This window comes from Chamaea fasciata, unplaced genomic scaffold (assembly GCF_029207755.1).
Source record: "Chamaea fasciata isolate MVZ Bird 193981 ecotype frontalis unplaced genomic scaffold, bChaFas1.0.hap1 SCAF_1, whole genome shotgun sequence".
Lineage (NCBI taxonomy): Eukaryota > Metazoa > Chordata > Aves > Passeriformes > Sylviidae > Chamaea > Chamaea fasciata.
In genome coordinates this window covers 48,165,952-48,394,310 of record NW_027094086.1, presented here as the reverse complement: position 1 = coordinate 48,394,310, position 228,359 = coordinate 48,165,952, and the positions used below count along the sequence as shown (strand labels likewise).

At 39.7% G+C, this 228,359-nt stretch overlaps 3 protein-coding genes across 4 annotated transcripts; 1 reads left to right on the top strand and 2 right to left on the bottom strand.

Annotated features, from left to right (window-relative positions):
* Positions 1 to 15,849: 15,849 nt before the first annotated feature.
* Positions 15,850 to 34,730, top strand: THOC1 (THO complex subunit 1). Of its 2 annotated transcripts, XM_066182658.1 has the most exons (22): positions 15,850 to 16,062; positions 17,094 to 17,167; positions 17,275 to 17,335; positions 18,251 to 18,317; positions 19,384 to 19,502; positions 20,290 to 20,338; positions 20,847 to 20,942; positions 21,209 to 21,291; positions 21,768 to 21,841; positions 22,441 to 22,549; positions 23,623 to 23,754; positions 24,135 to 24,235; positions 25,504 to 25,570; positions 25,733 to 25,783; positions 26,438 to 26,508; positions 27,366 to 27,389; positions 27,807 to 27,902; positions 28,184 to 28,249; positions 30,221 to 30,304; positions 30,529 to 30,676; positions 32,261 to 32,339; positions 34,276 to 34,730. In XM_066182658.1, the coding sequence occupies exons 1-22, from the start codon at positions 16,015 to 16,017 to the stop codon at positions 34,569 to 34,571; spliced, it is 1,995 nt and encodes a 664-aa protein (XP_066038755.1). In that variant the 5' UTR covers positions 15,850 to 16,014; the 3' UTR covers positions 34,572 to 34,730. The 2 variants fall into 2 exon arrangements, with proteins under 2 accessions (XP_066038755.1, XP_066038761.1); XM_066182664.1 differs by lacking the exon at positions 27,366 to 27,389 and having other exon boundaries at positions 15,851 to 16,062.
* A 1,678-nt stretch (positions 34,731 to 36,408) lies between these two features.
* USP14 (ubiquitin specific peptidase 14) lies at positions 36,409 to 55,194 on the bottom strand. Its single transcript, XM_066182646.1, has 16 exons — positions 55,046 to 55,194; positions 52,423 to 52,568; positions 51,864 to 51,896; positions 50,328 to 50,432; positions 48,569 to 48,672; positions 46,423 to 46,481; positions 44,452 to 44,582; positions 44,062 to 44,142; positions 43,230 to 43,309; positions 41,709 to 41,823; positions 40,312 to 40,377; positions 39,926 to 40,018; positions 39,243 to 39,371; positions 38,121 to 38,181; positions 37,350 to 37,457; positions 36,409 to 37,230 (listed from the first exon to the last, which is right to left on the bottom strand). The coding sequence occupies exons 1-16, from the start codon at positions 55,059 to 55,061 to the stop codon at positions 37,079 to 37,081; spliced, it is 1,479 nt and encodes a 492-aa protein (XP_066038743.1). The 5' UTR covers positions 55,062 to 55,194; the 3' UTR covers positions 36,409 to 37,078.
* Positions 55,195 to 60,320: 5,126 nt separating this feature from the next.
* On the bottom strand, positions 60,321 to 143,656 carry ROCK1 (Rho associated coiled-coil containing protein kinase 1). The gene is made up of 33 exons (XM_066182634.1): positions 143,515 to 143,656; positions 112,034 to 112,115; positions 108,255 to 108,355; positions 107,302 to 107,439; positions 105,948 to 106,123; positions 103,076 to 103,160; positions 101,302 to 101,446; positions 100,876 to 101,014; positions 100,363 to 100,454; positions 100,022 to 100,181; positions 97,551 to 97,617; positions 94,018 to 94,106; positions 92,434 to 92,482; positions 91,721 to 91,856; positions 91,252 to 91,343; positions 90,891 to 91,137; positions 89,122 to 89,228; positions 87,924 to 88,074; positions 86,885 to 87,045; positions 85,848 to 86,032; positions 85,026 to 85,095; positions 83,439 to 83,533; positions 82,158 to 82,323; positions 80,562 to 80,655; positions 80,120 to 80,208; positions 79,573 to 79,761; positions 79,280 to 79,445; positions 72,708 to 72,778; positions 68,884 to 68,972; positions 67,664 to 67,742; positions 67,285 to 67,546; positions 66,308 to 66,515; positions 60,321 to 61,796 (listed from the first exon to the last, which is right to left on the bottom strand). Exons 1-33 carry the CDS (start codon positions 143,605 to 143,607, stop codon positions 61,793 to 61,795), a joined length of 4,077 nt encoding a protein of 1,358 aa, XP_066038731.1. The 5' UTR covers positions 143,608 to 143,656; the 3' UTR covers positions 60,321 to 61,792.
* Positions 143,657 to 228,359: the final 84,703 nt, after the last annotated feature.

Sequence of the window (228,359 nt, the reverse complement as noted above, 5' to 3'; positions counted from 1 at the left end):
TTGAAGGTCTGATCTGAACAAGACCTTTATGAAGGGCTGAAGCCCTTTGCTGCTTACTGTCCTAGCACTCCAAACACCTCAGATGGGCCTCCAGGTGAGGAATGTCCTGAACTAAGTCGCATCAGTCCCCACATTAGCCATTATGATGGCTTAAACTGTCTGTTTATAATGGCTGATCTGGTCTTGCTATTCCTCTCTCTCTCAGATGGCTGACCTCCTCTTTTAATTTTCTGTTCCTGACAAGTAGCTAGTCTGCTTTTTAGCAATTAGCAGAGTGTCTGGTCACTGGCAAGGTGAGGAGCTGGTCGGAGGGCAGCCACTGTCTGTGGGAAGAAACTGATATGCAAGGAGTAGGGGAAAGGTGACTGAGATGATTCACATGTGAGAAAACAAAACCACTTTTTCCCCAGTGCAGGCTCCTTGCCTAAGAGCATAGCAGCTTACACATCTGTAGCATCCAAAGGGAACAAGAAGTCTCCAGCCCCAGCCTCCAGACTTGCTTTGGTTTTCCTCCCTCACTTCTGTGGGTGTCTGTGTACCCTGGAGATGTTGGCTCTACCATGAGCGCCCAGCTGTCCCTGAAGCAAGATCGGGGCTGCCCTGTGCAGGTGTCAGGGCTCACCCAGGTGAGAGGCCAGCAGTGGCACAGCCGCCCATGCCTGGCACTCCTACCAGCTGGGACACCACAGGCTCCCCAGGGCTTGGGTAGGAGCTGGAGGAGGAAGTTCCGAGTGCTTACCCAACTCAGAGATACCTTGGGCATCTATAAATAGGATAGTAAACTGCCAGAAACCAGGCCTTCCTAAAACCAGAGCCTATTTGTTCATTCAGGATCTCCACCTCATTTTTTCCATGCTGTTTAGTGGGGCGAAGAAAAAAATCTTGGCTAAAAAAACTTTTTGAAAGTTCTCATCTGTTTCCTTTCATATGGTACAATACGTTTGTTTTTTCTTCCCATCTGGCTCAGAGATGGAAAAAACATTCTTTGATTTCGTTTTCAAAATAAACTCAGTGTAACACTACAGAGTTTGTGTGGAGATGTTTTGGGGTTTTTTAGACCAAAACAATAAAAGCAAATTACTAGGCAAATAATGCCCTTTTTGAAGAAGATCTTGCATGCCATGATGGTTTTCTTACCCAGAGAACTTCCCAGAGGCATGTAAGTATTGCCAGCCCCATTTTGTGACTGGAAGAAAAAGGAGATTTTCAAGAATGTGATTCATTTTGCTGTCTTGTTTTAGAGATTTTGTTTTTGTTTATCAGGGAGATGATTTTTAGAAGTGACATTTTCCAGTGAAACCAACATTGGCATAAAACAAATTATTTTTCAGACACCTTAGTTAGGGGAGTGGGCTTTTCAGTGCTAAATTAAACAGAATGGCATCCTTCGCCCATCACCCTGCATATGGGAGGCAGCCATTTCTGCTGCTGTTTTGGAGAGCAGAGCTCAGCATGATCACAGCAGAGGAACACCAGCAGAGTAGAGCAATGTCCTGTGTGGGTAAGAGTTAACACCTGACACTAAATTACCAAGACACTCCTTGATCAGAAACAAGAAGGTTAAAGGACTGCTGAGACCTTTGACTCCTCTGCAGCTCAACTTCAACAAATCTTCCCAAAAATATACCAACTTACACTTAAAAATAATTTACTTTAAAAATAATTAGGGGTTGCTTTGTCCCTTTAATTTTGGCTGCTCTTCAAAAACTTCATTAGGAATTTTCTTTTAATAACCAGTGTGAATGCAATTATGTCCAGTTTAGATACATTTGTTCTGGTTCCACTGCTGTCCTTTAGCTTAAACAGCATCTCTCCTGAGACTGCCAAGTAATTGTAGTGGTCAGTGTGGAGCCATTCACCTTGAGACACAGTAAGGAGGGGTTGGGAACAAACACATCCCTTGGACCAGCTGGGGAGCCCTGATGACGGAGCCCTGATGACAGAGCTTGGCTCTGACCCCACCCTCCAGGCCCACAAGGGATTATCTGAGGACACTGGGGGTATCTTGATGAATGGTGGAAGTTTCCATACTCTTTCTCGGTAGTCTTGCAAGAGAGAAGAGAGCAACAAAACGGGTATAAAGGGTAGTTTCCTGCTGAATTAGAGTAGGTTACAAGTGCCTGGCTTTTTATAAGGCAGTAACACATTTTAAAAGGCATTTGAAAAATCAGTCAGTATAACTGACCTTAAGCACACTTATTCTTGGGTTTACACCTGAGCAGAATCTAAGTTCAGGTTATACTTAGGTCCTTGATCTTCAAGAGATTAAAAATCTCCAATTCAGAGATTAGCATGTGAGTTCTGCTTTTTCTACCTGTCGTGCCAAGGCACAGTTCCACAGCTCAGGCATCAGTGTGATTCCAGGCTCTAAGGGTAGCTTCCAAACTCCCTGTATTTGCAGTCCTGCTCCTGCCAGCCCTGCCAGAGGTCCCACTGATGGAAGCTACAAGTCTGAAATGTGACTTTGGAATAATTTTGTTTAGGAATCCCTCTCGTTCAAAAGTCTGGGCATATTGCAAAGATGACATGTCTTTAATTCCATCTCAACTACCTCACTCATTTAAAACAGATGATGAATTATTTTTCTGAATGGCAACAATGTATTTTTGTTCACTTCGGTTTTTTATGTCAAAATAAAAGCCTGGAAGTTGAAATCAGAAAAAGCATCCTTGGCATTGCAGTGTCCCACTGTAGCAGGCAAATAATGTTACTGGATTATTGCCTGGGAGAACAGCACGAACTGAGATCTGAACAACAGACAGCTTCATGCTATCTGCTTGTAGAAGCAAACTTACCTACAGGCACAGCCTTGTCACTGGTCCATCATCTGACAGACTGGGGCAACCCTGCTTTCCTGCTGTGTTTCAAAGAAATTGTAGGGGATAAGAAAGAGAAAAAATGAAGTGAGAAGAGCTGATGACAGAAGGGGAACAGAGGAAAAGAGAAAGGGACAGCTCAGGGAGTAGAAGAAAAAAATACGGAGAATTATTGAGGAGTATAATGAACCCTGATGTCCTCATTGTGGTTTCTAGTAAGATCAACCACAGAGGAACTCTCTTCTCAGAAACAACATAACACGTCGTGGTTCTTGTAATTCCCATTCTCAGCTGTGAGAAAAACACATCCCTGACTTGCAAGAAAGGCATGTCATTCAGTGGGTGCCTGAAGTCATGTAATACTTTCCCAGCACAAACAAAAATTCCCAGTGGCTCCAGGTCTTCTGGGAGCTGGGTTGAGGCTTTTGCTTTGGTGGTGGGTTGGTTTTTCCTACATGTTTTTTTCCTCCTACACAAGTTTTGAAACACAGAATATTTTCTAGTTTACCATCTGTATTAGAAGTACAAAACTCTGCTTTGGAAGAAAGAACAAAAGCAAGGACATACAGTAGGTCTCCAAGCAACAAAACACTGTGTGCAGTGGAAAATACATCCACAGCAGTATTTGGACTCACAGCTCCCATTTCTATACTAAATTCTCATTGGTATTGACATTGAACAGGTGCACTTTATGAAGTCAAACATGGATCTATAATAAACAAACTTTAATTTTTAAAAAAGCTGCAGAAATGTATACATGCTGAAAAGGGGGATACAAAAAGGAGATACTTTCATTTTTAAAACCAGTTGTTGAATTTGAACACTAAAGGCACTTCAATTCCAAATACCCTTGAATTTGCTTTAACAGTAGAATTTTTAAATGACAACCACTGATTTCCCCCAATTTTTAGCTTTAAGATGTAAAAGCTGGGGACTCTCAGCAGTCACCAGCTGGTGATTTCATGAAAAAAAAAAAAACTAATTTCAAAGGCAGATTGGATCTCTGCATACCATTTTATCCAGATTAGCCACGTTAGGAGTGGGAAGGTGGTCAGAAGTCCAGGTCAGGAGTCTTCACTAGCTGAATTAAGTCTGTGGAGAAGGAGAGCATTTCATTTATTTCAGGCATCACCACGAAATCTCCCAGTCTCCATCCATCTTGTGGCATCTTATATATGAGAAAATTCTAAAAATAAAATAAGGCAAGAAAAACCACAGGCAGAACAGCTGTTGTTCTACCCAGACAAAGCTTTGAATGAAAGCCATTATGAGGGACCAGACTCTGCAATTGAAAAGCCATTTACATTTTCAAGTCTGATTCCAACTGTAAATCTTCAGTTATATATATATGACAGATTAAAAGACTCTGGCCTCACTGCACTTCTCCCTGGCAAGAGAAAAACCATCTGTACAGCATCATTTGTGGTTGCTTCAACTCTGTAGGTACACATTTTTAAAGGACATGGTGATATACTTCTTCATTTCCCTTCCCTTCCCTTTATTTTAGCATGCAGCAAAATCACGTGCATGGCGTTTTTTCCCAACCCTGTGGTCATTGGGACTCCAGCTCAGAAGACTGATGTGTTTTGATTTGCTCTTTTCCCTTAATTTGAGGGGCTACTGCACTATTTCCTTTGTGATCATACCAGCCAGGGTAAAAACCTTGCATGAATATAAACAGCCATGAAAGCAGGAGAAAGAGCCAGGAATACTGCTCTCTTTCCAAGCACAGAGAGACAGTGAAAATGAGTGTAGACCATGTAATAGGCTACACAAACCCATCTGGAACTGACTCCCACAGCACTCTGGCCATGCTCTGGGCTACTCACGCCATGGGTATGGGATGAGGAATGACAGTCCTTCCACGTGGAGTGCCAAGAACTAGCTTTCTGGAGCCCAGGCAAGCCGTGTTTTGACAGTTTGAACACTGAGAAGTACATGGCTCTTGCACCACAGTTGTTGGAGGCAGCTCTCCCCCTCCACTGCTGGTGCTGCAGCCAGAGGTGTTCCCATGTCCAAAGACCCCAGATAAGACTGGGTCAGCTCTTTTCCAATGCACATGTAGCACCTTGCAAGGTTCAGCCCTAATTTTTGAACATTTTGAAAAAGAAGTTGAAGAAATCAGGTGAAGAATCTGAAGTTCTGCTGGGAAAATGCAAACAAAAATAGAAACTACACCAAAGAACAGGTAAATTCTTTGATCATTAGCTAACATAAGTGGCAAGTGGAGCTTAGAGAAAATAATGAATTTGTTGTAATTTATTGTCAGTGTGACCAGGGCTGTCAGGCACTGGGAGGCAGTGCACACCACATGCTTCTCCTTCATGAGATGACACATCCGAGAAGACACAAAGTATAATACCTGTGGGAGGATAGAATCAGACCCATTGCTTCTGTTCAAAAGAGATTGTTGCCTGAGAATGAAAAACCAAGAGGAAGGGATTTATTCGGACATTTACTCCTTGGTGCTTTACTGCTCACGGCTATCTTCTCCCACTGCCAAGGGTATGGTCACTGGCTGTGTCATATACGCCACGCTGTGTGAACATCTCAGCCACCCCACAAAATCCAGGACCTGTGGCAGCATTAGGTGACAGCAAAGAGTGCTCACCAAACACACCACTAACGCCATCCAGCACCACATACAACCTGGACCTAATTTAGTGTGGTTCATATAAAAACTACTATAATGGCATAAACATTAAATTCTAGGGCATGAAGAGTATGCACTTGAAAAATATATTAATTGAAACATCATCTAAAGGACTTTCGAGTTGCCTTCTAATCCTGCAACTAATACATCAGAGCAAATTATGTCATTTACATGCCAGCCAGAGAGAGAAGAAAAAAAAACTTAGAGAGCATTGTGGTGAGTGTAACACTTAACTTCAGAATTTGAATTTAAAGGAGCAGCAGTTTTTTTCTAGTAGTGCTCATACCATGGTTGTGAGTTTTAAAATAGACTGTCCCGTGTCCCTAACTGAATGCCATTGTAGTTTAGGCAACAGAAGTTAGAGGTATCTCAACGTTTTTCCAGGAAATCAGGTGAATTTTGCCTTGTGTTTTAAAAGCTGTATAGCCTGACAACAGAGGATTTACCCAGCAGATGTCCATCCCTCTATTCAAAGGCTCTCTGCAAACACACTCAATCTGTAGAGTCCTTTTTCCAGGGGAGTCAACCAGATTAAGTCCTGCCACTGTCACACAGGATTTCTATGTGTAGCAGTCCGTCACAAACCCAGTTCATTTTCTTCCAAGCTTGTCAGATTTTTTTTTAAGTAAATAAAACAGTAGTTTGCTAAAATAATTAAAGTCTGAGGCTAGCAGAGCTGTAGGAGATAGGGGTACTACCATCAATTTTCTTGATGACATTTGGCAAAGATTTAAAGGCCTGGTGTAGTAAATCACTTAAATTTTTGCTTGGATTTAAACAGACCATTGGTCCCATTGATCAATGTCTAAAAGACTCTTCACCCCAGTTTCTCTCACTATTCACTAGAGATGCTCATGAATTTTTGACAACCAAAGAACAGCTTTGTGAATATTCCCACAGAAACACCTGCAAAATATTTTAAGAAAGTTGGCTGAAAGATGGACTAGAAATATAAACACACAGAAAAAATGCACTAGTTCACAAGATATTCGTAACTGACTAAGGAAAACCACCCTTTGCCTCATTTACGAAGCAGACAGCAGCTGACCAAAATAATTACTGCTTCTCCTTACATGAGGCAATGAATGAAAGGCTTATACTGAGTAGGTAGACAGAATTTAGGGAGTAGGATTTAAGAACAGGACTCTTAGAGGTTGACTCTATACCTCCTTTTGTAAAAGCAGCAAAAATGTTGTGCTATATCTGTAGAGAAAAACATGAACTTGTATTGTTGCCATATATACTGCAGAACTAAGGTCTTCCATCTCCTAACTGTGAGAACGGGGGCACAAAAGTAGTGAGACATGGCAACACTGACTGGCTGCAAACAGCACCACCACTACTCCAGGAAGATTGAAGCCACCACCAGCAATTTCCCCATTGCCAAATGCTCCCAGCTCAAAAAGTTGGGATAAGATTTGTGTGTACTGCTTGCTCTGCTTCAGATGGCCTTACTTGCAACACCTCTTCCTCTGATTTACACTTTTCTCATGTGAAGAAGCAGCAGAGGTTTTAAAACATTTTTGGATCCACAGCTTCAGCAAGAAAATGGCCCTGCTGGCTGCTGTTGAAACACAAATTACTCTTCCAGCCCTGGATTTTAAAGGAAGGCTCCATGTAGCTATATTTAGTCTCTCTAGAGTCTAAAAGATGCCTGAATAATCTTAGGAACCTTCAGGTGAATGCTTTGGAAAATTATTACTGTTCCCTTGGGTAATCCAGGGAAGTAATTTATATGTGAAACTTAAGTAGGTGAGTTATATATAACAAGAAACAATGTGATTGATCGAAAGCTGTAGTCAGGTATTATATTTTGTCATTTGGCTATTTTATCTTCAGGTTAGACCCCACACTGTTATCTGAACATCCCTACTGCTTTGAAGTACTGGGGCACCTCACATTATTAATCCTACCCTAAAAAATTCAGGGGAAATACATTTCATTTGGTGGACTGACTGCATGTTAGGCAACTCTTTGCAGATATTTCTCCATGCAATGAGTTCTCTTTTTTTTTTTTCTCCCACCTGCTCTGAAGGAGTGTAAAACAACTTGAAAACAAGGAGAAAATGTCACTTAAATTGGCACTTAGAGTCAAGGGAAAGTAAAGAAAGTGAAATTACTTCCAGTGTGTCCTTCCCCTTTAACTTCTTCCCCAAAAGCCAGGGGAACTTTCTTGTGTGGTAGTGAATGCTCTCCTTCAGCTCTTTGCCCAGATTCCAAGGTTCAGCAAAGCACAGGAACCTGTCTAGGAATTTTTCTTTGGACCTAGCTACATGCTTCAAAAATATGCTAGCAGACTGTATTATTAACAATAATCTAGTGAAACCTTGTTCCTGAATTGTTTTTACAAATCTGTTGCTGTCACAGCTTTGAGCACAAGCTCCAACTTTTTTGGTTTAAAATCCAAAATCACAGCTCAGGGGCTCAGAGTTTCTTGTGCTGCCATCCAAACACTCTTGTTTTAATTACATAATTGTGAAATTCCTCAAAAATAAAAAGCCCAGTGGCCAGTAACTATGACAGACTATTAGAATAGTTAGAGAATTTAAGTCATTATGAAGAATTTAATACCAAATGTTGTGACGAAACTGAAACTGTTAATATAATGATTGTGAATATGCAAAGAATCCAGACTTGTGAGAGTCTGAGGAACCAGCTAACGAAGGAGAGGAATCACAGTGACATTGCAGGTAATACAGTGCTAGATATATCTCTGTATACATGAAGTTTGCAATCAGGTTTCATGGTTCTCTGTCTCAGGACCATAACCAAGTCCCAGAAAAAGTGAAAAAGTTGGTCAAATTTTTCTTCAGTTTTGTAAGAAGCATCTAAGGTCAGCAGTCATCTGGAAAAGCATCAGATCTGAGATTATCTTGAGCAAGTCAATTTAGCCATTACTCCTAGGCTGCAGCCTGCTGAATGGTGGGAATGTGCAAGCATCCTGCCAGTGTGCTGGTCTGCTCCACTTGGCAGAAAACAGCAAAAGAAGAGTAGAGGAGATCATTAAGTCATTTCTGTCATTGAGATCCATCTCACCTAATTTATGGTACTTAACTGAGTGCCTAAGAGATAAGCATACTTGTCCTAGGCTCTCTGTAAGGGCAACAGGCCACCACAGAGTCACTTTCTCACCTAAATCCTGAATCACCCCTTTATTTGATCAGATGTGTTTATGAAGGCTGGGCTCCTCACTTAGTTTCACACAGGACTGGAATCTGTGCCTTACTGAAGGAACAGAGCTATTTATGAGATCTAAAATCGAATACAAATTAGTAGATCTTTTACCTCTCACCTTTCATCTCAATGCACTAGAACCTGCCATTCCCACATCTTTTGTAGGAGTGATGCTCAAGAGCTTAGCTTCAAGGCTCTTCACCTAGGAAGGACCTAAGAAGAAAACAGCCTTACCACTCTGCCCAGTGATGACCAGGGGCATCTTTTAAGCAGTCTCAGAGCCTAAGAGGGCTCTGCTATCAACTAATGCCATTTTGCCATCGTGGGTATTAGCATTCTCTTTGTTTTCACTTAGGCTGACTCTCCTGCTGGAAGACTAAAGGGGACTTTCCATGACAGAGTCTCAGCAACCTGCTAGCCACATGTTATGGTCACATAGGATATGAGGAGCCCTAGAAAAGGAGTTTGGTTGCATCACCATAGTGGGCTGCACCATGGCAATAACACTTGATCTTCTGGACCTGCACTGTCTTCTTTCACCAAGAGAAAAAGCTCACTTTGGCAAAGGTGTGGATGAATGTGCATGTGAGAGTGAGGGTAAACAGATTTAGGTTTGCTACAAATTGCAATGTTAAAGGACACTGGATTTTTTTCATGAGCTTTCTCCAGTACTGTATGACAAGCAAGGCTGCCTGGAAAAGGACAGCATCTAATAACAGCGAGCACTTCGAGATAACTGACAAAAATGTAAACACTCTGCTGATTTCAAGTCTGTTCAGATGTTTTGATTGAACAAGCTATACTTCCAAATGCCTTTCCATACATCAGTAGGTGAACTGTGTTTTAGTATTTAGATAGTTGCATTAAGGAAATGTTCAAAACAAGAATACCTCTGGGGCATTTATATCATGGGGAGGCATATTGATATTGCAGGGATTTTAAAGTGATTGGTTTCTCTAAAGCAACAAGAGTGACTAATTTCCCTTTCAATGAATCCACATATGCTCAGTTCTCAGGTTTTGAAAGGCAGCCAAAGCAACATTCTTTCAGGCTTTAAGTTGATATAAATAAAGTATAACAGAGAGCCCCAATAGCAAAGTTTATCAATACACATGCCTTAGTCAGAATTTACACAGAGACATGGCTGGATTTTTCCACTTTGTCTTCAGATGGCTCTTAAAGAATGTCATCAGTTGCCGCAAACTGACAGCTTCCAGCCACAATCCATCTGAGAGGGGGACACAAAACCCCCATGCATGGACAATCTAGAATGACATTTGGAGAGCAGCAGGCTGAGGTGAAACACAGGTCCCCAAAGAGCAAGGCACTTTGCAAACTTCCATTTGGGTATGGAGAACTTACGGGTTTTGCACTGTTGAAAAAAAACCAACCCAAAACAAAACCCAAACACAGATTTAGTAGAAAGGAACATATTCATAAAGTGAGCTGGGAGATGTGAAATGTACAGTTTGATGCTGGTACTCCCTATGCTTTCTGGGGTTTTTTTCACATATCTTAATAAAATTGTTAGCTGTAGGCCTTCCATATTTTAAGATAACTGCACTGAATTTCACTATTCTTTTTAAAATATTTTCCCATTCTTCCTTCATTCTTTATTAAGGAGAACCAACACGTGAGAACAGCACACACTGATCATGCAGCAATTGTACTAGAGGATCCCCTCTTGTAAATTATGCCCTGTGCTGAAGTACAGAAGAGATACAGCAGCAGACAGTGCAACAACTTCAACTGATATAAAAACTTCACCCAGCTAGTTTGCCTTGTTTGAGGAGATTTTTGGATTAATTCCTGCTACGCAGCCTCTGCAGGGCTTTTCCTAATTGCATCCCTGTAGCTTGAATTACAAGAGTTGATTCCTTCTTTTCCTCTTGCCTATGCATGTCAGAGGTTATTTGGACTGGACTAAACACTGGTGGGGACGATTTCCTCATTAACCAAGTCCCACACAGAGAACTATTGGGCATTCAAATTAAAATATTTGCAGCATGATGGATTTCTTCCAAAGCAGGCTGAACATCTGAGTTAAGATGGGCTCTCCCTGGTTTAGCTTCTTTTAGTCCTCCAAGGGTTCCTTCTCTCCCTCTCCACTGATACCAAGCTCACCCTCCCAGGACTCATGACTGACCCCTTCTTACTCCTTACTCTCGCTTCTTTCCCCTTAAGGGTGGGCCATCACACTCCCTCTATTCACCTATGTCTTTCTGGGATTCTCCCTCTCTTGTCTTCTTACTCTCACTTTCTGGACTTCTTCCTGATTACCCTGAGCCTGTATCGCTGGGTATCTTTGCTCTCTCATTTAGAATTTATAGTCAAAGAAAAGCTTGTTTTCAAAAGCTTATGATCAGAAATAGCTGCTTATCTCTTCCACTGGCTTTTGTATGCTTTTTTATGTTAGAAGTTCTTTGGGGCAGAGATGTATTTTTTCCTGAATATTGACAAGGAAGGTCAAAGAGATTACAAGGAGGAAGGAATGAGCTTCAGTAGTACAATCCACAGGAACTGAATTTGCAAAAATGGTGTAATTTTTCAATAGCATAATCAGAAAACAACAATCTACTTCAGAATTCATACCACTGGCTGCTGTGAAAGTAACCCCAGGCACTTGTGGTATAGAAGCATAGGTATCTGGTCCAGAAGACGCCTTTCTGCATTCTTTAATAACTAAGTTTGACACTAAAATGCACTCACGAATGAAAGGGGTTCTACATCAGAGTATGCTCAAAATGAGAAGTACATTGTAAGGATTTCCAGCTAAAAAATGTCCAACAAATCCAAGTTCTCTGCTGAAATCAGAGAAGTATTGTTAGGTTAGAATCCAGAAAATATTGCTATGTGAGGGGAAGAACTGTTGATAACACGATTTTGTGAATAGCAGCCAGATGCGTGACACCTTGCTTCTGAAAAAATACAGATTTCCACAGTATTAGTAGCACACAGATATGAATTTTAGTAAATTCTTTTGGCAATCCCCCCCCCCCCCCCCCCCCCTTCTCTACACTGGGATAGGACAAACAATATATGGTAAACACTTTTGCAAGGTTTTGACTCTAAGGTCAAATCCCTGGTCTTGGTCATTTAAGTCCTTAGTGGGTACTTGGACAACCATTGCTGTTTGTGACCATATTTCCACCTATCTATATTTAGATATAAATAAAGTATAATACTTGGCAGTATTCCAGGTGGTCTATGCCAGAAAGTCCCATGTCCCAGGTAAAAGACAAGGAGTAGAAAAATCAATCATTCTCAGATTCACATGTGAAGCAATCTTCTGGGTGAATCCAGGTAAATGAACCCTTTTGAGGCACTCTTACCAAATTACTTGAAAAATGACACCAAAATACAAAATATATCAGTAAAACATTTCTGCTGTAACTGGTATGAGAGAATGGGATCATATGGTATATATTCCCCAGTAATTTATCCAAAAAATTGAGAGGAAACCCTGAAAGTATTAAATGCACCAGTACATCATCATGAGATTTTACAAACATAAAAGTTATATGTATATTCTGGTGAAAAGTGTAATACACTAATAAAATGCAGAAAGATTCTCTATTATTCACTTTATAAAAAATGTTATTTAAGTTTTCCTGAGGGGCTTTTTTTTGTGTTAATCCAGCTTCTCCTTCATCAGTCCACACATTTTTAATTGTATCTCACAGGCAGTAACAAGCTACAGTGGCTGGCAGGATGCCACCTTAAAATTAAGTGCCTAAGGTAGGACACCTTGCATTCATCAATGTTTGAAAGATAAAACTGCCTAGTGTAACTTCCCATGACTGGTTTGGAAATAACAGGTAAGTTGTTTAAACCGGGGCCCTAAGGCAATTTATCTACCTTTCATGCTTGTTCTTCTACACTGGAGGGTGTGCAAGGTGGTGGTGAAGGAAGTGGGTTGAGAAGAAAAGCACTTAAGGGTGAAAGCTGGCAACTAAGGAGAGAGAACAAAGCATGAAGCCCCAGTGCCATCAGAGATGGGAGGCTTTGGAGTCTCCAGACATGCCCTTCCACAGGAATGGTAACAGAAATTAAAACGGAAACACAAACCAGTATTGGAACAGGATTTTACTCCAAAAGACAGCATCTGGGTGAAGTTTTTTGTAATTCCAGCTACATAGCCTCTTGACATAAGATGACAGAACATCTGTTCTATCAACTGACCTCTGAGTACAGAAGTGTCCTGAGATACTGTTGCTGTTGATTGCTTTCATCCATCTGAGCTTTCAGCTGGTGATAGCTTTAAATCTGGGCTGAAAAATTATTTTGCTTACAATACTTTTACAGAAAGCAATATTTACTTCTTCCCCCCCCCCTTAGCTTCCCACCTCGAACATACTAGAAGACACAGATTTTTCTAAAATACTGCCGTCTAATTTATAATTAGCTATATTAATAATATCACTGGCTCCTCTTTATATCCAGAATAACTACGGCATTTTAATTTACAGGTACGCAGCACTACTCCTCTGATTGAGTTTCTGATCCCCAAAACCGGTTTTTTTTCTGCCAGCCCAGAGCAGAGTTTGACACCTCTGTTAAGAAGGTGACGAGGAAGGCTTTAAGCGATGTTGTCAGATGTTGCACGGTGACACCACCACGTGGCAAGCAGAAGCGCCACGCTGCTGACATTGCTGTTGAGAGGGCGGTCTCTGCCCGGGTGCACAGCAGCTGCTGGGGTGAGAACCTCTCCAGGCACTGCAGCCTCATTTGTCCACAATCCAACACGAGCACCAACAGCCCAGCGTTCATCCCCCTTCTGCGTGAGATCCGTAAGAAAGTAACAAACACCGTTCCAAGCAGGAAAAATTCGGTATAGAACAAGAGGTGGCTATAAATCACTATTAAATCACGGTGCTAACATTTTTCTTCCTCTTTATCTGTTCCTACCCCAAGGAAAAAAAAAAAAAAAAAAAAAAAAAAAAAAAAAAAAAAAAGCCAAACTCATATTGTACTCATTAACGAATATACTGCACTGCTTTTTTCAGTATGCTCGCAGTTCTCTCTGTTCACCTAAAGCATTAGTCTTGGCTTAAGGAATGTTTGTAGTCAAAAAGGACTCCATTTCCTTTAGCATTATCTCCTTAGAACACTTCTACTTTCACCTTCTACCATCTTTTTAAAATTTAAAGCTTTTAAATAATCAATTCAGAGAGTTCTTCTTCGGTTCTCTTTCTTACAGCAAGAGATAGGGGCTAGAATAATCTCAAATTATTCATTTAGAATGGCCCTTTATTCCGCTGATAATATGATTTAATTTATAAAAGTAAAAGATGATAAATAGTTGGGGGGGATGCGGGGGGGAAGTCAGCTTTCTCCCAAGCCTGAATGAACAACATTCAGCAAGTCTCACAGCACGTGCAGGTGACTCATTCAAAAAGACAGATCATGTGGAGCCTATTTACAACGTTATGAAGCCCCTTTCCCCGTGGTTTGAAATTAATTGGCATGGCTCTGGCATAACCCTAATTTTTTAGGCAGTGTCGAACAACGGTTTCAGTAATAGACGAGGTGACAAACTCTGGGCTGGCGGGGTGCCCCCACCTCCCCATTAGCGGAGCGGCGCCTGGAAGCAGCCACCCAAGCGCGGGTCAGGCTGCCCCTCCCGCTGCATCTTCCTTTTCTGGGGAAACGCTTCCCTCTCCCGGTACAAAAGCTAATTACAGCCACACAGCACCAGAAAAAAAACAAAACAAAACAAAACAAACAAACAAAAAACAAACAAAAAAAACACCATAAAAAAAAACCAAACCCACACGTATTCCCATCTATCCTTTCACGCGTTATTTTAAATATTTCCATTTAATAATGACAATAAATTTGATTTTAATATTACTCGCCTCTGCCCATATGAGTGGGATATTGGATGTTTGAGCTTTTTCCCACTTATGAACAAGAGTTTGTGGCAGTACCTGAGCTTTTGGCCAGACACCAAGGTCCCTTCTAACCCAAACAATTCCATGATTCTGATTCTATTATCATGAGAAATGGAATTTCTGCTGGAAATATTTCTGTCGCCCCGCAGGTATCTGTAGGATATTGCTGCACCTGTAAATTGTCAGCACTGAGGTGATTTTACTGATGATATAAAAGTCCCTAACCATTTTAATTTTAGTGAAAATGGTGGCAGACTGTTGTCTAGGGGTGTTTATTAGGAAAAAAATATCAACAGCTACATCTGTAGAGTAATCTCCACTGTGGCAATAGTGAAATGTGAATGGTCTGGGCACAAGTCTGATGAGGAGAGGCTGAGGGAGGTGGGGTTGCTTAGCCTGGAGAAAAGGAGACTCGGGTTGTTGTTCAAAATAGGTTCTTTCACCCGATATTCAAGAAGCCAATCCACAAACTGAGTCGAGGTGTTTTATTTACTTACAGTCCTGAGCAGAGAAGGGTGCTGTGTGGCCAACCCACAAAACCAGCATACCGACTACCAAAATGTTTTACTATTTATGCATTTTAGCAAACAAATACATTAAGTTCACTGGCTACAAGTTACATAGTTCTCTTATTAATTCGTATTCTATCTTCTGTCGGTTAAATAATTCCCTCACTTCTCATGCTAGTTAGTCTGCATGGTCTGGCCTTCTCCTGAGCCGGTGGTCGCAATCTCCCTGTCAGAATTACCTTCTACCCAGCTCCAGCCGATTTCAGCACAGCTGCTGAGTTGGCTTTGTTAATTCCATTCTCATCTCGGGAGTTCTGCTAAACCTTCTGGTGGCCTGTAAATTCGCAAGTCTTTTGTGTCCACTCTCAGTGGCATCTCCTTCTCCCCAGGCTTTGTTAACCCCCGCGCGTCCGAGATCATTGAAACACGCCACATACTAAACTTTAACAAGGCAATTCTACCGACAAGTAATTTGTCCTTCTGGAACCTGGACATCAAGGAAAGCCCTCATCACCCTCTACAACACCCGAGAGGAGGCTGAGGGCAGCTGGGGGTCGGCCTCTTCTCCCGGGCAACAAGTGACAGGACAAGAGCAGATGGCCTCAAGTTGTGCCAGGGGAGGTTTGGGCTGGGTATCAGGAACGATCGCCTCACTGAAAGGGTTGCCCAACACCGGAACGGGCCGTCCAGGGAAGCGGTGGAGTCACCATCCCTGGAAGCGTTCAAAAAGCGTGCGGATGTGGCCCTTCGGGGACGTTGTTGGGAGGTGGGGCTGGCAGTGCTGGGTTAGCGGTTGGACCCCACGGCCCCCGAGGCGTTTCCCCACCCAAAACCGCTCCACAACTCGGCGCACCCGCCACCGCCCCGCCGCTACAACCGACGGCGCCCGCGCTCCTCCCTCTTCCCGTCGGGAGGGCGGGAGCCATGGCGTCATCGGCGCGCGCGCGCAGCGCTACCCGCCCGGGAACATGTCGCCGCCGCTCTTCAGCCTGCCCGAGGCGCGGCTCCGCTTCACGGTGAGCCTCCCCCGCTTCCCTCCAGCCTTCCCTCCGTTCCTCTAGCCTTCCCTCCGTCCCCGCCGCTCGGACGGGGGCCGGGCTGTGCCTCCGCGGCCCGGCCGGGGCCGCAGCCGGGAGCGGCCCGGGCGCTCCTTCATGGAGCGCGGAGCGCGGCCGAGGTGCGGCGGTGCGGGAGTGAGGGCGGGCTGCACGCCGGCTCGGCCAGGGGGAGCATCAGTCTTCAGCTTAGCGAAAGTTAATGTAAAGACAATGGAAGTGTAGTGTCCCCCGCAGCCAAACGTCCGGGCGTATTGCTCTTGCTGCCTCTGCGCCTCTGCTGAAGGATGCTTTTCCTTTCCCGGAGCCGGGGGCTCCCTGTGTACACAGGCCTCTGGATCCCGGCCTTTGCGACCCAGGTTGTCAGCCAGGATTTGCACAGAAGTGCTCGAGGCACAAGCACTTGATCCATTAGATCGATTTTGTAGCAGGAAATAGTGATTTTTAGACGATCTTCTTAGCAGGAGTCATGTGCTATTCAGCATTTTCATAAACGCAGGACTTGTTTGTAGGTGATAGAAAATTGAGAGGAGCTGTTAATTCCCGTGAAGACAGAGAGGATCTCAGGCACATGATGTGATTCTTGGGGCTGTCCGTGCGGGGCCGGGAGCTGGACTCATTGATCCTTGTGGGTCCGTTCCAACTCAGAATATTCTCTGATCTGTGTCCCAAACCACCATGACCACCTGAAGTTGTGAGTGTGGCATGTGAAACAATGATAGATACAGTGTTGGTCACAAGAGCGTGACACTCTGTGTATCGTTTAGAAATGCTATTTTCACCATGCTGTTAGCTCAGGTTTGATGCTCTGCTAGCTCACATACCTAATTCCCTATGTGCTTGTTATTTGCCCTTCTTGTTCTCTCTGTAAACTAACACATGGTGAGTGGCAGAAAGATTCCTTAGTACTTCTGCCCACCTTCAGAGGAAGGAGGAAGATCCTTTTAGTCTTGTACTGGTGTTGTAGCTTTTCTTTCTTTGTATTTTGGTAGACATCTACCAGAGAGGCTCTGATTAACAAAAGCATCAAGCCGTTGTTGAATGCATTTAACCAAGTTCCTGGAAGGTAAGTAAAGGCCACTTGATTTTTTTTAAAGTGCCTATTTAGATAACTTTTAGTAATCTTGTGCCTGAGGGTTGTTACTAACTAAGGTGGAATGTTTGCATTTGCAGTGAAAATGAGAAGAAGTGTACCTTGGATCAAGCTTTTAGAGTTGTTGTAGAAGAAGAAATAGTAAGTAATTTAAACTGCTCAGGCTTATCTCTTGTTGAACCTCACATTTCTATTACCAGGCTAGTATGTTAATGTAACAGCAACTTACTTTAGTGTAAGAAAACACTTTATTAAAAAACAGGAACTATGTAATGGTGAGGTAATTGAGATTAAATATAAATGATTTGAGGAGATTGGTAGAATCTTGTATTTTACAGACATCACACTATGGTGAGAGCTGTTGTCTGAGCCTTTTCTAGCAGTTCTTTGTAATGCTTATGAAAGTCTGCTACATCTTAAAATTCTAATTCATAAACATGCATTGTTCAATAACTGTACTTTAGGAGTGGGTGGAAAGGGTAGTTTTGGAGTAGATATCAGAAAGAAATTCTTCACTCTGAGGGTGGTGAGGCACTGGAACAAGTTGTCCCAAGATGTTGTAGATGTCCTGTCCCTGGAAGTGATCAAGGTCAGGCTGGATGGGGTTTCAGCAAACCTGGTCTAGTGAAAGGTGTCTCTGCCCATGGCAGGGGGGTTTGAACAATGAGATCTTTTGGCCTCCTCAAATCAAAACTATTTTGTGATTTGTCGCTAATATGTAACAAAGCTGCCTTTTCAGCTGAAAAGCATGATGAAAGAAGTCAAACAATGTATGATCAAATAATATTTGAATGAAGTCTGAATGTGGGATATTGGTTTTCAGAGATAAATCGCTCCCTGTGCTTTTGGGTCTTTAGTGGCTGGAAGCATTCAGGAAAGGTTTCATACCCAATAAAACTTAATACAGTTAACTGATAGATCAAATTTCATAGATTGTTTTGGAATGTTGGATGTCAGTATTTGTTTTAAATATGCCTACTTAGAAACAAGAATTTTAGTTTTGTTAGATACATTATGGTCAGACTAGAGAATTTCAACACTGTTTTCTTTGTTTAGATAAACAAAGCTCCATGTGAGAATCTCCTGGCAATTATTTCCCTTGCTATTAATGGAGTCACAGAAGGTGAGCATCTCTCTTTCAAATCTCTTGGCAGTTTTGGGAACCTTTTAGGGAAATTTTAATCTTGATTTCTGTAAGTCATCTACTTACCTACAGTTACTTTTGGTGATATATGGCTCTTATGCTAGTGCTTAGTGAGCTTGGGTTTGTTTCAGAAGTGAAATTAAGTATAATATAATTAAATTTGGTTATATATGGGACATTTGTGTTGGAATCTTTGTTGTTGTTGTTGTCGTCAGTAAAGAAAGGTGAATGGGTTTGGTTGCAGCATGATTAGCAGCTTCTTTGTCCAGCACCCCTAAATGATTAGAAGTTTCCCATCATAATTTCAGAGAGTAGACCACTGAGGCAGAGAGGTAAAATGACTTGGTAGAGGCAGAAATAACATCTGGATATCTGTGCTCATCTCCTGTCAGTATATGGCTGGTTTTTAGATCCTTGAATCTGTTTCAGTAGCAGATCGTGTCAGAAATCAGTGTGCTGATCTCTTCTGAAGTGGCTTTTGCTCTCTTCCTTTTGTTTATTTGTTCACATTCTTTATTTGTTCAGATTATTCATCAAAATTTGTTTGTTTTAGTAAGTATAGGTCAGCTACATGTATGTTTCGTGGGCTGTAGAATAACAGGGACTGTGCTATGAGGAATGCCAGCACTGCCTACAGAGGATGGGTGGGTGGACTTGGAGCACTGTTTTAGTGGTGCTTGAAAAGGCTCTCAGGCTTCATGGGTGTGTGTAGTGGGACTAAAGGGGGATTTAGAAGTCTGAAAGGGTTCACCTACAGTCTGCAGAAAGATGTGATGTTGTACTGAGACTTTGAGGTCATTAAAACAGTGATTTTTAAAATATTTATGTTAGTGCAAAGCTTTTGCAAATTTCATCTGAGTATGTGTAGAAATAGTTTTAATGAAAGTTCACATTTTAGCCCAGGTTTTCTGTTAGGATTTGTAGGAACTCATAAGAACTTCTTCCTTCTACTATTTTAAATAAAATGTCCCTCAAGTGTAATGCATCTCTTTGTTTTGTATTTCAGTTCAAATTTGTTGAATAAAACATTCCCTGTTCCTCATAGGTATCTGCACTGCATCAACTCCTTTTGTGCTTCTGGGGGATGTTCTGGATTGCCTCCCTTTGGATCAGTGTGACAAAATTTTCACTTTTGTGGAGAAAAATGTTGCTACATGGAAATCCGTAGGTATTTTCGCAAAACGTTACATAGTCTGGCCAAAGCTTTTGTTTACAAGAACCATTTTAATGAACAGAATTTAACTGACTTTGTAGCTGACACGTAAGTGTCAGGAGCTCCAGAGGTAGCGCCTGAAAAGCATTCTGCTGTCTCAGTGTTTTCCTGACCCTGATTTTCTAACTAGAACCTCCTCCCATAGTCATTCAGGCTGGTTTATTTCAGATAGCGTCATGGCCCCTGATATGTTCACAAACTGTTGTTTATTGTTAATTCAAGTACCTACCACTTTCTCCTTCCAGAGCACCAGTATTCAGAGCACTGTAACTCTTTCGTGTGTGCTCTTTGCTTATTTGTATAAATCATTGTCCTGGTTTAGGGCAAATTTGTGAGGAAACTTCCAAAGGGGTCCCTCTAGAAAGCAGATTCAAGCAGTCCCTCCACCTACTGGTTTGGGAAAAGATTTCCTACTAAATTTGTCCTCAATCATACATGGAGTAATAAAGGAAATGAGTGTAAAAATTAGTACATTCCAGTAAAGTGAATGGTGTTCTTACAGTTCATTGTCACACCTGTTTTTTCTTAATGAAGGCTGGATGTAAATGTGTTTTGTGCTTTCTTGGGATTTGTGGGACTTGCCTTTTTGTGAAAACTGCCTGTTACGTAAGGGAAGACTCAAATTTAGAGTTATCTGTAGGAGTGACTCATACTTACTCATATCTTGTGTTTGGTTTAAATGTGCTCAAGAACGTTTTATGGTTTCTTAATATTCTAAATATCTTTGCTCTGTTTCAGAACACATTTTATTCTGCAGGGAAAAATTACTTGCTGCGGATGTGCAATGGTGAGTAGTAGTTTTTCGGGGGGTGGGGGAGTAGTATTAAGGAACTTCCTATCTCAGCAAGTGAAAATTAGTTTAATAATTTGATTTGATTTAAATTCAACAGTGTTCAATAAGTAATAAAGTTAAAAGGTGCATCACTCAACAGATACGTGTTCTTGCTTATTAATGTAAAGGTCATTCAGATCTCAGGGAATTCTCTTCGTCAGTGGAGATCATTATAGAAGAATATCAATCCTCAGCAATGACACAGCCTGTATCCAAGGCTATATTTGAGTAGGATTCATTCAGACTTATTTTTTTATTGGTGTTGGAGGTGTTAGGAGAATTGGCAGAATGCATTTGGAAGAAATAGGTCTGGTCAGAGGGAGTCACTGGCGTTCGGATTTATAAATATGAGCTTCCTTTCATTAGCTCTGTAGGTCATGTAATTAACAAGTCTTGAATTATGTTACATGAGAAATGAAAGGAGGGATAAATACTAATATTCTTTACTTTTTACAATATTTAGACCTCCTAAGAAGATTATCAAAGTCACAAAACACAGTCTTTTGTGGAAGAATTCAGCTGTTCTTGGCTAGGTTATTTCCACTTTCAGAAAAGTCAGGTGAGATTTTTTGCATTTCATCACACTTAACACTGAGACTCAATAAGCTGGACCTTTTAAGTTTATGATGGTTGCAGACCAAATCCAGTTGGACCAAATCACTTTGCACTTGTATCCTAGTTCTTGTGTCTGTCCTTGACGTTGTGACTTTCATTTACTTTGTTTTCAAATGTAAGTTTTGAATGCTCTGAGAATTGAGTATCAGCATTTCATAAACAGATTTAGGAACTTTACATCTTTTAAGAATTACTGTTTGTTTTTCACAGGGCTTAATCTACAGAGTCAGTTTAACCTGGAAAATGTCACTGTTTTCAATACCAATGAACATGAGAGCACCCTGGGACAGAAGGTGAAAATTCCTGGGTCATTTTTTCACTGATTCTGCAATAAATGTATAAGATTGCTTGCACAAAAAGCGTTCGGCACTGTAGGTTTGTCATTTGGTTGTCCCTCTGCCAGACCAAACTGTTGTTTTGGGAATAGGCACGTTACCTGGAACATTAAACTGTGCTCTGAGGGGAAAAAGATGGGTTTGATTATGAGGAATGAGCAGTGTCACTTACTGTGCAAAGTTTTCCCCACAGTCGGCAGAGGACAGAGCTGTCTGTTCAGCTTTTTTCAGGAGAAGTGAGGCTACCATTGCATTAAGGCAGGAATTCGTTGCACATATTGCAGTAATAATATTTCAGAGATTTTTTGAGTTACCAGCTTAAGCTTTCTGATCTAATATGTAATTGAATGTTTACAGTAAACAACACCGTGAGAACTCTGTGCAAACTGTAGTGGCATTTGTATAAATCTTAAGGTTTTTGTTTTCCTATTTAGCACACAGAGGAGAGGGAAGAAGGAATGGATGTGGAAGAAGGTGAAATGGGAGATGATGAAGCACCAACAAGTTGGTGAGCTGACAGAAATTTAAAAGCTGAAGCAAAGCTTTATAAAGTGAAAGGAAAAAAAGCTGTTTGAGAAATACCTTTAAATGCTGGGGTCCAAATTCTCCTCATCTCCTGCCCTCTGAAGATTAGATGTATCTAATCAGTGACAATTCCTGGCAGTCTTAAATTGTTGAAGTTGCCTAGAAGACAGAAATGTATAGATTTGAAAAAGTTGTATACCCTGGCTGAGAATGACTCTGGTTTCGACAGTTTTCCAAATTCCCTTCACAGAACTTGTTGTGATAAGATGTATCCAGAGATTTTGAATATATGCTTAAGGTGGAAAAGCTTTGTTCTCCTTCATGCCACAGATAGTGAAAAAGTCCTAAGATTCCTTTTGTGTACCATTTTTGCTTTTATGGCAAGAAAGTAACAATGGACTGAATGGAAAACTTACAAGGACAAATTCTGAGTTACAGATTTCTCTGTGACAGTTCACTATTGACTCACTAATTTACTTCCAAAATGAATGATATTTTCTGGGCTTGTACATTCCTGACTGAACTTGAGTATAATATATTGCTTTTCAGTATGGTGGTTTTTTCATTTTTTTTTTCCCACAGTTCCATTCCAATAGATTATAACCTGTATAGAAAATTCTGGTCACTTCAAGATTATTTTAGAAATCCTGTGCAGTGCTATGAGAAGGTGTCATGGAAAACATTTCTTAAGGTAATCTGAGTTCATGCTTTCAACAATTCAGCCTAAATAAAGGTCATTGTTTACAGGAGTAGCAATGACTGCATAAGCATGGAACGGTTCAAAGGTTCAGGCCACTGGAAAATGATAGTGCGTGAGGAAATGCATGTTGCTGTTCTTTAAAGTGAGCCTTTTTCAGTGAATGACTATGTTGTGTTGAAATGTACAGTAAACCCCCTAATATATGTCAATATCAGAGATACTTCACGTGTTGGACAGTGCCAGAAGTACCTTTTTTGTGGTTTATCAGCTGCAAAAAGCAGAACTTGTGGGTTTAGGTGGGTTTTTTTACCCCGAGAAGACAGATAGCTCTATATAGTCCTAACTCTTATTTTTGAGTAGTCATATTGATGCCAGTGGGATCCTAAAGATTACTGGTTTCTAACGAAGCAGATCTCTTTGTAGAAGCAATGACTTGTATGTCCCCTTCAGTCAGCTGTTTCAGTTTTGCTTAGTATGAATATTGATGAGGATTTATTGCTAAGGTACTGTTTCTTCACGATTTGTCACTCAGTATTTATTTAATTCAAAGAAGCTTAGGGGGTTTTTTTAATCTTCATTCTCTGTGTTCTGGCAATAGGAGGTGACATCTATTCAGGCATCCTAATATAAATTTAATTAATGACATCTACTAATGGGGTCAAAAAAAGAAAAATACCCACAAAAAACCACCACGGGTGCAGTTCAGAAACTGATCAAGGCCAGACTTAAGTCTTTCAGATGAAATTTTTTAATGTAGCACTATCTTCATGTGAACTTTTTTTCTTCATGATGTCTAAACAACAAAGCACTGTTCACAACCCAAAATGTTGTTTTTCTAAGCATGCTTTAAATATTCTATACAATTAAATGTTCTGACATGATAACGCTTTCACTTCATTTGTGGTATTCAGAGAGGTCCTACACATCAGTAACAAGTGGGTTGTTTCAATGGGCTGATAGCAAATTGACGAATTATTTTACTTGCTTGGCTTTAAGTCTAGTGTAGTTCTTTAACTACAAAGGTTCAGTATTGTTTTCATGTGTTGAATAACTCTGTTTTACAGTACTCAGAAGAAGTTTTGGCTGTTTTCAAAAGTTACAAATTGGACGACACTCAGGCTTCCCGAAAAAAGTTGGAAGAACTAAAAACAGGAGGAGAACATGTATATTTTGCAAAGTTCCTAACTAGTGAAAAGGTAAGTGATTTCCCTTCCAGAATCCCAGGCTGATTGAGGTTGGAGGGAACTTATGTCGGGTTCAGCCTCCCTGCTCAAAACTCTCAGCTCGAGCAGTTGATCAGCACTATGTCCAGTCGAGACTCCACAGTTTCTCTGGGTATCCCATTACACTGCTTGGCCACTTTATTTAGATAGGTTTATTCTATTCCTGTTTCTATTTTATTCTCTATGGGTTGCCTCTCTTAATTAACTACTTGGGGGGCTTCTATTTCTGGAATAAGAGTCTTCAGTAAGGCTGCCATTTGTTTACTGGATTTCATTTCTAATGTGGCTTTTACAAAGATAAGTTAAAAGAGAATAAATATTTAAAGATCTGTTGCTTTTTTGTTGTTGTTTAGCTGATGGATTTACAGCTGAGTGACAGTAACTTCCGTCGTCACATCTTGTTGCAGTACCTAATACTATTTCAGTATCTAAAGGGACAAGTCAAATTTAAAAGGTAATGTGAAAATATTTTGTGTTTGGGGATGGGGAACTAGGAACTTGGAGGTAAACCAAAGTATTTTAAAATAGTTTGCCTACTTAGTCTGAGGTTGTGGAACTTGGAGCCTTGGATTGGTAAATACAGGGTGTGACTGGAGTTATTTTACAGCAGGAAAGCAGCCATCATCTCATTAATTTCTCTGTTCCTCTGCCTGATTCTTCACCTTCCCATGCTCTAGTGTTCACTGGACTTACTCAAACTTGTAAGTTTATACAGGCAAAAACCCAATCTGCTCATTTTTGCAGAGTAAATTTTCTGCTAAGTTGGTGAGCTGTGGGGTCTCAGGGAAGTGGAGGCCATTAAAACTTGTTTACAGTGAGTGCCAGCCATGAGAGGGAAGGAGACTCTCCTTGGCAGCACCAAGTTGTTAGACCAGTCCAAGGTACTTGTGTGTGGCATCATTCTGAATCTGTGCTGACTCTACAATGTGACATTGGTTGCTGATTTGTTTCTTCTTAGTGTACTGCAGAACTCTGTATAAAATGGCAAGAAATAACAATGGTGATTGTTGCTTTTATAAATCAATGGGATAGAACCAAACCCCATCTGTTCCTAGTCTCTAACGTTATTCTGAAGAAAATCCCATCTCTGTTCGTTTCCTGTGCCCTGGGCCATATGTGCACATAATAATTAACATCCTTAGCAAGGCAGCTGTCTCCCACCTGCTATATATTGCTTTTTATAAACAGCGCTCAAAGAACTTTGTAAACGAGGTTAGGATCATTATCCTAATTCTACGGATTATTTATCACAGCAGTCTAGTGGCTGAGAAGGAATGGAATTCGGGTGTTCTGAATGCCAGTTCACTCCTTTTGAGGTGACAGTCATTTCAATGTCAGTGCATTAAAGTGTTCATTATAAACAGTCACTTAGTGGTGGTCAGGGATGGCATGAGATACAAATGGCGTAGTATAACACTTGGTGAATGTTTTTGAGATAAATCTTTTCATTGTGCCCATCTGCTGTGTTTTGGGTCCAACATCAAGGTGTGATCTTGAATCATTCAAATGGGCTTCCTATTGGGTCAGTCCACACTTAGAAAGTGTAGTTCCCAAGCACTTCTAATTAATTCCACAAACTAATAAATGGTCAGTCCCTGGGACCAGAGCAGATCACATTCAAAGCACTTTCCTCAGATCCCCTCTAACACCCCTCAGAAGGTCTGTAGTGTAAATTATGTGTCCTCAGCACACCTTCTGATGTGTTTTGTTTTTCAATTCCAGTTCAAACTATGTTCTAACAGATGAACAGTCTCTTTGGATTGAAGATACTACAAAAGCAGTCTACCAGGTTGGTACAGTAACCACTTGCATATTACATGGAAGAATATTAAGCATGTAATATTGTATCAACCACATTTGAAGCAGTAACCACCATTTTCTCTGGAGTTTTTTTTCTTCATATTCTGCTACAGATATAATGCGAAAAGTTCACCTTTTCTCCCATTCATAGCTTCTTTCAGAAAATCCTCCAGATGGGGAAAGATTCTCAAAAATGGTAGAGGTGAGTATTTTTGATGCCTGCCTGAACAAAGTCTGTATAGCACATAAAAAAGCAGTTTCAGCTTAAACTAGCTTTTGGAACACAGCTATTCTATCTGAGAGAGCTTTCACCTCATCTCACTAAAAAAAAAAGTCTTCTAGTATCTTTTTATTTTGAAGTCATATTTTATCCCATGTTTTTATTAATACTCTTTTCTTCTTTCTTCTGGGGAGAAATGGAAATAAGCCTGTATGTGCATGATTGCGTACAGGCCAATAGATTATTGGCAAGCAAAAAATATTTAAAAGTTTTTGCAGATAGGAGTCCTGTGCCCAATGACATGGAAATAAAATACTAGTGAAAATTATTAAAAACCCAAGAAGTTGTCTTTTTGCTTTCCTTTTTTCCTTTACTTTGACTGCCATCTATTTTCTCATTTAGACCAGGGGAAATAAAGCCTTTTCCACAAATTTTGAAGAGAAGGGGTTACACTATTTTTGAGTAAATTAAACCAGTTGCTCAAGATTATACTGAGATCTTCAAGATAGTGACTGAAACACACAACCTAGAGCAAAGTTTTCCTGTTAATTTTAATAGCTCAGTTTAAAATTTTAGGGTCAGCTCTGAAAGTGTTTATGACCTTAATAATGTGCAATACTTTCTGTTTTTCTACAGCATATATTAAATACTGAAGAAAACTGGAACTCATGGAAAAATGAGGGCTGCCCAAGCTTTGTGAAAGAAAGGTAACTGTGTTATGAAATAGAAGCTTTCTGCTACTTGTTTGAAATGGTGATTGCACTTCAGAATATGGTACTGCCCATGGTGCATAGGAGCATTAACCACTCACACTACTTGGAGATCTGTACAGTTGCCTGTCCCTTCAGTGAGTGCAGAAGACTCTTAGATTTCTACCAAAAGTCTTGCAGTGTGTCGGGGAAGAGGTGGTTATGAGTGTATGGGCTCTCAGGAGAGCATTCCTCATTGTCTTGTGGTACTGAGGATCCAGTGGTCCAGGGGACTGGGGCAGGTTTTGTCCCCTCCTGCTTTCAGCAGACCCTAGGTTGAAGTGCTCAGTGCCTGACTTTCCTGTGTATCCCTTTGGATTGCCTGTAATGCAGCCTTTGGCATTACCAGTTTGGCAGGGCAGAGTACCTGGAGTTTGTGCAACAGTTCTCTTACGCAATTTATTTATTAGCTTGCCACTTGATGGTGATCACTTACCTTAAGGGAAATGGCAATTAGATGGCTTTCACCACTGAAAGTTTCCTGTGTTATTAGTTACTAACTAGTGGGAAAACTTGAACTTTGATTCCATGTGTTTACCTGACTATCTTGAGGGGATGACCAAACATTTGTCTTCCACCCTTCTTCACTGTACACACAGACTGTGGCCTCTTTATGGTGAGGAGTATCTGGGTCATTATCTCTTTGGAGATCTCATTTTACTGGAGAGATGAGGTGCAGCCACCTCTTCATGACTTAAGCTGTTTGCAAAATAAAGGGAACGGGGTTGTTAGAAGAGAGAAATTGCTGTTGCAGGGGGATTGTGGGCAAGTAAAGTTATGAAATTTGACTTTTACAAATATTCTGTCTCCTTTAGATCTCATCCAGAGTTTCAGCTTGGGTAGGTCTTGCCGTAACCTCAGTGCTCTGGGGTCTCCATTCTCTGATCCCGTGAAATCAGGTGCAGCTGGGGAAAGAGACCTTGCTGTCATAGAGCAGATGATCCCAGCAGCAGGGTAGCTAATGTGCTGCTGGCACAAATGTGATTTGCTTCCTTCTCTTTATTGGGACTCTGGTAGACCTTAACATTTTCGAGTGAACTAATTTTGGTGTCTGGCAGTATCCTTTCCTTATCTCTACTTTGCCTCTTCCCCACTGCCTCCTTCCACTCTTAGACTGCCTGTTCTTCAGTCCTTTCATTATGATTTAACTTGGGACCATCTCAAGGTGAAAGGTGAAGGTGCAATAGCATTTTTTTTTTCTTGAGATATTACTGGTTTGATACTAAAGATCATCTTTTTTTTTTTTTTTTCTTTAGACCTCCTGATTCTAAGCCAATGAGGCCTGTGAGGAAGAGGCCAGCTCCAGAGGACTTCTTAGGAAAAGGATCAAACAAAAAAATCCTTATGGGGAAGTATGTTGGGTTCTCTTTCCTTTAGAGAATTTCTGGATTTGGGTTGGTTATTTGGTTTGGGGGGTTTTGTGGTTGGGGCTTTTTTCCCCCACTGTTTTTTCTATATAACAATTTTCAAGCATCCTTACTTTGGAACTACCAAGGGATACATCATTCTTTTAAAACTTGCAGTAGGCTTTCTTTCCTTATAACCATTTTTTACAGGTCTCTTTAAAACAGTCCATAAGTGTGGAATGGTAGAATGATGAGCATAAACAATGTGTTTATGCTTTGCTTTTCAGTGAGGAACTGACCCGCCTTTGGAATTTATGTCCTGATAACATGGAAGCCTGTAAATCTGAGAGTAGGTAGGTAAAAAATGGGTGTGTCGTTGTCTAAAGCTAACTAATTAGCACTCTAATTAGGGAGTTACAAAATTGGCATAAGGAAGGTGTACAAGATGGTCTGAGGAGCTGTGTGTTTCACACCTTCTTGAGAGAAGGTGGTTGTATGAATCTTTGCCTTCAAATCTCCTTACAGTTTTCCTCACTTCTTCAAGTGTTTATGCTGTCAGTAATTTTCATTACTTAATAAAGTAAAATCTAAGCTGAAAACCAGATGAAAACTCCCCTTCTGTAGAGCATGATTGTATAATTAATTACCTTATATAATGAAGGAAGATTGCCTAGTCTGGCTCTGATGAAGTTAGCATGCTACTTGTTTATTATTTTTGAGCCGGCCTGTGCTTTAAACAAAGCTAGATAAGAGGAAATTGGCTATCAGGCATTGTTCCAGCACATACCAGGTCTGCTTGTGGGGCAGATACAGAAAAATGCAATTATGGGTTGTCCCTTACGCTTGCACGATTGTAGGAAATACTGAAAACATACTCTGCTACACAACTTTCTTTGTTACAGATACCAAAGTCTCTTTTACTGTGCAGACATCATAGAGAGTAAGAAAAGTTGGAGAAGGAATGGGACAGTTCCCAGAGAGAACTCTGCTAGTAGTGGCTGTAAAGTCTGGTTGACTGGGAAGAGGTGCTAGCTGTGCAGATATCCTGAGTGGAGGAATTGCTTTTCTAGAGGTTCAGAGCTTTGCAGAGGAAATGCCCTCCTTTCTTGTGAGGCTGGGATGTACAGGAAGGCCTTTGACAGGATACTTGCCTTTACTTGGCCAAGGGATGAAGGTGGAATTTTGTTTGGGACCAAAGCTTTTGGTTCCCTGTGTGATTGTATTGTGCTGCAATGTCTTTAAATAAAAATAAATAAATAAAGCCCTTAACAAATGGAGATAAACAAGGAAAATGCATGCCATGGTAAACAGGAAATAGGAGCCCAAACAGTAAATGGATCCCATGGCATCTGGATTCAGTTCCAAGTTTTTATTATGGCCATTGTGACTGTGCATGGTCAAGTGAGTGCAGCTTTTTGCTTTGATTCTTCACATCTCCACTCAAATGGGGTAATACTTGCTTAGCTGTCCCCTTTTTAGATGATTGTTCTGGGGGTAATATGGCAGGAGTCAGGTGGGTTTTCAAGGTTCTGGCTTTGGTTCCAGTAGTCCATGATGATGCACGGGGCACTGCTGCCCTGGGCAAAATGCCTTTTTCAAAACAAAATTGAAGTGAATTTACAGACCAGTGTGCTTCACCTCTGCTCCAGCCCTTTACTAAACTCCCCTTGCAGAAGCAGGTGTGTCTCTGCCAGCATTAGGTAGGAGAAATACAGATCATTACGAGCTTGCTTTGCACCACTGGGAGTCTTGGCTCTCAGTAACCTACAGCTCTTGTGCAATATCTGTTTCTTGGGTAGAGTCTTCTCAGCAGCAAACCGTCTGATGGTGTGAAATTTCATTTCTGTTCTGTTTTTAGGTCAGGCTTCCTTTTGTGCTGCTTTGAGTACCTGTCAGAGCCAGCCACAAGCAGTTCTGAGAGCAGATGGAACTGAGGTGGGGGGTGGCAGGGTGACAGCCACGTTTTGCTGATGCTGCCAAGCGGCACAAAAATGGCAACCATTTTAGACTCCTGAAATGCTAATGCTGTTGACAGATGTTGATGTCACCTCTTGCTATGGCAGGAGGTTTCAATGTATGTAATAGGCAGTGCTAGCAACTGCTGGCACACTAGTGGCTATGCAGTAAATAATTTTATAGCAACATGTATCAAACAGTTTCTTTGCTTATTTAAAGTTGTTAAATTTGAGTGGGTTGGTTTGGGGTTTGTTTTTTTTTCTCTTCAGTGGATGAGCCTGAGATGTGTCTGAAGGAACAAAGATTATCTGTTTTAGAAAAGTTTGTGAAGCATGTTAAGCTCCTTATTTGATATTTTTTTTTTTTAGGGAATATATGCCAACACTGGAGGAATTTTTTGAGGAAGCTATTGAACAAGCAGACCCTGAAAACATGGTTGAAAATAAGTATAAGTATGTCCATCTCCACTGTGTTTCACTTGATTTTAATTTCTTTCATGTTTGGATTGTTAAAAGGAAACAGACTGTTCTCAGCATTACTAGTATCTGTGTAGGACTCCAGAAATGTACTAAAGCTGTTTAAATTTGGACAGAATTATGTTACTAAATGTCTCAAATCTTTCTCTGTGTTTTTATAGATACCAGACTTTACTAGTCAAGTTTGTGCTTTATTGTAGGGCTGTGAACAATTCTAACTATGGTTGGAGAGCACTGAGACTTCTGGCACGCAGAAGTCCCCACTTCTTCCAGCCAACAAACCAACAATTCAAGAGTTTACCTGAATATCTGGAAAACATGGTAATCAAATTAGCCAAGGAGCTGCCTGTAAGTAATATTATCCTATAATAATAAATGCTGAATTCGTTCACTTTCTGCTTGTTCTTCTGCAGTCCATTTGGCACATGGGGACAGAGAGGGAGAAAAAAAAAGCCAGAAAAAACGTTTGTACACTAAAGTAAAAATTACGAATAAAATTAGTCTAATTTCTGAAGATCCCAGTAACAATAAACTAAGTGACATTGATTAACCTAGTAACTGTTGAGCCCTGTCTTGTACTCTGAAAAAAAGAAAAAAAAAACAAAAAAAAAAAAACCCAAAACAGCTGTGGAAATCCTGTTGGTAGGCAGGAGTTTATATATACATACATATATATATATATACACACACATATATATATATATAAAAATTTTTTTTAATATTTATTTATATATATATATGTATCTGTGTGTGAATATCTACACATATATATTAACCCAGCTGCTTGGGTTCCATGTTGCAGGGCAGACCAGTTTTATGGAGGGTATAAGCCAGAATCATGGCTTGTGGACATACTGGGGTGGCAGGAAAAGAGGCAGCGTATGCAGCTGAAGGTGCTGTGCTAAGTGTTACCAGAGCTTTACAGCAAGGTTTGGTTTGCCGGAGTTCTTCTGTCAGCTCCCTGACTTCTAAAATATGCACAACAAGAATAAACCTTGTGGAGCTGTAAAATTAAGGCCTTAACCATTTGCTTGGTCAACAGTACAAATTTGAGTCCAGGGAGGGGCCTTTCAGATGGTTTTATGCACAGTGATGAGGGAGGCTGCCAGTGAGGAAGGGGCACTTTCTACACCTCGGAATTAGCACACAAGCCAGCAACATCTTGCAGTCACAAACCCCTGCTTCTCTACTGAGACCTTCCTTCTGTGTAATGGGAGGTCTAAAGGTTGGATTTTAATATATGGCTGTTTTATTTGTCCAGCCATCAGAGTTAACTGTATGCAAATAGCAAGTTTAGAAAAAATGTGGGGATTTTAATTTGTTGAATATATTAATGTATGGCTGTATGCAATATTCCTGATTGTACTACTGTCATGTGCCAAATGCAAGAAACATGACGTGCAAGAAACAACTATGTACCTAGGGCCTGTGGCTGAAATGTAGAAAAAGATGAAACCTTTTGGCTGATCAGTAGCTGAAAGAGGGAGTGAAAAGTTTGTTGTTTGTATATTTGTTTGCCACCTTCCAGAAGTCTGAAAGTACATATTCTTTGGGAAATTCCCAGGTGTGGAATAAAATTAGTGAATAACGATAATAATGTTTTTTTAAAAAAGATCTTCATCAGTAGTGGTCTTAAATTTGGTTGGCTGGGGGTTTTTTTAAGCAAGTGATAAATCTCACTATAGAGTGCTTAGTTATTTTTACTATGAAAAGGCAAAACCCTGTGAAGTCAGTGGATGCTTTTATGAGGTTTTTTTAGTTAGTAATATTAGAACTTACTGGTGTTTAGGAGACTCTGGGGGATTTGTAATTCTCATATGGGATCGTGTCAGGCTGTCCATTCTAACACACATTGCAGAGACAAGCACAGAGCTGCAGAATTTCTCTTTGAACACAAAATTCATCCAGTGATGTTTAATTCTTTCATTGTAGCCTCCTTCTGAAGAAATAAAAACAGGTGAAGATGAAGATGAGGAAGATAATGATGCTTTATTAAAGGAAAACAACGAAAGTAAGATTTGCATATTCTCAGTCTTTTCAGTTTTTCTCTTGATGTGTATTGCAGAATCTGTGTTTTAACATCTTTTCCACTGAGGGCCATCAGTCCTGCTTACCCCAGTGCATTCACACCAAAAAGCACAGCTTTTTCGGGACACAGGGTACCAGGAGCAGCCTCCCAGTGTCCTGGCCTGCAGTGCTGAAAGCATCCAACCTGTTGGATTAGCACTTTCATTAGGAAGCCTCTTACACCTTTCCTCTGCGGTACATGTTGCCAGCATCACTGGGTATTCATGGCTGAAATGTCAGCCGTGTAAAAGCCTGTGTGAGTGCTCCTCACCCACTTCCCTGTTCTCTCTGCCCTTTAAGCACTGGGGTAAGCACTTTCCCCTAGCCCTTCTCAGGGTGGTAGTTGTGGGACTTTCAAATATGGATATATTCCATCTCTGAAATCTTTACTTCCTCTTCATTTGAAATACCTTAAAGGCAAAAGGTTCTCTGGGAGAAGAGCAACCTTCCTGACAAACATAATCTCACTCATTTTTCTCCACAATCCACTCCTGTTTATCTCTTGGCTTTAATCCTGGCATGTCTTGCTCCTAGGTATCCTTCCCCATCTCCTTTGTCTGTGAATCTGCCCTGTTCCTTCCTCATTCATGCTTTCGTCTCACAGCACCTTCTCCCTTGTGTGTTGCAACCCTGTGTGCCAGCTCCTGGATCCAGCATGGGCATGGAAGCCAAACACTGGGTGCCTCTGGCAGCTTGGTTGCCAGCTTTTTTCTGTCAGTGGAAAGCCACCTGTGAGCCTCTGTAAATCTCTCTCATGTTGCCCTTTCCCATCCAGCATGTGACCTTCACAGTCTCTTTTCCAATAGTAGAGAAGTTCTTTTCAGCTTGATGTTAATTCACACAGCCTTTGTGATGTTACTGTGTGGGATTTACGTCTTTCTTTAAATCTTAAAGCAATGATGGCTGAGACATAAGGGAAGTGATCTGGAGGCTTTTATTGTTTTCTTGTTCTGCATCTTTTGTCCTTTCCACTTGATGTGACTTTAGTTCAGGTAAATGAGTGTGACTGATAAGCACTGGAGAGACTTCAAACTTTTATTCCATGCCAACTGTCTCCTCAGGTGGCAGGGGAAGAGACTAATTTTTAATAAGAGATTAATTTTTAATAAGATATCTGTATTTCATTAAAAAATAGGAATATGATGAATTTCTCTACGTAATTCAGTCTTTAGTGTTTCTTTCTTTAAAATTGTGAAATAAGCATGGGGGGTAAGCCATAGATTGTAGACCATGATAAGCTATGAACGTGCAAATCCATCTGTAATCACTACAGCACTTGGCTTCTCAGCAGAGGCCAGTGTTCCATGATTTTTACGTCAATGCCAGAATGACAGAAAACTACTTAAACACTGACTACACAGGAAATTTACTGTCACAGTCCTATTGCCAATAGGAACATGAGAAAAAAGGAATGAAGGTGCATTTGTTTCGTTGGTTCTTTTTAACCTGGGTTGACCTTGAGTAAGGTGGCTAAAAAATTCCAAAAACTTCCAAATTCCCAAATGTTAAAGATCACTTTATATTTTGATATGATAATTGACTAGTGTTGAAAACTGTAGTCTGCCTGTCAAAACCCTTGGTTTCATTTGGAGGAGGCAGTTCTGATGTATCTAAGACTTTAGCACTTCTCTCTCAATATAATAGGAGATAACATAGAAAGCAAGATTTTCCTTATTATGGGTTGCTCTTGAAACCCAGGTAAACACATGTAAAAATCTGCTCTCGTAGCTCGAGTAGGTTTGAAAAGCTCCGGGAAAGGCATAAGTCAGTCTGTCAGTAAATAAACAGAAGAATTAAAATGAGGCAGATAAGGGCAGATTGATTTGCAGTGTCTGGAGATGTTCCCTGTGTCTCACTGGTTCCTTCTCTGTTTCCCCCAGGCCCAGAGGTGCAGCGGGACAAAGCCATGACGGGCGAGCAGATCGAGTCCTTCGCCAACAGGCTGGGGGAGCAGTGGAAGGCCTTGGCCCCCTACCTGGAGATGAAGGAATCTGACATCCGTCAGATCGAGCTGGACAGCGAGGACGTGAAGATGAGAGCCAAGCAGCTGTTGGTGGCCTGGCAGGACCAGGAGGGCGCCCACGCCACCCCCGAGAACCTGATCCTGGCGCTGACCAAGGCCGGGCTCGGGGACCTGGCCGAGAGCCTCACCAACGACACCGAGGGCAGCAGCTAACTCGCCTCAGATGCCGACTGACTGACTTGGGGAGTGGGAGTGTTGGGAATTGTGACTCTTCTGGTGCTTGCCATTGATAATTGTTACTTTTGTCTCTAGGTAACGGATTTTTGATAGGTATTTCATGTTCCGTAAATGATATAAAGCTTTTTAATAATACTGTTGGATTGTCTGAATTGTCTGAGAAAAGGTTTAGTCACCCTGGCCTGGCATTAGGAACTTCATCTTTGGTGGTAGAACATAAAGGAAAGGATGCAGAGTCCTGGCAGCTTTTGGGGCAGGCTGTGGGACGTTTTGGCACCAGCAGAACTCGCCTTGCTCCTGCTGGACAGAGAATTGGCAAGCTCGTTCCTGACAGCAGGGAAGGACTGTGTGTGAAGGACTTCAGAATCACCCTTTGGGGTGATGGGAGCTGGGGACTGTCAAAATCCGCCTGGTAGAGGTAAAATGAGAGGGTTGTGATGGCGCTCCAAGGCACAGCACTGACTTCCAGGGAAGAAGCGCTGTCCTGCTCTCCCACTGAGGCACTGGTTCAGTCAGTGATCATGGACTTTCCAGTCTGGTTTTATTAGTGATTGTTTTTAGTTAGTCATTGTTTGGCTATGTAGTAATGCCCCTGAGTCCTGGTAAACAAAATTTTTTGTCACAGGTTACTGTGGAGATTTTAAGGCCATTGTTGTCTGTAGATTGGTACAAGCTGTTTTCCCTCAAAATGTGAGATTTTTGCGGTGTTCAGTGGCAGCTGGCTACACCTTGTTCTGTGGCTAGTTTGTGTAGTGTTTCGGTCATTCAGCAAGATCTCTCTACTGGGTCAGTGTTTGGAAGATAACTTCCACTGAACTCTTCTCTGTATTTCTTCAGCTGTTCACTCATAGCTGTGAATTTCCAGCATGATTAGCTACCACCTCAAAGGAGAGTTCCTGGCCTGCAGAGCCACTGATAAGAGTTTTGTGCCTGCTGCCCCACTTTGGACTTAAATGTGATTTGAGTATTTGAGAATTTGATTAGGGTGCTTCACAGAAGGTTGGTAGGGGCAGAGATACAGGAAAATTACTGGAAATAATAGCCCAGGTCTTAGCTCCTGCTGCAGGTAGGGGTTGGTAGAAGGTAGGAACTTTTAACAGTTTCAACTGATTAAGGGACTTGAGCATATTGTGAGTGGAGGTGTGCAGGTGTGACTGACAGCTTCAGTGCTGGGAAAGCTGAGGATGACAGTGGGAGGATGTAGTTCCACAAAGCAGGCACAGGCTCCATCCCTCCTTCCCCTGTAACAGGATGCAGAACAAGAATTTAACCCTGGAGGAGCCTGTAGTGCTTCTGTGGGGCCTGCAGGAACAGAGCCAGTACTGTCAGAGAGGGCTTTCTTAAAGAGCAGAACTCGCCTTTAAGCACTGTGCCACTTAAAAGACAGCCCCAGGCCTTTGGTGTGCTCCCAGGGCAAGCTGTGCAGGGAAGGTTGCACTGGAGTGTCAATTGCAAGGCAGAGCTGAGTGTGACAGCTGAAGATGCCAGTGTCCCCAGGGAAGGGTAAGAAGGACCCTTTCCAATCGAGTGAGGCACAGGCAAACTCACCACCCTGCCAACAGCAGTGGAAGTATTCCATATGAATATGGACCAGCTCTTCCAGAGGGCACTGGGAACCTGTACATCAAGGGCTGAGGGGGCTGATGACCTTGCTAGAGCTTCTTAGGCTGTAGCCAGCGCTGGAAGGGTTTTACTGCAGTCACACACGTCCAGGTACTGCAGAAGGTCCTGTAAGTAAGCAAAGCCCAGTTTTGCAGCCACCACACTGGACTTAGCTACTGAGCAAAGAGTAACAGGACAGGAGACACATCCCTACAGCTTAAAAAAAAAGTGACTTTATTCCATGACTGGTTTGAGACATTCATCCGTGGTGGCCCAAGAAGTGAAAACAAACACATACTGACTACAGTACCAGGACAGGAGCTGTTTTTAATGGAGACACATTGTTGATCACAATTTATTTTGAACTCATGAGATGCCAGCAACAGAAGAGACTGAATCAGCAGGTCAGGCTGGACAAGTACTTGATTGTAGCCACAGCTGTTGTCTACGGGCAGCAGCACTGAGTTACACAACAAGGCAACAGTTTCTCTTCTACCTTCCTAACAGAACTGCCAGGTAAGGCAAAGGATGGACAGCTACTGAACTGTGGTATAAACCATGCAAGAGTAACAAATGTGAGAGTAGGTGTGTAATAAATACTTGATGACATTAGAGAAGAAGGAGGAGGAGAGTCTCATTTAAAAAAAAAAATTATCTTCTGCAAGACATTAAAGCTATTTTAAGTATTGTCACCACCACAGTGGGCAGTCCAGTCCAATAGTGACTAATTGGTACATGGATCAGTTTTAAAACAATATATCCCTCTGCACATGAGAAGGTTTGAACAAATTATTTATCCTCTTGCTAAAGCTCTGGGGTTAAAGAAGTGATCAGTAATCAACATTTATTTCACACCTAGGCAGAACGGCTAAAACGGAAGACTATTGTTCAGCTTCTTCTTCAACGACTTCAATTCTGCGAGGCCCATAGAGTAGAACATAAGCTATATGCCAGTCTCCACCCCCAGATAACCTCAGTATGTCTTCAGGTGTCACAATGCTGACTTTGTCATCATCAAATTTAATCCATTCATCTACAAGGAAAACAACAGGATCATTCATAAATCTAAGTTGCTTAACAGCCCCTTTGCTGAGAGGAGCTGTGAAGAGTCGTTAAGAGGGCTGCAATTTGTTTATTTATCTATTTTTTTACCTTGTTTCCTTTTAACCCAAGACACATAATGCCCAGAGGAACTTGATCTGCCTTGATGAGTTAGCACTGCCTGCAGGTCATAGTAGCCGCAATTGTTAGAGCCAATATCTGAAGGGGAAAGAAATGGTAACCTTGAGTCCTACTGGAACAGCTGCAGTATTTTTAACAGCTTGCAGACCAAAGATGCATCAGCCAGGCCACAGCACTGTAACTGTGTGTGTAAAACCCCAGCTACAGCACGGTACAAAACCACTGTGAACTAAAAGCAGCAGCTCTCAGCCAGGAGAGTTTCAGGAAACCGAAGATGTTGTTTCATGTTTATTTCTCACGAAATAAATATGTACCCATAAATATTACTGAAGTAATGCACAGGGTGAGTGCTTTGGGTCTTCAGGCTCCAAGCCCCCCCAAAACTGAGGCAACACCAGCAGCACCAGCACTTTCAAAAGTCCAGTTTAAGTTTTTGTTTTGATTTCAGCCTTCTACCACCCACTGAAAAAGCAGCCTGCAAAACAAGTACACATTACATGCAAATGTCTTTTGATGTGCCTGTCTTCTATTGTCACCAGCTTGTCAGATGGATGGCAATTATGCCTTTCACTGTCTCAACGTTTTGGTTTACCTAAATCTTTCCATTCCTGTCAGTCTTTGAAGATTAATTTTTAAAAGCATTAAAGATACAGCGCTCTCAAAATATTCCTACCATCAGGAACACTTACACAAGAGTAAACAGAAAGTTACTTTAAAGTAGATTTGGTTCCCTGTACTCACCATCAGGAAAAGAAAATGGTTCATATTTAACTTCTTTCTGTGCACCATCACTTTTACTAGACTAAAAAAGAGAGTAAATTGAATTAATGTGAAACAGTTTAATAAAAGCTCTAGCACAACCACATCAAATCCCAAGTCTCCATTCATTTAAATACATTTCTAAGTCTAAACATTTTTGTTCAACTTGAAAGAAGTTCCCTACTGTATTTTTCAGGTGGACATACAAAAGCCTTATCTGAAGAAGACCAGTTTTAAAGCAAATATATAACCATTCTAGCACATTCTGCCTGCAGTGTTCACCGACTGATTTATGGGTTTGTTTATGAAACAATTTGGCAAATAAAGATTTATTCCTTGGTGGGGGCTTGCTAGCAGCAGAAGTGGCAATAAGAAAATACCAGAGACAGACTCTCAGTGCCAATACATTCTGTTCAAAAATAGCACTCTTTCCTTGCTCCCATCTGTGTAAGAGGGGATGAAAGCCTTATCCAAATGTTTAAAAGAATTTGCCAGGAGTTAGGCCAGGAAAAACACCAGCAAACTTTAAAGAAATGGCTAAAACACTACAGTTTTAGCTCATTTACTTTTGTCTTAAAGACAGGGAAGTCAGTGTTAGAATCATGTAGACAGGATAAGACATGAAACCATTTTCCAAGTTTTTACAGATCCGATTTTAAGCTTACCAGTACACGTACTCTAATTTTTACCAGTCAGGCACATAGCAGTGCCTTGTACAACCCTTTCCAACTGCTGAGCAGGGAACAGCTTCCTACGCTCCACTGCAGAAGGGAGCAGCCAGCTAACAGTAATATTTGAAGAGAATAATTTTGAATAACTTACAGAAAACCTTTAGACATAGCACTGATAAGCAGAAGCACTACATTTTAATATATTTAATACATGATGACTACAGCATTTAATGTTTCTAATCAAGCAAACGCACCCAAGCAGATACTGTATTTTCATATAAAGGATAAATACAGGATAAAAAGATCTAAAGCTCAAAACCAAGGAATTTGCTATGTAAGAAAATAATTTATTTAAGGACATCATGTTTTCTCTAGTCCTTATTAGTACCCCAATTTCAGATGTAGGAATTACTGAAAGTGTCAGGAGACTTACATTCTTTGGCTGTTGATTTACTTTTTTGTCTTCTAGATCTTTGAATTTTGATCGATAAGAAACCATTTTTTCCTGCAGGTCTGGCGTACACAGCTCATACACATCCAACATAAGAGGAAATTTGACATCCTAGGAAGTAAAAAACATGAAGATTTATTAGCATGATTTGGTACTCCACATTAAAGCATTCTCCCATGGGAAGGCAACACCATCAAATTAAATGCAACTCTCTTCAAACTGATGACCTACTGGGATTCTGGTGACAGTATTTACAAAAAAGGGCTACCATGCTTTCACAGAAGGATGTCTAATTCATTATAAACAAACCACTATGAATTATTACATCCAGCATAGACTAATAATTCATAGATCAGATTCTTTATTGTTAGCTGTCACACTTTTACACCACAGAAATACCTATACAGGCCTAAGGGGAAAGAAAAAAGAGGCAGGCATGTAGTTTGACTGCCCAGGCAAAAATGTCAATTTGTGCTATCCAAACTATCTTCTGAAATAGTTAACATGCACTTTCAATCTTTATTTCTTTTCTTCCTCTTTATCTATCCATGCAATTTAAAAGTGAACAATTTAGTAAGTAGTCTTCAAGTCCTCACTGTCTACCTTTAATAAAAACTCACAGAAAACATAAGGAGGAATTAAACTTCCATATGCAGAAAACTTACCTTAAGAACTTTTGCATTCACAGATTCTTTCTCTTTGTAAAAAAATCTAACCATCTGAATGGTCAGGTATGCTGGCAAGCGACTAATTTTGGACTATAAAAAGACAAATTAGAAAAAGCTATTACTTTAAATATTCAAAGATTTTTTTTTACCTTAAACATTGATCATCCTAAATTACAGCCTATTCTGGGAATGTATTTGTACACAAACCCACAGGAATAAAACATGGTCTCTTTTTCAGAAGCTCTGTCTTAAAATTTCTTGGTAGTGGATACTCAGATGCTTTATAAACATAAATCACATGGTGTTGGAGCAATAACTTTGTGGTTTGGAACAAAAACCTGACAATTAAAAGAATCATAAAGAGCAACAAAAGTACCACTCACAGATTTGATATAGAGTGCATTTCTCTGCAGTGTTGGAGACAGTTTGGTGATTTCCTCCTGAAGACGCTGTTACAAGAAAAAGAAGTAACACATGTTCATCATAAAAAACAGCTTAGAGAAAAGCACAACAGGGGTAAACAAACCATAAACTAAATCTTGTTCTGCCAGTCTCTTCTGTTGCTGTCAGCCATTACAACACACCAGATTTTGAAACTCCTTGGCAGAAAGGACTGTGCCCATTCATTCCTTCAGCTCCAGGCTCATTCCTGAGCCCTGACAATACTCAGCCTCTCTCTGCAGAAAATTTTGCTCCACAGGAGTAGAACTCACAATGGGATTTTATTATGAATTGTATCTGGACTTGGTTACAAATGTATCATATCATGCTTGGAACACAACTGAAGAAAATCTGAAGTTTCCTGTGAGAAGAACATTTGCACATTTCTCAGCTCTCAGTGTCAAGCAGCCAGAGCTGCATCTAAAGTCACAGCTGGTGTCTCTGAACAAAATTCCAGGAAAGACCAGCTTGGTTCTTTAGTGTTGCAATTCTCTTGCTCCAGGTAATCCAAGATAAGGATTGTAGATTTATTTTTTTTTCAGCCTGAAAGTGAAGTTTCTTTTTTATAGTTGTTTAATTTGTGAGCATTAGCTATTTTATCCTACTTTTCCTTCTAATTTCTGTTAGAAAAAAAAAAAGACAAGGAGATACAAAGATTATCTGAGAATCGTGCAACTTGGTTTTAGTCCTGTACAAACCAGATCACTGCCCTAGTATTACACAGTTACTACAAAGGTTTTGCAGTAGCTCCTCTCCTCCTATTCCTTCTACTTCAGACTCATCCAAAAGCCCTTAAATTTCAAAATATATACATATATATAAAGCACAGACTACCTTAAGGAGTTCTACTTAAAAAAAGTTTAAGAATGATGTTGTCTGATGGAAAATAACACCCCCTTCAAAACCTGCAAAATCAAATTTATTTCTGACATCATTGGTGGGGGTTAATTAGGAACCAAAATACCACCCTACTTTCACATTGACTTTTGGACCTTTTAGGAATTGTTTGCTGCATAAATCATGACACTACTCAGTCTGGAGTGAAACCCAGCTGCACAAACAAGTAGCAAACTGCCTTGCACTTGGTTACCTCAATGGGAAAGTCCACGTCAGGGTCAAGAAAACGCTCTGCTCAAGTCTGTTTGAAATTAACATGCCATCTTCCCAATGATCACCAAGAAGATTCATGAAACATTGTAAAGCTTGGACAGCAGATGTCAATTTCAAGTCACAGATTAAATACACTTCGAATTAAGTGTATTTAGGACACTCAGAATTTCAAGTGAAAAATACGCAGGCCATTTAGAATTTCAATTCAATAAAAGTTGCAATAGCTTACCAATTTTAGTCCTGTAAACAGATATTTCACTTCTTGATTGATAAAGCAGCTAAGCTGAAGGAGATTCTCCTTTCCTTTAGTTACTTCTTCTTCTTCGGCTTCTGTACATTTCATGCTTCACAAAATTAAGGAAAACCATCATGCACCAAGAGCTGAACTACTGCTCTAGTGAAAAGAACAAGCCAAGCAGCACAGTAATTTAGATAATTCTGTGCTTGTGCAGACAGTACTTTTTACTTCTCGAAATACAAAAAAGATTTGAAGGAGCCCTTCCTTCAGACAAATCTGTTCCTTTGTGGCTAAGGACAAGGGGCAGCAGGGGCAGACAGCACATCAAAAAAAGTAAAATAAGCCTTTGGTGACCATTTAAGCTGAGGCCTACTTTTTCTTTCTTCTCCCCCATCACCTCCCAACCCGCAGGACACAGAACACATTAACTGGCTGCTAACACCCCGTTACAAAGCCCTCCCGCAACATTACACTCCATTGTTGTTTACGATAACAAAGTTCTTCTATTGCTGCTGCTGCTGGCCAGACTTCCTGTTTCTTTCACAGAGCCTTCTTTCACTGCCTTGTATCTGTGCTCTTCACCAAAATGAAATTAATTCCTTCATTATTTTCTACATATTGCTTTTAATTGCTCTGTCTGTCCTTTCCTCTTTTCATAGTTCTACCCCAATGCTTTTCTCTCATCCATCTCCTTCCGACCAGGTGTTTTTCTGACTGCAGCTATTCTACAAATGCTGCTATAATCACACTTTCAAAGTCTGCAACTCTTCTAACAAGTCTTCTTGCTGATACTGGTCTATGCTCTATGCACCATTCCTCTCAGCCACACATTCCATGATTCCTAACTATTTTAAGGATAACAAACATCATGGCAGAGGAGGAGAGATGCATGATTCTAACCTTAAAAAAAGCCTTCATTACTACCAAACTATGAGATACAGTACCTCCTCTAAGGGGATGATTCCTTACTTCAGACAAGCAAAATGCATGGTGTATAATTCTTTCTAAAAGTGGTGCTCAGTTTGATGACAGCCAGGATTTTGGGGTGGAGAAATGGGAAAAGAGTAATTTTTGCCATGAGATGTGTGCCCCATGTGGTCATATCCTCTTTTTCTTGCTATAAGGAACCTATTAGAAAGTGGTCAGCTGTATTTGTTTCTTACTCATACAACAGTGGTCACCTAATTTATTTCTTAAGAAACCAATCAAGCTACATTTTCTGCATCTTTTGTGTATCTTCTCTGGGGAGGAAATCTGCTATTGAAATTCAACAAGGGTTTTTTTTTCTGTAAATTTCCATTACCATTCTTTCTCCCTACATCATCCTCTCTCTCAAAGCATATCCCATCTTAACTTTAAGTTCTGTGCACTCCTGCACAACATCATGACCCTCTTCCCCAACCTACACCTTCATTTTCCATACTACTCTGAACAATGCTTTTCATCCTCCCTGAACTCAACTGCTGAGGTGTGAAATCATTGTCGTTTGTCTTGCCTTAGTCTTTAGGATACGCTGTTTCAAATTCAATGCTGAAGAATTGATCAATTAAACTCTTCTTTTTAGAGGATGCTGCTGTAGCTCCAGAGTCTGTCTGTAAAACAAAATCTCTTGTGATGTAACTTTAAACAGAATGTAAACACAGTCTTCTCTACAGACAAACTAACCCCATTTGTTTAAAATCTTTAAAGGCTATTCCTTCATCTTTCTGTAGGTGCATTGTCTCCTAGTCAGTCAGTATTTTTACACAGCATAAAAGTTTCAACACAAATACGCTTACAACATGCTGTTAAAACCAACCTGAAGCACATTAACAAGCAAGACCAAAAACTCACAAATCCCTGGTCCCCCAACTTAAATCTAACTTAAGTTTCAAGACAGTCTTCCAAGGCTCTGCCAAGACTCTCCAGAAAACAGTTTACAGAGAAAAGAGAAAGCTGTTCTGGTAAAATCTCAGAAAAAAACTTTCAGCAATTTCTTGTATCAGCTTGATTTGGTTAGTTGTCTGTTTGAAACAGTTCAAGTTAAAACTGTAGCACACTTTTCTCAGAAAAAAAAAAAAAGTTCTTAAGTGCTGAATTCACAGGGTATCAGGGCCAGCTGCCACAAATGTGAGTGGGTGTCACCACCAGCTTGGTCCAACACTGCCACAAAAAGCCCAGAAGGAAGGGTTTCCTTTTGCACACTCCACAGCATCACTGACAGGACCATGGCAGCATTACGCTGATCAGACATATCAGAAAGCAATTTCACATACTGGACTCCAGACGCAAACAAACAACACTTAACAAAACATACATAAAGTACTATAAATCCTTATTCTGGTTAGAGTAAGACTACAATTACCTCCATAACTGTATCACCTTCTATGCCTTCCAGCTTCTGCTGTAGTACCCTCATCATCTGCACCCAGCATTCATTGGCATCCTAGGAAGGGAACACAACAGTAAATCTGACTACTAGCATTATGTCTCAATAACATTAAACTCATCAACTATAAAGCCAAATGTGAGGATTCCTTAACTAAGAATTCCTCCCAATTCCACCATTCAGAACTTCTGAAAAATAGCTCTCGATATTATGTTCAATTTCTACACAACTTTTCTACAGAAAAACCACACCACTTTACAGAGAGTAATTATTTTCACAAGAGAAGGAAAAGTCTTAAAATGTTCTTGTTCTCAACTTCCAACATACTACAGAATTTTAAACAATAAGCTAATAATTGGTGTTTACCTGTTGAAGGTACTGGCCTTGATCACCTTTCTCTGCAAACTGTGGGAAGGCCATATGTAAAAACTGCAGGAGAATGATAGGTGGGATACTGGAGGAAGTTTTATCCATGGAATCAAACAAGTCTCTAAGAGCTTGAAGAAAAAGTAAGTGAATGCTTTGAGAAGTGCAAAAACAATTCAAACATGGCAGGTAGTGTAAAAAGAATTGTAAAACAGCAGCAACATTTAAAGACTGATCATTTAATAGCGTCCAGTTTGATCTTTCCAAAGCAGGACCAAATTTTCCAGGTGACATAACAGGTGCACCTAAGATCTCCTTTGTGAACACGACTTTAAAAGCATAAAGATGGCAATTCTGAGAATTTGGAACATAATGCCTTGTCTTTCCTGGCTGCTAACAGGAAAAAAAAAAAATTGAGCAATTAAGATTTCATTTGGAACAGATCTGAGGAAAAACATTTTCACAAGAGAAACCAGAAGGCATTCACAATCTATCCTCTAGAGCAATTTAAGTTTCACCAGCTACTAGGAAAAAAAAAACAAACTTTAATAAAAAATCTAGGCAATACCCATGCTGAAGACCCAGGAAAACAGGTATGTGTATGCATATGTGCAGAGAGGTCATAACTATGTGCAACCCAATGATACTGACTGCATGACAACACACATGGCTTTCTTTTTTGTTCCACACTCTAGCATATGTCTTATCTACCCAAGTTACAGCATTTGAAATCCAGGATCACTTCAAAGGCACCTGTTAATCCTCACAACAACCCTGTGAGGTAGGCAACAATCTGCAAGGTCACTAATTTACAAGTGAAGAGACTAATGAATTGTTCTCTGGAGTAAGTGAATATAGGCAAGATTACAGGGAACCAAGGTCAGTTGCTTCCTCTTCCAGAAATGTCTTCACTGACCTTGATAAGAGGTGCAACTGATATGACACAGCAACTAAAAGAAAATGCCATAAGTGTCATGCAGGAGTTCCTGAACAGCTCAGCACCCAAGAATTAACTACAAATTACTTAAACTATTAAAATTCCTAAGAAGCAGAGCTGTCACCTTAAAAAGAAAACAAGGGACACGAAGTAAAGGCAGTGAAAAGGGGAGGGGCAGGCATGGCTGTATAGAGTAACCATTGAACTTACCACCCCAAAATTCGATCAGCAGGCATACCCACAAACTGGACCTTTCCTTCCTTATATTGTTTTGTTTTTCCTTAAATGGACTGGTAGAAATCCCAGTGTCCTGGCCCAGCATCTTAGTGGGGCAATGAAATAGAGTAAAAAAAGAAAAAGCGGACAAGTAGTACCCTTGTTCAAGTGTAAGGGGTCTAACTAGAACTCTAGTTAGAGCTTGAAGATACGGGGCCACCGTGAGCTCCCACAGTGTGAGCACCCAGACCACCACAATTTTGAAGACCCTCCTTTCCATTCCAGTTATGAAATCTGGATCTTTAGGGCAAAGGCTAAGACCACTGATAAAGCATCAGTTTCCATTGTAACAGTAATGCTCAGCCAATAAATCATATTAAAAAAATACCAATGAAATGCATATCCCAGGAGTATGGTGTTAGCCTACCACTATGTGAAACACAGAACTAAAATATTTCTACACAAAGTGATCAAACCAACAGGTGGATGGATGGAATCTGCTTTAGGAAGTACCAATTACTTCATGCCTACACGTAAAACATTTAAGAGATACAAATTGTTTCTATCTAAGCCTAGATCACACTTAAGTATCTTCTCCCTAGCCTGCAGCCCCATAATGTGCAGAAATAAAAGCTTTGGAGGCAGGGGCAGAATAACCTTTAAAGACAAAATGAATCCTCCCAGTGCCAGCAGATCTGACAGTCCTAAGGCATATGCACTAAAGAACAATACACAGAGTTTCAACTGCAAATTTCATCTGCAGTTAGCAGGAAATCACACACTCATCTAAACCCCTGTTTTCTACTCTAAACACCAACCTGCAGTAATGTATTGAGCAGAGGCCATTTCTCCGGAAGCTCTTAAGGCACCACCATACCTAAAAGGGAAGAAAAATAATTTGCATGCAATTAAACACATGCAAACAGGAAGGACAGTCAGGTCTTTGAAGCAGGCAGCAGCTATATTCATTTAAAGGAAATCTATCATCAAGCCAGAAGTAACCAGAGGCAAGATTCACTCATATTTACCTCAAAGTTTCAGCTATTTTGCAAGCATGGAAGCAAAGGAAAACTGGCATTTTTCAGACAGTAAGTAAAGGCAGACCAAGAAGTCTGGCTACATCACTGCTGCTTCCCTAATCCTTTTGCCTCAAAGACTCGTTTTAGTTTTCAAAAAATGAGAAAGTCTGAACAAAAGCCACCCCACTTCTGAAACATTTGCCACGGTTTCTTCGGATACATGGGGAAAAAAAACAACAAACCAACAAAACCAAAAAACCCACCTTCAAGGATAGATGGCAGAAAAAATGCACAGATGGAAGGCAGGCTTGCATCCTCCCTCCACAGCAGAAACACAACAGTGAGAGGTGAGATGTTTTCTTGGGGAAGTATTTCCTATACTGAAAAGGTGTGGGAGTCCACCTGTATGACAAGAACTTATCCCTCTTCTTTGAATTCTTAATTTAGCAGCTGGATGAGGAACAGATGGACTCCCCAGAGCCTTCAAGCAAAAGGAGGGTCTCACACATTCTCTAACCTGGGACTGAACTTTTGAAATTCTGACCATTGCTAGATGATGAGCAGGAGACTTTCCCCTGACACGGTAGAGAACAGGGAGGAGTTCATTGGGGAGCCCAGCGGAGCAGGCCATGAGGAGAGAAGCTGTAACAGCTTTCCCAAGTGAGTCCTTTCACACCTCTCCCTATAGGGTGCCATGCACCCTACAGACTTCCAAGCTGTCATCAAGCAGAGAAGACCAAAAAAAGGCTGAATCTCCAGGGAAAAACAGAGCTTGAATCCAAGTGTGAATCTGACTTCCCACAGAAAATACGGCCACATCTTGTATTGCAGTCTGCCAGTTTCACGGGCTGCATTTTGCCTTTTGGTATGTTAAATTTGTCAAATATTCTGATTCAGTGCAGTAACTCAAGAGTCTTTCACATGGAAATAAACAGACTTTCCAAAAATGACAATACAGAGTCAATAAAAACCCCGAAACCAAATCTCTGTACTTCACAAATAGTTCTCTGTGCGTAATAATTAAGGTTCACCTGCTAACAGAATGAAAAACTATTTATAACTACTTAAGTAACAAGTGATTACAGTAATACAAAATATCCAGCTGGGTACCACAGAATCAAGAAAGCAGTGTATTTTCAAGGAATTAAATTAACACTAAGATGGCAATAATGCTCTACCTAATTCTCACTTTTTAAAAATACTTATTGTTTTCTCATTACAGTTCATCTGGAGGACAAATTCAGGCCACACTGGCGGGTATTCTTTCCTTCAATATTCATAACTTTAGAGTTTCCTGTATATTCCTTACCAAAAAAACCCCAATCAACCAACAAAAAACACCAAAAAAACACTGGCCATTTTCACATTTCAGTCTAAAATAAAAAAACAAACAAACAAAAAAATCAGAAAAGTTATCCTACAATCAGAACAAATTAGCAAACAAAACAAAATTCCATGAAGGCATGTCTTAGAACTTCTTGCTGTACCTCCAAGTAGCGTATATGAGAATTTCACAGTTGAAAATACTGCGCAATAGAGCCATTGCAAGAAATATTCCTCAAAGGAAAAGGACTCCCATATGATTCTTTCATGTAGAACAGGACCATAAAAACTAACAGCAAAAAAACAGGGTTAAGAGTTCAGTAGCTTGTTTTAGAATTTTAAACTGATCTTGATAGGAACTACTTACTAGCTAAGCAAAACACATTCTCTCTATTAAAAGCCAATTCCAAGAAACACAAAGCCTTAACTTCTTCATTAAAGTACGGATAACAGAGCCATAGGATAAACTTTAATCGATCATTATATTAATCGTGAACAGTCCAAAAGAGTAACAGATTGTTATGATAATCCATTCCAGTATTAAGATCACCATTCTGCAAAATATATACTTCATAAGCTAAAGAAAACATTTTAGTCACGGTATTTTTGCCCTGAATCCTACCTTTTAAGGGCCTCTTTCACTTCTGGCACTGAGCGGATACACTGAACCGTAGCATTCATGTAGCAAGTGTTGCCAAGGTTTGTCAATCCACATGGCAATTCCATCTACCAAAAAAATTCACAAGGATGCTTGAAGGTCAGAGAGATGTGGCAACTGTTTTTGTACAAGTGGTATAATGAGACATCAACTTCTAAGCAAATGAATTATGCAGAAAACCTGGAATATTCCATCTAACTTTACGAGGTTTTCCAGATCCACTTCATGATTATATTTATCATTACACCATTTCATACTTTTAGGGAACATTCAGGAATACTTTGGGGGTTTTTCTGTGCATGCTTAGTTTAATGAACATATTCTTCAAGCATGCAGTCATTCAGAAAGTTCAATTATAATTCCATTCAAGTTTTGACCTTAAAATTCTATTTCCGTGAAATTTCCACATGAATACATTTGTACAAAACACTGATGTTTTAATTAAAATCAGTTTTCAGTAAAACTCTTGAAAATGATGGAGTTCAGAGTTGGAAACAAAAGCATTGTTTAAACTCCTCTCCAGAAATTTGCAACAGATCATTAACTTGATCTTTTCAGACAACTTATGAATTACTAAAGTTTTGACCAACATGAAGGCCAACTAACAGTCAGCTAACCAGGTTAAGAAATAACCATAAATCACCATATAATAGAATTTTTCTTTCTTTTTCTTAATCCTGAATACTTAGGTATTTGTCAGGGGAAAACACATAGTTTAATGAAACTGAAGCAGTACTGCATACCAATACCAACAGATTATTTTAGGAAGAGAGAACTCATTTAGAGTATCTCACAAGTGAATACATGCACTGCAGACAATCGAATTTTGATGACAAAATTTTGATAACAAAATTTCCATGTGACTAACCTTTTTGAAATGTTATCTGACAGTGACTCACCTCCTTGCTTGCTTCTCAGTTATCTCAATGTCTGTGTATGGGGATACTCAAACATACACAAATATCCTTCACTTGCAGCTGGCCTGGAAAGCACTAAATCCTGAAGCACAAACCCAGGGCTAAACTACAGATCCTTTTCCATACAGACATGCATTAAAGTATTCCTGTTCTGCATGGACAGTTGATATCAATTGTGCAACTGTTAAGTATGACAAAGCTTGCAGTTCAAATGACTGGTGAGAAAATTAAGACTTCCAGGTTGTAAAAAAAGGAAACTCAAGAATTACCTCATGCAGAAAATCACACATTAATTATGCTCTTTCAGACTTTACTTTCACAAAGCAAAACATGTGTGTCAAACTGATTTTCATTTTTCAAAAAGTTGACCTAATACTAGTAACATGGACAAACAAAAACCTAAATATACCCCACCCCAAAACAAGCCTTAGTCTCTCCTCATAGATATGAAAGAGGCAGGAAGTAATTTTTCATATCTAACAGGCCTTGTTTAGACCAAGTACAGGACATTGATGCAGCACGGGCAATACAACTTCATCTTTAAAAACATCAGCAATGCTATTTTTAGAAAATCTACTAAGCTGCCCGCTCAAAGGAAAAACAGCACTAATTGTATGACTTTTAAATTAAATCCCAGACTTCTTTTCACTGCTCCCAATTTGGTCATCAATGCGAATTTGTGATCCTTGGTGAAGATGCTAAACAGACATTACTGTTTCAAAACCCAGTTTTAAGCAACTGCAAGTATTTAGAAACTTGCCATTACTCGAAGGTTTACAAGAAACCAAAGCTGGAAACATGCTTACAGCTGAAGCCAACTGCTCCTCTGTCATGTCCTCCACGAAGACGGGTCGAGCAATCGGCTCTTCTGGGAGTGCGTCTGCAGAACCCATCATTAGCAAGGTCATCCCCTTGAAACACAGCAAAAATGGCAATGAATACCTAAGGACAGTTATCTCCACTCAAACCCTTAAGCTCTTCACATAGTTCAGCTATTTCCCCAAAAACAAACACAGCCTTTCTCTCAGTTTAACAGAGCCAATACTGCACTACTGTGACTATAGGGTGTACCTCAATTCCTCACACCTAGCAAGTACCTATTGAGAACACCTCCACAGAATTATCCATGCCAGATGTTTCCACTGAAACATCTGGTGAGGCTGGTGAGCTTGTCTGGCATGTTCTTCGTTAAACTAGTTGAAAAGTGAAAAATAACCTAAACTACCACATCAGTTTAGACATGAGAACTAACATTCAAGGGGTAAAAAAAAGAAAAAGCCCATCAGGTTTCCATGCTTGCTGAACTAGCATAATACAAAAAGGAGTCTTTCAGCATTCAACAGGAACACATCTACACAGTAAGATCTGTCAAAGGAGGAGAAAACGACTATCCGGAGCCTTGAAACATACAGTGCAAAGGAAAAGAATGAACAACAGAATGAAGAGAAACTGCTTTGACAGTGTAAATAAATCCCTAGAACTTGTATATAACATTATTGAAATTAATAAAGGCAGCTATTAGCACTGCGTTTTTTGCTGAGTAACTTTGCTACAATAGCTGCAGCTACAGGCTGCTAACAGGTGCTTGCAAACTAATTACAAGGGGAAGACCAATGCTACCTAATTCAACCTGCCCAGTGAAGAACCGGAGTAAAACCTGTAACAGCTGTTACAAGATGTTACAAGTATGGTAATAAAAATGACACAAAAAAAAACCCCAACAAAAACCTGTGGGATACCCTAATGCAACATTATATAGGCAAGCAACACAAAGGCATTCACTTTCTGCTTTCTTTTTGAACTAGCCAAAAGTATGAATTACCATTACGAATGGCTTTGTTTAAAAACAGCAGCTATTTAACACAGAAGAGCACATTTCAGCAGGTCGGTAAAAAAGGACATAAGCAGAGGTGTAACTTCAGCATAACCAACACGTTTGTCCATGCTGGAGATGTGCAAGGACAAAGGTCTGCAGATAGTGCCCAGGTTCACAAGCTCTCTCTAAATAACATCACTTATTTTTATAGTCACAGGTAAGACAACATTGCTCTGATTGAGAATGTTTCTTGTATGAAAGAAATAAATATAGGCACACAAGTACTCGGGAGAAGATGGCATAATTTCCCTACTGAGGCAAAAAAAAAGGGTTTTTTTATAAACAAATGGTGAGACCTTTCTAAGCATGCTTACACAAGATATTATAAAATTATTTTTCATCAAGATATGACTTTTTAAGAAAGCACTGCCCATTCAAACAGAAACAGCAAGCACTTTCAAGTCTTTCTTTAAATGTCAAAATAAAAAATCAGAATAGTAAAATTTAGTTACTGCTCAGAACTTACATTCTTTATTTTTAGGTTCCCCCAGTCGTCATCCTGTGTAATAAAATAAAGGACGAGTTAATCATCTTGTAGCAAGATACTTGTAGCAAGTATTTTCATTAATATTAACCACATTTCTAAATATACAATAGTGTTTCATCCAAGATTACATAATATTAACTATTTACATATTATCAAGTCTTATCTGACTAAAATAAAAAGCAGTCAAGTTGTGTTTTCAATAAGGTTCCTCAAGTTTTGTTCAACACTGCTTAAATGTAAACAACTTATTGCAGCAAAATCATCTATATCTCATTATCCCAGTAAGGTTCCAGCAGAAAAGCACCAGAGAAACTTCTTTTAAACAAGACAGAAATAAAAAACTTGCATTCAGGTTCCGAACATAATAAAGTAACAAAAAAACCTCCCACCAAGCTGTGTTTTGTATAAATGAGTAAAGAAGTGCAGACAGTTAAAAACATACAACTAAAGATCTTCTAGAGGAACACCCAGAAAAGATGGTCATTGTTCATCTTAACACATGACAAAGTTAGACATAATATAAAAAATTGATTTCTACCTTCAGAGTTCCTCCTTTAACCATAACCTTCTGTCTAGCTGGCTGAACTCCGGTCAGTGCAAATAACTGGGCTTTGAAGACCATTGGAGGTTCATCAGTATTCAGCTCCACGCCATCGAATTTCTCTTTTCCCCATTTCACATTAACTGCAAACAAAATGTTTTGAAACTTGATTATTTCCTAATACCCAAGAATGTAATTACCAAGATTACCAAGACTTCATGCTGTCTCAAATCATTCTACTTTTGACTCTTAAAATTGCCAATAATGAAGCCAGGCAACACCTTTACTATAGGGCACCTCACCCATCACAACATACCACTTCCAACAGGTCTAAAAATATCCCACAAAACCACTGAAGTAACATATATACTGAGAAACTCTGCAAGCGATAAGTGTGTCTAACAGCCCCAGAAACCCTTTAGCAGGTCTTCAGAAAAGCAGTTTGGAACTAACTCTCCCATTCTCTTGGCACTGCTTGTTGTAAACAACTGAACTTTCTGAAGGAAGTTCAGAGGTGCGATTCCAGCTCAGTTACCCGTAGCATTTCCGTTCTCCTTCAGAGGAAAACAATACAGTGTTCTTTAAAAGCAAGGCTATTTACCTCAGTAAAAGTGCAGGATTGGAATTAAGAAGCGAAGGGAAATTTGGTCACAAAAAATGCAAACCATCGATGCTGGAAATGGGCTCACCAGCAGAAACGGGAGGCAGAATGGCACAGTGGAACGTTAACTTCACTTTGGTGAGGTCAATAATGTCCAAGAGCAGATAAAAAATGCCCAGAATAAGTTGTGTGCCTCTACAGAACAGCGACACACCTTTGGCCACTTCCAAGAAGCAACGTAAGTCCATAAGGTTTCCTTAGCAGGCTGAGATTTTACTGAAAATCTGTAAAATACAGCACGTAGCAATAGCCTACGTGCACAGTAAGCAGCGGAAACACCAGACTTTAGGAAAGCCAAATCCTCCTACCTGTGCTTTGGTTTTACACAAATACGTTACAGCAACCATACCTCTTCAAAACACAAAACTCTTAGAAGTCATAATTTTGAAAACCCTTCCAAAAAGGTTCAGATTTCAGATGTGTACAATGCTTGTGATGCGTAATATCACAGAATAATCAAAAGCAAGTCTGAATGAGTTAGACTAAATTAGTCTACAAAGGAACTCAAATGACTGACTTTTCAGTATTTCTAATAGAAAGCATCTTCTATCTTGCCCAACATTCTGATTTTTTAAAAAAAAAAAATTATTATTTTGCATATTTAAGACCTACGAAGCACAAGGCTTTTTCCATTTTCCAGGAAGACAACCCACTCAGCCACTGAACAAGTCAGCTGCGCAGACTTTTGGGGTTTGAATTTTTGAACAGTCATGCATCCACTGCTAAATATGCAGAGGAGTTAGCAATTATTAATCTGTAGTGTCACCGGTTTTGACAATGCAGCACTCAAGAGGAAGAATGGAAGAGCATGAGTGTCTTCTCTTCAGAGACTGTAACCAAGACTTCGTGCAAAATGAAAGGGAAACTCGCTAATTTGAAAACAGTGGAAAGTAAGAGAAAGGAAGGACGTATTTTCCCTGCTGATCAGAAAACACAGCGCATACACTTCACAGAACAGGTCAGGTTGGAAGGGACCACAGAAGGTCATCCTGTCCAACCTCGCTGCTCGAGCAGGGCCATCCCAGAGCACAAGCCACAGGATCGTGCCCAGACCTTTCCTGAATATCTCCAGTGAGGGAGATGTCACTAGATTTGGATGAGTTCAGGAAAAATCCTGTTGTACTGCCATAGGATCCCACTCTGCTAACCACAGCCAAAATAGTGGATTAACTGTGTACTGAGGCTGCACACAACCTAAAAAACTGAAGAGCCCAAATAGGCCAGATCTGTGAGATATTATCAAGGCAGTAACTGGTCCCAGAAGTGTCACTGGAGGTTTTGTTCTTGAGGTCTTCCACGGAAACCTCTCCGCACAGTAAGAAGGGCCAGCAGGAAGAGGTGTAATTTAAGAAAGCTTTAACTTTAGGTTTAGGCTAGACATTAGGAAGAATTTCTTCACAGAAAGGGTGATGTGACATCGAAATGGCCTGCCCAGGGAGGTGGCGGAGTCACCATGCCGGGCGGTGTTTAAGACAGGGCTGGATGCGGCACTCGATGCCCCGCTCTGGTTGACACAGTGGTGGTTGGTCAAAGGTTGGACTTGGGGTTTTCCAACCAACGGAGCCCGTAGGATATCACGGATTTCAAAGAGCGGAGGCTACACCTGCAAAGTGCAGATGCAGAGCTCTGGCTCACCGGAGGGACAGCACCACTTCTCTTTTAGCAGTACGCCAGAGCAAAGCGAGACAGGGCAGTGCCGAGGCTCGGCGGCCCGCGATTGACACCCGCCATCCCACCAGCAGGGCCGGGCCAACACTGCCTCCCTGCTTCCCTTCCTTCCCTCCCTCCTCCGCCGCCCTGGCCGCGCCTCCCGGGGCGCTGCCGCCGCCGGCCCGGCCAGGATGGGCGCGCACGTGCGAGGCGCCTCCCGCTCCCGCTCCCGCTCCCGCCGGGGCACCGCCCGCCCGCCCGCCCGCTCCCGGCCAGGGCCCGGCGGGAGGGGCGCGGGGCCGCGCTCACCTGAGAAGAGCGGCATGGCGGAGCGGCGTGTCCCGGGCGCAGGGCGGCGGGCGGGGCGGGCGGGCGCAGGCGGGCGGCGGCGGCGGCGGCGGCGGGTCCCGGCCCCGCTCGGGGTCTCATTCAAACCAGCCCCCGGGATGACGCTGCAAGCGCGGCCGCTCGGCGGAAGCGGGGCGGGAGCGCTGCGCGCGCACCGCCGGAACGGGCGGGGCCGGCGGCGGGAGCGGGCCGGGAGCGGGATCCCGATGATCCTGCCAGCCGTGGGCAGAGCCGCCGCAGGAGTCCGGGTTGGGGTCTGAAACGGGCCCGACCCCCAGAATGAGGTGCAGGCGGTGCCGGTGCCGCGGGCTGGGAATGCCGGTGTGGAAGGCGCAGGGCTGGAGCGAGAGTGTGTCCAGTTCTGGGATCGCCAGTGCAACAGAGACAGGGAGCTCCTGGAACAGGTCTAGAGAAGGGCAGCAAAGATGATGAATGGACTGGATCATCTCTGTCACGATGATGCGCGGAGAGCTGGGCCTGTTCAGCCTCGAGGAGAGATGACTGAGAGGGCCTCATCAATGTGTATAAGTATCTAAAGGAAGGGTGTCAGGAGGATGGAGCCAGGCTCTCCTCGGTCGTGACAAGTAGTAAGACAAGAGGCAACGGGCAGAAACTGACTGATGCACAGGCAGTTCCACCTGAACATGAGGAAGAAGTTTTACTGTGCAGGTTACTGTGCGCTGGAACAGATTGTCCAGTGAGGGTGTGGATTCCCCCTGACTGGAGATACTCAAGAACATCTGGATGCAATCCTGAGCCATGAGCCCTAGGACAGCCCTGCTTGAGCAGGGAGGTTGGACCAGATGACCCACTGTGCTCCCTCCCAAGCTGACCCATCCTGTGACTGTGTGATTCTGTGAGAGCTGAGCTGGGCTTTTGCACCCCCAGGGGTCTGCCCAAAAGCTGTGATTGCACAAGGCAGGAGAAGGGAGGCAGAAAAAAAATAAAAAGGTTCTTGTGGAGGAAATAGTTTTGATTTATAGGAAAGGGTGAAATAGGAGCTAAAATTATCAACAGAAGAACTTTATTGGGATGAGAGGAGATGAGTAATCCACTAGCAATGATTTTTAGGCTCAGTGATAGATAAGGAGCACTGAAGGATGTGTGTGGCACATCCAGGCTGTGGCAACAGCCAGGAGCCTTCAGCATGATAAACCCCAAGCTGTAAACATTAAAACCAGTAGACGTGGAGGCCTGAATCTCAACCACTTCTACAAAAGCTCTTGGTATTAGGATGTGGTTAAAGAAACCAAAGCAGTGCTTTAAAATACAAGGGAGAGAATGAGACGAGAAACATCCATTCCTTGGATCCTTCCTAGCTCCCACCTCTAGAAACCCAACACTCCTTTGCTGCTTACAGGTGCAGCTGTGAAGAGCTTCTGCCACAGCTTATACCACTGTCTGATTGTTGGCAGGTGCACTTTTGGCCATGCTTTTGCCAAAGAGCTGATATCCTAAACAAGAAGGATTTTTTCCTTGCTGTTCCCCAAATGTGATTTTTCAGTTCCAAACAGTAGAAGAATGAAATATAAAATGGCCATTAAAATAATCCAGGGTTTGAACGTAATCCTTAAGGTGAAAGGCTTAGAATTTCTGTCTTTTCAGTTTGCCATGGAGAAGAAGAGCAAAAGTTGGCTTTATTGTCCTATGTAGGCTCCTGGATGGGACAAGGAGGTTTCAAGGAGCAAGGATTACATTTCACAGAGAAGCTTCAAAGGGTGTCAATGCTGAAATTTTGCTGGATTATACTGGATCTTGTATTAAGATGGAGTTTACAATTACTAAAGTGATTTAAGTGTTAAAATTGACCAGCAAAAATGATGAATCTTTTGTTACTTGGACTTGCTGAAAGAAGCTTTCTAGAATAGCTTTTGATCCAGTTCTACAGTAAGATCCTGCAGACCCTCGATTCAAGAGAGAGCAGATCCCAGCTGCCTGCCTGTGAATTTGCACATGGGATATCTCCAGTCGAACGTTTTGCTCTTTAAACCAAAAGTGACATATGTAGAGTCACGTTTTCTCGTGCCAGCTAAAGGGAAGTGGAATTCTCTACGGTGTGAAACTGCACTGAAACTTTCCCTTTAGAGTAACCCTTAGCTGCTCCGGACTCAGACCACGCACAGACCATGCAAGGCACTAGAGGGTGCTGTGCTGAAAGAGAAGAAACGGGATTTATATCTGCAGGAAAAACCATCTCGATCTCTGCAAGGTGAAGAACTACTATGTCCCTCTTTTTTCCTCTGAGACCATGTAGGCCTCTTCCTGCAGTAACAGCCGTGTGCCTTTTTCCTAAAGGGGATCAATAGATGCTGCTTTTCCTGAATCTCACACAAACTGACATAACGAGTGTTGATATCAGAAGACAAAGAGTGCAACTTGATGTATAAATATGAACTTGAGGACATTAAAATTGTAAAAGATTGGTTGAACACTATTAAATGCATCTTTTTTTCTTAGTAAAGACAGGCCCCAGGGGAACCTTGGGTGGGGGCATGGGGACACTGGAAGTGCTTACCCTGGCTGTGTCTCTAGCCTGTGACAGGGCCACCTGAGCAGGGCTCCATCCCATCCTGAGCTGGATGGATACAGGTCAGCCTGGATCCAAAAGCTGCAGCTGTGTTGTCAGCACCATGGTGCACGTAGGCCCACAGGCCTGGCAGGATTTATGAGTGCTGGAAGATGGCTCAGAGCAAGTCCAGATCTGTTCAGAAAAGGCTGTTAATGCTGTGAAAGCTCCCGTGGCCTGGTTCTGAGGAGCACAAATGGTAGGTGAACCCTCGGTACAAGCAGATGCTGCAATACTGCAGAAGGTGGAGGGGAAGGAAACCAAACCCCTGGGCAAGGCATGCTTTAGGCACCTGTGTGATGACTGGGGTAGAACAAAGATTCACTTTAAATAACAGAGACTCAGGACTTAAAATATTGCATTTACATTTCTTGTTTCGTTATAGCTCAAGATGAGTTACCCTCATTCAATATATTGGCAGGTGCATTTATTAACATGTATTTTATTTTCTCCAGGGAACATAATGTTCTTGGGAACCTGTCTATCAGAGAGTGGTTTGGGTTGGCAAGGACCATGGGCAGGGATGCCATTTACTAGATCAGGTTGCCCAGGGCCCCATCGAACCTGGCCCTGAACACTTACCGGGATGAAGCATCCACACTCCAGTGTATCTTCTATGTATCTTCAGTAAAGAAAATGTAGCAATCCAGGAGATGTTTAAAGTACCAACACCCTCCTGGTTTTGTGTTACCTCTTACTTTTGAGCAGTTTCAAACATTTTACATTCTGGGTCACAAGTGTACAGCCAGGGGAAGGAATAGGAACGAAACTCTACCTGCATTTTTTTCCATATTTGTAATTAGTATATTTTAAAAATCCCAGCAGAGTTCACCAGCTCAGAGGGAAGCTCAGCTGCTGCCTCCTCCTCTCACTGCACAATTCCCAATTTGCTTGTGGCTACTGCCTCAGTGGGTGCTGTCGGAAAATCCCACCTGTGGAGGAGGCTGTATCCTTTTTTTACCAGGCAGTTTTGCCACAGTTAGCTACTCTTTCCATTTTCTTTCCTGTTGCCTTCAGCAGGAATAAGGAGGCTTGAAGAGAGAAGCAGATTTTTCACATTCTACCAATGTCAGTGAACCTAACACAGTCATAAAAAAAATGAAAAGGTGGAGGCAAATCAACAAAAAAAGGATCATGTAAGAATCTGAACTTCTTGATTTCTCAAGGAGCATGTAAAATTACAACTTCACGAGTATAAAGGCAGACAGGGTGATTTATGCTGGCTCTTCACAGTTTAAATGTTTCGTATCACTTGATGACTTTCAGTTGAGATTGTAAGCATTACTTTTCTTAACAGCAGAAATGTTTGGCTGCTTTTTTTATTCAAAGTGTAGCTACTCCTGTAGATAGGCTTACCTTACTTACAGTAAACAAGTGCCAACATCAGTGTACCAGAACACACAAACTGTAATTTGCACGTCTAGACTTTATTATTACAGCATTTTAGTTGCAATTTATCCCAGACACACAAGTCAATGTAATTTTACACTTCATTATGTTCGCTGCTGCTTTCCCAAGCAAAATCAGCATTTTAAAAAAAAACTGCAGAACTTTAGCATTACTAAAAAACCCCGGAAATGACAGCAGGTGCCAATCTGTAGAGCAAAAACCATTTTTCCACAATCCCTCTTCCCATTTAGTCATTAGCTATTCATAACAGGGCTTATGCTATTTTTCAGATTCATGAAATATGATAGTACAAGATACTACTTTTTTTTTAATAAATTACTCAAGCAAAAGGTTTTGAGCCTGCAGAGGTAGCCAGTTACACATAAAGGAAAGCAGAAACGCAATCCACAACCGAATCTGAGTCTGGAGAGACCATAGGCCTTTCCAAATGCTCCAAATTTCCTATTATAATGTACATATTTAAATAAGATATGTTTAGTCACCTTACTGTATTTTTCCTTCCCAGTATGTGACAGGAGATTAAAGCAGGTCATAATTATCTCTTATACTGCTTGACAAGCTCAGAGTCAATGTGACTGGTGATCTGGAGGGTTGTCTTCAGTGTGCTCCAGCCACAGCTTTGATACTGCTGCCACTTCAGATACAGCAAGCTCAACACAGAGGAACTTGCTGAAGTTACATAAATGGCGTCTATTTATCTGTACTTCCCAGCTCTGTGACCTTCAAAGGACATACAGTCATTCACATGTAATTTGGCCTTACTGCTCTATTGTTCTGCAGCCCTTGGTGGACTATCCAGGGAGATTTATGGACAGCTAGCTTCATGGGATGTACAGGCTGTTCCAAAAAGGCCCAAATAAGCCCCCAGTACCCCCCACCAACAAAACTGCCTTGTTTTTTGAACAGTGTTCCCTCCCACAAGTAAGTGGAATTTCTGAAACACCAAACCTGCATCATGAAGGACGAAGCAGTCACACAGCCAGCTCAGGGTGGTGGTTGAATAATAAATATAAATTAGGCTACTACAGCAGGCCATGAGAATAAGGAAATGAAAACATTATTTAATATGGTGTTTACTTATTCATGTGGAATAGTTAAAAAAAAAAAAAAAAAGCACACACACATAAAAAAATTCAGACTGCCCTGGGCATTATGTTGCAAATGCACCTTGTACTCAGAAACTGTTGCAATGTCTGAATGCTTAGAAAGATGTATAGGCTGCAGTCAGGAGAAAACACCATGCCAGTCATTTTCAAAAGGGTCTTTCCATAAATTACTTTATTTCTCATTAAATGAGCACAGAGTCATTACTATATTAATAACAGATATGTTTATTATTACATATCCATCAGTGCGGCTTTTCAATATCACTTGAAACATGCAAATCGTCCTAAGGACGAATCAGTATTCCAGTGCTTCTTATATAATACACAACTGCAAAGCCTTTATAAATTACTGAGGAGGTATTTGGTTAAAAAATAAAATAAAATAAAACCATACTGCCCATATCATGAATGTATTCCTGCTACAAAGCAAGAGTCTGACAGCATTTACCCAGAGCTTTTGCTTTTTTTTTTTTTTTTTTGCATTGCCTACACATCTCCTGTCTTATGAACAAGAATCAGTCTTTCTTTGTAAGAGGAATTCTCACTCAAAGATTCTCACTCTTAATTTAGAAATGCATCTAGCATCTACAATACTTCAACCAATTAAAATTCAGTAAAAACTACTGATATGCAATAGTTTTTTAGAGGTTTCTTTTGTTTAGTTTTAGGTTTCTACATTTATCGACATGGCAATAATACAATTATCTCAAATTAAGGCACTAAAAGAACAAAGTAAAACCAAGTAAAAGTGTTCTAAGAATAATTTACAGTTCAAACAGTGCATATATTTCTTAAATGTTTGTTAACTTAATGTACGTTATGACTTAAAATTGTAAGGCAATACATTATACAGTAATAGAAATGATGTACCCCAAAATATGCTTCCAAACTCGGTGGTTCTTTTTACTGTTAGTTTCTAGTGCCTCTAAAAATAAAGTAATTCAGTATGGCTTGGCAACAATGCATAGATTAAAGGCAATTACTTGTTTTCCCCCCTTTACAAACCTGCTGCATCAGTATTTTGTAAAGCATAATGCAAAATATTTAACACTTTGATCCATTCCATAGTGGGTGGTTAGCATTAATGTTGTAAAGAACTCTGCAGTGAAGGCACTGAAGTTCAAGTGATAAGGCTTCATTTTAAGCTAGTTCTGCAGTCTTCAAGAGCACAACTTAAGAGTCTTGAAAGCAATTGCTCACTGAGAAACCTTCTCACTGAGAAACCTTCCTCTTCTACTCCGTTTCATATGCTCATCTTGACATAAATATCCCCTTCACAGGGTTAACAGTCCTTTTCTTTCACTGGTATGAACAATGTTGGCTTTTTAAAAAAAATCCAAAAAGGCAGCACCTTTTTTATACACCTAGCTAAGCTTTATTTCTTTAACTTGCATTACATAGTAATAATTAATCTAATCTACCTTGAGGCAAACCCGCAATTAAACACCCTCAGCGTGCTTTTGTGCCAAAGCAAGGAGGAGACAGTAAGAGCGATCATAACCCTGAAGCCTGTGATAGTTATGTTGAAAGGAACAACAGCCCGTCTTGCACTGCTCTGTGTGGTTAAAAAAAGCCCTGTTTCTCTGACTGCATCCCATGAGGTTCCATTAAGCATTGTACATGTGGTTAGCTGGAACAAAGAAGAAAACAGACAATTAATAACAAATATAAAAAAATTAGCTTTGTAACACTAGCGTGTGTTTGCCAAGAGACTCAGTGAAGAAAATACTTTAACAGAATTCTTTTTTCAACTGACAAGTTACAATACTAACATCATACCTACATCATCTTCCACAAACTGTTCTCAGTTTCTAACAACATTAAGCAAACACAGAGATCAGAGAGATGATAATATTACTGCAGCTTTACAAGTAAGCAATTAAGGATCAATGATCATGGGTGTATTCATGGCAAATGCAAGGTGACCCTCTTTCACTTGCAGGACAAGAAAAGGCTCTCAAGGCTAAGAGCACGCACATGCAGTTGCAGAGCTTATCTGATGCACAGGAATTTTGGCTGGTTGGTTGTTTTCCTCTTCAAACATGCATTAACTTGACCAAGTGCCCAAGTCCAACTATATTAAAAGACTTCAGCTGTGCTAATACAACGTGAATACATCAGCAGTAAGCCATGAAGTGTCGATTTCGATCTGAAAGCAGTACTGAAAATGCCAGCAAGTTCATCATGAAGTTCTGATTCATAGTCATTAGTGGTAAGTTATTAAAATGAGGAGTAGAACTTAGGATGAACTTTTTTATGTGAAGCTCCTTTCAGTGGGTCTGAGACACCTCTCCATGAAGTCAAGGAAGCACTGCCTACCAACTGTAAAGAAAGGTGGGTCAGATCCTGAATGAAACGTACTGAAATGTCTTCAAGCACGTGTTCAAGTCTGTATCCATTCAACAAAATAGTTAATGCCTGCTTACATGGTAGGACTCCATCACCGAGAGCAAGTTCTGCTATACTGTCTGACAAGAGAACAATTTTCAGATACTTAGTAAAAGCTAGACATGTATATCCTATCAAAATCATTGCTGCTTGTCTTATTCACACATCTATGTGAAGCGGTGAGGGAGGATGCAACATCTTGAGTTCATAGAGGCTGATCCAACAACTGACTGCCTCCTGAGAGGAAAAGAGCCTGCTGTTCCTCTCCTTTATCACCTTCCTGACCCCAGGAACGCATCCTCCTACTTACCTGTCCTCAGCTTTGGCAATCACTGCACTTCTCAGTGCACTGACCCACTCACTAACTTGGCACAGTTAGTCTACATTCTTTCTGTCAGGAAACTAAACTGTGTACCTTCATGGAAGGGTCCAAAATGGATCATTTCGAGCACTAATCTAGGATCCAAGGACAGAAAAGAAGGAAAAGAAGACAGCAGCAACAGGCTGTCAGATGAGCTCAGCTACTGTGTTGAGCTACCAGTTAAGTGTTCAGTACATAAGCTACGCTGTGAATTTATTTAATAAGCTAAATTTGAACATTGGTACATTAGAAGTGAATTTTCCTAAAATAAATCCATTGCCTCTTCTTTTTAAACACACAGGACAGAATATATCAGGGCACTGGCTGGGCATAGTCCCTCACAGCAGTACTTGTCTAGTTCATAGATACAACTCACAAAAAATTTGTCTGAGAGAGCCAAAAATATGTCCACAGTGTAACTGCCAGAATGAAGAGTTCCAATCTGGCCTTTTTCTAATGCTTCTTTGCTCAGTGAACTCTGAATCTTTTCATTGTTTGCTCACATTGCTCTGCAGGTGCCATGCAGGTCCCACTACACTCCAGTCAGCCCTGTATCAGCTGTCTGATGGGGACAGAGTGTATCACAAAGACACCCAAGGAGCTTCTTGAGCATCAGGGAGGTGCAAGGGCCCCCACCTGCTTCTTGCAGACGTTTCCAGGCAGCATGACAGGCAGGAGCACATACATACCCAGCACTCCTGCTGCTCAAGTGCTGTGCCTCTCTAAGTGCCTTATGCTCATTCTCCACAATCAGTGATTATAATATGCAGCATTAAAACAGAGTTTCTTATAATTAATTACATGTTCTAAGAAGCTCTGTCAGTATTTTGACACATCAAGAAGCAAGATACCAGTTATGTCATCGAGTTTAATGATGGATTTGTGGTCAGTCCAGAAGAGTAATGTAAATGTTAACTGTTTGATCCATGTCACAGCTTGTCAGATAAATTCAAGAAGCTAAAGATATAAGATATCATGCAGGCATTAGCTTCTGAATTGACAGAAAACCTAAGAGCTTTATTTCTTCCCAAAAACTTGGAAGATCCTCTTGGGTGGTGGAGAAAGGTGTGACCAGAGGTTGTACACCAGGGCAGATGGAGAAAATGCAAGGCTGCAATATTTGGAACAGCTGATCTGACCTGACATTCACTTGTGCAAGAACATCGCCACCATCCTTCCTCCTTTCATTCTTGATGCTCTCCCCCAAACCACTGCAACTTCTGAACCCAACAGAAAATCACAAGCTTTTCTTCTGTGGAGTAAGGGTTGGATTGTTTTTGTCGTCCTGCTTTAGGTTTTTTTGCTTTCCTTTAGGCAAAACATTCCTGGATTAATTTTCTGCTGAAAAATAGATCAGTTCGTTCTGGTAATCTGTGAAGCATGAACTGACACAAGATAAAGCTCGGGAATGTGCAGCTGTCCTCCTTTGGGTGCTGGTGAGCTATTAGACTCCATTGCATCTTTAGGATCTTTAGAACAGAACTTTAATAATGGTGTTTCTCACTTTTCAAAAATGTTCCATTTCAAACTTGTGCATTTCTGTGATTCTGTAACACACTCAACAGGACAATGGCACTAGGATTAATTACAGCAATAGTCTGGGTAAGTGATGTCCCCAAACATGCCCTTGCCTTTAAGAGCTACTGTAAACTTTCAAATAGCCAAATCTGTTTCTTTTCTATAACAGATTAGCTGCACAATTGTCCTTGCTAAAGGCAACTCCAAACCAGCACTTCTATTAAGACTGAGTGAGAAAGAATCAATTAATTGATTTAAGAAAATGGATTTTTCTCCCATAAGAGTATGCATGAAAGCTAGTAATTACAGCTACCAGAGGACCTCACAGGGATAAATGGAGAGCATACTCAGAATGCAATTCAAAGAGTCTTTCGGAAGAGAAAGTCTACAACTCTAAATATCTAAATGTGAAATAAAGAAGTATGCACTATCCTGACCAAGGCAAGGATCAGCAGGAGGGAGGAAAGAATCTGTACATGCAAGAACAGAGGATGATTTTTAAAACGTACTATCAGTATCTTTCAGGTATTGTTCTAGATTATCCAATTACCATATCTCAAAGATGCAAGTAAATGACACATGAAAATAATTATTTCCAACCCCACTGGCTAGTTGGTTAGTAGGTTGGTTTAGGAGAAATTAGTTGTTCTGTTTTGTTTTCTTTTTTTTTTTTTTTTTTTTACTGTCCAAGAGCACCTCCTCTTCCAAAGATCCTTAATTTAACACCTCTTTTGGTGAGAGTATTGACTAACATTATGCAGTGTCACATTTTTAAAATTCTTCTAAAATGGTATTAATGATTTTTACATCATCAGTTCTGGAGGTTTTTCTACCAAATGCTTCTAAGTAGCAGCATGATAGACTTTTCCTTTCAGTCTTAAGTGGTCCAAGATTCACTGAAAAATCTTACTAATCAGTCACACGTCTCTTTAACCAGTTCTGGTATCCTTGTCTGCCTTTAGTAACTGGTTTTTAAAATCCTGATTATCATTGATATAAATGTATCATACAAAACATACAGCACTTCACTGAGCAACCTGATCCACCCTGGCAGAGTGGGTTGGAACTAGATGATCTTTAAGGTCCCTTCCAGGCCAAACCATTCTATGATCGATCACTTATGTTTTAGGATGGAAGTCCTGGGGACAAGAAAACCAATGCCCTTTTTGTCTTTCCTATTTTTTCTCTTCTGTTTTCTTCAAGGAGGATGTTTCATGATATACCTCATGTCTTCTTATACGCAAAAGTCTGCTTTTATTGCATTTTATGCCAGGAATGTTTGGTAGCCTTGCCAATCTAGGAAGACTCTTTCCTTATAGAGATACTAGTTTCTACTCCATACTGTCAATTCAAGTTATGTGGGGAGAAAACAACACACATACTGTATCAGGAAGCTAATAAAGGTTAAAATCAGATTACAGTAATCTAAGCATTAAAAAAGTGGCCAAACAACAGATAGAATCTGTAAGTTCCTCACTTCAGCACCATTCACAGAAGAATTCTAGCATACACAAGCTCTCAGTCAATCCATTGATGGGATGACTGTGGATCACCCTTGCTGCTTAATGCAATTACTGACATATTCACTGAGCCTTGCCTTTAAACAGGAAAAAAAAATGCAACCAGCTCCCTCCCAAGCACTGGGAGGCCAGATACCACCTTCCATGGTACCCTTACCAAATGTGAAGAACTGAAAAATTTACCATAATAACAGGAGAATTCTGCTCCCTCCTTTGGGATTTGAGCAAAGATTTAGATCAGCAGTCCAACAGCCATAACTAGGGAACTTTTTCACATTTTCACATGAAATAGGACTTATAAACAGAGAGGTTTTTAGCCAAGAAGATCTGTAGTTTTTGTAGCTTATTTCTCACCTAGTTTTTCCAGAAGTATTTTTCACAACTTTTCGGAATGACTGGTTTGCTGAGGATCTTGTAGACAAAGTTCTAGGAGAAGCACGAACAAAAGAAGATGGTGGAGTCTTAGGGATCTTCTTTACTAAATGTGTCACCCACTTCTTCTGTTCATCTTGACAGGATGCCAACAAGAGCATATCTCTTGCTGAAGTTACATCATAACTCACTACAAGGAAAAAGGAGGAACATGATTCAGTGAAAACCAGGGCTCCTTATCAGAGACACCAACTGTGCCACTGGAAGGAACAATGGCACCTCTATACATTCTTGTATGGGATTTGTTTATAGATTTTTGCAAGACAACAAACAGTAGGGAAGATCATGAATATAATGTTTTTCACGATTTGCCATTCTGCATTATGATTCTCAAGTCTAACATGAATATTCAAGAAATGAGAAACTTACACTAATTACAATATTAATAAGCTGGCAAGTTGTGTGGGTGCCTTCTGGCCAAGTTCCAGAGTACATACCCTGAATGCTCCACTTCACAGCAGCACAGGGAAGAAACTTCTACTCCAGTCTGTGAGGTGGCTGAAGAACCCCTCTGCAAGGTCTTAGCAGAGTTTGCCGATACAGCCACTGCAACTGTCCCTATCATGGGTCAGGTATAAGTGCAGAGGGAATGGTGTGGGCACCAAGGAGCTGCCCAGTACTTGGGCATAAACCTCCAGGGAACCTTGTGCTCTCAGGGTCCTCAGCAGAGCTCCATCAGTTACAGCACCATAGGCTTCCCTACAAAGGTTTGCCACAGCTGCCTGTTCATAAGCAGTGTAACAGCCTATAGCTTTAACAGCAACTTTCATATCTAGAATCATGGAACTTTAGTTTTAGGTTTAAAATTAAACTGAAATGCTTTTATTCACCTTCAGTAGTTTAGCCGGTTTGGCTTAACCACATGCAGAACACAGAACAGAAAAAAAACATGAGTATACCTTTGCATGGTGCAATTAATTCCTCCTTTTTATCCAAGTGGTCTCTGTGGCACTTCACATGGCATCTTCGACATTCTAGGGCAGCAGGGGGTTTAAAGACATGCCAGAGAGGTTTGGCACAGGCCTCACAGTTGGCCGGAAAGTGGTATAACGTGGGAATAAATTCATGGCCTTTGTGATTTAGAAAATTTGTCTTCTCTGCAGGCTGTACTGGTTCTACCTCCAAATCCTTCCTGCATTCCCCCTCATTAGCATAGAGAATCTGAAAAAGAACACTGCTGTGTTACTGTTGAAGCACTAAGTACTCTTACATCCTCTTGACAGAAGCCACCACTTTTTCAAGAGAGTTAAATAGACAGGAGAATATACTTCTTTTTACCTGGAATATTTTAGGAATTTCTTCAGTTTCAGCTCTATATACATCTCCTTGAGTTACAGGCCGGACATGAAACAGCTTACTAGATTAGAAGAAACATGAATCAGAAAATTCTAAAATGTTATGTAAGATTCAGAACCATTATAAAACTGCTTTGAAGTTCTTAGAAATTATGCAAGCAACACGACCTACTTCAACACTGCACTATGATTTTACGAACTAATTCATACACCATAAAGATTTTGTCTACCCAAGCAAGACCAAAGTATTTCACAGCATGAAATGAGGGTTATCTTACAATGGATTCAAGATCCATCACGGTAAATTTACTTAAGATAAGGGCTTTCAAATACTTCCTCAAAACACTAAGAAGTCTAGCATTATTGCTAGAAAAGCTTAGTGAAAACCTGGATGGAAGTAACCATATTAAGTAGAATACTATCCAGTAGTTTTTTTTTACTAAATCATGTTATGACTTGATGAACAATCTATGCCAAAACATCACAAAAGAAAATCTGGGCAAATGCTGTTGAAAATACTATTTAAATTGAACAAATATCATCTTATATTGGGTCAAGACTCTAAGTCCATCTCTCCCAACATCCTGTTTTCAACAGTAGCTGTAGCAGATGTTTATGAAAAGAGAGTACAAAACAGTTCAAAGAGAAAATAACTCTTTTCCTGGTTATAAGCAATTGGCAGCCTAAGCACTTCCTGAGTCTGAGATTCCTTCCAGACCACTGTATTTGTTAATCCCTGATACATCTATTCAGGAATTCCAAAACCTTTTTCCAATTACTATTCTGTAAGATCCCATAATGTCAATCAGCTGTTCAAACATCACAGTCATGTACCAGAGAGGGGCTTCAGTAATATTTGACAACAATTTTCCTCATGTATAACCTATGTAAAGGAATCACAATTAATATATGTTATCACTTTAAACACAAAACAGCTGGAAAAGTTAGAAATGCTTTGGACTAGAACAGCAATGATCCTTTCTCTTTTTCACTTTTAGCAACCATAGGACAAAGAAAAAGTACTGTCAAAGTTCTGTTAATGGTATGCTGAAATACAGATAGACAGACATTTGCCAACTAGTATGGGAAATTAAAAATTATTTATGGAATTTTTATTTCAAGCTCCTGGATTTGCTATCTGCTATTTCACACACAACACTCTTTTGTCAATTTGTATCCAAAACTGGCAATAACTTTACTTACTCTATATCTAGTACCATAGATGGATTAGACTGGTCCTTGTCTTTTTCATCATTGTAGAACAGTATCTTTTTACTGCTCACCACAACATACTGTGGAAAGAAAGGGAAGAACAGTTGAAATTACATTTTTAAAAGCAATTATTTATCCTAATATACTCCCACATGCACATAAAAAGCCAGAGTAAATTAAAGGTTTCAAATTAACATCAGGAGATAATTAATCATCCTGAAGGCAGCTACACTATGGACAGCTCTGCAATGCTACAGTTGCAGTGACTACGTTGTCACTGGATCACTCTAAAATGCTTGTGATGACTCTGCAAGTCCATCTGTACACCAACTCACAAATTTCAGTTGCTCCTGGCAGGTTACTATGAAATTTACTGTATCACTGTGAGTGACACAGTGCAAAAGTTATCACTTACTGATAATGTAAAAAAATTCTCTAGCTCTACAGGCCTGCAGGACTCACTGGTACTTCACACCAAACTGCTGGTAGGCTAAAAACAGAGTTCCATGGCTCCTGCTATCTCCTACACTTCCAATTTAATGGACCGGTAAAATAAAGAACCAAAATGAATCAACAGAAACAGAGGTCTGGTGCCTACAAATACACTGAGATAGTTAAGATCAAACTCCTCTAACCTAAGCACTTCCCAGTGAGTTCAAGACTGGAATTCACTGCCTGCTGCTCTTCACCGGGAGTTGCTAGTTCCACATCTTTGCTGGAACTGTCCACAAGCATAAGATCAGTAACAGCTGTGGCTGTTCCTTCCCCTGCAGTTTCAAATCTTTTAGAAGGAACTGAAAGATATGAGACGCTAAAGAGAATTAAAAGGAGGTAAACTGGCAGCTCTGTCCATACTGATCTCCAGATTCACATATAACTCAGAAGGAGGGGAAAGGACAGAAAAGCATGAGAGTGAATACACCAATAGTTAATCTTGACTTGCAAGTACTGGCAGGTAACTGGATGGATTTCTGCATAATGCAGATACTGACAACTTGAATAAATGTATACTCCTTCTACAAGGGGAGGTTTCAACCTCATTTTACATAGGACTTGAAGCTGACCTCAAAACCTGAGTATGAAAACCACCTTAAGTTTATACAGCAGCATTTTTAAAATGTCCTGTGCAAGGTGTGAGCTACAGTTGTAAATCTCAATTACTGAAATACATCTAAAAAAAAGTCATGAAGGGGCATTTTGTCACAATTCCTTAATAGAAAGCCTGATCAGCTTGATTAAGTACTAAGCTGTGTGTGAGCCTCCTGTGATTTTTCCCAATGAAGACAAAGACTGTAATTCAATTCCTTTATCCACTCCAATAGAAAACTAATGCCTTTTTCATCTTTGAAGTGTGCATCTTTGCCTTTCAGATATAAGAGCAAGCCCTTAAATTACAACGATCACAAATGCAAATTCTGACTGTAAGGGAATTCAACGATCACACTATATATAAGCCTTGGTGAAAGAACAGCTTAACCTCACAAAAAAAATTATATACAACAGTATCAATAACCTCTTGTGAATATAAAAAAAATTTTCGACAGCAGTTCTGTTCTACAGTGGTTTTTGAAGCATATTTTATCATCTTAATTTGGGATGAAATGAAGCTCCAGATAAAAACAAGGGAAACCCATTTGAGTGTTAGCTTTGAGTATAACTGAAGTGTTTATTTTCAAGTAAGTTTTCCACACTCACCCCTTTCTAACTTAGTTTAAGTAACTCAGAGGGAATGAGGCTTAAACATCAGTGCTACTGACATTTCATTCAGAAATGCAGCAGCTCAAGCTATAACAACTCAGGCATCAATCCAATTACACTCCTAATGTCATTTTGCTTTTCCTTTAAATTAATCTCGGCATACCTATATTAGAGGTTGCATATTACCTCCCACCTTCACAAAACAGAAACTGCAGAAGAATTTGGAAGAGAAGCACCTGAGGAGGCTGACTGCCTGCCAGCTTGCTTCAGCTACAGTACACTTCAGCCAACAGAATGCACATGTGAGTGAACATAGTCCCCCACTACTGTGTCTCACTGATATGAACCTCAGCTAGTTCATGAACCTTATCAGTCCAATTTATTTCATGACTGAGCCATCCATCGGCAGCTCAAATTCCTCCAAAGTGTGAGCGCATTCATAGTAGGAAAGTGTGAATGGATTAACTGCCTAAAATATCTTGAGGCAAATAAATATCCCTATAACTGGGCATGCCTGAAAAAATTCTGATAGTCTTCCGCTGAAGAAGCTGCATTTATCAGGAGTTTTAAATTTCAGTCGCCAGAGAAGGCAAAAAAGAATCTCCATTTTCACAAAACAACCATAAAAGGGTGCTAGAAGCATTCTGACAGAAAAATGACACAGTATGTTATATAATCCAGAACAGAACAGAACTACCTGATTTGTGCAAGGCACAGTCAATTCTATAACAAAAGGATTCAAACAGCCTTGGCAATCAAACAGATGTACAGGAAGCATTTGCCATTTGGTTTTGTTCCTGGTGGTGAACACCTTTTTCGTGGGTAAAGCACCTTCTCTTTCTGTATACTTTTGCTATTAATATTGCTAGTTTTATTGTGCTTTTCTTAGTCTTGCTTTGTGTTTTTAGTAAATTGTTAACTCAATCCATAAATTCTGCTTTTGTTCCTCCCCTACTCGAAGGGGCAGGGGGAAGGTGACTGGCCATTAAGGCAGAACTTACCACTCACTCTCAGCAAGCCAGAATAGGTGGTGGTTTTAACTTACAGTCAAATCACCAAGATCTGATATTGATGCAAAAATAGGCAGGTCGGGAACTCAAACACCTGGAGTGTATGAAGGCAGCCATGGAAGCCCACTGAAAACAGCAGTACTTCAAAGGAGGAGGACAGCAGCTAAAGGCCCAATACAAACACTGAAGTACTTCTTTGACAGGAATGAATCCCTTCTCCTTTAAATTTTATAGGAATCACTTCCAGCTGTTGTAGAATGTGAATGTAAATAGGAGCATTTGAGAAATACCTTCCAACAGGAATCAGAAAGTTAATTCTAAAGGGTCATTAATAACTCAGTAATTTCCAGCAGCAGTCTTTGAATATAAGGAAGATGAAGGAAAATAAACTGTTTCATACAATTAGCTTTTAAAATTTAAAAAATTCTAGAGACCATGTTCACTTTTGTATTTAGTTGTACTAAAAGATGTTCAAAGGGGAGAACTGAAAAGCCAGAAAAGATAATCAGAAACTGATTCTAAGTATCTCGATTAGAACATTGGATATGTCAAAGAAGCAGATCATAACCTTTGCAGAGGCAAAACAAGACTGCTTTGTTTGGAGTGGAAATTCCAGCAGAGAGATCCTGTTTCTGAGAGTAAATCAGTTCTTTAAAAGAGAAACCAACCATTTCAAAGGTAAGGGAGACAGAAACATCCTTGGAAATCATGTGTGGCAAGTTACAGTGTGATGCACTCTTCCATGACCTTCAGAACATTTAAGTGTGCTATTCCCTATTCTGTTTTGCCAAGTTGCACAAAGAGGTTCTTTTTCAGTAACAGAATTATAAAGGCACTTACTCAAAGAAGAAATGTGATTTTTAATGGTCCCAAGATGCTCACTGTAAAGCATTTCCTCCCCTGCTGTAAATTTGCACAATGTCACTACTAAAGATTTCACACTGAACTTGAATTTTCCTGGATATTTTTATCTTCAATAATGTACATACACTAAATTACTCTTAATTATTTCATTTGTTTCTTAAATATGTGTTGTAAAACCAATTCACCACATGCCTAGAAACCTTTACAAGGAAATTGAGGAATAAAGAAAAAAGGCATTTGTACCTGTTTCTTCCAGCCATGCCGCCTTATATTTCCCTTGTTTGGTACTGAAAGCCAACCTTCAAGTCTTGATTCTGGTTTTAAAAAATGCATATTTAATAATTTTGTGTGTTTATAATAATAAAGCAGAACAGCACAAAAGCAAACTGCTACTAGAAAGGAAGATGTACTACATGCAGTAATGGGCAATTACCTATTCAGCAAAGCAGAATAAAAAGCACAGCTAAATAAAATGAAGATATAAGCATTTAATTCATGCTTCATCACAAGCCAACATCTGATTACACAGTTACTGCACAGTAAAAGTAAAGCTGTTTTCCTTGATGCCAACATCTAACAATGTACATAAACAGTTTGCAAAGAGCCAGGCAGGAAAGACTGTGCTTTGAAAATACATTACAGTTTAAATTAAGAGATTTTCAATGTAAACATGATTTAACATTCAGAGGGGCTGTATGAAAATACTCAGCAGGAAGATGCAGGAAGTAAAACAAATCAGATCCACATTTTCCACAGAAACAAAAAAAGGAGAGAGAGCACAAGAGCAAGCAAAGCTACATGGGTGTCCCATTACTCACAGAAGATAAGCATAGGAGATAATTAAATAAGGAATGCAGGAAGAATCAACTAGATATAAAGAATAAGAGACAAGTGTTTTACTCAAATTTTCAGTGAAAAATTATCCAGAGAGAAAGGGAATATCATATTTTCCCACCATTAAACTACTGAAATAATGTAGCATGATACAAAAAAAAGGGCCACAAGAAAAATTAGCATTCTGCCTAATGTGGACTGTTGATTTTAAAAGCCCTTCCAGCTAACTGAGAATGGTTTCTAAAATTAAAGATTACAAAGCCAGGTAATAGTAGCACTGAAAACTTCAAAGCATGAAGGTAAAATTTTCTGAAACATTCTCCACAACTGTTTATGTCCTGAGGACCTGGTTCCTTTTGTCCTTCAGGAATAACCCTATGTGAAGTATATCCCAGCAAGCTCTGAAATGCATTCAAATGTATAAAAGTTATTGTACATATGCTTTGCTATGTAGAATCACAATGGGACTGACAGCCTAGCAAGGCATTGTAATTAGGCATTCCCACATTAGCCTTACAGCAGTCAATATTTAGAAACGGACTACAGTCAGGAATATGGAATCATTTCCCCACATAGAATAGCTTCAAAATACTGAAGGATCACTGAACTACTGATATCAACTGGAAGAAAAGCATGTTAGCAGAACTCATTCCAGTAAGAAAATTTACTTCCAGTAAGAAAACTCATTCCAGCAAGAAAAATGAAGGAAATTTGTATCTCCCTGCCTTCTCCCATCTGCATAAGAACTGTAGAGACTGGGGAGGCAGGGTCCCCAAACCCCTCAACCCTACCCCCTCTGCTATCCTAGACTCCCCCCAGTTATTGATATTCAGTAGCTTTGGAAAAGAAAACCTATTTCCTCCATGTCTACATGCCTCACAGATAATGCTTACCTTGTTTTGAATACTTTGATTAATTTTTACATTAAGAGAAGATTCTTCCATTTTTAGAAATTCTAGAAACATCCTAAAACTCAGGTTTCCATTGCAAAACAAAGTGATGAATTGCTAATAGAGAAAAAAGCATGGGCGACTCCCATTCTAAAGGAATATAGGAAGGATGACTTGTTAAAAGAAAAAAAGCATCTGTTGAAGTTGTGGCATAAGCAAATCTGGAAAGATCCAGTGATGATGAATTTTAAAAGATGCTTATAGGGACAGAAGAAGTTCCATTCTATTTCAGCATGTTCTGAAAACAATTTCAAAATAAGTAGGAAGTAAAAGAGGTATTTCAAATGAATCCATTGACATTCTTTTCTCTCTACTACAAATCTATTTTAGGGATAAAATTCTATTTGAGTGATTGATGATTTCGGAGCTGTGAATAACATCTTGCAGTTTTAAGTAACAGTTTCTGAAAGTACTCCTTTTTCAACAAAGCTAAAATTCATCTGGAACCAAATGTACTCTTGAAAGGGGAGATGAGCTCTTTCATTCCAACCCTTCCACAAAGGTTCCTCTCAAGTAATATTTATAGTGCATTTTCATTTCTCTTGACAGACTTAGCACAACTACAAATGCTCATCTGGCCATTTCACAAATATTTGATCCAGAAGACTAATATTTATGAGTGTTCTGATTAAGTAATTAAGAAAATATGGACTATCTAGACTATGAAAAAGAATCTTCCATTCCAGTCTTTAAAAATAGGCTCAAAACTATTGCCTGACAAGTACCCTGTATTTTGGAAAGAATACCAGAATTGATATCTCATATTTACAATCCAAAAAGTCCAAGATAGGCCTCTAAAATATCTGAAGGCTAGCTGGATCTGAATAGGATACGAAAAAAGAATTCCATAAAGGCTTCAGATCTTATAGCTATCTCTGCATATATTTTAAATGTAGATTTGCATTCTAAATATTTTCATGGCTAGTATCCAGACTACCAGGATTCAGAGGGATTCAGTATGCTAAGAGTTCTAACAGTAAGACTTCAATAAAATCACACAAGACGACCAAGACTGTACTGCTCTACAAGACTTTTTGTTGTACTGGAGCTAAGTAATGTGGGTGCTTTCATGAACAGCAGAGCATCTCTTTCCAATGTTCAAGAATTTCTACTCCTAAGAGTCTTCCACAGCAACCAAAAACCTGGAGATAGTATTTTACTAAATCTTTCCATTCTTCCAATTTGGATTTTTCCTTCTGCAGACTGTCTTACTATAATTTCGCATGGACTTCACCAAGGATTTCTGACTGGATCTTGCTTTGGCATTTTTTCAGGTTTATTCAGGCTACTTGCAGGTACTTTAGAAAGTCTTATCTGAGTCCAATAAAACTGCTGGCTTAAATGCTCCACATTTATTATTCCATCCTATCTTTGAGCAATATATGATTTACAACACAGGCTGTAAAATATTATGTGCTGCAGTTAAACCTGTAGGATAGCTCAATTGCTTAAGTGATTTTGCCAATCAGATGAAAAGAAGCAATTCACAACAGGTTAGGTGCCCTGTAACAATTGGGAGAAAAAACCCTCACATTCCTTATTATGTTCTGTCTTGGCAAAGAGGAATTCTGTTTACAATCGTGAAAGTATAAAGACTCCCTAAGTCCAGCCTGAAGGAAAAGGCATTCCAAAGGCATCATTTAAAAGCAAAACATCTCAGCTGTTTGAGCAAGGACTGTGTTAACACAGGGGACACCAACTGAGATACGAGCTGCTATCTGAATCAACAATCAGGAGTGAGAGTTACAAAACATGCCTAGAATCGAATACAAGGAAAACCCTACATCCACATAACGATCTTTACTGTGTAAGTAAGCAAAAGCCTGAGAATAGCCTGGATTGTGTAAAGGGGCCAATCCCCACCTTGAGAGAGTGTAAGTTGTCCTAGGAGCGACCACAATTTGAAGGAGTATTTAGGCCAGTGGCTGAGAGAAAATACCTCCAAGTGAATTGCAGCTGTAAAGTGTGCTACCATGTGATTTCTATGTGTCTATTTCCAAATAGAGAATTCTTTTTCGTTACAATTTTATGAGTATAAAAATTTTTTCTCAATTAAACCAAAGATGCCCATTGCCAGAATTGTGACCATGGAATCTTTTAAACATGCTTATATTATCTTGTATCTTTATTTTTTTCCCTGGTGATGTCTTATTGTGACAGGAAAATGAATAAATCACACTATAATTACTTATTATAAATTCAACCATTTATTTGATTATAAGTTTTTTAAGGAGTGTCTTCACCTTAAGAACTAATGCACCAGCTAGAGAATCCTACTGACTACTCATCACATCCAGCTCTCAAACAAGATGCTATTCAAGGTGCTCTGAAGGAATGGCCATGTTTGGGCTATGGAAGCAATGGGAACTTGGCTCACAGTTGAAGACAACCAACATCATACAACAAAACTGTAGCAAATTAGCTGCTGTAATATGTCACCTTCTGTTTGGTAGACTAATTACTTGGTTTGCAGGAAAATAACTGTGTGCTGGATAATTTCCTCTTTCTTTGACATGGGCTATTTTTACTCTGAAATCCAGCTTTTTTTGTTTCATGTTTATAATGCTACTGTACTCCTTTTTTGCCCTCCGCCTGGCTCTTTGATAAGTGTGTGAAATTTGACTACACTAATGTCACTTAATCTCTTTTAATTACCAAATTGCTTCTTATTCAGATCCTGATCAACCCAGAAACTCACAAAAAAAAAAAAAAAAAACAACCCAAAAGGCAGCATGTAGGGACATGATCTAAATCTAGAGAAGTCCTAATAATATCTAATAGAGGTCCTACCTGTATCACACAGTAAAACCAGCAGGACAACTGTAGTAAAAATCAGAGGCATGTGTAGAAAAAAAGGGCAAAAAAGAGAAGAGAAATGAAAGGCTAGCAAAAAAGAAATAGTTGAAGGCTAACAAGTAGACACCTCACCCAAGATAACCAGAACTTCCAGTAACTGTGATGTTCTAATTAACAATGGAAATTAACAGCTGACTTGAAAAGATCTTGCACAGACTGAAATCTCTGCCTCAAAATGGAAGTGACAGGTTATGCAGCCAAAAGCCTGACTACACACATCTCCAGAGGTTAAACTGAAAATAATCCTCCTTAATAAGGCAGACAAAGAAAGAGCTTTCTCCTACAGTCCATCCAAGATCTGAGACACAGTGGGGTCATACTGACACACTACTGCCCTTAAGAAAAAAATAGGGAAGGTGTGGTGTCTATGGCCGGATGGAAGAATTCATGTTTTCCATCTAATACAAAAGAGCCATCAAATGAAAATGGCTGAGAAGGGAAGTGAGGAAGTTCAAAACTACTCTTTTGGGTAGAATAAATCTGGTCTGTTTTGTTGTAGAAAAAAACCCTAAAGAACTCAATTTAAAAGAGTTCAGAAATTTTCTACTAAAATTACAAACTACAATCTTCTTCAATTATGAGACACTTAAAAACAGTAAGGCTTGATTCCCATTCATAATTTGAGGGGAGGAAAAAACCACTTTAATACACAAACCCCCTCTGATTTCTTTTTTTTCCCTGTTAAATGGAATATCCTGAAAATGAGTATCTAAGAGGAAAATGCTTGAGAAGTACTGATACTTCAGAAATACCAGAAGGAACTCCTTACGGGTGGCAGCTAAGAAAACAAATGTTCCTTAACCAAACTAATAATTCTAAGAATTTCCAATGGGAGTTGGCCTTGAAGATGTTGTCAAAAGACAGAATCTTTACAAGATGGCAATTTACAGATCAAACTCCAGAGTGCAAAAGGCATCTTGAACAAAATGCGAGTTGTGAAGGAAAAGACTATACCATTATCTGAACAAAAATCTATTCTAAAATGAAAATCATTACAGTATTAACTAAAAATAAAGATCTAAAAATACACTAGGGGAAGATAGGAAACAAAAACAGACACAGAAAGGAGTAACTACATCAAAACATGTACTAAGACTGATAACCTACCTGAAATTTCAATCACTCTAAGACTCCTGGAAAAACTCTATAATGTGGCAATTTGAGCAGCATGAAGTGCATTAACAGGAAAAGACACATCTAAAATTATTCTATTTACTTTTATCTGACTACTCATCCACTGAAGTCATAAAATACCCAAAATAGTATTCTGGTTTTGTATGTCTAAAGGTATTTTTCTACAATGAAATTCTTATCAAAATTATATTTAAAAATTCACAAGGAATTCTAAAATTTACTTAACCATACAGAAAAAGATATACCTACTATGATGTATGCAAATCATCAAGCACACCTGATTACACTAAACATTTTTTTCCTGTATTGAGAGATTCCGAAGTAGATCATGTGAAAGTACTAACTGATTACACTTTTCAAACACTGGGGAAGGGGAGAGGTAAATAACTAACCAGGCTAACAGTGGGTCTCAAAGTACAGTGTCTGGTACTGATACATGGAAATGGCTGGCTACACTGTATTCAGTATTCTTATTTTAATCTGCTAAATCATAGTACCATACAGCCATAAATTTATTATGGAAATTCCTCCAATTATTTTTCACATCAACAATTATTGCCAGTTGTCACAGAGGTGCTACATGACTGAGGAAGAAGAGATAAGATCAAGACAATTTTGCATGAAAGATATAAAACACAATCATGATGTTGCAGAAGTGCTGGCCCGGTCCTCTATTCACCAAATACTGCACTTCCTAATCACTGTACTTGAAAAACAGGAGATGCAAAGATACTCTTTCCTCAAAAGTGCATATAAATGATGCTAATGCCAAGCCATAAAGTGGGAAGTGTGATGTGAGAAAAAATTAAGACTTAAATATAAGCAACTAAGGCATGAAATAAAAAAAAATTTTAAAATTTAAAAAAATAATTAAAAAAAAAAACAACTCAAACCCAAAACAAAGAAAGAAAGGAAGTGGAGACGTGATACAGAATTAGACAACCAGAAGACTTTAAGCAACAGTAACTTCTTTGAAACAATGCTTTCCAAAACTGTGTGCAGGCAACATGGCCAAGTAGTTCAAATTTGCTTTTCTCATACCTGAAAGATTTCCATCCATTTCATCTGTTGGAAGACTGGCAACACTGGTAGAATCCATCCCTTGCTGGAGGTCCATGATTTTCCTTCGTAGCTGTTCTATGTCACTCTCTTTACTATCCAGCTGCATCTGGAGCTCATTCCTGTATGTAGATTCTTCTGCTAGTTGCTGTATTTATATATACATGCATAGTTATTGTGTTACCAAAAAACATGGCAGCCAAGTATTTTGAAAACAAAACTCATCTATATCTATATCTATTCCAAAATGTGATAAAAAAATCAAATTATTTTACCGCTTGCATTTCATTAAGCTCCTTTTGGTATTTCACTACCATCTGATTGAATTTCTCTTTTTCTTGATTAAGTTCTAATTGGAGCTTTCGATTTTCCTTCTCCTTCTTCCTCAAATCTTGCATGTTAGCTTTCTTTCTATCTATTTTAAAATCTTTCCGATTCATTATCTCAGCCAGTTTGTTGACAGCCTGTTAAGACAAAGGAGAACCAGTAAGAAAAATGATACATGCAGTATGTTTCATAAAAAACTTCTCAGTTCCTCTAGTTACAGGATATGATAAAAAAATCCCTTCACCAACATAAATGGCCACATTTATTATGTTTATTATGTTTATTATGTTTACTCACAATTGAAGTAATACTGAAAAGTACACAGCATGAAAACTTATTCTTTCGAATGTAAATTTAACGATGCATATTGTACATCATGATTAATATAAACTTAATTTCAAAGAAACTAAGAGTTAGCTCAAAACAGAAAACACCTGAAATACTTCTGGTTAATGTGAAGTAATTATCGCTAATAAACTGCAAAAAAAGTTGTACCTGTGTCTTCAGAGTTCTTTCAGTGTTTATGCTCTTCTCATAATGCATTCTAATATTATTGATTTCCTCTTCTTTTTTCATTTTGTAATCTGTTAAAATTATATTCAACTTTGAGGTATTTTAGTACAAGGTAACTATTTTAAACTTAATTACTTCTATAAGTGCATCTTTTTTTCTATTCTGTTTTCCTGTTGCTTCCCTTTTAGAGAAAAATACAATTTTTATAGACAAAGATTACCAGTTTGACACTACTGCAATGACAGAAAATTACCAGAATGATTTATCAGAAAGGCACAAAGATGAAATACTAAAGCCAACAACAAGCCCAAAACAATACGGAAGATAAATAGCAATGTCCTCTTCCACTTCCCATTTCTCTACATATGCTTCAAATTCAATCATGCTTCAGAACGGATCAATTAAAACTCTACACATGGCATACCTTCCTCTTGTTTCTTAAATTTTTCACTGATCTCTGTGTTTTCCTTCGTTATTAAATCAACATCTTTGGTTAAAGTGTTATTAGTTTCTTCCAGCTACATGAAAAGAAACACATTTTAGCATAAAGAACTTGACATAAATTCTAAAAATATCTATAATACTATTATTTTAAATGCCCTTAATTCTATAACAACCATTTACTCAGAACACCTTTGGCCTATGTCAATTTTTTAAAAATGCCACTATTCTTCTGTGCTGTTTTGATTTACCAGAAAGCTCAAAATACACCTGTCCCAGAAAAAAAAAAAATTAACATTGCAGAACTGACAACACTGTAGTATGAAATCAAAAATCAACTTAAGCAAAGTCAGATTGTCAGTTCTGGAATGTGGCAGTTTTCAATTAAATGTTGTACTTTGGAAAAACTTATATGTAGAGGCCTGATACCTTGAATCCAGACAGAAAAGCAGCTGACAGACACTAGAACTCCAGCATTAAAGTCTAGAATAGATACAAGGCATTCACTACTAGATAATTGTCATTGGATAAAAACAAAACCAAATTTGTTCTAAGACAAAGCAGACATAACTAAATATGTACAGAGCTTGCAAAAAAAAAAAAAAAGAAAAAAGTTAGAAAGGAAAGCCATGACAACTTTGAATACACGTTCACTGCCACAGCCAGGATCACCTAACAAATATATATGAGAAACCAAACATAACTGTATTCCTAAATAAAGGTTTTGTTTGAAGCATATACAAACTATTGTGTATCAATCTGTCTGACAAAGTTACCAGAATACTTGAAACCAAAAATATATTGATTGGCAAGAAGGCATTCCTTTGATGCCACAGAGATAGTCTTCTAAATGCTGCTTGAGAAATAGTGGTATTCTGGAGATCTCAAGCTTAAAAAAGCAAATTCATGAAACAAACACTATTTGCACTATCTTTCCACAGAGATGGAATATCCACGGTAGCATTAACAGAAACCTTTCAGCAACTGAGCCAAGTTCAGTTACACCTGGAATTTTACACCCCCAGGATTTTTAAGAAATGATGTTAGAACAGGAAAAAACAACAATGATAAAATAACTATGCTACATATGGCTTGCTGTTTAAGGCTTCTCAGTTAAAGACATTTATCAAGCTCATACTAACATCCAAAAGCTATGCTATGAAGTGTCTTCAAATATCATATTTTGGAATTTACGTTGTGAAACTCAAGACTCTCAAGTGGGGTTTTTTTTAAAGACTAAGTTACTTTGCAATAAGAGTCTCTAATACACAGCTCCACAAATTTAAAAGATTTAAATAATACACTTGGCAATGACAAGAAGTAAATACAAAAGGCTTAATAACTGAATTATAGACCTTCACTTGATTTTCATTCTGGCTTCATCTCAGATTAATGAATTTTGTTTTTTAGGGAGGTCACATGATGAAATTTAAATGTTTAAGGTTTCAAGTGAGCCCCAAACTTAAGACATTTAATTAGTTATCACTTATGATCACAGTAAGACTTCATTAATTAAAACCATGAATTTTGGTTTCCAGCTGGAAGACATTTATACAGCTATTGATAACGGTTAAATTACCCTTCTTATGATTATGTCCTTATCAGACAATTCTTGTCTGTGCCTTGATGCAGCTTTTTTGCTTTCCTGATTCAGTTCATAATACTGTTCTTCAGCGAGTGCCCGGGCCAACCGTTCCGACTCAGCTTTGGTTTCAGCTAAATCCAACTGGGTAGCGAGTGTTTCTCTGTAAAAAGGACATTAACACTTCCTTTTCCTATGCAAAACATTCAAAATTTTCAGGAAGACTATCAAACCTCAGCTAATGGTCATTATCTTAGTTTCTCAAGAAAAGCAAGGGTTACAAAACTGCATTCTGTACAATTGTATCTTTTGATGCTCCACAGAAGCTACAGCAGCAAGCTTACTGTGATTTCATTAACATTTCAATCATCTATGAAATACAGAGATGTATTTTCCTGCCTTTGAGGAACAGAAAATAAAATTAAATTATATGTACAGAGTGGTCCATCAAAAGATATTTAACCCACATTTGCCCACAATTCCCATAGTTATGTCCAAGTGAGAAACATTTATGATGAATGTAAGATTGCAGAGAATAGTGAGGGAATAGAATACAAAGAATCCACAAAAAGAAGTAAGAAAAGAAATAAAAAAACCCCAAGAAAAATAAGAGAAGTCTTGCCTACCTTCTCCTCCCTCCCCATTTCTTTATGTTGGTTACCACTCATGAACAACTTTGCAGAGACACACCTATTTTCCTCCTACACCATATTTATTGGCACAATATCTTTTCTTTTTCCCTTTCTTAGCCCACCAAAATGCTGTACAAAATGAACACTGTACATGACCTCTGCCCTTCAGACTGTTTTCCAATGCAGATGCTCAAGCAGAACAAGAGACACAGACTTTAGAAGAAACTGTAGTTCATCCCTAATCGGAAATATACTAAATTTCAAAGACTTTTCATTCCCTTTTTTTCAAATTATTTTACTGACTATAGAAATATATTAAGTAATTATCAGGATAATATAATCAAATTTTAAAAGTTGGTAAGTGAGATGATTACCACAAATTGGAATATTTTTAAACATTTTTGAATCCTACTAAATTCTCAGAGAAGTCATGATTCTTGTCACAGACATGATAATGCCCTAAGCAAATATGAATAACCATATTTGGCTTTGTGAGTCAATATAGCTAACATCCTACATATTTGCCACTTACAAGGTGCTTTTTCTAAAGGAATTAAAACATGTTAGATTTGATTCAAAGTATTCATGAGTGAGACAGTATTACATGGAAAAATTAAGGTGTATGTGAGAAAGATAATGGGCATACTTTTCATTTTGCAACTCCTGCATTTTTCTTTGCATTTCTTTATTTCTTTCATCAATTTCCTCTTTCAGTTCCTTAACCTTATTTTTGTAAAGTGTCTGTAAAAGAAAGCATAACAAAATCATTATTCAAAATCCATACTGAAATTCTTCCTTGTTTTCAGACTACTTAGTTTGAATTTGTCAAACCACAACACATGCCAATACTGTCATTAATAAAATTTCCTCCTTCCTTCCTCTCCCTGATGTTTCTTTCCAGTTCCTGTTGGGTAGGGAACTGATATGACCAAGTTAGTTTTCAATTTTCTAGTGTGTTTTCCTACACAGCTGCAGAAATACACGTGCTGCAAAAGAGAAGGAAGGCACTGTGACACAGCAGAACAGGTCTGGACACAACAGGACAAAACTGCATCCTCTTGAAACATCACTTGTCTCAAAACGTTCATCCAACAAGCCTAACACCATTCTGTGCTTTCACCTGTTGCATTCTCTTTGTGTCCATGTACCTTTTCTCTTAGAATCTTAAGTTTTTTCTATACAAACTTAGTAAGTGATTCAGCTGAGGTCTGATTTATGCAAATGACTTCTGTGAAATACTTCTGGGTTTTATTACTACATTGTTATTATTAACACTACCTGTAATTCTGAAAGTTAAAATTTGATCTTCTACAGTAAACTACTTTTGCTAAATATTCAGACTGCATTATGAATGTCTTATTTAAACTACAAGTTAGTGAAAAAAGAAGAAACTAGAAACCAATGAACACAATGCTCTGCATCTTTGTACTAGCAGTATGTCCTGCTTTCTGTGCATTTCATGGAGAAATGCACAGAAAGCCCCTCTAACAGATAATGAAATGACAATCATATGCAGTTTAGTAAACACAAAAATTTTTATTGCCTCTCCCAGGAAAAACCAAACTTAAAAGTATTTCCCAAAGTGAAATGAGCCTGCGCATTTTCACAAATGTGTCTGAAGTTCAGGTGTTACAGAGAATCTTATGCTATTGTTTCTTTTCACAGAGATGAAACAGATCAAACTACATCTATGAAATACACATTTTGGCTACCTGGAGTACCCAGATTCTTCAGAGATTCAGGTGCAGAGAATGTAGCTTTTTAGAATAAGGAATACATGCAGAATGCAACTGAGTCTGTGGTTCTTAAATGTATGTATAGCATACATTTAAATGCATGCTATAGCATTTAAATGTATGCTATACTTAAATGTATCAATAGCATGGAACATTTTCCAGTAAGTTTGGAGATTTTGAACTCTCTACAAAGTTTGAAATTATATCAGAAAAATATCTTGTTTCCCAACCTCAGGATAGGAACAGCTCTGATGAAAAAATCAGGTTAAGAGTTCCTCAATGTAATGTTAGTTTTGATAAACAACAAAGCAACATTTTAGATACACCACCTAACGTTCTCTAATATTTTGTTCCTTGTTTGTATTTCAAGCAGGATTTTCTGAACAGCTAATTTATGCCTGGCTGTTACTTACATTAAAACAATTTTAGTTTCAACTATTCACTGTTAAATGATTTTATGTAAAAATGTAGCACACACAATTCCTTGCAAGTCTTACCGAAAAATACTGCTCGGCTTCAAGCTGATCCTGAAGCTCACGCATCTGACCTTCATTTCCTCGGTACTGTCTTTGAAGGAATACAAAAAAGGAAAACATTTAAAAAGTCAGCTACTAACAAAAGGCAAGTTCTAACCAGAACAGCATCCTACAATGACCTACCATTTGCATACATATTACTTCACAAAGAGCAACAGTTTGCTGTATCCTAGAATTCTGACTTAATACAGTTCTTATTCTAAAACAATGGTTGTTTCAGTAGGCAGTTTAGAAGCCAAGAAGTATTCTAAATGGAGAAACATTGAGCCAACTGAAAGAATATATAATAGAAGTCAAAATGAAGACATTTCTCATTAATTAAAGTTGGTTTAAGAAACATTAAGAAAATGAATCAAGCAATTAAAGGGAACTATTGACTCTCATGTACTCAAAGTCCCATGTGATTTAGTAAGTAGCATCAATCCATAAAGAAGTCTTTCAAAAAGAAGAGGAATATATACATACATATATATATATATATATACACACATATATATATATGTATATGCATGTGTGTGTGTGTGTGTGTGTGTCTTAACACAGAATGGTGAGCCAAGAACTGTTCTTAATCATAGCTCATAACAAAAATATTTCAACACTGACGGCTACATAGAAATCATAACATGCAGCTACATAGGAATCATAACATGCAGCTAAAAATACTCTTTCAGTTTAGGAAAAAATGCCTATGCACTAGAGAAATTTGTTCACTAGCAGAAACAGGCAAAATAGTACATGTATAATTAAGCAATTTTTTCCACTTTACTTCAGGTTTTTACTTACTTTGCAAGTTGAGCCAACTCAAATTCCAGTAATCTCTTTGCTTCCAACAAGGTATTGATTTCCTGTTTCAGCTGCTTCTCAGAACCCTTCAAGTTATCAGCTTCAAAAGCTTGTGCCTTTAATTCATTCTGTGCCATTATTCGCTTATTCGTCTCTTGTTCTAGCTTAAGTGTCAGATTCCTTACCTAAATGAGAAATATTTCCATTTAGGTGCCTTTGCTAAATAATCAGCTGCATCTGGCTGAAGAGGTTTCACATATGGATTATTTTATATTAAACACCACTGACTAGATGCTACACCATGTACCATATGTCAAAATATTCCTGAATCTCTTAACTCTCCAGTGCAATAATCACACAAATCTGCTGCCCTTAGAACCTATGCCTATGATGGTGCTGCAGGATGATAAAGCTTTCCCATTTTTAGTTTATTTCAAAGTCCACGATTTAACTTATCTGAAAGACAACAATTAAAGTAACCCAAATTGTCTGCAAACCTCTCCATGGATTTCAGATCTTAAAAACCTCTCTCACCCTAGAAAAAAATGCATTTACCTACTACATAAAAACTAATTTACATGAGTTGTGACGCCTGTAACAAATTTCATTCCCACTGTCCTGTAAAGAAAATATAAGGATGAAGCTATTATTCTTAGTACCTAGCTTTTTCACACTCAATGTTCTAATTGCATTTCCTTGAACAAAAGGAAGGAATGCAAACTAGACAACCCAAGTGCAGACCTGTAAATCATCCACATCAATCAGACTGCACAGTCAAATTCACAAGCAAATTTTTTCTTTAGAAAAAGAGAAAACACAAGAAAGTGCCTTACATTGAATTGAGGTTCAAATATGCAAGACATGCTTGAGTTAAGAAACAAACAGAAATTACCTAAACCTACTTAGGCCAACAACTATCCACTGAGAGTGGTATTATATAAGGAGTTCAGTATAAGTGAATTTAATTTTCTGTTTCTCAGTTCAACTCTAATTTCTTATTTATATAGAAAATTATTAGTGATGAACCTTTTACTTACTTCATCTTCCAGTCTCTCCTTTTGCTGAAGAAGATGTTCCAGTTTCTGCTGAGATTGCTTCAGGTCAAAGTCCAACATGGAACACTGTTTTTCAGCTTGAACTATTCGATTTTCTGCTTTTTCTCTTGCTGCCCGTTCTTCCCTTATCTTCTTTTCCATTTCTAAAAAAGATTAAGGAAAGAAAAACAACAAAAATGAGTATATAGTATCTGCAAGCATGTTTTTGTAAAAACAGTCAAAATACCCTAATATTTTTCAGACTTTTTGTTCAGCTATCTAAGCTTTTCTGCTGTTTGATAGACTGATTACTAAGCAAAAAAATCCTGGCATTATCACAAGGAACACTAAAAAAGAAATATAATTCCAATCTGCATTCAAAGCACTGGAATATTATCATGACAACAGAAAGATAAATAGCGAAAGAAAAAAAAATGCAGATTCTTGAACTAGTCATTTTGAAGTAAGGCAAAGTTTCATTTCCATGAATGGACAGTAGCAAAAGAAAAAAATGCTACCATTATTGTTAACTCTAAAAACCACACTTAGGTACTGATGACCTTCGCAGAGAAAACCTGACATATTCAATTACAAGATGAAGACACACCTTTGATTCATGGCTACACATCTATAAAAGAAACCTTCTCACTTCCCTTCAGACAACCCTAATACAACACCGATATTTTTAATGCAGTTACACAGAAATGAATGCTCTAAGACATCTCTCTTGACAATGCATTCTTTCAATTCTGTTTAGCTATAGACAGAATTTCAAGACTCAATAGCATTTTAGAAGTCAAGGAAGGCTTTGAAAGTATGCAAAACAATAAGAAACAATACAATTTTTATGAAATAGAACGTTAGGGGAAGTAATTTTAAACATGCACTTTTCATATTTAAAGATTTTAATATGCATTTTCTTTATATAAAGGGATCAAACACTTGTGCAAGAGTACTATGTTGTAAGACAATGTGTATTAAAATATCATAATCAGAACACCTTTTATTATGTATTTACTTGAAGCTTGCAGGGAACACTTACCACACATGGCAACTGATCTTGCCTCCTCTATTGACTGGTGTTTGTCGGTCAACCGTGCTTTGGTCACCTTGTGCTCATTGACTTCCTGCTCTAACCGGTCTTGTAGGGATTTCAGCTTGTAGTTCAAATCTATCTCTAAATTATTCTTTTCCTGAAGATAAGGAAAAAGTTGTCAGATTTCTGTAATACCTGAGGGAATTGCATTTTTTATTCCCTTTTTTAGTATTAAATTTCCGTTATCAAGAGATTATCAATGTTATTTGCCACACACAGTAAAAACAGTAACATACCAAAACTGTACTCAGTGCTCTGGAAAAAAATTCATTAATATTTTTCCAGTAGTCTATAAATTTGTAAGAAAATGGAAACTTCTCCGTTTGTATAATCAGTAGTCACCTAAATTGGAAACATACAACTAATGAACTGACCTCTTAGATCACAGAGGAATCTGAATTATTGTTACCTGGATGGATTTGGGTTATTTCATTGCTAGGATTGCCAGGCATTAACAGTAATTCACCAAACAAGCACTGGAGATGTGCTTTGAGAGACGAGGACTTGTCTTTGAATGGCTGCTTCACATAACAGCAACTTAGAACTGCCTACCCCTTCCCTCACAGGCTGTCATATCTCTGGATTATTTGCATAGACCACACAGCACAGCAAGTCTTCACTTGACCTCACTCGACAGAGTTAACTCTACAGTCTGTCTGGAGAAAGGCTGCAAGGCTTCCTTTTAACTTGTTTTTCCATCATTTGGAGGGGATCAGAGATTTTAGGGGAACATTCTGCTACCATTCAGAAGAAAAGACAGAAAAAAAATTCTGCTCCAAAGTTGATGAAAAGGCCTGCCTGGCACTGATCCAGTCAAATTAAAATCCAGTAAAAGCAAAAGAAAAAAAATCTGATTTTTAAAGTCAGATATGCAGAAAAAAAATCCTTGCTACTGGCAGTAGGATCCTTGAATCAGTGATAATGAATGACAAACACAATTTTTATGCCCAATGCTACAAGTAAGAACTACCTGTGGTCTTGGGAGACAATCCTGATGGGATTGCAAATCAGCAGTATTTAGTTAATAATTTAAACATGAGACAGATTTAGAGCAGTAACACTGGACTTGGAAACATCAATAATGTTTGAAAAATATAGTCATAAGCTGACAAAGAGCATCAAACTCAACATCATTTCACCATACCTTTTCTGAATGATTAAGCATATCCTGTGCTTGTTTTCTTTCTGCTTCCACTCTTTCAAGATTGTTTTTAATATTTTTTACTTCTTCTTGTAAAGTTGTAATCCGAACTGCCACAAAAAATTAAACACCACACAATATTAGTTCCTATACTTAGATCAATTGGCTTTGCAACTTTCACTGATTTCTGGGCTCATGAACTATCTTAAATACTTCAGATTTTTCAGGCATGGCAAAGGCCATATACTGTAGAGGAAACTGACCTTTTCAGTCACTCTTTATGCATATCAGCAGTAACAATTCACAAAAACTAAGCATGCAGAAATGGTCCCTGCCTTCCATCACTTCCATTATCTAATATTCAAAATTTCTTTCATTAACCCAAGTTCTGCTGTGCTATGGAACAAGCACCTGTAAGTGATGCTAACTTCATTAATGGGTAGATAAGGCACATTTCACAGAACGTCAGACTCAAATGGATTTTTGGGTACTAACAAAACATGTATTTACCTAAGTGTGACTCAAACCATGGGGAAGTCAGGAACTGAAACAGGCTCCCCATTGAAGGTGTGGAATCACCACCTCTGAAAGTGTTCAAAAGATGTGTAATTGTGGCACTTAGGGATGTAGTTTAGTGGTGGATTTGGCAGCTCTGGGTTAATAGTTGGCCTCAATGATTTTCGAGGTATTTTCCAACCAAAACCATGCTATAATTTTAAGTGCTATGACATGGAAAAAGGAACTATTCCTCAAATCCCACAGCATCTACCCTTGTGTGGCGTAGGAATTTATACAAAATACTAAGTAGAATCACGTGGTTTGGAAGGGACCTCTGAAAACCACCTAGTCTAATCTCCCTGTCACATGCAGGGACACCTCTCACTAGACCATGTTGCTCAAAGCTCCATCCAACCTAGCCTGAAACACTTCTTCTATTTGAACAAGGAACAAGGCAACAATAGTTTCTCTGGGCAACCTGTCCCAGGGTCTCACCACCCTTATTGTAAAAGTATTTCTTCCTGTATCTAATGTAAATCTATTCTCTTTCAATTTAAAACCACTGCCCCTTGTCCTGTCACTAAAGGCCCTGTTAAAAAGTCTCCATCATATCAGCACCCTTTTAGTAAGGAGAGTCCTCATCAAAAGTCTGCACCTCATGGAAACTCAATACTGCAGACAGATGGTTCAAAATGGCAAGTTAAGAGTCAGGGTCCATTAGCATAGGCAGAGTCATAAACTAATGCATCTGAATAGTTTCTAGTATAAAGAATCAATACAAATAGCAGAAAGTTTCAAGCATCCTGAAAAAGGGGATCCTGCATCTGCGTCCCTTATTGTGCTCTTAACCTTGCTAATAAAAGTAATGTAGAATCATCATAAAAGAAAACAAATGCAATTTAACAAAAATATAGCCTTCCTCACAAATGAAAGGAGAGTAAGTGCAGGATGTACTAACTTGGCTACTGCACAAGGCAGTAAGACAGCGCTGGATCTTCTCTAGCACCATATCAGCTCTTCATATGTTTGCACCACTGGACTCAGACCTTTAGTCAGTGCAGCGTCAGACACACAATCAGAGTTTGACACTCTTTGATTTTGATATTCTCTCTCCCTCACAAGAGTTGCTCAACAGGATCAGAAAGCCAAATGCAATCTTCAGAAATTGTTCAGTCACACTTTGTTTGCAGGTTGGCTTTCCTCCTGTTATCAAACTCCACTTAAGTAGGGTTACCACAACTTTTTTTAGTAAAGTACAAATTCAGAATAATTACCCTGTAGTTCTCCAATCATTTCAGATCCATGACTCCTGTCCCTTCGTTCTGACTCCAAAGCTGCTTGTAGTTGGTAATAATCTTTCTCCACCTGCAGTTTTGTGCTTTCCAGAACTCTGCACCTTTCCTGCAGTTCTCTGTTCAGTGATTCTACCTGACTTAATGACTTGCTCATTTCTGTGTTACCCTTTCTCAGTCTTGCAGCTGTGTCAGATTCTGTCCTCAGCAAATCATTTGCTTCTTCTAGCTGTTAAAACAAACCAGAGAAGATTCTCAAATATAAAGATTATGGAACCAGTTTTGCTACATTTGAGTGATCAAATTTAAGAAATAATGAAGAAAAGGAACGCAAACAACATACTTGTTTTTGTAACTGTGTTATCTTCTCATTTGAAATTTGTGAATGCTGGCTGATTTTTTTCAAGTCTTCCATCTGATCTTTTAGGGTGGACACTAAAGAGAAATTGCACCATTAATACAGCATACTAAAAAAACCCTTAGCTTTGTTTTTTTACACCAATATGCTCCAAAATATAGTTTTGCATTGACAGGTCTTTTGTTAGCTTTTTGCTTCTTAATACATATTTTTATGTCAAATTTTGTGCTTGCAGGCTAACAACACAGCACAGTGTTTCAGAGAATTTGGAAATAAGAACAAAAAAGTTGTGTTCAAATAAAAATGGATTCAAAATCTGTGTAGATTATTTGAAAAGATCCCTTTTCAAACTTTAAAGTTGCACAGCTCTTAAGATACTATGGTATGAAATTATTCCCACCAACATATCATATATACCCCTCCTCAGTGTCAACGTTTGGACAATATTGCCTACCTTCATTTTCCACATTACGTCTTTTTTCATTCTCTTGTTCAAATTTTCTTTGGTACTCGTTTATCTTATGTTGTAATACCATCTTTTCCTTCTCAATCTGAGACACTGTTGTTTCCAAGTTCTTCCTTTGATTTCCCTGAAATTCAAAGAAACGGTATTTTATACTTACATTTTAAGGAATGATGGCTAAACCAGTATCTCTGCAACTAATTAAACATGGAAAGTGATGCATTGTTTTAAATGAATGAACTTTTGGCTTCCTTGGAAAGGTTTACAGAAAAGACAGCTTTTTTACCTTCTACATGACAAATTTATACAATTACTAGAAAAATTGTTGTTAGTACGATTATATCTAAAGTAACTACTAAAATTATTATCAAGAGACAAGAGAAGAAGTCAACAGAAAATAATCTGTATTTTTGTAGTAATTGACTTTGATAAACCCCAGAAAACTTGCAATGAGCAAGACTAAGCAAAATACTTAGCAGAGTAAACAGGAATCAGTATGACTTACAGAAAGAAAAGTTTTTGAAAATGTGTACAAATAAAAATGTAATCTCCCAATGCTATGGATTGAAACATGATTGTTAGGTCTCAAACTTGAATGCAGCACAATTTTTTATTCTCAGAAAAAATATCTTAGACTCATGAAAGTACTGTTCCTGACTTCACTCTTTACCCGATTAAAGCATCTTCAATGAGGAAAAAATTACCTCTTCATCCAGTTCTTTCATTATCTTGTCTAGCTTAATGTTTGAAGATCTAAAAATAAAACAAGATCATTTAACAGATACATTATACATACTGTTTTTCTAGTGAAATGATTTGTGATTATTACTAAAGCGAACATTTATATTTTGACTAATGTTATTTTGTAATGATCATTTAAAGCTGAAGAAGAAAATCAATCATTGCAAAAAAAATTGTAAAATATATCACTAAGTATTTATCAGCTTTGTTGCAGAATTAAATACGCAAAACTTCAGGTGCCAAATTTTATCTCTTAATCTGCAAAAAACAGTGTATGTACACAACAGGTTTTCCTTAAGAATAAAATCCTCTGGTAAGCTGCTAAAAATTCCTCTAGTTGTTACCTCCAAATATCTAAAATAGTTCATTAATTCCACAGTAGACAGCGCCTTACTACAGATAAAGGTATACGAATAATACTATTTGAAAGTCTCTCTGTTGAAGCAATGTATTAGGAGACTGGGCTACAGAGAGAATGCAGCAAAATGCACAGAAATCCATTGCATTTCTGTAGACAGCTATCCCTCTTCAAAGAGGCAACAAAGAGGACCCAGACAAGGCTTCCTGACAGGTACAAAAAGAGGCAGTTACAATAGCTAGCAATCCCTCCTATCTATTAACTCTGCAGTGAATGGCATGACATACCAGAAGACACAGTTGTGTTCTGACAACTTCAGTAGTACTGCAGGAAGACAGTTACTGAATATCCTTCAACAATGTACATCCTGCTTGTGGAGAGCAACAGAATGTGCCAACAATGAGCTTGTGTTTAAGTAAGCAACAGTGTCACACAGCCTAAACTCCCACCAGACCATTTCAATTACCAGTTTACACCTAAGGAGCTTGTACAGCTACACACTATGGTTCTAGTTCACAAGTCTAAATCCCTCCTGTGCCATATACCTAGTGTTGCCTCCTGGGATTACTTAATCCTTCAGGAAAAGACTTCAAAAGGAGAAGCTAACTAAAGGGGAATTGAGTTTGCATGACTTTTCTGATTATCAGAAAAGAAGAATCTCAACTGTTGGTTCATAAATGTGACAGCAAGAAAAATGCAAACTCTCACATAGCTGCTACTTTCAGCATGGTAGAAACAGAACTTTAGAAAGCAAACAGTTGTTCTTATATGTCAGCCATAGGAAAAAAAAAAAAGTGGTTTTCCAACAAGTACCCTGTATTTAGAAAACAGCTAATTAATTTTAATAATCCAATGTATGCCATATACACTGAATCTCATATTTTCAAAACAATCAGCATGGTGAGTATGTACCTTAGTCCAACAGAACATCTGAACATAGAGATATCAGGTAAACTCAAACACTTAAGTGTTCAGAAAGAAAATGTGTTACACAGTTGTCAGTGAAAAAAATTTTTTTCCTTATACCGTTCAAGAAAATTTTAGAATTACTTAACCCTGTGCCTGGAACTCCCTTGGAGAACTACAGCACCATTCTTAGTGCTATCCCTGTAATTCCTAAAGCAGTAACACGGAACTGCAGTGTTAGATATATTTAAATTATGTAAACAATTGAAGTTCAAAGTCTCACCTGCACTTCTGCTCCATTTCATCTTTCAACTGCATTTCATTATGTAGCTGTTCTTCTAACTCATAGATCATCTTCTGCATATTTTCCAGCTTTAAGTATATATTTGTACATGAAAGAACATGCATTAAATTTAGAAACTTTTAAAAAGTGTTTAATAATATTCAGTTCTGCTTACACTGTATCACAGCTTACTTTCTTCTACCAAAATAAGACATTTGACCTTATTAAAAAATGATGCATGTCCCCTCCTCCCTGCCCCCCCACCACAATTTAATTATAAGAAGTAATACAGTTTTTTTCATTTGCATGCACATGAAATTTTAGCGCATCTTCAAAATTCACAGGGCTGAGCTAAATCAAATCCTCCTTGTTTTAGAGATCTTCAGTATCTGACTAAAGATATTACTGCCAAGATATAAGAAAGCACTTTAGTTAGTCTCAAAATTTCTAGCATAAACCACCACGTGTATTTTGCAATGTATCTTCAAGCTCCTAACAAGTTCAGGAAGCAGAACCAGGCCAGTCAGTTATTGGCAATGGGGAGAAAGTGCTCTCACCATCTCTTTAGTCAGAGATCATTTTTACAGCTAGAACTGTACCAATGTTTGAAAGATAGTAACAAACTTCAGATATTAATAGGGCACATTACTGCATAGCATGTACTGTTTGCCAGCAGGATAAACTCAGAAATTCATTCTTTCCACATAGTCTGAAAATACCTACTTTCTACCAAATATCTAGGCAGAATAATCCAACATCAAAATCCTCAGTAAACATGACAGTGTCAGCTTTTAAGAAACTCATCAAGTCAACCTTATGTTGATTCATTATAAACCTTTCCACTAATATTGTAAGGATTTCAGCCTATTTAATTTTTATACATTTCCCTCAACGCTCCTGGAACTGCATAGAGAAGCACTAGATTCCTGATCTAGACTCTCTTCAAAGCAACATAATCAAGTGGTTCTGATGCTTTGCTTTCTTGTTCCCCGTTTTAACTCTAAAATCTCAAAGCCTTCCAAAACTTAGACATTTCAGCACTTAACAGAGCAGCTCTGGAAAACAAATTACTGGTGTGACATAGAATGTAACACTATGAGGATCAGACAATGCTTGTAGTTAAAAACAAGGGATGGCTTCTAAATCTGAACTTTAAGGAAAAAGGAAGGACCAGTAAACAATGCATTTATCTACTTGGTATGAGCCACTGAGAAGTAAAACAAGAAGCAAGACTATTTAAAGGCTCTCACTTCAATAAGAACAAACCACAGTAAACGCCCCAAAACAGAGGATAACAAAGGTTCAGTGTGATTGCTCTCCCATTTCTTTTTACTCATGTTATAGCCCTTCCAGACAGGGTACACAGAGGAACTAAATGCTAAACGGGATAGATGAGAAACAGGTCTAAAAAGACATCTGGCAACTGAGGCATTTCTGTGCTGACTCCTACTAGCTTGGACTGCTATCGCATCCTCTTGCGTCTCTGTGTCTCTGTATGTTCTCACATCAGGCTGCACCCCAGGGGACCCATCTGAGCTTGCTGAGCAGTCTAATTATATCAGTAGAGACAACAGGCTTCCGGACTAAGTTCTGCACAATCTGCTATCAATAGACTTAAGAATACCTCAAGAAAATCCTGAGTTACAATTAACTCAGTACAAAAGCACTCCTTTAAGTTTTAGTTTGTTCTTGGTATCCATTCTGTGTGAGAAGCAGGGGAGGAAAGGGCTACAGAAAAGCCTGTCTGCAACAGAGAAGTAAAGAAAAATCCCTCTGGAAGTGTCATACTTTTTCTTTTTTCTCTTTTTTCTTATTCACTACAGCATAGTGAGTCTGGTTCTGTACCCCTGAACAATGAAGAAAACCTAAGATCCAGTGCAAAAGCATCTTTTAATCTCCTTTTTCTTAAAATCTAAACTGTTTACAGATGGTTATAGCAGCACTAAACCAAAGTAAGCAATCAGATCTTCAAAGAAGTATGATATTCAGTTTTGAAAGGGCATTGAATTCTATTTCTGCACAACATCATGGCCTAATTCTGTTAGGTTTTACACACTTGCAAGACAATTAATTTCTTGGAAATTTGTGGCACTCATGTCTCTCCCCAAAGACATTCAAAAGGCAGACGTCAAAAGCAGATAGATCAGGTAACATCTTGTGTTATATTTTCAGAATTAATTAATGTGCTAACCATGTGTCAACATTACCGTTTTCATTGCAGCATGTAATGAAAGAGAAACAGCTGAGAAAGAACTGTGGGGGGAAAATACCTTGTAGTAAAGACTTAACATTGATTTAAACCTTCCTATACCACTCAAATTCTTCCAGACCTTCACCTCCCAAAACTGCTAAAATCACAGACATTCAAATATGTCTGACAATATGGACAAGATTATTGAGGATTCTTTAACTACCCACTGAGTAGGATTCCACTGAGTATGCCAAATCCATTCAGTAACTCTCTTCAAAGTCAACCAAAAGCCAGCACACAGTTTTAAGTACTTTCAAATATTGGAAAGTCTGGCTTTGTTTTTAAATTTTACTGCATCAACAGTCAAATGCTTATAAGGAAAAGAGAATATATCAAACACATCAATATACATTTAAAAAATTAAGACATTTCAACAATTAAACTCAGTTGCCCAATAAAGGACATAATCAGTTCCCCTACCCTGTACAAATTTTCTCTGGGTAGTGCCATGTGTCATTAAACCTTTTAATCGCTAGTTTAAGAGGAAAGGGAAATAGATCAAGAGATCATAGATCAATATCTTTTCTACTCTCAACAGAAAACAAAACAAAATACTAACAGAGTAAATAATGGTCAAAGTCAAGATTTCTTTTAGAGTTAATTATCAATTTTTGATGATGTTTTCTTCTGGAAAGAATGTGATTTGTAAAATATCAAACCAATCTCAGGGAATAGCTTGATTTGTATCAGAACTTACATAGAATCCAAGCACTCAACCAAGTCTCAAACACCTCAGCATATCTTCCTGGAAACCTGACTGCCAAGATGCTTGGGAATAAGGAACTGAAGGAATTCCTGAGCATTGTGTGCCAGGAGGACTGCCCTAGAAATGCAGATAATCAGTGCCCCAAGTCCCAACAGCTTATGGGAAAAGCTTGTGAAGGAGAGGAATGCCCAATCTTGATACATTGTCTTCCACCTCCCAGTGAGTTCACTGGAAGTCCAGACTCCATGGTGGCCACAAAGCTACCCAGGCTCAATAAGGCACTCTAAAAACACTGCACAAGCATTTTGATATTTCTAAAGATAAAAACTGTGAATCCTTTTCCACAAAAAGTTTTGGCTATTTTATTCAATTCAGGAAAACCAACATCATATTAGGAAGTGAAATTCTGCTTTTCCAATAACTTTATTAGGGAGGCCATACTAAAGAGCCAAAAATTATGTGTTGATTTCTCATATCCCAAACACTAAGATAATTTGAGACATTTCTAACTCAAACAGTTTATGCCTATACATGCACTAGATTCTTTATTAGGATACAATAAAGATGAAGACATACCACACTTTTATCCACACTGGAGCCTGTTCTGTTGTCATTGGAATTTTCTGCAGGGACACCTAAATACCTGCAAAAACATTTCTGAAGTTATGTTTGCCTTGTTTAAAGGCAAGATTACGAAAGAAAGATTAGGATAATACAGACATCCTAAAATATAACTCCCAGATTTATTGCTCCAGAATGTGAATAATCAAATAGTAACACAATCAGATTTAAGCACATTTAATTGAAAAATTCAATTTATTGTAAAGGTTAAAGTAGAAAGCTGCAATAGAAGACTTCCAGAAAAAAAGGATTTCTGCCAAATACTAAAACAACCACTTTCCTTTTTTTAAATAATCATTTAAAAAATCTTTGCTTTCCTTAGTTACAACACTCTCATTGGCTTCCATCCCATAAATATTTACTCAGGCACTTATGCAGCAAGTAGCAGTAATGAAGCAAAGTCTGCAGACATTGTGTAACTTTCAACAAAGTTACTAAGAGTTCCACACACAAGAAGTTTGCCCTGAAGCCAGTGTTCTAATTTTATGTAAATGTTTACTAAAAATACCATAGATTTCTAGTTATGCTGATTCTGGAGAGTGAGGTAAATAAATACAATTACTGTTTTCAAATTCCTTTGGTATTTGATGTGATATTCTTGGCCTGCTAACTGATCTAAAGAGACATAAAGCATCTATTAAGTGCATCAGATTATGTAAGAAATAACTCTCCAACACATGAACTGAGAAAGATGGACACATCCTTTTTGTTTCACATGGATATTTTCAGATATAAAAAAAACTCTCAAAAAGATCAAGGAGGTTAAAATCAAAGGCATCTCCAAACCATGGTAAAATTAAACATCAAGCTGGCTTTCAGACAATCAAATAACAAAGTGGAAATGAAAGTTTCCTATGGAAACAAGCTTGCTGTTTGGAGTACAAGAAGCCACCATATTTTACACTCCAGGGTTGTTGAGCAGTAAGAATGTGATACTTAGGCACTGCACCAGCTCCATCAAATCTAGAAGAGAACTCACAAGCCAGACAGAGCTACAAAGCGTTCTCAGCTGGTACTCCAAAATCTGTGTTAAAATGTCCAAATATAGATTTATTTTTCTTTTAACACTTGAGCTCTTTTCAGTACAAAAAGAAAGCAAAAGTTAGGCTTACAGGTTTAGCAAGCATGAATAGTCATTTCAGATTTTTCAAGACAATCACACCAGCAGAATATTACAAGGCAAAACTCAATTCTAGGCCAGCATCATAGTTCTAGTAAGCCTACAAAGTTATGATAGTGGCAGAGAGCAGCAGAGCTCCTCAATTACAGCAAGAATACAGCCACTTAGTTCTCTAAATTCTTGACACTGTCCCCCAAAAAGGAAGACAGGGAAGGAAGAAATTCTGTTCTGAACAAGGTCTTAATACGCCACTCCTTGACAATATATTCCAAAATATTCCTTCAAGGCAAAAATTGTAACTTTGTTCAAAGTTACAGACTAAAGCGAGAACAATAGGTGAAACTCTTGAACTGCTGAACTCACCCAAAGTGTATGGAAAGCCTGCAAGTCCTTCTATGCCTTACCATGGCAAAAAGTAACAACACATCCATCTCTTTGCAGAGATGGAAAGAATTTCACCACAGGCTTGGAAAATCATTTCCTCTTTTATGCAAGGATGAAAACCAGATTTATTTCCTTTAAGATTTTCCTATCCAGAAATGCTATTAAAACTAAGAGTCTCTATCTGACAGTTCTACTAGAAATTTTAGCCCATTTTAAGCTTGACTGACAACACAATTAAAAGCAGCTTTCCAAGTATTAAACAGTTATTGAGATTTTTGAACGTAGATGTAGCTATCTGTAGGGCCTACAATAACAATGACTGTTGAAAGCATGAATTAATACAGTTTTAACTGATGTAATTTAGAAGTATTTTAAGCAATAGTGAAAGCTGTAAAGCATCACAATCTCACTCTGTCAGGGGATGTGTACTTAAAAAAAAGAAAAATTATGAAGCAGAAAGCAGGTAAGTAGGAAATATTTCTAGTAAGCCAAGGTTTAACTTACCACACACTAAAACACTGATGTAAAGTATGGAAACTTCATATTCAGCTCAGGGACAGTAATATGCAGTAAAACAAATGGACTTTCAAACCCTGATTCATGACTCTACACACAATTCAGTGCTCTGCAGGCAGCTCTGCCTGGTAGTGGCAACAACGGATTTTTCTTGCTTAGCTTCCGCAGCATCACTATAAACTCTTCCTGATGCAGAATAGGACACTCAAGAACACAATGTGATATTTTAAGGTAAAGATGCCTAGCAGTACTGATTATCATAGTTGAAGTATTAAAATTGTGTATTTTTAAGTATTCTGAATGATGAGTAAGTACCTGAATAGACTTAAACTTAAATATTGGTTGGTAAGAGTCAGAATCAGTGCCAACAAAGAATGCACCATTAATTTGCTTTCTGCATACGTACCGACGGTTGCTGTAGTACGTAAATCCTACAAAAGGAAGCTGGTTGCCCACAAATGCTTTTGGTATGGGAAATGTTTCTTCCTCTCCTTTGTCTTCTTCCAGATCATCAAAATTACTAGTGTCAATGTCACTACTTAAGTCAGGCACAACTGGTGCTACAGCTAGAAAAAATGCAAAATAGTATGATAATGTTCAGTATATTAGTCAAGCCACTAAGAAAATTTTGCTTGGTACAGAGTAAATGAAACTTTAAACTCCTTTAAACAAAATACACCAGTCCTTTTGCTAACATGATACACAGGAAAGCCAGACTACCATTTCTGAAAAAAACAGTATACTTACTGTCTCTGAGTGTTTCCCAAGCCCACTGATCATTTTTGAAGAAAAGGTGCCGTTTAATTTCTTCTACACCATTTCGTCCTAGCCTCACTTCCCTGTCAAAGAGTGTTTTGGTTAAAGACGTGAGATTCCATAAATTATTCTGAAGGAAAATCTCATTTTAAAGCATAATCTAACAACAAAGCAAATAAAATACCTCTCAAGCTACAGTAAAATGTGGACATAACTCAAAAGTTTTCGTAAGAAGAACTCTATATGAGCACAGCAGCTACATTTCAGAACACAGCCTGGTTTTAACCTTTGTCTCTAAGAATCTCTGCAGCTTCTGTTTCCACCATCATGGACAGTTCAGGCAATTGCCACGTTGTAACACTGCACTCATGCCCAGGCACTAAGAATTTCACTTCTCTTAAGCAGTTTAAAAATGCACACAAAACAAATACCTTTTCTTTCAATATGACAAGAAATACTCATAATGAAGGCTTATTTTCATTACGAATAAAATATAAACCTTACCTATCAGTTAAAAAAGCACAAATGAGGTTTTTTGCCTCTTTAGAAATGTCACTGTCATCAGGGAAAGTAAGGGAGTTCTTATGGTTCATAATCTTACTGTACGTTCCAACCAAAGAATCTGCATAAAAAGGTGTATCACCTGAAAAAGCAAACCCACAAACATTAAAAAGCAGATTGAAATTTTTGTAGACTCGATTTGCAATAACTGAATTACGTATACAACAATGTATGCAACCAAGTGAACAAGAGGCAAGGACAAAAATGTTTGAGAACTCAGCCAGAATTTTTCTAAAATATATTCTGTAAATGCCAGGATCTGTAAACCACAGCTCATGCCAGAAGAGCAATAATGTTAAAAACTAGAGTGATTTTAATGTGGGAGTCTAGTTAAGTAGTGCAGTCAGTTCTGATGATCCTCCTACTCACCTACAAGCATCTCATACAAGAAGACTCCAACTGACCACCAGTCACATTCCCGCCCATAGTAACCATCCCCTCCCTGGGACTTCAATACTTCAGGAGAGATGTAGTCTGGTGTACCCACAGCCGTGTCACATCGTACCATTCCTTCCTGCAAAGGACAGGAAAACAGCCGGGCTCAAATACAAGATCTAAAACTCCCAGTAAGTTTCACTAGCTTAATGCACATGCAGCCTAGGCAACATCAACAGATCCACATCAAATTTTGTCAACACTCTTTTTAAAATGCTGTCTTTTAGATTTCTGATGTCTAAGCTGCTACAGCCAGAACAAAGCACTAGATCTGTCAAACAATGCACATTACTTTAAAAACCACCGTTAGTATCCAAGAAGTAATCAGGATTGCATCAAGGCCCTGCACACACCACACAGCCACTCTTGCCAGTATAAATGTGTCATTCCCTGACAGGATGTACTGTAAACAGTGAAAGCTCCTCTGTCAGCATAAATAGGTCAACATCAGGGATTTTGATAACAGGAACAGCTGAACTGCAAGTTTTTGGCCTCTGACCTAATATACTGAATGGTAGCGAGACTAAAGGTAGATAAAGCTTTGAAAATCTATGTAGAGAGATTCCAAAACAGGTAACAGGTGAGAAGAACGTTGATGTTCCTCACACCCCTGAGAAAGGGCTGACAGAACTGAGATCAGTCACACTGGAGCTGTCATCCAGAATGCTGAAGGTGTAACCCCACACCCTTTTCCAGTGTCATTCAGGCACTTCTGAAATAATCCTATGCCATTCCTAGTAATGGATCAGTGGAAAAACTTAAATAAAAATACATAACTAAGCAAACAAAATAAATATTAATCTAGTGCTGCATATGCAGCAAATCCTAAATTAAGCTCCCATGCTGAGCAGCTTTTCCTCTAGAGAGTAACCTTTCTCTTTCAAAAGACTAGAGGAACCAAAACTAGGCTCAAGACTACTAGGATTTTTACACATAACCTGCACTTGGATTTCACTGGTGCCTTTTATTCAGCAACTCAGTAAAATAATTTATTCAAATCTCCTGGAATATGATGAGAACATATTGTACATACTACACCAACTCTACTAAGTACCAGGGACTTCAGATTTCCACAATGTGTTTTCCCCAAATATACGCAGGGGCTGACACAAACCAGTCAGTTTTGTTCAGGGAACAACAGCGCTCCACAGTACATGAATACAGTTGCAAAACATTTTTTTAATGACCTCAGAATACATCTCTAAAAAGTAAATAACTCTATGACACCTGTTTCCTTCAGATTTGTCCTCAGGCTATGTCATCACTGCCTAATAAGTACAACTGCTATTCAGCAACTGGCATGTCAGTTTCGATTCTTTCATTTTTGACACACTACATAAAAATCATCTAATTTCTTTGCACTAACTTTTCGTATCAAAAGACTTAAAGAAATAACCCTGAGCATCTAGAGACAACCAAAGGCTTACCTTCAGAAAGCTTCTCTAGAAAACAGTACTTGAAGAACCATTTCTGCACTTTATATTGTCACTGAATAAGGTGCATGCATCACAGAATCATAGAATGATTTGGGTTGGAAGGGACTTTAAAGATCATCTAGTTCCTTTCACTGGGCCATGAAGAACAGTGAGGGAACAGAGTGGAACTTGACACTCTTCTCATCTACCTTAAAAGTTTTCACTATCTTTTCTTTTCACTTTTAAGTATGCTTTCCTTCCACAAAGAAGTGAAATCACAAACATATGTTTACCTTGTTCATCTTCATACAAGTACCAAAATCTGCTAATTTTAAATGACCAGCTTTATCTAGCAGCATATTATCAGGCTTCACATCTCTGAAAGAAGAAAAATACATGTTTTAAAAAGTAAAAATTCCATTTAATCAATTTAACTTATGAAAACAATGGAAGTCAATTGCTTTTCAGATGCAACACTGCATGGAAAAACAGCAACATTAAAGCACCACTATTGCCTCTATTTTCTTCTGCTTTCTCTAAGTATCACAACCAACACAGACTGCTGAACTAAAATATTTTTAAAAAGCAGAACATATGTGAGAATATAGCCTTAAGTGACCAAATTTAATAGATCTGGACACTAATCTTGAAATCCAAGCTCCTAAAAAACACTCACTGGTTATGTCAAACTGGCGCTGAAAACATAGCTTCTTTTCTGTACCACTTCTATTTCAAGGGAACAACTGGATGTCATTTTCAAAATTCTACTATTGTGAAAAAATATTTTCCCATGACTCAAGAGAAGTGTGAACTTATACCACCCTACACCAAGTACTTTCATAAAGTAACTGGTAAAGTGCAACATGTTGATGTCATTGAACATACCGAAGCAGAACAGCAATAAAGAAACAATTATCAAGATGGCATAACACAAATTTCAGGAGAAAGTATGTTTCAGAGACCTCATAGGAGAACTCTGGCCATAACTGTCAGATGAAATGTAGTGCAAATGTACCAGTAACATTCACAGACTAATTTTGGTTGGGAGGGATTTTTGTAAGACTCTCAGTTAGCTGCCTGATCAAAGTATAGCCACAAAGTCAGATTCAACTTCAAAGTTACATTAGGTTACTCAGGGTCAAATCCAGGCAAGTTTTCTTTTTTTGAGGATGAAGAATCCATAACCTTTCTCTTGTACTGTCTGACCTCCCTCATAGTGGAAAAAACAACTCCTAATGAATAGCTAGATATTCCCCTGCTGCAACTTGTGTCATCCATCGCCTTTCATCTTTTCACCGTGCAACTCCAAGTCTGCTCCACCTTTTTTATTAAGTCCTGCTGGGCTGCTGGTGACTAATGCTTTCTATCTTGCCTGAATACTGTTCATGTTGTGAACAGAGACAGTGCTGATCCTGGTATCAAACCTCTGGGGAACTGGTAGCTGGCAGCTGACTGTTGCTGGACAGCACAGTCTACTCAAAGAGTATCTAGACAGCTCTACCTGTTCGAAGTTCACCTTTCTAACCCAGCTACATCTACAACCTTGTTAAAGTCAAGACAAATATACTCTGCCTTGTCAGTGAAGCCCACCATCTCAACACAGAAGGTAACTGGTTTGGGAAGGCATGCATTACCCTCCATCAATCCATGCAGGCTGTTCACAATCACCTTCCCATCCACATGCTCTGAAACCGCTTCCTGACAATTTAATCCAACTGCCCTTAGGCTGGCTAGCCTACAGCTCCCTCTGACTCTCTCCTCCCAGTCCTTCTTGGGGCAAGACAGGTGTGCCATTTGTTTCCTTCCAGTCATCAGGAATCTCCTAATTCCCACACACCTTCCAAGGTGACAGAGAGCAGCATCATAAGGCTACTTGGCAGCTCCCATGGCGTGTCCCACCGTGTGCCCTGGACATAGGTATATCCAGTTTGCACAACCGGGACTCAGCTTGACTCTGCCAGAGTAACGCTTTCCTCTCCTGAGCTCTGCCACAAGGCAAAGGACCCAAGAGGCTTGAAAGCAGACCTTATCAATGAAGGCTGGGGCAAAGGCAGCAGCCTCAACCATTCCCGTGTCCTTTGTCACTTGGTCCCTGACCCATTAAGCAGTAGGCTCATATCTTCCTAAATTGCTTTTCATTCATCAGAGTTGAACAGATTAACTACAGGGGAAAACAAATTCCAAAAAATCTCCTGGTGTCAAAATAATCTACATTTTCACAAAAAAAAAAAAAACTCTCAGTGGTGCTGGCATCTCCTAATGCCTGCTTTCTAAACCTTGCAATACACACGTACAAATGGTTCATTCAGCCAGATAATTTACCCATTAGATGCAGCATAGCTACATAATTAATGATGCTCTAGATCCAACTCAACCAATGGATTAGTAGATTATTTTGCTTTGTGTTTGCAGTTTTTGCAAAAGCTTATGTGTTAACACTGATCCTGTGACCAAATTACAAACTGAAAATGTATATACTATACATATACTACACACTACACAAATTCTTCCTGTATTTTCTGTTCACAAAATTATTATTCTGCTCCTGGTTCATATAATTAAAAGCCAGATTCAAGTTCAAATATCAAAAAGAAAACTTCTCAACCTATCCTAGAAGTGACTACATTTCACTTTAGGGCAAGTACATAATATGAAACAAATCCAAGTCTCTTTGCTCCACATCTCAATTTTCCATCTTGCCCCTCACAAGAAAACATATGGCTGGGAGATTTTCCTCACATTGTTCACAGATTCTTGTTTAATGGGTCACTGAGGCTTCAGATGCCTAGCAGAGAATTAATTCCTAACAGTGGATACTACTGTGATCAAATTCCTTAAACAGCTTTTTCTAATCAAATGAAAAGAACCATTTTGGGGCCAATATGCTCATACCATTTGTTATTGTTTTGTTTATCTCTTGGTAAAGTGGGACAATTTTATTGCTCCCCAAACTGAGGAACATTAGCCCGTGGAAAACCTTTACTTGGACTATATCACCTCAGAATTACAGTTTCTGATGGCAACAACTTTTCAGTTTGTAAGATGGAATAATGATGGAATAACAATAAATAAGTAATATCTTGAATTTTAAAACTGCCTAAACTGAAGCAATTCTGGCAGCATCACGAAATAAACAACCCTCTGTAACATTTTTTTCTTTCTCACCTATGTATAAAACCCATTGAGTGAATTGCATCTAATGCAAGTACAACTTCAGCAGTATAAAATCTTGCCCATTTCTCTGGAACATCGTAGTTACTCATTAAATTCACAAGGTCCCCACCAGGCATGTATTCCATCACCATGTAAAGGTAACGGTCATCTTGGAATGCGTAAAATAACTGCAAAAAAGCAAAAACAAAAAATAAGCCACTAAATGTCTCAGTTATTTTTAATATTTTGCTTGTTGGCAAATCAAAGGCATTTCTGTGCAAGCTGACTTCCAAAGTAAGAGAATTGCTACAACTGTAGCAACTCTGCATCATTCCGCAAACTTTCTAAAAAGAAGTTAACCTCTAGAGCAAACTTTAGCCAGATCCTCCATCCCTTTATATTACTCTGAAAGAAGTAGAGTGCTAGTTACAAATTAAGATTAGTGAATTTGCTGCAATAAATTTTGAGATAATACAAAGAATACTCATTACATTTAGACAAAAGGTTTTTCTCACTGGGATGTTAGTTGACCCACATGCAAAGTTAAAAACTACTCTGTTGCAAACATCTGCCTGATTCTACTTGCATTATCACTAAATGTTTATTTTTCTAATGTCAACATTTATTTATTATAGAGAAAATGAGCCTAAACTTTAAACAACAGAAATATCTCCCCTAAAGCTGTTGGCCCTCTGTTCACCATGAATAGTGAGCAGAATTTTCTTTACTTAAGATTGTATGAAATTCCTAAGTTTTATTCTGAATAATCACACCCAGACAGATAGCAAAACAGTTAAACCCATTTGACTTGGGTAAATCTTGAATGAGTTTGTGTAATTCTAACCTAACAGAAGAATTTATACGCTTAAGGGTAAGAACAGTTTAAATTAACAAGCTGACATGTGCACACACAATGCTCGATGATTGGTTCAGGCATGCTCCTTACAACTTCAAAGGCAGCAGTGCCTCCCAAAGAACTGTCAGTGACAACAGCGAAATGGGAAAAAAATAACTAGAGCAGGCATAATTTGCAGAGATACACGCAGAAATTAAAATATACAGAAGCTCTGTCTTAAGTACATCTTTCTGGTATGCTGGATGATTCAAATAACTACTACAGAGCGGATGCACCAACATATCTGGCAAAGAGTTTTAAAAATGAACAGAATAGTTTATCTTGTAAATGTGACAAAATACAGTTTGAAGCAAGTGTGATACCTGCTCTTTTGTACAGCATTCCTTACCTTAGTCATGTATTCCCTTGCAGACCAAAAAAACAAAAAAAGAGACTTTGAAACATGTAATTCCAAGTCAAGCAACCAAACTATTCCATAATGTCAATATTCTAAAAGTAGTATCACTTTACCTGAACAACCCACGGACTATTAGCAAAAGCCATAATATCTCTTTCTTCCCAGAAGAATGCAGAATCAGATCTTTTTATCATCTCAAATTTGCTCAGAAGTTTCATAGCATACACTCTCCTTGAGGATTTATGCCTTACCTATCAAGACAAATATGACATATGGAACATATTAGTTTGCCACGTTAACACATGAAGAGCATCACTGAAAGCATTACTTTTCCTGCTTTACCATTTAACATGTTTTATAAAACTCTTCACATTACTATACACGATTGTATGTCCACAAAATAATTACATCTGACAATGCACTACTTTTAAAATACTTGCTGGAACTTTTCAACACAGAAGTCCATAGGCACAGGAGTCACATAATTTTTACATATGTGCCTTTAAAAGGACAAATATTGGCAATTAGTGTTGTTAAATACCATAAAGTTAAAACTACAAGCATTTTCCAGAGCTCATTAGCAGATGTGTGCACTTGCTGCTGTACTTCCAGTTTCTCCCACCAGCACTCGATTAAATAAAGCAGGATTAACAAGCCTGGCTGCTAACCTATCACAAACAACACACATCTCTCATCTGTGAGAACTATGTCCACAAAAATCTGGTGTAGTCCCTGAACTGGCAGAAACTCTTCTAGCCCTTAAGACTTCTTCAAGTGTCCATGTAAACAGTGGTAAAGGCTAATTTTCTTAATTATGAGGAAAACACATTCCATTCTAAGTGAGAAGACTACAACGAAAAACAAGTACTTGCACACTCAGGCAGGACTGAAATAGGGTATTTTCAAAAACATTTCCATAAAATGTAAAGGAATAAAATTTCACTGAGTCAAAGGCTTTAACATTTAAAGAACACTACTGAACACTTCTGAACACTACACTGAGAAAGATACACGTGAGGAAATACTACAGAATGTGTTCAAATGCACAAGTAGAAACTGAACTTACCAGCTGAACCTCCCCAAACGCCCCTCGACCGATCACCTTCACCACTTCATAATCTTCAGCTTTCATGCGCAGATCTCTCATTTTATTTACTGTGTCTTTATCTACATAGAACAAAAGTCACATTTCATATATAGTCAACTTAATTAAACCCACTTGTCTAACTTCAATTTTTCATAGTTTTTAGAAGTGCTGCTCATAGAACCTACCTTCCCAGTGAAAAATTCTCTGCAAGAATGCATGACCTTATTCTCATGACCACAGTTACCAAAACCTGATACAACTTAATGCAATGACTGTATTGTACAATCTATTACAGGAGATCTTAATTTAGGAATTTCGTTAAAAATAATTACCTGCAAAAAAAAAATAGCTATGCAACAATTTCATATCCAGCATGATCCTTCTTGCAAGCTGATCAGTATAGAAAGATTATTTCTGAATAAATATGCAACACAGCTGGGAAAGTGTGCAAAAAAAGACACTACAAGACACTTGAAAAAATATTTTTTTTTAAAGTTTCATTTTTCTGCACTTTCATGATTCCAAATACTCAAAAAAGTAGATTTTAATTTAAAACATGCAGTGGGAATCATTGCAATTATTTATATAAACCTGTCATTCTATAAACCAGAATAATTTACAAACTCCCAGTGGGCAGATATTCTAATTCCAAATTTGGTAAAAGATTAAAACAGTCTATTTTAATCCATGTGGGTCAACACTGGCATGAGACTACGTAGAAAAGCTTCATGCTTCAGTATTTCTAAAAGCCAGGAAGTTCTACCAAAACAGATATGCTTCTAATAAAAAAAAATTATGCAATGGTACTATATTTTCAAAAATAATATTCTAGGCCCAAAAGTAGAGTTTAGAGAGAACTAAGGACAGGAGAAGAAAAACGAAGAGAAATAAAATATTTTAAGTTCATACGTTAAAAACTGACGAAGCAGTTGACAGAAAATTATCATTAGATTTCTAGCTACACAGGCCACAATGTATAACAAAAGCAGCCTACCTACAATAAAAAATTCAGGAAGATTTTATTACCTCAAGAGGAACAAACATAGTCCTGTTTGAATAAATACTCTGCGGCATTACTATCTAATGTAAAGCAACCATTCACAATGCAGCATAACAAAGGCTGGTTCTGGTAAATTATAGCAAAATTCTAAATTCTGACAATAGGGATCAAAATATTCAGTAGTTCCAACAAATAATGCATTGCCTTATTTGCTCTGGTGACAACTGGCTTACAAAAGAGGAGGAGCAAGGCTGCACAGAACTAAAATGCAGCAATCTTCATGACAGCAATTTTCTAGCTATTGTTAACTTCCTGGTTAGTAATATCACAAGAGATTCACCTGTTCAGAATGAAAAAGCTTAAGCACAATCACAAGCCTTGCCTATGAACAAAGAATTAAGGAAAATATATCAGAAGAGCAACCTAAACTAAGGATTTTAAAATTAATGTAAGCCAAGCTTGTGATCAGTTGCAAATTGAAGTTTATGCTTGAGATACATACTAACACTCAGTTATCTTCAGACAACATGTTACAGTAACAACAGTTGGAAATTCAACCTCCATATTCTAAGATCTGTTAAACAAAGTGTTTCAGGCTGCAATAAACTGCAATAGACAGTTCCTTATCTGCCAGGACCAGTGGAGGACGTGGCCAGCTTATGCTGTGTGAACAGCTGGGGTGGCTCCCATGGCAAAAATTCACCCTCTCCAACTTTCCCTGAACTTTGGTTACAGGCTCAGATGCTGCCTTGGAATAAACTGAGTCACCACTGCAAAGCAGGGCTCTCAGATACCTCTAATACTCCTTTCTTTATTCTTTTAATTCTATGTGGTTGGGAAACAATAAGGTTCTACATTTGCAAAAATCATCTTCACAACGCCAGCTGGTAGAGGTAGATCTTGGAGGCTCCACAAATATACAATGTAAATTACGGAGAAGTAAAGAGAGGATAAGATAGGGCAATCAAGTCTGTAAAATATAGGAAGCAAACTCCCATTTTATTTGCCATCTAGAAATTTATTTTGAATTTCTGCAAAAATGTTGCAAACTAGGCAGCCAATACTGCAAAAAGATATTTTAAGCAGTCTTCTAATAAAAATAAACATGAAAATGTGTTTTTAATTTTTTTTTAATAGAAATTCAAGGCAAACTAGACTTCACAGTTCCACCTAAGGCCACTGCTCACGCATCTACAGCTTGCTTTCACATTTCAGCAAACACTGCAAGTTAATGTTTCAAAGGCAGTTTGAAGGGAACTAATGTGTTCTGTTCTCCACCTTTAGATTACTTCAGATCACATCTTACACAGTATATAATTTATACCTAAAAGATATTCATTATCAGGTTGTAAATGTAAAAGTTTTCCTTCACTCAGCCCCAATTGCAGAAGTGAAGCTTTTTGAGACTCACTAATGATTTCACTACTCATAAAAATTACATTCAAATTATCTGTTGCAATAAGTATTTCCTTCGCCTGATACAACTTCTCTTTTCTCCAAGAGTTTCACCACACCTTCTCAGCAAATAACTGAGTATACAAAATGCGCATGTAACTCAGCATATGGTATCAATACAGTTTGAACTGTGAAAAGTTAAACAGAACATTTGAGCTTAGGCTTTCAGTAACCAGCTTACGTGCAAGTGAGCCATCAACTAGATCTAGTGGACTCAATATTCACACAAATGGAGACTGGTGTTAAAAAAACCACCACAAATTCACTATCACAGATTACAGTTGCACCCAATAAACCATTTGAAAATACTGTGGAACCAGAAAAAAAAAAAAAAAAAAAAAAAACCACCCCACATAAATTTCCAAGCAAAGACAAAAATTATTTTACTCAAATTACTTTGTATTTATATTTACCACAAAAAACATTTATTATAGAATTCAATTGAATTACTTAAGCCTGTAAAAATCTAATAGTATTAGCTTAATTTCAAGTTTTGCCCATTTAGTCTACAGGCAGAAGCAAGTCTTCAATCAGCAAACATTTCTGCCACTACCTTCAGAATCTGTCAGTTTGGCAGCCTTCAGAAAAGTTTTGATTCATAAAAGCCTCTTTGGGGTTTTCTTTCTTCATGTTTTGGTTTTTTTAATTATGAAAACTATGGGACTATTATTTCTATTTAAAAAATCAACTTTTAAAATGTTATTATAGAGTATAATGTGCAGGAAATCTGGTTGTGGAAAAATACAGAGCAAATGCAGAGAATTCTACAGACACATCAGCTGCATACACAAGTAAATGCAACAGCTATGTAGTGTAAGACTTTAATGAAAAACCTTTTATACTAAAAAACCCAAAAGCTTACAAAATATATGCTCCAGTCTGTTAGTGAACAAATACTTGATACAATTTCATGGCACTGTACACATCACTATGTCATTTTACTGTTAATTGCTTACGATATCTTAGCACATGAAATCAGAAAACAAGTTATGGAAATCCCGGGAGCTGCTCTAACAAAGACAAGAGGCCTTTCTCTTAAAAGGCTTTGTGCCACTGCAGACAAGGCCATTTACAGGGGCAACAGATTGGAAATTCAATTGTTGGGGATGAGATTCACATAGGCAGCTGTCACTTCTCAAGTGGGAAATAAATAAATAAGACTCTTGCACCCAAAACAACTTGCACCCAAAAACTCAATGCACCCCAAATCCCTAGGTGCCTTTCAAAGAGCTAGTAGAAGTGGGGGTTTTTTTTTGATATTGCAGACTGCTGTTATTTAGTATATTAAACATTAAATACTTACACCTGTTTAAGAAGTTATCAATGTTCTTGTTTTTTCTTAAGGCAGGAAAATCCAAGTCATATACCAAAGCATCTAATCCATCCTGGAAAAAACCAAACAGAACAACAAGCAAAATTAAGTATTTGGAAAAATAATTACACATGCTGCTAACTGAAGAGCCAAGATAAAAAAAAAAAAACAAAAAACAAAAACAAAAACAACAGCAAAAAAAAAACCAAAAAAAAAAAAAAACCAAACCCAACAGTTGTCCCTATCAATCTTTCCCGCAAAAGAAATAATTCATATTTATTTAATGACTGTTAGCAGTTATGTGAAACAGCTGTTATTCCTTCTCTTCCATGGGACTCATCAAAATTTAATTCCACATGCTTCTATATATTATTAATGAGTTCCCTACTCACATGAAAATAATTGCTTTTTCCAAAAACAAAAAGAACAAATAGTAGTTTTAATGAAGTTCAGTAATATTAAAAAGTCACAGTGCCTCACACAGTAGGCACCTGAACACGAAATGGCAACTGGCAAATAGGACAATTATGGCAATTTAATTATCAGAATCAAACCCCTGCATTTTATCCATTGAATTCAGTGTGAATTCTCACGAACAAGATGTTGGCTTTATACATTCCAAGCTAAATCTAAAAACAAACTGCCACAAGCCCACCTAGCACTACTACCACAGCATACATTCCCATAACAAAAGCAAACAGCATCAAAAAGCCCAACAGAAAAATACGACAAAGAAGGAGATAGTTTTAAGGTCTTGATAGTTTTAAGGTCTTGTTAAGTGCTATGAACTTTGTGACTTAAACTTTAGGTCTACGTTTGTCATTAGGTATAAATGACTCCTCAGTGGGTAGCATCTTCTTGGAGAAAAACTAAACCCAGATTTTTGGCCGAAAACCACAGACATGGCTTCCACTGAAAAATGCTCAAGTATTCTAGGGAATTACATAACAAAGAATCAAAGCACGTAAGGGAGTCCTTTCTCTCAGGTAAGTACAGTACTGACAACTGCAAAGACAGACACAGAGGTCGTAAAATACAAATTGATGGATGTTACCAGAGCCAGAGATGTGCTGCTATTTACTTGTCCATTCATAGCCAGGTGTATATGTTCCCTATCTTGAACCTGCTTGGAGTGAGATATTAGACTGGACATATCTTTGATCTGATCAGTTCAGATCTGACTAGAACTAATTTGATTACTTTCAGCTTTTAAAAGAATTTTTCTATGCTTTTTTCAGGATTGAAAACTGAGCCATCAGTCTTTGCTAAGTATATCAAGTAACTATGCCTGAACAAAAGCTAGAGCACAAGCTTTTCAAAAGCTTCTTTTCCAGGAATATATATATAGTTGAGAACATATTTGATTTAGACTGAAATATTTAGTTTTTGATCTTTCACTTCAAATTCAAACCTGTTTTTCACCTCAGTCTTTAGGACTGACTTTTAACTATAAAAAATCCCAAGTGCTATCAAAATCAAAATTATTTCTTGGCTTGCAGTCCTCACTCTTAAAGTATGTGAGACAGAAATTATTTACTTCAGATATAGTATGAATAGGCATTAAAATCATGCTAGAATTTGAAAACGGGTAGTTGCAGGGATAATCAAAACTACTTTAAAGGCTGGATATTATAAAACTGTCAATTTCATTAAAATATTCCTTTTTTAAGCTACCTCTGCATACAGTGGCTCATTTTGAACTAAGAAATGTTAAAAATAAAATTATACAAATCAAGAAAAGCATCACAGTATTTCACTTCTCTAAAATAGTCAGGTTTTGCATCTTGTGTATTACAGGATTTTTTTTTTAGACTGACTGATGATGAAAATGGAAAGCAAATAGCAAGGAAACAAATCTAATGTGACAGTAGTAGAAATAAGAGAGTTAGAGGCCAACAACAGTTTGGACTCAAGACAGATGCAGAAATAAAACTACGCAGGCAGGGTAACTAACACTCAGTGAAAAATACTTTGCAAACTACTAAAAAACATCTTTTCCAAAGATACATGGTAAATATTCAGGAAATCCAGGGAAAAAAATCCATTCTTTGGTTCCGTTGAATAAATTCAATGGAGAACCATGACAACTTCTGCCACAGCAGTACAAAGTCCACCAGTAACTTCTGTGCATTTATCTCCATGCTGTGCAAAGCAGAAGGAAAACACCAGCTAGGAGGCTGCTGGGTCCCATCCAGTGATCTTTAAAAGCAAATGAAAAATGGCAATGAACTGTCAAAATTTGAGGTTCAATCTGTTGTGAAGCCTTCAAATCTGTAGAGTCGATTGATTTGTCCAGGTTCACATCTAACATAAAACTTCCACACGCCAAGCAGAAGCACAAAATTCTCAAATCCTGGTTGGCTCTCAGGTTGTGCAATTATCTGTTTCAATTCAGGGCTTGCTGCAAAAGCCAAACTTCAGTCTTTCTCTTTATAGGAAGGGAGGTTTTAAACACTGAATACAAAACTATACAAAAAAATGAGAATATATTTAAATTCTTAACATCAATCTTACTTTCATATCATACTCCTTCTTTCAAAATACTAAAATATAAGCCCATGCACAAAGTACAGAAAACGTCATGGTTTCCTTGGTGTCTCAGGCATGTTAGGTATTTAGTTGTGCTATTTTTGAAAGTTTCAATTTAAAGATGGGGAAAAAGTATACAAATTCACTTTTAAGAGGCAAAAGCAAATTTCAATACTGACTAATTCAGAATTCACCATGTACAATGTTTCCTGTTCCGTCCTTCACCTTCCAGTTTTTAGCTATGAACTCTATCAATTAAAATACTTAACTAAAAATCTCTGAAATACAGACTCAAGCTATTGATCTCCCATTCACTTCAAATCACATTTCAGGATCATGCAAGCAATATCTAACGAAGCGACAAGCCAAGAATTGCTTATTTAAAAGCCTCTTCAAGAATCAGCTCCCCTTCACTACAATATTCAGAGAATAAACTATCCTGGTTCAAAATTTCCATTAAAAAAGGTAAGGATGGGTGATATTCTATAATTAAGAGACTTGCAAATCCTTAACTCTCAAAATAATTATTTTCTTCAACTGAAGTAAGTTTCTGAAGAAAAAAACCAGCTTGGTATTATTTTAGTGTCAGACTGCAAAAAAAAAGGACTAAGCTTGAAGTAATTCTATGGAATCATAATTAATGGAAGTAAAATATTTGGGATACATAGTGTATAACATAAACCAGCCTATTTCACTTACATTAGGTAAAGCAGAACTTGCAAACATGACAAGCTCTCCCAGCACAAAGGGAAGCACAGAAGCAAAGCTATTTTTAGGTGGTATCACTAGTGGACAAACAGGGAGGAGTAAACAAGCTCAAAGTGAGTGCTGGCTCAAAGTGGTGCGGGTCAGAGAGATGGGAATACACTATGGAGTTGTAGAAATAATGGCTTGCAGGAAAAGGGTAAAGGCCAAACGAGACATGATCATTATTTCCAGTGGCTGCAGAGATAGCTCATCTCTCAGCTTGCTTCATTTCATCTTGCTCAATCTTCCAATATGTCATCTGACTTTTCTGCCAATACAGAAAGGAAGGGACATCATCTTTCCATCAAGACCTATAGTAGCCATACTCTCCTCCTCTTAAAGGATGACAAGATGTCATTATAATAGGCAACTGTACCTCCAATAGTTCCATGCACTGTATTAAAATAAGGCCGCCTCATTTTTATGATGGATTTTTCCTCCACTTGGATGGGTTCCATGTATTTTTAGTATGTATCTTCTTTAAATACAGCACATTCCATTCTTCTTAGAAACATATATTGTGGCTTAGAGGTATTTTCAGCTAAAACTAAATTCTGCCTTATTTTGTCATTACAAAGCAATTTTCCTGTTTAGCTTTCAGGTCTACACAGACATTTTCCTTTTAACAGTTAAATTAGATTACTAAAATAAATTGGTTTATACTTCCACTTACATGGTAACAGTATTTCAGAGGTGATTAAAAAAGAACAAGGGAAAAACTTCCTTTCTAATGCTCTTCAGTCAGTTTCATGGTCTGATACAGCCTTTTCTGTACCACATTCATTCAATGTTATCTATTTAAAAGACCTCATTTTATCCTTAAATTTTTTAAAAAGGCACACTAGGGAGGCATTACAACATGCAGAGTTCTTTACGAAACCAACAATTCCACATTTTCTGTTGGTTTAATTTCATTCGTTACTACACCATACTCAGAAGTTTAAAAGGTATAGTTATATGAAATAAAATCAAAGGTCACCCAGATGCATAGACTGGCACTGGAGATGACAATAAGAGTGTCCAGGAAAGAGGATATGAGCAAGTACTGCTCAGGTGTATGTGCGAGCCAGAAATGGCACTGTGGCACTGTCGTCGTTAACTATGATAAAAATTTTCCAGGCAACACTTTCTTTGGTGGATTTTGTCTAAATGTTTTATCTGATTTAGTTTCTTGCATTTACAGCATTGTGCAGATACGAATTCCAGCACCTGCAGGCTATATGAAAGCATCCCTCATTTGGAGCTTACCACTCTTCAGCCAAAAGAGGGACAATGACTCTTTACCTATCTCTCCCAAGACACAGCTTTACACACTTGCAGCACTTCACCACTGGCCAACTCTCTTCCAATTATCCTTGTATGAAAGCTATTTCAATTCCCACCATCAGCACCATCTAGTGATCTGTTATTACCACCATGTGCTTTCTAACTGGGGCAGGGACACTTCTGGAGAAACTGCACGTTGTATTTAAGATGTGAGCACACTGTAAGTACACAATGTTTTACAACAGTTCCTGTTCTGTGCTTCACTGTATTTTCAGTTATTCACTGAAATATCTGGTTAATTTTTATAGTCACTGTGTACTAGATGGATTCTTCCACAAAACTAGGCATTACAAATCAAAGCTAGTTCAATATAACATAAGTACATGAAGATGAGAGGTTCTTCTCCCATGCACTCACCCAACACTCAAGGATGAATTTTACCTACCACTTGTAATCACCAGGCACCACAAAGTATTAATTTCTTCTTTGATTTGCTAGATCTTTAATTTTCACTGCTCTAGCATCATTAATTGATCATTATTCACCATTTTAGATCCCTTATGACTGTGAAATACCATGTACCTGTTAAACTCCATTATAAATCTGTTTTGAATAGACTGATCACCAGCTTTCCATTCATTCATCTATCCATTGAACTAGCCAGGCCAAACAGCCTTTACCATTGCTTTCCCTTCAGTTTTTCTAAAAAATACAGAATGCTCTAACATAAAACTTAGCATTAACACATACATTAACTACACAATCTATTAACACTGAATTTCTCAGGTTGTTATGCTAACTTTTCATTAGATTCATCTAAAATAGACTGGTTTTCTTCAGTTTGTCTTAAGCAGTCTCAGATTAACTGGATTTATTCCCAAATTTTGGTCTATACCTACTTCCAAAGTTTTAATGCATCAAACTGCCAGTACTACTATGACTATACTAGACTTCTTCACTCTGCAACTACATTCTCTAATCTCAAAACTCACAACAATTAGGCAATGCTGGTTTTATTCAGATGTATGAACTAATATTTTATTAATATTAATATTTTAATGTTTAAATTTTATTATATATTAATATTGCTTTTATTAATACTAATTTTAGTTTTATTAATAGTTACATTAATACCAATTCCAATTTAGCAAAATATTTTTCACAATTCATAACTGATATAAAGTAGAAAATGCAGCATATGATCTACATTATCAGGGTACAATTATAGCATTTTCATATTTTGAAATTTTATTTCATACACATTTCATTATGATGCAATATCACCTAGCACATAATAAATAAAAATACACGAAATTCAGTTGAAACTTTGTTATTGAGACACTTGACTATTTTACTATTTATTTAGCATTCAAAGTACTAAAAAAATACTTAATGGGTATTGCCAGGATACAAAATTTGCATTCCTTGGACAGACTGGAGGTTATCCAAGTTTAAACTCTTTGCCACTTTTCCTTTTTTCAAGAGACAAAAGTAAGTCATAGGCTCTACAACCCTTAACCATCTGTATTTCAGTTCCTTTATTGTAAGCGTTTTCCTGTCTCTACAGTACTGTGAGCTTCCCTCGTACTCTCAGATCAACAAACCTGACTCACCTCGATTTGCGTGTTCGTCGTAATTCCTAACAACGTCCTGCCATATGTAAGTGAATTCTCTGCTCAACTACGCCAATAGTGCCACATTTATCTCTCTCAAGTACACAAAAGATCCCATTAAGTTTTAAGTTAATCACGCTCATTAATTTCGCTGTCCAAATAAGAGAAAACTGCAATTTAACACTTCATCTTTAAAGTGGACAAGACAATGCAGACAGAGTTAAAGCACTTCACTTAAGAATTTTCATTAAATTGTTAGAGCAGGCAAAGTACACAAACTGACACATGAGCCTGAGTAAAAGGCCCTTGATTCATCACCCAGCACGACACAACTCTACAGAGTTCCTTGCTTCCTAGTATCCTGCAAAACTCATAGGAGTTCTTGCAAATTTGGTTAAACAGATATTTCAAAAAGAAATATGGGGGGAGGTGGGATGCTAACTCGATAAAGAGCTAAGAGCTTGACTCAGTGAAGATTTAACACCTGAATAAGGAGATCTTGAAACTTCAAGGTGGCATGATTGAAAGCAGTATGGATTACTGCTTCCATTTTGGCCTTTTTAAAGGGTTATTGCAAGTGTAGTTGCAAACTTCACCCACATCCTGTCTAGTCCCATGTATAAATACATGTACTTGCCTTCTGTTCAAATATTAGCTGTTCAACATTTGCACTGACAAATTCCTAGAATATACATTTCCTACATGAATCACCAGATGATAAATCAATACGGATATCTCAATTTATATTGATATTCGCAAACACCTACATCAAAATACCCACTGAAACTAACACCAGAGCCAGAAGACCTCTCAACGTTGTTACATCCATATTAGCACTTTAGGAAATCTCAGGTGCAAGTCTACAGACAGTAGACACATAAAAGTAGTAATGTTTTTTCACATGCACTTCTGGGTGCTGCTGTTTCTTCATCAATGGATCTTACCACCTGAAGCATCTCCTAAAATAAACTAAAACAAAATGTAGTGCAAATCTGTGAAATCAACTTACACAGAGTAAGATTGCAGGAGTACTGCCAGCACCCACTACACACCTCAGTCTTTAACTAAAACAGAGGGCAAGTCATAGCTCCTTCACACCAGAGCCCCTCTCTGTCCACTGACTAGATGGATAAATCTTGGATAACTAGATCTGTTCTGAATGATACCTATTCGTGAGACTATTTCATGCCTAAAATTATGGAAAAGTGACATTGTTTGAAGATGCATTCCAGAAAATGTATTTCAGTGGGTGTTTCTTTCCCCTCCAAATTCTATCAGTATTTTACAACATTAATTTTACTACACTAGCATAATTTCTTGTGGTCAATAGTCTTTACGTCCAAACTTCAATTTATTGCATTACTGCTTTATTATTTCAATTTGTCATCAGAAGTCACTCCACTTAGTACTGCATCTTTAGGAACAACTATCAGATGAGAGAGAAGTGTCTTCAAGGATGATGAAAAACACAGACCAATATAGCACCAAGAACAAACTTCAGTAAAATCTAGGCAGGAAACAGTTAACACATAATTTGAAAATATTTCAGGAAGATGTGAAACAAGAGTAAAAGCTGATTGCCATTAAGTCAAATGATACTGATTCATTTCACAGCAAGTGAGATTGCTGGATCCTCGCAGCTTCATTTTCTTAAAAAAGGTTCACTCGCATTGGTTAATATGCTCTGTGGGCAAGTTTTACAAACTTCAAAGCTCCTATACCAAATGTGGCACATTCTACCATGAAGAGAATACTTTACATAAAAGACTAAAATAGTTGTAGAACTATCTGGAAAGCTACCGAGATTCTTTATATTTTAATGTGTAGAAAATAAGAAAATAGATAGCCTACTTTAAATGATTTATCAAACCACAGTTGACTAACACTAGAATAAAAAAAAAGTCTAAGTACAGCTTGCTAAAACCACCCTTTTCAAGAAAACTGTACTAAATGTGATTAACACAAGTGTACCTAAAACATACATATTTAAATAGTGTTAGAAGAAGTCGGAGTACTGGTAGTTAAAGACCTGACTGATGTTTATCACCATGGAAGCAGCATTCCACAGCCACTGCAGCACTTGGCATTAGGAAATGCCTCACAGGTCTAGAGTTCCCAGCTACTGTAACAACTGCAACTAGAGATGAGCAGACAACCTGACACACTATCCACAGAAATACCTCGTGGTGGAAAAAAAATTACTTCACATCCTTTCCACTTCTCAAAGTTTGGGTATTAACCAAAAATACAAGGCAAGCCCTATTCCCTCAACTAAGACATAAAATAACTACTTTTTTTTTTTTTAGCCAAACATCCCTTGTAAATAACATCAGCAAATGCTCTTTGAGGTCCCCACAGCTTCCTTGGTTATCCTGTGAGGGCAGATTCTTCCACAGGCAGCACCGAGATCTGCCGTTGCGATTTGGGAGTCCCAGCATTTTCATTTGAAACACAAACACTTAAAACTACCAATTTAGATCAATGGGAGTCAACACTCCAAGGAACGCTCATTAGAAAGCAAAAGTAACATGGATAAAAATTAACACTATGGATGCAAATACTGGTACATAAATTCCCTTCAACAAAATGGTATAAAGACAGATCAGAGATAGGAAAGAATGAAGACAAACTGGTCCAGTCCCAGCTCAAAAGTCTAAGGCTTCTTTTGCAGCAACCTGCAAGGAGAAAAGTAAAGACTTCAACAAAAGAAAAGAAGCTGCACGACTCCATTAAGAAATAGTGGTATTTACCAAAGGAAACAGAACCCCCTCCACATCTGTTGCCTAGGAAATTGCTGTCTGCCTCACAGATTTTTTTCCAGGCAGGTATCCATGAAACCTGACTTCAGAAAGTAAGCCTTAGTCACTCAGACAAGACGTGAATTAGCAAGACACCAACATGTTCATAAGAGTTATTGCAAACAACATAAATAAAAGTGTTCTGGCTCTTGTAAAAGCTGTCAAATATGTAAAGCAACTTTAGATCTCTTAGCTTTACATTAGAGTAAAACCAGAATAAATTCTCCCATCAATAGTTTAAATTGCTGCATCTAGCTCTCCCACCATGCTTTTGTCTGAAAAGTGATACCTCTGCTATGAAAAAAAAAATATATATTACCATCAAAGTCTGCAGTATAATAAGTCACTAGAAAGGATACAAATTTTTCTGTAAAGCAATAGTATCTTAGCCATACTGAACCTGTTGTCACCTGATCTGGATTATGTTTGCTGCAAATGTAAGGAAGTGCTAAATACAGATATAAACAATAAACTATACAACAATAAAGAAGCAAGTTCTTTCTTTAGCTTTGACAACTTGGTCTCTGGAGATAATATTAGTTCAATAATTATGCTTTAGAAAAGACTCTAAAAGGTGTCTCAAGGGAAAATTAAAAAAAACTCTGCTAGTAATAATATCCACCCCACAGAAATATAACCCAGGGACTGGAAACAAGAGGCTGAGAACAAAAGTACTTAATTTTTTAAACAGAGCACAGCCAATTCATTGAGTAAGTTTTCAAGAAAGAGTGCAAACATCATTATTTTTCCAGCAGTCTGGAAACACTGCACAAAAATCTTCCCTTTTTCACCACCAAAAGGGAAATTCTTCCCAAAAACTCTACAAGTCAAAACACTTCTATAGCCAATGAGAGAAGTCCAGAAATGAAGATTATTAAAGAAATATACTAAAAGAACTCTGTAGAAAGTGAAATAGTGATTTGTAAAGCAATGTGCCTTTCCTTAGTGTCACATGCCAAACAGTCTGCAAAATGACAAATATGGGAAGTTGAACACAACTGAAGCAAGGAATCAACTCTGAGAAACTTCTCTGATTGCGCAATCTCTTGTCAGAGCTCTCGCTACATTTCTGCAATAAACATTCCAGCACAAGCAATCACACGTCAAGCAGATATTTGAAATATGCAACTAAACAAGAACTTAACACTATTTAAGAATTTGTGCATCATTAGACAGTTTTGTGTCGCAAACCTCAGTGAAGCCCACAGACCTTTTCGTGCACTGATTAAAAGTAAAAAGTAAAACTTCACTTTCAATAAAAAAGATGTCTGTAAGCATAAACCCAATGTTTTTCTATATTTGTTCTTTTTTTCCATGATGGATACACCCACAAAAATGACTTTCAAGTAACGTTATTTTTTTAAAAAGTTATAAAAATTCCATGAGAATTATTTTAGACATAGACAAGTTATTTCTACTCCCAACCACTAGGATTAACAGGATTTTGTAACTAACAGGAACAAAACAGCAAGTTTTTCACATTTTTGGGAGATTTTCACTGCTAATGTAGAACAAAATAGTTCTGCTAACAGAATGTTTCCAGAGTCCAGAGCCCAAAGAATGAAATTTACAAATTTATAAATACAAAAAACATGCTTTTACCCATTACCTTTAAGCAATTTTTTTAAAAAAGTATGAAGAGACAAGTCCTCTTTCAAAACCCACCTGAAGAAAAAATGCTAACATATACAGACAATGCCACTAGTAACACCATTTTAATTAATACTGGATGTTTAAGTATATATTCAAGTCACTAACAGTGACTACTTTCAGGTCAAAAAATACTCCCCTAATAGATATTTTCAGAGATGTTGTGGATGTCCCATTCCCAAAAGTCTTCAAGGCCAAGTTGGACAGGGCTTTGAGCAACCAGGTCCAGCGTGAAGTGTCTGTCCATAGCAGGGGAGTTGGAACTAGATGACCTTTAAGGCCCCTTCCAACCCAAATCATTCTACAGTTCTCTGACTTAAACCAAATCTCCTCTATCTACTCTTCCTATCCTTTCTGACACCGTAGTAGAACAATGACAAAAATCCCAAATGCTTTCGACTGCATGTGAAAAAAGAAAGGTGTAACTATCAAATCAAAAACCTACATGAAAGCATGGCTCCACATGCCAGTACTGAAATGACAGAACAGAACCAAAGCTGTCCATGAAAACTTAAGGGTGGCTTTCTACAAGCTGCAAGTCACTCATTATAATCAGTAAGGTTTTTACCATATGCAATACTGTAACAATATAAACCAGTTTATTTTCAAGTACAGTATTTCAAGACTAGAGGAGGAGAGGAAGTATTAGAAATCCATGGGAGGATTCAATACTATTAATTCCAAGAAAGTCCAGAGATGTTGTGATTTATCATGCTTACAAGCTTGTTAGGGACATGCAAGTAAGTTTTCCTTTGCTCCTTTTCAAGCTTTGAGACCAAAGTGTGAGGAAAACTGAAGCCACTGACTCCATACACCAAGAAGGAAGTTTTCGCCCAATATTTCCATTGCTCAAGCATGAGACATGCATTTCTAATACACTTGCTCAAACATGAGACACAGAGAGCAGAGCTTCATACAACAGCGGTATTCAACTTCCATGACACTGGGTATTTTCACCAAGCTCATATACTGCGATCCTAGGGATGAAAAACACTAAAATGCTAAGAAATGATTGTAAAAGCAATTCTCCTGCCAACTTCTCCAGCTACACCAAAGAGTAAGTCAACTCCTCCCTGAAACCATTCTTCCTACATAGCATTCCAGAACCTGAGAAAACCATTCCCCCCACCCAAAGAGGACAGAGTAGACTGATACATGTACTCCAAAGGCGTGATTTTCTTTCAGCTTTAGAACATGGGAGAAAACAAATCTTAACCCAAGAGGAAAGAGAGCCAGGGCTGTCTGGACCATTGCCACAACCATGGAATCCTGTCAAAGTCTCTCTTGCCTGTCCTTACAAGGGAGCAAGACTGAGCTTGGGATGATTAACTTAATCTCTACAGGAGATGAGGGCAGGCAATATTTTTGTCACACCATAAAAGCCTGCCATGAGACAAATCAGAGCACACTAACATGACATTTTCTGTTCCTCCATCCCACAGACCATTTTGAGTAACTGTCATTTAGTTTTTCATTAAGCAGAGAACAAAACTGATAAAAATGTGTTTCCTACAAAATAAACCAAAAGGGAATGAAAGGTTCCTTTTTACTTGCATCCAACTTCTATATGATTTTTACACCAGCACTTACTTTATGAAAACATTTTCCCAGTATCTGATTTTTTTTTTTAAGTCATTAAAAAAACACTGCATTCTTGGAAATCTACATGAACTAAGAGGCTAGAGATACATTGCAAGTATGTACAAAAATATTAAAAAACAAAGTAATTCGAAAGCCATGTCAAACGAGGTCAGGCAGTATCTGCTACTTCCCATTCATATAAATTCTGTGTTTGTAAAACACTGAGGAAAGCAGGTTTCCAATTTCTAAATACTAAAAAATATCAACATGAGATATTCTGGAATGTAATTAAAGAGCAGCAATATCAGTTCAAGAACTCAGAGTCACACTTTTGTCAGACATCCTGCACTTCACTTTCCAGAAGTCTGCTGGACCACAGAGCCAGTTTCTGAAGAACTACATAAAACATGGATGGAAACAGTAATTATGGAAACAGATGTTTGATACCAACCATGGTCATTTTATAAATGAACATATCTAGCCTCAGAGACTTCAAAAGGAAATGAAAAAGCTAGTTATATCTTTTTTGATACTCAAACAAAATGCACTGGCATTGAGGTAAATTATCATTCAATTTAACTAAACTGAACTACTAAGTTGAACTCCAGATGAACAATTTGACTTAGAAAAGGAAAAACCCAACCATCTGACATTAGGAAAGGTCTAACACCAGGATGTGTGTGCATACATCCTCTATACACAGATTTACACATCTCAAACAACCAAACATTTTAAATAATTTTTTTTTTAAAGTGACCTACCACATCCATTCAGATTCACATTTTACAAACTGTTTGCTTGGCAAGGGAAATAAAAAGCACCAAAAACTTCAACAGAGACACAAACTCCTTTGCACTTACAAAATAAGAAGTAGTTCATGATGCAAAGCTCTATATGCTTAAGGCAGTCTTCAGAGAAGACAAGCAATGCAGCATTTCATCTAATTCTGTCATGTATAGCACATTCAAAATCCCCCTTACTTGCCTCAGTCAAGATAACACATTGTGTAACTTGCAGCAAATAGAACAGAACTGAATTTCCTCTTTTCTGAACCACTGTAGATCAACTCTCAGATCATGTCACATTCACATGTTTAAAGCTCTCTTTTCTTTCCTTCCAATAGAGAATTAAAGGACAAGTATGAGAACTGGTCATTTCTTATAATTTTGTCCCTTTACCTACTAAACTATGACATGACAGATTTCCAATTTATTTAACCTTACCTCATTGAAAAACCTCTTAATCTGCTTATTCTCTAAAGATAAGATGACATTTAGTCCACTTCAAAAGACTGAGTTAAAAGCCAACTTTTATAAGTAAGAACACAGGTAGAAATAATACCTCTTTTTGTACGTGGTGCTGCAAAGAATTAAGAAAACAGCAGGAATCCAGTCTATAAATAGATAAGCTATTCCTTCTGAAAACCAATATAAAAATCCATGTCTGTCCAGAAGACAAGAACAAGAAAATTCAGGAAAAAAAAGCTGAGTGGAATAGTTCTAAACTCTCACATACTATTTCTACATAAAAGTCAATCTTAAAAGCAGAAAATCTTCTGAATATCCTACAGCCCGACTTGCTCGGTTTCCAAAGGCTGTTCAATGTCATGAGTATGCTAAATACATATTTTGAATTTCACTACTAAGTTTTTAAAAAAATTTAATTACTAGCAGTATGATCTTAAAAATTACAAAACCAAATTAGGATAATTTAGCTTCTTACATTCTTTATCAATCCTCAATATGCTATGTTCTGTAAAAAGGGAGAAGCATACCTCTGAGTGTCTTAAAAGGCCAATGTGGCTTACATCTTCTATCAAGAGTCAACTACCAACACACCGAATTACTCTGAACTAGCAGAAACACAACAAGAACCTGATGGTAAAGGGATGACTAAAAGACATCCTGATTTAACCTCTTTTCCTTGTGACACCACAGTGACAGCGACTGAATTTGCCTGTTTGGCACCACAGATGTTGGAGCACACCATTTCTTCAAAAGCACATGGGGAATGCCAACAGCCTCACATCACTGCAGCTGGGAGAAGACCGTAAGCTGGAATTTGATTTGCTCTTTCAACTGACTTCTTCCGATGCATTCTTATGGCATCTTATACACCTTCTGCTATGGGTCATGGTAGCTGCCCTCCTGCCCCACAACCAAAACATAAGAAGGAGGTCAATTCTAAAAGGCCTGTGGCTAAACACTACAGCTACTGAATGTAGCATGAGGGCAGTAGCTGTATTAGATGTTGGCTTACAAAACAGTGTTGTAGAAAGACTGTGGCCTCACTCCTGATGGACCGGCCTGAGAATTGCTGGTACAGAACCCTCTAACACCACTCTCACTGTGAAAGTGAAATTCTATAACAAATCCCTGGCACTCCTAAGTTTTATTACAGAAAAATAATCTGCTGAGAAATAAAATAGGTTTGAAATTAAAGGATGGTTTAGACTTCTTTTTTTCTTTGTAACTCTTTGTGCTCCATCAGAAACACCAAGTACAATCAGATTCAACCAACTACTTCAGTTGATTTTTGAAGTGTACCTGAAGCCTTGATTTTATGCCCAAATAAACTACATATCTTCATCTAGTAAAAGTTAAATGTTGCTTGGCTGTATCTGACTGTATATGGTAACAACCTTTCATATCCAAATTACCAGTATTACTTCCATACTCACAAAGAAGAATTACATCCTATTTACTGAAAGCTTCATTCTATGCTAATTCTTAATTTGGAGACATACACTAATCAGGCAACTTCTCATCTCAAACAGTCATAAGACAAAACTACTAGCTCCTGATCATTCTGCAAGTTTCTCTTAGCTTAGCCGAGGTATCTTTCCAATCTAAGTGGATAACTTGAACTTATCTTCAGAATATTCTTTCCCTCCTTCCAGACAGAGTTCATCTTAACTTTGAGAGTATTAAATGTCACAGAGACAAAAATTAACTCTGTGGGAGCTGCTTCCTGTTGCTTTCTTTTTTAAATCCAGATACTATCGCTATTTAGAGTTACCATTTGGAGCGAAAAATATTAAAGAAAAAACAGCAGTTTATATTTCTGTCCACTTAAAAACTAGATTTGTTACGCATGCATTCTGTGGTTAAGTTTCTTCCATGTCTTCAGCCACTACCTTTTTTTTCTCTTTAAGTCTCACTCTCATGAGACCAGATCTGCTACTGAAAGAGAAATTAACATTTTGGTGCTCAGTACAGATACCATATCCTGTACAGCGTCACCTCAGAAAATGAGACCTTGATAGCTGAGGAAACAATTTGTATATATAGCACATACCATTACTTTGTGCTTAACTAGCACTACTGCAAACATGTAGTTGCACTGATTTAAGAGCTTCTCTGAGGCTCTGAAACAAAGCTAGGAAAAAGCAAAGGGAAAACCAACCAGTGAAACAATGTAGAGGTGTTTTCTCCAAAGGAGGGGGATGACAGAAGAGTCTAGATGTGATGGCATCTCAAAAGTTCGCCTTGTCCAACAGCTCATGAAAAAGGAAGCCTTGATGAGATTGCCCAACACCCTGCTGAGTCTCAAAAACCACCACCAATGGGGACTCTACCACATCCCTGAGGACATTGTTCCAATGACTGACTATTGTCACAGTAAAAAATTTCTTTAGTACATAAACCTCTCCCAGTGCAACACGTACACGTTGGCCCTTGTTTTCTCCTCCTGAAAAGACAGCTTTCATCTTCTTTGTAACTGTCCTTTCAGTACTAGAACACTATGACAAGGACATCCAAGCCTTCTCTGGGGAAACACCTTCGCTTTTCCCTCACAAATCAAGTTCTCCAGCCCTTCGATCACCTTTGTGACACTCCTTTAGCTCTCCTTGAATTGCAGGAACAAGAACTGGACACCTCCCTACAGATGTGGCCTTACCAGCACTGAGTGGAAGGATCACAACACCAATTCTGCTACTGACCCCTCTGTAGATGCAGCCCAGGATCCAGTCTACCTTTGTTGCTGCAGCCATGCTCTGCTGACTCATGCCCACCTTGTCATCCAACAGGTCCCCAGGTCAGCAAGGCTGCTCCCAACCTCACAGATCCCAGTCTGTCCCGGGCTCTTTGGTTGTGTCATGCCAGATGTAAGACGCTGCACTTGACTTTGTTAAACTTCATACTGTTCTTGCTTGCCCACTCTTCCAGCCTGTCCAGGTCTCTCTATAAGATGTCTCTTCCTTCTAAAAGGTGTCCTCACCACTCCGTTCAGTGTCATCAGCAAATTACTGAGGCTACTTTCAATGCTAGCATCCAGGTCATGCAGGAAAGACATTGGACAGCATTAGGCGCAGCATCCACCCCTGAAGACCTCACCTGTGACAGGCTGCAAGCCTGACTAAAACCCAGTGTTTTACTAAAACCCCCAAGTTCTGATGTATTTTAAAAACAGTACATATTTGATATCTCATCAAAATTAATTCAACGCTATATTAGCAAACTTTAGGTAGATTATCCTTGTGCAATTTTAGTGTCACCATTCAGTATACAGAAATATTCTCATCACAGTTTCCTTCTAGCAAAATCTAGAGTAGAAAATTATAATTGCACAGTATTGAAAACAAAAACTCCTATCAACTTTTCTGAAGCCTAAAGTACTACAACTGAATTTGCAGATTTTTTTTTATTTTAAAGGAAAAGGAATGTCATGGCTTCACATTTTTCATTACATATAGCATGTATATTTGTATGTAAAAGTTTGTGAAGGTACTGAGCATAAATTCCTTTTTATCCAATTCATTTGTTTAATGATGATCTTGAGTGATTAATGAAGCTCTTCACAGAAAGGCTTCCCTGGAAATCTGTTAAGCATGCCTTCAGATTAAAAACGCAAGCAATAGTTGCATATGAATTCATTAAGGTACAAAACCACTACCTACTCAGTATGTAAGGCTAAGAAGAAGAAGAATTATTTCCGAGAACTTACAAACTTTATTTATTACAACCCTCAAACTGCTTAGGTCAATGGAACACTTTGGTGATCTTCCCTCTTTCCTCCAGTGATTACACCACTGGAAACTATGGCAAACAGGAACAATCTCCTGTTATACTACTGAGCATTATCAGTTGAGCATTGTACACAGCAGTTAAAGTGCAACGTAAAATACATGTATCTTCATTCTAACAGCTTCCTATACATGCACAACACAGTCCAAACAGCCAGTACTGACATTTTTCTATTGAATGCATCAAATTTCATTAAGCTCCTCTATGTATATAATTTTCCCCCTAAAATACAGTAATTCTCTGCCACATGTTCAATGCAAAGAGAGCGATGAACATTAAGAACATGCTACTAAAAAAGCAAACATATTATAAAAATTTACTTATTATATCAAAGCACAGTAATTTTTAAGTTCATGTACTAATATGCATTAGCATGCAGAGAAACTAATTTTCTTTACTTAAAAACAGTATTTTGCAGTCATAAACCCATGTGCATGTAAATCAGTTTTCCCGACTTGTCTGTGAGAACATCTGGAACTTAAGAAAAATACCTATAATTCAAAAGGATAATCCTCTCAATGATTTTTGAATGATTTTGGCAATCTAGAGAGGTTCCAGCTGACTGGAAGCTGGTAAACATTATCCCAGTTTAAGAAGGGCAAGAAGGATGATGACCCTGGAAACTACAGGCCTGCCAATGTCACTTCAATGACTTGTTATAGAAAAGCTTATTTGGGGAGGTATTGAAAAATACCTGAAGGACAATGCAGTCATCAGTCACAATCCGTATCAGTTCCTGAAGGGAAAGTCCTGCTCGACAAACTCAATTCCCTCTTATGACAAGGTAACCCACCAAGGTATCAAGGGAAGCCAGCTGATCTAATCTTTTGGGATATCAGTTAAGCTTTCAGTACTGTCTCACAGTGTCCTACTGGACCACACGTTCAGCATTCAGCTGGATAAACACACCAAGGGACAGGCGAGCAACCGGTTCACGGGTCAGGCGCAAAGGTTGTAGCAAATGGGGTGAACATCAGACCTGCTACCAGCAGGATTCTGCAGGGCTCTATCCCTCCACAGGGCCTTGTGCTCATCAACACCTTCCTAAATTACTTGGATGCAGGACTGGAAGGAATATTAAGTTAAGTTTGCCAGTGATACTAAACTGGGAGGAGCTGTTGACCCCCTCAAAGGCAGGGAGGTCCTGCAGAGAGACATCAACATATCTGAGGGCTGGGCAACCACCACCCATATGAAGTTTAACAAAAAACAAGTGCTGGATTCTGCCCCTGGGATGGGGCAACCAGAGATGTACATACAGATTGGAATGAGAGGCTGGAGAGCAGCGCTGTGGGAAGGGCCCTGGTTGATGGCAAGTTGAATCTGAGCCAGCAGTGCCCTGGCAGCCAGGAGGGGCGGCTGTGTCCTGGGGGGCATCAGGCACAGCATTGCCAGCCGGGCAAGGGAGGGGATTGCCCCCTCTGCTCTGCACTGGGGCGGCCTCACCTCCAGTGCTGGGGGCAGCTGAGTGCCACAGAATTAGAAAGATACAAAGCTTTTAGAGAGTGTCCAAAGGAGGGCCACAAAGGTGGTTCAGGGTTCAGAAGACTGAGGGGAGACCTCACTGCAGCCTACAACATCTTCACCAGGGGAAATGGAGGGACAGACATTGACCTCTTCTCTCTGGTGATCAGTGACAGGACCCAAGAGAATGGCATGAAGCTGTGCCAGGGGAAGTTTAAGTTAGGTATCAGGAAAAAGGCTCTTCACCCAGAGGGTGGTTGGGCACTGGAACAGGCTCCCCAGGGAACTGGCCACACCACCAACCCTGACAGAGTTCAAGAAGCATTCCGACAGCACCCTAAAGCACATGGTGTGATTCTTGGGGTTTGTAAAATGTGCAAGGTCAGGATGACCCTTGTGGGTCCATTGCACTTTCTGTGATGCTATGAAAATAATTAAAAATTTGAAAGCAATGTATTACAATAAAATTTGTAACATACCAATGAAGCAGTTTGTAACATACCAAAAATCCACTCACACCTGCCTTCTGACTTTAAGTCCTGCTGTGGGAGTTTATGTTGGCTATTCATGTTTGACACATGTCCTTGTAGCTTGATGTCTGCTTTTTGAATACCTAATAGTACTACCAGTGAAATTTCCCTACCCCTTAAAAGGAGTTACAAAAAGTAATTTGCCTCCACATCACCAAACCCACAAATTGTGGGGGCTGGGAGAAGTACTTCCTTATTTTACATGCAGGAAGCAGAAATACAAAACAGCCTCACAAAAAGACTGAAGAAAGCAGGAAACCCTAACTTAAGGCACATCAGGCCAACCAAACAATTCCAACACCAAAACCATCTTTAATTATCATCTTAGTAATTTCTCTACCTGTTTTCAAACCCCATATTTGTATAATTATTTTTTAGACAGACAAGACTTCCTTCTCCACAAAGGGCATTTTTTGTTCTTGTACCCTATCCCTGCCACACCATAAATGTAATCTGTTGTGTTCTGCAGTTAAAAATACTCAAAAATAAAGAAGGATGTATCACAGTTTCAAGGATACTGCACTGGTGCTTCCCATTTGTCGAAATTTTATTTACTAAGTCAAGAAAATAACATGGCACACCAATTTTCATTTCACCTCCTGTCTTTTCAAGAGATATCTGACTGGTCCTCAAACAAGAGGAAATATTTAAATTAAATGACTGACTTTCCACAATGTCAACATCAAAAGGATAAAGTTATAAAAAATAACTGTCAAGAATTAAGTAATTTATGGTAGGCAAATACCCATTGCATGAGTTTGAGAATTAACTAGAGATTCTAAACTGACATGTCTGGCATTACTGACAAAAAAATTTTTGTCAGCTGCCCCATGGGTTACTTCTTCTTTTCAGATCAGAACATGATTATTGGTTTTACTTCTACTGCAAAAGTGAAACAGAAATTATCTGAAGAATGAAGAACATAAAATCACGTTCAACAGAACACCATCCTTCTGGATTTAAAAATTAGGTGATACTTGTATTTTGCAGAGATGAGGACATGGGTGTCTCACCCAGCTTAATCAGGTGCTCTTATGGGTAACACTGTTTCCACCTTCTCCTGGATGTAGAAAGGAAGCTTAACAAATAAATCAGTTCATTTCTGTGAGTGGCACCTCATTATATCTGAAATACATTTTTTTTAATCATGATGAAATTCAGGGGAAGCAAGATCTACAGAGAATTATCTAATCTTAAGCATAAACTTTAGCTCTAAGTTGCAAATTACCTGTTAAAGATAGTTTCTTTTTCCATTGTTATGAAAGAGGTCACGTTGATTCCAACTCCTCTGAAAAAAAACTCTTATTTTGTAAAAACATCGTATTACTTTTTAAAGTAATTCTTCAAAAACTTATGACCTATTTCCTTTTTTTTCACACTTTTGCTAACCTATCAGCTCAGAAGACTGGTTCTTAAATTACATTTAAGGGCCTATAAGAGGAATTATCAGTCAGAAGAAAGCTTAGGATTTCAACTTGTTTCTACAATACACCCTTGCAGAACACTGTTATTTCCTCCCACAAAATATGAGTAATGCAGCATGGCTGTAAGCTAAGTTTTTTGATGTTAAACCATACAAGAAAGAAAGCAAAAGATGTCCTGCTTTGCTAGAGTTAGTCAACCTCTCACAAGACAGCCAGACTTGAACAAAAAATTCAGCTGCCTATTCTGCTTGAATCTTACACTGAAAAACTAGGCTTCTACTTACAGGGCATCAGAAACTTTGAAAGAAACTTCCCAACCTGCAAATAAACGGTTTTGATCAACCTTTTCTTTTATTCCTGACCATAACTATGAGCCTGTCAAACTGCAATAAAATAGGGTATATAAGAAGAAAAAAAATCCCTTCCTCCCTGCCCTAGAATTTATGGTTTTCAGGCCCTTCTTTCCCATGAACTAACCAAGAATCATGACAGAAACTATTCTCTACAAGAAGGTGAAGTTAATCTGACTCCTTTCTTTGTCAGGAACTTAAAGAAGAGATGACCAAAGAAAAGAACAATGCAGCCACCCAACTATTCCCTGATGCCAGCCAAAATCAACTGTACTGAAGGCAGAAAATCACAGAGGAGTTGTCTACAGTCACTGCCAGTCCCAGACCCAAAGTAGCTCCTGCAGCACCAGCATCTAACACCCCAATTTTACCTCTCAATGGTATCTGCTTAAATACAAGTCCAAACTACTAATGATAATAGTGTTATGTATACACTGCATTTAGTAGGACAAAAGCTTTCTTATCCAAGCTGGAAGGCATGTGAGGACAGAAAAGGAACAAAAGGAAAACACTTCAGAGATTCCTCTGACCTTACACTCACCAAGAATTAGAGCAAGAGAGACTTTTAGTCCTTTCCTTATTCTGATCCAATCTGCCAGGCAGAATCAGTGAACAGCTCTGAGCTTGCAAATTACATGATACAAGACCTTCCTTGTGTTACAACTGTATTCTTTAGACAAACAGCCCAGAATTCTCCTAAATATGGTTTTCCTAACAAGAGTCTTCATAGCTTGATTTGGAATCACATTGTGACTGGCTCTGATGATTTCTCTGACCACTTGATTTTTCAAGTCAAAACTATCTCCAAACACTTTCAGGTCATGCTACTTCCAAAAACCATATGCACAAAACAGTTCGTAGAGTATGAAAAAGGCTAAAAATAGCCATGGGCATTTTAGTAAAAGACAGAAGACAAAAGCTCTTCCAGGAAACCCACTGATTTATTCACTACAGAGAAAGCCTAGCTCTTTAATGACATGTCCAATTATAAATTCAGTGTATTGAAAAAGAAACCCAAACCAACCAACCAACCCACTGCTCAAACAAAAAGCAACCCAATAAAACACACAATTGCATCAATAGTTCAGCTTTCACTCACAGGTCTTCCTGGGCGTATTTTATTTACATCACCATCTTTGCTCCACAAATGTTGGCAACAACAGTCCCTTTTTGAAAAGCCATGGTGATTGTTGCCAATACTAGCAGAGCAAAAACTTCAATTCTTATTGAGCCTACCACTTGGCTGGCACCACTTTTGGCCTTGAATTTCCACAAAAGAGGACATATAGCATGTAACAGCAGGTTTGAATGGCCCCAAGATGACCAAAAATTGTATCATTGTTATGCTGGCAATTGTTTGTTTAATTGCCAGTGAACTTAGCAGTAAATTAATTTGAAGGAGGAGGACAGCTACCCACAGAAGATGTATTAGAGCAATAAACAAACCATCACTGAAGCAGTAGAACCACCTTTCCTCTTTGAAAGGGGAGAATAAATTATCTCAGCTCAAAACTGACAGGATTCTTCACACGCCTACAATCAAAGCTACTCTCTAAGAAAAGATTAGTATAAAAACATATTTGTATAATCAGATTTCATAACAAAGAAGGGAATTCTACAATTCCACCTCTAACACTGACAGCAGTGCAGAGTATCAACACAAAGTTGATGAACACTGTGAGACATCAGTATTATCTCTACTTTCAACCACAGCTTCATGTCCTGCCTGGTATTATTCACACAACCTAGCATCTGCAAAAAGCACAAGCCAAGTAAAACTAGCTCTCACTCACTGATTGTCCTGCCCTCACCTCACTCCTCCCAGAAGAATCTTCCCCATCCACTCCTACTTGGTTATTTCCCCCCCCCCGGCTGGAGAGGTTTCCCCCCCTCTCAAGTACTTAACAGAGGCACTGCACACCTGTAGCCAAACAAGCTCCCAGATCTAAACGGTGGAATTAACACGCTGGACTGTCATCCGCACTCTGGGTAGATGGTGCTTGTTGTACTGGTACCTTTCACTTCAGCTTCTCTGAAGCCAAAGTTCGAAGCTGAAGTCTCTTCTCTGCCTGTGGAGTTTGCAGGCAGTCTCCCTCCTCTTCACCAGTCTCTCAAGGACAGGTTCCTGTCACATCAGTATCAAAAAGTCTTTCAGATTTCCAGGTCAATAAGGAACTCCCACCTCAATAAGCACCCCTCACTGCCTGTCAGGAGAAAAATGATCTGTGTACACAGGAACAGAAAACACAAGGCTACATAAAAATGAGAAACTGAAGTGGCACCTGCAGAGTGCAAACCAGAGATCACAGCGAGGCATTCACTCTCTTTTTAGCTCCAACAGAAAAATCCTACATCTGTTTCAACCACAGTCACAAATTAAATACCAGCTTATGAATTCACCGCAACTGACCCCTCAGATACAAATCTTTATGCTTAAAATACCCAAATCTACAAATGTCTCCACGCAGAAAGTTCCTCTGGTCTTCTGTGGCAGATACCTTTCAAAAATTATTTGTGCTAGAAACAGATTTACTGAACAAGAAAGCCAGAACTCTGCAAATAAATGCCAAATGAGTATTGATGACTTTTCTACTTAGTTTTGATGAATTTTATTTTCCCCTGTGTGAAGCATCAACAGAGGAAGTGTTCTTCTGAGAAATGGAAAATTACAGGTTGCCCAGAGAAGTTGCAGAGTTGTCAAAAGCCTTCCTGGGCAACCTGGTCTAGGCCACTCTATCAGAACAGGGGGATGAGGGACTCCAAAAGGTTCCTTCCAGACTCAATAATTCTGTGAAAAAAAAATCATTTATATTCAACAACATACTACTTTCCCACAATACATGGTAATAATTAAGAAGGCAGACTTGCAAATCATCATCCAAGGTAACTGATATAGACAAAAGAAACAAATGATCAAACAGTCGCCAGTTGGAGATGAATGCCCAAACCATTGTTCCTTCACACTTTCCCACTGGAAATAACCATTATGGCTATAATACAAGCTTCACTAACCATCTGCTGAAAAACGTAGCATCTCCAACCACAAAACAGGAAAAAATTTCCTAGCTGAAATCTCCAGATGTCAAGAGAAGCTTCTGGCTTCCTCTTCTTCAAAAAGCACATTCCAGATGACATATTTAGTTTTGTGTAGTCAGGAGTTTTTTGGCTGTTATTTATTTGCTAAAAATTAAGCTCAGCCTCCACAGAAACAGTATTTTCACAGCAGTGACTATACAGAAAAACAGCCATCTTCTTTTAATGCATTTTCTATGTAGATATCTCACATCAAGCTTTCCTCTGAATATATTCATACCTTAGCATTTAATACATCTGAATATAGTGCAGCACTGAGTACTATGCTGCTATTAAGAAAAATATAAAGACACAATTAGTCAATATTTACATAACTATTAGAATTCGAGGATTTTTTTTCCTAAGTGAATATTATGACTCATGAAGATATGCAAGAAAAAACAAGGATGTGTTCCACTTGTGTTTCCACTTCAGTTATAAGCTCCACAGCCCAGACACACTCAAGCTAGAAACACTTTAAGGTAGTTCCAATCTAGAGCCCAAAATAAAGCCTTAGTCTGTGCAGGGTTTCCTACAGAGGTTTTCAAGCATTAGGTCTTTGCATCATCTCAGACCATGTAACTGGCAAAAATCAAGAAAATCTTCACATATTTTTGAGATCGGTGTGAGAAACAGAAAAAATGAACGCACATAAGAAACGTAAGAGAAGCTAAAAAAAAGAAATCTGCAGTTGGATTTCAATTAGGATCTACTAATAAAGAGATCTTACATACTGTCCCCATGACAGTACTATTGTATAAATATTGACAGGGAGTGGCAACCTTTCAGTTAGTGAAAGCCAATCCTTTACAAGATTTTGAGTATCAGGATAGACTTTGACCCGTGCTCCAGTCAGAAGCTGGTGCTGATCCTGTGCTGGTTCTCCCTTAGCAAGGTGGGCAGCCAGCCCAGGCAAGCAGCTTCTGCTCCTCTGGGCAGTCTCCAGACAGCTGGAACTGAAGATGCACCACAGCACCTTACACCCTCCTATGCTGAGCACACTGCAGAGACATTTCCACCCTGCTAACTGGAGACCTCAGCACAGGTAATCCAATCATCTCAGCACAGCAAAACAACACAGACAAGAGAACCCCCAAACCACTTTTCTTCCTCTCAAAGACCCTGTTTCAGCACTTGTTCAATCACTGTTCCCAGAATCAGTTAGGTTGGAAAAGACCTATCAGATCATTGACTCCAACCATTTCCCCAGCACTGCCAAGAACAATCACTAAACTGTGTCCCCATGGGCCACATCTACACATCCCTTCCAGGGATGGGGACTCCACCACTGCCCTGAGCAGCCTGTTCCAATGCCAATGTTCCGGTGTCACAGTTTTCTTGCTGCGCGTGGCCCCCCGCTCCTCCTGTTTGCTGTCCACGCTGTGTGCCCCAGCATTAACCTGAGTGTTAATTTCAGCAGATGGCTGAGGAAGCCAAAAAATGGTGTTATTTGCATCTGGTTTAACTGAGCTATAACTGGGTGTTGCCTGCATAGTGCCTGCAGTTTTACCAATATTGTCTCATCATCCTTCTCGCTTTATTGCTGCTGGAATGACTGGACAAATTAAGACAAAGACAGGAAAGTTTTCAACCATTCTCCAATTCTGTCCTCAGAGAAATAAGTTAAGTTTTTCAGTATTTCTATTTGGAACTGCAATTTCTTGTCGACAAAGGAATTTTGATAAATAAAATCAAGCAACATCCACCAAAAAAAGACTTTAATTACATGGTTTGGGACCTCTTAAAATTCAAGATAAACATCCTGTATCAAGACAAACATCTCAGTGTTCTTTGGTAAGAGAACTTAAAAGCTTTTTATTTTTATATAGTACTAAAGCATGACCTAGGGAATTCTGCTAACAGCAACTGTGAGGCTCACAGGGCTTCTCAGCATTTATTAAGTTCTCGGTGAGTGGCTCCTAAAGCTATCACTGTCCTCAAAGTCAAAGATTTACAGACCAACAGGTTGATTTTCAATTTGACCAACAAACAAATTCCAGGTGTTTCCCTCTTCCTTCCCTCAAGCAACAAAAAACTACTCTATAGTTGTCAGGGAAAAGGACATTGTTTACAAATATTTTTACTTTGTAAGAGCATTTATAGCTTAGTTGGGTGTTTTATTCCTCTTGTTGAAACGTGTCTAAACATCAACTTCCTATTATCATGCCTCATTAAAACTTTTAATAGGAAAAATAAATAATTACATTCCTACACAGCCTAAACTAGAGTTTGATAAGCAGACGAACTGGCTTAGTTAATTATGAATTCCTCTATAAAACCTACCATGCACCATGAAACAAATGCTAACATTTTGACAGTTCCACATCTCTACTGTTAAATTTCTAAAGGCTAACGTAATCATAAAAAATTCTCAAGAGATGCAACCTGAAATAAAAACCCATCAAGTTACTGTATTCCCAAAGCCAGCTTAGAGTTGGCAATTTTCGTTTGACTAACATATCAAGATACATATTTTATCATTAACTTAACATCAATCTTTATATTTCATAATCCGTAGTGATGAGAAATAGTAACATTAAATAGCATTATTATTAATTAACATTTACATTAATAATTTTTGCAAATAAAGTTCCAGTATGGTAACTTGAAGACATGGAATTGTATTTCTAGGTCAGCCAGAAGTCTTATTTTGAATCTAGCTACCAAATCACAGAATGGTTTAGGTTAGAAAGGACTTTAAAGGATCATCTAGCACCAAACCCCTGCCATGGGCAGGGACACCTTCCCGTAGACCAGGTCACACAAAGCCCCATCCAAACCAGCCTTGAACACTACCCTGGATGCTGTAACCAAAAATTCTCTAGGCAAGCTGTTCCAGTGCCTCACCACCCTTCTTCCTCATATTCAATCCAAATCTACACTCATTTCAATTTAAAGCCCTTGCCCTGACACTAACAGCCCCTGCCAAAAAGGTCATTCTCTGACAGATGAACCAGAAATTCAGACAAAACCCTCAAGTCCTTCTCCACAGGGCTGCTCTCAAACCGTTCAACACCCAGTCTGTAGTGATACTGGTGATTGCCCCAACACAACTGCAGACCTTCCACTTGGATCTCAAGAATGGTAGAGACATGTCCAAAGAGATTTCGTCAGTCACACTTTCCCTTACTTTGAACTATCTTCAGACAATGTACAGAATTCTGAAGCTGACAATCAGCAAATATTCATGAAGTTCCGCTTCTTGAATATATATATATACACACATATATACAAGAAGCTTCATTAGCAATCGAGGAAGCTTCTCAGATACCAGATTTTTTCTGGCACTTAATCACTCAGACTTTACGAGCAGAGTTAGCGTGGTTTCAGTCAACAGTGACTTCAACAGCTATTCTGATAGATACCTCTAAAGTAAAAATACTTTCAGTCATTTACTTTTTATTTATTGCTTTTAAAAAAATTATTACCCAAATCCCTAATCACAAAGTTTTCAGAAGTGCTTTCTAACACATTTAACAGAAAGGAAATATGTCTAGTAAGAGACATATACAGAATTCCAAATCCCAAAGATGAGGAGATTATCTTGCCATTTCCTATGCAAGACAGATGAACATGAATTAATCTAGCTGATGAAACAGGCATAGGAAAAACAGGTGAATCAAGCTCTGTAGCTATGTATTTTTGGTGCAACAAAAAAATGGAAACCTCTTCAAAATCGATAAAACAAGTTTGTGATATGCAGTGTTTACTGCTGTCAGTTAATATGAAGACACTGCTCAACAAATGAAGTATTTGACATCTTTGAAGATTAAGACCACCAAAAGTGTGAAGTTTTTAAAATCAACTACGGAAGTAATTGACTAAGTACCTGAAGAATTATAATATTATATTGTTATATGTATTTAAAAAGAGAATATACAAAACAACTCAAGTGCCGGTATAAACCATGAAAATGCTCTTCCTGAGTTCTTACCTGAACAGAGAGAACACCAAAATGCACTTTCATGAAAACTTACCAATTATTTTAGAATCAGAAGCATAGGCAATTTCAGGTCAAAATGTCCCATATCTACACACTTACTACATCCCTTACCTCTCCACTCTCCAAAAACTGGAAGCCCATAAACCCCAAGAATTTACTAAAACACGAGTTCATTCCAAAAATCACTGTAGAACAATGCTCACTGAATACTGCTTTTCAGTGTTTAAACTCAGGAGACACTTAGCTCAAGGCAATAGTTAGTCACTTACACTACCTTTGGGCCTACTCAGCACCCCCTACGGAATTCAGCAGGATCTGATCACTGCAAACCCCACAGTGTGGCCACCTAGGGTGGCACACAGCCTCCACAGTGTTATTAGATCTTTTGGGGACTGCAGGACTCCTAGTACCAAATATTTTGAGAACATGCACTACATGACGCTGTGACATTGCCTACACTTAACTCAGGCTTGAGCCTCCTCAAAAAGAAACCAAAACAGTTTATCTATGATACCCCTGCCTAGTACTAAACCAAGCGCGCGGAAGCCCCAAAGAAACAAACTTAGTTGCAACTTAACTTCATTTTCTTACTCTGTTTTTTTTATTACAATTGCATAAGAGAAAACAGGAAAAATAAACACCTCGCCCTCGTGCACTGTGGCTTTATGAATTTCCTTCCTGCAGCACAGAAATCAAAGTTACCAGGCCCTCAGTGTGCCTTTTCCGCCTGCTCTGCTCCACTGTCAGCACCGTCTCCCACACCTTCCTGACACGGTAACACATCTTCCTTTGTACCAGGCCCCACCCCCATCTTCTTTTCTTGGAGTTCTCATACTACTTCACATATAAATTTAGAATCTTTCCAGCATGTATAGCTCATGACATTTACGAAACCCAAAATGGCTACAAAGCTGATTTGAAGGTTATTATTCCATGTCTTGCCTGTTAGTCTACAAATGGTACAAACTGATGGGGAAGAAAAAAAAAGAACAGAAGAAAAATGAAGCAAAGTAAGAGGATAAAATCATCCTAAGAGAAGCCAAGAGCTTTGTTGAGACTTTTCATCATACAGCCAAAATAAATGCTTCCTGAACCTAAACGAACCCCAGCATTTTAAACGTACACATATAGAATATCAGAGGCTGAAGTGTCTGTGTATCAGCCATTCGTGTATTTCCACTCAGACAAGCAGTTAGCCATCACCTTTGCTTAGGAAAAGCCGAAACAGTTACAAGGAACATCAATGCACAACCTTATTCAAAGGTACAAGATAATTTAGATTTTTAACGTTTTATTAAAAAGAATTTTTGTATGTAGTCTGATCAGAAAAATATGATTTTACTTTCTTTTTAAGTGTACCATATCTAAAGTCTGTCAAATTTCCCTCTTTAACTGAGTCTTGCAGGGAGGGGAATGGGGAGTTAATTTGAGAAGGTATTTAAATGCAGATCAACACACCTACACCTAAGTATTTCTTCCTTAAAAGCATATCCATACAGATTTTAATGGATTTGATATATAAGTAGCACTTTGGGCCAAGAATGATGCTTGTAGTGTGTATCATACCATTAAAAATGGGTGTAAAACACTTAGGCCGTTTAGACAATGTTAGGATACTTCAATTCTTCTATAGAAAAGGCCCCAAGAACAAGTGAAACAAAGTGTAGGTCCAGCCAGCAGGAAGCCTGATACATTGACCAAACACATACGAAGTCAGCTCACCAAGTGATCTCCTCAGAAGCAGCATTTTCTTTTTTAATTGGTAATAGTTTAAAAGAAATTTCCATAAAAACTGTCACTTCAAAGGACCTTAAAATCTGTGATGCAAACACATATTCTAAAACTTTCAACAAGCATGACAGGAAGCATCCCAGCAAGTTCATTCCCAAACTGACCACAGCTTAGCTCCTAATCACAATTAAGATAACTGAAATGGGGCAAATCCTTAAACTGATTATAAGATTAAGGAATACGGTTAAAGATACTACCAACTGCATGTCTGATACCTGCCAATTCCTTCCTATCGATCCAGGAAGGCCCCCAAAGAATGGCCAGCACTTAAGCACATACTAGCAAACCGAGCCATGGTTAATGGAAACTCGGGACTCTTGGTTGACTCTATACTCTTGACACCTCTGATTAGAACTGGCTGTAAAAATTATTAGTCTCGAGGTACCAGAATTGACACACTGTATCCCAGGAACCAGAGGTCTCTTCATTAGCTGTGGTTCTAAGATAACAGATAGGTAAAGCAGATCAAGAGAAGCAGGTTAACTAGAAGATGCAGTGCTATTTTCCTTTGTGACAGCCGCATCCACGAGGCTCTGCTTTTATCTAGGGATGTAGGTTTGACCTGCCAACACTTCAGAAGCTCACAAACCTGTAATAAGCTAAAGAGAGTAAACAATACTGTGAACGTGAACAGATTCTTGCATTATTCTTTTAATCTCTCCACTGCCTCATGCTCAAGCAAGCTTTCTGCCAAGAACCATGCAGCAGAAAATGAAGAATGACTATTAAGAGCTATCTCCACCCCCACACCTCCCTTCCCTTCCAACCCCAAATGTCAGAGTTCATACGAGGAACAAATTCATTTGTTCCTCTCTCTGACAACAGAACGCTAGGGGGAAAAAAAAACACACTAAAGAACTTCCATCACTTGCTCCTAAGAAAATAAGCCCTCTACTTCAATGTGAAACCACAAATTACACTTTGGTACTACTTAAGGACATCTCTAGGCATATCTAAGGACCCAGATGCATCCCAAACAAATTGGTTGAATTTGGCAGGCAGTTTACTGAGGTACTAAGTGAACTAAACGAGAACTAAAAGATCATCCAATTCTGTCAACCAGCCACCAAATGACGTTGGTTGGTTTTCTATCAGGAAGTGCTATGGTTTGCTTTTTATGATGCAATTGTAACACTGACAGCACTGGTGAGATCTAGGTACGATTAACTGGGGTAGCAACAAAAGAGCGGCCCTCCACCCCTGGCTTAGCACAACCAACAGTTTAATATGAATTTAAACCCCTGTCCCACCTGTAAGAGCTTATTAATCGTGTTGTATGCGACTGTCAGCGCTGCAGTGCTTGGCCAGGGCATAAGAGAACCTCAGCCTCTAAAAAAGTTGTTGGAGACAGAACTGGCATCAAAGCTATTCGAAGCCCTGTGCTCACACAGAGAAGAGGCACTCACGAATTCCGCCTTTGTGGAAAGGCTGCGCCGGCCCTGTGACAGCCGGCGAGGCACAGGGCAGTGCGCGGGGAGAGAGAGGATGACAAGCGTGAGGCAGGGCTGGGCGGGCGCCGCTCTCCCGGCACACGGGCACGTTCCCGCACCCTCAGCCCAGCGCGCAGTAAACAAAGCAGCGCGGAGCTGAGCAGGGCGGTGACTCAGCCAGGAGTGCGAGATTCGGTCCCACAGGGTAAGGAATTCGGGGAGACGTGACCGGGGGCCCATCGGCGCTCCCTACTCACCAGCAAACAGTCCACGTTCACTTCGGATTTGGGGTCCTTCAAAGTCACGTCGATTTTCTCAAACCGAGACTCAAAACTTTCTCCCGTCGACATGTTTCCGGAGATAAAAAGTTTCCCTTATTCCAGAGCAAAGTAAGGTTAAAAAAAATAATGAAAAAGTAAAAAAAAAAATAAAAATAAAAATAAAAATAAAAATAAAAACAAGAACAGGCGAGCACAAAAGAGAAAACAGCCTGTACCAGGCTGAGGAAGCGCCTCCTGCGAGATCCCTTCAATCACAGAAGTCTCTGGGGCAAGTCCCCGTCAGCAGGGCAGAGAATCCAAGGGGAGCCCGCAGCAGGCGGGGGACGAGGCTGCTTCTCCCCTCGCTCCTCCAGGCACGCACGGAATTTCCCAGGACGCTCACAGCTCCGCAGTAGCAGGTTTCCTCTCCCTCCCTCCTCTGCTCGGGCCCCACCGTCTCAGCATTCCCATTTTCCCAGCCGGGGAAGCCGTCCTGGGATCCAGCGTAGCGGTCCCTTCTCCTGGCCCTGCTGCTGCAGTGCCGGCGAGTCGGTTCCAGGTTCCGGAGCGCGTCTTTCTTTCCGGCGAACCAAAGAAACAACAGAAGAGGGGGGGAAAAAAAAAGAAAAAAAGAAAAAAAGAAAAACAACACCAAAAAAAAAAAAAAAAAAAAAAAAGGAAGGGAAAAAAAAAGACACAGGCACACCAACAAGGCGAAAATGGACGGAAAAATAAAACTTAGGGGAATCCTCTCGACGGCGTGTCTCAGCGCCGTGGGGTCGGTCCGTCCGTGGGCACGGGGCGAGCAAGCGAGGAAGGCACCGGGCGAGTGCCCCCGCGGGCGGCGGACAAGTCAGCTCACCGGCGGAACGGCCGCAGCAGCATCTTTCTTCCTCTCTCCTCCTCCTCGCTGCCTCCGGCAGCTGCCAACGCCGGTTCAGCCCTCCCCTCTCCGCTCCTCCGCCCCACGGACGGGAGGGCAGACCAGACCGACTCAGGACCGACCGGAGGTTGCGGCGCGCGACGGGAGGAGGGAAGTAGGCGGCTTAAGGGGAGGGGAGAGCGTGAGGTCCGGCAGCTGCAAAGGAACCTGCGAGAGGCACCAATATGTCCGCCTTCCTGTTTGAACAGTGGCGACGGGCCGCGGGGCGCATGCGCGGGGGGAACGGCTGCGGGGCGGGCGCGGACGGGACGGCAGCAGGAGGCGCGCGCGCGGAGACGGAGGCGGGGGCGCGCGCCTGGGCAGGAATCACAGTCACAGAATCAATTAGTCTGGAAAAGAGCTCTGAGACTATCCAGGCCAGCCTGTGACCGAACACTACCGTGTCAACTAGACCAGGGCATTGAGTGCCACATCCAGTCTTTCCTTAAACACCTCCAGGGACCGTGACTCCACCACCTCCCTGGGCAGTCTGTTCCAGTGTCTAATCACCTTTACTGTGAAGAAACTCTTCCTAATGTCCAATCTAAACCTCCCCTGGCGCAGCTTAAGGCTATGTCCTCTGGTCCCGTCGCTTGCTGCCTGGGAGAAGAGGCCGACCCCCAGCTGGCCACAGCATCCCTTTAGGTGGTTGTAGAGAACAATAAGGCCATCCCCGAGCCTCCTTTTCTCCAGGCTAAACACCCCCAGACCCTTCAAGCCGCTCCTCATGGGACATTCATTCCAGACCCTCCACCAGCCTCGTTGCGCTGGTAAAGGAAAAAGCTGGTGAAGGAGAGCGGGCGGGAGGCAGCACACTCCGCTCCGCCTCAGCGCCGGCACGGTGCGGGCGGGGCGGGTGTGACAGCCCGGGATCCCTCTTCCGGGAGCCGCTGTCTTTGTGTGCCCGCCCCCGCCCGGAGGTTCCGGCGGGAGTTGCGCGGAGCTCATGGGCGGTGTGCTGCCGCCAGAAGCTCTCCTTCTCGCCGGCTCTTCGTGCCGTGGGGGGATGTTGCCGCCGTGTGTCCGCCCCGGCTCCCCGGAGGCGCCTCAGCGCTGGTGGCTCCCGCCGCCTTGGCACGGCAGGGGCACGGGGGGACAGGTGGCAGCGAAGGTCGCCCCTAGAGCTGCTGTGGGCTCCATCCTTGCCTACAAGGGGTCTTCAAAAGCCAGACCCTCGGCAGCCGGCTGTGGGTGGTCCTTAGGTGATCCCTCACTGGAGATATGCCAGAACCATATGGGTGCAATCCTGTGCCATGTTCTCTGGGATGATCCTGCTTGAGCAAGGAGATTGGACCTGATTACCCACTGTAGTACCTCTCCAACCTGACCCGTTCTGTGATTCTGCAGTTCTGTACTGTCTAGTCAGAGGGACTGGAGAAGTTGGCCTCCAGAGATCCATTTCAGTGGCAGCCACTCTGCCATCCTGTGTGTCCAGGGAAGGAGAGGCCAGCTTCTGTAGTATCAGAAGTTCAAAGCATTCTGGTTTATGTGCAAGGCAGCACACCAAATACGGAAAGAATAGATACCAGCATTAAACATGCAACCTGTGCAGCCTGTGTTGGTACTTCCAATTCAAACCTTACCCTCAAACCACAGTGGGGACCTTTTCTTCAAATAAGGAAAAAATCACAGAATCCCTTAGGTTGGAAAAGACCTCTGAGATCATCCAGGCCAACCTCTGATCAAACACCACTATGTCATTTAAAACATGCCACTAAGTGCTATGTCTAGTCTTTTCTATAACACCTCCAGAAATAGTGATTCCACCATCTCCCTGGGCAGTCCATTCCAATGTTTAACAAGCCTTTCTGTGAGGAAATTCCTGCTAATATCCAACCTGACCCTTCTGGCCTCAGCTTGAGACTCAAGCAAAGTAATGATTTCAAATATTACTGGACAGAGGCCACTGTACTGGTTTGGTTCTTTGACTTGGCTGCAGTTCCATAAATGGCAATGGCATTTTTACAAAGATCACTATAAATTGCATAGAGATTGTCAAGTCATTAATCTCTGGTCACTGAACAGTTGCCAGTAGCAAACCTGAATCATTAGCACTATGAGTTATTTTCCACGTCATGGTTAGGAAACAAATTCATAGCCAAATATTAGAGCATTTGAGCTATTCAGTCTTGGATGTCAGTACTTTCTATCTTGCTTTATTCAGTAAAGATAAGAAATGGCATTCTGCATTTTTCTTTTTCTTATCCACAGCTGTCTGCATCTTTGTTTTTGTTTTCTGCTGAGAAGTATGTCCAGTTAAAGCAAAAATACAGGCTACAACAACTTTTCTTGCTCTCTTCTTTTGTGCTGGCTACTACCACAGCCCTTTGATTCTGAGGGTTTGGTTGCTCTTAGAAATGCACATGTTCCATTTCAGCAACCACAGTCAAAGAGAGCATTTCCGCAAGCTACAGCGTGTAGGCTTGGGATCATTTCATATGTGATGCAGTAAGTGATTTCTAAAATACACAGAAAATGTTTCTTGCAGTATTCATCTAAAGCAAGGTGAAAATCGTTATTAGAGATACAGAGCCTAATTCACAGTGTTCTTGGGCACCTGATTTAGGCATTAGGGATGATGCCAGGCCTCAGCAGGGTGAATTGAAGCAGCTAGCTGGAACCAATGCAAAATTCATGAGCCTGTAATAGAGTACGGAAGAGGAAGCCTGAATCTGCAGCTCAACGGGCAGGATCACCACTGTGATCAGCACGTGCCATTTATGTGTTTTATTCAATGTCTGTGGGGAAACTTACAGGTACTCCTGGAAACGCAAAACATCTTGCATCCTCTATATCTTCCTGCAACAAAGCTACATTGGTCTTGCTTCCTCTTGCCCTTTGCTTCTTTTCATTTATTTTTTTTTCACAGTGGCCCAGATTCAACACAGAAAGTAGAGAGAAGCACCATTCCATTGTTTGGCAACTTGGAGAATTCACAGAGATGAGAGCTCGGCATTGGACAGGACCAGCCTCCCATGTTTATTTGCCAGTGAAGGATCTTGCCTCTGGAGCAGTACACCTGAGAACTTCTACCAGTGTTTGTGGTGAGCAAAGCTGCTGTGTTGGTGTTCATCTGCCTGCAAACTCTGTGTGTTTCAAACATGTCTGTCAGACTGGGCTTTTCTCACGACTGGGGTGGACTAAAAGTGCTTGTCTGTCTGTCTCAAATAGAATAGAATTTGTGTGGGAGGTACTCATGCAGCTGTCTAGGAAACTCTGAGCACTGCTTCGAAATTGTAAAAGGGAGGCTTTGGCTGCCAGCATAAGAAAGGATAATAGATTCTAATTTTTAAAAGCAGGTGTGGGTTAAGTGTCTGGTATGATAAAGTACTCATGTTGTAATTTGGGAGTGTAATGTAATAGTTTTTAATCCAGAGAATACTCATTTGCATGCTGGGATCTTAAAGCCCATTTTCACAAATTTCAGTCAGACTATTTGTATCTCTCTGATTAGGAACTTGCATATTTCTAGCATTGGTCCCTTAGAAATCATATGAATCCCCATCCTACACAACCAACTAGTGAATTGAACTATTGAACATTGAATTGTTTTATCTTCTTGATAAATAAACTAAAAACGAGTAATTTCTTCTTGTTGCATTTTTTGTGTCACATATTTTGGAATCAAACTAGGTTTTGTTGAGCGAGATAGGAATTACTCAACATATACATGACCTGATAACACTGAGCTGATAAAGCATGCAAACCTGAAAGATCGTTTTTTCTCTCTTCAAAAGCATATAGTCTCTAATCCTTGAAGTGTCTCTAAGTAAGTTGACGTCCATACAAAGTAAAGAACAAACTGATAATCCTAATAAAACCAAAACCATGGTCCCCATATCCATATTTTCTTGCCCGTTTCATAAGATATTTAAATGTTTCTGCTTTTTGTGTGATACAAATTGACAGTGACTTAAGAGCTGATTGTTTGGCAGAGACTGAAATTTCTTATTAAATACAGAATATCAGTAAACTGTAGAAGGACTACATTGGCTTCCTCTAAACCATAATAAAGTACTTATAAAAAGTACAAGTAATACTGTTTATTGTGCAAATAACATTCTTGTACATGAGAGTGATAAAACTGCATGTAAGAGGTTTCAGTAGTGCTCATTTCAGAAACATTTAGCAAACAGCAAGAACACAAGAGCAGTGGAATACTCAAAGTATTGGCTCAGCCCTCTCTGAGCAGGTATTGTTACTCCCTCCCATCCTCTTGTGAAAAAACTAAGAAAAAATTTAGCAAAAGAGCTTGTAATAAAGTCAAAGGCCATTTACATTTTTCAGGTAAAGGAAAAAGAGTGTGCATCTTAAAAGGCATACACTCACAGAATGAGAATGCTGGGACATCCGTGTTCCTGAAGTAGCTACTGACTTCAGAAGAGTTGCACAAGACAGAAATGAGACTATATCCTGTTCACTGTATTAGACCAAGTTAGTAATGCATGAGGTCCCCTCACGTTCAGCTTCCTATTTAGTCATCATGAAACCTTTAGCAGTTAAAGCACATTATGTTAAGCCTGCCTTTGTCCACCACCCTCTCTCCTTTGCCCTGCAAAACTGGCTTAGTTTAGCCTCTGCTCTAGTCCTAGGGACAGTTGACAGCAAAGGCCAGTATGGCTTGAAGCCCTGGGTTGAAAACTGGTCAACAAATCCAGTCCTTGGGCAAACTATTTTATCATTGCTAAAGCACATCTGTGCAACGGACTATTTGCAGGAGCTTCCTGCTTCAGGTAAGGTGTGATGGATGCTCAAGCAGTCATTTCTGAACTGACTTTGGGTAACGATAAAGTCACACTAGCATTGATCTTAGTGTGCTTGCGAAACCTGAAAAATAAAGGCTGCATTAGGTAATGAATGCTGGTGGCTGTAAGTAGCTGTCACAGTGGTGACCTCACTGCAGCCCCCTCACCTCCCTTGGGGACTCACCTATGCACTGAAAAGACTCCTCAAGGAATTATAGACTGAAAGCTTGAGGTGCAAAGTGCTCTGAGCAGTGAACATGTTAAAATGCTCTATGAATAGGAGAGAAAAAGTAAAGAAAGGAGAGAGAAAGTAAAGAAAGAAGAGAGGTATTAGTCATAATTTGGCATGCTGAGAAAAGTCATCTTGGCTTTTGCTGAGGCAAAACATAGGAGAGAAGAGGGAGAGGGAGAGGGAGAGGGAGAGGGAGAGGGAGAGGGAGAGGGAGAGGAGAGGGGGAGGAGAGGGGGAGGAGAGGGGAGGGGAGGGGAGGGGAGGGGAGGGGAGGGGAGGGGAGGGGAGGGGAGGGGAGGGGAGGGGAGGGGAGGGGAGGGGAGGGGAGGGGAAGGGAGGGGAGGGGAGGGGAGGGGAGGGGAGGGGAGGGGAGGGGAGGGGAGGGGAGGGGAGGGGAGGGGAGGGGAGGGGAGGGGAGGGGAGGGGAGAGGAGAGGAGAGGAGAGGAGAGGAGAGGAGAGGAGAGGAGAGGAGAGGAGAGGAGAGGAGAGGAGAGGAGAGGAGAGGAGAGGAGAGGAGAGGAGAGGAGAGGAGAGGAGAGGAGAGGAGAGGAGAGGAGAGGAGACGAGACGAGACGAGACGAGACGAGACGAGACGAGACGAGACGAGACGAGACGAGACGAGAGGAGACGAGAGGAGACGAGACGAGACGAGACGAGACGAGAGGAGACGAGAGGAGACGAGAGGAGACGAGAGGAGAGGAGACGAGAGAAGACAAGAGAAGACAAGAGAAGAGAAGACAAGACAAGAGAAGAGAAGACAAGAGAAGAGAAGAGAAGACAAGAGAAGACAAGACAAGACAAGACAAGACAAGACAAGACAAGAGAAGACAAGAGAAGACAAGAGAAGACAAGAGAAGACAAGAGAAGACAAGAGAAGACAAGACCCAGGCAATAAGAATTGCTAGCATGAGAAAACACTTTTGCATATAATAGATCAAAAGATTATTTCCTATGGGTAGACTCAAAAAAAGCAGTATCTTTCAAACATCAGTTTGGCAAACATAAGTTTGACATTTAAACAGTGCAACATATACCTATGCGTACATAAATATGTTTTTCCTGCATGTCACCAGATTTAATAAAGGTGTGAGGCTCCAGGCATATGGCCTTGCCTGTTCCAATAAATCCCAGCTTTCCAACAGAGGGTAGTTGCTGTTCCCTATTACAGTGCATTTTCAAGCAGCATAGTACTTGTGCTGGAACCCTGACGAGAACCTGCTCCCACTGCCTGCGAGTGGTGAGTGCTGAGTAGGAAATGGGACACCTGAATCTGAATCTTTGTTGTATGTTCTTGAACAAGCTACAAATAGGGGGTGGAAATCACCTTTTGGAACTTAATGGCTCAGTTTGATGGAGAGGATCCGGTATGAAAACAAACTGCTGCAAGGGAGGAAGTAAACTTGGATGGCATTGTCTCTTCCAGTGCAAACACAGATGCGTTTGCTGCCAGCAGACAAGGGCATCACTGTATAAACAGCATAGACACACCCAAGGTGACTTCTGTTGTATCTGGAAAGGAGAGGAGCTGTGAGCACAGAGATAGCTAGCAGCTCCCATATCTGGGCACCAAATGGCTCAGGCCAACATCAGCTACAAGTGCACATACAGCACAGGCTCCCTCTGCTTTTATGCTTTAAAAGTGCAGAAAAACATCCTTTAACCAAGGTATGTCAAAAGCTCACAAACTGATTTGAAGTCAAATCAAAGTTCTACTGGAATGCTGAAAGCTTCATACCTCAGTAAGGACCATTTCCGTGGCAAATACTATTTTCCCGTTAAAGCCACTTGATGGGTACAGAAAATGTCACGATGCCAGAAATTCTTCTTTTACCTTGGGAAAAAGCTTTTTTATTTTCAGTAAACCAGAGCTTAAAAATGGCCCAAGTGCTTCTTGTTGGAAATCTTTGAAAAGCCAAACAAATTCAACTCTTAAGTCAAAGAAAAACTATGGAAAAAAATTGCCTGAAAAAATGAAGGTTTCAGAAATGTAGGCGTATATTAAAGCAGGAGCTAAAAAGTAATCTCCTGATGGTCCCATCCACTAGGATATAAACAGAAATAATATATCTTTTGTGTCTATATATTTATATTGTATAAATAGAAATATAAATAAATAGGGATTTCCATTAAAAGTAGAGTGATTTTCATCATTTTAGACCTCTTAAAAGCTATCATGAATCCAATTTTCTACGTTGCTATTATCCTGTTAACTGTGAATCACCTATGAGATTAAGAAGTTTTCTTCTTATTTCTCCAATTCATAACCCTAAGTGCTCTCTCCTAGAGCAAATTTCTCCCACCCCACCTTACTCCTACTTCCCTGATATACACATATCACATTTCCTGTGGTTGGATTAGTTTTGCAGTCCTTGCTCAAATAGCTCTTCTGAAGACAAAAGTTAAAAGTAAACTGGGCTGAGTTGAAAAGTAAACTAGCTTTGATTGCCCTGGCTTTGTTTTTATGTATGCTGTCCTAAATATCTACACTCCTTGTAAATGCTTTGCTCTGATGAAGACTATGACAAATCCATAAAAAGCCATGTTTTTTATCTTGGGCCTGGGAAATATTTAACAGTTTCAGCCCCTTAACAGATAATTAACTTCTAAATCACACATCTCATAATGTTGCTGGTATAAACAGAGGGCTCAGTATGATCCTTTTCAGGACAGAATGGCAGACACTGCCATTCCTGACACTGACAATGTGAAGGTTCACAAGTTATAGACAATTGCTTTTGTACCATGAAGCTTCACAAGATTCTACGTGTCTTGTCTTAAATTAAATGCACTCAAAGGTCATTAACTGTGCAGTTTTAAAAAAATGCATGTGTTTCATAAGACTAGCTTCCAGATATTTTTTTAAAAATTAAAGTTTAGTCACTGAATAAGAATTCAAATTCATTGCAACTGCTGGAATTATAAATTAGTCAAGTTAGTAATTTTTTGGTGAATTTTCATAACTAAATCCCAGAAGCCGATTTTGTTCACAATCGGGATATTTTCAAATTCTTTTTTTAATCTCATGCAGCTGGGTGATTGATAAACTGTTATTTTATACCAATGCTACCTACCACTGTTGTTTTCTTCGTAGAGCTCTGCTACTTTTAGAACACATCTATAAGGTTTAAGAGACTCTAGTCTTAGACAAATGAGACAATTTATATATTGACTTTTATTATAATTCTGTTTTCATTTGGCCATAACAACCCAAATCCCAGAAATTAAAATTTTATGGGTGTGATCATAGACAGAAAAGTGTGAGCAAGCTCTTCCTCATCAAAGAGTTCATCTTTTTCTTCTTATTCTTCTTTTCCTCCCCTCTTGAAGATAAAAGGCACCAAGCTTCCTACTTCCTGTGGTAAAAATGCTATGCAAGTCTGTTGGGTAATTCAACTCTTGATACTCAGAAGATGGCAATTTTATATCAGTTTTACCTCATTATTTTGCTTCTTTATTATTATAATTATGGTTACTGCAAATCCCCAGAACTGCCTTATTTGAAATGGAGAAGGGAGATAGGACAAATGGTCTCAAGTTGCAGGAGGGAGGGTTTGGACTGGATATTAGGAAAAAGTTCTTTCTGACAAACCAAAAAGATTGTCAAGTACTGAAACAGGCTGCCCAAGGAAGTGGTTGAGTCACCAGCCTTGGAGTTATTTAAAAGATGTGCAGATGTGGCACTAGAGGACATGGTTTAGTGGTGGATTTGGCAGTGCTGGTTTAATGGTTGGACTTAATGGTCTACAGTTCTTTTCTGACAGAAACCATTCTATGGTTCTATAGACTCCTAATTTGATGATAGCAAAAATAATCTGACAAAGGGACAAACTGACAGCCAGAAATAGGCCATTTCAAAAGTGTAGTAGATGCAAAGTAATACCTTCTAGATGGAGAGATTTTAGGCAGAGGGGAAAAAAGAGCCAACTCAATTTGCTTTTTCCAGAGCCAAACAAACCCCATCCACCAGGACTGGAGAATGTTAGCATTGTTCTAAGCTGCCTCCACACCACAGGAATAGATGAGGCTGCTCTATAAAGCACTGGATTAAAAAAAAAGTAGAAGGTGACTGACTCATTCATGGCCCATAGCCATACTAATACTTGCAAAATTGCCTCCGGCTGATGTTCTAGAACTTTTACCATAGAAACAAAAGGTACTGTGGCAAACAAAGCTGTCCCTCATACAATGAAAACAAAGCTGGGAACATGCATATGCAAAGCAGTATTTGTAAAGAGTTACACCATTACACCTTTGCAGTCACTCCTTTTTTTGTGCCAAACTTTGCTGAAATTATGGAATAACTCGAACTAGTGTGAGTTCTTTTAAACAGATTATTGAAACTATAAGTACTATGTCCAAATTATTATGGAGTTTGAGTTCGTTTTAATGAAAATGTATTTTGTTTACCTGATTGCATGGCGTTCCCAACACTCATTGGTGGTGGCCGTGCCATCATTTTATATTCCTATGAAGGTAGAAATGTTATACTGCCTGCACTGTAAAATATTCACAGCAACTTAGACCGCATCCACAACATGTTGACAGATGTGGTCGTATAATCCAGCTGGCTGAAGTCAAAGCAGGTAACATGAGTTACCTGCTAGCCCCAAGTCATATGATCAGAAGTTTATCCCTTTGCTTGTCAATGTGCATGCAGAAAAAGGACATACAACTCTGCAGCTCCAGACTTACCTGAGCTAGTTTCTAGCCAGCCGGCTGAGGCACCTGCAGTGACACAATCAGCCTCCACAGTCCATCATGTTTCTTGCCCAGGCCCCAAACGCTGTGTTGCTGCAGCTTCTTGTAGCTGTTCCTCAGTCAGCTGGATCACACCATCACATCTGCTGAGCATGGTGTGGACCTGGTCTGAATTCCCATAAGCATTTCATGGTGCTGGGAGCATAATGCTGCTACCTTCACATATGTAGAAAATGATGGCACCTTCACCACAGGGGCCTGCTGGGAACTACAAGTTGGATAAACACAAGACCTTTTCACAGAAGGAAACCTGAACTCTGCTATAGTTTGGATATGGTACTTGTAGTTTCAGTAATTTGAATATAGAAATCCGTCCAAATATAAAATCATGTAGTTATAACAGTCAGTGGTCAGTGATGTTATCTGCACTGTGGGTAACTATGGCAAGAATTTACTGCTGCCAGTATTTCTACTATTTGATGACCACATGTTTTTTTTTGGTTAGTTGTTACTGTTTCCTTCTTGACTCACTCCTAAAACACACTGAAACATCACAGACTTATCAGTCACACCGCAATAACTGCAACTGTCCTTAAATCAGTTTTGCAAACCTGCATCCAGAGTATCCTCTACCAGAAGGGTGTGTTCTCTGCATCTTGTCAAGCTGAAGTCCCCTACTTTGTTTTGATGTGAGCCATGAGATCCAGCCTTTCATTTGGGCTTCTTTAGACTCAATTGAGTCTGAGGGGAAGTGGCTGCAAAGCACTGGAGGTAATGCCACACCATGGGAAAATGAGGAAAGAAATTTATGTCTCCTGGAGTGTGGGATGCAATCAGCTATTAGCCACCATTTTTCTCAGCTGGGTGGAGGTTTCAATCCCCCCACCTCACCCTGGGCAGCCAACAGATCATTTCACAGCAGTCATCTTTATAGCATCTATGTGAGCATGGTGGGGTGCCTTGTACTTCTGAACACGCATTTCATTAATGTCCCTTTTCATGTCCTGATCAGACTATTGCAAAACCCCACACGCCGTCTCCCCAAAATGAGTCATGTCTGCCGGCAGGGATGCCTGCAAGACGTCTTTGCACAGAGGTGCAGAGCTGTGCAGGAAGCATGGGAGAAGACCACCCTGGCACAGCACAAAAGCTCGTTTATTAGAGAGAATGCCTTAGTGGAGCAGAGACGGCCTAGCAGGTCTACCCCAGGGGCCAATCCATTAGCTTCCAAGTAAAATGTTGTGGGTTCATTGTGATCTCCAAATCTGACTGCCATGGGGGCTGCCCCTCTATGAAATAGTCTCCTCTTGCATCAGCAGAGAATTGAAGATTTCGTCTGGAAGGGTAATACCCCAGTGGGACCTGGGACACTGGAACATGATCTGCTCTGCACCTCCAGGTCCCAAATTTTTCCTTTTTTGTGTCATGTTCTGATTTGTCTGGTTTTACACCCACTGTCCATGAGATTTTTCCTGTACATCAAATCTGACACTGGGAGAAGGAGCTATATTACTCATACATAATTTCAAAATTGTGGGCAAACTGGATGGTTTCTTGCTCCCATAGACATATGACTTCATCGTGTCTATCTTGCCAATTTCATGCACTAATACTTTTTGCTTCAGAGGCCTTATCACCAGCTGAAAAGTAATCCCTTCCTCATCACCTGTTAAGTTGAAGGATCAGTTGGGGCAGCCATGTGGCATCTCTTGGCTTCTGTCTGCCAGTAAGTTAGCTGCATTCAGTTTCAAGAACATGGCTTTTCTTAATATGTTAATTATTTTTTTGTTATTTAAATGAGAAAAAAAATAGGTTGGCATGGCAAAATTCAGACCCTCTAAAGCATAGCAGACTAATACAATAATGCCTTGATATTGAACAAGTGACCAATATTTTCCTCTTTGGCTCCAGAGCTTTGCACAGCACAGTTACCTGAGCAATTTACTCAGGTTATTCATGAATAAGTTGTGATTAGCAGTATGCTATTAATTGCTGAAACCCTCTGGTTTGCTGCTATTGTCCATAAAGAATAAAAAAATGCTTAGACAGCCCAGTCCATTTCCAGCTCTACAATTTAAACTCACTAAATTACTAGGCCAAATCTATATTCAGAAATTGTTCCATCCTACTCTATAAGCTTTCTCACTCTGTTTCGTGTCCTCTTTTTCAAAGCATGTATTGGACAACTTACATGCAGAAAATAACATCTGTAAGACTTACCTTGATTTTTAAAATATTTATTCTCCTGTAGATCAAAACAAACAAAAACCCCAACCAAACAAACAAATAAAAAAATTACAAAGCTGTGTGCAAACTGATACAGAGAAATGGTAATGCAAATTCACCCATTTTCACACTCAATAGCTGATTCTAGTACTCTGCCTTTGTCCTTAGGATTTAATTAAATCTCTCACAGAAAACAGAATTTGATAGTACTTGACCTTTGTTTTCAGAGCCCCGAAACACAAAAGGCATTTAGAATCAATGACAAGGCACAAAACACAACGCACTCCATTTAGCGCTCAGGGCAACACAATGGTCATCCTTTATATGGAGAGACCCTGGGTTAGAAAAGGATTAAAATTAAGCCACAGTATTCTTTACTAGGTTGTCTCCTGAAGAGTCACGACTGCTGCTTCAAGCTGATTATATGTTATGCAGTCCACCAGCACATGATGCCCAGTGCTACCCCTAATCTTTTTTTCACTACACAAACTGTATCTCCACTCTTTATTTGCCTTCACTGGCTTCCTTCCTGTCTTAATTCCTCATTGCAAGCTCCTCACCCTCCGCTTGAAGACCAAACACAAACTCCCTGCTCCCATTTCTGCTCCCACTTCCCCTTCCTCCCATCCGGGCCGCCTACAGCCAACTTTGCTCCAGCAGCCTTTCTCCTTTTGTTTCCTAGCTGCTCTCTCTTGCGTCTCTTCAGCTGCTCTTTACACCACTGATATCCCTTTTCTACATGTTTTTTTGCAGACATTCTTCACACTTTCTCTTCCTTTTCTCTCACTGATTTCTTGCTGGATTTTTCTTTCTTTACTTTGGTGTTAACGGGCAGAGAAATGGTGGATTTATGATAAATAGTGAGTAAAATTTTAGTTCTTGCAGAACTCATTGAAGCAAATCTGAAAATTAACAGTCAGCTATAACAAAAACTGGTAGAAATCTATTTAAGGGAAAGCGTGATGTTCCATTGCCTTGAACTATGTAGAAAAAGGCCACTGAATGAGAAGCTACGGAGAATAATTTTGCTTCTGGTCATGTTAAAGGGACAGCCACACATAAATTATATTCCTCGAATTAGAAGGAGTTTTGAGGGTGAAACTCTTCTTAGCCCTCGCAGGGTGACTCAGAGTAGGAGAAAGTTGTGTTCTGCCTGTCACACCAGCCACCCAGGTCCATAACATTTTCTTCTGTTAGTCTCTTACTCATTTACCATCCCACAAGCTGCAAGGAAGCCCATTCACAGCTTCTTTCCCACCCAGCGGCAGGCTACACCTCTGCCTGCTATTCATCCAGCTGGGAAAAGTTTGTGTGCTTCCCTGAGCTAAAAAGTGTCATTCTTGTGTCTATTAAAGCATTGTTGCTTAGCACAGCTTACAGTCCCAGGGTTCATAGCTGGCTTTTAGCTTAACTAGAACCTGGGCATGTTTTTGTTTGGGTTTTTGAGGATTTTTTTTAACGTTGAAGTAGAAGAAGCAACAAATACAAGCTAATATATATTTGAGGGAAATAATTGAAATAATTTAATAACAACAATAATTAAAATTATATTGTAACTCAAGTTATTGCCACCTGCAGAAGGATTACCAGGTTGGCTTTGGCTTGTTCAAACCACCCCCCCCAAATATTGCTCACTGCAATTTATACTGCTTAGGGGCCTCCTACCTCCTGGGATGCCTTCAGGGATAGCTGGTTCTGGCCCATATGGTACAAATCACATATTTTAAGTCTTCTGTAGGAAAAGTAAAAGGTGTCCAAAACTTATGAAAACAAAGACTGGGGGAGATACATTGGCAGTGGTCCCATTACTATCTTCCCTGTTGGTTAAACATTATTTTAATCAACATTTTTTTTTAAGAACAAATTATTCTGTAGGTCATTTAAACAAATTCCCATAATCTACACAAAATCTGAGGACTTTTAAAGGCCCCTTCCAACCCAAACACACATATACACACACACAGAGGAATCCACCTCTGCTTCTGCTGGGCCTCTCCAGCAACTCTGTTGGCAGGAGCTGCTCTGAGGATGTGTGAATCACTAAGGTGTTCCCAATTTCTGCAGGCTGTTTTGCCAGGTGCCAGGCAAATTGCAAGGCTACAACCCCCAGCTGGAGGGACGCTCATGGCCCTCTGCCGGGCTCTACACAAGCAGGGGCCTGATTCTGCAGACAGATGAAGGAGGGAAAGGCAGATGCTCTCCCAAAGGGGAAACAAAGCATGAACTGGAGACACATCCTGTACCACGGCTGCATATGCCTATAGAAAATGCTCCATGTTACTCTGCTACAGAAGCTACCTCTCCAGGACTTGCATTTCCTTTGGTTTTCCTATGACCAGAAACAGCACATAACAAATCGGGAATCAAACCCAATACCCACCCCTGAGACCCTGTGCATCTAACAGAAACCAGCTGTTTTTCTGCAGCATTTTTATGGTAATCTATAAAGCTATTTTCAGACTGCTTGAACCAAGAATAGCAGTGAATGTCAAGTCCTTCTGTGCGTGGCTGTACCCTTCATTTCTCTGTGAGATACATTTCCAGGCAAGTATCAGGCCTCGACAACTATATCAAACATTCATATCAGGAAATGTTATGTCCAAGAGGTAGATAATTTCCCCCCCTGCTGTGGTCAGAAACACACAATATTCTACAACCCAGCTCCTCTGTTTCTTCCCATCACATATGCCAGTCACCGCTGTTTTCCTTATTCTGTCTTTGTCCAGAGTTTTGACCTCTGATTGACTTTGAAGTTTACATTTGAGGAAAAACAGTCAGGCAGCTGCTAAAACAAGCGCGGAGAGATCAAACAGTTCTGAAAGAATTAAAAACAAACAACTTTTATCTTTTTCTTTTGTGTTTACCAATACATTAACAGATCCAGATAGATGGAGAGATACACAAATGAGCATACGTATATATTTAAATGGTAACGTTAAAAAATTACATTAAAAGAATATTGTTTAGATTAGTGCAGCCGAACATTGAAGGATAAGGAAATTAGGAAAATTAGGAAATACCCGATTAAGACTGCTATGCTAATTTCTTTCTGCCACTGGGTGTGATTATCCTGTGTTGTACAGAATGAGGCATGCATCCTGTGGGAAAGTCTAAAATCTGACTGTGTCATGGAAGGGTTTGTAAGAAAACATATGCTCTTGGGGAGGGACAAAAAAAGATTGCCCAGAGAGTCTTAAATCTGCCATTTTCTAATGTCTCAGGAACTGAACTGTAGCTTAAGTGGCACTACTTAATGACTGGAGCATAGGGAATTGGATGTTCTAACTTGTTTTCAAGAAACAAAGAAAAAAAAAAAAAGCTAGTGAAGGGAAATCCCCTGTGACATGTATAGAGAAACACAGAGTCTTGCCCTTTATTGAGTCATTGCAGACATCTAATTAATTTGGGTTTGGAGTGTCAGGCATAAGTAGGAGTTATTTGGTCCAGGCCCTGGAGCTGGAAGTTTTGTTTCCTCTACCGTACTAAACATTTTTAATCTTCATCTCTATTAAACTGACTCCAGAAATTTCATTCTGCTTTTGCTGTACAATTTCTCTTAGTGCTTCATCTCCTCTTACTGTTTCAGTGTCAGCAAGAGCTCCTGTCTTTAAAACAGTGATGTTGCCCAATAACTATCCTGGCAGACTGCCTTGACCTTCCCTGGAGAAACCAACAAGAGAAAAGCAGTGGTGGTTCCCAACAGTTTCCATCTCAATGACTCTCATACAGAAATTCACAGAACACAGGAAAAATGTTGTCTCTGAGATGAAGGACTTTGAATTTCAAAGGTCTGCCGAAAGTAATAAAGACGTTAAACTTTCCAAAAGATGTCAAATTTCACAAGTACTTAAAAAATACTTCTGCAGATACCATATAACTATGAATAATAATCTAAACCAGAATGTTTTAATTGACAATAAAGTTCTATTTGCATTATGAGAAGTTTCCCTTTTTTTTTTTTTAAGTAAGATTACTCTGGCCTGCATAATATGAACTCTATAGTGCTCTGTAACTTGTGGCAGAGGCAAACCAGCCTGTGCTTTCTCCTGCCTCTTGATATTGCTAGTACATATAAGATAATTTCCATAGTCAGTTAATTCAAATCTGCTTTCTTAAATGCTTAAAAAACATTAAGTTATAGGATGAGAATTCTACCAAATCACAACTTTCTGTGTCCTTTTTGCCTTTCTGCCATAGATAAGCCATTGTCTCTTATGTAAGATATAACAGACTGCAAAAGGACCAGTTTGGATAAATGGAAATACATTTTCCTCTGTTTGTTTTTTTTATAATGCTAAATTTCACAGATTGTTAAGATTTTTTTTGTAGAGAAAAGCAGCAGTATAAACAGAAGTAAAACTATCTTTTCAGCATTAGCTTCCGAGCTGAAGTAGTTTGTGTACAGTTATCTTTTCCATCTATCCCTTGGGCATAAAGGCAGTGAAAGAATTCCTGAAGAGGGGAAGGAAATTGCGTTGGTCAAGATCAAATTGCAAGCATGCATAATTTGATGTACTGATGACTGTCCACCAGATATCACAGCAGGAGGCTTGCCAAGATGTTAATTGTCCCAAGGACTGGAGTTTGATGCTTAACAAACATCTCAGTTTCATTGTGGAATGAAAGTTATGACAGCTGCAAAGACTCCTTGTCTTTCTTGCATGTACAGTAGTGAGTAGCATTGAGAGAAATCCTGATTTTAGATGAAAATGTCTTCTGCTTGCAAATAGTAGTTATTGGTAGGATTACTAGAGAAAGAGGAAGTGTAACTTCATAGCTTCAGTATGTGGAGTCAGTACAAAACTCCAGGGTTGACTTTGTGGCTTCAAATCAACTCAGATGGTAGGGGAGCACGTAACTTTCTGTAGCTCCTTCCACTTTTGAGAATGTCAGGCTGTATCTTACAGACAGTCCCATGGTGAAGTCCTTGTATAAAACAACGCAAACCTCTATTTCACAGTCTTTGCATAGAAGTCTGCAGGTTGCAAACCTGACATATTGCAAGTTGGAAGATGTCATTTTTCAGCCCTCATGTCCAGACACATGAGCCAACAAACGTACAGGCTACTTTGTTTACTGTGTTTTGAAGCAAAGAGGTCAGTCAACAGCCCATTAAAAAGACTTACGGTGAATAAAATATTTCTAAACACAGAAGACTCCCCTAATCTGACTTCTGTTAAGCAAGTCTGCTATTCATCACCCCAGTCCTGAGCAGTGTACATAATAAGAAGAAATACTTCCCCATTTAGGACATAAAATTTTCTCACTTTGATAGCTAGGATTTCATCCCAGATATTAAGAAAACTCTGACTGCACTAATTGTAGATCTGCTGCTTGTGCAGGGAGCATTAGCCCCATACCAGCCAAGTACTTGTCCTTGTGATATGAGAATGATATGACCTTTCTCTCTGATATTTCCCCTTACCATCAGATGGAGAAGAATCCTTTGACACAAATGTTACTGTGTCTGATTTGCTGTAGGTGTTACTGTGGAAGTTGTACACATGGGCTTGGGTTCTGTTTTTGGCTGAAGCAGATTAAACTGCAGAGGGAATAATTGGAATAAACCAAGAGCTATCACACATATGCTGGACTACTGAAGTTTGTAGGTGATCAGCATTTCCCACGGGCAGCAGTAAAAAAAAATCAAGTCCTTTTTCTGCAATACTCCTAATTTAATCTCAATATTCTTCTGAAAAAAATGTGGTAATTATGTTTATCCACAACATATATCCATGATTGTATCAGTTTCCTCTCTGTTCAAACTACACAGAAAAAATTATCCAGGGTGGAATACATTAATTACTTTATTTGCTGATGAAACTGGTTTCTTTGCTATAGTATTCCTAAACAGAATTGTTGGAAACAAATGTAAGGGCAAATATCAATAAATAATGCTAAGAAAAATAATGATATCAAACCAGAAGAATTACTGGACTGTAGTGACTGAAAACTGAATCTTCATCAGGAATATATCTAGATACCTAAAAATAGTGTGTACTTTAAAGCTCTGTACATCCACATTGATGATGAGAATTAACAGCCATATTATGGCAATTCCATAATCACTACTGGTTCCTGAAATGCTTGTCTATCTGCACGAGATGCTGTCCAGCGATCTCAGTTGATCAAACCGTTAAGCATTTTTTTCCAAAGCAAAAGAACTTGGCATCAGCCTGGAGCTCAACCTGGAGTAGGCAGGATGAGTTGTGAGCCTGGTAGAGCAGCTGTTGATCCTGTTTTTGTTTCAACTGTGGCTTGCAAGGGGTTATTTACCCTGCTACACTTCACAGGCTGGTCCAACTTGCCATAAGGCTTTTCTTTCTTTCTGCAGCATTCAAAAGAGGCAGGTCTGTAAATTGTCTTCTCTGACTACTCTGAATCACATTAGCCTGCTCTTTTTTGTAAGCATACCCCATAGTGATAACATAATTCAATCAGGCAGGCAACGTTGCTGTGCCTGCTCTTCCCCATGTGCATGTACATTCCCATGTTCACCACCTCTTGGGGTGGGAGCATACCAAGGAGCAGCTTTACCCCCAGCACCAGGGCAGCTCTTGGGGCTCTCCTGCTGCAGGTGCAGGGAAGAAAACCCCACTCACCTGCCCTCTGGGGAATGCATAGCCTGTGAGAAACCTACACAGCAGGGAGGCCGTCCTCTGAGAGAAAAATCACCTTGGACAGTTTTGTTTTTAACTGCTAGGGAAAATACTGACATTTATCTTTGGCACTGGTGCCAAGTTACATTTAGGCTTGCTCATGCTCAGGAACTTTTTGGCTTGGAGACAGAAGAAAAAGAAAGCAGTTAGGCCACAAGGCTCTTTGCTGCCTTTCATTTAGTCCCTCTGGCCTGCTGCCTTTTTCCTTACTCCACAGCAATTCTTGTGGGAGGGGAAAGAAGTGACTGTGGCAGAAAAGCACAACAGAAACTGGAAGCAGGAACCTGCATATTAGGGCATGGTGACCAACAAATCTGCCAGGAGCTGGCGATAATACCCAGGGCACAGTAACCTACACTAACAGCTAGGAAAATTACTTTATGTGCTTCCAGGTTTGCTGGCCTGTTTCTGCTCTTACACCTTCCTGGGGAAAGTATGGAATTGCTGCTTGGTGTCAGCACTGCTGGGCACCTCAAAAGAGTTTCTCCATGCACTGAATACTTGTTTCTGGGAGGTTAAGAAATTTGGTTTGCATAAATAGTTCATATTTTATTACTATAACTTACCAAATCATAAATTTAATTAATTATTTATTTTGTTATTACAATGTGTTACATATTTCATGCAAATGTATTTGCATCTCTAACTCCAATTTGGACTGCTGGCTTTATCTTCCCAGGAAGGAAGAACCCTTGTTTTGGGAGAGTGTGTATCCACCCTCTGAGGAATTGCCAAAGGCTTGAAACCCAGGTTTCTCCTGCACTATAGAAAGTGAGGAAAATGTCATTGGTGATTATTACCTTGGGCAGAACTGAGGATGAGCAACAAAATCTGAAGAACACAGTCTGAAAATAGGTAAATTTGTTTGCTTTCCCATCCTGGTCTCCCCTTTGCTCTCTCTTACAGAAAGATGTCCTGGATCAGTTTCTGTTTTTGTGAAGGGACCTCGCCCTGGGACACTGGGGTGGATGAGAACAACTGCTGAGCAAGGACATTCCCCACTTCACTTTGAACAAAATACTGTTTACCCCATTCTCACTGATTTGCCTCTCCCATTTCCCTGTTTCTCACTGGAGGCAACTGCTGCCTGAGGCATGGGAGTAACAGCAGATTCCTCAGCTGAAATGGCTGTCAGACCAGGAAGGGCAGAGCGAGCCCCACAGAGTGCACCCAGGACCCTTGGAAATCTGCTCTTTGCTATATGGTCCTGTTACCCTGCCCAAAGCCGACTACACCCAGGGAGATGCCACTGCATGGTCTGACATTCTTCATACACAGACCCCACACTGACGAGGGCACTGGCATTTACTTCTAGGTGCCACTGCACAGCACGCTTATGCACAGCTGGAGATGATCCTCTTCTTCCCACCACCCTGTCACCATTTTGAGATACAGAGGATCCTTATGGATATGAAGAGGGATGTCTCTAATTGTGGTTCCTGGTCCCAGATGTGCTGGTGCCAGGACAAGTGTCCCTCACTCATGGGAAAGCACAGAAGAAAGAGTCTCAACAACTAGACCTGTAGCTGTCTGAGCTCAGAAAGTCTCAGGGTCTCAACTGCTGGCACTCAGACTTGACTTCCTTTGTGTGTCTGGCCCCCTCTCACTTGCCCACAGTTCTTTTCAGTCTTGCCTGTCTTCTTTGCAGGAGGAACCAGGAGGCTTTGGCCAACGAGTTCTGCTTACACTTGGTGACATGGGTTGAGTGCTGGTTCATCAGGACTGGTTTCTGCGTATCTGTAAGGTTACTTACTCATCACAGACACCACCACCCATGGTGAAAGCCCAGGTTCTCACAGTGAACTGTGAGGGAAAAATACAGCTTGCCACTGCCCGGGCCAGATTTGTCAGTGGGACACTTGATGGCAACAAGAACAGGAAAGCTCAGGAGAGGGAGCCCAGCTAAACAGCCCTGGGCATGACACACGTGTGAAGGTAACTCTGACCTGCCTGCACAAATCATCCTGTCTTCCCATAGTTCTGTTTTTGAGACCTCCCACTTTTTAATCTGACTTACAAGATTTGCTGTACCTGTCTATGCCAGCTACATAGTGTGCATACATTGGATCCAACCTGCATATCAGCAAACCTGCTGTGCACTGGCAGCTGCTGTTGGGGCCTGCCTTTCCAACTGGGAGACAGATGCTTTCGTCTGTGCATTTTTGCCTTAACATGGCATTGGAGCCAATGTGCTGAGGGTTGTTTCTACAACATGAAAAAATTTGTGGTGGAGCCACTTTTCCCTGGAGTTGGTTACAATACTGTTTCCTCGGATGGCACAGAAGTCAAACATCAGAAGGCAGAGCCTTTGTTTGTCCTTACCAGCTCCTGCCACACAAAGCTCAGCTGAAGAGGCTCTTGATTTCAATTTTCCTCAGAGATGCATTCTCAGGTTTCTTCCTCGACCACAGGATCAAATAATCTTTTGTTCCTTTGTTTCACACATTCTCCCATCTTTTCTGTTTTTTCTTTCATATCTTTCCAACATGCACTGAATGTTGGCCATAGTTGGGGATTCTCTCTCATGTGTCCTGTATGTCTGCTCCACTACAGACATTGACTTGCTTCTATGTTTGGGATAAAGATTGCTATTTTTGGTATGGTCTAGCTACCTGGAGATCCCCTATAGAACTATCTTAAATAAGAGATGACAGTTAGTCAAATACAAAGCCATGTAAAGTGAAAAAAGGCAAGTTATTTGAAAACTGGGGGAATGAGAGGCTGGAAAGCAGTGCTGCGGAAAGAGACCTGGGGGTCCTGGTTGACGGCAAGTTGAATCTGAGTCAGCAGTGCCCTGGCAGCCAGGAGGGGCAGCTGTGTCCTGGGGGGCATCAGGCACAGCATCGCCAGCCAGGCAAGGAAGGGGATTGCCCCGCTCTGCTCTGCACTGGGGCGGCCTCAGGTCCTGTGCTGGGGGCAGTTTTGGGTGCAATACAAGGAGTGTCTGAGGTCACCTGATTTGTTCAGCCTGGACGAGACTGAGGGAAGACCTCATCACAGTCTTCAAACATCCTCATGAGGGGAAGTGAAGGAGCCAGTACTGATCTGTTCTCTCTGATGACCAGTGACAGAACCCAAGGGAATGGTATGAAGCTGTGTCAGGGGAGGTTTAGGCTGTATATTTGGAAAAGGTTTTTCACCCGGAGGGTGGCTGAGCGCTGGAACCGGCTCCTCAGGGAAGTGATCACAGCACCAAGACTCCTAGAGTTTAAGAAATGTTTTGACAGCACTGAAGGGCACATGGTGTGATTTCTTGTGCTTGCCCTGTGCAGAACCAGGAGTTGGACTCGATCCTTGTGGGTCCCTTCTGACTCAGCATATTCTATGATTATGTGTTTCTAGATGTTTGCTCACAATTGCCCCAGACTGCTCACTCAAAGTTAAAAGGAACTTTTTGCTTTGATCCCCATGTTTGCTTCCCTAGAATAGAAAGATGAATAAATATATGTGAATCTCCCAGATACTATAATAGTGAGAAGCATAGAAAAGCCTAGGAAGAAGCTGATGGTTTTTCCTCCCATAATAGGACTTGGGTCAGGCAAACATTGATGAAAAAAACCTCAGTTCTATCATCAATTTGTTCTTTCTTTTCCTGCCTAACGTTCAGCCCATCTCCTGATACTGTGAGACATGGGGGAATGGTTACGGTAGAAGGAATCACCTCCACCTCCACCACATTACAGCAGAAGAGATCCCCTATCCACCAGTGAGAATCTACTGTGGGAATCTCCAGTCAGTTTAAGTTCATGCCCTGCATGCATAAGCAGAGCAAACTTGGCAGTCTGAACAGTCTGTCCCTTGGGAATATTGACAGATGAATATAAACTCAATTACCTTGCTTTTTCATTCCAGTTGGGTTACTTGTGCTGTGTAACTAAGTACATCAGTATCTGGAGTCACTCTGAACAACAGGATAAAACATTTTTCTGGTGTTGAAACTAGAATTTTGTACAGCATTTATAACTTGCAATAAGTCAGGAGGCTGGCTGTGCTTTGTTTCCCACCATCCTGAAAAAACCAAACAAACTGAAACTAAGGTAGAAGGGTCACCATTGACAAGGGCTGGGGTTTCTTCTTTTGGTATACCTAAAAGGCTGATAGCCATTTTGCCTATGAGCCTGCACAACTGAAAGATGTAAAACCAGCTCCTGAATTTTCCTTACCATTCTCCCCACCACCACCATCTTCACTATCCCTCAACCTGCCTCATTGCTGAACGCTGAAAACACAAAAGTAAACATTAGTTAACAAGGTTTGCACCTGGGGGTGGTAAACAAGACTGCTCTCCATGCCTGTGAGCTCTCAAAGGGAAACTCTGCTGCAGGAAAATAAATCTCATCACAGTAAGAACAGGTCCGCCTGGGGTAGGGTGTGCATGCAGAGAATGAGAAGAATATTTTCATTTTTCTGATTACATAATTAGGGAACGATGAGGTATAAAATCTTTCCGAAATGTGTCCCTCCAGTTAGAAAATACATATTTGCCTTATCTTTGTTTTCATTGTAGCTAGAAGCAGAAGTTGATGCTAATCTGATTCCTTACTCCTCTGTAGTTTGGGACATTTCAAATACATATTTTTTACCCCGAGATTTTGTCTCAAATGGAGACAATTGAGACTTTGTTTTGGACTAAGTGAATCAAGACTTTGTCTAAAATGCAATAATATGGCCCATGCTAAACAAAACAAGTCTTTGTGTATCATTGTTATTAAAACATTGTAGCAGCAGGAAATAGCTAGACATGGACTTTCCTTTGCTAGTTAACTGCTACTATAGATCTATTAAAGTTCAACTCATTATACATTTAAATCCTATTACAGTAGCTGAATGCTTTGACAAAGGAAGAAACAGCCTGTAAGACAGTTCCTTGCAAAACAGCAGTGCATATATTAAATCAGTATGTTCTCACCTTACCGTGTCCTTCATTCACTCCACACTTCTCTGAACGTGACTTTCACTCCTGCACCCAGGCGTGACCTCCTCCCGCCTGCCCAGCGGAGCATCACCAGCGAGCAGGCAGGAACCCTCCCGGCAATCTGGCCCCCTCGGGAGCCGCACGACAGGGTCAGGTTCACCCCTTCGGCATCTCTCACCAGAGCCGGGCTCGGTCCCAGTCTTTCAGGAGCTGCTTGTGAGTCGTCGGTCAGAAGAAACCCCGCACAGTTTAATGGCCGTGGCAGGGTCGTTCGGTGCTCCCCCCTCTGCAGGGCTATGGTCTGAAACAAAGGCAAGCTCTATAAAAGTAGATCTCCCTAGTCACACATTCAGGGATGGATTTTTTCCTCTTCTTCTGGTGTTCAAATGAGGGAGAGGACTAGTTCCTCTGAAGATAATGGAGCAAAGCAACATAAGTCAAAGGAGAACCAGACTGTAGCTCTAAGAAACACCTATTCCTATTACTTCCTAGGTTTTTGTTGGTTTTTTTTTTTCTGCAAATATATAAATCTTTGTATTAGCTGACTTCAAGGATCATAAACCCTAATTGTATGTGCAGACTACTAATGCAGTGTGCTGCTGATGCATAAAACAAGTGTAGATAGTACACAAATACACTCAGGCTGGGCTTAAATTTAGCTTCAACCACACAAAAGATATCTTTATAACTAAGAATGATGGGAAGAAAGATCTCATTCCAGACGAGATGAACAACTCATTTTTTTCACTAATCCTGGATTTGGCTGACCTGACTTAAATGTGTCCTAAGACATTTCTTAGTGCTTTGGAAATTACATCAACATACTTGGGTTGGAGATGCCAGAGTTAGGAAAAAAAAAGTGTGTGTGTGGGGGGGATTCTATTTTTAAAATTCTGCTGCTCCTTTTAAAAACAGATCAGTGAAGCATAGCTTTTCCTATAGCTGTAATTTTTCAGGCTAAGCAAACTCCAGTAATTTCAAAAGCAGTGGGAACAAGGGGTCACTTGGGGCCAGCCAGACCAAAAAAAAAAAATTAACTCTTTGCTCTGTTCTGGTTTTGTCATGTTATTATTGTTGAAAAGAGTCAGTTTATAAATGTAAAGGTAAGCTTTTCCTTGCAAGAAAACACAAACTGAAAAAAGTGCAGCAATAGTGATTTCAGAGCTGTACAAGAGCATTAATGAGGGAAAAGAAACAACAAGGGGAGTTCAGCTGTGCATTTTCTCAGTACCTATCACTAGAGCTGGACTAGCTTTTGCTAAATGACGTCTGTCACTGACAGCTGCTGTCATCGGGAGACTGCCAGGAGCCACACACACCTTTCAACAGCAGGAGGCTATCAGCCATGGCAGTGTACAAGCTTTTCCTGACATCGCCTTCAGTGGTGAGAGCTCCAAAGCCTTTCCCTAATAATATTGCTGAAAATCTTCAGTTTAGAGGGGAAGAAAGCAGCATGAAAATTTAACATGAATAGTATAGATCCTCGTTTCATGGTTGTTTTTGTATCAGACAGCTAGACTTGCATGAGCTAGTGTTTTAGGTGATTTTTAGATGTTACATTTTATACAAATATACAAATAACCCCAAAACACTGAAAAACCCAAGCACAGGCAGATAGGCTGTCCTTACCATTAAGGTGTGTTTAGCAAAAGGATGGATTCCCCCCTGCCCAAATTGACACCTTTGAACTCTGGCCATCTCACAGTTAAAATCCCTAGGAGTAAAACTCAATCTTTACATAATCTGCCAGTTGTAGCTCAAGTTTGCTGATTTCGATTTGGGCTCCATTCAAATTTATAAAGAAGTTATTTGCCATCCTCCTGGCAAGTCATAGGGTAGATGATTCTTTTCCTTCATCACTTTTCAAGTATGGGAATGAGGGTTCAAAAATCTATTGGTTTCCCAAGTGGCTTCCAATGGGGTCATGGTAGTTTGGCACTGGAAAGGCTCGGCCTCTGTAGTTTGAGAACCAAACTGGGGAAGCTAGGATAGATGTTCAGGCTTTGAAAACACCAGCTATCTTCCGTTTGTTTGTATCTACATCTGCATTGGAATAAACAGCTCTCAGCAGAAGAAAATGCAATTTGTTTAAGTATTTCAGCCAAAGAACAGCAATTATAAAAATAAGGCACTCCTTTCCCTACCCTCAAAGCATTTGCTAGTGTCAATAGCTAGGACCTGAGACCAAATCCTGAGGCTTAAATCCCTAACTGAGCCGGCTTGACACTTAAGAGATCTACTATTATGCATTAGACATTATGAAGCATTACAAACACTTTCTAGTTAGAGCTTTCCTTTGTCCCATTGACTAAGGGATAGTCACACTGCAATGATGATGTTGACTCCTCATAAAATGAGCTGCTTCACGCTGCAACTGCAGAGTGTGATCAGTGGATATAGAGGACGCCAATGAATCTTTAGTCACAAGCCATCCATGAAGCTCAGTGGCACCCTCTGAAACATCCACAGCTCCTCACTTGTCAGGAATTGTGTTGCCTTAATGAATCACATCAAAAATCTTTAATGATATTTAAACAGCACTGAGCATGCATTGTTTCTAGGAAAAAAACCCCATAACCTCAAAAACCTGATGTAAGGATTTGAAGTAAAAAAAACTTGGTGATCTAAAAGTGCATACCAGGAAGGAAAACCCTGTAGCTATAACTCACAGTAGCTCCTGATTGACAAAACAAAAGGGAGCCTTCTCCAATGTAACAAAGATTTCCATGAGTTGATCAGAACATACAGAACTCTTTGACCAAAAGTCTCTTTTATATAAAAAAGTCTGCCATATATAGAGAATAAATTTTAAGAGTTTAATCAAATATAAATTTCTTTCATGAAAGATAAAGTTCTGCTTATAAAAAATTTTCATAAAATTTCTTAATAAGCAGAGATTGAAAAGGGTTATATAAAGGTTGTCTGTTTTGTGTCTGTTACTGAAAAAGTTCTCCTGCTAAAAGAATTTTAAAAAAAGCCTTCATTGTTTTTTATTCCTTTTACTTTTCAAGTTTTCTATATTTTAATTTTTGCATTTTGTTTCTAAAAAGCAGCTTGAATATTGGGCCAAAATGACACTTGTTAATGCCCCATATTGATGCAATCAAGTGGCTCAATGCAGACTGTTGTGTTCAAATACAGCAGATGGATCCTACATGAAACACTTGCCTGAGCATCTAGTCACCTCAGGCAATAGCTATTTTGAATTTTATAACCTAAATAGTGCCAGACCACCAGTCAGATGAGAAATATGCAAAGAAAAAACCTGAAGATATTTTAAGGAGCTGTAGTGTGGGGACAGAGTAAATTTGGGTTTAGGACTTCCAGTATCAGATTAGAAGTTGGCAGTTGCATACTGCAAAACATTTTGGAAAAAAAAAAACTCATGCTTTTAGCTGAATTCTGTTTAAAACAATCTTAACTCTGTGCAGGTGGCACTTGGGTTTGTATTGATACTGTCAGAACAAAGGTCACCAGCCAGTCCTCAGCTTCTTGTTATTTTGTCATCTGCAGGTTGGTGTTGCCAGTCAGTGTCCTTTAATTTCAGATTCAAGTCAGAATCTAATAATCTCTGTATTGCAGCCATTTCCATAATTTGCCGCAGATATCTTGCATGTTCTTTTGACCTCTTCTTTTGCATCCACCCTTTATGTCCCTCCTCATATGCTAAAGAACATGGAGAAAGTCAGGATGATCTCAGGGACAGATATGAGTTTCTATCCATAAAGAGGCACACTACAAGTCACATGCACTGTTTGTATTTCCCTAGCCCTGTCTGCCAAAATTTAGCCTGGTTCCAGGTTATCAGCATACATCACAATAAAGCTTACAATGCCATTTCTATGTGGATATCACAGGATAGACACCAAAGAGAACTGGAGCAGCACAGGGACAGAGTTTTGAAGAGTGACTACAAGAAAGGAACAGACAACTTGATGCAATAGGATGCTGCTGGTTCCTGAGGTGACCACCTCATCCAAAGAAAGTGGATACAATGGGAACTTGAGGGCAGATTTCAAACTGAAACTTTGAGCCTAAATGCTCTCTTATCAGAAAAATAAAAAAGGATTCAAGGGTTGAGGAGACTGTCCTAGGGGCGGCAGACAAAGGGTGCAAGGGTAGATGGGGCAGTACTTTCTCCATCCTTGGGTGTTGCTTACAGAAGAATGAAACCAAAAAAAAAAAAACCCACAAAAAACCCCCCACCAAAACCAAAACCAAAAAAACCCCCAAAAAACCCCCACAAAAACAAAAAAAAACAAAACAAAACAAAACAAAACAAAACAAAAAAACCCCAAACCTGCCTCTGGCCCAAGTAAAGAAGCCACTATGAGAGCTCTCTTCTGCTTGCATTTTTTTGTTTGTTTGCTTTATTTCTTTTATGGGGTGCTCCGGTTTTCTGGGCACGTCTCCAGGGCTGTGCTTTGCCAAGCGGCAGCTTCACATTCTCAGGCAGGCAACATCCTGGTTCCACCCTATCCTGAATGGGGTGTGCTCACACACCCTCATCTACCGTCAAGAACACTTTATTTCAGACACATGTCTGGTGAAGAGAAGTTAGACTAAATCTGCATTTCTCCCATGAACTGGCCTGATTTAGTGTACCGGCACCTATAAATATGAGCTGTAGCTTGACATAGCAGTGTTGTATCCTTTGGAGAGATCCCAGAAGAAGAGATACTCCCCGATATGTGCACAGGCTCTTTCCACAGTCAGGTTCACAATGTCTCCTCAGGCATCATTTGCTGCTGGTGCATTGTGGCGCGGTTTGACTTGAGTGTCAAGGGACTTCAACTGGTTCGAAACTACGTGGATGACTGTCACATTCTCCAGCAGGGCAGAGATTTCACCTGTGGACCATCGCCCACAGACATTTACTGTCTCCAGGGCTGGACTAGACAGGGAAGGAAAAAACCAGAGATGCAGTTTCTAAACAGAAAGGAAAATAGATACTTATCTGTGCACTAGAGGAGAACTGGGTAAATTTTACAATACTGCCCCGGAACAGAGATGTGTAATTCAAGGGAAAGATGATAAATCCACACTTGTAAAAAGCCAGGGGGCCGGAAAAGGCAGCTGGGGCGACAAGGGGAGGGCTCAGCCCAGCAAGCACGCACCCCGTCCCCGGCGCAGAGCTCTATTCCCGGGCAGCCATGAGCACCGCCCGGCTCGCTCCCGCAGCCCTCGCTCCCAAGGAGGGGAGAGAACAACCAGCTTGTTCAGGGGAACGAAACTTACTCCGGGGAGTGCCGCGGACCCGTCATTCCCCGCCCCGGGCACTCGGCGGCCGGCGGCGGCGGGCCGGGCGCGGCTCCCCGCGCTCTCTGGGCCGCTGGGCGGCACTGCGGCAGCGCGGGCCCGGCCCCGCGCCCTGAGGGGACTGGTGCGCTCGCGAGGCACTGGCGCCTGTGGGAAGCTGTGAAAATTATATATATATATATATATATATATAAAAAAAAAAAGTAATTTAAAAATTTGGTTTAGGCGCAGAGGGGAGGTTCCATGGGAGGATGACGTCCGTGGCGCTACCTGCGTAGGGCAGCGAACGCCGGTGGCCTTGTCCCTTTATCCTCCGGGAGCCCGGGCCACCGCCGATGCAGCCGCCGGCTCCCGAGGGTACTGGAAGCGCGTTCTCTTGTGTCTCGACACCGAGGCAGTGCCGATACTGGAGGGTTTGTCGGGATTTCACGGGAAGGACAGAGTGACAGGCGGCACGCAGCCAGGGGAGGCGGCTGCCATGTAGCACCACAGAAGGGCAAGGACGCCGCGGAGATGAAGAGCAGCATAAATACAGAAAATAAACATTTCAGAAGAAGGTTTCTCTGAAATTGTAGTAACAAAGGGATTTTAATAATGTATTAATTGCTATATGGGGACAGTATGTAAGTGGTAGCAGTGACATAGGAAGGGGTGAAGCTTCAACAAACAACTGTGCTCCAGTAGGGATCACTTCGAGGGGATTTGTCAAGACTCTGCCTCAGGTTTGACTCAGGTTTGCCCGGGATTTTTGCCCGTGCACTGTATAAACCAAACAAAGATTTACAATGGACCTGTTTTGGGAATTTCAATGACTACCTCAGTTCTGCATCTGGGAGCAAAAGCAAGTGGAGTTCCTGCTGTGGAGGAAAAGTAGGTATGTCAAAATGCTCAGAACAACAGCCACTGATACCAGACATTGTAACATCAGAAAATGTGTCTTAGAACTTCCTAAGAGCTGCCAGAAGCTTGTCATTAAAACTTACTTTCAGAAAACCCAGAAATCCAGGGGATCTCCAGGGGGTCAAAAAAAGTTCATGCTGAAACGGTATTTTGAAAGATACACAGAACAGCCCAGACAATTCAGGCAGTGAACTTCTGTCCAGCCCTGACATTGCCTGGATCCTACTGGCTGTGGGGCTGATGGAAGTCCATAGCCTGAAATTTGTGCTGCCCAAAATGATTGTGTTAATAAGTATCAAGATAAAAGAAAGTATGTTATTTATACTAAGTGACATGGATTTACAGAAAGCAGATTTTGCTGAGATAATCTGGTACCTTTCTCAGAAGAGTAAGATGTTTTCATGTAAAGCTGCTAGATGCATGAGGCTTTAGTTTTGTGGAGCTCTTTGATGGAGAGGTTTATAATATATCAGTATATCAGTTGACAATCCAGTGGTTAACTCTATCAGTAGTCTTAATGCTAAACAATCATTGTTCAGTATCATTCATTGTTCAGGCGTGTTAACTAGTGAAGCTCCACCTAGATTGTCTCCGAGCTATTTTCCATTTTGATCTGTGGTACAGAAAAAAACCATAAACTCATCATACAGCAACAGACCAGAGGAACAGAAATGAGAATAGGCCACTGATGTAATCAGATGGTAAGCAAAAAGCAAGCATATGATATGCTACCTTATTACAGGTAAACATGAATCTGTTTATCTAAGAACAGAGAATGAAGGCCACAAAATTAAGATGGGAAGCTATACTTTGAAGCAGTGGCTCTGGAAAAGACTCACGAAAGAAGGACACAGCAACTGAGCAGAAACTCCCACTGAAAGAGGATGTAGAGGGATAAGGAAACCTTTACATGTACGGGCAAGTTCTTGAGTCAGGCTAAGGAGGATTTTGAGATTTGTTACTAATCTTGCCATTATTCTGAAATGTTGGGTCTAGTTCTCCTATGCTTGGGTCTGGGAGGATTGTTGTCACATTAGTGGGGGGAGAGGTCAGTGCCATTTTGCTATGTTAGACCCAAAGCACACATTAAAGAGCTTCTAATGGTCCAGGGACTTCTCTTATAGACAAGAAAATGGTGTAATGCAGCAAACAGAATGCTGACATTTGTGAAAGCAAAGCTTTTTCTACCTGAAAGATTGATTTCTGGTTGTTATCAAGTATAACTTTCCTGGAACTGAAACCATTCAATACAAATTTTTCTCCGAGATGGAAGTAAATACCTTTGAGGTCAAGCTTTCCAGCTTCTACCTGCGCCTGAGAACAAAATTTTGTCCCATAGGATAGTTATCTGAAACAGGAAATCCTTATGTGCTTCTGAGGACAAATGTTTACTGGACTTCTGAAAACAGCAAATTGAATCATAGAATCATAGAGTTTGGAAAAGACCACTAAGATGATTTAGTAGAACCATCAACCCAGCACTTTCAAGTCTGCCATCATTCTTTTTGCAAGGGTTTCCTCAACCTCAATATTTTGCCCTCATATTTTGCTGGACTGCTTTTGCGCAGAGCAGTCAATGTCAACACTTGCCCAAGTCCCTGTGTGAGTATTTATGCATTTGCAAGTTGCTCGCGTCTTAACACTTCACCGTGTTATTTCTTTTCATTTTAGTTACAGCAGCACAGTATATGCAACTAGGAGGCTAAAAAGTGCCTAAAAGTGTCCTTTCTTTTTTACTGAGTCACTATGCAGTTGCTTGCTGAGGATAGAAAAAAGGGACAACTGGGAGAGCACCTGCTCCAACCCCTTGCTCAGGGCAGGGCCGATTTAACACGTGCTGTTCTATGTCTTTTCCAGTCAGTTGTAAATATGCCAAGGTAGGAGATTCCTCAGTCCCTCCAGGTAACCAGTGCTTGAAAGGGTGTTTTTTTTTCCTCCCCCCAATGTTGTGATGGAATTTCCATTCTTGTTCCCTGATAGGCAAGTAAGTGTCAACTGGTGTTTACAGGGAAGGCAGTATGCTTGATGGTGATGTGATGAAGGACAAGCACAGGGAGGTGGCATTTACATTCTTCAGCTTGCTCTTGGTCTTACTCGTTGCTCAGCAACTCGTCTTCAGTGAAACCAGATAAGATTTGAGTAGCAACATTGTTCTCCCAGTCAGTGGGCAGTTAAACAACCAGGTAGTGGACCAAAGTGTTTGCTGAAGTCAAAGCAGATTCTGTTTCGACCAGTACTATAATGAGCATTGTGTTTACCTGCCTCCATTTCATGTCCATCTTCTTATGCCAGTTTTAATGATTTCTGGTTCCTTCCTTAGTTGCATCTCTTGAAAGATTTTATAAACTATCCCCAATATCTGTCTGTTTTCAGCTCTGGCTTGCTAACAGCCCTGGACTTCTCCCTCGAGTCTTCACCTCACAAGTGATACGCTTTTTTTCCTACTCTCAACTTAATTTGGAATTGAAAAGTTCAAAGTCTACCAATTTTCAAGTTTACTTTTGCATAATGTTCACTGTTATAAATACATTCACGTTCCTGGTGCTGATGATTATAGCAGATGTAGACAGCACCCAAGCACCAAGAGTATAGTGTCGGGCCACACAGCTGGAGCCACCATCTGTAAGACATCACACAGATCATTTGGTACTTTAGGAAAAGTGTTACTCTCAGGCTGTGTCTTGAGGAGGTTCCTGCTGAGAGAGACAACAGTATGCCTAATTTTAATTTGGGGGTGTCAAAACCCCAGAAAATCTTTGGACTTTCAGCTACAAAACATTATGTAAAACTGAACTTACTTATGAGGAAAAACCTTCCTCACAGGCTAGGGAAAATAAAACAAACAAAACCCAAAACCAAACAAGACAAAACCAAAAGCCCAATTGACTAACCAAGAAAAAAGCAAAGGAGGGCAGGAATTCCATATAAATTCATAGATTGCTGAATGTCATGAGTGAATATACTAAGAGGCTTAAATGACTTTTTGTTAATTCAGATGAACAAAAACTCTTTTTAAACAAACTGGAAAACCTGGAGGAATTTGTTTTGCACAACCTGGATCTGCCCTTTCTGTGGAGCTGCTGGAACATGGGCCATTCTATACAATAAACACATAATAAGGGAAATGAATAGAGATTAACCCGCAGCGTTAATAAGTTCATATTTTGTAGCCATCAGGATTATCTTGCTCTTTTTGGCTGACTGGACAGCAGCTGTTTTTGGAACCGTTTCTAACCAGCAGAGCAAGCAGGCAGGTTTCCTTCTCTGCAGACAGCGATCACAATCCTGTCTGTTTCACTGTCAGGAGGTACCAAGAAACTGGTACAAAAAAACAATATGTAACTAAACATGACCTGAAACTATGCATTGCTGTCAGGAGGATCCAAACATGTCTGAGCTGGAACTGGGGGCCATAGATTGGCTGTTGTGGACTCCGACAAAGCCATGCAGGGAGTTCATGCAGCAGCCTTCCCTGCTGGCCAACCCACATACAAATCCCATCCCCAGATCACTTTCAAAATGCTAGGAGGCGCGGCTCTCCACCAATTCTCTTTCACTGATGCCACGGCAAGACCCACAGAAATCCAAAAACTCTACAGCAAGCTCTTAGCAAAGGTAACAAACGCCCCGTGCATTTTTTAGTAGCCTTAGTGCTTGAGAGATGGTAATACAGTAAAAGACAGAAAATTGCACTGATTTGATGAAACAGCTGATTTCCCTGAGACACAGATGAATCCATCTCAGTATTAAATCCAGTAGTTTTGTGAGACATTAACCTAAATTAATCTCCCATGAAATTTACACACAGTGAAAGAGAAAGAAAAAGAAGATGGGTAGTTGGGCAGAAATATTTGTAATTCATACATTATAATTCACATAAAAAATTATTTTTGCAGCAAGATTTGTAGGCATAGATACTGCACCTTTTAACTTGGTTTGTTTTCTTTTTCTCTTTTGTTGGAGAAACAGCTGGGAGATGAGTAACTAAAGTATTCTGTGTCTGCACACCAGCAGACTGCAGGTTGAGACACCTCAATGTCAGGACCCTGGAAACTGCCCAAGAGAGGGATGGTGGGTATCCAACATGTTTCTGAAGCTCTGTGGGAAACCTTCACTGTGGAAAACCCAGCTGCTGGCAGGTCACACCCCATGGCACACACCCATTTTTCTTTCTGTGCTTCAAGAGAATTGAGCCAAGCTGTCTCTGCATTCAGATATGTCTGTAATTTTTTCTGGAGAAGATGAAGATTTTAGAAATATGGGAGTAGATATCTGTGTAGGCTTAGATGTTTGCCTCCACAAGACTAAGACAGCATTTGAGCCAGTTAAGATACAGTGAATACTGGACTGGGTTCCCTTACCAGCTAAACTTTTCATTAGCATAAAGTCTGCTCTGCCATGATGTGTGTGGAGCCAGTAGGAAAACCGGGAGAGGAGTGAGTTACTGTTACTTCTGGCAGCTACACAAGCTCAGGAATTTTACCATAAGCTGCTTTAAGTAGGATTTTTTTTTTTTTTTTTTTTTTTTTGTGCATTTAAAGGGAACAGTAGCAAACCCATGAATATTTAGGGCTTGTGCAGTCTGCAGTCTTATCTACCTCACCTTAAAAGTATTTTCCACCTGTAAGAACCCCAAAAGCTCAAACATATTTGTGCCTTTCTGGCAAAAACAAAACAAAGTCACAAACCAAGATAAAAAATTGATACCCTAGATAGATTGATCCGCATAGATTATAGGTAGTGGCAAACACTAAAAATTCCTTGCACTACAAATATTACACTTAGGCCATGGGCGACAATCCACTAAAGATATGGGTGCTGTAATTGTGTGAGATGACTGTTTTTCACCTCTAAAATTACCAATTTCTGTGTTTTGACTCCAGTATGGATTCAGGGCTGTTTTCTCTGCTATTGTTAACATACTTGTAGTTCATAAGCAGCACCTCTTATGCAGTGCAAATGTCTGTTTAAGAAAAGGGCAACAAAAATAAAGTAGCAAAGGAACTAATTGCCATTTCCCAGCTGGATTCAGAATAAATATCCCAACAAACATCAAGCAACACTAACGAGGCCAAGTTGAATGGAGTTCTGAGCAACCTGGTCTAGAGGAAGTTGTCTCTGCCAATGGCCGGGTGTTGGAACTAGATGATCTCTAATGTCCCTTCCAACCCAAACTATTATTCTATGATTCTTCCATAGAATTATTCTATAGAAACTATTATTCTATGATTCAAGTTTGATGAGAGTCACTTCTCTTACTGACAACAACTACAGGAAACCTTGCAAATTTGGAATTTAAAAAAATAACCATTGAGCTTTATTCTTCAAACCATGTCAGTGCAATGAAAACCCCCCCACCTCTAAGCTCTAAATGTAAGTGCTTATATGAAACTGCAACATATCTTTTTGGCTGTATATGACTAACTAGCCAGGGGACTCACAGCCAGCCTGTGAGTGGTTCTGTTGTGCAAGTCAAATGGTGAACAACAGGGAGAATTTTTTTTTTATATCCATGTGGTAAATGATCTGGTGACCCCAAGGAGATGGTCAGCATTCCCCCAGTATTGGTGGAGTGTAGGTGCATAGTCTGACCTAGGTCTTTCAACTCTCTAAAGTCAATGAGAACAAGAGAAGAGGGATTGCCTTTTGAAGGTGTTCATTTAGAATGGGATGAAACTGCCAAGTCATTTTCACTGTCTATAAATAAAGATAGATTAGATCTCGAGTTTTATACCTCTGAAAGTTAGGCAAGACTGCCTCCTCTGTAAGTAAGTCCTATTTAAAAGGATTATTTCACTCTAGGCTATAAAATAATTTGATTCAATTAGATGTGTTTGGCAATGGAGATGTGTCAATTAGGAGTAATGGATCTAAGTTTCAGTAGTGTCTCTGAAAGAGCAAACCATGGTGAAAAATGCAGAGCAGACTGGAGTATTTTATAGAATAGTCAGTATTATTCATACCTTTTCCATTTTGTTGAGATTACTTTTCATATGGTCTTGCACTTTGAAAATATCTAAACAGTAGATAGTATTACTTTTTGTTACATACAATTAGCTAAGTAGCCTTGGCAATTTTTTTTTTAAAATAGTATTTCCTGATGAAAAAAAAGACTAATCTATATCTAGATATCCCTGGGGGAAAAAAAAGAGTCTTTGATCTATGGGTCTCAGGAGTATACTAACCATGCATTCAAAGATACATGGAAATTCTTTCTAATGTAGTTAAAGTGAACAAATACAACTACCAACAATATACAGCAAATACAACAATCAGAAAACACTTCTTGAATAATTTCAAGCAGTCACCATGCTTTTAATTTCTCTTTTAAAAATTATTGCAGTATTGATCCTTTTTCATTGCCTTATCTGAAACAAAATTATTTACAAAATTATGAAGAGACACACTGTCTTTCATGTACTTCATTTTCCCTTTAGCTGGCATACAGGCTGCTGTTAAGGACAGGCTTCCTAGCAAAGGAAATGACATCCTGCTGTGCCTTTCATGATGGATGCTGTACAGTTACCAATCTGTAAATGAGAGCTGCCACTGCAATACCAAATATTTTATGGAAGCTTAAAAAAAATGGAGACTCTGTTATAGTTTCTAGAGTCAGTGTGACTAAGTGATTAGCTCCAGGACTTTTCTACAACCATCCTTTTCTTTTTGTGAAGTGATTATTTCGTTAACAGTGGTCATTCTAAATGACCTAAAATCCTATTAAAATTAAAAAAGGAATAGAAAGCCTATGGCTGTCACTGACTATGTACCACTGCTGAATTGCCAGAAAACCTTGATGATGAGTTGCTCAATTTTTGTGGAGTGAGTAATTAAAAGATAAAGCAAGTATGTCCTTACTAGTTGCAAGAAACACAACTTATTTCTTTCATTTTGCTGTGCACTGGCAAGTTTTTTTGGTAGGAGGTGTGCTAAAAATTCATGCTAAAAACACGAATGCCAAAATATGGATTTAAAAACCATTTACATGAAATAATAGTGATAAGGAAGCCTAGAGATGATGACTTGGAATTGGAATTACAGCACTGTCTGAGCATCAGATCTGAATTCAGTTTTGCTCTGCCCTCAGACTGCCTACATTAAAGACATCTAATTTTATGTATTTTCACTCCCCATCTCCATCTCATGTTTTCTATTTCATCCTATCCACCTGTTTCACCCATTCAGAATAACTTTTTTTGGGAGAATAGCTCATTCCATAGATGCCTCGATGTTAAACAGACCAAATAGTATTGGTCCTAATCCTAATTACAATATTACAACTAGGGAAAGGATAATTCACATCAAAATAATGAACGGGTAAAGTATAAACCTTAAAGTATGAACCCTAAAAGATTATTGGTGATTTATACAGAAGGATAGAAGTTATTTAGAAGGTTCAAACCAGAATTACCCATCAGGATGGTGAGATTCACTTTAGACCCAAAAAAGAAATCAAAGCAAAGTCTGCAATTGGACTTTAACAATGACACCACCAGGTCTGTGGAATTCAGACACTTCATTCAGGCAAAATTTAATACCAAAGGTTTTGTAAGCTGGATCAGCTAAAACATTGATACTAAAACAGGATAGAAAATACTGGGTTTAATATGTATGAAATCAATAGTTCACAAATAATAAGAAATAAAAGCAGAGAGTTGTCTTGTGTGACTGTTTGTTTATTTCTTTGTGTTTTTTGAAACCTGATTCCTGAGGCTGGATACATAAGATTATCAGTGAATATTTAAATGTAACAGTCATGACAACAATAAACACAAGCTGCAGTTCTGAGAATGGTCTAAGATGAACTTAAAACCTTTGCTTGTAGGATTGAGAAAAAAGGTTGAAGTCTGTTGGAAGTTTGCCTTTATGGCATGGAAGAGGGAAATGGGCTTCCAGAGCACTATATCATAAAGGACCTTATCCCTACTGCTCTCAAACCCAACAAATATGTAGAAAGTGAAGAGACTTCCACTTATGTGCAGAGTGAAATGCAATACACAATGAAAGCTCAGGTCTGAATGATACCTATCAGCTTCTGTAGTTCCACTGGGCAGTGGCCCACCAATCTTTGCACAAAGCGTAGTACCATATATGTTCTTATACAGTAGTCCTTTACAACAGAATAAAGGTGATGGTATCTTGCCTTGTGCGTATGAAAACGACCAAAACCCAACCTGTGATAAACAATTTTCTTTTATGTTGCCAAGTCAGCAATCAGAAAATGCTGTTTGCTAAACAAGGTGGTTTTTTTGGATGCTGCCTCTTTACCTCAGTATTAATTGACCTCGATTCCCAGAGTGAGTCTCTAATTGCTGTGTGACTGCATATCTGCTGTCAATAATTCCGAATGATTGACTTCAATTTCTCACTGCTTGAAGTTGTGCTTTCTTGTTCCCTCAAATGTCCTTTTGTTCTTGATGCCATCATGTTCCCCAAACTGTGTGCTCTCTCTTTTATTTCACTGCAGCAGCTGCTCTGGCATTCTGCGTCTTCTGTTTCAGATACATGAGTGGCTCTGTACATTTGTGTTGTGAATATCATGGCTTCAAACCCTGAAAGACTTTTATGTCCCAAAATGTTCTCATTGCAGATTTTATCCTGCCATCTGATGTGCAATATGGGCCACAGATGGTACAGATGAAACCACCCTACAAGCTGTAAATGTTGATAGTCAAAATAAGAAGTTAGAAGAAAACATATAATTAATGTCTCTTCCTTTTCAAAAAAGCAAAACAAAAATAAGGCCAAATAGGAAAAGTGTTACTGCATTAAAGCTACCAGAATAATTCTCACTCATTCAGTACGTATCTCTAATTAAATTGAAACACAAATTTTGAAGGAAATCTAGACTGCAATTACTGGGATCAATTTAGATATAATTAAGTAATCTAAGCTAGAGTTATCATATGCTATAGCATAGTATTATACAGGCACCTGTATGTAAGAGATGTGAAAGATAAGCTTTCACATCTCTTACAAACCTTTAATAGCAACAATAGTTATTATCTAAATCTGTCCAGAGTCCCATGGCAACATTATCTCAAAAGGACTGACACTGACATTACTTAATTCCATTACATTTGTGTGTAGTATCAATAGCAGTGTTGATTTACACAGCATAAAAATGTATCACTTAGGACTGGCAAAGTGACAAAGTTTGATCCTAAAGCCTGACCTGATTTGGTAAGTTCTCTTAAATTCTGATTCAACTAAATTTTTAGCTACCTGTTGTTAAGGTTCATATTATTAACAACTTTATAAATACAGAAATACAAAGATGTTTAGGCTAATGGAGGCAGCGTGTCTTCAGGTAATCCATGGCTGAAGCCCAGCTCTAAGCAATTCAAGCATGTGAATAGTCCTCTCAAAGCCAACTGATGTAGCTATTCACATAAAATTTGCATGAAATCAGAATCAAAGTAGCCAGTGAACAACCCAGTTGCAAAGCTTTATTTGGGAGGTCCCTTGGGTTTGAACATTAAATGAACCAAGCCTTTTTCTGCATTAATCAGAGTGTTGGTTATAGCCACAAGCTCCAGAACTTCCTTGCGTTTATTCTCCTGTCACAGTTCTCATTTCTGGATCAAGCAGCATTTTTGCAGCGCCACACTCGCTGTGCCACCTCTACTTTCTCCAAGAGGTATGGAGAGTTTTTTCCCCTCCCACTTTTTGATGGGAAGGATACTGGAACTCCGTGTTTCAAACAGCAAGTACAAAGGAAAAGAATGTGACAAAAGTACTGGACTTCTTTTTCTCTGTCACACAGCAGGAGGTTCCTGTCAAAGAAAATGAACAAACACTACCAATTTTTTGTTACTGTACCTTTATTTTTTCACGGGTGTTGAAGAAGAAAGATAAAACACTGCATAGGATTGAGTGCTATGGTCCCAAGAGATGAGAAAGACTTTTTAAAAAGCTCTCAAGAAATACGTCCGGTGAAAAGCGAAAAAGGAGAGGGTTTCCATGCTCATTTAATCAATCCAAGGCAAAAGGAAGGAAATGCAAAGTATTTTTTCCCCAGTTCAATGGGTATTTACGCCCAGAGCACCAGGCTAAATTTCTAGTCTCCTTCCCATACTCCTGCTATGTCTGACCTTCATCTTTGTACACACCAAGAATCCAAACCCGCTTCTTCCCCACCCACTTGGACGCAATTTACAGATCTAAATGTTCCAGATCCTTCTATTTCCAATCTCTCCAACACAATCAGACCCCTCATCTTTACCCACCTCAGTTTAATATCAGACACAAATATACTCAGAGTGCCCTTCTCCTGTTTGCCTCCAGCAACCTCCTAGCATGCTAAATCCCTTCAGCTTCTACTTCAGCACTCCTGCGCCAGCTCCATTGCTAACTAAACCCAAACGCAACATGAGGTGATCCTCCTGCCCAAATTTCAGCTGTGCCCTGCAGGGCCGTTTCTCACAGAGCAGATGACACTCCCATCTTCTGCCCCACCGGCCACCGTGCCACGCTGGGTATACGGCAGGGTTTTGACACTTCCTAGCTTGGCTCCTCTCGGTGCTGGGCTTCGCCCCACCCCACACAGACTGGAAGCACCCCAGTTCGCTCCGTCCCTATCGAGTCCCGGCCGTCAAGTCCCGGGCCTCACTGCTCGCCACCTGCCTCCTCCCGTAACTCATGTTCACAGGAGGGCCCGTTCCATCACCTCAGTCCCTGACACGATGCTGGCACTCCCTTTCCAGCCCTGCCGCCCTGGGGTACGGCCAGGGACGCGGCCGCCGGACACCTCCGCACCTGAGCGCGGCACTCCGGCTGCCACCGCCCGCTCCCCGCGCCCGCTGGCCCCCGACCCCTCTCCTCCCGCTGACAGAGCAGGAGGGGCGGCACCTGCGGGTCCGCCCCATTCTCCTCCCCTCGCCTCCCCTCCCCTCCTCTCGCCGAGAGGGAGACCGAGACCCGGAGGGAGGGAGAAAGAGACGGTGGCACCGAGGGCGCCGGGAGGGACTGCCTGAGCGCAGTGCTCGGCGTGAGGGGAGGGAGGGGGATATTAAAAAAACCCCAAACAAACCTCCAATTTTTCAAATATTTAAATTTAAACAAAAAAGTGAGGGAGGTGTAGAAGGAGAGTGCTTCAACTTTTTCTCTCTCTGCCCAGCAAGGTAAGGGAGCGGCGCGGGGCTTTGCTTCGCTTTCTCGCCGGTTTCTGGGAGGGCACAAAGGTAGCGGGATCGGGCGGCGGCGGCGTCGCCGCCGGCGGAGTGGCGTTCGGCGTTGTCACCCCGCGGAGCGCAGCCCCGGGGGCGGGCTGCGGGCTGCCAGCGGCGCGGCGGGCAGCGCCCGTGTCACCCGCGGGCTGCGGGCGCCCGCCCCTGGGTGGGCTCCAGCCCTTTGTTACCGGCGTCTTGGATCGGGGCGGGGGGAATTACCCGAGCGGATGGGGCAAGGCGGGGGCGGGAGAACCCTGGCCGGGGCGCTGCGGGAGCAAAGCAGCCGCTGTGGCCGGGTGGGCGGCGGGCGGCCAAGGCTCGGGACGAGGCGGGCGCGGGGGGTGCAGGTGGCTCAGCCGGGGTGCGGGCGGCGAGTGCGCGCCCCCGCCCCGCGCTGCCAGGCGGGCGGCCGCCGGCAGAGGGGGCTCGGCCGCCTCGCCCTCAGCGCCCGCGGGAGGCTGCGCCCGCGGCGGGGAGCGCCGGCCGCGGGTGGCCCGCGGGACGGGGCTGTCGGGGGGCCCTTCTGGACCTGTGCAGGCCGGGTTTGAGGAGGGAGGGGAGGACAGGGCGCCAGCCCCCCTTCGCGGGGATGAGGGGCTGTCGCTGTGGCGGAGGGACGGCTGTGTCCCCGGGAGACGCGGTGGCGGCTGCGCTGCCCCGCGGGCCGTGTCAGCGGCGGCCCGGCCGTGATGCTTCCACCTCGGGGGCAGCTGACCGACGCGGCTCCTTTGCTGTTGGGAAGTAAAGGTAGAACGGGGAACAAGTGGCTGGGATGAAGCCGGTGGCGGCTCCCCGCTGCAGCTGACAGATGTACGCAGGGGCCTTTAGGTACCGCCGGGTTCGGCCCTTCCCTCCCGGCGCTTCCCGAAACCTCCGAAAGATAAAAACTTTGTGTACACCATAGGATTTCGGCCAGCTCAGCGGGTGGGCCAAGCGCTGCTGTTTATTTAGGCCCCAAGCCTGCAAATATTCATCCGTATTCTGAAATTTAGGAATTATCAATGGTTAGATGTGTTTGAAGTGGGGGAGACTCGTTCAGTTACCCGGGGAAAAATATTTCCAATGACTGCTGCTTGTCAGCATGTTTGCTTTGAATACGCTGAAGATAGGACCGTTTTTTTTACATTATTCCATTTGCCTTTCTTTGAATTTCTGCCTTTTCAGACTTTTTCACTGAATACTTTAAGTATTATTAAAATAATACTTCATATTCGTCATACTTCATTGATACCTTGTTACAAAGAGCATTTAAAAAGATGGAAATAAAATGCTGCTGAGAAGAAAATGTGTCTTTTTTTTCCTGACTAGGAATTACTGAAGCTTCATTTTATTTAATTTATTTTTACAATTATTACTGTTGTTTGAGAGGTGAGGCAAATAGGTGCATAGTTCAGTTGCAGGTGTAGTTATATATGTGGCTTCTGAGCCAGGTAAAGCTTTCAGCACTTTTACATACTGTAATGCACACCTAAGTTTGGTTTTTATTAGGGTGTATGTCCAAATACATGGTTTTTATTAAGGTATATTTGGTTTTATAAAGGTATAAAGAGAAACAAGGATGGGGTCTTACGTTGATTAAAAAGCCTATTACATATGTGCTAGTAGATTAAAAAGTCTTTACAAATTTTAAACTTTATCCTGTAGAATTTGCTTGTGAGTGCAACAAAAGCACTTATGAAGCTGGAGGATTAGCTTGTTAAATACTTCTTTGCAAAGGAATAGGGATTGCGTGAGAGTTCTCAGAGCTGTTGAGAAATATTTAGTTATTTGTCATTTTTAACATTGGTGGATTTTGCACATATGCAAACTTTTTCTCATGTATTCTCAATTATTCCCAAAAAAATGCTCCAGAAAGTCAATGAATAATGTTCAATATGTGCCTACGTGTTTAAATGATTGGGTTCTGAGCCCTAAAGGCTTAAGTCAACATCTGTAAATACAGATAAAAATACAGTGTATGTTTTTGCTTACTGTTAGGAGTGTTTGTGCAAAACAATTTTTTTTCTATAGTGTTGAACCTTAAAAAAAAATTAGCTATAAGAAACAATTTGTACATACCCGGAATTTTTATTGATTGGGTTTGGCTGTAATGTAGCAATCATAAGTAGCGAGGATTTTTTGATAAAGCAGTTTTTAAGTCCAGGATGTAATACTAAAGGAAATAAGCAGTAATAGGCAAGCTGATTACTGAGCTTTTACTGGGGAAAATTAAATTACATGAAGTTTCTTAAGATTGCATGAGGACACCACAGATGAAAGGAGGGGTGATCTGACTGTGTGAAAAGTTTGTCTAGTGTTCAAGAAAAGCACATTTGGTTCAAGGTCTTCTGAAACACATAGCTACTGGCATTGGTATTTGGTGGTTCAACAAGTCATGTCCAAAGTATTTTACAGATACAAGGCAAAGAAAATTTGGAGTCCAACTTAGAAGACTTTAGTTAGTTGCTATGGGATATAGAGAATTAAGCTATTTTTTTAAAGGAAAAATGTCAATACCTTGAAGCCAGTCACACTCTGAATGCTGGGCTCTTTATTCAGTGTAAAACTAGACTCAGTGTAATGTCAAAAATATACTCCAGGAAACCTTTTAGTGAAAGCTGAAAAAAAAAAAAAAAAGATTGAATGAATTTCTCTCTAATTTTCAGTGCTTCTAGGAAATTTGGAGTGGGCATAGGACTGTAAGGACTTCGCTTTCAGTGGTGTAACCGGCTTTGTAGTACCTTTTATATTAAATATGTGGTTTTTAAAAGTGCTTTTTTTGCTTTGTATGGTTCTGTACCATGTGTTTTGTATTTAATTTTTTGAATGACCACTGCAAGGCAGCCAACTTTGGGTAAATGTGGCAACTGTTAACTAGTGCTTAGCAACAGTGCACAATAATCAAGACGGGAAGTGAGGAAGAATACCATGTCTAATTGAAACTACAGGGGGCATTTAGCTAGGTAGGATGTAATTAACAAAACATGGAGCTTGGACATGATATTAAGGCATCACAACTTGACTCTTGCCAAAAAAGAATTGTGAGATCAATAACATTAAAAAACCATTTCAGATATTTGGCTTTATACCTCAGAAGAACACCCTCTTTGAGATGTATGTTCTTTGTCTATTCTTGCATAATAATTTCTTGCACGTAATGCAAAAGAGGCATTTTCTTTTGTTTCTAAAACATAATTGTGAGGAGGAGAACTGTTGGGAAAACCAACAAATGAAGGAGTAATAAGCCTTGACGTTCTAAAAATCATGTCTTTTAGAGAATTAGTCCTGTGAACCGAGTTCATTAGATGTAGTAAGCAATTAAGATATCTGTAATATCCTGAAACAGATTACAGCAGCAGTCATAAAACAACACTAAACTTTTACAATTAATGTGTTATTTTTTTTTTCAAAATTGTTGACTTTCCTCAAATCCTGTCTTGTCATTACTTTCCTTAATATGTTGAGAAAAGTATTGCTTGTAGGAACATATGTTCAAAAAGCTTTTGCCTAATGTAGTTTCAGGTTTTATTTTTTAAAAATTCCAGACCCGATCATTTTGTTTCGTGCTGTATTCTGTGTGGAGATACATTCATGGACCAATTTTATTTCTTGTATAACCCAAACACATCTTGCTTCTAAGAACTCTGAAGATATCCCGGCATAATAAGGAGAGAACTAGTGAATAAAGTTTCAGTGAGTCATTGCAAAAGCTTATCTGCAACTTTGAGTAAACTACTATAGCCCCTGTTAATGGATTTGAATTTGCAGGTAGGTAGTGAAAATAACCCAAAGCCAAGGTGCCATTCTCTGAAGGTGCATATATTGGTGAACTATCCAGTAGCATTAGGCTCTTAATAATTAAATAGAATCATTAATGGTTTTCTAGTCTAGAGGTAAAAAACACAGGATATCTGTTGGAGGAACTTGTAAATGACAGAAATTTGGAACAGTGTTTATTCACAGCGGGGACAGCCAAATTTTGTACACTGTTGTTGTTGGCTTGGAAGTATCAAACAGAAGTATGGAGTTCTTACAGAAATTACAGGCTGGATTGATGGGCCAATGCCAATTGGCATTGTGAGGTTTAATGAGGTAGAGTGCCAAGTTCTGCTCTTGGGTCATGATAACCCCGTGCAACACTACAGCCTTGGGAAGAGTGGCTGGAAATGTACCCAGTGGAAAAGAACCCAGGGGCATTCGTTGACAGCCAGCTAAACATGAGCCAGCATGTGGCCAGGAAGGCCAGTGGTATCCTGGCTTGTATCATAAACTGTGGCCAGCAGGACCAGAGCAGCCATTGTCTGTATTCAGCACTGGATGAGGCTGCACCTTTAGTTCTGTCTTCTGTTTTTGGGCCCCTCAGTTCAGGAAGGGTGCTGAGGTGCTGGAGTGTGTCCAGAGATGGGCAACAGAGCTGATGATGGTTCTGAAACTCAAGTGCTATGAGCAGCGGCTGAGGGAGTCAGGATTGCTTAGCCTGAAGAGGCTCAGAGGGGACCGCCTTGCTAGATGGGTGTTGATCTCTTCTGCCAGGTAACAAGCGACAGAACAAGAGGAAATGGCCTCAACTTCCACCAGGGGAGGTTTAGATTGGGTATCGGGAAAAATTTCTGCATTGGAAGGTTTGTCCAGCATTGTAACAGCCTGCCCAGGGAAGCTGCTGAGTCACCAGCCTTGGAGGTATTTAAAAGAAGTGCAGTAATGGCACTTACAGACATGGTTCTGTTTAGTGGTGAACTTGGCTTGGACTCAATGATCATATAGATCTTTTTTAACCTAAATCGTTCTATGATTCTGTGATTCTAAAATGTAATTAGGTTTGGTTTGGATGACTGCTGAAGTCTGGTGAGCTGGTTTCTGTTGTCTTATTATGTCACACAATAATGTCACAACTTCTGTGGAATTCTCTTGGGACATGAGAGACCATAGAGAATTGTGCAAATTACTACTTTCATTGAAGCGTATTTAATGTTATTCTCATTGAGTCAGCGTTTTCATTGAGTTAGCGTTTTAAGTTCCATGGCACCACAGATGTTTAGTAAAAAACCTCCATATACTTGACCTTGCATCATATACTGTCAGGTGTTTTGGTTAATTTGAATTTAATTTTTTTTAGCAGTTACACTACACTAACTTAAAAAATGTTCATAAAATATAAAAGACGGGAAGAACTATATATTGTGACATAAAATCACCAGAAGAGTAAGAAGGTAGGGAGCAGCCTGAATCAGTATGATGAGATACGATTGATTAATATTTCTCATGTAAGATTCTGGAGAGGTTATTTTGAGGTAGTTTTTCAAACTGCTGGAGCTGTGAACAGAAAACAGTGTGGGCAGACCTAAGATACTGTTACTTAAGAGATTACCAGACATCTGTTGTACTGATTCCATGAACAAGCCTGGAGTGACTAGTTTTGTGACATGCTCTGCAGAGATCCTCTTGTTCTCTGTCTCCTATCTCCACCACCGTCTGTAATTAGCTCTTTTCAAGACCCTTGGTGTGATGTGATCAGAGCACTTTGAGGCAAGTGAAGAAGTTAGTTACTGTATGTAGCTGTGGTCTGAAACATACTTATTAATAGTCTTCCTTTTTAAAATGAAGATTCATCTGTGTGTCTCACCAAAAGTGTTAATATTTCCCTAGCACCTACAATGTGAAGCTTCTTTAGATGGCTAACTATTTTAAGCTGCTGAACATTTCCTGGTACTCCTGTCCTTTTGCACCAAATTCTGCTGCACCTCCCTCTGCAGCACTGATTTCTCTGTTGAATGGAGTGTACAGCACCAAAATTTCTGAGAAATCAGTAGCCTTTTTTGAAAGGCTCTGTTTATGCTGCTGTTTTTCTCTAGAGCCACACTAAATTTCAATTTGGCTTAATAGAAAAGTATTAATGTTCATATGAAACACTTTACCTCTAGAATTCTACAAACTTGAGAGATATTAGGATTCGTCCCTCCCCATCCCCTTTCTTTTATAATGCTACCTCCAACTTCAAAACTTGCTTTCTTACAGACTCCCAGGTCTGTATGCATGAGGAAACTTAACCTTTTAATTTGGTAGAATTCCCTTATGCCACTTCCCTCCCCCTGCCCCGCATAATTTCCTTGCATTTATTTCTTTTAAAATATAGAGGTGGCCATATGCAATTGTAATGCCAGTGCTTAGGGAGACTTGTGTGTACTCTGAGTTGTATGGTCCCTTGTTTGTTATCACCCAGGAGTAATTGAGTAATTAGAACAGTGTTTGGAAATTGCTGTGAGCCTGATCCTCCACAGTCTTTCTAGAAAAGAGGAAATGATCACTTATTAAAAAAGTGAAGTGTGGCACAGCATTCTGGGCTTAGTGAGATTCAAGCTCTTTCTCCATCACACCCACTTCAAAGAGATGGAGCAGCAAACGCAGATAGCTGAGCTCAGCTGCTTCTGATGCTGTCAGGAATCTGGGCAACTACCTCTTTACACTGGAATCCCTGGTGAAATAGGGCTGTTTACAGCAAAGTTTTATAAATATTACTCTTGCCTACCCATGCTCAGAATGAAGAGCCTATGTTACAAAACTTTTGTCTTGATGGCTTGATTTGGGATTTGCAGAGAGCCAAGTGCTGTGTTCCCTGTCCTGAGCCCGGAGTCCTTTTACTGCTGGTACAGTACTTCACTGCCATTAGTTCTCTACTAGCTATCTCCCTGGTGATAATGTGTTTCACAGTACGATTGCATCTCAGCTTTGCCATTCAGGAGAACAAGCCATCTACTTTTACTGCTTTTATTCCTGCCTCACTGACCATCTCCCTGTGGCTTCCCAGGAAGTCACCCAAACTCGGTGCTGTTTTGCAGCATTAGGTGGCTTTATTCTCCTGCCCTTTTACACTTTAAGTCCACATTGAGAACAGCTGTTTCATAAAGGAAGCTTAATCTTGTAATTTCTTTAAACCACTTATACAGAATCAAATTCTTAGTGCAATTAGGTGATTCCTTTGGGAAAACCGAGAAATAGATCTTGATTTTTACAACTACAGTGCACTAAATCAAGAAGAGGGAAACAGCTTCCTGCCAGTCATATTTAAAAACATAGGTGCTTTCCTATTCTTGAAAAAAATGCTTTCAAAAATTAATATGTATAGATGAGATGTTAAGACACTGTTGTTACTCTTTTGAATCTTAACCTCTTAGAGGGAAATTTCTGGTTGTGAGAACAATAAGAAATTAGGTGGATTAGCCAAGTCATCAGTATCACCCCACAGAGGAGCAGTTTTGAAGAAAACATAGAGAAGGGTGAGAAATACAAAGCCATCCAAGAACACTTTAATGCCTCCAACAGAGGCACACAGAACTACAGATGGAATATTTAAAGCAGAAGTTCAGAGTGAAAAATATGCATATCCTCACAGTCCCTTTTGCAGCAGTTTTGGTAAAGTTTGGCAGTTAGTGCCTGCCATATTTTTTTCCAGTGGGAGAGTCAGCAGTCAATTTCCAAGCCTTTTGAGCAGCATGAAGATAACCTGCCTGCCAGACTGTGGACTTGGAGGAAGAAGGTGAAATAACAATCATGATTATAGCAGATGTGGAAGGTGAGCTGGATTTCAAGGGCACGAAGATTAAAACATTAGTTGTCACAAACTTTTGTGTCAAGAGCTTTGAAATGACTGGGCATCTAAACATACAGCTTTTTTGTTTTGTTTTGTTTTCTGCATTAACTTAGTTATACTCTTCTTTCTTACTAAATATCTGAAAGTGTTTTGGGTGCTGCATGGAAAATACATAGGAGGCAGTTGCCTCCTCCAAAGTACTCAAAACTATAAAGGATAGTGTGTATGTTTGTGCATGTACGTATATATACATATAAGAAAGAGAAAGAGACTTGAATTAGGAATGCTGAGGTCTAGTATCTTACTGGTCCAATACATTAGTGGATCTTTAAAGAAGATATTTTTTTTTTTAATGATTGACTGGCTGAGATGATTTATACTGTTTTTTTGTTTTCACAGTTTGCCTTTATAGACCAGAAGTTCTTAGTGGGTAGTAGATATGCCACTAGTAATGTTATTCAAAACAGTATGTCTTAGAAGCTTTTAAACAAAGGCCACCACCACAAAAAAAAAAATCCCAATTTAATTTTAAACAGCAGATGTGACCTTGTGGCAGAAAAGCCTGAGAAGGAAGGGGAAAAAAAGGATTTTTCTGGCTGCTCTCAGCCATCATAATGAACAGTGTTGCTTGTTGACTGTCGAGCTTGGCTGTTTTATTGAGGGAAGTCTTGTGTCTGGTGTCTGTGCAGACAGATGCTCGATTTTCATTTGCAGCACAGCTGACTGGCTTTCTGTCAAGCTTGGCTTTGGGGTGAGTCCAGTTGTCATGTGGATTTGGTGTAGAAAGAGGGAGGCCATGCTTGCAATAAGAGTTAAGTACTCCCCTACACAGTGCAGTATAGGTTTTCAGCTCCATTTGCTGTCACTGTAGTAAATCCATTTCTGATCATGTGCTAAAGCCAGCCAGATTAACTGTTGAGTTGAATTTGTGAAGTTGCATGTGTGTTACCAGAGTCCCTCTTGCTGGAAAAGGCATATATATATATATATATAACCAGTAGATCCAGAACAGTTGAAAATTCATCCCAACATTGTTGCTTTGATGTCTGTTTGAAAGAAAAAAAAAAAAAAAGTTTGCTTTTGATTAGCATGTTTAAAGGATGCTGTCCCAGCAGTGTAATATATGGGAATTGGATCTGGAACTTAGTTTCAGTAAAAGACAGTGTTCTTCCAGATGCTTTTTAATTGAATCTTCCTGTGAAAATGGGCTCAACTTTGAATTCAGTAACATGTAGTTCGGGGTTTAGGGCTGAAAAAGAGAGAGGAATGCAACAGATGCTGCATAGTTTTTGATACTTCTTATGTCGGATGATACTGATACTTTAAGCTTGTGTTCTCTATTCTGATTCACTATATAAACAAGAACAGCATGAACCTCAGTGTATAACCTTGACACAACTGGATCTTTACTTTATAGGTCACTAGCAGTTTGTCCAAATTGCAAAAACTGCATGTTGGGAAACAGATGAAGTATTTGCATCAGTAAAACATTTAATTTCCTTTAACAAAAGCTGTTTTGGTCCTTGGGCTTTTTATTTTTAAGAAATGGGCCTTCAGTTCTTGATTCATTGTATTCTAGCTGAGAATCACTGAGACCCTCACAGTTACATTTGACAGGATAATAAGTCAAAACAATCAAGGCAGATCACCTATGAACCAAAATACATCATAATATGTGTTGTTTTAATGGGATTTCAAACGTGACCGTGCCAAGAGTGTGAGTTTGGACCGGTTGACCTTCAGAGATCCCTTCCAACCTGAATGATTCTGTTGCTGGTTGTGAAGTGGGGTGGTACAAAACCCATAAAACTTGGCAGTATTGCCTATTGGTAAGATACAGCTTCCTGAAACAATTCATCTGGCCCAAGGCCTTTGCAAAGATACTCAGGGAACAGGCTAGGGGCAGCCTGAACTGTTTTGGTAACCTGCTTTCCACTGGCCTCCTTCTGGCCGTTTTTCTGCTATGTGCCAGATGTGCTTACTGTATATCCTCAGACATATGTGCTGGTTGCACATCCAGTCACACACATCAACAGAGACTTCATGAGTTCTGCTACTGGCAGCTCTCTGCTGCTCTTGTCACGTTGGTGGATGGCAACAGGAATGGTCTGGTGATTGAGGCATCGCTGGGCATGTGTTAATAGGAAGGCTGCAAAGCTTGAGTGACTCCCTAAGAGGTTGTTTGCCCTGCCTTCGATGGAAGACTGAGCATCAAAGGGTAATAATGATACCTGATGGATTGGCATTGTTGCATTGTCTAAAATCAGTCTGTCTAGATTCACATTCATAATTGAACATTTTACTCTAAAGAAACTTGGAATAAGCCCAGTACTATTAATTTTAAACCCTTTTCAAGGCTAAAAATAAAGCATGCGTAAAAAGGAGATACTTGTTATTTCAGTCAATCACTTCTACTTCTCATTTTGCTAATTAGTGAGATTTGGGAACTGCAGTTTTCAATGACATGCCCTCCAGCATCTTTCTGTTGAATTGTATGTGTGTCCATATGTTTTATTTTTCTGGACATATTGATTTTTATGTGATGATTCAGTATGTGGGTTGCAGTTTTTCCCTGGTTGTCATATTCTAGCTGAACACACTCCATATGTAGAGGAAAACCAGCCAAGTGTGGAAAGAAGGAGGTTGTGCTTTTTTTGTTGCAATTATGAAAAGAGGAATGGAGGCTGGATGATAAAATAGCTTTTCCTGCTCCAAGTGATTATCTGAAAAAACCGTGGGAGATTGAGCTTTTGTAAAAAAACATGGTAAGGGGGGAAAAGAACTAGAAATTTGCAACTGCAGATTGAATTTTCTGTGAGAAATTCCACCTCAGGAAGAAGTTGCCTGGCAAATTAACAAGAGCTGGAAAGCAGAACTGTTTTATGATTCATTGTTAATCCTTTGCCCCAAAGACAGAAGCAAGTGTATTTTGAGGCCATTTGCCTGGAAAGGAGGCTGGTCTCAGGATGAATTCATTAAAACAATTCTGTCCTCCCTGTTCAAAAGTACAGTTCATGCTGAGAGAGACTGATAAATTTCTCATTAAAAAATGCTTGTTGAAAATGTGGTCTATTCTCTGTGTTGTCACACTGCCTTTCTGATCTGGAATAAATTATATAAACTGTGTTCCTTTCAGCCAGTGTGCAGAGATAAGAGAATGCACTGGTGACTCTTGTGTCCATTCTGTCATTACGTGTGCCAGAAAAAATAGCCTCAAACTAAATATATAAGCAGAAAATTGTTTTAAGAGAAATGTCCCCTTTTAACACTTCGATGTCAAACTGGGGAGTAAATAGTTAAATGCGATTCCACCATATAGCCACATGAAGGATAATATTCAGGTTCTGATGTTCTTTGTTTTGGAAATGAGGCTTGCAGTTATCTACTTGCAGTTTTTATTGGCTTACCTATCCCTGCAGGTTATCCCTTTTGTAACTGGTTCTCTGTTTCTATGGATAAACTTATTTTTACTTAACAGAGCTTTTAACTGATGATCGCTATTCTTTACTGTTCTATTCTTCTGCCCATCCTTTAACGAAGAGTAGTGCTATTATGATTTTAATAAGACTGAGGAATGTTCTTGTGTTTTGAACACTGCCTATTGCTATTATGTTCTATGGAAAAAAAGGATGGGGACTTGTTTGGGTCATGCACAGGTACAAGCTTTATTTTGCTGTTGAATGGCTTAGTTCAAGGTAAAGAGTCAAGTTAAACTGATTATTATAATGGACTGTGTTAGAAGATGTAGAGTTCTAAACTAGCAGTTTGAGAGATGGAGAATCCGAAGAAAATATGCTGTGATTTTTCTAAGAAAAAGATACTGTAATGCAATCTCCTCAGTCTTCATTTCATTGAATCATAGAATTATTGACAGAGATTTGAGGTAAACTTGTGTCCTTTTGTGTTTCAACCAAAAAACATGCAGTGTGTCTGGAGATACCACCTTGGCCAGGGAAAATGGAAATTTCTTCGGTCACTGAAGGAAAAGCATGATGGTTTACTTAAGAAGGGAGAAGAAAACAACCTTTCTTTGCCCTCTTAGGTGGTTCTCTCTCTCTTACCATGGCAGAGTGGTGGAAAGGACATATACTTAAATGTAAGAGAAAATACCTCTTTTAAAACTATAGTAAATGCTTATGCAAAGCTATAATGTATGTTTTTCTCCCAGATGATGGTCTGTGTATTAGCAGGTAAAGAGTATGGAGCTTTTGCTACCATGGTATATTTCATACCATTTACACCGACGTACAAAAGAAACAAAACCCTCTCAGTCCATAATTAATTTAATATTTATAGAGAAATTGCTAACTTGCATTAGAGAAGGGTTGTAGTTTCATGTCTTATTTAACCAAATTCTGAATATGTTAGAAAAATAAGTATATCTATTCCTGAATAACTCTGGGATGGCTGTCCTTGTCTGCCTGATTGGAGACACTATTTTTGGTAAAGAATTGGATTTAATCTACAGGTCTCTTGCTCAGCTGTGAAGAGGTCAGGAAAAACAGCTGTAAAAATGTTGATGTTGGCCATGAATTTACATAAGTAACAACTTGCTTGCTTTCAAATGTATACTCAGGGTGATACCACAACGTGGACTTGGGTCTGTGAAAGATTGGTTTTATTTCCAAATTCTGCCACTGAGAAATGGCACATGGCTTCTACGTGCCTCAGTTTCCTTCTCTCCAAACCAAGGGTGTTGTTGGCCTTGGAGTTTTTAAAGCACTGTGTGATAGTAATGTTTTGATGTTAAGGTCTTTTATGGCTGAGTTTGGAGGGCCCTTAGTTCAAGTCTCCTGGTCAGGTCCTTGGGCTGCTAAGCTTCATACTTCTGTCAGAAAGCTTTAGACCTCAAAGAACAAATGGTGTTCTTGGCATACATACAAGCAGCTATTTGGCTTTTGTGTTCAAACCTTCTGTTTAATTTCAATAAACTTAATTTTAATTAATTGGATTTAGACATCGCCGTCTCTGGTTTGCCTGTGAAAACGATTTGCCATGTGCAGAGAGCCAGGGCAGCGTCTCCACTGAGATGACTTTGTGGTGAAATGGATTTGAAAGTCCAAGGCCTTTGGTCAGTGCAGCAGCCCATGGCCAGGGCTCTGTTTACCCACCACAGTGATGGTAACCAGTATCTGCACTGGTGTGAAAGGAGTGGATGAAATACCCAGTGAAAATAGGCTGTGTCTTGCAGAAGGTCTTCAGCTGGTTAGAGGAAGCAGTAGTTGAGGAGGGAGTAAATAAAGCTCTTGCAGACCACATGCTGTCACAACCTTTCCCCTCCCCCCACACCCCCTCTTTTTTTTTTTTTTTTTTTTATTTGCCATATGTTTTAGTAGTCTAAGTATGTGTCAGTGGTAATCCAGGCTCTGTGCTTTTAAAGGATGATTACCCAGTTTGTTGCTGAAGTGAGACTTTTTCTTCTCCATTTAATTAATTTCTGTGAGGGTTGTAATAGTAAACCTTTTTTTTTATTTTATTTTATTGCAGATTACTCTTTGTGTTGCTAAATTTAACTCCCATCTCTTTTTGGTGGCTGCCGGTCTGTTCCCCGTTTGTGTGATAGCGGGGTCAAACAAACCGGTTTGTTCCCTGGATGCTAATCTGAATTTCAGAGGTGCTGTCCTTCACCCCCGGGCTCTGCTCCCCTCCCCCTACTCCCTGATCTCTGCAAACAGCCTCCTCGGGTCTCTTTCTCCCCTCCATCCCACCCCCCACAGCAGCCCCTTCTTTCCTCCACTGGCTCACCAGAATAGTAAATGTTGATTATCCTTTCCTACTCATCCCATACCCCAGTTCTCACTTAGGGTGTTTGATGTACTAGAGAATTAATGCTCCTGAAATGCAAATGGTTTAAAAGCCCGCTGGTCTGTGTGTTATGTAGGAGATATCATGGTGCCTTTTTTGGGAATTAAATTTTATGGATTTTCATGGGTTAAAGCAGGTACAGGATTTTCTGATGAGTTAAAAAAAAGGTGGTGACCTTTTGTCAGGGTATGATGAGGGTCATCTTGGTTTAAATAAAATAGTGATTAGGAACTCCTCTCTGTAGGGAGTAATTTCTCAGGTCACCTTGGTGGAACAAGGAGGGATTACTAACTAGCATTGGATCCCTGCTTGTAACCCATCTTCTTGGTAGTTCTCATAGCATGGATGCAGTTAACCTCCTTCTTGCCTTAAAAAAAAAAAAGGAAACACGACTAGTGGACACGTAGAAAAGCGTTGTCCTTGCGCAGAATAAACCGTCCTACCTGTTATGTGGAAAACAAACCCACAAACATACCGCCCTAGGAGATTGAAATGTATGTGTGTCGGGGAGGAGGGGAATAACACGTAGGAAAAGATTTATGCCTTCCTTTGGGCTGTTGCTTGGTAACAGAAAATGCCTCTTAAGCCTATTTTTGGAGAGGGGAGGGGTGAAACTTGATTCAGTGGCCATCTGTCCCAAGCTGGTTGATTTCCTGTTGAGCTCTCCTTTGTTTCTGTCAAACAATTGATTCTTACCCTTTACAGATAAGAATACTGTTGGTGACATTGCCCTGAATCAGCAGGTTGCCTTGTGGCAACCATATAACAGACCTATTAATTTTAATAATTTTTTTTAATGTTTAAGGGATTTCATTTTTTTTGGAGGCTACTGACTGTGGTTTTACTGGGACTTATTTATCTGTGTTGAGGTTTTGGTTTTTTGTTTTTTAGCTCTTTGGAAATGCCTGCGTTACAGTAGGCAAGTGTAATAAATGTAATTGAAACATTTTTAGAGAAGATGTTTTAAACTGTTCTTTCAGTCTGAAATTGTTGGGGAAAGGCAGCAGTGGTTTTGGACCTATTAAGCCTTTTGTCAGTGGGGGGGGGAGTAGAAGTTAATTGAAGTCAGTAGTGAAGAAATCCCCACTGTTTCTGTGAAAACAAAACCCAGATTCTTAATTGCAAATGGAATATTTGCTATTGTTCTTGCTTAATTGTCAGAAAATCATTCTCTGTTTGACTGCCTCCTGATGTTTGCTTAGTAGTAGCGTGCTGGATAGATTTGACCTCAAGTTATTTTTAAGTCTTCTGTTTTATTTATATTGCAGAAGCCTGTATTTTTCCTTTAGTTTCATGCATGCAGGGTACAAGGCCCATGCATATGCCAATATGTGTGTGTCCTCTCTAGCTGTGATTATTTAAAAGCATTCCAATACCTTTTTCTTCCCTGCCCTGAATTTCAGCATTCAGAGAAGCATTTCATAGTTCCAGGTATCTGCTGAAGGAGAACTAAGGCATGTGTGACACAAAGAGGCAGGTAATATCTGCAAAAAAACTAGTGAAGTCCCCCAGTGCAGTAGGAAAATGATAGTCACTGTTATTTCCTTCAGTTATTGAAACTCTTTCCTGGAATATTTCCATGATGATGTGTTATAGAGGAGGGTGTGAAGGAAAGACTTTCAGTACAAATGTCTTGGCATCTTACAGGTCTTTGCTTATTTGAGTTTAGCCTACTTGTCACTCAGTAGATGAAATTTGGAGGTAATTCCCAAAGGTCACTTCACAGAAGACTTGGAGGTGTTAGAAAAGTTAATTTCCCTTTCTCTTCTATTTTTCCCCCATGCTTTCCAGATTGCGTTCCACAGGTAGGAGATGGGTTGTCTGCAGCTTTCAGCATGGTCCTGGATGCATGTGGATTCAGCTCTTTTTGAAGCCAATTGCAACATGCCTACTGAACAGTGACTTAGTGAGTGTTGGGTCAGGAGTACCTGTGAGATTTGCATCCTTTTAAAAGAAAGTTGCATCTGTGATTTGGCTCTGTAAGGGAGGTTCATATCAAACCATGTGAATGAGCCTGTGGCTTGTGGTCCACCAGCTCTTGCGTCTTGTTGGCTGGCCATTTCCTCACCCCAATCTCAGCCTTTCCCCCTATTTTGCTGCTATTTGTTTGAAGCATGCTGAGATCTGGCAGAATAACTGATCCACTTGAAAAACAACATAGTTTTCCAGGTCACTTTTCAGATGGATGAATTCCTTGATCCAGTTTACCCGCTGAGTGGCATGCCAAGTTTGGTGCAGTGTAACACAATGGGGTGGAAGTGATCAGTACTGAGTAGACTTTTTTTTTTTTTTTTTTTTTGCACAAACCACTTATGCCAAATGTACTGTGAAGTGTTTTTAGACATGCATTCTCTTTTAGGTTGAGAAAGCCAACTTTTGGATTTTACACTGGATGGGTGTAAAAATTAATTGAACATGCATATGTGCTGCTTTTTGCTGGTTTGTTTTTTTTTTTTTTTTTTTTTGTTAGAAAGTGATAGCAACCACCAACATGCCTTTTGGCTATTTTCAGTCTGTCTTCAGATTATACTGAGATCAAAAAAATCATTTGTAGAACTAGTGCCAACTAGGTCAGTGTTGACCTGAGAGTTTAAACTTGGCAGTGAAGGAGCTGTTCTGAACTGTTTTGACAACTGATTACATTTTGTTTCTTCCTGCAGACTTAGTTTCATGAAGGCAGAAGAAAAACCTGAAAATTTTATTTCAGGCTTGAAATAAATGAAAAATTAAGCCCTGTTCTATGGAACACGTTTTTTGTGTCAGACCTAGAGAAGATGATGAGTGGTTGTTCTGATCCAGGTTTTCTCGGAACCCTTAAAAGAGCATTACTAAGCTGTATGACTCAAATTGTAGGGAACTGACAAAAAGTCCAGTTCTTCTGGTATCTGGGGCAAGCAGCTGAGTCCATGACCTGTGCAGATGGCATAGCAGTTAGAATACAGTCCTGCACTTGTCTTTGTGCTTTCTCTGCCTGGGTTGTACTGCACTTCTTCCCTTAGATCTGATGTGCCCTTTGTTCCCTGATAAAAGCATCTCCAGATCTGCCAGTCAGAAGGCACAGCACCTGTGGCTTACCCTACAGGCAGGAGGGCGGTAATTCTAGAATGGGAGGTTGGTACAAGACTGGCATCTGCTTGCATTCACCTTCTCATGTTGCTTTTGCAAGGATGGAATTATTTATGTACTTTTTTTTTTTCCCATCTGAATGCAGTCAGCCAGAGTCTGAAGAACCACTATTCAGTGTCAGGGTGTTTGGCAGGGTTTTTTTTTTTTTCTTGGGGGGGGGTGGGGGGGTGGAGCACAGAAGTAGGGTCATGATGAGGTGCTTCCCCATGCTGAGTATGTGTGTCTTCATGTGTGTGCCTCAGGTATGTTATTGTTACAATGTCCCTACTGCAGTTCTGTCTCAGCAGCCATCTACAGAAGTGACAGCAGTGACATCCATAATACAAGTTTGAGAAGTCTTCCTCTCTTGTGATAGAAAGGCCTATTTGTGGCTTGCAGGACAGAGTTTGGGCACTGTAACAATAACTTTATGCTATAAGAATAAGAATGGTGCGACCCTTTCCTCCCCAGCCAAAACCCCCAACTCCAAAACCACGTGCATCAAAGGTGCAAGTGCCAAGCTTCCCTTCTAGGAAGATATGGCAGTCAGCACCACTGGCAGGCTTTTCAGGGAGAAAGCAATAAAAAAATGCCTTTTAGAGAGCCTTTTGTGTCCAGCAAATAGCTTTCTGAAACTACAAAATTGAAACTTAACTTTGGAAAGGAAAAACCCTATGTTCTTCAGTGGAGTTGCATGGCCAAAGCCCTGTTCCGTATTAGGAGTTACAGCTTTGGTGAACACCCACCTTTAAAAGAGCTCCAGGCCTTGGGCATAATGGGCTGTGCTCATCCTCTAATCTTTGCTTAATGTTCTGAGGCCTAAGCTAATGTCTCAAAACCTACCTTCTGCATATTTCTGTATAAAATATGTTTTTTTGTAACATGCTGGCTCAATGTTCTTATGAGCATGCCTATTTGTAGAGATGAGCCCATTTCCCACTCAGGAGTGGGGAAGAGCAGCTCCCATATTTATCTAAAAAAACATGTGAGGAGATTAGAAAGTATTCTTCCATACATAGTAATTGATTTGATTTAATCTAGGTCTTTTTAATTTAAGTTGCAGTTGCCTGGAGATACGCTGCTGTTTTGATCTATGAGCAGTGCTTTAAAAGTGTAACTTTGGTGTTTACTAATAATGTTTAACATGATCCAGGCATTTCATATAATGTAGTATGAAAACAAAGAATCTGGACTATTGCATGTTAAACAAGTGTTGCCTCTGTCTGGTGCTGCTTTATATATATGGGTAGAGGATTGCAGATAAGTGGAGGATGTAACTCTTACATGTGTCAATGTTATCCTGGAATGGCAATTTCTGTGAATGGAAAAGAAATACCTTATCAGTTGAAAGAGAAGTGAACCAATGCAAGGCAAGGCAGTGTCTCTGAGCTACTGTTACTTTCCAGGCTTTTTGATGCAAAGATTTTTGTCATCACAAGATGACTCAGCAGACCAATATTTCTGCATTTTTTTTTCCTTCACTGAGCAAAGATACGTTCATTCCTTCCCCACCCTTGTTCTCATGAGGTTGAATTTCTTGCTCATTTTTCCAATGGTTTTGCCTGGAGTCTTTTTCAGATTGTTTTCCTAAGTGACTAGATAGCAGCAAAGAGTAAGGGGACAGAACTAAAATTAAACCAGCTAAAGCCAGCTGCTGAGAGATCTTTGTTCTGTTCAGTCTTGACCACAAGCTTCCCAACAGACATTGATGGGGGCAGGGGCATGGATCTCAATCCTTTATCTTCTTAATTTTCTTTTCCCCCTTCATGAGTAAAATGGAAATAAAGTGTTACTTAAATGACCAGCTAAATTCTTCTTAGCATTGGTGTTGAATTAACATACTCTGTAAAGCCTGTAATAAACTGTGGGGCTACAGAAATACCCTGGGAGGATGTGCTGACTTTTTATTTTTCTTGAGGTGCATTTGCTTAAAGTGAATTATCTAAGTACCATGAAAGTGGATCTTGTTTTACTCTTCTTTTTGGAATGCAGTTTATTAGTGATATCCAGAGGGGTCAACAGCATAAGTGTTTGTTTCGAGGCATGTTGGGTGCAAAGGAGGGGGGTTCACAGCAAAGAGCTGTTTTGTTTGGTGTGGCTGATGAGGAGTGAGGCTGGAATTGCTCATAGCTGTCATTCAGGTTTTGTTTCAAAGTCCAAGGACCTACTGGGAAAAACAAAAAGCTAATGAAAGCTGACTGTATTTCAACCCAAACCCTGTGGAATCCAAAATGATGTCCTGACACTGCATGTATTCTTATTCTCCTGCATTCCCATGGTTACTAAGGTAACAGGTTTTTAGAGGCTTTACATCTTCATTGTCAAGTATTTGCTACACTTATTGTTGCTGTTTGCAGATTAGGGCAATTTAAACAATGCCTTTTGAAATGGCGACCAAAAAAAATACAAAAAGAAATATAGTAGAAATAGATGTAATGAATCAATTACCTTCCCTTGTTTAAATTTTCAGTGCTACATCTCAGAAGCTACGTACAAAATAGCACACTGGTTTAGTGTAGGGATTTTAGGCCCAGGAAAATGCTTTTTTTTAAAGCTAGTTAATTACAGAACTCTGGATACAGATGTGAGGAGTACCAAATGTGACTTAGTGCCTTTTTTGTCAACAGAACTGTGAGGAAGCTGAAATTGCTGTTTGTGTCAGCGTATTGCCTCTCTGCTTATAGTACATCTGAAACAGTGACCAAAACCTTGTAAACTGTGTTGCCTACTGCATCTGTGAAATCATACTGGAAAAATTAGGCAGCTGGGGAAAAAAATTACTTTTTTCTAACAAAGCTTTACTATATGCAGAACTCCTGTACTTGAACACACTTTATTGATGCTCCTCTGTGTCCATTTAGATCAAGCAGAAATGTGCTTGTTCACATCTTCACTGGAAAAATGGATTGTAGATGAGATGGTCAGGCTTGTAAGTGTATCTCCAAGAATACGATATTTAAATTTATTTAGTACCTGCAACTTCTTGAAAATTAGTGCATTGCTGCAGCAAAAATCTTTAGCATCTATGCTAGGAGAACTATTTTTAAAAAATTGGTGAAAGTAATGAAGTCTTTATATCATGATAATTCTGGCTACACAGCTGAGGTATAGCATATAATGATTCCACTTTGCTTGACAGAAATAAAATGTTTCTAGTTGAGAAGAATCCTGCTAGACTGGGAAAATGCAGGTACTGTTCTCCCCGAGTGTCCTTGAAATGGGTCTTTTGCCACAGACGCAAGAGCCCTTTATTGGACAAACCCATGCAGCGGGTGAGATCCCCATGCTGCTGAAGTGATTCACCCCCAGTGTCCATGCTGTCTTCATCTGGGCAAGACTCAGAGGTATGCCCTCAGACCACTTTTTTAATAAAGGTGGGTTATATGAAACAACTTTATTGCTGCTTATTTGTAGCTAAATATAGTTTCTTTGAAAGCATAAGTGGGGGCCCTCTTGGGCACCATTTTATTACTGTTTTGCAGATGCTGCTGACGGTGGTTTGTGCTCAGCCAGGCACATGTCTGGTCTCAACTATCTCTACCCCCAATATCAGCAAGAGGTAACTTTCTTGAGGTGGACCAGACTTAGGAGCCTGTGTTGAGATAAGTACAGAGCAGATTACCCCAGAGGAAGGGAGGTGACAGATGGGTGGCTGACGCCAGAGGGGTGAAGCCGAATGCAGACTGAATTAGTCCCTGCAACCAAGGACAGAAGGTGCTTGGCACGCAGCTCTCACAAGTTATCATTTTAAAGTGTTTGTAGGGAAGCCTTTAATTTGATTAGGTCATTTCCTAAATAGTTTGGTACTTGTGGTTGTTACATTGCCCTGGACACAGGTGTGATTTGACATCAAAGTGGCTGTTAACATTTAGCTTTATAATAAGCCATTTATATATAACAAGATTTAAATTTTTCTGGTACATACAAAAGGCTGAATTAATGAATGTATATGTATGTATGGAAATAGGTATACTTCTGTGAAATTACTGAAGGAAAGGTCATATTCCTTCCATCTCACTTAAAAAGTTGTATGATGCATAAAAGACATAAGACTCAAAAAAAAAAAAAAGTGCAGTGCATCATATAATTACAATTGCTTATTAAAATTTTTCTTTTGTTTTTATGAGGTTTTTTGAAACTCGTTTAAACCTGTTGTCATACTTTCAGCATTCCTTTAAGTGTTTTGAAAGTTGTAGAACCAGAGGAGAAAAGAAATTTATTATTAGTGCTTTGTGAAGCTTTTGAGATCCAAGCTACCAATATTCAACATGTTTCAATTGTAAGCTTACTAGGAGGGCTTGTAAATTCCTTAGCTGGAAAAAAAAAAGTCTCTGAAGTGTAAGGTTTTTAAGGACAGTCTTCAATGCAGAAGGGTCCACAAGAACTTGTTTTTTAAAAATAAATAAAATAGAAAAGTCAAACTGCTGTTTCCCAAACTTGGGATAGTCATTGAAAGCTAATGTGGCAGGAGGCTGTGGCACCTCTCTGGCAGAATTTTTCCATCCTGTAATAAATATCTTCCTTGCCTGCTGGAGCAGGAATGAGCAATCCCCCATCTCTGATGTGTGGAGCATTTCAGAGGGGTCTGGAGGGGCCTTCTGCTTTTGGGAGCAGGGAGGATATCAGGGTGCTTTTTGTATGCTTTGACATTCCAAATATAACCAAATATCATTTAAAACCATTTGTACAGGCCTCAAAGGATCTTTCCACTTTGCTAATGAAAATGAACTTTGCTCCTTTCTTCTTTTGGTCCCCCATCCAAAAGGCAGGTCTTGCACAAAAACATATTTTTTAACCCATTTTTTTCATCAGTGCTGCTACTTTTGTTTTTTTTTAAGCATGATTTTTATCCCTTTTTGGTCAACTTTTTAGGTTCCATTTTTAATGCCTGTTGAAATTTTCCTTTCATGATAATCTTAAGAAAGGTTTCCATTGGATAGGCTCCTTTCTCTTCAAAATAATTATTTCAGACAAACTGAAATATCTTGATAATAATATGAAACTTAAACTTTAATGAGTCATTAAGTACGTGTTCTTCTCTTCAATGTGCTGGTCACTGGTCAAATTCTAGGAGATTCTACTGGGTGCTTCATAACTAAGAGTGCCAACCTTGACAGTGAATTTGAGATCAGAGTTTGGCAACCTTGATTTAAATTTTTTTAAAGCATTGTGTTTGTTGTTGTTTGGTTTTTTTGGTTTTGTTTGTGGTTTTTTTTTTGTTTTAGTGGAAGATGTTTGAATGCTCTTATTTTTAAATAGCAGCTAGAAGAATTTACTTCTTGCTTACCTCTAAATCTTTCAACAGTAAGTTATTACCCTTCAGCAAGATAGAGGGTATTTACCTCAGTAGGAACCTCAGAGAAAACAGGAGGGGTTTCTTTTTCTGTATGGTTTGGCTGTTAAAAGTAAATTGAAGTTAAACTTGGAGTTGACTTAGCTGTTTGCATTCTTACATATGGCATGTGTTTCTGCAGGTGTCTTAAAAGATTTTGGAGGCTGAAAGTGTGGGTAAAACCAACGAGATGAGTTAGTTGCTGGAATGTTTAGTGTGCTGCTGGCTCAAACAAGGGAATGACTTTTATTCTTTGTGGATAAAAACAACTTAATGCTTTAGCAGACATATAATTTCTAGACTAATAGCATAGTATGAAGCATAAATGAGTTATAAATTTGCATTATCTGCAGAAGATGCAAATTTTGTTCTTCTGAGCCATTAGGCAGCCTACCAGTTTATTCCTGTTGACAATGATGGCTGATGAGGAGGCACAGACATTGCAGGATCAAGCTATACATTTAACTTCTGGCACACTATAAGCTCTTCAAAGTGTCTTTTGTTGGCAAACAAGAAAGTTCTTGCAACGAAAATAAGTGTTGTATCTTGCAGCCCACGCTGAAGAGAGATGGAATGAAATGTAAGAATATTCTCATGGTTTTGATGAAGTGGTTTTCTCTGGGAGAACAGAACACAGAAATAAGAACCCTTCAAAGAACCCTTTTAAGGCTGCAAGATTTAACTACTTTATATCTTCTTCAAGCAGCTTGTGCTGAACACCATTTGCTATGTAAGAAACAGTGACTGAACAAGTTGGGGAGTTCTCCTCAGTAACTGCATAAAAGAGAGACTGATAAAAAGCAGTACAAACCTATTCTTTTCTCATCCTCTTTTTTCCCTATAAATTGACTTTGTGGAGTTTCCTCACAAAATTCTTAAAGAATGTCCCAGTTTTGACATGGCAGCTCTCAAATCTGTGTGGAAAAGCTGTTGGTTATGCACTAGAGCTAAAGTTAATTATTAATTGAGTAACCTCTTCATCTGACACTTAGTGTTATAATAGAAAAATTATGATCACATCTCATTTATTGAGACTATCTAAACTGAATGTATCCAGTGATAATTAAATAGACAATTTTTGTAATATTTGCATTAGCCTATTAATCTTTTTCTTCATTAATTGCATGGAGAGCCAGCCTCTGATTAGATAGATATTGGTTGAATAACCTTATGGGAGGAAATCTGGTGGTTTTCAGGCTCTCTTTCACAAAACTGAAGTACTCCTAGTGCCAAATAAGTACAAAAGATTGTTTGCAACTGACTTTGGTTTGCAACAAGGAAACCAGTGGAAACCAGAAGGCCAAGGGGGTTGTCCTCCATCTGTGCTGAAGATCCAAAGTCATGCTATCTATAGGAAAAGAAAGATGTCATTGCCCTTTAGCCTGGGTTTAATGTAGGTCAGTTGGGTCACCAGATGACATGATTTTAATGGCCAAACTGCTTTTAACAATTGCCTTGGGCAGTGTTTAATTTCCCTGATCTTTGCCAGCCTTCAGGAGAAGAGAGGAGAAACCTACCTTATCTTTTGGTTTTCACACAGTCACGATTTAATCCTCTTTTGTACTGAAATATCTCTAATTAAACCTGTTACTTAGTATAAACTTGCTATAGTTGAACACAACACAGATTTGCATGACATTTCAGAATGAGTTGATGAAGAGGTTTGTTGGTGTTCTTGGGCTGTTCAGCTGCCATGTGCAGAATTCCAAGTCTGCTTAAGTTGACCTATGGTTTATTATCTCTCTTTCAAATGCACTATCTTCCTTCTCACTGCAAACCACTGTAACACTCAGTCATACTGTAATAACAGAAGAGGAAGGATAGAGCTGAATTCCAATTGTCCTACTGTTTTTCCATCCTGGTGATGTACTGGAATAGCAATTCAGGGAATATACCTTGTTCTCTTTCGGAAATACTTCAGTGTATGTCTTAGAAAGTGCATGGATGTGTGTCAGTTTTGTATAGGTGCTCTGGATGGGCTACTGCTCAGAAGCAATGTCTTGAGGTTGTAATGGAGGGTGCTGTTAATGTGCTAGCTTAAGGGTCTCTAATGGCAGGGGGAAAAGACAAAGAAAAGCAAATGTTGAAGCATTAGCGAGGAAAAAAAAGGAACTGAAGGAGAGGAAACCAAAATTACTCTGCCATGCACATGCATCTTTAGGATACCTACATCTTGAAGGTTACACGCAATTTGTCTCCTTCCTCTTGGTCTATGATAACACATATTAAGACTGGAAAAAAACACAGAGAAAGAAATAAGGTTGATCCAAGTGCAGAACAACTACTACTACGTAAGGAACAACTGCATTGACTAGACTTCAACCCTGCAAGTCAGACAGCTGAGGTCCATAAAGTACTGTGGGGCAGAAGGTGAGAGCTGTTCGTGTCTTCTGTAGGAAAAGAACTGAGGAGCATCAAATGAAATTAGGGGGGGGCTGTGCTGAATGCAAACAAAAGGTGATAATTACCAGTGTGAGGTGGGCTATGGCACTCCTTTCTCAGGTCCGAGGCATGGTGCTTTCTAAAGCAGCTGGATGTATTTATGGTTCTTGTTAAATGGGCCTTGAGCTGCAGATCAGTGGAGGTTGGGAGAATGTTTCTGATACTTACAACGGCAGGAACATTACGGAGTTTGTGTTCTTCTCGGAGTATCTGCTGTTGGCCACTGTGTGACTTAGGGAAAGCAGCCTGTGGTCTGACTTTTAGGTGTGTCTGCTTTTAGGTTGATCTGACCACTCCATTGTTTATCTTTGATTAGTGTGGGTCACTGTGTGAAAACACTTTTGGGTGAGGTGGGCTGCAGAAAGTGTGCCAGGTATGCTCTTTGCTCACAGTGCATTTTCTGCAGGCAGTGGGCCAGATGAAGTCTTGTCTGCACCATGTTGGTTTTATAGGTAATAAAATTAGGCATTAACAAGCAATTCCAGGAGTGCCAGAACTGAAGAAGCTAATTTCCTAAAGATTTGTCTCTTTCTTTGTTAATTAACTCAGATTTCAAATGTTCTCTGTATTTAGGATGTGGTTAGGATCAGCCCTTCCAATGGCTTCCTGTTGTACTACCATTACACAGTCAAATGTCCTGCCTAACTGGCTAAGTTTCCTCATGAATATTGAGAAGCTGAAATATTTTTCAGAGCTCTGTTCCTCTGTTTCATTTGCATGGGATTGTGAGTTTATGAGGTTCTTGGCAGAAAACGTGTAATATGAGACATGTTTCTCTTGGAAGCCAGGCAAACAGAAATAGTACAAAATAAATAGAAATTATACAAATAAGCCAAGTAATCCTTCATCTTGCCTCAAAGTAGTAATAATATTGTTGAAAAAGTCCCATGAATATCAAAAATAGATTAATGTTAATCTTTCTAAATATTTGAGTGTGATACAGGTTAGTTCAATGCTCATGGTTGTGCACAGGAACAGTGAGGTATGAGTGTGACATCCTATTTTTCTCACATTATTTAGTAACTGACACACATGCTGTGTTCTTGCTGGTTGTTAACAGGATGTGAATTATGAGGCCAAAGGGGTCTTCCTCATGACAATGGCTAATGTTTGCAGAAATGCAAAGGTCACGATCATGACTACTTTTTTTTAATGCCAACTGGATACCGATGACAATTACTGAACTAGACAGTTCTTAAAGGGTCAGTTTATTGACTTATCTTCCCTGCTTTGTGAGGGGTGATGGAATCAAAGCCACTGCCTGGATTCTGGGCTGTTCCAATTTAAGTGAGTTCAGCCTTGGATAGTTTTCCTTCATATTCCCGAGAGCAGCAGGTTCAGTAGGTTTATTTTTCTGTGAGGTGCTACTTGGTTAGAAGTATTATTATCATCTTTAAAAAAGAAAAGAAAATCAACTTCTTAAAACATAATTTGTGGTTTTGAGATAACTTTTTTTTCCTTCTAACCTCTAGTTTAAACTTTAATGGAGAAAAAATATTGGTGGTTTTGTACTTACAGATTGTAAGTGCCAATGGTGACTGTAGTGTACTTTTGAAAAAGAAGTTTTTAAACAAATTTGAATATTGACATCTTCAAGCTAAGCCCAGGATGTTCAAATAAAGCTCTTTACTTACTTATGGCTGAAAATATGTGAATGTGTATTTTTGTTTTTTTAACAGACATAAGAGGGAATTGCAGCTGTAGGACAAATGGCCATGGGTTTTATCTTCTCTTTCCCAGCTCAGGTGTTCAAAACTGAGTGTCCCTGAGCTTAAAATTGATTCTGAATTAATTCCTCTGTAATGTAGTGACCTTACATCTCTGGGATACTGGAAGTCTGCACTGCACTGTGTTTAGTTACCCCTTGCAGTGATTAAAAATTTGAAGTGGAGACATGAAGGCTATTATTTGGTTCTTTGGAAACCATACTTTCCAATTACTGCACTGAGTGATTTCTGGAGTAGTAAAATACTAGACTAGTATTTTGAGAGAGGGCAGGTCACACATCAGGAAGTTGAGTCACAGTTGGAGTGGACACAGCACTAGGAAGTATCTTTCTTAATAGCCTGAGAAGACAAGAGGTATTGATGACCTAATCTTTTTCCTGTGAAATTTTTGCTCTTGTGACTTTATTTTCCTGGTTGCCAAGACTAAATGTGGAGGTCATATTTTTTTCTTGTTCATTTCTTCCCCCCCTCTTTACACAGGAAAGTTTCATCAATATACAGCTGGTTAGTTTGAACGTTGCCTGAATTTGTGGCCTTCTGAATGCAGGTATGGTAGAAGTATGGTAGATGTGATACCAGAACTTAATTTTATCAGTTTACAAAAATGTTGATTAATTACTAAAAAGAGGACTTTGAATTTATGATGAGAATCTTTGTCTCAAAAGAGGCTGGAAATTATACAATCAATGACTTTGTGTTTGGTAGTAGCAAATCCATATGAATTTTTTCTGAAGTGAAAGGAGTTGGTCTGAAGCCAGATGTATCAATGCGACTGTTTGAGTGTAAGCTTAAAAGTTCTTGTTTGTGTTCCCTTGGGAGCTGGGGGGTTGTGGTGGCAAAATGAAGGTTATAAGTCTTGCCAAGGTTAAAACCAGCAGTGAAGGAAGGCTCACTTTTAGAAACAAATAACAGGAAACAGCAAATACTTTTAAACAAATTATATTATTTTATTGTTTTAAGTAACGATAGGTGAAATTTATAATCTGCTGAGGTTTGCAAGTGGTTTCTGTGACACAATTTAGTATCCCAGTGCTTTACCAGGCTTCAGTCATTTGTGCAGAAGGGAAAATACTGTGAAAACATAGTTCTTGCTTTTCTTTTTTTTTTTTTTTTAATCCTTGTTGTCTAATTACTTTGTACTTGGCAGGAGTAGATTTAATCTTGAGTTTACATCTTTGCTGTCCCTTCAGAAATTAGCCAAAGTTATTCCTGTTAAGAGCCAAAGCTTTTAGTTTATTCATGCTCAAAAACTTACTAGGGCTGCAGTGTTAAAATTCTACCTCCCCTGTGGTTCTGTTACAGCCTGCAGCTGTACAGCCTTTAGTTGTCCCCCCTGTGATCCTTACAACCCCTCTGACGATCAGGCACTGAAACTGAGGAGGTTTTTAAGGGTGGTTGGTGTGTGTGTGTGTGTGACTGTATGCCTTTACTGATTGGATTTAGGCAATGTGCAGGTGGAAGATGGTGAGGAAATGGAAATAATCATGGGAGGAGTAAACAAGGAGCCTGAGAAAGATACAGAAGCTTGGAGTGAAGGTTGTAGAAAAAATTGAGAAGGAGATTTGGCTGGCCGTAATAGAATCTGAGGGCTTGGAAACTAAAGGGGAAGCACATGTCAAAAGAAATCAAGATGGGCTTGATGAGGAGAAAGTGTTTGAGAATCAGAAAGGGAAGTGGTGTTGAAGGCAAAGCTGGGCAGTAACACTGAGAATAAGTTGACAAGGAACCTGAGGACTGCTGAGATGAGAAGAAAAAGGTGTACTGAAGCCAGGTGTTTCTGACAAATTTGTATACAAATAGGAAATGTCATTTGTAATGAGTCTTTGGTTGATGGGAGGGAGTTTCTGAACTGGGATAAAACTTTAGGAGTGGGATGAAAATCCTATGGAATGACAAGAACTGGCACAGTGTAACCTAATAAACAGGATTCAGATTGAGGTACGGGGCTGGTCTGGAGTTTGACAAACCGGTCGAGAGAGGAAACAGTAGAGTTTTATCAGAATAATATGTTTCCACAGAAATTTATCCAATGTAATCCCTAAAAAAGATCAATTTTTTTGTCACTTTCCTGCTATGTTTTGGGCTGATCCTGGCTGGACACCAGGTACCCACCAAAATCACTTTATCACTCCCTTCTTGAGCTGGATGGGGGAGAGAAAATACCGCAAAAGGCTTGCGGGTGGAGATAAGGACTAGAAAAGATACCTCACGCATTACCAACAAGGGCAAAATAAAGTTGACTTGGAGAAATTAGTTTTAATTTATTACCAATCAAGTCAGGGTAGGGTAACAAGAAGTAAAACCAACTCTTTAAACACCTTTCCCCCACTCCTCCCTTGTTCCTGGGCTCAACATTACGGGTCCCTTCCTACTCAGGATATTTTGTGATACTTCTTGCCCTGCTCCGTCCCAGCAGCACGATCAGTTCATCACATGTTGTCTCTGCCATTCTTTCCTTCTTGGGGTGAGGGCTTCTCACACTCTTCCCCTTCTTCACCAGAGGGTCCCCTTTTCACAGGGTGCAGTCCTTCAGGAACAGACTTTTGCAGTGTATGTCCCTTATGGGGTCACAGGTCCTCCCAGAAATCTGCTCCAGCCTGGGCTTCTCTCTCCATGGGCCCACAGGTCCTGCTATGAGCCTGCTCCATTATGGGTTTCCCAAGGGGTCACAGCCTCCTTTGAGCAGGGTTTTGGGTCCTCCATGGGCTCCAGGTGGATCTCTGCTCCACCATGGACCTCCATGGGCTGCAGAGGCGCATCCTGCCTCACCACAATCTGCACCACAAACTGCAGGGGGACCTCAGTTCCTGAGCCTGGAGCACCTCCTCCCTCCCCTTCTTCCATGATCTTGGTGTCTGCAGAGTGTTTTCACATATTCTCACCCTTCTTTCCAACTGCAGTTGCAGTTGCACATCAGCTTTTTCCCCTTCTTAACTCTGTTATGCCAGAGCTACTACCATGATCACTGATGGACTCGGCCTTCTTCTGCAGCATGTCCATCTTGGACTCCACTGGCATTGGCTCTCTTGGACACAGGAACCTTCTAGCAGCTTCTCACGGAAGTCATCCTTGTACCCTTCCACCACCCTAACCTTTGCACAGAATCCAAATACATACTGTCAGTAAATACTGTAAATCTTTTCACTGACAGGGTCTTGCCTTATTACTGGTGTTCCACATGAAGCACCTGACTCAAGGAGAGGAACTCCCAAGAGCTTTGCTGCTCCCATTTGCCAAGCAGGCATGGGAGAAGTGAGCACCACAGTGTTCTCACTGATCTGTAGGAATACTGGCAGTGCTGCTTGACTTCTGCTTGTCTTCTTGAAAACAGACCATCAACTGATGGTTGCCTGCCTGCTCCCCTGTTTGGGGATTAATTATCACCACAGACACTCACAGCAGTCTGATCACACGCTGCTGGAGCCAGGACATTGGTGGGTTTGGCTTAGTTGTTGGGTCAGGCTGTGGCTGGGATGGAAAGGAGGTCACAGTCAGGGTCAGGAAAACCCAAGGTCAGAGACCAAAGAAGTACAAACACATTAATTTTGGGGGCAAGGCAGGGGTGTGGATGCCTGGCTGTGATGTGGAATGTGGGAAGTGCTGGTGTGCCAGAGTAAGCATCAAAGCCCAGGGTCCAGGCTGAGGCAGAGGCTGGACTCAAACTCCACACCAGAACACAGGAATGCCGAAAAAGGAGGCTGGTGAAGCAGGATTGTTGGGAATGAGTCCCAGAGTATCATAAAGTAGGATCAGGGGGTGAATGTAGAAATTGCAGCATAATACATAGTTTTAGGAAAATTGGCAAGCTCACAGAAAACCTTCTGTAAAGACGTACCTACCTCTTTCTGATGGTATGGCTGAATTTGGGGCAGCTGTCAGGTGGGGCAGCACAATGGGGGACTCCTTTCATAAGAAAAGTTGAGTCAAAGCACAGTTGTATAAGTGAAGGTAATAGTGTTTTTCCTAATTTACTGCAGATGCCTAGGCTTCACTCTGTAAGGAGACTGTGCCACAAATGTGTTTGTAATGTGTGATGGTTCCCTTGTTTTTTCCCATGTATGGCAGGTACACTGGCACAGACAGAAGAAAAATACTTTTATGGTGAAATCACATTCTGAGCTCTGATTTTGCAAAGATTTTTGAAGAAGGTCCTGAGAGCACTGTTGGGAGAGGAAAATCAGTTCTCTGGGCGAAGCTAACGCGATAAATTATTACAATTATACACTTGACTGTTTCAGAAAATTAGAATTATTAACTTTTCATTGAGGGAAAGAAGGAGGTGTGTGTGAAAGCTGGTCTAAAATGTTAAAAGAAGAAAAAGTAATTAGTGGTGTTTCATGTAGGTGAAACCAATCTCACTTACAAAGGCTAACTAGCCCTTCATTTTCATGACTGTAATAACTTTCATTTATTCCTGGCTGCTGGCAACATAAAGTAGCTTAACGATTAGTGTGGGATGGGCTCATCTGTGGGTGGCATGTGAGGTAATACCAATTATTCCTGAGGGGAAAACTCGTACCCAGCTACCTGGGCTGTCATATTTTTACCAGCACTAGCACACTCAGTGGACTTGAGTCCTGCACCTGTGGCTCCAGTGTAGCCAGCATGGAGTGAGTGTGGGATTTGAGTCTGGATTTCCATGGGATCAAGTGGCTTGCACTGCCTTCTGTAAGGTGGAAACTCAGGTAGAATTAAGCTTAAAAACTTGTGTAAATGAATACTGATTTACAGTTTTTGAGATGTGAGGAATTCTGTTGAAATATTCAACCTTAATTCACTGCTCTGCTTGTGGAAGGGGAGGAAGTGGAGACAGAAGTGACTTGATGTTCCTTCAGACTGTCTTAGTGCGTAACACAGGTCAAAGGATTTTCCCAGTGGTTTTCATGCTAAATCTTGGGATGCAGGAGATGCATAATCATTTTATTTGATTTAATTTGGTTTTCCATCCCTTAAATTTAATAGTCATTGGCTATTTGTTCGCCTGGGTTGTTTTAACTTCTGAGGCACACACAAGGTGCTTTCTCACAATTTGTTTCACAGGACTGGATGATGTTTTGGTGTATGGACTTTGAAATTTTGTGGGTTTAGGGTGAGATTAACTTAAAAATGTTAATTCCTTGCTGGTATATCTAATTGAATCTGAGAAGCATTTCTATGTTAAATACAGTTATAAAGTTAAATTAATTGAAAGAATATTTTAAAATAAAGCTGTTTCTTCTTTTCTTTTACCCTCCTCCTCCCAACTCCACTCCCTGAACTATAGGAAAAGCCTATCCATTTGTAAAGCATCATTCTTCCTCCAGGACTGGTATTTTGGGAGGGCAATCATATTGCCAGTTGTAAAGAGGCACATCAAAACCTACCATTTTTATTTCTTTTTTCTGCCTAGTGTGTTAATCCTGCCTGGTTTTGGTGCAGAGAGTGTAGAGTGTTGCACAGGATGGGATGGAGAAGGGAAACAGGGACAGAGAAAAATACAGTGCTTAATTTAATAAAATTTGGTTTTCTATTTTGAAGCCTGAATTGTTAGTTCATGCTTTTTATAACACTGGCTTTAGAGGAACATTCAAAATAGTGAATCCATTTTCTAGATTATAGAGAAGTGCTGTTTAATAAGCAGCAATGATAGCAATTTTTTTTGAGCCTACACACAGTATAATAAGATTCTAATGACTAAATTTTACTAAAATATTTAGTATTAGGAGAACTGCCAATCCACAAAGTTCCTAAATACAAAGATATGCAGTTGGTGCAGCCATTATTTGTTGTATCTCCTCCTGGCCCCTGCCCTTTGATTTACCAATAACTCTGATTCTCTTGAAAATTTTCTTCCTTCCCCACCCAGCAACTGCTTTACAGCTGTCAAAAATAAGCCATTTCCTAGCCTTATCCTCTACCTACAGAGGTCATAAAAATTGCTAATGGAAATGCTGTTGCCTTCTGTTGTGTGATTCTAATAGGAAATGGATCACTGCAATTTATGGGGTACTTACCCTTTTCGGTACATGATGAATGGCTTCACTTCAAATGATGCTTCCTCATTGATTTCCAAGTATTTATCACCAGAAAAGACAGAGCAGGAAGAACAGCATTTAAACATGAAGTTGATTTTGAAGATGTCAGTCTTTTCACTACAGTGTGAATTCATGGCAATACAGCATTTGCTGTAGTAGGGGAGCAAAAGATGTGAAGTCAGTTCGTTGCATTGCTCTTAAGATTAGGTCTCTAAACCCACTTTTTGTTGTGCAGTATTAGCTTTCTTGCCTGTTCTTTGGTAGAGAGAGCGAGAGGCTTACTCTGTGTGGAGATTTTGCTCACACTCTGCCTGTTTGTTGCCATGTTCTTGAAACAAGCGCATATGATTTTTATATGTCAGTAGTCTCTTTGTTGTCAAGCTTTTTGGGATACTTTCATGTAATTCACAGGAAAATCTATATGGAAAAAATTCTATGTAATATTTAGCAAGTGACTGAAATATTTGTATTGGTGTGGTGTTGTTTTGTTTTGCTACATAAAGTATTAGAAGAGACCCTCTAAATCTGTTCAGTTTCTGGCTGGCTGGACTGGACTGAATTAAAATAAAAACCATCTCTTTAGTGTCTGCAGTGTTCATTCAATCTGTTTCTGTGTGTTGCTGCATGAGCCACTGGGCAAAATCACATGTAAGCAAGGTAGATCATGGGCAGATACAAATCTTATAAACTATGTTTATTTTTAAATTGCCAAGAGTAGAAAATGGATACATCCCTGTGGCAGGTAGGATAACTTGATTCAACTGAGAAGCATATTGAACTTTTGCTGTTTTTAAGACTGGCTTAAATGTCATTGACTTGACACTCTTTGCATATTGCAAATGATTAGAGCTATGCAGTAGCTAAACTTTTAATATTTTAAAATGGTAGTGTTAAAACTTGTTTGCATTCTTCATTTTCAGAGTTCAATACTTGATAATATGCTGGCAAAAATGAGGCTATGTTGGTTAGAAAAAAGCGTGGTGTTTCACAGGCCACTTTGATAGCTACTACTGCAATTAGGTTTACTATTAACTGGATATAAACTGATTTTTGATGAAAGCAGTATATGAAACCATTGATGTAAAATGCACCTTTTCCAGAGAACTTGTAATAATTTTAACTATGTAAGAACACATCTGTGGACCATTCTCTTACATTATTTATCTGCTTCTTGAGATTATGACTTTGCTCTTTTCTTTCTTGTTGTAATGTGATTTACTAATTTTTAGTTTCAAATCATGATGCAAACAATGGAAGTGAAGAATAAAATCTGCCGATGAAGTCTGTGCAGTTTCCATTTTTTTCTCTTTTTCTGAAAGCTGTGTTGAATAAATCTCTAAACAAGCTACCAGGCTGCACACAGATGACTGTCAAAAACCACTTTGTATTTTCTACTTCCATTGCTAAGATTTATAGAATTGGTCTTCAGATGTCTCTAGTGTAAACACACTGGATGTCAAAAGAAAACAAGTGAAGACTGTCATATCTCTCTGATCATATTTGCTCTAAAATGGACTTAGTATAATGCTCAATTTCTTTATAACTAAAAAAGCACTTTTCTTTAAAACCATCCTTTTCTGCTGTCCTTTCCAAAATCATTATTATCAAGTATTTTGTTCTTAACTTCTTCTGCTTTGTCATACCACACTGCAGTTACTTTCAAAAGAAGAGCTCTGATACTTGTGTGAGATGTCTCACATGAAATAACAACAGAAAACCTGTTACCAGCCTTGCAGAGCACTAGATTATATGTTGATTCATGTTCTGGACTGAAAGTTGGCCTATGAAGGATTGCCTCAATTCCCACAGTGTTCAAGTGGAGCCACCACCACAGTCAGTGATTAATCTGTGTTCCCTTTGGAAACGGATGTTAATTGGTTGGACACTGAGTAATGGGTGATGGTGTGGAGGTGCAGCTTTAAATCTGTGTAGTATTGGAACATGAAAGATAATTGAAACAGTATCTTTGAAACACAAAAATATTTTCTGACTTGTTAGAAGGAATAAACTATATTCTTTACCTTGGGTGTGTGTAAGGATATGCATGGAGAAAGGGAAGGAAAAATACTGTTGGTTTTCTCTACTGTACTTCATTTCAATGAAAAACAAGCATAATAAATTCCAGTGTATTGGCTTTTCTTTGTAACTTAGGGTTTGGTGTACATACTTGAGTGGCAGAGAACAAAATGTACTTGTTGAAGATAAGAAATGTACTAAATGATGAGAACAACATGCACTGAACCAAGCACAAATCATTCAGACACCTCTTTAAATTGCACATGTTGAATTTAAGTGACTCAAAATTAGGTTGAAGTAACAACCTAAAAATACATAGAACCTCTTTTTTCTAAATCCTGCTTTTAGAATTTATGTTCTTATTGTACATCAAACAGCTGTTGATGGCAAGTCCCTAAGTGACTGGCCCAAATCTGAGCTGAGTAATATTCTGGAATGAACTGTTCATAGTCTTTGCTCTTCTAAATCAGCCTTGTCTCTGAAAATGATAAGCATCTATATTTGCAGTCTTGCCTTTTGCTCTTGGTGGTGACATTGTAAATCTCATGTTTGGAGATCCTGACATTTTGCTGCAGCTAAATGAGCATCTGAATCATGATAGTCACAGGGCTGCAGTGGTCATGTTTGTAAGGTTGGAACAATGCTGGTTTTGAATAGTGCTGGTGAGTGTTGCTGGAAGATCTGTCAGTCAGGGGATTTCAAAACAAAAGCAATTAAATGTTTAATAAAGTTACAAATGCCTAAAGAGTGTTCAAAGTTATTTAACTTGTATTTTTACTTTATTATCTGTCTCACACTGTTATTATCTAAATGTAAGAGCTGATTATAAAAGAGATTATGTAGGTTCATGAAGTATTTTAGCAATGCTACCCAATCCTTTTATAGGGTTTGCAGGAACCCGTGGCAGAGCTTCATGGAAATGCAGACTACACTGAAAAATACTGACCTGAATTATTAAAACCATGTATGGCTAAGAGTAGCCCTATGAAAGCTTTGGATATGATTTGGATTTTCTTTATTCAAATAATTTATAGTAGTCATCTTAAATTATAGATCAGTAGTTTTTAGAGAACTTTGAAAAACATTGGTATTGCTGTTTGTCTTTTAGAGCATAGGTGAGAGAGACTCTTGTAATTGAGAGGTATAATGTTTTCATTGATAATTCTAGTGGAAGGTTGTTTTTTGTGTTTTTTATGGAAAAATAAATGGGTGACTTAACAAAGTTGTGTTATCTCTAAAAACAATTATAGTCTACTACTGGTCGTGGTTGTAATTCTTATTTTACTGTAGTCTAAAATGCATTGGGTTTTTTCCATTGAAGCTGAATGTTTGAACAGAGGATTCTGTTGTAAATGAGAATTGCTTACTGCTTTGAGTTCCAAAAGGGCAGATTTCATGTAATCTTTGCTAGCTGTGTGCGACAGAAGAGCACTCCACTGGGCTTCCTTCGGCAGGTGCCAGGCTCTGCATTGCCAGAAGGTGCAGCTGTGGCTCAAAGCAAAAAGTCAGAGGAGCTGTTTTAAACTTCCAATTTGTTCTTTGCTACTTAATGCTATTAAATAAATATCTAAACTTATATGTGCTGGACTTTTATCTGTTTATTCTATGCCTTATGTTTTCTTTCTGTGTTGTTTTCTGCTCTATCTGAAACAAGTGTTTTGTGTTTGTTGTTCAGTAACTTGCAGTTTCCCTACTTTTATTTTGTGGAAAGTCAAAACTCCTGGCATATAAATGAGCTGGCAAAGAAAAAACTTGCACAACCTGTCATGAAACTTCATCGCTGTCAGTCGCCCCTAGTACAGGAATACGTTCTGTTTCCAAAAAATGCAAACTAACAAGTTTTTGCATGTTTAGTGCTCAGAGACCTGACTTCCATTTTTATGCAACAGAACTTAATGATAAGCCCAGTAAAATTCTCTGCTTGGATGAAGCTGATAGCAGCTTCTTGTCCATCAGTATAGGGATGGAAAGTCATGTTCTTTGCTCTGTGAAGGGGAATGATGGTATCCTACAAAAAGCTGACTGGTGAAACCTCCCTCAGAGGGTCAGCATGGAGAAGATATCAGTCAGAATATTCTTTTTCAATACTCTGAGGAGTCATTCAGCTTCAGGATGGAGCTTCACTTCTGGAGACAGCTTTCCCTTCAATGTTCCTTCAGAGACTGACATTATGCCTATAGCTCCTGGTGTTAATAGGACTGCAACTCCCTCTATCTGTGGTTAAGACATCAGGATGGGAAGAAGCATTTGATCTGGTTGAAGCTTGTCATGGTGTTGTGAATTGTAACTTAGAACCTTAAGTGAGCCAGAAGGTACTAGTAGAGGTTGTTAGTAAAGCAGCAAGCAAAGTCTTTATCCATAGCTTTTTCTTCACTAGGATGAATTCATTGCCTAAGTGCCTTTGGCATCATCTTTCCAAAGGAATTCTGTGTTTCTAGTGAAGAGAACCTCTCATTCAAACTCTGCTAGCTGGTACCTAAGCGTCCAAGAGGTATTTAGCATGGGGAGGAAAATGTTTTGTACTCACTCTCGTGACTATTACTTCCAACACAAAAGCATCCACAGCTCTGCTCCATGAATTTGCTTTAAATAAATGTGCATATGCCAACAACCTTCTGCTTAATATATACAGGGGATAGCACCAGTAACAAATGCACTGCCTGCTTTTAAAGTAGCAGTTTGCTATAAGGAATTTACAGTTTGTAAATGTCCTGATCCATTCTATCGTCATACAGAAAACTCACAAATATGGTATTCCTTCATATGTTTTTTCAGTGCAGTGCAAAGGTACCCATTCGGAGAAAGGTTGGACTTGGATAGACACTGACCCCAGGGCAGCAAGGAGCTCCATGTGAGGTATCCAGTCCACTGCTCAGAACATGATGCCCACAAAGCTACCTGCAGCTGTGGGTGGGCTCTTTCTGCTTTTTGAGCTGCCTCCTCCCTCCAGACATCTTTGCTCTGCATGTGCTTGGAAGAAACAGCCTAGTCAGGGCTGTTCTTCAGCTCAGTGCTTTGTTAACAAAAGAAACAGACTCAAAGACATGTCTTATCTTTGCAGGAGCTACTGCAGGTCCCAGTGCTCTCCCATTCCACCACTGGGGGAGAGCTACTCCTTTGCTTTCAGGCATGTAGTGCAAAATTAATGTGTCATATACTGAAATCATTGTATTTGTTGCTAAACTTCACCTCTGACTGACAGCCATTCAGCTTGCTTTTGGGTTTTGCAAATAGGAAAGGGAATACAGACCTGTTAGATGTACAGTGCTAGTGATTTGTGCATAGTTGGCGTCTCATTGAAAATAACTCTTCGCAGTTCTCTGGTGATGCCCTTATCCAGTTCCTGTGATCCTGTAATATTCTGTACTGTGGCAGTAACACAGGATAAATTTTTGCGACTGACTTGACAACAGAGAGAGGAAGTGTTCAGCTGAGGAGGAGAGAGCTTTTATGGACAAAAGCTCTGTCATCTCCTCTACTCTGGGGAATTCACCTTTGCCTGGCCTGGGCATTTTTAAAGCTGCAACTTACCATTTATTGATCTACGTTTTTTCCCTCTCTAGTTTGACTTGGAATTTCCAGTTTTAAGAGAATAGGTGGGACTGCAATCCAGAAAAAGGCCTTATTATTTCTGAGGCAAAAAGGATGGCTTGGGTATGAAGGAAGGTAGCTTTTTTGGTAGCTTATAGTAGGGGGAATAGAGAAGAAAGGAGATAATCTTAATTATATTTTCACGTCCCTTATATGATAATCTGCATTAGTAGAGTTTGATATTTGAATTGGAGAATAACCTCAAATTTTGCACCCTGAAGTTCCAATATTCCTTTCGTTTTCCACGCAACTCCTTGTGTTCCACAGCCCTTTGTTCAGGTTTACCTTTCCTCTGGACTCAGATTGCCTAGCCTTGCTGCTCTGTGTCTCATCAATTCCAACCTAGTCCCTTCCGGTACAGAAAGTCCCCTTTCTTCTTTAGCAACATGCAGCAGAGACCACCTTGTTTTTTCCACCTGTGTCCCTTTTGCCTCCCAATTGGCATCCTCTCTGCATTTAACCACAGGTCTTTGGACTTGGATGGTCTCTTCACCCATGCCAGTTTTCCCCATCTCTGCTTCATCTATCCTGTTGACCCAAGGACTTAGAGGTCTGTTGATTCCTGAACCCAGATGGGGAAAATACATAAGGAAAAGTAGGAGACTGCAGGTGGATGTTCCCTATTGTTGCCTCAACATCTGCAAGTATAAAATGTCAGTGAAGAGACAGGGAGATCTTCTCTGGGTTGTGGCTTACAGTACTTCTGAGAGAAAGAACATGTAATCTTTTACACTTGCTCTGACATAAACAATATTTAAGTGCTCCAGCCTGGTTGGTATCGTATGAAATTTCATGTAGTTCATGGCAAGAGCATCATGCTCACTTTTGGAATGGCAAATTTTACTCACAGAGATAAATAGGTAGTTGTTCTGGTGTGAATGAATGAAAGGAGATAACTTGAAGAACTGGTCTTGGCCAGATAGCACAGGCAGCTATTTTTATGGAACGGTAAGTCCTGAATGAAACAGTCAAGGTCAGTGTGGCATAGCTAAACCCAGGAGTTACCAAATTCCTCTGACCCAGATGAAGGTCTTTTTCTTGACAACTTCAGTAAGAAAACACTGGCTCTTGTATACCTCTGTCTTGGTTGTTACATTGGTGAGACACAGATTGTGGCCTGATTTATATTTGAAATAGATCACCGAGAACTGAGTTGGACTTGTCCTGGCTGGCAGCAGTTCACAGAGTGCCATGCCCTGGTCCTCTCTGACCTGGACTGGTTTCCTCTGTGACCAGCAATTACCAAAGAATTAAGAGGTTTTAAAAGGTATGGTTAACACAATGTCCACCCTTTATGTAAGGATAGAAAATAATTAAGTTATAATTATGCCCAAATATTTTGCTTATCTTTTTGGGAAGGTGAGGGAAATGTGTGGAGAGAAACTACAAAATAGATATAAATTTATATATAACGTTTATATAAGAAAATATGTATTTCTACATGCAAACACAAGGATTTATTTATTAAGCATCTGTTTGTGAGAAGCATGCAGAATCTTCTTTACATCAGGACGCCTGTACTTTGGTTACACCAAATCAGTATCCTCAAAGATATGTTACTAGTGTGCGGTTTGGTGTATTCTGTAGTATATGGCATCCCCCTTTTAGGAGCCATTGTATAATGGTTCCCCTCAAAAACTGAAATTCCTCACAATCCTAACAGTAAGATATGTTAGAACTTGGGGTAAGTAAGGGAAGAGGAAAAAATTTCAACTGCATTATAAGAAAAATTATTTTGCTTAATTGGGAATACCTAGCTGGCAAGTGTATGAAAAGTGTATGATCCTGCTCACAAGGGAGAGTGAGAGTGAGAAGGAACTGTTACTCAATTCAGAAAGCATAGTTTGTGCAAAACTTTTTCTTTACAATTTCTACTCTTTCAGTGCACAGCAATGCTGACTGTCTCTACAATTTGTCTGGATTTTAAATCAGATCAGCGTAATTAGCTAACTTTACTTATTATCTTGAGCTGACTCTAGTGGCACAATGGTTGAATTGGTTGCTATTATATTTGTTTAACTGCTGTAAAGTAAGATTCTAACAATAGGTTCCTACACTTAAATAGCACTGTCGCGCACTGGTGCCCTATCAATCAGTCAGACCTCTCCCTCCTGCTGTCTGCTCTGATAGACAGTTCTGCTGATGGGGGAACTCTGGAAGAAGAGATCAGGAAGAAGGGATGATGGATAAAGACCATCTCCTGTCTTGGGAGGAAATCAGAAAAATCCTTTCTTTGACTATCAACAAGCTGCTTTGTCAAGGTGTCAGAAGATTAATTATGCTCATGCAAGAGGCGAGAGTGGCTGTTTTCCGTGCCTGTTTTGGTGTAATGGGGTGGCATTCTTCTGAACTATGGCAGAGAATTGCAAAGAAAGAGGCTTAAGAGATTTCAGCCCCCTAACATCACTGTCCTGTAAGCATTTGTAAAGCTCTTAGGCACACATCCACAGTACTGTGAAGTTCTGCCAGTAATTGATTAATCAAAGTGTTTCTTTCGAGTGCTGTATGGACTTGATCTAGTGAAACATTTGTTGCCAACCGCTGTTAAAGTCTGTCAGAATTAAGGGTGGTTGGGATTCTTTATACAGAACACGCTTTCAACAAAAAGATGCAGAAAATTTTCCACAGCACAATGGTAAACGTGAAAACATGGAAACAATCACTAGTTTTTGGAGTTTAAAAATCAGTGAAAAGGAACATTTCCAGTAAGTGTTTGGAGTATTTTATATTGGAGCTGATCAAACCTGCTTTGTGTTTTCTTTTATGCATCATCCTTTTGTATGTCTTTGAATAAATTAAATGTAAAATATTATAAAAACTGAATGATCTTACATTTTTAATTAATCGTTTTGGGAATAAATGGAACGTGCTAGTTTTTTTCATTCTGAGCAGATTAGATTTTGTTAAAAAAGAAGAAGTGGGGGTTTTTCTTAGAATAAATCTAAATTGTAGACTTGAAGAAATTCACTACTTGAAATATGAGGTCATTTTTACTAAGTCACTTGATATATTAGAAGAGTATCTTCAAAAGCTCTTTAAATTTTGAACAAACTATGTCAGTAAAAGGATTCCTTCCATCTGGTCTAATCTGTCTCACTTAATCCCATGCTCAGATGAAGAAGAGCATTTTTTGTAATCTGCTAATTTGGTATAGGTTTGGGTTTTTTTCTTGCAAGCGTCAAGTCCTGAGTTAATAAAAGGGAGAGTTAAAGAGCCACATCACTTTATTAGTTTTGGTTTAAGATGTTTTGAACTCTAGTATGCTGTATTTGAAACTGTAACAAAACCAAACCTTTTAAACATGGCTGTGCCTGACCTTGAAATGCTGCTGATAAAAGCTAATGCTGTTAAATTGCATGCCAAATTAACCCTCATTTCCAAATGCTTTGTGTGTGTGTTTCCTGTAGGATAGGCTTTGATCCTGCCAAGCAACACTTCTTCTACAATCAGTTATTTTTTAATGAAGGAAAATCAATGAACAAGTTTCAGTAGCTGATTTCAGCGGTAGTTAAATGAAATGTTTTGTTTTACATCTTTCTACCACTGTGCTTGGTCTACTGTATCAGATGCCTGACATGATACAGTGTTTTTGTGTAGAGGTAATGGTGATTTTCGTCTTAAAACCTTATTTTTACATGTGTGAACCTTATCAGGGATTACAAGTTCATGTGAGAAAGGCACAGGGAACTGGCTAATAGGCTGGGCAAGGAATACGTTCTGAAGCAGTCTTTTTTTTTTACATCTTACTGAGGCTTAGCATCAGTAAAGTGGGGGTTTAATCTAAATCAAGAGAAAAAATGTTAATAGCCTCACAAGTGCTTTTTTCTTGAAGTATCCAGGTTCACATTATTGTAGCAGTTGTCCATTTTGGAGTGTTTGTTTTTCATTCAGAAGTTACGTTGCAGGAACATCTTTTGAGAAATATGAACTTGGTGTGAGATTTAATGGGATATAATCATGTGCCCTTTTGGACCAGCAGGCCTGTGTAGGTCTTGTGATGTAAACTGCCACTAAAATCAGAGAACAGGCATGAGCAGAAACTGCTCACATATAGATACTGCCTCTCTATTTGTTCTTGTCTGCTGAGGAGCTCGAATGTTCTTATTTTAAAATGGAACTGGCTCTTTTTAACCTCTGACAAATGAATTTCCACCTGCATAAATTAATTTGAGGGGGACATTATCTTCCTGTGTGAACTTTGGTGGGAAGCGCTTTCAGGCCGTAAAGTAAATCATTGGTCTCCCTGGGCTGGAGCTGATATCTTGGTCACTCTCCCTGGCATCTCCTCCAGGATGTTTAGTTCCTGGTCCTCTGTCATGTGTCTTTTCTCTGCCACGATGCGTGGGACAGCCATAACCCGGCTGTGTCCTGTGTAAGGTCTCTGACCTAGCAGAATTACCTTTTCATTTGGAGAGGGATATACCACCGTCCAAACTTCCACCTTCCACCTTCACCGCATCACCACACCATGTTCATTGCACTGGGCAGATGTTTCCTTATGCCTGGTCTATGTGGCAGTTGTTTTCTGAGTGTCACCTTGATTGTATTACCTTTCTTTTTGCACTTCTCTGCCAGCATTTTTTTTTTTCCTTTTTGTCTCTATAATGTTAGACCTAAGGTCTTTATCTTTTTTTCATGGCCCTCAAAAAAAACCCCAGACAGTGAGAGTTTTTTCTCTCTGTTATCTGCTACTTGTGCCCCCTTGTTATTGAGATGTCCACCCCAGTGCCTAATAGGGCAGCTGACCTTGATCCAGGGGCACTGACTTTGATCCAGGGCCAGCCCAGCACTGGTGAGCCTTGTTGGGTCCCCGCTCTCTAGCACCATCTCACTTGTGTGGTGCTTTAGCATATGCTGAGACATTTTGGCTGCAGGAATGGAAGTGTGGCTGCATCGAGCCTGCCCAGACAGCTCCTGAGCCAGGGTGGAAGAGCCAAGCTAGAGGCGGCCAATTGCTGCACTGGCATTAGCCTTGCTATGGGAAGGGCTTTTTTTCACCCTGGTTCTCACCTGACCTTGCTGCTGTCAGGAGAGCTGCTTAAACATCTCTGCTCTGTGGTCCCTCTCTCTGGAATTGGATTTTCCTGTTATCCAGTGTATTCCAGCACCCACTTCTCTCTACTGGGGGTAACTGTATTCCTTTGTGTAGCCTGTTGTCTCATGTGGATGCTTGGGAAAGCAGCCAATCTGTAGGTCAGGGTAGCATCTTTCCCAGTATATACACTGCCAGCTCCAAGGTAGCACTAACTACTGGAAAAGTATATTGTGCTTTACCTACATACTTGGTGCAGGCCATTTTAGAGACTTGCGGGGGTGGGGAGGTGTGAAGAGTTGGGAGGGAGTGAGTTCAGAGAGCAAGACTCCAGATTTTCCAGATTTTCCAAAGGCTCTGTTTTGTTAGTGAGCTTTTAAAGCATCATCTTCTTTCCAACTCTAAATACAAGAATTAACATTACTTCAGCGCAGTAAACTTTGATGCACAGCTGTTCCTTTATGCAAGCCCACACAGCTTTCT

What these genes read in the sequence shown, in the direction of transcription:
- THOC1 (XM_066182658.1), top strand. Translation starts at nt 16,015, where the DNA reads ATGTCGCCGCCGCTCTTCAGCCTGCCCGAGGCGCGGCTCCGCTTCACG. An exon ending in TTGTTGTAGAAGAAGAAATA is followed by an intron (nt 17,336 to 18,250) that starts GTAAGTAATTTA and finishes TTCTTTGTTTAG; the next exon opens with ATAAACAAAGCTCCATGTGA. An exon ending in CTTGCTGCGGATGTGCAATG is followed by an intron (nt 20,339 to 20,846) that starts GTGAGTAGTAGT and finishes TACAATATTTAG; the next exon opens with ACCTCCTAAGAAGATTATCA.
- USP14 (XM_066182646.1), bottom strand. An exon ending in AGGAGCAGTTGGCTTCAGCT is followed by an intron (nt 48,673 to 50,327) that starts GTAAGCATGTTT and finishes TTTTTTTGGTAG; the next exon opens with ATGGAATTGCCATGTGGATT. An exon ending in AAGGTGATACAGTTATGGAG is followed by an intron (nt 43,310 to 44,061) that starts GTAATTGTAGTC and finishes TTTGTTTTACAG; the next exon opens with ACAGACTCTGGAGCTACAGC.
- ROCK1 (XM_066182634.1), bottom strand. Translation starts at nt 143,607, where the DNA reads ATGTCGACGGGAGAAAGTTTTGAGTCTCGGTTTGAGAAAATCGACGTG. An exon ending in CTTGTATGAAGATGAACAAG is followed by an intron (nt 101,447 to 103,075) that starts GTAAACATATGT and finishes TGTCCTTTGCAG; the next exon opens with GAAGGAATGGTACGATGTGA. An exon ending in ATTTAAGAAACAAGAGGAAG is followed by an intron (nt 80,209 to 80,561) that starts GTATGCCATGTG and finishes TAATTTTAACAG; the next exon opens with ATTACAAAATGAAAAAAGAA.